General features: G+C 39.5%; 1 protein-coding gene and 2 pseudogenes across 10 annotated transcripts; 2 read left to right on the top strand and 1 right to left on the bottom strand.

The window, feature by feature from the left end:
* Positions 1-56,340: 56,340 nt before the first annotated feature.
* Positions 56,341-56,896, top strand: LOC103114589 (mediator of RNA polymerase II transcription subunit 6-like; annotated as a pseudogene).
* A 57,450-nt stretch (positions 56,897-114,346) lies between these two features.
* On the top strand, positions 114,347-118,172 carry LOC103114591 (tyrosine-protein kinase Fer-like; annotated as a pseudogene).
* Positions 115,529-243,427, bottom strand: THOC2 (THO complex subunit 2). 10 transcript variants are annotated; one of them, XM_060183236.1, is made up of 40 exons: positions 243,319-243,398; positions 229,022-229,097; positions 222,126-222,184; positions 213,269-213,360; positions 212,141-212,192; positions 207,794-207,864; positions 206,614-206,735; positions 205,522-205,655; positions 198,208-198,374; positions 194,119-194,211; positions 191,192-191,347; positions 189,778-189,950; positions 188,136-188,331; positions 175,051-175,092; positions 174,488-174,618; positions 174,297-174,398; positions 171,308-171,392; positions 169,684-169,777; positions 168,450-168,530; positions 166,126-166,222; positions 161,540-161,657; positions 158,947-159,126; positions 157,178-157,342; positions 151,276-151,551; positions 149,733-149,874; positions 149,158-149,315; positions 148,481-148,609; positions 148,013-148,144; positions 147,738-147,922; positions 147,086-147,264; positions 146,753-146,855; positions 143,726-144,156; positions 143,509-143,567; positions 142,001-142,117; positions 136,796-136,933; positions 136,100-136,169; positions 135,860-136,017; positions 133,963-134,039; positions 133,437-133,482; positions 115,529-118,089 (listed from the first exon to the last, which is right to left on the bottom strand). In XM_060183236.1, exons 3-39 carry the CDS (start codon positions 222,133-222,135, stop codon positions 133,455-133,457), a joined length of 4,743 nt encoding a protein of 1,580 aa, XP_060039219.1. In that variant the 5' UTR covers positions 222,136-222,184; positions 229,022-229,097; positions 243,319-243,398; the 3' UTR covers positions 115,529-118,089; positions 133,437-133,454. The 10 variants fall into 10 exon arrangements, 7 of the variants coding, with proteins under 7 accessions (XP_060039219.1, XP_060039214.1, XP_060039216.1 ...); XM_060183231.1 differs by lacking the exon at positions 229,022-229,097 and having other exon boundaries at positions 243,319-243,427; XM_060183233.1 differs by lacking the exon at positions 229,022-229,097 and having other exon boundaries at positions 133,437-133,477; positions 133,964-134,039; positions 243,319-243,427.
* Between the last annotated feature and the right edge of the window lie 44,931 nt (positions 243,428-288,358).

The following is a 288,358-nucleotide window of genomic DNA, read 5'->3' as shown; positions in this document are numbered from 1 at the left end:
TCTCTCCATTTCTCTCTGTCCTATCTAACAACTACGTCATCAATAACTACAACAATAATAACTACAACAACAATTAAAAAACAAGGGCAACAAAAGGGAAAATAAATAAAAAGAAAAAAAATAATAAAATAAAGTAAACTGCATCCTTCTTCCCATGTTCAAACTGACCCCGGACCTTGACAAGGTCACTCTCTAGTCCATTAAGGCAAGTGGTACTGTAGCTGACTATACAAACATTCCCAGGATGAGGATAATTCAACCCATGTTTCCTCTGGAGTCCTTGTTCCATGACTTCTGTTTCATGAAGTTTATTATAAGTGACAGAAAACACATAGTAAAGTGCCCATCACATCATCTCATACTAGCACCACAACTTCTAAGGCACATAGTGAGAACTCACCCTTCTCTAGGCCTCTCCTCCAGCTAAGCATTTAGTGGCTGTCATGGCCCTCTAAGGATGTCTCTGTTGGCCAGTGAGGTAGCTAAAAGGTAGGGTTTACAATTTTCAGGTGTGAAGTCCAACAGCTTAATCCTGACACTGACATTGCAGATACTACTATGATGTTCTTATTCTCTCTCACAAATTAATAATCTTTTTTTTAAAAAATAGTTTTTCAAAGGTAATCAGGAGATAGCTAACCTGGTAGTGCACATGCCTTGCTGAGCATGAGACCCTGAGTTTGAGACCCAGCTCCACAAGGGAACACCATGAACAGCACCACAGAGAACTCCAAGGATGGCTAATAGCAAGGAAAAGTAGGTCAGAAAAATAGCTCACTTGGGATGATCCCTTGCTGTGTCCTTAGGAAATGCAGCTGAATAAGATGTCTTACATCTTCTCAAATATCCAACAGGACTGACAAAGCAACTGTCCATCACTCTGGTCAGTTCCATAACTGGCATTAACATTGGTTCTGCCACCTGTCCTGCTTTGCATCTGTTATACATCACACCTGCTTCCTTCGGTTGCAAAGGAATGACCTTCACAAAAACCATTGTGGTCAGCATTAAGGAGAAATAAACCTTAAGTGGCTAATAATCTCTGCAGTTATCTAGAGGATGACCATCACAGGAAGTGAAAATAAGTAGTAGGTAAAGACTTTAAGGAGGAAAATCATATGAATGGAGACAGGATGGAGTAGGAATGAATGTTTAGATGGGAAACATAGTGGTCTGGATAATAAAGGGAGTATCTAGGGAAGCAGCAACAGGACTCATGGTTCAAGATAAGTCTCTATTCTCCTCCCCCTTTTTCGTTACCTATGAAGGAATAGCTAGTGAGTTAAGTCCCAGACTAAAAAGGAATAGACCAGAATCCCAGAGACAAACACTCACTTTGTGTACACTTGAGGTTGACATTTTTCAGTCATGGTAGCAGATGCTACCATGATGCCAACCTGACTTCCCTGTGCAGACAGCCTCACCAATGTGTCCTAGAACCCCATCTCCCAAGAGCCCTACCCCACTAGGGAAAGATAGAAATAGGCTGTGGGTAAAGATTGACCTGTCAACACCCATGTCCAGCAAAGAAGCAATTACAGAAGTCAGACCTCCCACCTTCTGCACCTCGTAGAGAACTTTGGTCCATACTCTCAGAAGGGTAAAGAATCAGGAACCTTATAATGGAGGAGAGGGGATTTGGGACTCAAGTGGTGGGAACTGTATAGAATTGTACCCCTCTTATCTCACGGTCTTGTCAATCATTATTAAATCATTAATAGTAATTTTAAAAAGAGGAAAGCTATCAAGGGAGGGGATGGGATACGGAGTTCTGGTGGTTGGAATTGTGTGGAGTTGTACACCTCTTACTCTATGGCTTTGTCAGTGTTTTCTTTTTATAAATAAATAAAAATAAATAAATCTAAAAATTAAAAAAATAAATTTTAAAAAAAGAAGTTGAAAAATAAGAAAACACAAAATAGAACTTGGACAGGGTTTTGTGTATTGCACCAAAGTAAAAGACTGGCACAGCGAGGAGGGTTCATGTCCTCGAACATGATGACAGAGGAGGACCTAGAGGGAGTTGAATTGTTATGTGGAAAACTGAGAAATATTACACATGGAAAAACTACTGTATTTTACTATCAACTGTAAATCATTAATCCCCCAATAAGGAGAAAAGAGAGAGAGAGAAAGAGAGAGAAAGAATAGGAAAACTTCCAATGGAGAGGATGGGATATGGAACTCTGTTGGTGGGAATTGCACACCTCTTATCCCACAATCTTGTTGAACATTACTAAATCAATAATAATAATAATAGTACTTTATCCAGGGTTTTGCAAAATCAGGATCACAACCTGAGATTTTAGGTTCTTATTACATGGGACTTAAGGTCTTAGGAGGCTGAGAAGTGTTGACTCAGGTATTTTGTTTTCATTGCACATTTATCAGCCCAAATCTATTATTGTGAAAATAGGAAGCTATAGGCATCTGACAGGCCTCTAGAGAATTCTAAGACTGATTTGTATATTTATTTTCCTACCCCAGTCTTCACAGTCATAACCAGAACTAAAGAAGTCGTATCTTCTCTATATTTCCTTGGAACCACAGTGACATTCAATGGCCACCAGAGGTTAAAAAACAAGTGCCAGACTGTGTCCAGAGACTTCAGGTGTGGAATGACAACCCTTCAGCTTCATTACTTGAGTGAGGCCTTTCCTTTCATAGTATTCTCTAATCCCATTCCAGGTGGTTTACTTCCTAACAAAGTCCCAAAACCTAGATATAGACCAGGTCCCCTGAGATAGAGCACATGTTCACATAAACTAGAGCAAAAAATATATACCTGGAAGCAAAAGTACACAATAGTCTGCAGTGAGTATCCCCCAACACTTCATCTGCACTATTCCAGCCTTTGGGTCCATAATTGTTTAACAATTTGTTTGGCTTTGTATGTTAACTCTCTTTTCAGCCACCAGGTTCCAGGTGCCAGCAGGATGCTGACCAGACTTCCCTGGATAGACGACCCCACCAGTGTGTCCTGGAGCTCCGCTTCCCCAGAGACCCACCCTACTAGGGAAAGAGAGAGGCAGGCTGGGAGTATGGATCGACCAGTCAACGTCCATGTTCAGCGGGGAAGCAATTACAGAAGCCAGACCTTCCACCTTCTGCAACCCACAATGACCCAGAGGGATAAAGAATAGGAAAGCTATCAGGGGAGGGGAGGGGATATAGAGATCTGGTGGTGGGAATTGTGTGGAGTTGTACCCCTTCCTATCCTATGGTTTTGTTAATTTCACCTTTTTAAAATAAAAAAAAAGATAGTGCCAGAAGAAGCATTTGTCTTTGTGCTGAACAGTGGAGTAAAGCAAATTACATAGCAGTTTCTCCATTTAAACTACAACAATCTGACTGGCTCCTTCTACTGCTTAGAAAAATTTATCTTAAGACTATTTAACTGGACCCAGCCCAAGACATTTAGTAGTTTTTTTTGTCTTAGGTAATTCTTCCTTAAAACAAAAAAAAATATGGGAATCAATATCTGAAAATAAAAAAATATTAAAATCATCCACAGCCTACCACTTTGAAATAAGCCTCATTAACACTTTAGTGTATTTCCTTCCTGATTTTCTATTAATATTAAACTCTAGTACTCAGTATACACAGAGTAGCTACCTCCTTTTTGCACATAGTGATATTTCATGGATATTTTCACATGTCATTCTTCTATAAAATTATTTATGATAACAGAATTATATGAATTATATGAATTGCTGAGAATCATCTGTGGATGTATCATACTCAGCTCAATCAATACTAATTGTTAATACATTCAGATAGTATAATAATCTGTTGAAAAATTCGGAGGCTCTTGCTGGGCGGGTAACAGAGACGACCAGAGACATACGGCTGGGAAGCTGTATTTGTTTATTCAGGAACAACGATTCATAAACTAAGACAAACTAATCACCAAACAGAACTCTGCTGTCTCTTTGCGGTGGCGCAAGCACTCTCTCTAACTCTGGAACTCAGGAACCCTCTCCAACTCTCGAACTCTGGCGGGGTTCCTTGGGGCGGGGCCAAGCGGGCCCAGGAAATTAGCAGGACTGATCCAATTCTCTTGGCGGGGGAGAACTAGAACAACCCAATGTAAAGCATACAACAATTCCCCCTTTTCTTTTTAACTAAATGACTACAGTATCAAGGGTGTGGGGTGAACAGAAACCTCTATCATACAGGCATTTTTTAAAAAAGAAACTGGCACAAACATGGAGAAACATGTAAGCAAGTAACAAGAACCAGTGTGCTGCCAAGGGAAGGCCTGAGGGGGCCTTTTTCGCCTCTGTGGGCAAAACTTTATCAGCATAAAAAAACATTTTTTGTCTCTGGGGGGCGTACTTTTTTGCCTCTGGGGGGCGTACTTGCGTCGACAGGCATTTGCATGGGGGCGGGGAACGGCCTAGAGTCCCAAAGGCAGCTGGCTGCAATTTACTTACTATGAAACAAAACTTGTTATTAGCATATTACTAATAGAGAAGGAATTTGAGACTTTTACATATCAACAACATCTTTTTAACCTTTTGTTACACCCATTCAAGATGGAGTCAGGAAAGGAAACCTCAGGCATGAGAATAATTAGCATAGCCATTGTGCGATCTACCATTTTTAATAGAGAAGGTAATGAAGAGTTTTACATATCAACAAGTCTATTTAACCTTTTGTTTAGACCAACTTAGTTAAAATATATTGATTGTTAACTAATTTTTACCTCAGACTTTAAATGTAAGTTAATTTTATCTTTATGAGAATTACGTTGAAAACCTTTTTCATTTAACTTTGACTAGTAAGAATTTAGCCTTAAAGTTACTGTTTACCAAACTTTAAACATACACATAAACATGGTCATTAATACACAAGGAGAGAAACCTTTGTTACGAAGACATGTCATTTTAAACACAAATTTAAATTTGTACTGTCTTAGTTGTTGGGGGGTGCGTTGTCTAGTGGTGGTCTCTTGGGCAGCTTCACTTCTAGGAATTGCAGGTTGCAATCTCTGTACAAATCTCTGCGTACTCCAGCTTGTCTGTCTTCAGACCAGACCAGCGGCTGGAGATCTCGTGTGCCCAGTTTCGGCAGGGAGCCCGGGGGTCCGGGAGGTCCGGGATCGTTCCAGAATTCATAGCAAGAGGGCAGGCGGGCCAGTTTTGTAGAAGGCGTGGGCTTAGATGCCCAGGGGTGGCGGCCATGATAGGCCGCCGCGGCCCTGTCCCATGGCCCTGTCATGTCTGCTGCCCTGCTCGCAGTGGCCGAGCAGCGTGGAGGGATCACGCCACCAGTGCCCTGCGCCACTCGGTGGAGAGCCGGCTCCTGTGGGCTGGCCTGCGTGCTGGCATTGGGCTCCTGTGTGCTGGCATCGGGCTCCTGCGTGGTGGCATCAGGCTCCAGCATGTTGGCATCGGGCTCCAGCGTGCTGGCATTGGGCTCCTGCGTGGTGGCATCGGGTTCCAGCGTGGTGGCATCGGCTTCCTGAGTGCTGGCATCGGGCTCCTGTGTGCTGGCGTCAGCCTCCTGCGTGCTGGCGTTGGGCTCTTGGGGCTCTTGTGTGCTGGCGTCGGCCTCCTGCGGGCTGCGGGGCTGCGGGCACGGTGCGCGGGGTTGTCTGGGCGCAGCCGGGTGGCTGGCTGTTTAACCAGGTGGAAACAGCAGCTCCGCGCCTTGCCTCCCACCCGCTGGCTATTCCCGCTGGCTGTTTTGAGTTCGCCCGAGCAAGTGGAAACCACAGAGTGGTCCAGAGATAAATGTTCCAGAAACAGCAAAACAGTCTCGTGAAGAAAGAGCAGAGGCCTTTGGAGATCTCTTCATAAGCAGAAGAGAAGGCCATAGTGCATAGGTAGCCAAATTGTCTTTACTTATCTGAGAGATGTGCAGGTCAGCCCCACGTTGGGCGCCATTTGTTATTAAAATTCGGAGGCTCTTGCTGGGCGGGTAACAAAGACGACCAGAGACATACGGCTGGGCAGGGAAGCTGTATTTCTTTATTCAGGAACAACAATCATAAACTAAGACAAATTAATCACCAAACAGAACTCTGCTGTCTCTTTGCGGTGGCGCAAGCACTCTCTCTCTAACTCTGGAACTCAGGAACTCTCTCTTACTCTCGAACTCTGAAACTCTGGTGGGGTTCCTTGGGGCGGGGCCAAGCGGGCCCGCGAAATTAGCAGGACTGATCCAATTTTCTTGGCGGGGGAGATCTAGAACAACAATAATCAAAGAGTAATGTAGGAGTTTACTCACATACAGCATATTTAATAGCTTCTTTATATAGATGCTTGCAATGGTAAGTAAAAAAAAAAAGCATGCACATCTATATAAAAACTAGTACAACTCAGTGGTCGGGCAGTAGCGCAGGGGGTTAAGTGCACATGGCGCGAAACTCAAGGACTGGTGTGAGGATCCCGGTTTGATCCCCCAGCTCCCCACCTGCAGGGGGATCGCTTCACAAGCAATGAAGCAGGTCTGTAGGTGTCTATCTTTCTCTCCCCATCTCTGTCTTCCCCTCCTTTCTCCATTTCTCTCTGTCCTATCTGGCAACAAAAGCATCAATAAAAACAATAATAATAATCACAACAACCATAAAAACAACAAGGGCAACAAAAAAGGGAAATAAATAAATAAAATGTTTTTTAAAAAACTAGTACAACTCAATAGTAAAAATGCAAACAACCTACTTTAAAACTGAGGATAAGATCTGCATAGACATACTGAAGACATGCAGATGTTGGAATAGGTCACCAAAGTAAAAATCTCTGGGTGAAGGGTGAGCGTAGATGTTCAGTTCAGCTTAACTGGTGGGGAGGTGGGGGTTGAGATTGAGACACAGTCCTCTGGTGGTGGGGATGGTGTTGATGTACACTCCTAATAACTTGTAGTCTCATGAATCACTATTTAATTAATATGAGAGGGGGAAAAACTGATTTAATGTCTCAAATCTTTTAATGCACAGACCATAGGCTGAGTATATGTTCCTTCAATCTAAGCACTTAAGACTTCAAACGTGTAATCAGACTTAACTTTAACAGTGGGCTCAAATTGTTAATATATTTCTTTTTTTTTTCATCTGAAAGGTTAATTTGTTCACATCCAATGCAATAGCTATTTTGGTGTTCACTTTTAACAGCAGCAGCAAGAAAACCTTTGACAATACTGTGATTTATTAAAGGCTATGCTAGTAAATATTCAATATAACCCAAACATTTTATTAATTTTCCATTAATATTTTACCTTATTTTTCCTTTTTTATTTATTTAAGAAAGGAGACATTAACAAAACTGTAGGATAAGAGGGGTACAGTTCCACACAATTCCCACAACCTGATCTCCATATCCCACTCCCTCCCCTTATAGCTTTCCCATTCTCTATCTCTCTGGGAGTATTGTTAATATATTTCTAATAATGACTTGTTCTTTGAAATTTTGACTGTCCTGAAAGCTTAGACCGGGGAGAACAGAAGCAACTGGTGGTTTTACTCTATAAGACACAGCTAAGAGAAAAAGAAGACACAGCTACATATAAATAATGTCAAAGGACATAAATTATGGTGATGTCATGTACAATACAGCAAATCCTAACAATGGGACTTTCAAAGTCAACCCAATTGCCAAATAATTTGATTATAGCAATAACTATCTATTGCCTTCTTAAACCCTAAGATAGCAGAAACCTCCTGCTTCCTCTATAAAGCCTATATTTCCCCCAGTCCTGGAACCTCTAGGGTAGGACTCACTTTCCTGCATGCTTCTCTCAATTCATACCATATGACATTGCATCGCTGATCCCAACCTAATCAATGCAATGCATATCATCTCCTCGGCATGCTTCACTTCAGATTGTGTCCGGAGACATCAGACATGGAATATCAACCCTTCAGTCTCATTACTCGGGTAAGATCTTTCCTTTCTCATAAGATTCTCTAATTCCATTTCGGCTGGTTCACTTCCTAACAAAGCCCAAAAACCTAGATACAGAGCAGGTGCCATAAGATAGGGCATATGTACACATGTATCCACAAATTAAGGCAAAATATATAACTAAAAGCAAAAGTGCACAATAGTCTGCACTGAGTTAATTATATGCAGTTAGCAAGTAGAAAGACCTAAAAAGACACCATAAAGTTCCTAATGAAATAGTGTCTACTTAGACCTAGATACCCTCCTCACCTACTTCCTATTACAATTCCCTTAGTCACTCCAAAGATAACCTTATCAAAGTAATGACTACAAAAGCTGAATAAGGGCAAGAGACTGGCATACTTTAATGATGACTTTTTAGTCACTATCAGGCCACCCCATCAGCTGGGGCCCTAGTTGGGGAGTCCTGAGATTTCCAAACAGACATGATGGGTCTAGACCTCAAATAGATCCCTCTCTTCATTATAACTGGTTATCTCCATCAGTAACAACACAATAGACCCCTTTATGGGCCCTTGTAGGACTTTGCCCTCAATGTGGATCAACAAAGACAGAGAATCTCTGAAGGGAGCCTGTACAACATTACCACCTGAAGAAGACTGAGTCCTGAAATTGGGTAGCTTGGAACGTTCCTACTCATAATCACAGAATGTGATCTCAGATCTACAGGGATGCAGAGGTCACACAGGCTCTTACTCCTAAGCTGAATATGGGCCCCAGGTCAGATCAAATCGATGTGGTTTAGACTCAACAATATTTATACACCTTTCCCATATTTGGGAGCTACTCTCTTCCCTGATCCTGCTTCCTAGCTCTTTTCCCAGCCATGACATTATCTCCCCAGACAATAACTTGGGTCCACCTGCATATCAGATGGCAGGCTTAAGGGGGAAAAAAAAGAAAAAGAAAGAAGAAAAAATTAGTATAGTCATGGGCCCTTTGGAATATTAACTAAAAAAGGCCTACTAGCTATCTTCAAAACGGAGACCCCAAATCTTCATCTGCAATACCCCAGCCTTTAGGTTCATGATTAGTCAACAATTTGATTGGCTTTATATGTTAACTCTTTTTTCAGCCACCAGGTTCCAGATGCTACCATGATGCCAACCGGACTCCTCTGGGCAAATGACCCCACCAGTGTGTCCTGGAGCTCAGCTTCCCCAGAGTTCTGCCCACCCCACCAGGGAAAGAGAGAGACAGGCTGGGAATATGGATCAACCTGCCAATGCCTATGTTCAGTGGGGAAGCAATTACAGAAGCCAGACCTTCCACCTTCTGCACCCCATAATGACCCTGTGTCCATACTCCCAGAGGGATAAAGAACAGGAAAGCTGGGACCAGGCAGTGGTGCACCTGGTTGAGAGCACATGTTACAGTGCTCAAGGACCTTGGTCCGAGCCCCCCGTCCCAACCTGCAGGGGGAAAGCTTTTCGAGTGGTGAAGCAGGGCTGCAGGTGTCTCTCTGTCTATCTCCCCCTTCCTTCTCGATTTCTGGCTGTCTCTATGCAATAAATAAAGATATATTTTTTAAAAAAGAATAGGAAAGCTATCAGGGGAGGAGATGGGATAAGGAGTTCTGGTGGTGGGAATTGTGTGGAATTGTGCCCCTCTTATCTCAACTGTATTTGAAAGTGTGCATTTCCTCATGCCTGCATAAACACTGAGAATTATCATTATTTTTTGTCTTTATCAGTGATTATTTTTATAAATAAAAATTTTAAAAAAACAAAGACATACAGATGACAGATACATGAAGAGGCACTCAGCTTCACTAATCACAAAGGAAATACAAGTCAAAACTACAAATAAACTAACACCTTACACCTGTGAGAATAACTATTTTCAGAAAGTCAAGAAACAAATGTTGGAGTAGATGTGAAGAAAACACTTTTGATATTGGTGTGAATGTAACTTGGTAAAACTTCTATAGAAATAATAAAGACTTAAAAATAGAACTACCAACACAACACACACACACACACATATTTTTATGAAGTTCACCTTTGAGGCCAGGGAAATATCACAGCAGACGCACATAGGACTTATATATGAAAGGATCCAGGTTATATATGAAAGGATCCTGGCATTACAATTAGCCAGAGCTTAGCAGTACTCTGGTTAAAAAAAAAGAGAAAGATAATCTACCCCACCTCCCCAGAGCCCTATCCACTACAGAAAGGTAGAAACAGACTAGGTGTATGGATCAGCCTATCAACACCCATGTCCAACAGAGAAGCAATTACAGAAGTCAGACCTCCCACCTTCTGAACCCCATAGAGATCTTTGGTCCATACTCTCAGAAGGGTAAAGAATAGGGAACCTTATAATGGAGGGGAGGGGATATGGGACTCAAGTGGTGGGAACTGTATGGAATTGTACCCCTCTTATCCCACAGTCTTGTCAATCATTATTACATCACTAATAGTAATTTTAAAAAGAAGTTTAGAAATAAGAAAACATGGGAGTCCGCGGTGGCACAGTGGGTTAAGCGCACGTGGCGCAAAGCTCAAGGACCTGTGTAAGGATCCCAGTTCGAGCCCCCGCTTCCCACCTGCAGGGGAGTTACTTCACAGGTGGTGAAGCAGGTCTGCAGGTGTCTATCTTTCTTTCCCCCTATCTGTCTTCCCCTCCTCTCTCCATTTCTCTCTGTCCTATCCACCAACAACGACATCAATAACCACAACAATGTTAAACTACAAGAGCAACAAAAGGGAAAATAAATAAATAAATATTAAAAAATTTAAAAAATAAGAAAATACAAAGTAGAACTTGGACTGGTTTTGGTATATTGCACCAAAGTAAAAGACTCTGGCATGGGGGGGGAGGGTTCAGGTCCTGGAACATGATGGCAGAGGAGGACATAGAGGGGGTTGAATTGTTATGTGGAAAACTGAGAAATGTTACACGTGGACAAACTACTATATTTTACTGTTGACTGTAAACCACTAATCCCTCCAATGAAGAAAAAACTGCATATTTAGCCAAAGAACATTAAAACACTAATTAGAAAATATGTGATGGGGAGTGGAGCGGTAGCGCATCTGGTTAAGCGCTTATGGCGCAAAGTGCAAGGACCCGCTCAAGGTTCCCGGTTGGAGCCCCGGGCTCCCCACCTGAAGGGGAGTCACTTCATAGGCGGTGAAGCAGGTTTGCAGGTGTCTATCTTTCTCTCCCCCTCTCTGTCTTCCCCTCCTCTCTCCATTTCTCTCTGTCCTATCTAACAACAACATAAATAATAACAATAACAATAACTACAACAACAATAAAAAACAAGGGCAACAAAGGGAAATAAATAAATAAATATTAAAAAAAGAAAATATGTGATGTTCACTGAAACATTGTTCACGGTATTCAAGAGCTGAAATTACCCAAGTGCCCAACAACAGATGAGTGAATAAAGATGTTGTGTGTGTGCTGATACCTAAATAACACCACAGACTAGGAGGGGCATCAGTAGTGCAGCTTGTTAAGCACACATGTCTTGAAGTACAAGAACCTTGGGCAAGGATCCCAGGGTGAGCCCCCAGTTTCCCACCTGGTGGGGTGTAGCTTCACAGGCAGTGAAACAGGTCTGCAGGTGTCTATCTTTCTCTCCCTCTCTCCATCTTATCCTCCTCTCTCAAATTCTCTTTATCCTGTACAACAACAATAACAATAATAGCAGCAATAGTAACAACAAGTGCAACAAAATGGGAAAAATGGCCTCCAGGAGCAGTGGATTCGTAGTGCAAGCACTGAGCCCCAGCAATAACTTTGGAGGCAAAACAAACAAACAAACAAAAACTATAGACTAATGTTAGATAGATGAAAATGAAACAACATACACATTTAATACTAGAAATATATTGCCTCCAGAAAGATCACCCCAATCTACTCCTTCAACAACTGTATTTGAAAGTGTGCATTTCATCATGCCTACATAAACACTGAGCATTATCATTATTTTTTAGTCCTTATCAGTGCTTACAAAAATAGGCAACATCTCAGCATCTTTAATTGTGTGGCATTTTTGGGTTTTGTTTTGTTTTGTTTTGGTTTGGTTTTGCCTCAGGGATTGTTGCTGGGCTCTGTGGCAGCACTATGAATCCACTGCCTCTAGCAGGCTTTTTTTTTTCCTTTATATTAGACAGGATAGGAAGAAATTGAGAAGGAGATAGAGGGAGAGAGAAAGAGAGACACCTGCAGACCTGCTTCACAGTAAAGTGTCCTCCCTACATGTGGGGAACAGGGGCTCGAACCCGGGTCCTTGCACAGGTCCTTGCACTTCACACTAAGTGAAACCATTGCCTGATGCCCTGATTTTTACTTTTTTGTGTAAAAAAATTCGAATTGAATTTGAGCTTCTTTTTTTTCTTTCCTTCTTTCCTTCCATCAGCTTTTTGTATTTGCCCCTTTGTAAAATGCTTGATCTTCTGTTGGAAGTAGAGGTGAGTGAATAAATGGTTTACAGTACAGTCTTTGACACGTAGGCACAGCCTCTCATCTCCCCTTTATAGTTGACTGGGAGACACTTGCTCCCCCAACCAAGGGCTCCTTCTCCTTATATACACCAGGACCACACTGTCCTTTTGTCATATCCTTTTCCTTCCTTCCTCAGAGTCCTTTGTTTTAGTACCGCCTAGAGAAGTGAGTATTACATTTCACAGACTCTTGTATAGAGTTTGGAGATTGAAATAAAAATTCTATGTGGTTTATGTAAGATTCAGAAGGAAGAAGTACAGACCAGCTTGACTTTTCTACCCCTTGGGGCTTCTTTACCCTGACAATCAAAATCATGCATGCACAGAATGTTCTGCAATGGTGTACTAGTGCCTAGTCTCCAGTTTCCTGTGTGTCAAGTGACAGTACATCAGTGGGAGAGAACTTTAATGATTCCAGTTCCCATTCCCTGGGCCACAATCACAGTGCTATGGTCTGAAACTCATGCATTTCACTGGTGATATAAGAGGTAGTAGCTGATTAATGATCAGTTCTAGAAGATTCTGGGGACCATTTCTTTAGACCCAGACTAAAGCCTGCTTTTCTAGCCTTCCCAAATATTTTTGAATGGTATCATTTCCTTTCTTTATTTTTTTATTGATTTAATAATGATCAACAAGACCGTAGGGTAAGAGGGGTACAATTCCCACCACCAGAGATCTGTGTTTTCTCGCTCTCTCTCTCTCTCTCCTATCTCTCTTGCACACACACACACACACACACACACACACACACACACACACACACACACACACAATTAATAAACAAAGCTTTAAAAAGAAATAGTGATCCAGGAAGTGGTGTATCTGGTTGAGCACACACATTACCATGTGCAAGGACAAGTAACATGTGCATGGACTTCAAACTCCTAGTCCCATCCTGTAAGGAGAGGGAGTTTCATGCATGGTAAAGCAGTGCAGCCAGTGTCTGTCTTTCTCTTTCTCATCTCCCCTCTCCTCTCAATTTCTATATGTCCCATAAAATAAATAGAAGGAAACAAGAATGAATGAAAGAAAGAAAAATACCCAACTCCCTCTTTTAAATCCTTTTCTATAGAGAATAATTATTTATTAAATTGTTTCAGTTTCCTCTACTAAACTCTGACAGGTATAGGACAGCAGAGCCAAGGCCTAGGAGATTTTAGCAGTTTCCACTCAAGATGTAAGTCCGGAAAAGTGTATGTTATAGACAGGAACCTTTGGGGTTAACAAACAGTAAATATATAGGGTGAAACCTTTCATCCACCAACAGTCTGAGTCAGATGGCAGTTAAGGTTATATGAGACTAATATTAAATGTAAATTCTTGGGTGTTTGAAGAGCAGAGACAAAGGAAGCCAAGAAGGTAGCAGTTAGTGCCTTCTATGTCTTGGGTATTCTCCTAGGCCGTTTCACATGCTCTCATTGAAGTCTACAGCAGTTTTGGAAGATAAATATAGTTAATCCCAGTTAATGCAGTCATATATATATATATATATATATATATATATGTATATATATATATATATATATATATTAATATAGTGCCTGTGTCGGTGTCCCTTGGGTTTAGATGACAATTAAAATAAAACACCCTAGTTTGCACAGGGACCCAGATAATAGGTGGATCTAAATTGTAAGTTACTCTGAAAAACTCATATCTGAAAGATATGTCGCTATATCAATTGCTCTGTAATTAGTGTGACTTGGCTCAATTCTATGACTAATTCCTTTCACTCTGCTAGCAACTGGTCAATTTCTTTTGTGTCATATTGAAACTTCCTGGAGGTATAATCTATCATTTTAACACTGGACTACAAAAGTCAGCCTGTGAACAGACAGTTCTCCTCATAAAAAGGCATCTGTCCCCAGTCTAGTCAGCTGTGACTTAGAGGAGTCATTCAAATTTTGATATTACTCAAAAAGAGAATGGACAAAGAAGACCAGAAATGGGCATCTCTGGAAAAATCATAACATTTGGAAACATTGAGACCACATGTCCACAGGCAGCAGGGAGAAAGATGCCCCTCCCTTCATACTACAGTTTACTGAACATCACTCATTTATGTTAATTGCCTGACCTTTTCAGACATTTGAGTTTGAGAAATCCTAAGTTCCTTCTAGTGCTAACAACCATGAATTCTGAGATTCTATATTATACTGAATTCCTTTACAGTAAAATATTATAGAGTGACATGTATCTTATTAAACAATTTGGAAACAAGCTGGGAATTCATTTCATTTATCTGCCAATTTGACTTTCAAAATAGAGACTATATTTCCATAGTATAAAAATCATTATTCTCCTCTATTGGAGTAGCTGTAATTCTCAATGTGCAGTGTATTATCATCATCCTTTCAAAATGAAATTTTTATAGAATGCCTATGAAGGACTTATCAAATCAAGTGGAAGTGATTAAGGACAGAAGAAAAAATTAGAACAATTACATCAACACTATTAAATAATGCAACAAATGAGAATCCAGCTAGTCCTCCGTTGTCAGAAGGTTTACAATTTGATATTTTGTTGACTCAATAGAAAATTATCAATTCATTAAATGATTAAACCATTTATCAAAACTGTGAATGGCAAAGCAATCAGAGAATGGGATAATCAGACCTTGAGTCTGTTCCCTGTGTAAAATTTAAATGTACCCAGCACAATAAAATTTTGTACTTAATGTCATTCATCTAATCAGCATATTTTTGCTCCAATGTGAGAGCTTTGTTTGAACACTAGATGTAACTGATATGGAAGCCACAAAAAAATCTCATTTATATAATCATTACAAGCATGTTATCATGGATGTCCAAATTAATTAAATGCAATTCCCTCTATTTTCTAAGCTTCAAATTGACACAAAACAAGACCTAAAAAGACACCTTGAAGTACCTAATGAAACAGTTTCTACTTAGTCCTTGATATCCTCCTCACCTACCTCCTATTACATGTCCTTCAATCACTCCAAAGCTAACCTGTCAGACAAAGTAAGTACTACAAAAGTTGAATAAGGGCAAGAGACTGGCATACTTTAATGATGACTCTTTAGTCACTACCAGACCACCCCATCACCTGGAGCCCTAGTCAGGGAATCCTGGGATTCCCACACAGATATGATGGGCCTAGACCTCTAACAGATCCCTCTCACCACCATCACTGGCCATTTCCATCAGGAACAACACAATGGACCCCTTTGTGGGCCCCTATAAGACCTTGCCCTCAATGTGGATCAACAATGGTAGGGAATGCTCCATTGAACAACATACTCTACCTACTACCCGAGGAAGATGGGTCCTGAAATTAGCACAGCCTGGAATGTTCCTAGCCATGACCACAGAATGTGAACTCAGACCTACAGGGATGCAGAGATTACATAGGCTCCTGTGCTGAATATAGGCCCCAAATAAAATTGATGGGGTTTACAGTTAACAATATCTATATACTTTTCCCATATTTGGGAGCTACTCTCTTCCCTGATCCAGCTTCCTAGTACTTTTTCCAATTATGACACCATCTCCCCAGACATTAACCTGGGTTCACCTGCATATTAGATGTCAAGCACAGGCAGAAACTACTGAAGTCATGGGCCCCTTGGAGTATACCTAAAACAGACGTACTAGCTTTTTCCAAGACAGAGACCCCAAATCTCCACCTGCAATATTCTTGCCTTTAGGTTCCTGATTAGAGAAAAAAGTTTCTGCTTCATATCTTACTCTTTTTCATCCATCAGGTTCCAGATGTTACCATGATGCCAACCTGACTTCCCTGAACAGACAACCCTACCATGTGCCTTAGAACCCTGCCTCCCCAGAGCCCTGTCTCATTAGGAAAAGAGAGAGACAGGCTGGGAATATGGATCGACCTGCCAATGCCCATTTTCAGCGGAAAATCAATTACAGAAGCCAGACCTTCCACCTTCTGCACCTCACGATGATCTGGGTCCATGCTCCCAGAGGAATAAAGAATAAGAAAGATTTCAAGGGAAGGGATTGGATATGGAACTCTGGGGGTGGGTGTCATGTGGAAATGTACCCCTTATCCTATAGTCTTATCAGTATTTCCATTTTATAAATAAAAATTAATTTAAAATTTGACATTTTTCTGGAATGCAAAATTAAGCTAAATAGTCACAAAAGTAGGTATTAAAGTGAATACTTTTAAATTACTTCATTTTGTTTTAGAGGTCCAGTTAGTATTTATGATATATTATATCCCCCCAAAAAAAAGTATTTTAAAAGATCAGTTGACTGTGAGCATTTGTTCAATGAAAGTTCAGACCTTTGGCTTCTTATGAGTGGTAATGAATCCCTCTGGTGCAATTACAATATATGTTAATTTAGAAAACTTCTATTAAGGGAAGATGGCGGACTGAGAAGCTGCTAGTGGCTTGAGCTCTGACCACATCTCCTGGAAATGGTAGGATTTTCTGTCTTTAGTAGGCCAGTCAATAAGGGGTCCTAGCAGTGACACCAAGGAGGTGACTATAACGTAATTTGGGTTAAAAAATAGAGTAGAAAGAAAGGGAAAAAATTTCCTTTTAAATTATTATTCCCAAAGCGCACCTCCTCCCATTCCCCCCCCCATAACCAGTCCCTGGGGACCGGCTCATAGCAGGTTTCCCTGCTGAGCTTCTTTCTTTACCAAGATTCCTGTCACACCAGGAAGTATCATTCATTCTAAGTCTATTCCCTTCTGAAACCTCTAGCCTTTTTTCTTTCTAAGTAGCCAGCCAGCTGCCTCTGCACAACAGCTCCCCTCCCTCCCCCCATAGCTAATTAAATAATAAAAAATAAATAAATAAAAACTCTTTCCTTTCACCGCTTTTTTTACTGTTCTTTTTCTTATCTTTTTCTTTTCTCTCTCTCTTTTTTTCTTTTTTTTTCTCATTCTTGTCATCCTTTCTTCCTTAATCCTACAGCTTTCTGAATTCACTGATACACATTTGGGAATTATTTAGGGAAAGAATTCTGACTCAGAGTGGACTCTGTCTGAGAGTATCTCTGCTCAACTTCCCTTACTCCTTTAGCTACCCCTAGAATATACAGTGGATAATAGATTTGCATAACTGTCTATTCCTGCTATCCTTGTCTAGTCCTGAGGTTTTTGTTTGTTTGTTTGTTTGTTTTCTCTTTCTTAACAATCAGCTGCCTCTCAGGAGGCTTGAGGCATTCTGGGACAAGGTGTTTTACCCTGCTCTATTTTATTATTAATATTATATAAAGGCATATATCTTCCCCCCCCCTTAGATTGATCAGAATTAACTCTTAGGGTATCTTTCATTGCTAGGGTAGTGGGCATCTTATCTATTGTGAGAGGAACTTGTCTCATTACTCCTACTTCCTCTGCAGAGTCTCCCCTTCTTCCTCCTTCTAGCTAATTAAAAATAAATAAATGAAATAAAATAAAAAATAATCAATTAAACAAAAAAATTGCTTTCACTGCTCTTTAATTACAGCTCCTTTTCTTATCTTTTCTCTTTCCTCTCTCTTGTTTCTCTCTTTTTGTTATCTTGTCATACACTTCTTCCTTCCTTCTTCTTTGCCGTTCAGAATTTGTGAATTATTTTGGGGAAGAAATCTGACTCAGAGTGGACTCTCTGTGTGAGTATCTCCGCTCTACATCCCTTTCTCCTCTTGTTGCCCCTAGAATACACAGTGGATAGTGGATTTGCATAACTGTATATTCTTGCAATCCCTTCTTTCTTCTCTCTTTCTTCTTCACTTGGACATGGTAGCTCTTTTTTCATGGACTGGAGACATTGCTTGGCTAACTGGTAACGATTAAACTGCTTCAATACTTGCTTCAGTTGCTATTGTAATTCCTGAGGTTGGTGAGTGCATTAGTCATAAAGGTATTTAGTACAGTGTTGCTTCTACTCAAAACACAACAACTGAGGAACAAGAGAACATAAAAATAAGAAACACATAAATCAAAAAAATGGGTAGATCAAAAACAAATAAAACTGCTACTCCAATGAATGAAGAAAAGAGCCCAGAAGAAACTACAAATCAGCCAGAAGTAACCAGAGATAAGAAAAGTAGGCAAGCAATAATAAACTTATTAATCACAGAAATGAAAACAACATTGGAGGAAAGGAATGGCAGCATTAGGGAAACAACAGTTGAGACCCCCCAAGGAAAATACTGATTATCTTGAGGCAATTAGAGAACTGAAAGCTGAAATAGCTGTAATGAAGAAAGAAGCTGAGGCAAGGAAAAGCAGACTAACAGAAGCAGAAAACAGAATTAGTCAGACAGAGGATGAGTTAGAGAAAACTAAGAAAGAGGTGAAAGAGCTCAAAAAGAGATTGAGAGACACTGAAAACAACAACAGAGACATATGGGATGATCTCAAAAGAAGTAACATTCGTATAATTGGCCTGCCAGAGGAAGAAAGAGAGGAAGGGGAAGGAAACATTCTAGAGGAAATAATAGAAGAAAACTTCCCATACCTGAGTAACAGAAAGGACATCAAGATTCAAGAGGCCCAGAGAGTTCCAAACAGAATCAACCCAGACCTGAAGACACCAAGACACACCATAGTCACAATGAGAAGAAGTAAGGATAAAGAAAGGATCCTAAAGGCTGCAAGAGAGAAACAAAAAGGCACATACAGGGGAAAACCAATAAGATTATCTGCAGATTTCTCCACTCAAACTCTAAAAGCCAGAAGGGAGTGGAAAGATATCTATTGAGCCCTGAATGAAAAAGGGTTTCAAGCAAAGATAATATATCCTGCTGGGCTTTCATTCAAACTAGATGAAGGGATCAAAAATTTCTTAGACAAACAACAGTTAAAGGAAGCAACCATCACCAAACCGGCCCTGAAAGAGGTTCTAAAAGAACTCTTATAAAGAAGAACATCACTATAATACTTGCAATATACCAGAGCAAACAAAAATTTATTTTGAACAATGGCACTACAATACATTAAATCCATAATATCAATAAATGTCAATGGCTTAAACTCACCCATCAAAAGGCAAAGAGTGGGGGGATGTATCAGAAAATATAACCCAACCATATGCTGCTTGCAAGAATCCCATCTGTCACAACAAGATAAACACAGACTTAAAGTGAAAGGATGGAAAACTGTCATACAGGCTAACAGACCACAAAAAAGGGCAGGAACAGCCATTCTCATCTCAGACACAATAGATTTTAAATTAAATAAAGTAATAAAAGATAGGCAAGGACATTACATAATTCTTAGAGGATCAAACAGCTAAGAAGACATAACAAAAGAAACTATTAAACAAACAGAGAGACCCCTCACAGAATGGGAGAAGATCTTCACATGCCAGACATCAGACAAGAAACTAATCACCAAAATATATAAAGAGCTAAGCAAACTTAGCACCAAAAAAGCAAATGACCCTATCCAAAAATGGGCAGAAGATATGAACAAAACATTCACCGCAGAGGAGATCGAAAAGGCTAACAAACATATGAAAAACTGCTCTAGGTCACTGATTGTCAGAGAAATGCAAATTAAGACAACACTAAGATACCACCTCACTCCTGTAAGAATGGCATACAACAAAAAGGACAGCAGCAACAAATGCTGGAGAGGCTGTGGGGACAGAGGAACCCTTTTGCATTGCTGGTGGGAATGTAAATTGGTCCAGCCTCTGTGGAGAGAAGTCTGCAGAACTCTCACAAGGCTAGACATGGACCTTCCATATGATCTAGTAATTCCTCTCCTGGGATTATACCCCAAGGACTCCATAACACCCAACCAAAAAGAGGTGTGGACTCCTATGTTCATAGCAGCACAATTCATAATAGCTAATACCTGGAAGCAACCCAGGTGCCCAACAACAGATGAGTGGCTGAGAAAGCTGTGGTATATATACACAATGGAATACTATGCAGCTATCAAGAACAATGAACCCACCTTCTCTGACCCATCTTGGACAGAGCTAGAAGGAATTATGTTAAGTGAGCTAAGTCAGAAAGATAATGATGAGTATGGGATGATCCCACTCATTAACAGAAGTTGAGTAAGAAGATCTGAAAGGGAAACTGAAAGCAGGACCTGACCAAACTGGGAACCAAAGTAAAAACCCTGTGGTGAGGGGTAGACATGCAGCTTCCTGGGCCAGTGGGGAATGGGAGTGGGTGGGAGGGATGGGTCACAGTCTTTTGGTGGTGGGAATGGTGTTTATGTACACTCCTAGTAAAATGTAGTCATATAAATCACTAGTTAATTAATATGAGAGGGGAAAATTAATTGTATGTCTCGTAGTTTTTAAAACACAGACTGAGTCTTTTTAATATATAGGCTGTATATTTGATATGCAGACTCTCTCAAAAACCTAGACCAAGTAGACCAAGCAACCAATAGCACAGCTATATACAAGATATTGGGTACTGTACAGCAAATCCTAACAAAAGGACTTTTCAAAGTTAAGCCAATTACTAAATAATGTGATGATAACATTACCTATCGATTGTCTTTTTGAACCCTAAGACAGCAGGAACCTCATATTTCCACTATAGAGCCTCTACTTCCCCCAGTCCTGGAACCCTTGTATAGGGCCCACTTTCCCGTATGCCTCTCCCAATCCATATCAAATAATATTGCATCTGCCGATCACACCCTAATCAACACAACGATTGCCACGTCAACATGCTTCAGCTCAGACTGTGTCCAGAGACTTCTTGTGTGGAATGACAACCCTTCAGCTTCATTACTCGGGTGAGACTTTTCCTTTCATAGTATACTCTAATTCCATCTCAGGTGGTTCACTTTCTAACAAAGTCCCAAAACCTAGATATACACCAGTTTCTGTGAGAGGGAGCATATGTTCACACATATCCATAAACTACTGCAAAATATATACCTGAAAGCAGAAGTACACTAGAGTTTGCAGTGAGTATCCCCCTAACACTTCCTCTCCACTATTCCAAGCTTTGGGGCCATGATTGCTCAACAATTTGTTTGGCTTTGTATGTTAACTCTCTTTTCAGTCACCAGGTTCCAGATGTCATCAGGATGCCAGCCAGGCTTCCCTGGACTGAAGACCCCACCGATGTGTCCTGGAGCTCCACTTCCCCAGATACCCACCCTCCTAGGGAAAGAGAGAGGCAGGCTGGGAGTATGGACTGACCAGTCAACGTCCATGTTCAGCGGGGAAGCAATTACAGAAGCCAGTCCTTCCACCTTCTGCAACCCACAGTGACTCTGGGTCCATGCTCCCAGAGGGATAGAGAGTGGGGAAGCTATCAGGGGAGGGGATGGGATATGGAGATTGGGTGGTGGGAATTGTGTGGAGTTGTACCCCTCCTACCCTATGGTTTTGTTAATTTATCCTTTCTTAAATAAATAATAAAAAATTTAAAAATTTAAAAATTTTAAAAAAAGAAATCTTATATAAAGATGAGCCACTCAAAAAAAAAAAAACTTCTATTAAAATATAACTTCTCTGGAAGATATATTTTCCTAAGGAAAAGGCTATATCCTTATTTCAAATTATATCCATCTTGATTTTCCTCCATTTGGAACCAAAGTGCTCTTTACATCAATGCTTCTCAAACTTTAAAATACTTAAGAAATGCGTTTTGGGCCTGTTAAATGGGAAGTCTCTTGGGATGCCCATTCTTGGGTTGCCTGGATGTCTCAATTCAGTAGCTCTTGGTAGAGGGCTGTAAAATTTGTGCTTTAAATTTAAAGACATGGCCATGGAGTTTACCTGGATAGGGCATTGCTTTGTCATATGCATAATACCAGGTTCTAGCCTGGCCCCTATCACATTGATGAAAGTTTTGGTACTGTAATCTCTCTCTCTCTCCCTCTCTCTCTCTTTCTCTCTCTCTTCCTCTCTCTCTCTCATCTCACTCTTTGTCTCTCTCATTTATGTCCCTATCTAAATTAATTAATAAGATATGCAGTTCTTTTGTAAGTAATCCAAAAACCATACTGTCTAAAACACTGACCCACAAAATATTTTCTTTGATCTTTGTTGTTTTGAATCCTTGCATTACAAATATTTCCAGTATCTCTTAAGAGATATTGCATTCATGCCTTAATCAACTTCCACTGATATTACTTGGGTCCCATCTCATCTCATCAGCCTGAACTGAAAAAAAAAAAAAATCACATTTTCCAACATTTTCTTTCTCCGTATTCACACCTCTTGGGCCACACATATGCATCCTCCTTTGAAAGCACCTATTAGTTATACCCTTCTGGAAAGCTTCCAGTCTTTTCCTTAGCCAATCAAATTTCAAAGTGTTTTAAAGCAGGAGCTATTCAAGTAAGTATATAAGCTATTTCTTGCAAACCTCCCTGGGCCATGAAACTTATTTTTAATACAACTAGTCAATACAACTAGTCAAAGAAATTAAACAAAGGTGAAACTTAACCCCATCTATTTAACATCTTCTTAGCAGCTCAAAAAAAATAATAAGTTGTTAGTTAAGAACTATATCATTGAAGTGTGCCAGTCTCTTGCCCTTATCTAGTTTTTGTAGTTCTTACTTTATCTGACAAGGTTAGACTTATAGTGATTGAAGAAAGTGAAGTAGGAAGTAGGTGAGGAAGGTATCAAAGTAGGAACTATTTGCTTAAGTACTTTATGGTGTCTTTTTTTTTTTTTGAACTTTCTACTTGCTTGCTGCACTTATTGAATCACTGCAAACTATTGTACACTTTTACATTAAGGTATATATTCCCCCCTAACTTATGGATACATGTGCCCTATCCCATGGGCCCTGGTCTATATCTAAGTTCTGTAACTTTGTTAGGAAGTGCACCACCCAAAATGGAATTAAGGAATCCTATGAGCTAGGAAAGGTCTCACCAAAGTACTGGAGCTGGAGGGTTGACATTACATGGCTGGCATCTCTGGACTCAGTCCAAAGTGAAACATGTCGAGGTGATACTGGCTGCACTGATTTGGTTGCGGTCAGCAGATGCAGTATCAAATGGTATGGATCAAGAAAAGCATGAAGGAAAAATGAGACAAGACCCAGAAGTTCCAGTACTGGGAGAAAACCTACTATCTACAAAACGTAGACCCCAAATCTTCATCTGAACTATTCCAGCTTTTAGGTTCATGATTAGTCAACAATTTGTATGGATTTATATGTTAACTCTTCTTTCAGCCACCAAGTTCCAGATGCTACATTATGCCAACCAGACTTCCCTGGGAAGATGACCCCACCAATGTGTCCTGGAGGCCAGCTTCCCCAGAGCCCCACCTCACCAGGGAGAGACAGGCTGGGAGTATGGATCAACCTATCAATGCCCATGTTCAGCGGGGAAGCAATTACAGGAGCCAGACCTTCCACCTTCTGTACCCCATAATGTCCCTTGGTCCATATTGCCAGAGGAATAAAGAATAGGAAAGCTATCAGGGGAAGGGAGGGGATATGGAGTTCAGGTGGTGGGAATTGTGTGGAGTTATATTCCTCTTATCCTATGGTTTTTGTCAGTGTTTCATTTTTTTTCTTTTTTTTTTTTTACATAAAAACCATTCCCACCACCAAAAGACTGTGTCCCATCCCAACCACCCACCCCCGGATCCCAATCCCCCTACCCCCACCATTCCAGGAAGCCCAATGGCCACCCTCCCCTTCACCACAGGGTTTTTACTTTGGTGCCCTACTCTCGATTTAATCAGATCTTGCTTTTTAGTTTCCCTTTCTGTTCTTCTTTCTCAAATTCTGTTAATGAGTGGGGACATCCCATACTCATCTTTATCTTTCTGGATTATCTGACTTAACATAATTCCTTCTAGCTCTGTCCAAGATGGGTCAGAGAAGGTGGGTTCATTGTTCTTAATATCTGTATAGTATTCCATTGTGTATATGTACTACAGCTTTCTCAGCCACTTATCTGTTGTTGGGCACTGGGTTGCTTCCATGTTTTAACTATTATGAATTGTGCTGCTATGAACATAGATGTACACATATATTTTTGGTTGGGCATTATGGAATCCTTGGGGTATATCCCCAGGAGAGGAATTGTTGGGTCATATGGAAGGTCTATGTCTAGCCTTGTGAGAGTTCTCCAGACTGCTCTCCACAGGGGCTGTACCAATTTACATTCCCACCAGCAGTGCAGAAGGTTTCCTCTGTCCCCACAGCCTCTCCAACATTTGTTGCTGCTGTCCTTTTTGATGTAAGCCATTCTCACAGGAGTGAGGTGGTGTCTCAATATTCTCTTAATTTGTATTTCTCTGACAATCAGCGACCTGGAGAAGTTTTTCATGTTTGTTAGCCATTTGGATCTCCTCTGAAGTGAATGTCTTGTTCATATACTCTGCCTATTTATGGATGGGGTCATTTACTTTTTTGGTGCTTAAGTTTGCTGAGTTCTTTGTAATATTTTAGTGATTAGTCTCTTGTCTGATGTTTGGCATGTGAAGATCTTCTCCCATTCTGTGAGGGGTCTCTTTGTTTGTGTGATAGTTTCTTTGGTTGTGCAGAAGCTTTTCAATTTGATGTAGTCCCATTGGTTTGTTTCTGCTTTAGTCTTCCTTGCAATTGGCTTTGATTCATCAAAGATGCCCTTGAGGTTTAGGTGGGAAAGTGTTCCACCAATGCTTTCCTCTTAGTATTTGATAGTTGCCAGTCTGACATCCAGGTTCTTGATCCATTTGGAGTTGTTTTTTGTTTCTGATGAGATAAGGTGGTTCAATTTCATTCTTCAGCATATTACAACCCAGTTTTCCCAGCACCATTTATTGAAGAGAGCCTCCTTCTTCCATTTAATACTCTGGCCCCCCCTTATCAAAGATTAGATGTCCATGGGTGTGGGGGTTTAGATCTGGGCTTTCAATTCTGTTCCACTGGTCTGTGTGTCTATTTTTGTTCCAGTACTAGGCTGTTTTGATGATGATGGCCTTATAATATAGTTTGAGATCTGGGAGTGTGATGCCTCCATTTCTATTTCTTTTCTTCCAGATGGTTTTGGCAATTCTAGGTGTTTTCTGGTTTCAGATAAATGATTGTAGTTTTTGTTCTATTCTCTTAAAGAAGCTTGGTGGAACTTTGATGGGTCTCACATTAAATTTGTATATGGCTCTGGGCAGAATATTCATTTTGATGATCTTTATTCTTCCAGTCCATGAGCATGGGATGTCTTTCCATTTCTTGGTATCAGTTTCTATTTCCTTGAGTAGCGACTCATAGTTTTCAGTATACAAGTCTTTCACTTCTTTGGTCAGCTTTACTCATAGGTATTTTATTGATTTTGCTGAAACAGTGAATGGGAGTAATTTCTGGATGTCTTCTTCAGTTTTAGTGTTTGCATAAAGAAATGCCACTTATTTTTTACATTGGTTTTGTAGCCTGACTCCTTGCTGTATTGCTTAATAACTTCCAGTAGTTTTCTGCTGGATTCTTTAGTTTTTTCTATGTATACTATCATATCATCTGCAAATAGTGAGAGTTTGACTTCTTCCCTTCCAATCTGTATTCCTTTGATTTCTTTCTTTTGTCTGATTGCTATGGCAAGAACTTCCAATACTGTCTGGCTGAGTTTCACTGACGGGAGACAGACGACCAGGGACTCATGGTTGAACTGTACGCAGTATCTCTTTATTCATGCAGGAAGCAGCGCAATCTATACCAAGATAGACTAAACTAACAACTAACTAAAACGAACAATGTTGTCTTTATATATACTTCCCAAGTAGGGTGTGAACAGGATGTGACGCAGAGAGGGTGGAGAGAAAAGTGACTGGTGAAAATCAGGGTGTGGCAAGGAGAGGATCAGGGTGTGACAAGGAGAGGGGGTGGAGCAGGTGAGAATTCTACCACTAAACCACCAATGCCCTGGAGGGAAGACGATGCTTTATGTAAATGTAAAAGTGATTTATGTAAATAGACGGCAGTGGTTATGTAAATAGAATGCAGTGTTAAGCAGGGGGGATTTAAACCAAATGAAACAGAAGGGGTTTTTAAAAGCAGAATTAGAAGATACCAACACAATACTATGTTGAAGAGTAATGGTGATAGTGGACAGCCCGTCTAGTCCCTTATCTGAGGGGAAAAGCTTTCAGCTTCTGTCCATTGAGTATGATGTTGGCTGTAGGTTTGCTATACATGGATTCCACTATCTTGAAGAATTTCCCGTCTATTCCCATTTTTTGTAGAGTTTTGAGCATGAGTGGGTGTTGGATTTTGTCAAAGGTTTTCTCTGCACCTATTGAGATAATCATGTGGTTTTTGGCTTTGCTTTTATTGATGTGGTGAATGACATTGATTGCCTTACAGATGTTGAACCAGCCTTGCATTCCTGGGATAAATCCTGCTTGGTCGTGATGAACAATCTTTTTGATATGCTGCTGTATCTGGTTGGCCAGTGTTTGATTTTTATACATAAAAATTATTTAAAATAAAATTAAAAAATAAATATGGGTTTTATAGAGAGAGTAAAGTTCCTTGCTGTCTTAGAGTTTAATAAGGCAATAGATAGTTATTATAATAACAACTAAGTTATTTGGGAATTTGGTTTACTTTGAAAATCCCATGTTTAGGATTTACTGTATCATACAAGGCCTTACCATGATTTATGTCATTTATTGCTATTTACAAATAATTATACCTTATATGCTAACAAGATAACAAGATCAATTGCTTCTGGTCTCCCTGATATAAGATTATAGGTTATTTAATACTTAAAAAAAGTCATTATTACCCTTTTGGTCACTAACAGGCCACCCCACCATCTGGGACTCTAGTCGGAGAATCCTGGGATTCCCACAAAGACCTCTAACACATCCCTTTCTCCACCATCACTGGTCATCTCCTTCAGGAACAACATCATAAACCCTCTTGTGGGCCTCTAAAAGATATTGCCCTAAATGTGTAACAACAGTGGTAGGGACTGCCCCATTCTCTGAAGGGAGGCTGGACAAACATACTTTGCTACTCGAGGAAGATGATTCCTGAAATGAGTGCAGCCTAAAATGTTCCTAGCTATAACCACAGAATGTGATCTCAGACCTACAATGATGCAGAGGTTACACAGGCTTCTATGCTGAATGTGGGTCCCAGATCAAATTGATGGGGTTTACATTTAATGGTGTTTATGTACTTTTACCATATTTTGGAGCTACTCTCTTCTCTGATTCAGCTTTCTAGTCCTATTTCCAACTCTGACACCATCTCTCCAGACAATACTTTTAGTCCACCTGAGTGGTAGCTGTTGGGCTCAGGCAAAAATTTAGTAAACTTATGGGCCCCTTAGAATATACCTAAAATAGTCCTACTAGCAGGCATCAGGCGGTAACACAGTGGTCTAAGAACACATGGCATGAAGGACAGGAGTAAGGATCCCAGTTAGAGCCCCTGGCTCTCCACCTGCAGAGGAGTCTCCCCCTCTTTGTAATATTTTACATCTCGTCTGAAACACTAATCCAGGGATTATCATACTACAATATGCAGGGCAAATTAAGCCTATTATCTTTTTTCATCAAATCTGTGGTTTAAGAGTAATCTGTACTCACCAATGTAGTTGTTGAAAGCACAGAAATAAAACTCATTTTCCTAAATAAAAAAAAGAGTAATCTGTACTTTTTTCATTTATTTTAATTTTATTTTTAATGTCTTACTAGGTAAATAATGGTTCACAAGAGCATTGTCACATGGGTACAATTTCTCATCCTTCCTGACAGGTGTCTGCGTACACCAATCCCACCACAAGGCAAGGTCCTCCTCCACCATTGTGCTCTGGTTTGCCAATGCCCTCTCAGTTTTCTCCCCCAACAAAAAAAAATTGTGACTCATGAAAGTCTATAATAACTTAAATATCCATAAATACTTTTTACTGGACTTAAGCATGCTCATTTAGTTAGAGGCCCTATGATTACTTTCTGTGTTGTATGATGTGTAGTGTAGCAGGAAACTTATGCCTCGGGAAAACTGCAAGGGAGGAAAGGCTAAAATGAGGTGGTAAATTCCTAGCCTTTGTTTTAAATCATAATTATAAAGTTGAGACAGCATAAAGACATACTCCAATGAAAGAAAATTGTTTATTCTACAATAAATTTACTTTTGTATTTATGAATTTTTATATTTTTTATGGATTTTATATCCATTTCATTGGCAAGAACATTCTGACCTTTGCCTTGGAAATTGAAATGCTTCCTATCATGTTTTCTGGCATTCTGTTTTCGTAAAGGTCATCAAAAACTCTGTCCTTTACTTTTTCTATCTCTAGGAAAAAGAGCCTATTAGTAGCTGATCTTCCCACTGATGTATCTGATCTGAAAGACCATCTTTGCTTTATGGGAATATAGGTTGGTTATGGTGAGTATCACAGAAAGACTGTGAAGGGTTGGGGTGGAAGGAAAGGTTCAGGTCCTGGAGCATGATGGAAGAGGAGGGCCTAGAGGAGGTTGAACTGTTATGTGGAAAACTGAGAAATGTTAGACATGGAAAAACTACAGTATTTTATTGTTGACTGTATACCAGTAATCCTCCCCAATAAAGAAAAATAAGAACTAGGAATACCAAAGGAGACCACCTGGGACCGAAACAAGACAGGACTAGAATGACTTCAGGAACTCACCAAATCACCAGTGAGTGCAAACACGCATGACTGGTGGACAGAGAGGAGCCTAAGGAGAGACTGAGTGGCTGGTTACAGTCTGGCAGTTTATCAGTTGAGAGACCACCTCCAGTCTGTTTCACCAACAAGGCGACAGCTGAAGGGAGGAGAGGACTTCCTTGAGACTCACCAAGTGCAACTCTGAGTCTCCATTGCTACTGCCCTCAGAATCTGGAGTAGTGGCAGAGAGACCCTGTGCTGACACCAGGGGACAGAGTACTAACCAGGAAACTCAGGAGAAGATCTATACCTCTATGGCCTAGCAGTGGGGCTATGAAAGTCTCTTTGCATAACCACTGTATTATTTCTACCAGCCCTGCTTTATCTCTTGGTCTGGAGTCAGTGATTAAGCTATGAAGCCTACTTATAGTTTAAAAGCCCTCAGGCTCCCATAGCCTACAGGGAAGAAAAAACAAAAAAGAGGCTTTTAAGCCACTGAGCTCCAAATCAGGGATTAAAATACTATTGAAACAACTGTTAACTTTCACAACTGTGAACCCTTTAATTAACTTACTTAGACACAGGTCAATCCAGGCAATAATGACCAGTAATTTGAAAAGTACTGAGAGAGGGAACTCAAAACATAACATATAAAACGGTTAAACCAACAAGAAGAAATACTGGAGAAATAAACCAGGACAAAAGTCCAGCTAAAAGCCCCCCAAAAGGTGAAACACAAAATAATGAGGTCAATATCCAAACACTAGTTAAGGAAATCATCACAGGAGTGAGTAAAGAGTTAGAAAGAATTGTCATCAGAAATATAGAAACAAAAAATGAGACTCTGTAAGAAAACACTAATTATCTCAAGGTTATTAGAGAACTGAAAGCTGAAATAACTGAGCTAAAAACACAACTAGCTGAAAAGCTAAAGCAGTATCAGAACAGGGTAAAAAAAATAGATGAACTCCAGAAAACAGTAGAGGGCAGAGAGAATAGAATCAATGAGGCTGAAGACAGAATTAGTAAGGTGGAGAACGCATTAGAGACAACTAAAAAAGAAGTAAGAAATCTCAAAAAGAGATTAAGAGATACTGAAAACAACAGCAAAGATCTATGGGATGACTTCAAAAGAAACAATATACGCATTACTGGCTTACCAGAGGAAGAAAGAGAAAGAGAGAGAGAGGAAGAAAGCATTCTTCAGGCCATAATAGCTGAAAACTTCTCTAGTCTAGACAACATCAAAGACATAAAGGTTCAAGAAGCCCAGAGGGCCACAAACAGAATTAACCCAGACTTAAAGACACCATGACACATCATATTTAGAATGGAAAGTAATAAGGATAAAGAAAGGATCTTGAAGGCTGCAAGAGACAAAGAGCCACCTACAGAGGAAAACCCATAAGATTAACATCAGACTTCTCCACACAAACACTACAGGCCAGAAGAGAATGGCAAGATATCTATCGAGTACTCAATGACAAAGGCTTTCAGCCAAGACTACTATATCCTGCTAGACATCATTCAGACTAGACGGAGGCATAAAAACCTTCTCAGAAGTGAAGGATGCTGGGGTGGCACTCACTGCGTTGATTAGGTTGCGATCCGAGGATGCAGTATTATTTGATTTGAATTGAGAGCAGCATGCAGAAAAGTGGGCCCAAGTACCCCCCAACACTTCATCTGCACTATTCCAGTATTTAGGTCCATGATTGTTCAACAATTTGTTTGGCTTTGTATGTGAACTATCTTTTAAGCCACCAGGTTCTGGATGCCAGCAAGATGCTGACCAGAATTCCCTGGACAGACAACCCCATCAATGTGTACCGGAGCTCTGCTTCCTCAGAGCCCCACCCTACTAGGGAAAGAGAGAGACACTGGGAGTATGGATCGACCAGTCAACTCCCATGTTCAGCGGGGAAGCAATTACAGAAGCCAAACCTTCCACCCTCTGCAACCCACAATGACCCTGGATCCATACTCCCAGAGAGATAGAGAATAGGAAGGCTATCAGGGGAGGGGATGGGATACGGAGATCGTGTTATGGGAATTGTGTGGAATTGTACCTCTTTTATTCTATGGCTTTGTTAATGTCTCCTTTCTTAAATAAAAAAAAAATAATTAAAAAAAAACTTTCTCAGACAAGCAACAGTTGAAAGAATCAACTATTACCAAGGCTGTCCTGAAAGAAGTTCTGAAAGTTCTCCTATAAACAGTCAGACCACCATAAATATGCCATATATCAGAACACTCTAAAACTCTGCAAGAATGGCATTAAAATATCTTCAATCTTTGATATCAATAAATGTCAATGGCCTTAATTCTTCTATAAAAAGGCACAGAGTAGGAAGATGGATCAGAAAACACAACCCAACAATATGCTGTCTACAGGAAAACCACCTAACTCAACAAGACAAAGAGTCAAAGTGAAAGGATGGAAAATTATCATACAGGCCAATGGTCCAAAAAAATGCAGGAACAGCTATTCTCATATTGGACACAATAGACATTAAAATAGATAAAAATAAAAAAGATAGGAATGGACACTACTTAATGCTCAGTGGATCAGTCAATCAAGAGGACTAACAATTATTAACATCTGTAAACCCAATGAGAAGCCATCTAAATACATCAAACATCTACTGAAAGACCTACAGCAATATTTTAACACCAACACAGTCATAGTAGGGGATTCCAACACCCAACTCTCTTAACTTGACAGATCATCCAGGCAGAAAGTCAATAAAGACATAAGGGAGCTAAATGAGGAGATAGATAAACTAGAACTATTGGATATTTTCAGAGTCATTCATCCCAAGAAACTGGAATACACATTTTACTCAATTCCACATGGGTCATTCTCAAGGATAGACCATACATTAGGCCACAAAGACAGCATCAGCAAATTCAAAAGCACTGAAAACATCCCAAGCATCTTCTCAGACCACAGTGGAATTAAACTAACACTTAACAGTCAACACAAGAGAAGTAATAGTCCCAAAACGTGGATGATCAACAGTACACTACTTAACAACTACTGGGTCAAAGAAGAAATAAAGGAAGAAATCAAAATGTTTCAAGAATTCAATGAAAATGAAGACACAAGCTATCAAAATATTTGGGACACAGCTAAGGCAGTATTAAGAAGGAAGTTCATAGTCCTACAAGCACACATTCGGAAACAAGAAAAAGCACATATAAACAGCCTGATTGCACATCTTAAAGACCTAGAAGAAGAAGAACAAAGGAATCCTAAAGCAACAAGAAGGACATAAATCACTAAAGATAGGGCAGAAGTCAATAACATTGAAAATAAGAAAACCATACAAAAGATGAACGAAAGTAAATGTTGGTTCTTCAAAAGAGTGAACAAAATTGACAAACCTTTCGCCAGATTCACGAAACAAAAAAGAGAGAAGACCCAAATAAATCGGATAGTAAATGAAAGAGAAGATATCACAACAGACACCACAGAAATTTAACATATCATCTGAGGCTTCTATGAACAACTATATGCCACCAAGCTAGACAACCTGGAAGAAATGGACGATTTCCTAGATACCTACAAACTTCCAAAACTGAATAAAGAGGAACTCGATAATATTAACAGGCCCATCACAGCTAATGAAATTGGAACAGTTATCAAAAATCTTCCCATGAATTAAAGTCCTGGACCAGATGGTTTTACAAATGAATTCTGCAAAACCTTCAAAACAGAAATAATACCTCTACTATTAAAAGTCTTCCAGAAGATTGAAGACACTGGAATACTCCCTGCCAGCTTCTATGAAGGCAGCATCACTCTGATACCAACAACAGACATGGACACAATCAAAAAAGAAAACTACAGACCAATATCTCTGATGAACATAGATGCTAAAATATTGAACAAAATTCTAGCCAATCAGATACTGCAGTATATTAAAATGATTGTACATCATGACCAAGTGGGGTTTATCCCAGGCATGCAAGGTTAGTTTAATATACATAAATCAGTCAACCTGATCCACCACATCAATAAAAGCAAGACCAAAAACCACATGGCAATATCAATAGATGCAGGGAAAGCCTTTGCCAAAATCCAACATCCTTTTATGATCAAAACACTACAAAAAATGGGAATAGATGGAAAATTCCTGAAGATAGTGGAGTCTATATATAGCAAACCTACAGCCAACATCATACTCAATGGTGAAAAACTGGAAGCATTTCCACTCAGATCAGGTACTAGACAGGGCTGCCTGCTATCACCATTACTATTCAACATAATGTTGGAAGTTCTTGCCATAACAATCAGGCAGGAGCAAGGAATTAAAGGCATACAGATTGGAAGAGAATAAATCAAACTCTCCCTATTTGCAGATTACATGATAATATACATAGAAAAACCTAAGGAATCCAGCAAAAACTTTTGGATATCATCAGGCAATACAGTAAGGTGTCAGGCTACAAAATTAACATTCAAAAGTCAGTGGCACTTCTCTATGCAAACACTAAGTTAGAAGAAGATGAAACCCAGAAATCAATTTCTTTTACTATCGCAACAAAAACAATAAAATACTAGGAATAAACCTAACCAAAGAAGTGAAAGACTTGCATACTGAAAATTATGAGTCACTACTCAAAGAAATTGAAAAAGACACAAAGAAGTGGAAAAATATTCCATGTTCATGGGTTGGCAGAATTAACATCATCAAAATGAATATACTACCCAGAGCCATCTACAGATTTAATGCTATCCCCATCAAGATCCTAACCACATTTTTAGGAGAATAGAACAAATGCTACACATATTTATCTGTAGCCAGAACAGACTTAGAATTGCCAAAACAATCTTTAGAAGAAAGAACAGAACTGGAGGCATCACACTCCTAGATCTCAAATTGTATTATAGGGTCATTGTCATCTAAACTGCTTGGTACTGGAACATGAACAGACACACGGACCAGTGGAATATAATTGAGAGCCCAGAAGTAAACCGTCACATCTATGGACATCTAATCTTTGACAAAGGTGCCCAGACTATGAAATGGGGGAAGCAGAGTCTCTTCAGCAAATGGTGTTGGAAAAAATGGGTTGAAACATGCAGAAGAATGAAATTGAACAACTATATTGCACCAAATACAAAAGTAAATTCCAAGTGGATCAAGGACTTGGATGTTAGACAACAAACTATCATATACTTAGAGGAAGATATTGGCGGAACTCTTTTCCGCATAGATTTTAAAGACATTTTCAATGAAGCAAATCCAATTACAAAGAAGACTAAGGCAAGTATAAACCTATGGGACTACATCAAATTAAAAAGCTTCTGCACAGCTAAATAAACTATTACCCAAACCAAGACACACCTCACAGAATGGAGGAAGATCTTTTCATGCCATACATCAGACAAGAGGCTAATAACCAGAATATATATAAAGAACTTGCAAATCTCAACAACAAGAAAACAAATAACCTCATCCAAAAATGGGGGGAGGACATGGACAGAATATTCACCACAGAAGAGATCCAAAAGACGGAGAAACACATGAAAAAATGCTCCAAGTCTCTCATTGTCAGAGAAATGCAAATCAAGACAACAATGAGATACCACTTCACTCCTGTGAGAATGTCATACATCAGAAAAGGTAATAGCAGCAAATGCTGGAGAGGTCGTGGGGGTCAAAGGAACCCTCATGCACTGCTGGTGGGAATGTCAATTGGTCTAACCTCTGTGGAGAACAGTCTGGAGAACTCTCAGATGGCTAGAAATGGACCTACCCTATGATCCTGCAATTCATCTCCTGGGGATATATCCTAAGGAACACAACATATCCATCCAAAAAAATCTGTGTACACATATGTTCTTGGCAGCACAAATTGTAATAGCCAAAACCTGGAAGCAACCCAGGTGTCCAACAACAGATGAGTGGCTGAGCAAGTTGTGGTATATATACACAATGGAATACTACTCAGCTGTAAAAAATGGTGACTTCGTGGACCGGGAGGTGGCGCAGTGATAAAGCTTTGGACTCTCAAGCATGAGGTCTTGAGTTTGATCCCCGGCAGCACATGTGCCAGAGTGATGTCTGGTTCTTTCTCTCTCTCTCCTTCTGTCTTTCTCATTAACAAATAAATAAAAGCTTTAAAAAATTAGAGGAGAGACACCTGTAGACCTGCTTCGCTATTTGTGAAGTGTCCCCTTACAGGTGGGGAAGAGGAGTTCATTTTTTTAAAAAAAAAAAAGGTGACTTCACCGTTTTCAGCCGATCTTGGATGGACCTTGAAAAAATCATGTGAAATAAGTCAGAAACAGAAGGATGAATATGGGATGATCTCTCTCAGGCAGAAATTAAAAAACAAGATCAGAAAAGAAAACTCAAGTAGAACCTGAAATGGAATTGGCATATCACACCAAAGTAAAAGACTCTGGGGTTGGTGGGTGGGGACAATACAGGTCCAAGAAGGATTCAGAGGACCTAGTGGGGGTTGTATTGTTATATGCGAAACTGGGGAATGTTACGCATGTACAAACTATTGTACTTACTTTTGAATGTAAAACATTACCCAATAAAAAATTTTAAAAAAGAAAAAGAAATATGAATAGCCTAAGTTGAAAAATATTTATGTTATAAATACTGACCCTTGAGTTTATTTTTTAATGTTTTACATGACAATATGAAAAGTATGCAAAAAGGGCTTCCTGTGCAGCCCAAAGAGCAATAATTGTTTCAAAAGATAAACACTCATCTAATTTCAAAGCTAATTTTACAAATATGCCATCATTGCCAAACACCTGAAGCTAATGTTTTGTCAGTTATACTTCAATAAAAATACATGAATAAAAGCAACTTTTTTCATAAAATGCCACCTTGTACTTAAAACAGCTACTGGTAGACAAACTTTGACAATTCAAACTTGGGTTCTTGGCAGATACTTTCTCTAAAATAAAGAAAGGGAGCCTGTCACTTAAGAGAAAACAAAACTGCCAGCATTTTTTTTGTGTGTGTCAATTATAAAATGCAAGTTTTCAAGCAAAAAAAATTAGAATCTTAAAAAACTTGTATCTGTCACCATGAACTTGATGGATTTCTAAAACATAATGACTCTCCTGATGAGATCAGTTGTTATAGTAACAAGTGCAATATTTTTATATTGTCTCATGAAGTATGTCAATGATGCAAAGAGACACAAGACACAATAAAACAATAATTTTCAAATGATCAATGAGCAATGTTTCAGAATTATGCATGGGTAATAATATCACTTCAGGGCAGGGGGGAAGGGAATGTGCACTGGTAGCACACAGGTCATGCTTGTGATAGGAACCACATTCAAGCCCCAGCACCACCAATAACCAGAGTTGAGTTGTGTTCAGGTAAAAAAAAAATTCACTGGGGAGTTTGGCAGTAGCACAGCAGTTAAGCGCAGGTGGTGCAAAGTGCAAAGATGGGTGGGAAGATCCTGGTTCAAGCCCTCCGTTCCCCACCTGCAGGGGAATCGCTTCACAGGTGGTGAAGCAAGTCTCAGGTGTCTATCTTTCTCAACCCCTCTCTGTCTTCCCCTCCCCTCTCCATTTCTCTCTGTCTTCAACAATGATGACATGAACAATAACTACAGCAATAAAACAACAAGGGCAACAAAAGGAAATAAATAAATATTTTTAAAAATTCACTCAAAGTGAGGATATACTATCACATTTTTCAAGTATGAGAACACAAATAGTTCATTAATATGGTTTCTGATTCCTTATTGGAACTCTTATAGACTTTCCCTCGTCAAAGTTTGTGTATTATCAAAGAATATTTACAATGACCTGAAATGGCTTTTAAAAATTGTCCTGACTTTTCTAACTACTTATATCTGTGAGAAAATATTATCTCCTATATGTCAAACAGAACAGTATGCCACAACACCCTGAATGAAGAAGCAGATAAGAAAACACAGCTCTCTTCTATTACATCAGACATGGAAGAGATTTGCTGTGGGCTGGGGAGATAGGGCAACAGCAGAGCACCAGATTTGCATTCCAGAGACCCCAGAGGCTGCAGGTTCAATTGCCTATAACTTCGTATGCCCAAACTGAGTAGTGCTCTGATTTCTCTCTCATTCTTTCCTCCCTTTTTCTCTCATTCTATAATAAATAAATGTTTTAAAAATAAAGTGATATGTGAAGCAATAAAGCAAAATGTTTTCTAAGTGCTTTTTATTGTTTTGGAAAATCTTTTTAAAAGAATTTGCAGTTAAATATCTTAATTTCTTTCCTTTTTGTCATCTGTAGAGCCTTACTACTTGAGGACATCTTTTTTTTTTTCATAGAAAGAGAGACAGACAGAGGCCACAGAAGTTTCCCCCCATTGTATTGGAAGCTGAATTTAAAGCTATTAACTTCTAACACAATAAGTATTAGTAGATATATCCCAGATAAGTACCTTCAGTAATTTTAATTTTTTAATCTATTTTATTGTTTTTGAGGTAAACTTCGTTAACAAGAGGATGGTGCTGGGTGTGATATAGTAACATTTTGAAGAGGTGTAAAATTGTACTTCTAACTTTTAGTCTTATAAACCAAAGTTATCTCAAAAGTAAATAAGTTTTAAACAACTTTTCTTGAATACAATCTCTATTTCCTTTGTCATATCTCCTTCTCTGACCCTGACCCTTCTATTCTCCTCTTATAAAGATCTTTGTGACAGATCAAATCAATGAGGTTTACAGTTAACAATATTTATATACTTTTACCATATTTAAGAGTTACTCTCTTCCCTGACTCACCTTTCAAGTCCTTTTTCCAATTATGACACCATCTCCGCAGATAATACCTTGAATTCACCTGCATGTTAGCTGTCAGGCTCAGGCAAAAACTAGTAAAGTCAGCCAGGCAGTGGTGCAGTGGGTTAAGGGTGCATGGCGCAAAGCACATGGACCTGTGTGAGGATCCCAGTTCCAGCCCCAGTTCCTTTTCAGGGGTTTTGCTTCACAGACAGTGAAGCAGGTCTGGAGGTGACTTTCTCCCCCCCTTCTGACTTCCCCTCATCTCTTGATTTCTCTCTGTCCTATCCAACAACAACGACAGCAATAACAAAAATAGTAACAACAATGATGACAATAGACAAAGGCAAAAAAGGGGGAAATTTATTTATTTATTTTTAAAAAGAGACATTAACAAAACCATAGGATAGGAGGGGTAGAACTCCACACAATTCTCACCACCAGATCTCTATATCCCATGCCCTCCCCTGATAGCTTTCCCATTCTTTATCTCTCTGGGAGTATGAACCCAAGGTCATTGTGGGTTGCATAAGGTAGAAGGTCTGGATTCTGTAATTGCTTCCCCGCTGAACATGGGTGTTGACTGATCAGTCCATATTCCCAGTCTGCCTCTCTCTTTCCCTAGTAGGGTGGGTCTCTGGGGAAGCGGAGCTCCAGGACACATTGGTGGTGTCGTCTGTCCAAGGAAGTCTGGTCGGCACTGTCAGGTTGTGTCGCAGGGGAGAGAGAAGAGACCAGGAATTCATGGCGGAGCGGGAACGCAAATATTTATTCATGCAGAAGTCCGAGAGTTGGGTGTGAGCATAGCAGTTTAGGCCACGTGGAACTAGCAAAATGGTCGCCTTCCACTATGCCCACCAACCCTTCTCCAGGTCTTCTCTGGGTCAGGACACGGAAGAGAAAAAAAGGGGCAAAACTGAAATAGCAGTGGGTTTTATAGGGTAAAAACCAGAAGTGGCAAGTTGGAAACGTAAATGGCTAGGAAAGGGTGTGGAGAGAGGCAAAATACATGCTGGGAAGGTGAAAGCATCCTTAGCAACTGTTGCGATGGTTTTAATTGAATTAGCAATACTCTGAGGGGGTAACATGGTGGGGATCTTTCAGGCAAAACAATGATTATGTAAGCAGAGCAGGAGGGCTGGCTTTAAGGCCCAACATGGCATCCTGCTGGCATCTGGAACCTGGTGGCTGAAAAGAGAGTTAACATACAAAGCCAAACAAATTGTTGAACAATTATGGAACTAAAGGCTGGAATAGTGCCAATGAACTGTTGGGGGGGTACTCACTGCAGACTATTGTGTACTTTTGCTTTCAGGTATATATTTTGCCCTAGTTTATAGATATGTGTGAACATATGCTCTATCTCAGGAGACCTGGTCTATATCTAGGTCTTGGGACTTTGTTAGGAAGTGAACCACCTGGAATGGAATTAGAGAACTCTATGAACTCTTCATTACCCAAGTAATGAAGCTGAAGGGTTGTCATTCCACACCTGAAGTCTCTGGACACAGTCTGAAGCGAAGCATGCTGAGGTGGCACTTATTGCATTGATTAGGTTGCGATCAGTGGATGCAATATTATTTGATATGAATTGAGAGAAGCATGCAGGAAAGTGTACCCCACACTAAGGTTCCAGGACTGGGGGAAATATAGGCTCTATTGTGGAAATGTGAGGTTCGTGCTGTCTTAGGGTTCAAGAAGACAATGGATAGTTTTTGTTATCACATTATTTGGTAATTGGGTTAACTTTGGAAAGTCCCTGTGTTATGATTTTCTGTATAATACCCAACATCTTGTATATAGCTGTTCCACCTGTTGCTTCTGTTCTCCCTGGTCTAGGCTTTTGAGATAGTCAACATATCAAAGACTCAGCCTATGTATTAAAAAGACTCAGTCTGTGCTTTTAAAAGTTCGATACAATCAATTTATCCCCTCTCATATTAATTAGTGATTTATATGACTACAGTTTAATAGGAGTATACATAAACACCATTCCCACCATCAAAAGACTGTGTCCCATCCCACCCACCCACCTCCGCTCCCCACCGCCCCGGGAAGCCAAATGTACACTCTCCCTCTCAGCACAGGGTTTTTACTTTGGTGCCCTACCCTAGAATTAGTCAGATCTTGCTTTCAGTTTCCCTTTCTGTTCTTCTTTCTCAACTTCTGTTGATGAATGGCATCATCCCACACTCATCTTTCTTTCTGACTTAGCTCACTTAATATAATTCCGTCTAGTTCCATCCAAGATGGGTCAGAGAAAGTGGGCTCATTGTTCTTAATAGCTGCATAGTATTCCATTGTGTATATATACCACAACTTGCTCAGCCACTCATCTGTTGTTGGGCGCCTGGGTTGCTTCCAGGTTTTAGCTATTATGAATTGTGCTGCTATGAACATAGGTGTACACACATCTTTTTGGTTGGGTGTTATGGAATCCTTGGGGTATATCCCCAGGAGAGAAATTACTGGATCATATGGAAGGTCCATGTCTAGCCTTGTGAGAGTTCTCCAGACTGCTCTCCACAGAGGCTGTACCAATTTACATTCCCACCAGCAGTGCAGAAGGGTTCCTCTGTCCCCACAGCCTCTCCAGAATTTGTTGCTGCTGTCCTTTTTGATGTATGCCATTCTCACAGGAATGAGGTGGTATCTCAATGTTGTCTTTATTTGCATTTCTCTAACAATTCAGCGACCTGGAGCAGTGTTTCATATGTTTGTTAGCCTTTTGGATCTCCTCTGAAGTGAATGTTGTGTTCATATCCTCTGCCCATTTTTGGATGAGGTCATTTGTTTTTTTTTTTTTGGTGCTAAGTTTGCTGAACTCTTTGTATATATTTGTTATTAGTCTCTTGTCTGATGTATGGCATGTGAAGATAAAATTTTTTTAAAAATTTAAATATCTAGTAAAGTCATGGACTCCTTGGAATATAACTAAAATAGATCTACCAGCTTTTTCCAAAACAGGAACCCCAAATCTTCATCTGTAGTATTTTTGCCTTTAGGTTCATGAGTAATCAACAATTTGTTCTGCTTTACACCTGAACTCTTTTTCAGCTACCGGGTTCCAGATGAAGCCAACCTGACTTCCCTGGGCAGATGACCTCACCTATGTGTCCTGGAGCCCTGACTCTCAGAGCCCTACCCCACTAGGAAAAGAGAAAGACAGGCTGGGAGTATGGATCTACCTGCTAATGCCCATGTTCAACAGAAGCAATTACAGAAGCCAGACTTTCCACCTTCTGCACCCCATAATGATCCTGGGTCCACACTCCCAGAAGGATAAAGAATAGGAAAAATAGGGAGAGGATTGGATATGGAGTTCTGGCAGTGGGAATTTTGTAGAAATGTACCCCTCTTATCCTATAGTCTTGCCAATATTTCCATTTTATAAATAAATTTTTAAAATAATATTTAAATTTTAAAAAGATCTTTGTGATTATATTGGACTGATCCAGATTATTCTAGATAAGTCCCCTCATCTCAGTATCTTTAACTTAGTCACATCTACCCAGTCCTTTTTGTCACATTCATAGGTTCTGGAAATCAGAATGTGAACTTCTTTCCAGAAACTCTGCCACCAAGCCCCAAAAGATTTATGTCAATTACACATACAATATACATTCACCCCATCTCAAGATCTAATATCTCATCCTGTTACAACATCAACTAAACTCCAATATAGTAACTATGTTGCATCAATTCAGTAGTGCCAAATATCACATAAATCATTCAAATTATTGGGTTATCAAAAAAGTCATAACATATTTTTCTGTGTTTTTCTATGAAAAAATGCATCACGATGTTTCCAAAAATAAGTATACGTGAAAGTCTAGATATTATCTAGCCTGGGGCAAAAGTCCTCTCTTCTTAACCTGCAGAAACAGGAAACAAATGCAATGGGGGTTGGACATAGGACACCAGTTATAGATATTCCTGTTCAAAACAGAAGAAAATGGAAGGAAAAGAGGGGACCATCAATTCTAAGCAGCTTCGAAACCTAGCTTGGTAAACATGTTTCAAAGCCTGAGAAGAAACCACTTTGCCTCTAGTTCTGCCTTCTGAGTCCTTGGCTCTATCTTTTGAGTCTTTGCAAGTCATCTCTCCTTTATTTTGAATAGTATGCAGCTGAGAAGTTTTATTTGACCATTTCATGACTGTAGAATTTTTTTAATTCTGTATTAGTGTCAGGGGCTTCATTACAAAGCATTACATTATTAGACTAGAGAGATAGCTCGCCTGATAGGGCACCTGCAGTCCTATATGCTTATGCATGTAACACAGGTTGGAGCTTCTGCACCACATGGGAGGAGCTATGGCAATGGAAGAAACTTTGATGCTGTAGTATCTCTCCCTCCTTCTGTCTCTCTTTCAATTTCTGTCTCTATTCAATAAATAATCAGTAAATAATTTATTCAGAAATGAAGGAGCAGTCAAAACAGTACCAGACATATAAGACTAATTTGCCATTACCCGACTTACCTTGCAAGAGCTATTCAAAGAAGTACAGCAGAGAAAGAAACAAGCTCTCAACAAGCTGCTACAATGAAACAGACATAGGAACATAAGGCATCAAAATGAGAGAAATTTAATGTTTGAATGAGGAGGAAGGAATTGATAAAGGATGTTCAAGAAAAGAATACTGAAACAAGAGCAGTTTTAAAAATGTCAGCTAAGTCAACGCAACCAGTGCCACCATACCACATTATGCTACCAATGCCATTTTGCTTTGGATTGTATCCAGAGACACCAATCCTGAGATGTCGACCTTCCAGCTCCAATAATCTGGTGAGACCTTCCCTAACACTTAGCTCCATTTCAAATGGCACAATCACCAACAAAATTACAGACCCTAAATATAGGCTAGGGCCTAGAAGACTAGGTACATATATACATGTATCCATAAGTTAGGGGTAACTATATACCTCAAAGGAAAAGTGCTTAGTAGTGCTCTGTGATTAGACTTAGACCTAATAAACTTGGCAAGCAAGTAGAAAGGTCTAAAGAAGGCACCACAAATTGTCTAGTCAAATATTTGCTACTTAGGTCTAGACACCCCCCTATTTCACTTCCCTCAATCACTCTACTCAACTAACTATGCAAAAGAAAGTAAGATATATCTCCTAATCTCTTCTGAAAGCATCAGCATTATTGTCACACCTTTATAATCCTTAGAATAAACATTGCTTGGGAGTTGGATGGTAGCGTGGTGGGTTAAGCACAGGTGGCGCAATGTGCAAGGACCAGCGTAAGAATCCCGGTTCAAACCTCGGCTCCTCACCTGCAGAAGAGTCACTTCACAAGTGGTGAAGCAGGTCTGCAGGTGTCTTTCTCTCCCTTCTCTGTCTTCCCCTCCTCTCTCCACTTCCCTCTCTGTCCTATCCAATAACTACAACAATAAAATAGGACAACAAAAGGGAATAAAAAAAAATAAATGTTTTTTAAAATCTAAAAAAAAAAAGAGAAAGAAGAAGAAGAAACATTGTATACAATTGGCCAAAAGATAAAACTAGCAAAAAATACATATCAACTAAAGGACAATTATTGTTCCTATTACAACCTTTATTAGAATCGTCAAACAAGTAATTAAGTGTAGTAAACTTAAGATTAACTTAGACCCCACTAAAATCCGAGGTGTATTTCCTCCCTGACTTGAGGCCAGACCCCATAAACTTAATACCAGTTTGGATACAACAAATGACACTCCCAGCTTTAACAACCAAAGTCTAAGCTCATCAGATAAAGAACAGACTACAAAAGCTGGATAAGGGCAAGACACTGGTTCACTTGATGGTGGCCTTTTCAGTCAATACCAGGCCACTCTATTATCTGGGACTCTAGTGACAGAATCCTTAAATTCCCACATAGGTAATATGGGCCTAGACCTCTAATAGATCACTCTCCCCACCATCACTGGTCATTTGCATCAAAATGTCATTATAAACCCTCTTGTGGACCTCTCCAAGACCTTGTCCTCACTATAAAGTAGCAATGATAGGGACTGCCCCCATTCTCCATAAGGAAGTTGGGTCATCCTACTCTGCCACTTGAGGGAGATTGGTCCTGAAATTAGTGTAGTCTAGAATGTTCAAAGCTGTGACCATGGACTGTGAGCTCAGACTGACAGGGACTCAGAGGTTACATAGGCTCCTATGCTAAATGGATGTGTAAATAGTTAATTGTATTTATATACTTTCTTCAAGTTCGGGAATTATTCTCTGCCCTAATCCAGCTTTCTAGCCCTATTCTCAACTCTGACACCATCTTCCAAGACAATATTTTTAGTCCACCTGCATTTTAGCTAACAAGCTCAAGTAAAAATTACTAAAGTTCTAACTTTTGTCCACCCTAAGATCCCTAGTGTCATCTGCTCTGTCCTACTTTATGGTTCCTATCTATCAAATATTTTGTCCTGCTTTCTATCTTACTACCTTTCAGCCAGCAAGTGCAGATGCTACTATGATTCCATCATGACTTCCCTGGATAGACAACCTCACCAATGTGCCTGAGGACCTCACCTCCCCAGAGCCCTACCCCACTAAGGAAAGACAGAAACAGCTGTAGGTATGGATCAAATTGGTAACACAAATATCCATCGAGAAACAGTTACAGAAGCCAGAACTCTCATCTTCTGCTTCCCATAAAGAATTTCAGTTCATACTCCCAGAGGGGGAGAAATGTTAGGGGAAGATTACCAGAAGGCTCTGAACTCCAATTCCATCAGGACCAAGAGAGAGAAGAGTAAAAAAAAAGAACATTTGGAAGTAATAATAGGTGTAGGAATAACTTGGAAAGGAAGAAAAGGCAGGACCATAGGAAAATTGAGCAAATATATAAAAATATAGACAGATATTTATAGAAAAAGTAGACAATCCATATCTGTAACCTTGGGAGAACTACTGCAGTTTCTTTTTTATTATTTTTATTTATAAAATGGCAACACTGAAAAGACCATAGGATAAGAGGGGTACAATTCCCACCACCATAACTCCATATTCCATCACCTCTCCTGAATTATAATCAACATGAATTATTGATTATAAGTGAAACATCATACTAAGTGAAAGAAGCCAAAAAAAGTTTCTTATTCTTTAACCCTCTGGGAGTATGGACCCAGGGTCATTATGGGGAAGGTGGAAAGTCTGGCTTCTGTAATTGCTTCCCCGATGAACGTGGGCATTGACAGGTCAATCCATACTCCCAGCCTGTCTCTCTTTTTCCCTAGTGGGGCAGAGCTCTGGGGAAGCAGAGCTCCAGGACACATCGGTGGAGTTGTCTGCTTAGGGAAGTCTGCTTGACATCATGGTAGCATCTGGAACCTGGTGGCTGAAAAAAGAGTTAACATATAAAGCCATACAAATTGTTGACTATTCATGAACCTAAAGGCAAGAATATTGCAGATGAAGATTTGGAGTCTCCATTTTGGAAATAGCTAGTAAGTCTATTTCAGCTATATTCCAAAGAGCCCATGACTTTATTAGTTTTTGCCTGAGCCTGACATCTGATATGCAGGTGGACCCAAGTTTTTGCCTGGGGAGATTATGTCATGGCTAGAAACCACTGCAGTTTCTAATGCAGGAAATGGATATTCAGGATTCTAGTGGATAGAACAGTGCAGAACTATACTTCAGTTATCTTCTAATTCTTTAAATAAATATTAAGTCACTAATAAAAAAGAGACAGTCTAGTTATTCTCCCCTTTTTTTGAAAGCTTGTTTGTTTTAATTTTCTATTATTTTTTATTTAAATTATATAAGAAATAGAAAGAGTTATATATGACAAGACCAGATGAACACTGGCACATGGAGGGTTAAACTGGGAGCCTCAGGCATGCAATTCCTGTGGTCTACCAATTAAACTATCTCTTTAGACTCTATTAATCTTCATGTCACTTATTTTAGCTGTTACAAAGTGGCTCCCCTGATTCATGACTTAGACAAAGCTATGACAATTTTCTTGGGGAGGAGGTCATCTGTATTTTAAGCTTCTTGATGTTGCCCTTCTCCCAGACAGGCACAAAACTCAGAGGTCTTTAGTAATAAAATCATGAGGGAGGTTTTTATACATATACCCAAATTACTGTTGGCACTCTCTATTATAGATGGCCACTAGGTAGCACCAAAGGCTGCTCTTCTACTTTGTAGCCTATTGAAAAGCACTCACAAGGTAAGAAATAATCAAAATTATGTGTGTTTGATAGTCTTAGTTTGCAGACACTATTTTTTTTCAAGTAGATTTTTCTGTCCTTTTCCCCTTCTAGAATATCAGTTACACATACTGTGAAATACTCGATACTCTCACACATGGTTCTCTTCAGTTTTCAGCCTTTTTTCCTTCTGCTCTTCACAATGAGATAGATCAATAGAAAGATAGATAGACAGACAGATAATAGAGATTATACTATCAAAATGATTGAAATCAAGTCCATTAATTCTTTCCTCTGCCATCTCTAGTATGTTGTTGAGCTCATCTGGTAAATTTATTTCAGTTATTGAATTTTTCAGCTCTAGAATTTATTTTTTTTCTTGTTCTAGTTTCTATACCTCTGCTGCTATTTCCTCTTTCACTGATATCACAGTTTCCTTTCATTCTTTGAGCATGGTTGTAACAACTGTTTGTAAGTCTTTTTCAGATAGTTTGACCTATGTCAAGCCTTTTCCCTTATACCTGAGTCTCATTCACTGCTTCTTTCCATGAGTAGCATTTTGGGTTGGAAATTAGACATTATAGAAAAGATGTAATGACTCTGAATTCTGATGTGTTTTTATGAGCACTGGGTCTTTATTCTAGCTGACAATTAAGTTACCTGAAATCAAAATGCAAAACTTGTATGTCCCCTGTGGTATGCAGTAACTGCTTTGTTCTTTCTTGCTTGAGTCCCTGTGGAGTCCCCAATGTAACCTGAAGTCAGCTGAGAATTTAGACAGAGTTGCAACTCAGCCTTTCTGTGACTCTAAAGTTTCACACCTAATTACCAGCTGTCTTGTTGGCCTTGAGGTCTGTCTTCTGACACTTTAAATATATAAGCTTCAGCTTTCTGCTGCTTCATTTATACACAAATGGTAGTACATTCAGCTTAAGAGGGGATCACTTCAGTTGGGAGGAGAGCACTTCTAGGTATCCCCCCCCAAAAAAAAAAAACTTAAGTAAGCAGCACTATTTACAACAGGGGAAAGGTTAAACAGTCCAGATACCCATCAATGGGCGAATGGATAAATACATCGTGGTGTCGGTAAACAGTAGATATTATTTGATCACAAATAACAAAAATTAAATTCTGGTATCTGCTACAACATGAATTATTGATTATAAGTGAAACATCACACTAAGTGAAAGGAGCCAAAAAATGTTTACATATTGGGAGTCGGGCTGTAGCTCAATGGGTTAAGCGCAGGTGGTGCAAAGAACAAGGGCGGCATAAGGATCCCGGTTAGAGCCCCCGGCTCCCCACCTGCAGGGGCTTCGCATAAGGATCCCGGTTTGAGCCCCCGGCTCCCCACCTGCAGGGGCTTCGCATAAGGATCCCGGTTTGAGCCCCCGGCACCCCACCTGCAGGGGAGTCGCTTCACAGGCGGTGAAGCTGGTCTGCAGGTGTCTATCTTTCTCTCCCCCCTCTCTGTCTTCCCCTCCTCTCTCCATTTCTCTCTGTCCTATCCAACAATGACAACATCAATAACTACAACAATAAAGACAACAAGGGGCAACAAAAATAAATAAATAAATATTTTTTAAAAGTTTACATATTATAGGAATACATCTTTATGTACTATCTGGAGTAGATACTTAAAGAGAGAATGCATATTGGTGGCTTCTAGGGACTGGGGGAAGAAGAACTAAAATAGAAAGTGCTTAATGAGTACAGTGTTTTATTTTGGAATAATAGAAATGTTTTGGAATGAGAGGTAGTGGTGTCACAACATTGTTTATGTACTAAATACTACTGAATTGTCAACTTTATCATGGTTAAACTATGTTGTGTGGTTTCCGTTTCAAAAAAAAATTTAGTTTTTGACAACACTAGGCATTCATAGAATGCAAATTAAAATCACAATGAGAGCTAAATGTATACCTATGTGAATAGCTAAAGCAAAAAATAGTGAAAATACAAAAATGATGAAAAAGAAGTATAGCCACTATATCTCTCATCCATTGCTGGTGGGAATGCAAAATGGACCACTGTAGTCTGATATTTCTTATAAAATCAAACATTGAACTGACATGCAAGCCTAGGCATCTATCCCAGAGAAACAAAAAAATTACATCTACACCAAAACCTATATGCAAACTTTAACAGCAACCAAATTTGTAATGGCCCCAAACTACAAACAAAATGTCCCATAATAAATAGGTGAATGATGGAGATTCCTGACTATTCATTTCATGGAACAATTCCCCAATAAAAAATACTTTGAAAACTTGGGAAAAAATTAAAAGGAATGAAATATTGAAAATACATAGATCTCAAGGGCATGGTGCTAAGTTTAAAATACCCTGCCTCAAAGGACAAAACGTACATACTGGGCTGGGGAAAGAGCACAGTGGTTATATAAATAGCTTCCATGCCTGTGGCTGTAAAGTTACAGGTTCAGTCCCTAGCACCTTCGTAGGCCAGAGCTGATTAGTGCCCTATTGTGTGTGTGTGTGTGTGTGTGTGTGTGTGTGTGTGTGTGTGTGTGTGTGTTGCATTATTTCATTAATGTAACATTCCTAGTGTGGCAAATATATACGTATATATGGAAAACAGATTCCTGGTTGCCAGAAGCTAGGAGTGAAGGCAGAGGTGGTAGGAGGAGGGACAGTGTGCAGGTAAGTTTATCTGTCTTCTCATTATGTTTTTGGTGTTTTGTTAGGACCTGGGTCAGTGGTCTATGCTCAAATGGGTCTGGGCTGCAACCAGAGGTTCAGCATCACAAGTGTTTATTGGAGACTATTAACACTGAGACAGAGGGATCCTGGGCAGCAAATTTGAATTCATGAGTCACTAGACTGCTACAGGGACGGGTTGAGGTCTGAAAGGAGATTGGGGCCTCAATCCCTGGTAGTGAAGGAGTACATTCTCTGGATCTGGCGAAGGGGAAAGAGGCTGGCAGGCTGTGAACCAGAAAGTAGATAGTGTGGCCCCTCATGCTAGATGGCCATGCTTTGGGAGATCCACAGAGTGCTTGTTGGCTGTACAGGTGCTGATTTTTTGCCAGTAATAAGGTGTGGGCTAGATAGTGCCAGGTCTGTTTTGCTTTGTTTTGTTTTGTGGTGTTTGGAGATTTTTTTTTCTTTTTTCCAGGAATTAGTCTCTCTTTCACCAGTTAAATCTGCTACTTGTGGGCCAGTGAGTTAGCTTACCTGGGAAGATGCCTGTTTTGCCATGTGTGTAACTCGGGTTCAAACCCCTAGCCCCCCAAGGCCTCTCCCTCTTCTCTCTTCTCCTCTCTCCTCTCCTCTCCTCTCCTCTTCTCTTCTCTTCTTTCTCTCTCTCTCTTTCATTCTCACATATAAAAATTTATCTTATTTTAAGTAAATAAAATAAATCTTTAAAAAATCAGTCCGGGGGTGTAGGAAATAGTGTGTCTGGCTAAGCACACATATCACCATGTGTAAGGACCCAGGTTCAAGCCCCCACTGCCCACCTGCAGAGAGGAATGCTTCAGAAGCAGTGAAGCAGGTCTGCAGGTGTTTTTCTCTCCCCCTCTCTATCTCCCCTCCCCTCTCAATTTCTCTCTGTCAAGTAGAAAGAAAGAAAGAAAGAAAGAAAGAGAGAGAGAGAGAGAGAAAGAAAGAAAGAAAGAAAGAAAGAAAGAAAGAAAGAAAGAAGGGAGGGAGGGAGGGAGGGAGGGAGGGAGGGTGGGAGGGAGAAAGAAAGAAGGGGAAGGGAGAAAAGAAGGAAGGAAGGAAGGAAGGAAGGAAGGAAGGAAGGAAGGAAGGAGGGAGGGAGGGAAAGAAAGAGAAAAATAAAAGAAAAAATTGGTAAATATGACTACTGGGAGCAGTGGATTCACAATGCAAGCACCAAGTCCCAGAAATAACCTTGGTGGATATATATATAGCAAATTTTTAGGCAAGACCTCTAAACTCATAGTTGCATTATTTACAATACTTAAAGTGTGCAAGTAGCCTAAATACCCATAAACAGATGATGAGATAAGGAAGTTATGGAATATAAACTCCATGGAATACTACTCTGCAATAAAAAAGGTGATATTGTGTCTTTTGAGATAAAATTTATGGAACTGGATGTGATTATGTTTGGCAAAATAAGTAAAGAGATAAAAGATAACAACCAGATGGTTTCACTTATATGTGGAATCTAGAGAACTAAAACATATGAACTTGCAAAACAAACAAACAGTAGTAAGCAAACTATCTCTAGATTTTGTAAGAACTATGGGTGGGGATACAGAATTTTGGCAAGGGTATAGAAATATTACACTGTAATCTTATAATCTTGAAAAGCACTATTAATCACAAATTTTAAAAATTCCTTGGGGAAAAAGAAAAGTTATTGAATTTTAAAAGATTGGAGATAAATCTGAGCAGTACTGTGCTCAAAATAAAGCAAAAAAATTCTGTAGGTCTTTTGTTAAATTAATTCCCATATAATTCGATCTTTTTGATGCTGTTAGAAATGTAATTGTTTTCAAATTTTCATTTTCAGTTTACTCATTATTATTGCTTATAAACATAATTGATGTTCGTATTTTAACTTTTTTACCAGAGAACTACTCAGCTCTAGCTTATGGTGGCATCAGGGATTGAACCTGATTCTTTGGAGCCTCAGGCATCAATATTTCTTTGCATTACCATTATACTTTCGCCTTTGCCCTGTATTTTAATTCTGTATCCTCTAACATTATTAAAAGTTATTTATGCTAATACCTTCTAGTGAACTTCTTGGAATTTTTTTGCAGGCTAAATCTTTTTTATCTTCAAATAGAGATAATTTTATCCTTTCCTTTACAATTTAGACATCTTTTATTTTATTGCTTTGTTTACTTGCTCTGGCTAGAGCTCTTGTATAATATTGAATAGGAGTAATAAGTGTGGTTTTTTTTTTCTTATTCCTGACTTTAGGAAAAAAAACTCATTGACCTTTTTTTTACTTTAATTTTTTATTTGTGACTAATAGGGGATTACAAAATTGTAAGATTACAGAGTATAGTTCCACATCACACCCACAACTAAATTCTATATTCCCACCCTCCTACCTTCTAAAGATACTCCCTTCTTTGTTTCCTTCCTTCCTCTCTTTCTTTTTCTTTTTTCATGAGAAACATTTTTATTAGTGATTTAATAATGATTGGTGATATTTTGTTATAAGAGGGATACACTTCTCACCACCAGAGTTCTACATCCCCTTCTCTCCATTGGAAGTTTCCCTATTCTTTTTTTTTTATATATATATAAAAAGGAAACACTGACAAAACCATAGGATAAGAGGGGTATAACTCCACACAATTCCACCACCAGATCTCCGTGTCCCATCCTCTCCCCTGATAGCTTTCCTATTCTTTATCCCTCTGGAAATATGGACCCAAGGTTATTGTGGGATGCAGAAGATGGAAAGTCTGGTATCTGTAATTGCTTCCCCGCTAAACATGGGCATTGACAGGTCGTTCCATACTCCCAGCTTGCTTCTCTCTTTCCCTAGTGGGGTGAGGCTCTGGGGAATTGGAGCTCCAGGACACATTGGTGGGGTTGACTGTCCAGGGAAGTCTGGTTGGCATCATGCTAGCATCTAGAACTTGGTGGCTGAAAAGAGAGTTAACATATAAAGCCAAACAAATTGTTGACAAATCATGAACCTAAAGGCTGGAATAGTGCAGATGAAGAATTGGGGGGGTCTCCGTTTTGTAGGTAGCTAGTAGGCCTATTTTAGTTATATTCCAAAGGGCCTCTGGCTATACTAGTTTTTTTTCCCCTGAGCCTGAAATCTGAAATGCAGGTGGATCCAAGTTATTGTCTGGGAAGATGATGTCATGGCTGGAAAAAGGACCACACAGCTGGATCAGGGAAGAGAGTATCTCCCAAATATGGGAAAGGTGTATAAATATTGTTGACTGTAAACCCCATCGATTTAATCTGATCTGGGGTCCATATTGAGCTTAGGAGCCTATATGACCTCTGTATCCCTGTAGATCTGAGCTCATACCTCACCCCTGTGAGAATGGCATACATCAAAAAGGACAGCAGTAACAAATGCTGGAGAGACTGTGGGGACAGAGGAACCCTTCTGCACTGCTGGTGGGAATGTAAATTGGTACAGCCTCTGTGGAGAGCAGTCTGGAGAACTCTCACAAGGCTAGACATGGACCTTCCATATGACCCAGTAATTCCTCTCCTAGGTATATACCCCAGGGACTCCATAACACCCAACCAAAAAGATATGTGTACACCTATGTTCATAGCATCACAATTCATAATAGCTAAAACCTGGAAGTTTCCCTATTCTTTATCCCTCTGGGGGTATGGACCAAAGATCTTTATGGGGTACAGAAGGTGAGAGGTCTGGGATCTGTAATTGCTTCTCCACTGGACATAGGCATTAACAGGTCAATCAATATCCCCAGACTGTTTCTATCTTTCCCTAGTGGAGTAGGGCTCTGGGAAGATGGGGTTTCAGGACACAATGGTGAGGTCATCTGCCCACAGAAGTAAAGTTGGCATCATGGAAGCATTTGCAACTTGGTGGCTGAAAAGCATTAAGATATAAAGCAGAACAATTTGTTTAATAGTCAGGAACCTAAAGGTAAAAGTATAGCAGATGAAATTTGAGGTCTTCATGTTGGAAGGAGCTAGGAAGTCTATTTTAGGAATATTCCAAGGGGCCCATGACTTCCGTGATTTTTGCCTGAGCCCAACAGCTAACATGCAGGTGGGCTAGGAGTCTTGTCTGGGAAGATGATGTCAGAGTTGAGGGTAGGACTAGAAAGCTGGATAAGGGTAGAGAGAATGTTGTAATTTAATTTAAAAAGGTGTTTGGCTACTCATGACCACAGAATGTGAGCTCAGATCTAGAGGGATGCAGAGTTCTCACAGGCTCCTAAGCTAATTATGAGTCCCAGATCACATCAGATCGATGGGGTTTACAGTCAACAATATTTATACCACTTTCCCATATTAGGGAGCTGCTCTCTTCCCTGATCCAGCTTTCTGGTCCTTTTTCTACCCATGACATCATCTCAGACAATAACTTGGATCCACCTGCATAATAGATTTCAGGTCCAGACCCAAAAAAAAAAAAGCTGCAGGTCCTTTGAAATATAACTAAAATATGCCTACTAGCTATCTAAAAAATGGAGGACCTCCCAAAAGTTCATCGGCACTATTCCAGCCTTTAGGTCCATGATTGTTCAACAATTTGTTTGGCTTTGTATATTAACTCTCTTTTCAGCCACAAGGTTCCAGGTGCTAGCAGGATGCAACCAGACTTCCCTGGACAGACAACCCACCAATGCGCCTTGGAGCTCCGCTTCCTCAGAGCCCTTCTCTGCTAGGGAAAGAGAGAGACAGGTTGGGAGTATGGATCGACCTGTCAACACCCATGTTCAGCGGGGAAGCAATTACAGAAGCCAGACCTTTCACCTTCCGCATCCCACAATGATCTTTGGTCCATACTCCCAGAGGGGTAAAGAATAAGAAAGCTATCAGGGGAGGGGATGGGATACCGGAGGTCTGGTGGTGGGAATTGTGTGAAGTTGTACCCTTTTATCCTATGGTTTTGTCAATGTTTCCTTTTTATAAATAAAAAAAAATTTTTAATTAAATTAAATTAAAAAAACTATAATAGGCATGGACCCCTAGGAACATGCCTAAAATGGACTTCCTAGCATCTTTCCACCCTAAGATCCCTATTCCCATCTGCTCTGCTCCTACTTTTTGTTCCTATTCATTATCATTTTGTCTCACTTTACGCCTTGCCACTTTTCAGCCACCAAGTTTCATATGCTATCATGATTCCATCCTGGCTTCCCTGGACAGATGACCTTACCAATGTGCCTCAGAACCTAACCTCTCCATAGCTCTACCCCACTAGGGAAAGATAGAAACAGGCTGGGGGTATGTCAACATTCTTGTCCAGCGGAGAAGCAACTACAAAAGCCAGAATTCCTACCTTCTGCACCCCAAAAAGAATTTTGGTCCATACTCCCAGTGGTATAAAGAATAGGGAAGCTTCCAATGAAGGGTATGGGACACAGAACTCTGGTGGTGGGAACTGTATGGAATTGTATGCCTATAATCTTACAATCTTGTTAGTCATTATTAAACCACTGATAAAAAAATTTTTTTAAAAAAAGGTGTTTGGGAAGCTACAGCATGTAAAAGGATTCACAGCAGGGAGCTTGGAATGGGTTTAAGCAATACAAGGTTTATTAGGGTGAAACAGGTAAAAGGCAAAATAATCAATTATCATCAAAAGTTAAGAGTACATCCATACAAGAGAAGTTAAGAGTAGGTCCATACAAGAGAAGTTAAGAGTAGGTCCATAAAATCTGAGTATAGTTATCAAAAGTATAGTCCCATAAGATATATAATCATCAGCTGAAGTAAAGATTTCTCATGACTGTAAAGACGTCTAAAAGTTTACCTGCTAGCTGAGTCACGTGTTCAGTTCCCAGGATAAGTAGCCATGGCGGATACCTGGAGCATCTCTGTCAAGATGCTTCTTTTTTTTAATTTTTTAATCAATTTGATCTGATCTGGGGCCTATATTCAGCTTAGGAGCCTATGTGACCTCTGCATCCCTATAGATTTGAGCTCACATTCTGTGGTCATGAATAGGAACATTCCAAGCTGCCCCAATATCGACCCATCTTCCTCAGGTGTAGCATAGAGTTTGTTGTCCAGCCTCCCTTCAGAGGATGAAACATTCTCTATAGTTGTTGATGCAATTTGAGGGTAAGGTCCTATGGGGGTCCACAAAGGGGTCTATTTTGTTGTTCCTGATAGAGGTGACCAGTAACAATGTAGAAAGGTATTTATTTGAGGTCTAGGGCCATCAAGTCTGTTTGGTAATCTCAGGACTCCCCAACTAGGGCCCCAGCTGATGGAGTGGCCTGATAGTGACTAAAGAGTCATCATTAAAGTATGCCAGTCTCTTGCCCTTATTCAGCTTTTGCAGTCCTTGCTTTAATAAGGGTAGATTTGGAGTGAGTGAGGGAAGTATAATAGGAAGTAGGTGAGGAGGGTATCTAAGTCTAAGTAGACTCTATTTCATTTTGAACTTTATACTGACTTGCTGCAGACTAGTGTACTTTTGCTTCCAGGTATATATTTTGCCTGAATTTCTGGATTCATGTGAGCATATGCTCTATCTCATGGGACCTGGTCTATGTCTAGGTTTTGGGACTTTGTTAGGAAGTGAACCACTTGAAATGGAATTGGAGACTCCGAGTACTGAGGCATGCTGAGGTGGTACTCGTTGCTTTGATTAGGTTGGGATCAGTAGATGCCATATCATTTGTTATGAATTGAGAGAAGCATGCAGGAAAGTGAGTCCTACCTTAGAGTTTCCAGGACTGGGAGAAATATAGGCTCTACAGAGGAAGCAGGAAGTTCCTGCTGTCTAAGGGTTTAAGAAGGCAATAGATAGTTATGTCTATAATCACATTTTCTGGCAACTGGGTTAACTTTGAAATATCCCTTTGTTAGGATTTGCTGTATCATACATAACATCATCACCATAATTTATGTCCTTTGACATTATTTGTATATAGCTGTGCCATCAGTTGCTTCTATTCTCCCTGGTGGCCTAAGCTTTTAAGAAAGTCAATATATCAAAGACTCAGCCTATGCATTAAAAAGACTCAGTCAGTGCTTTTTATACATTCCCTTCTCTGTTGCACCTTCTCAGGCTGACGTCATTCGTATGCTTATAGTCCCAAACTCCCGTTGGGTCACAACAAGAGAAGCTCCCAAATATACGAAAATATATAAATATTAACTATAAACCCCATCGATCTGACCTAGTCTTTAGCAAATATCATTAAGTGACATAAATCATGGTAAGGTCTTGTATGGTATAGTAAATCCTACCTATGGGATTTATTTGTATATTCAATTGTTTATCTTTTTTTAAAAATATTTATTTTATTTATTTATTCCCTTTTGTTGCCCTTGTTGTTTTATTGTTGTAGTTATTATTGTTGTTGTCGTTGTTGGATAGGACAGAGAGAAATGGAGAGAGGAGGGGAAGACAGAGAGGAGGAGAGAAAGATAGACACCTGCAGACCTGCTTCACCGCCTGTGAAGCGACTCCCCTGCAGGTGGGGAGCCAGGGTTCGAACCGGGATCCTTATGCCGGTCCTTGTGCTTTGCGCCACCTGCGCTTAACCCGCTGCGCTACAGCCCGACTCCCTCAATTGTTTATCTTATGGGACTAAACTTTTTATAACTATACTCAGACTTTATGGACCTAGCATACTCTTAACCACTGATGATAATTGCTTATTTTGCCTTTTACCCATTTCACCCTGATAAAACCTTCTGTTGTTTAAACCTGTTCTCAGCTCCCTGCTGTGAATACTTTATGCGACACAGCCCCACAAACCCTTTAGAAGTTGTAATTTAACACAAGAGAAAGAGAGACATAAGTCGCATTGCTTCACCACTTGTGAAGCTTCTCCCCACCCCAGCAGGTGGGGAATGAAGCGTGAACCCAGGTCCTTGAGCATGATAGCATGTGCATTCAACCAGATGCACTATCACTCCCCCCTCTCATTTTAAACAGTGAAAGTGTCCTGGATTACTTTCCAGAATGAAATAATCCCTTTTTTATGACAGGAAATGTAATAATGAAGTGGTTAAAATGCAGAGGCTAATATTAGGGCACCTAAACCAAATTATTAGAGTGAAATAGATTATTTTATATGTTCAAGAGCCTGTTTTTTTATGGTCCAGAAGTAACAGTGGCAGTCCACCCCATCCAAGTTACCCCACTGGCAGAGTACTATATAATTGCTAGAGTGATTGATCAGGCACCAGACTTAGGATCAGTATAACTCTAGAGTGCTTGCTACAATTCATGGCATTCAGTCAGCTTTGGGGGAATCTATGCCATACTACTGATATCATCCTTCCAAAGATCACTGCTGATACTTCAAAGATCATGAAGAACAAGATAAAGTCGAGCTTAAAGCCAAAAGGAAAGAACCAAACTGTAATTTCGAAAGAAACTCTTAGATCTTAAACAAACAAAAAAATCTATCCAAATTTATGCAAAAGTCTGGATAAAAGCCTATCCCAGACAAAGAAAAAGGCAGAGCCTGTATGAGAAACTAAAATATGAAGACAATATCCAACAATTCTTCAAAGAATATCCAACAAGCAAGCATGAGACCCTTCTCCCATGAAAAAATGAGACTTCAATTGGGATTGGACAAGAAAGGAGAAGCTTGCAAGATTCCTTTTGTCTGTAACAGGCTCTTGAACTTTAAAATTCTTTGTCACAACCCTCTCATGTATATAGAATATACAAAATAGAATGTAAGAAAGGCTGTAGGTGCATTGAATTCCCATTGCTCATTTCCCTAATAAACTGATTTTTAAAAAAAGAAAAGAAAAAAGAAAACTTTACCTCTCAGCTTTCTGTTAAAAGAAAAGAAAAGAAAAGAAAAGAAAAGAAAAGAGAAGAGAAGAGAAGAGAAGAGAAGAAAAGAAAAGAAAAGAAAAGAAAAGAAAAGAAAAGAAAAGAAAAGAAAAGGAAGGAGGTGAGCGGTAGCGTAGGGGGTTAAGCGCACGTGGAGCAAAGCACAAGGACCAGCATAAGGACCCAGGTTCAATCCCAGCTCCCCATCTGCAGGGGAATCGCTTCACAAGCGGTGAAGCAGGTCTGTAGGTGTCTGTCTTTCTCTCTCCCTCTCTGTCTTCCCCTCCTCTCTCCATTTCTCTCTGTCCTATCCAACAACAACCACATCAATAACCACAACAGTGTTAAACAGTATGGTCAACAAAAAGGAAAATAAATAAATAAATATTTTTTAAAAAATTTTTTAAAGGAAAGAAAAGAAGGGGGCCAGGTGGTGGCACACCTGGTTGGGTGCACATGTTACAATGTGCACACACCCGGTTCGAGCCCCTGATCCCCACATGCAAGGGGAAAGCTTCACGAGTGGTGAAGCAGTGCTGCAGGTATCTCTTTGTCTCTCTATGACCCCTTTCCCTCTTTATTTCTGGTTGTCTCTATCCAGAAATAAAGATAATAGAAAAAAAATTAAAAAGAAAAAAATAAAGGACATATGAATTCTCATATTTTCTAGATAAAATATTTTGTGTACCTTTTGTAGCTATTCCCCTTCTGACTTTGATAGTACTTTCCTTATTCGGCTTCTATATATGTTTAAAATAAAACTATTAGCATAATATAAATTATGACTTTCCCATTACTTATCTCTGAATTATTTCCAGGTACAGTTTGTAAACACAAAGGATTATTAAAGTTGTAATTAAGTTTTCTTGATGAGCTGCATATCTCTGTGTTAAAATAATAAAGTCACAGTGATAATTAGAAAGATAAAGCACCTAATACCATGTACAAAAATTAATAATTGATAAAATATATGGATATTAGACCTGAAACTATAAAATACATAAAGAATACACCAGCAAAACATTTCAGGACCTCAATACTAAAGACAAATTTGGAGAATTCACCCCATGGGCAAGGGAAAGAAGAACAAAAATGAATAAATGGGACTATATAAAATTAAAAAGCTTTTATACATAAAAAAATCCCATGAAAATAAAAGGGGAAACCCAGAAAATGTGAAAAAATATTTGTACACTACATTTGAGACAAGTGGTTAATATCAAACATCTATAAATAACTCCTACAGCTCAACAAAAAGAACAACCCAATTAAAAAATGGGCAGAAGATATGAATAGATGGTTCTCTAAAGAAAAGATACACATGGCCCTCAGACATATGGAGAAATGTCCTAATTCACTAATCATCAGAGAAATGCAGATTAGAACCACACTGAGATCTCACCTCACACCTGTGAGAATGGGCTCCATCAATAAAACAAGGGAAGATAAGTGTTGGAGAAGATGTGGAGAGAAACGAACTCTATTACACTGCTGGTGGGAATGTAAACTGGTGCAACCACTCTGGAAAACAATATGGAGAATCCTTAAACAAATACAAATGTAAATGTCATATGACCCAGCAATTCCACTGCTAGGCATATACCCAAAAGATTTAATAACACTGATTCAAAGGGATATATACACCCCCATGTTTATAGTGCCTTTATTCACAATAGCAAAATCTTGGGAACAACCAAAATGCTCTTCAACAGATTACTGGGTAAAAAAGTTATGAGACAGTGGTCCGGGAGGTGGTACAGTGGATAAATCATCGGACTCTCAAGCATGAGGTCCTCAGTTCAATCCCCAGCAGCATATGTACCAGAGTGGTGTCTGGTTATTTCTCTCTCTCCTCCTATCTTTCTCATTAATAAATAAATAAAATCTTTTTTAAAAAATTATGGAACATACACTCAACAGAGTATTATGCAGCCATAAGAAGAGATGATATTGTGTCCTTTTCAATAAAGTGGATGGAATTGGAGAAGATTATGCTCAGTGAAGCAAGTAAGGAAGTGAAAGACAGCTACAGAATGGTTTCACTCATATATGGAATATAGAGAATTGAATATATAAATGTGAAAAAACAAAATAACCTCTTTTCAAGACTGTGGGAGAACTATAGTGGATATCTATGGGGTCGAGGATGAAGACACAGACATTTGATGATGGGAGTGGTGAAAAAATGTTTAATTAAAATTAAATAAAAAGAAAAATGAAAAATAAATATATAGAGAGAGAGAGGTGGAGAGAGAGGAGGAGGAAGAGGAAGAAAGAAAGTATCCAAGGTCACAGAGACAACTATAACGAAAATATATAACACTTAGTAATGTTAGTGAGATAAGTCAGAAAGAGAAGGATGAATATCAATGATCTCACTCATAGACAGAAATTGAAAAATACTCCCATGACACCAACCTGACTTCTCTGGGCAAGTGATCTCACCAATATGTCCTGGAACCCCACCTCCCCAGAGCCCTACCCCACTAAGGAAAGATAGAAACAGGAGGGGGTATGAATTGACCTATCAATGCCCATGTCCAGCAGAGAACCAATTACAGAAGCCAGACCTCCCACCTTCTGCACCCCACAAAGATCTTTGGTCCATATTCCCAAGATGGATAAAGAATAAGAAACCTTCCAATAGAGGGGATGGGATACAGAACTCTGGTGGTGGAATTGTATGGAATTGTATCATTCTATCCCACAGTCATTATTAAATCACTAATAAAAAAAAAGAAATTGAAAAATAAGAAAACACAAGTAGAATTTGGACTGGGTTTGGTGTATTGCACCAAAGTAAGACTCTGAGGTGAGGAATAAGGTTCAGGTCCTAGAACATGATGGCAGAGGAGGACCTAGAGGGGCTTGTGGAAAACTGAGAAATGTTACACAAGTACAAACTACTGCATTTTACTGTTGACTATAAATTATTAATACCCCCAATAAAGAAAAAAACTTGATGTCATCAAATGAAAATTTCATGACTTTTTAAATATCATGGCAGCACATTTTCTTTTTTTTCCTCCACTTTATTTGAGGGTTTAATGGATTACAGTACAGTTGTTGACATGGGTGCAGTATCTCATCTCACTTAAAAAAAATTATTTCTTTCCTTTAATAGTACACTCTAATTTCATCTCAGGTAGTTCACTTTCCAACAAAGTCCCATAACCTAGATATACACCAGTTTCTGTGAGAGAGAGCTTATGTGCACACGTATCCATAAACTACTGCAAAATATATACCTGAAAGCAGGACTACACTAGAGTTTGCAGTGAGTACCTCCCTAACACTTCCTCTCCACTATTCCAAGCTTGGGATCCATGATTGCTCAACAAATTGTTTGGCTTCATATGTTAACTCTCTTTTCAATCACCAGGTTCCAGATGCCACCAGGATGCTGGCTAGGCTTCCCTGGATTGAAGACCCCACCAATGTGTCCTGGAGCTCAGCTTCCCCAGAGACACACCCTACTAGGGAAAGAGAGAGGCAGACTGGGGGTATGGACCGACCAGTCAACGCCCATGTTCAGCGGGGAAGCAATTACAGAAGCCAGACCTTCTACCTTCTGCAACCCTCAACGACCCTGGGTCCATGCTCCCAGAGGGATAGAGAATGGGAAAGCTACCATGGGAGGGGGTGGGTTATGGGGATTGGGTGTTAGGAATTGTGTGGAGTTGTACCCCTCCTACCTTATGCTTTTGTTCACTAATCCTTTCTTAAATAAAAAATTTTAAAAAAATTATTTATAAAATAGATATATTGACAAGAGTGTAAGGTAAGAGGGGTACATTTCCACACAATGTCCACCCCCAGAGCTCCATATCCAATCCCCTCCCCTGATAGCTTCCCTATTCTTTATCCCTCTGGGAAGATGGACCCAGGATCATTGTGCGATGCAAAAGTTGAAAGGCCTGGCTTCTGTAGTTGCTTCTCTGCTGACCATGTGTTGGCAGGTCTATCCATACTCACTTTTATAGTGAGTCTTCAAGACGGACTGTCCCCCAAGCTAGGTCATTTCCCATTATCATGCACCAGGACACTAATGCCCCTCTATCCTATCCCATTCCCTCCTTCCCCAAAGTTCTTTTATTAGATGCCATATACACCACACCTAGTTCAGGTTTCACCTGATGTTTTGCTTTACTGCCCTTGCTTCTCAAGTTTCATCAGTGAATGAGATCGCACAATATTTGTCCTTCTCAACACAACAATTGCCACCTCAACATGCTTCAGCTCAGACTGTGTCCAGAGACTTCAGGTGTGGAATGACAACCCTTCAGCTTCATTACTCGGATGAGACCTTTCCTTGCATAGTATTCTCTAATTCCATCCCAGGTGGTTCACTTTCTAACAAAGTCCCAAAACCTAGATATAGACCAGGTTCTGTGAGAGAGAGCATATGTTCACACGTATATCCATAAACTAGTGCAAAATATATACCTGAAAGCAGAAGTACACTAGAGTTTGCAGTGAGTATCCCCCTAACACTTCCTCTCCACTATTCCAACCTTTGGGTCCATGATTGCTCAACAATTTGTTTGGCTTTGTATGTTAACTCTCTTTTCAGCCACCAGGTTCCAGATGCCATCAGGATTTTGGCCAGGCTTCCCTGGACTGAAGACCCCACCAATGTGTCCTGGAGCTCCACTTCCCCAGAGACCCACCCTACTAGGGAAAGAGAGAGGCAGACTGGGAGTATGGACCGACCAGTCAACGTCCATGTTCAGCGGGGAAGCAATTACAGAGGCCAGACCCTTCTACCTTCTGCAACCCACAATGACCCTGGGTCCATGCTCCCAGAGGGCTAGAGAATGGGAAAGCTATCAGGGGAGGGGATAGGATATGGAGATTGGGTGGTGGGAATTGTGTGGAGTTGTACCCCTCCTATGGTTTTGTTAATTTATCCTTTCTTAAATAACAAATAAATTAAAAATAAATAAATAAATAATATATATATATATTTATCCTTCTCTATGTGGCTTATCTCACTCAACCTGCTATCATCAAGACCCATCCAAAATATGACAAAGGAAATGACTCCATCTTTCTTAATAGCATCATAGTATTTCATTGTGTATATATACCACAATTTTTATCTTTTATCTGTCATTGGGCATCAAAGTTGCTTCCTCAAAGTTTAGGCTATTAGAAATTTGATGCTCTGATCATAGGTGCGCAGAGTTTTCTTTTTTTTCCTTTGGATATATCCCCAGGAAAGAAATCTCCAGGTCATTTCTAGCATTCTGATGAATCTCCAAACTGTTTTCCACAAAGACTGAACCAAATTTTATTTCCACAAGCAATGTAGGGGAGTTCTTTTTCCCTACAGACTCTCCAACAGTTGATATTTCTGTCTTATCTAATATATGACATTCTCACAAGTGTATTTCTTTTTTTTTTCCAGAGCACTGTTCAGCTCTGGCTTATGGTGGTCAACCGGAGATTGAACCTGGTACCTGGGAGCCTCGCTCATGGGAGTCTGTTTGCATAACAACTATGCTATTTCCCTGGCCCCAAGTGTATTTATTCATTGTTATTTTTATTAGCATTTCTTTGATAATCAGTGGGTTTGAATATATTTTCATACACCTGTTGGCCCTTTGGATCTCTTATTTGGAGAAGATTCTGACTACGTCCTCCCTCCATTTTTCAGTAGGGCGGTTTATTTTTCTAAAAAGTCTATTAGTCACCTAAATCTCTCAAAGTTATAACTTTGACTGTCCATAATTGATTAGAGAGGTCCAGAAAAATTTAGTCTTAAACTTACAGGTTATCTTGGAGAAAACTTGTAATTTAATTTTTGAAGTGTACCTGTTTCATGAAATAATCCTCAAAATTTCAAATTCACTCGACTATAAAATAGACAATCTTGAGTATCAGTTAGCCATTTTTCTTTGGCATTCTTTTCTCTACTTACCAAATGCCCCTTGAGCAAGTGTTCTTTTATATATACTAATTATTTAACTAATTGAATGAATAAAGCTTCAATATGTGCTAGCAAGTTAATTTGCCTGATACTTGTACTCTTATTGGCATCACTTATCCCAAGCAATGTTCCTTTAACTCCACTCCCTACTATCTTCCACCCATCCTTGGTGTTTCCATAGCACCTGTAATTTTCCCATCACAGCACTATTCATATTGCATAGAAAATAATTATTGATTATACCTCTTTCCATTGCCAAACTGCGAATTCCTTGGCATGGATCTTGTCTTACTTGATTATGGATCCCCAGGGACAAGTACAGTGTCCCCTCCATCATACACAATCAATCACCAGTTATAAAATGAATGATTATTCTACACATGTTGCAGGCTGGTGGCAAATAATTATAATTAGTAAATGAAGCAAAAAGAAAAACTAGCCTCAAGGATGGGAGTTGGGGAATTGCAATATACATAGTAGTCATTTAAAAAATTTGTGAGAGGAGTCCCAGAGCAAAACTATGGTGATGTAGACTCAAGAAATTGATCTCTACGCCCCAAAAATAATAATAATAATAAATAAACAAACACAAATATTTAAAACAAAATGTCTTAATGAATTTCATCAGAGAACATCTGGGATTTCTTGTAACCAAAAAGTCGCTGTGGAGGTGGGTGATTGACAGCAGAAATAGGAGGAAAGAGAACATAATACGCAAACAGAAACAGGATGCCACATTGCTTGTGGGGACCATATCAGCAATTGTTTTCAATCCACAAGATTCAGGAATCGCATGACTCAGAAAAATGTGTAATCAAGTAAAGGCAGCTTGAGAACTATTGTGCCGGGCTAGCGACACAAGAGAGATGACCCAGGAACCGAGCTGGTGGTGGCAAGGCGGTTCAAATCTTTATTCATCCGAACACCCCAGCGCCTGGCAGAAACACAGTGGGGTAAGTGCACGTGGAGCAAAGTGCAAGGGCCAGAGTCTGGATCCTGGTCTGAGCACCCCCGCTCTTCGAGGCTGGAAAACAGAAGTGGCAAGTTGGAAACAGAAGTGGCTTGACAATAGCATAAATGATTAGGAAAGGGGCAGAGAAAGGTAAAAAGGGACTGGGAAAGGTAGGAACTTCCTTAGCAACTGTTGTGAGGGGTTTAACTGGAAGGATTAACAAGACCCTGTAGGTAGGGAGGGTCTTGAGGGTAGGAAAAGAATATATCAAATGAGCAGAATGGGTGGGGAAATAGGGAGGAGACTTTAAGTCATTTGTTAGACAAAGCAGAACATTGATATGTAGATAATATGAGAGCGGACCATTGCATCAAGGAATGCACGGTGAAGCAGGGGAGTTGGTTTAATCTTTTAAGGAATGCCGAGCCCTGGAGGCAGAAAAATGCAGGGTTTCTGGAGACAGAAAGTAAGCTGACAGGGAGGGAAAAAAATAATACAGAATTTGGATCAGGACAGTCTGACTACATTTTTCCAGAGTCTTTTTTTTTTAAGATTTTATTTATTTATTAATGAGAAAGAAGTAGAGAGAGAGAAAGAACCAGACATCACTATGGCACATATGGCCAGGGTTTGAACTCAGGACCTCATGCTTGAGAGTCCAGTGCTTTATCTACTGTGCCACCTCCCAGACCACAACCAGAGTCTTTACAGTGGCTGAGGCAGCTTAGAGTTTGATCAGTTTTCCTGCTGCCACAGGGATACAATGTCCAGCTCCTGCTTCCCCTGGGTGCCTCCGCCCTGGGGTTTGCTCTAGTGTCTTGTGACCTCTACAGATCAGAGTAACAGTGCTGGGAATACTGTGAGAACCAGGTTGAGCGTGGTGAGGCTTTTCCCATTGAAAAATGGGGAACTGCGGAAACGAATCTCCGTGTCAGACTCTCTCTTGCTGAGACTGAGCTTGGGAGAGGTACGGACCTCAGTTTTTTATCCTGGATGGATTAAAAAAGAAAGATTCGGGAGTCAGGTGGTAGCGCAGTGGGTTAAGCGTACGTGGTGCAAAGTGCAACTACCAGCTTAAGGATCCTGGTTAGAGCCCCCAGCTCCCCACCTGCAGGGGAGTCACTTCACAGGTGGTGAAGCAAGTCTTCAGGTGTCTATCTTTCTCTCCCCTTCTCTGTCTTCCCTGCCTCTCTCCATTTCTCTCTGTCCTATCTAACAACAACATCAATAATAACTACAACAATAAAACAAAATAGGCAATAAAAGGAAATAGATAAATAAATAAATAAATAAATAAATACATAGACTTAAACTTAAAAAATAATTAAAAAATAAAGTAAAATAAAATAAAAGTATTCATCCACCCTGTACCTCCAGGAAACACATATCTGAAGAAAGGCAGAGGATCAAAGTGACAGGCTGTAGGCAGATGTTCTAAGCCAATAATACAGAAAAATGAGCAGAAACAGCTATTTTGCTTTCAAACAAGATAGGCCTTTAGGAAAATATTATAATAGGAGATAGAGATAAACACTATATAATGGTCAAAAGATTAATCCAATAGAAAGATATTACAATAATTATTATATATGTTTCTAACATGAGTGTACACAGATATACAAAACAGGTACAACTGACCTCAAAGGAGGCACAGATTGCAGCTCAATAACAATGAAGATTTTTTGTTGGGGAATTAATGATTTACAGTAGATGCAGTTGCTGGTACATATATAAGACGGCTTAGTTTCTGAAAAAGAGTCTCACCACCATGCACCAGAACCTGAAAGCACCTACCCCTACCCCTACCCCTACCCCTACCCCTACCCCTACCCCTACCCCTACCCCCAGAGTCTTTTACTTTGTTTTGGGTTTTTTTAGTTTTATTTTTAAATTTTTTATTGGGGGATTAATGTTTTACATTTGACAATAAATACAATAGTTTGTAATGCATAACATGCATAACATTTCTTAGTTTTCCATATAACAATACAACCCCCACTAGGCCCTCTATCATCCTTTTTGGACTTGTGCTCTCCCCCCCCACACCACCACCACCCACCCCAGAGTCCTTTACTTTGATGCAATACACCAAATCCAATCCTGGTTCTACTTTGTGTTTCCCCTTTCTGTTCTTATCTCTCGATATCTGTCCATGAGTGAGATCATCTCATATTAATCTTTCTCTCACTGGCTTATCTCTGTTACCATGATCCCTTCAATCTCCATCTAAGATGAGGTAAAGAAGATGAATTTAGCATTATTAACAACTGAGTAGTATTCCATTGTGTATATATACACCAGATTTCTTAGCCACTCATCTGTTGTTAACACCTGGGCTGCTTCCAGGTTTGGGCTATTACAAATTATGCTACTACAAATATAGTTATACACAGATCCTTTCTGATAGGTGTGTTTGATTCCTTAGGATATATAGCTAGGACAAGAATTTCAAGTTCACAGGGTAGGCCCATTTCTAGCCTTCTGATAATTCTCCAGACTATTCTCAACAGGGTCCAATTTACATTCCTACCATCAGTGCAGGAGGATTCCTTTGTCCCCACAACATTTCCAGCATTTGTTGTTGCTATTGTTTCTGATGTATGATATTCTCACAGAAGTGAAGTTGTATCTCATTGTTGTCTTTATTTCCATTTCTCTGACAATCAATGACTTTGGGCATTTTTTATACATTTGCTGATCTCCTAGATCCCTTCTGTGTTGGATATTCCACTCATATCCTTTCCCCACAAATGAATGGGGTCATTTGGGGTTTTGTTGTTGTTGTTGTTGATGATGATGATGTTTGCTTTTGTTTTTTGATGTTTGTTTTTATTGCTGCTGAGTTTTGTGAGCTTTTTTATATTTTAGTAATTAGCCTTTGTCTGATGTCTGGCATGTAAAGATCTTCTACTATTCTATAAAGACTCTGTTTGAGTAGTGGATTCTTTTGCTCTTTAGAAGTTTTTCAATTTAAGGGAAAATACTAAGCAGAACTTAGGCTGTAGTTGGTGTATTGCACCAAAGTAAAAGACTCTGGGGGGGGTTAGGTCCTGGAATATGATGGCAAAGGAGGACCTAGTGGGGGTTATATTGTTATATAGAAAACTGAGAAATGTTATGCATGTACAAACTATTGTATTTTACTATTGACTGTAAATGATTAATCCACCAATAAACTTTCTTAAGGAAGTTTTTCAATTGGATGTAGTCCTAGTGGTTTACCTTTTTTTAAATTAATTTATGTATTTATTGTAAAAAGGAGACATTAACAAAACTGTAGGATAGGAGGGGTACAACTCCACACAATTCCCACCACCAGATCTCAAAATCCCATCCCCTCCCCTGATAGCTTTCCTATTCTTTATCTCTCCGGGAGTATGGACCCAGGTCATTGTGGGTTGCAGAAGGTGGAAGGTCTGGCTTCTGTAATTGCTTCCCTGCTGAACATGGACGTTGACTGGTCAATACATACTCCAAACCTGCCTCTCTCTTTCCCTAGTAGCGTGGGTCTCTGGGGAAGCGGAGCTCCAGGACACACTGGTGGGGCCGTCTGTCCAGGGAAGTCTGGTCAACATCCTACTGGCATCTGGAACCTGGTGGCTGAAAAGAGAGTTAACATACAAAGCCAAACAAATTGTTGAACAATTATGGACCTAAAGGCTGGAATAGTGCCAGTGAACTGTTGAGGGGGTACTCACTGCAGACTATTGTGTACTTTTGCTTTCAGGTATATATTTTGCCCTAGTTTATGGAAACGTGTGAAGTACATACGCTCTATCTCAGGGGACCTGGTCTATATCTAGGTTTTGGGACTCTGTAAGGAAGTGAACCACCTGTAATGGAATTATTGAACTCTATGAAAGGAAATGTCTCACCCGAGTAATGAAGCTGAAGGGTTGTCATTCCACACCTGAAGTCTCTGGACACAGTCTGAAGTGAAGCATGCTGAGGTGGTACTCATTGCATTCATTAGGTTGCAATCGGCGGATGCAATATTATTTGATATGAATTGAGAGAAGCATGCAGGAAAGTGCGCCCCACCCTAAGGTTCCAGGACTGGGGGAAATAGAGGCTCTATTGTAGAAATGTGAGGTTCCTGCTGTCTTAGGGTTCAAGAAGACAGTGGATGTTTATTGTTATCATCACATTATTTGGCAATTGGGTTAACTTTGAAAAGTCCCTGTGTTAGTATAATACCCAACTGTATAATACCCAACATCTTGTATATAGCTGTGCCACCTGTTGCTTCTGTTCTCCCTGGTCTAGGCTTTTGAGAGAGTCAACATATCAAAGACTCAGCCTATGTATTAAAAAGACATAGTCTGTGCTTTAAAAAGTTTGAGACATACAATCAATTTATCCCCTCTCATATTAATTAGTGATTTATATGACTACAGTTTAATAGGAGTGTACATAAACACCATTCCTGCCACCAAAAGACTGTGTCCCATCCCACCCACCCACCCACCCCGTCATCCCAGGAACAATATTTTTAATATGCTGCTGTATCTGGTAGGCCAAGATCTTGTTTAATATTTTGGCATCTATATTCATCAGAGATATTGTTCTGTAGTTTTCCTTTTGTGCTGTGTCCTTATCTGCTTTTGGTATCAGGGTGATGTTGGCTTCATAGAAGGTGGAAGGGAGTGTTCCTCTTTCTTCAATCTTATGGAAAAGCTTTAGAAGTATGGTATTAACTGTTTCCTGAAAGTTTTGTAGAATTCGTTTGTGAAGCCATCTGGTCCAGGACTTTTGTTGTTGGGGAGATTCTTAATAACAGTTTCAATTTCTTTGTCTGTGATTGTTGTGTTTATGTTTTGTAGTTCTTCTTGGTTTAGTTTTGGAAGGGCATATGTTTCTAGGAACTCTTCCATTTCTTCCAGATTCTCTACATTGGTGGTGTATAGTTCTTCATAGAAGTTTCGCATGATTTTCTGGATTTCTGTGGTGTCAGTTGTGATGTCTTTTCTATCGTTTACGATTTTATTAATTTGAGTGTTCGCCCTTTTTTTTGTGAGTCTGGCTAGGGGTTTGTCAATCTTGTTTAATTTTTGAATGAACCAACCAACATTTGGCTTCATTGATCTTTTGTATGGTTCTCTTATTTTCGATGTTGTTTATTTCTGCTCTAATTTTAGTGATTTCTGTCCTTCTGGTTGCTTTATGGTTTCTTTGTTCCTCTTCCTCTAAGTCCTTAAGGTGTGCAGTAACGTCATTTATTTGAGCTTTTTCTTGTTCTCTAATATGTGATTGTATAGCTATGAGTTTCCCTCTTAGTACTTCTTTAGCTGTGTCCCAAATATTTTGATAGCTTGTGTCTTCATTTTCATTTGTTTCCAGGAACATTTGAATTTCTTGCTTGAGTGTCTCTCTGACCCAGTGGTTCTTAAGTAGTATGTTGTTTAGTTTCCAAATTCTGTGTCTTTTAGTAATTTTCTGTTTGTTGCTAAATGTTAGCTTTACTCCACTGTGGTCTGAGAAGATACTTGGGATGATTTCAATGCTCTTGAATTTTTTGACTGTCTTGGTGGCCTAACATGTGGTCTATCCTTGAGTATGCGTTGTGTGTATTGGAAAAAAATGTATTTTCCAGTTTTGGGGGGTGAAGGATGCTGAAAATGTCCTGGAGGTCTAGTCTGTCCACCTCTTCATTTAAGTCTCTTGTTTCTTTGTTGATTCTCTGCTTTGTTGATCTGTCTAAGTGTAATAGTGGGGTGTTAAAGTCTCCCACTATTATTGTATTACTATTGATGTATTTATATAGTTCTTTCGGTAGGTTTTTGATGTATTTAGATGGTCCCTCATTGGGAGCATAGATGTTAATAATTGTTAAGTCTTCTTGGATGATTTATCCTCTAATCATTATGTAATGGCCTTGTCTATCTTTTGTTACTTTATTTAATTTAAAATCTATTGTGTCAGAGATGAGAATGGCTGTTCCTGCCTTTTTTTGTGGTCCATTAGCCTGTATGATAGTTTTCCATCCTTTAACTTTAAGTCTGTATTTATCCTGTTGGGTCAGATGGGATTCTTGCAATCAGCATATGGTTGGGTTATGTTTTCTGATCCATCCTCCTACTCTGTGCCTTTTGATGGGTGAGTTTAAGCCATTGACATTTACTGATATTATGGATTGAATGTATTGTAGTGCCATTATTCAACAATTTCCTATTTGCTCTGATATATGGTAAGTATCATGGTGATATTCTTGTTTATAAGAGGTCTTTTAGAACCTCTTTCATGGCAGGATTGGTGATGGTTGCCTCCTTTAACTGTTGTCTGTCTGATAAGGATTTTTTTTTTCAAGCTTTCATCTTTTTTTTTATTTAAGAAAGGATTAATTAACAAAACCATAGGGTAGGAGGGGTACAACTCCACACAATTCCCACCGCCCAATCTCCATATCCCACCCCCTCCCCAGTAGCTTTCCCATTCTCCATCCCTCTGGGAGCATGGACTCAGGGTCATTGTGGGTTGCAGAAGGTAGAAGGTCTGCCTTCTGTAATTGCTTCCCCGCTGAACATGGGCGTTGACTGGTCGGTCCATACTCCCAGTCTGCCTCTCTCTTTCCCTAGTAAGGTGAGTCTCTGGGTAAGCTGAGCTCCAGGACACATTGGTGGGGTCTTCAGTCTAGGGAAGCCTGGCCAGCATCCTGATGGCATCTGGAACCTGGTGGCTGAAAAGAGAGTTGACATACAAAGCCAAACAAATTATTGAGCAATCATGGACCCAAAGCTTCGAATAGTGGAGAGGAAGTGTTAGGGGGGTACTCACTGCAAACTCTAGTGTACTTCTGCTTTCTTACTTTGGTGCCATACTTCAAACTCAGTCAATTTCTGCTTTGCATTTCTACTTCTCCTTTTTTTTTTTTTACATGCATAACATTCCCCAGATTCCCATTAAACAATACAAGCCCCACTATTTAATTCATCATTTTTCATGGACCTGTATTCTCCCCACCCACCCACCCACCCCAGAGTCTTTTACTTTGGTGTAATACTCCAATTCCATTTCAGGTTCGACTTGTGTTTTCTTTTCTAATCTTGTTTTTCAACTTCAGCCTGAGAGTGAGATCATCCTGTATTCATCCTTCTGTTTCTGACTTATTTCACTCAACATGATTTTTTCAAGGTCCATCCAAGATTGGCTGAAAACGGTGAAGTCACCATTTTTTAAAGCTGAGTAGTATTCCATTGTGTATATATACCACAACTTGCTCAGCCACTCATCTGTTGTTGGACACCTGGGTTGCTTCCAGGTTTTGGCTATTACAAATTGTGCTGCCAAGAACATATGTGTACACAGATCTTTTTGGATCGATGTGTTGGGTTCCTTAGGATATATCCCCAGGAGGGGAATTGCAGGGTCATAGGGTAGGTCCATTTCTAGCCTTCTGAGAGTTCTCCAGACTGTTCTCCACAGAGGTTGGACCAATTGACATTCCCACCAGCAGTGCAGGAGGGTTCCTTTGACCCCACACCCTCTCCAGCATTTGCTGCTGTTACCTTTTCTGATGTGTGACATTCTCACAGGAGTGAAGTGATATCTCATTGTTGTCTTGATTTGCATTTCTCTGACAATCAGAAACTTGGAGCATTTTTTCATGTGTTTCTCGGCCTTTTGGATCTCTTCTGTGGTGAATATTCTGTCCAAGTCCTCCCCCCATTTTTGGATGGGGTTATTTGTTGTCTTGTTGTTGAGTCTGGCAAGCTCTTTATATATGTTGGTTATTAAACTCTTATCTGATGTATGGCATGTAAAGATCTTCTCCCATTCTGTGAGGGGTCTCTTGATTTGGGTAGTGGTTTCTTTTGCTGTGAAGAAGCTTTTTAATTTGATGTAGTCTCATAGGTTTATACTTGCCTTAGTTTTCCTTGTAATTGGATTCGTTTCATTGAAAATGTCTTTAAAATTTATGCGGAAAAAAGTTCTTCCAATATTTTCCTCTAAGTATCTGATAGTTTCTGGTCTAACATCCAAGTCCTTGATCCACTTGGAATTTACTTTTGTATTTGGTGAAATACAGTGATTCAGTTTCATTCTTCTGCATGTTTCAACCCATTGTTTCCAACACCATTTGTTGAAGAGACTCTGCTTTCCCCATGTAATAGTCTGGGCCCCTTTGTCAAAGATTAGATGTCTATACATGTGGGGCCTCATTTCTGGGCTCTCAATTCTATTCCACTGGTCAGTGTGTCTGTTCCTGTTCCAGTACCAAGCAGTTTTGATGACAATGGCCCTATAATACAGTTTGAGATCTGGGAGTGTGATACCTCCGGTTCTGTTCTTTTTTCTCAAGATTGTTTTGGCAATTCTAGGTCTTTTCTGGTTCCAGATAAACATTTGTAGCATTTTTTTCTATTCTCCTAAAAAATGTGCTTGGGATCTTGATGGGGATAGCATTAAATTTGTAGATGGCTCTGGGTAATATATTCATTTTGATGATGTTAATTCTTCCAACCCATGAACATGGAATATCTTTCCACTTCTTTGTGTCTTTTTCAATTTCTTTGAGTAGTGACTCATAATTTTCAGTATGCAAGTCTTTCACTTCTTTGGTTAGGTTTACTCCTAGATATTTTATTGTTTTTGTTGCTATGGAAAAAGGAACTGATTTCTGGATTTCAATTTCTTCTAACTTAGTGTTTGCATAGAGGAATGCCACTGACTTTTGAATGTTAATTTTATAGCCTGACACATTACTGTATTGCCTGATGATTTCCAAAAGCTTCTTGCTGGATTCCTTAGGTTTTTCCATGTATACTATCATGTCATCTGCAAATAAGGAGAATTTGACTTCTTCTCTTCCAATCTGTATGCCTTTAATTCCTTGCTCCTGCCTGATTGCTATGGCAAGAACTTCCAACACTATGTTGAATACTAATGGTGATAGTGGGCAGCCCTGTCTAGCACCTGATCTGAGGGGAAATGCTTCCAGTTTTTCACCATTGAGTATGATGTTGGCTGTAGGTTTGCTATATATAGACTCCACTATCTTCAGGAATTTTCCATCTATTCCCATTTTTTGTAGTGTTTTGATCATAAAGGGATGTTGTATTTTTTCAAAGGCTTTCTCTGCATCTATTGATATGACCATGTGGTTTTTGGTCTTGCTTTTGTTGATGTGGTGGATCACATTGAGTGATTTATGTATATTAAACCAACCTTGCATGCCTGGGATAGACCCCACTTGGTCATGATGAACAATCTTTTTGATATACTGCTGTATCCGGTTGGCTAGAATTTTGCTCAATATTTTCGCATCTGTGTTCATCAGAGATATTGGTCTGTAGCTTTCTTTTTTGGTTGTGTCCCTGTCTGCTTTTGGTATCAGGGTGATGTTGGCTTCATAGAAGCTGGCAGGGAGTATTCCAGTGTCTTCAATCTTCTGGAAGACTTTTAAAAGTAGAGGTATTAGTTCTTCTTTGAAAGTTTTGTAGAATTCATTTGTAAAACCATCTGGTCCAGGACTTTTATTTTTGGGAAGATTTTTGATAACTGTTTCAATTTCATTACCTGTGATGGGCCTGTTCATGTTATCCACTTCCTCTTTACTTAGTTTTGGCAGTTGGTAGGTATCTAGGAAATCATTCATTTCTTCCAGGTTCTCTAGCTTGGTGGCATATAGTTGTTCATAGAAGCCTCGCATGATATGTTGAATTTCTGCAGTGTCTGTTGTGATTTCTCCTCTTTCATTTACTATCCGATTTATTTGGGTCTTCTCCCTTTTTTGTTTTGTGAGTCTGGCTAAAGGTTTGTCGATTTTGTTTACTCTTTCGAAGAACCAACATTTACTTTCATTGATCTTTTGTATGGTTTTCCTTTTCTCAATGTTATTTATTTCTGCCCTAACTTTAGTGATTTCTGTCCTTCTGGTTGCTTTAGGATTCCTTTGTTGTTCTTCTTCTAGGTCTTTAAGATGTGCAATCAGGCTGTTCATTTGTGCCTTTTCTTGTTTCCTAATGTGTGCTTGTATAGCTATGAACTTCCCTCTTAGGACTGCTTTAGCTGTGTCCCAAATATTTTGATAGCTTGTGTCTTCATTTTCATTGAACTCTCGAAACATTTTGATTTCTTCCTTGATTTCCTCTTTGACCCAGAAGTTGTTAAGAAGTGTACTGTTGAGCTTCCACATTTTGGCACTGTTACTAATCTTTTGTTGATTATTAAGTGTTAGTTTAATTCCACTGTGGTCTGAGAAGATACTTGGGATGATTTCAGTGCTCTTGAATAGGCTGATGCTGTCTTTGTGGCCTAATATATGGTCTATCCTTGAGAATGATCCATGTGGATTTGAGTAAAATGTGTATTCCAGTCTCTTGGGATGAATGACTCTGAAAATGTCCAATAGTTCTAGTTTATCTATCTCTTCATTTAGCTCCCTTATGTCTTTACTGATTTTCTTCCTGGATGATCTGTCAAGTTGAGAGAGTGGGGTGTTGAAGTCCCCTACTATGATTGTGTTACTGTTAATATATTGCTGTAGCTCTTTCAGTAGAAGTTTGATGTATTTAGATGGCTTCTCATTGGGTGCATAGATATTAATAATTGTTAAGTCCTCTTGATTGACTGATCCTCTGAGCATTAAGTAGTGTCCATTCCTATCTTTTTTAATCTTATCTATTTTAAAGTCTGTCATGTCAGATATGAGAATAGCTGTTCCTGCCCTTTTTTGTGGGCCATTGGCTTGAATGATAGTTTTCCATCCTTTCACTTTAAGTCTGTGTTTGTCTTGTTGAGTTAGGTGAGTTTCCTGTAGACAACATATTGTTGGGTTGTGTTTCCTGATCCATCTTCCTACTCTGTGTCTTTTAATAGGTGAATTCAGGCCATTGACATTTATTGATATCAAAGATTGAAGATATTTTAACGCCATTCTTGTAGAGTTTTAGAGTGTTTTGATATATGTCCTATTTGTGGTGGTCTGGTTGATTATAGGAGACCTTTCAGAACTTCTTTCAGGGCAGGCTTGGTGATGGTTGCTTCCTTCAACTGTTGCTTGTCTGAGAAGGTTTTGATGCTTCCATCTAGTCTGAATGACAGTCTAGCAGGATATAGTATTCTTGGCTGAAAGCCTTTCTCACTGAGCACTCGATAGATATCTTGCCATTCTCTTCTGGCCTGTAGTGTTTGTAGGGAGAAGTCTGCTGCTAATCCTATGGGTTTTCCTTTGTAGGTGACTCTTTGTTTTTCTCTTGCAGCCTTGAGGATCCTTTCTTTATCCTTATTCCTTTCCATTCTAAGTATGACATGTCTTGGTGTCTGTAGGTCTGGGTTAATTCTGTTTGGGACCCTCTGGGCTTCCTGAATCTTTATGTCTTTGGTGTTGTCTAGACTAGAGAAACTTTCAGCTATTATGGCCTGGAGAATGCTTTCTTCCTCTCCTTCTCTTTCTTCCTCTGGTAAGCCAATAATGCGTATATTGTTTCTTTTGAAGTCATCCCATAGGACTCTGTTGTTGTTTTCAGCATCTCTTAATCTCTTTTTGAGATCTCTTACTTCTTTTTTAGTTGTCTCTAATTCATCCTCAATCTTGCTAATTCTGTCTTCAGCCTCATAGATTCTATTCTCTCTGCCCTCTACTGCTTTCTGGAGTTCATCTATTTTGTTGCCCTGCTCTGATACTGTTTTAGCTTGTTCAGCTAGTTGGCTTCTTAGCTCAACGATTTCAGCTTTCAGCTCTCTAATAACCATGAGATTATTAGAATTTTCTTCCATATTCTCATTTGTTGTTCCTGCATTTCTGATTACAGTTTTTTCAAATTCTTTACTCACTCCTGTTATTATTTCCTTAGCTAATGTTTGGATGTTGAACTTGTTGTTTTGTGCTTCACCCTCTGGAGGACATTTGGCTGGACTCTTGTCCTGGTTCGAGTCTCCAATATTTTTTCTTGTTGTTTTAACCATTTTATATATTATGTTATGAGTTCCCTTTATCAGTACTTTTCAAATTATTGATCACTATTGCCTGGATTGACTTGTGTCTAAGTAATTTTATTAAAGGTTTTACCATGGTGGAAGTTAACAGTTTTTTCAATCCCTGAGTTTGAGCTCAGTGATGTAAAAGCCTCTTTTTTTTTTCTTCCCTGTAGGCTATGGGAGCCTGAGGGCTTTTAAACTATCAATAGGCTTCTTAGCTTAATCACTGACTCCTGATTACTGTAAAAAATGGCGACTAATCCCTAGCACTGCAAAAACGGTATAATCTGTTTTCCATCTACACCATGCCTCGGCCTCGCGTGAGCTTAATGTGCAGCTTGGCGATACGAGTATCTGGCATGAAGCCCAGCCAGTCTATTTGGCGTTACTCTCGATCGCACTCTGTCATTTCACAAACATCTCATAAAAACTGCAGCAAAGGTGGGCGCAAGGAATAACATCATTGCAAGACTGGCCAGCTCCTCATGGGGTACGAGCGCTTCCACACTACGATCATCCTCTCTGGCATTATGCTATTCCACTGCAGAATACTGTGCCCCAGTATGGTTCCATAGCCCCCATGTCCACTTGGTCGATTCCAAATTATATTCCTCCATGAGGATAATTTCTGGAACCATCCGTTCCACCCCGGTTCCATGGATGCCAGTTCTTAGCAACATCACCCCACCAGATATTCGTCGGGATGCGGCATCATCTAAGTTCATTTCCCACGTCTACGCTCGACTGGACCTGCCAATATACGCGGATATCTTCGCCCAACCTGTTCAACGCTTGACGTCTCATCACCCAATCTGGTCCCCTATGCCTACACTGAACTTCTCTGTTCCAGTCTCTTGGAAACAGAGCTGGCAGTCAGCTGAGGTAAAGAACAAACACCTCATCACAGACCCCTGCAAGCGTCAACCCGGCTTTGACCTAGCACGTTATGATTGGGCCCTCCTCAATCGCTATCGAACAGGCCATGGCTGGTGCGCCACTATGTTCCATCGCTGGGGAGCCAGAGACGACCCGAACTGCCCCTGCGGCTACAGACAGACTATGACCCACATAGTCAACGACTGCCACCTCTCCACATTCAAAGGAGGTCTCGAAACTTTACATCAGGCTCAACCTGATGCTGTTGACTGGCTACGGAAGAAGGGCAAACGCTAGAAGAAGAACTGATTCCTGACCAAGAGATAAAGCAGGGTGTGGCAGAGATAATCCAGTGGTTATGCAAAGAGACTTTCACAGCCCCTCAGCTATGCCACCGAGGTATAGGTCTTCTCCTGAGTTTCCCGGTTAGATCTCTGTCCCCTGGTGTCCCTCCCTGTTGCTGCTCCAGATTCTGAGGGTAGTAGCAATGGAGACTCAGAGTTGCACTTGGTGAGTCTCTGGGGAGTCCTTTCCTCCCTTCAGCTGTCCCCTTGTTGTGGAGAAGACTGGAGGTGGTGTCTCCACTGATAAACTGTTGAACTGTTAGCAATCACTTAATCTCTCCTTAGGCCCCTCTCTCCTCTCTGTCACCAGCCACGCATGTTTGTACTCACGTGTGATTTACTGGGTTCCTGTGGTCATTCTAGTCCTGTCTTGTTTCGGTCTGGGTGGTCTCCTTTGGTATTCCTAGTTGATCTGGGAGAGGAGAGGCGAGGAGAGGAGAGGAGAAAAAGCGATCTGCTGCTTATAGCTCTGCCTCTGGAAGTTGAATCCCCTGTCTACTATCCTTAGATTCAGTTACCACACTGTGTTTTAAACCATTTAATCATTTATCCCATTTTTCATTCTTTTTTCCACGTGATCTTTTGTATCTGGAATTCCATATGTTTTTTAAACCTGGTTAATAAAATGATCCTAGAGCTGAAGGAAATGTTTTGCTGGACTGTGACAACTCCTATAGTGGTGTGTGTTCAGGGAAAGTCACCTCCAGGCTCTCAGTCAGACCTAGAACTTGTCTTTCTGAGTAATCTTTCTGGTATCCTGTGTCTCTGGCCCTGCCATTGTTACAGTCATATGATTTTTAAATTTTTTGTTAATATGGTAGATTACATTGACTGATTTGCAATTGTAGAAATATTCCTCTTCCCAGGGATGAATTCCACTTGGTTTTGGTGGATTATTCTCTTAATATGTTGTTGAACTTGATTTGCCAAGATTTTTCTCAGGACCTTTGCATCAATGCTCATCATAGATCTATATTATTATTATTATTATTATTATTATTATTATTATTATTATTATTATTATTTAGAGTTCTTTCCTGCTTTGGAGATCAGAGTGATAGTAATCTCATAGAATGTGTTTGGGAATATTTCTCCCACTTCAATTTTTCAGAAGAGTTTTGAGGAGGGTGAGTATCTGTCCTTCTTTGAAAGTCATATAGCATTCATTAGTAAGGTAATCTGGGTCTGAGATTTTATTCTTGGGAAGACTTTTGATCACTGAGTCAATTTCTGCAGTGGTGATTCACTAGCTCAGGCTATCTACTTCCTCTTGGGTCAGAATTGGTAGATGGTATGGTTCCAAAAATGCATTAGTTTCTTCTGGGTTCTCTGATTTGTTTACATAGAGAAGCTAATAATATTTCCATATGATCTTTCATTATCTCTGTATCATCAGTTGGACTTTTGCCTCTCATTTCTGATTGTTTTTATTTTAGCTTTCTCTCTTTTTTATGATAAGACAGTATACTGTCTATTTTGTTTATCATTTTGAGGAACCAGTTTTTGGTTTTCTTAATCTCTCAAAAATTCTTTTGGTTTATATGTCATTGATTTCTGCTCTGATTTTTATTATTTCTCACCTTCTGCTGACAAACAGTGTTTCTTTGCTACTCTTTTTCTACTTGCTTTAGTTGTGTTCTTAGTTCATTTGAGATTCCTCTTCTTTGTTAAAGTGGGCTTAATTTGCTATGAACCTCCCTCTGCTTTTGCCACATCTCATAGGATCTGTAGCTGACTCCTTCCTTTTGTAAAAAAAAATTAAAAAAATATATTTATTTCCGTTTGTTGCTTTTTAAATTATTGTTATAGTTATTATTGTTGCTGTTGTTAATGTCATCATTGTTGGATAGGATAGAGAGAAATGGAGAGAGGAGGGGAAGACAGAGAGGGGGAGAGAAAGAAAGACACCTACAGACCTGCTTCACTGCCTGTGAAGCGACTCCCCTGCAGGTGGGGAGCAAGGGGCCTAGAACCGAATCCTTAGGCTGGTCCTTGTGCTTAGCACCACGTGCACTTAACACACTGTGCTACTTCTCAACTCTTTACTCCTCCCTTTTTTTTCTCCAAGTAATTTTTCATTTCTTCAATGACCCAGGTGTTATATACACATGGTGTTTCGTCTCCATATTGTGGGGGCTGTTTATCTTTTTCTTTTTGTAATGGTTTTCTAATCTCATACCATCAATATCTAAAAAGATACCTTTTTATTGTTTCAATATTCACATATTTACTAAGGCTTATTTTCTGTTCCAGCATATGGTAAACAAACAAGAATGTTCCATGTGAAATTGAGAAGAATGCACACTCAGCTATTTTGTGATGAACGTTCTGTATAATTTTTTAAAGTCCATTTTATTTTATTTATTAAAATTAAAAAAAATTATCTTTATTTTTTTTTTGATAGGAACAGCAAAAATCAAGAGGGAAGGGGGTGATAGAGAGGGAGAGAGGCAGAGAGACATCTGCAACACTACTTCACCACTTATAAAACTTAACCCATGCAGGTGGGGACCAGGGACTTGAACCCAGGTCCTCGAGCACTGTAATGTGTGTGCTCAACCAGGTGTGCCACCACCTGGCTCCAGTCCATTTTATTCATGGTTTTATCTATGGTTTCTCTCTCACTATTGATTTTTTTTCTGTACTGATGACTTGTCTCTTGCTATGAGTAGTATGTCATCTTCACTATTGCCCTTCTTCTTCTAGCATTTGCCCACTATTGCCCTTAAACCTATGAACATCTAATTTTCAATAAGGGGGTCCAAACTATTGAATGGAGAAAGGAGAATATCTTCAACAAATGATATTGAGAAAATTGGGTTGAAACATGCAGAAGAATGAAAATGAGCCACTACATTTCACTGGACACAAAATTAACTTCAAATAGATCAAGGACCTAATGTAAGAGCAGAACCTATCAAACACTGAGAAGAGAATATTGGCAGAACAATTCTCCATATAAGTTTTATAGGCATCGTCAATGACTCAATTCCAATTGCAAGGAAGACAAAAAAAGATAAACCACTGGGGGGGCGGAGCCAAGATGTCAACACGGAGGTAGCTTCTGGCATGATCTCCGACAACAATTGCTGGAAAAGGTAGGATACTTGGCTGTCAGCAGGATGATGAATAAGTGGTGCTAAGTGTGACACCAAGGAGGTGACTATAGCTCAATTTGGGTTAGAAAACAGAAAAAAGAAAGGAATTTTTTTTTTATTATTTCTGAAGTGCACCCCTCTCCCCACCCTATAACCAGACCCCAGGGGCTGGAGAGCTGCTACTAACAGGCTCCCTGCTGAGGTTTTTTCTTTAACAAATTCCTGGCTCACAAGGGGGTGTGATTCCAATCCTTTTCCTCTCTGTTTCCCTTTGCTCTTTTTTTTTCTTCCTAAGTGGCTCAAGCTCAATTGGAGTGACAAAATCAGAGCCTCGCCCCACCTGGGACAGACTACCCAGAGGTTTTTTTTTTGTTTGTTTTTTTTTTTTTAAACAACTGGCTGTCTTTGCACAGGCTGCCTGAGCCAATTGGGAGCTGTCCAAGCTGAAGACTGACTGTTACGGTTTTTCACTCTGTTCTATTTTATTAGTACTATTATATATATTCGTGTCCCTTTCCCCACCTCATTCAGGTTGACCAAAATTAAGTTTTAGTGTATTTTCCATTGCTAGATGACTGGGTCTCCTATCCTTTGTGAGAGGAACTTGTTTCACTCTACCTACCTCCTCTATTCACTCTCCCCCTTCTCCCTCCTCCTAGCTAATTAAAAAAAACCCTTTTTCTTTCACTGCTTTTCTTTTCTTTTCTTTTTTTCTTTCCTTTTTTTCTCATTCTTGTCTTCTTTTCTTCCTCCTTCTGCTTTCTGAATTCACTGATACTAATTTGTGAATTATTTTGGGGAAGAAATCTGACTCAGAGTGGATTCTCTATGTGTGTATCTCTTCTCTACTTCCCTTTCTTCTCTTGCTACCCCTAGAATTTACAGTGGACAGTAGATTTGCATAATTGTCTATTCTTGCTATACATTTTTCCTGTCTCTTTTTCATTTGGATTTTATTGCTATTCTTTCTTGGACTGGAGGCATTTCTTTGCTAACTGGTATTAGTTAAACTGATTCAATCCTTGCTTCAGTTACTATTGCAATTTCCGAGGTTGGTGACTGCATTTTTCATAAAGGTATTTAGTATAGCGTGGCTTGTACTCAAAACACAACAACTGAAGAACAACAGAAGATAAAAATAAAAAACACATCAATTAAAAAAAGGTTAAACCAAGAGAAAATAAAACTGCTATTACAATGAGTGAAGACAGGAGCCCAGAAGAAACTACAAATCAGTCTTCTCATAGATAAGAAAAATATGCAAGCAGTAGTAAACCTAATAATCACAGAAATGAAGATAACTATGGAGGAAAGGGCTAGCAGAAATAGGGAAACAACAGATGAGACCCTCAAGGAAAATACTAGCTACCTTGAGTTAATTAGAGAACTGAAAGCTGAACTGAAGAAAGCAGCTGAGGGAAGGGAAAGCAGACAAACAGAAGCATAAAACAGAATTAGCCAGAAAGAGGATGAGCTAGAGAAGACTAATAAAGAGGTAAAAGAGCTCAAAAAGAGATTGAGAGACACTGAAAACAACCACAGAGACATATGGGATGATCTCAAAAGAAGTAACATTTGTATAATTGGCCAGCCAGAGGAAGAAAGAGAGGAAGGGGAAGTAAGCATTCTAGAGGAAATTATAGAAGAAAACTTCTCAGACCTGAACAACAGAAAGGACATTAAGATTCAAGAGCCCCAGAGAGTCCCAAACAGAATTAACCCAGACCTGAAGACACCAAGACACATGATAGCTACAATGAAAAGAAGTAAGGATAAAGAAAGGATCCTAAAGACTGCAAGAGAAAAAACAAAAAGTCACATACAGGGGAAAACCCATAAGACTATCAGTAGACTTCTCCACTTAAACTCTAAAAACCAGAAGAGAATGGCAAGATATCAATCAAGCCCTGAATGAAAAAGGATTTCAATCAAGGATAATATATCCTGCTAGACTTTCATTCAAACTAGATGGAGGGATCAAAACCTTATAAGACAGCTCATTCGACTTCCGGAGGCGGAGCTACGAGCAGCAGATCGCTTTCTCTCCTCTCTTCTCCTCTCCTGGATCAACTAGGAATACCAAAGAAGACCATCCGGACCGAAACAAGACAGGACTAGAATGACCACAGGAACCCAGTAAATCACACGTGAGTACAAACATGCGTGGCTGGTGACAGAGAGGGGAGAGGGGCCTAAGGAGAGATTAAGTGACTGCTAACAGTTCAACAGTTTATCAGTGGAGACACCACCTCCAGTCTGCTCCACAACAAGGGGACAGCTGAAGGGAGGAAAGGACTCACCAGAGACTCACCAAGTGCAACTCTGAGTCTCCATTGCTACTACCCTCAGAATCTGGAGCAGCAACAGGGAGGGACACCAGGGGACAGAGATCTAACCAAGAAACTCAGAAGAAGACCTATACCTCGGTGGCATAGCTGAGGGGTTGTGAAAGTCTCTTTGCATAACCACTGGATTATCTATGCCACACCCTGCTTTATCTCTTGGTCAGGAGTCAGTTAAGCAAGAAGCCTATTGATAGTTTAAAAGCCCTCAGGCTCCCATAGCCTACAGGGAAGAAAAAAAAAAGAAAGAGGCTTTTACACCACTGAGCTCCAACTCAGGGATTGAAAAAAAAAAACTGTTAACTTCCACCACTGTTAACCCTTTAATTAAATTACTTAGACACAAGTCAATCCAGGCAATAGTGATCAATAATTTGAAAAGTACTGATAAAGGGAACTCATAACATAATATATAAAATGGTTAAAACAACAAGAAAAAATATTGGAGACTCGAACCAGGACAAGAGTCCAGCTAAAAGTCCTCCAGAGGGTGAAGCACAAAAGAACGAGTTCAATATCCAAACATTAGGTAAGGAAATAATCACAGGAGTGAGTAAAGAATTTGAAAAAATTGTAATCAGAAATGCAGGAACAACAAATGAGAATATGGAAGAAAATTCTAATAATCTCATGGTTATTAGAGAGCTGAAAGCTGAAATCGTTGAGCTAAGAAGCCAACTAGCTGAACAAGCTAAAACAGTATCAGAGCAGGGCAACAAAATAGATGAACTCCAGAAAGCAGTAGAGGGCAGAGAGAATAGAATCTATGAGGCTGAAGACAGAATTAGCAAGATTGAGGATGAATTAAAGACAACTAAAAAAGAAGTAAGAGATCTCAAAAAGAGATTAAGAGATGCTGAAAACAACAACAGAGTCCTATGGGATGACTTCAAAAGAAACAATATACGCATTATTGGCTTACCAGAGGAAGAAAGAGAAGGAGAGGAAGAAAGCATTCTCCAGGCCATAATAGCTGAAAGTTTCTCTAGTCTAGACAACACCAAAGACATAAAGATTCAGGAAGCCCAGAGGGTCCCAAACAGAATTAACCCAGACCTACAGACACCAAGACATGTCATACTTAGAATGGAAAGGAATAAGGATAAAGAAAGGATCCTCAAGGCTGCAAGAGAAAAACAAAGAGTCACCTACAAAGGAAAACCCATAAGATTAGCTGCAGACTTCTCCATACAAACACTACAGGCCAGAAGAGAATGGCAAGATATCTATCGAGTGCTCAATGAGAAAGGCTTTCAGCCAAGAATACTATATCCTGCTAGACTGTCATTCAGACTAGATGGAAGCATCAAAACCTTCTCAGACAAGCAACAGTTGAAGGAAGCAACCATCACCAAGCCTGCCCTGAAAGAAGTTCTGAAAGGTCTCCTATAAACAACCAGACCACCACAAATAGGACATATATCAAAACACTCTAAAACTCTACAAGAATGGCGTTAAAATATCTTCAATCTTTGATATCAATAAATGTCAATGGCCTGAATTCACCTATTAAAAGACACAGAGTAGGAAGATGGATCAGAAAACAAAACCCAACAATATGTTGTCTACAGGAAACTCACCTAACTCAACAAGACAAACACAGACTTAAAGTGAAAGGATAGAAAACTATCATTCAAGCCAATGGCCCACAAAAAAGGGCAGGAACAGCTATTCTCGTATCTGACATGATAGACTTTAAAATAGATAAGATTTAAAAAGATAGGAATGGACACTACTTAATGCTCAGAGGATCAGTCAATCAAGAGGACTTAACAATTATTAATATCTATGCACCCAATGAGAAGCCATCTAAATACATCAAACTTCTACTGAAAGAGCTACAGCAATATATTAACAGTAACACAATCATAGTAGGGGACTTCAACACCCCACTCTCTCAACTTGACAGATCATCCAGGAAGAAAATCAGTAAAGACATAAGGGAGCTAAATGAAGAGATAGATAAACTAGAACTATTGGACATTTTCAGAGTCATTCATCCCAAGAGACTGGAATACACATTTTACTCAAATCCACATGGATCATTCTCAAGGATAGACCATATATTAGGCCACAAAGACAGCATCAGCCTATTCAAGAGCACTGAAATCATCCCAAGCATCTTCTCAGACCACAGTGGAATTAAACTAACACTTAATAATCAACAAAAGACTAGTAACAGTGCCAAAATGTGGAAGCTCAACAGTACACTTCTTAACAACTTCTGGGTCAAAGAGGAAATCAAGGAAGAAATCAAAATGTTTCGAGAGTTCAATGAAAATGAAGACACAAGCTATCAAAATATTTGGGACACAGCTAAAGCAGTCCTAAGAGGGAAGTTCATAGCTATACAAGCACACATTAGGAAACAAGAAAAGGCACAAATGAACAGCCTGATTGCACATCTTAAAGACCTAGAAGAAGAACAACAAAGGAATCCTAAAGCAACCAGAAGGACAGAAATCACTAAAGTTAGGGCAGAAATAAATAACATTGAGAAAAGGAAAACCATACAAAAGATCAATGAAAGTAAATGTTGGTTCTTCGAAAGAGTAAACAAAATCGACAAACCTTTAGCCAGACTCACAAAACAAAAAAGGGAGAAGACCCAAATAAATCGGATAGTAAATGAAAGAGGAGAAATCACAACAGACACTGCAGAAATTCAACATATCATGCGAGGCTTCTATGAACAACTATATGCCACCAAGCTAGAGAACCTGGAAGAAATGAATGATTTCCTAGATACCTACCAACTGCCAAAACTAAGTAAAGAGGAAGTGGATAACATGAACAGGCCCATCACAGGTAATGAAATTGAAACAGTTATCAAAAATCTTCCCAAAAATAAAAGTCCTGGACCAGATGGTTTTACAAATGAATTCTACAAAACTTTCAAAGAAGAACTAATACCTCTACTTTTAAAAGTCTTCCAGAAGATTGAAGACACTGGAATACTCCCTGCCAGCTTCTATGAAGCCAACATCACCCTGATACCAAAAGCAGACAGGGACACAACCAAAAAAGAAAGCTACAGACCAATATCTCTGATGAACACAGATGCGAAAATATTGAACAAAATTCTAGCCAACCGGATACAGCAGTATATCAAAAAGATTGTTCATCATGACCAAGTGGGGTCTATCCCAGGCATGCAAGGTTGGTTTAATATACGTAAATCACTCAATGTGATCCACCACATCAACAAAAGCAAGACCAAAAACCACATGGTCATATCAATAGATGCAGAGAAAGCCTTTGAAAAAATACAACATCCCTTTATGATCAAAACACTACAAAAAATGGGAATAGATGGAAAATTCCTGAAGATAGTGGAGTCTATATATAGCAAACCTACAGCCAACATCATACTCAATGGTGAAAAACTGGAAGCATTTCCCCTCAGATCAGGTACTAGACAGGGCTGCCCACTATCACCATTAGTATTCAACATAGTGTTGGAAGTTCTTGCCATAGCAATCAGGCAGGAGCAAGGAATTAAAGGCATACAGATTGGAAGAGAAGAAGTCAAATTCTCCTTATTTGCAGATGACATGATAGTATACATGGAAAAACCTAAGGAATCCAGCAAGAAGCTTTTGGAAATCATCAGGCAATACAGTAATGTGTCAGGCTATAAAATTAACATTCAAAAGTCAGTGGCATTCCTCTATGCAAACACTAAGTTAGAAGAAATTGAAATCCAGAAATCAGTTCCTTTTTCTATAGCAACAAAAACAATAAAATATCTAGGAGTAAACCTAACCAAAGAAGTGAAAGACTTGCATACTGAAAATTATGAGTCACTACTCAAAGAAATTGAAAAAGACACAAAGAAGTGGAAAGATATTCCATGTTCATGGGTTGGAAGAATTAACATCATCAAAATGAATATATTACCCAGAGCCATCTACAAATTTAATGCTATCCCCATCAAGATCCCAAGCACATTTTTTAGGAGAATAGAAAAAAATGCTACAAATGTTTATCTGGAACCAGAAAAGACCTAGAATTGCCAAAACAATCTTGAGAAAAAAGAACAGAACCGGAGGCATCACACTCCCAGATCTCAAACTGTATTATTGGGCCATTGTCATCAAAACTGCTTGATACTGGAACATGAACAGACACACTGACCAGTGGAATAGAATTGAGAGCCCAGAAATGAGGCCCCACATGTATAGACATCTAATCTTTGACAAAGGGGCCCAGACTATTACATGGGGAAAGCAGAGTCTCTTCAACAAATGGTGTTGGAAACAATGGGTGGAAATATGCAGAAGAATGAAACTGAATCACTGTATTTCACCAAATACAAAAGTAAATTCCAAGTGGATCAAGGACTTGGATGTTAGACCAGAAACTATCAGATACTTAGAGGAAAATATTGGAAGAACTTTTTTCCGCATAAATTTTAAAGACATTTTCAATGAAACGAATCCAATTACAAGGAAGACTAAGGCAAGTATAAACCTATGGGACTACACCAAATTAAAAAGCTTCTTCACAGCAAAAGAAACCACTACCCAAATCAAGAGACCCCTCACAGAATGGGAGAAGATCTTTACATGCCATACATCAGATAAGAGTTTAATAACCAACATATATAAAGAGCTTGCCAGACTCAACAACAAGACAACAAATAACCCCATCCAAAAATGGGGGGAGGACTTGGACAGAATATTCACCACAGAAGAGATCCAAAAGGCCGAGAAACACATGAAAAAATGCTCCAAGTCTCTGATTGTCAGAGAAATGCAAATCAAGACAACAATGAGATATCACTTCACTCCCGTGAGAATGTCACACATCAGAAAAGGTAACAGCAGCAAATGCTGGAGAGGGTGTGGGGTCAAAGGAACCCTCCTGCACTGCTGGTGGGAATGTCAATAGGTCCAACCTCTGTGGAGAACAGTCTGGAGAACTCTCAGAAGGCTAGAAATGGACCTACCCTATGACCCTGCAATTCCCCTCCTGGGGATATATCCTAAGGAACCCAACACATCGATCCAAAAAGATCTGTGTACACATATGTTCTTGGCAGCACAATTTGTAATAGCCAAAACCTGGAAGCAACCCAGGTGTCCAACAACAGATGAGTGGCTGAGCAAGTTGTGGTATATATACACAATGGAATACTACTAAGCTGTAAAAAATGGTGACTTCACCGTTTTCAGCCAATCTTGGATGGACCTTGAAAAAATCATGTTGAGTGAAATAAGTCAGAAACAGAAGGATGAATATGGGATGATCTCACTCTCAGGCCGAAGTTGGGTGGTTGGGTGGGGAGAATACAGGTCTATGAAAGATGATGAATGACATAGTGGGGATTGTATTGTTAAATGGGAATCTGGGGAATGTTATACATGTACAAACTATTGTATTTACTGTTGAATGTAAAACATTAATTTCCCAATAAAGAAATAAAAATAAATAAATAAATAAATAAGGAAGCCATACCCTCAGCCATGACATTTAAAGATACTGGAAAGACCTCTGTGGAGGCAGAGGTGGCCATCCACTGAATTAGGATGCCTACCAAGACTCTGAGAATTACTACAAGGAAAACCCCTGTAATGAAGGCTCTAGGACATGGGATTGTTAAGCAACCCAGGTGCCCAGTGACAAATAAATGACTAATGAAGCTATGGTATATATACACAATGGAGTACTGTGTATGCAGCTGGTAAAAGTAATGAGGTCGTCTCCTTTGCAATGTCCTGGTCAAATTCGAAGGCACCATTTTAAGTGAGATAAGCCAGAAATAGAAAAACCAGTACTGAATGATCTCACATATAGGTGGAATTTAAGAACAAAGAACACTAAGAGAAAACATAAAATGAAACTTGGATTTGGTGAGGAGTATTGCACCAAAGCAAAGGATTCTGGGGAAGAAGATAACTGGACAGGATGAAGAGACACTGGGATCCTGCTGTGTCTTCTAGACACCAATCAAGGGGAGATGAGAGGTTGTGCCTATGTGTTGAAGACTATGCTTTAAACCATTATCCCCGAATTAAAGGACATTTTAAAATAATAATAATAATAAAATAAAACCATGTGTTTAAAAAGAAAGAAAATGCTCAACTTCACTTATCACTAGACAAACACAAAGTAAAACCATGAAGAGTTATCACCTCACATTTGTAAACATGGCTCACTTAAGCAAATCAAAAGATGCCAAGTGTTGCAGAGGATGTAGAGAAAAAGGAACTCTGATACACTGTTTGATGGGAATGAAAATTGATGCTGCTCCATTAGAAAACAGTATAGAGGATCCTCTAACAAATAAAAATTAAAATACGCTATGATCCTGCAATAGCACTCCTAGGCATATATCCAGATGACATGAACACACTAATTCAAATGGACATATGCACCCCTATGTTCACAGCTCCTTTATTCACAATACAAGGACATGGAAGCAGCCTAAATGCCCATCAACAGACAAGTGGGTAAAGAAGTTATGGTACAGGGGCCAGGTGGTGGAGCACCTGGTTAATGGCACACACGACAATGTGCAAGGACCCAGGTTCAAGCTCCTTGCCCCCACCTTCTGGGGGAAAGCTTTGCAAGTGGTGAAACAGGGCTGCAAGTGTCTCTCTGTCTCTCTCCCTCTATTCCCCTTACCCTCTCAATTTCCCTGTCTATCCAATAATAAATACAATTCTAAATTTTTTTTAAAAAGAAGCCATGGGAAATATATTCAATGGAGTCCTATTCTGCAATTGAAAAATACATTCTGATTTTTTGGATAAAATGAGTAGGGCACAACAACGGCAACAAAAGGGAATAAATAAATAAATATTCTTTTTAAAAATGAGTAGAGCTGAAGTTGATTATGCTTAGTTAAGTAAGTAAGCATATAAAAGACAGTTACCAGATGTTTGCAGTCATGGGAAATATGGAGAATCAAAACACGTGAACCTGTGGGGAAGAAAAGAAAAAAAGGTAGCCAACCTGTCTGTGTTATTTTATGAGAAATATGGTGGTTTGGTAGTCATCACTGGGCAGACAAGGGTGCACAGAACATTAGTGGTGAGTGAGGTGTGGAATTATTCCCCGGTAATCTGGTAAGTCATTATTAAATCACTAACAGATAGTGTAAAAATTAATTAATTAATTAATTAATTAAAACAGAAAATATACCTGGTCTTCACTTTCAGGAAGGCCAATATATTAAGTTAAAATTCAAATTCCAAGTGTACCTTCATTTTCTTTTTTAAATTTTTTTATCTTTATTTATTTACTGGATAGAGACAGCCAAAATCCAGAAGAATGGTGAAATAGAGAGGAAGAGAGACAGAGAGACACCTGCAGCCTTGCTTCATCACTCAAAAAGTTTTTTTCCCGGGAGTCGGGCAGTAGTGCAGTGGGTTAAGCACACATGGAGCGAAGCACAAGGACCGGGGTAAGGATCCTGGTTCCAGCCCCCGACTCTCCACTTGCAGGGGAGTCACTTCACAGGCAGTGAATCAGGTCTACAGGTGTCTGTCTTTCTCTCCTGCTCTATGTCTTCCCCTTCTCTACCCATTTCTCTCTGTCCTACCTAACAACAATGACATCAGTAACAACAATAATAACTACTACAACAAGGGTAACAAAAGGGAAAATAATAAATATATTTTTTAAGTTTTTTAATTTTTTTCCCTGCAGGTGGGGTACAGTGACTTGAACCTGGGTCCTTGGCACTGTAACATGTGCATTCAACCAGGTGTGCCACCACTGGTCCCCTACCTACATTTTCCTTAAACTTCTTGGTTCATGAAATAATTCACTAGCATACCCTGGAACAATAAACTCTGCTGTATTCAAGTACCTCTTATTACTATCTCACTGGATTGGCTTCAGAATCTGTTGACAAATGGAGATCAAATGTAAAAGTGTGAGTCAAAAATAAAATCATCTCATTTATGCATATGTGTGCTTTACAGCACTTCTCAGGAATATATTTATTGTGTAAAGTGAGCTAGAAGTACCCAGGATGGTAATGGAGTTTAGCTTATAGGCTAATAGCACTGTGATGTCTAAATTTCTTTGAATAAAAAGGGGAGCAGTAAATGATGTCACTATGCTTTATATTAGTGTCTATAGCAACGCTTTCCATGCTCATTTTTTCCTTGAATAAGTCCTCCCTCCTCCTAGAATATAGAGTTCTCCCATTCTCCCTCAAAAGAAGAAATATTGTGAATAATGTAATTAAGCTCCATAAATGAGTATTTTCACAGAAGGTCATTTGCCATTTTAATTTTAGCTTGTCTCTTATTTAGTTAAGCTACTGTGTTCACCAAAATGTGGCAGGTAAATAGAAGTTTTGTTAATTTAACTGTGGTATTAAATTTTTCTAAAGAAGCTTTCTGACTAAACATAAAAGTAAATCATTCATTTCATGCCTCAGCAACTTTAGAGCTCCCCTATGGTAGAGAATGCATTTCTTGCTTTAAGGAAGAATTTAAACTCTATTTGGGCTAGTAGACAAAATGAGAGAATTTCACTGGACATATCCTGCAGAGAGCAGAGAGATGTGGCACCTGAAATATTATTAATGATTTCATCTTTAAACATAATAGCTCTAAAATGATTGGGAGCATGACGTTGTGAAAGGTCTCTGTGGCTGAATTTTCTATTACTTACAGTGTTCTTTCCTCAAAGGTTAGCCTATTTCTTTCATATATATATATATATATATATATACTTTTTTAACTTTTTCCCCTTCTTTTTCCCTTGTTGTTTGTTGTCATCATTGTTGTTGTTATTGCTGTCATTATTGTTGGCTAGGATAGAGAGCAATCAAGAGAGGAGGGGAAGACAGAGAGGAGGAGAGAAAGATAGACACCTGCAAACCTGCTTCACAGCCTGTGAAGTGACTCCCCTGCAGGTGGGGAGCCAGGGACTTGAACCGGGATCCTGATGCCGGTCCATGTGTTTTCCACCATGTGCACTTAACCCACTGCGCCACCACCTGGCTCCAGGTTAGCCTATTTCTTTATTATTGTTATTATTATTATTATTTCTTTATTAAGGGGTTAATGGTTTACAGTCAACAGTAAAATACAATAGTTTGTACATGCATAACATTTCCACATAACAATACAACTCCCACTAGGTCCTCCTCTGCCATCATGTTTCAGGACATGAGCCCTCCCACACACAATCTTTTACTTTGGTGCAGTACGTCAACACCAGTCCAAGTTCTGCTTAGAAATTAGCCTATTTCTATTCCTAGGACCTTAGACATCTACACCTTCTGTCTACTAACAGAATCAAACAATTGAAGAAACCTAGGGAAATTCATCATGTAAACTGACTCACTGATGATGATTATTGTTATTATTAGTAGTAGTATCATAGATACAGAGAAAAATTGAGAGAGAAGTGTGGGACAAGGAGAGAAAGCCACGTTCAGCACTGCTTTCCCTCTCATGAAGCTTCCCCTGCTGCAAGTGGGGCCTGGGAGCTCAAACTTGGTTCCTTGTGCATGGTAATGGGTGTGTGCTTTACTAGATGTGCCACCCACTGCCTTCCCCCTATTATTTTAATTATATTAAATCAAATATGTGTGTATATCTGAAGATAGTTAATCCCAATTTTTTAAAAATATGCATTTATTTATTTATTCCCTCTTGTTGCCATTGTTTTTTATTGTTGTAGTTATTGTTGTCGTTGTTGTTGAATAGGACAGAGAGAAATGGAGAGAGGAGGGGACGACAGAGATGCGGAGAGAAAGACAAGACACCTGCAGACCTGCTTCACCACTTGTGAAGTGACTCCCCTACAGGTGGGGAGCCGAGGGCTCGAACCAGGATCCTTACACGGGTCCTTGAGCTTTGTGCCACCTGTGCTTAAGCCACTGTGCTACCACCTGACTCCTTAGACCCCAATTTCTTAAGCTTCTCTTAAATAATTTTCTTCCCAGGGACTTCTAGGAGGCTAGGCCATGAAACAACTGGGACCAAATCACGTCTCCTCCCAAAACAACAAATAAATACCACAAGAGACCCAACTGAAGTCATAATCTACAGCTGAAAGTTCTGCAGCTTCAGGTGGGTGCTCACGTACAGTTGGAGTGAAAAGTGGCATGGGTTGAAGGGGTGCAAAGTCAAATCAGACTCTGGCTGGTGTGGGTGCTGAGATGCACCATTTTTGTGATTTCACTTTAAGTGCAGCAAGCAAGTAACATAGTTCCTAGTGCCGGAAGAAAAGAAATGGGCTTAAAACCTCTCAGTCTTTAACTCAGAGGGGCTTTAGCCTTCTGAATTTAAGGCAAGGACACAACATAAAACAGGGCATTTGTGACCACAAGACAGCCCAAAGCAACCACCACTCCCCACCCCATCCCACCCGCTGCAGATTATACAAACAAGAGAAACCTAGAGATCACAATAGCACCATCTGTTGGCCATCAATAACCAGCACAAAAAAATGTGCAAGCAGAGAAACAGAACAGCCAACTATGCTGTATCGGCCAGACAGAAATGAAACAGAGGAAACCCAAGGAATTACAGATTTACAGAGAATCTCAGAGACAGACTACACAGAGCACAGTATGAGGACTCTCCAAGAAATTAAGCAAGAGTTAAAAGAGCATGTTACTATGGAACTAAAAGGCATGAGCGAGGAACTTATAACAGAGTTTATTAAGAATCTTCAAATCTTGAAAGAACTTCAGTCAGAACTCCATGGAGTAAAAGACACTCTAACTGCAATCCATGACCAGGTATAAGGCTTAGGAAGTAGATCCACACATTCAGTAGAAATAATCTCCAATCTAGAAGATACGGCCAGAAAAAAAAAAAAATAGAAGATACAGCCAGCCCACTCTTTCAGTTCAAAGATGAGGGAGAAGAATGGTTTAGAAAGACTAAAGCAACTCTCTGTGAAATTGCAGACTCCATCAAAAGATCGAATATAAGAGTGATAGGCATATCTGAGGAGGAGGACAAGACCAAAGGCCCAGAGTCCATTTTCAGAGCAATTTCACCTGCGAATTTCCCTCACTTAGGAAACCATCAAAACATTCTCATTCAAGAGGCAGAACAATCACCCACATTTATAAATACAAAAAGATAAATGCCAAGGCACATTATTGTAAAACTAAATGTAAAAGTCAATGACAAGGAAAAAAAATACTGGCTGCTAGGGAAAGGAAAGAAGTTAAAGGGCAGAGGGTAGATAGCATAATGGTTATGCAAACAGGCTCTCATGCCTGAGGCTCCAAAGTCACAGGTTCAGTCTCCTGCACCATCATAAGCCAGAGATGAACAGTGCTCTAGTTAAAAAAAAAAAGTTTCATACAAAGGCAGAGCTATAAGACTTTCCTCAGATTTCTCTTCACAAACTCTACAGGCATGGAGAGAGTGGAATGACATATTCAAAGTTCTAAAGGAGAGGGAATTCCAGCTATGAATATTGTATCCTGCAAAATTATCTTTCAAATAGGATGGAGAAATAAAGGTTCTCTCAAATAATCAAGAACTAAAGGAATTTGCCACAATTAACCCCACCTTACAAGAACTACTGAGCCATTTCCCACAAGAAAGGAGGAAGCAAAGGAATGCACGTTCCAAACACCAAGTTGCAGATGCTACCATGATGTCAACCTGATTCGCCCGGACAGACGACCTCATCAATGTACCCTGGAGAACCCCACTTCGCCAGATCCCTGCACCAGTAGAGAAAGATAGAAACAAGCTGGGAGTATGGATCAATCTGTCAATGCCCATGTCCATTGAGAAGCAATTACAGAAGCCAGACTTCTTACCTTCTGTACCCCATAATGACTCTGGATCCATGCTCCCAGAGAGATAAAGAATAGGAAAGATTCCAATGAATGGGATGGGATATGGAACTCTGGTGGTGGGAAATGTGTAGAATTTCACCACTCTTATTCTATGGTTTTGTCGATATTTTCTATTTTTTTATTTTAAAAATAAATTAGATTTAAAAAATAAAAGAAAGGAAAAGAGGCAGGACCATAGAAAAAATTACTAAATATGTATAACAAGAGATTGATAGCTATAGAAATAACAGTCAAATTATTCTGTAACTTTGGGAGAAATGCTGTAGTTTCCAATGGAGAGAATAGTGACACAAAATTTTGGTGGTGGTAATGGTGTGGAATCATACTCATATTATCTCATAATTTTGTAAATCAATAATAAATCACTAATAAAATTTTAAAAACTAAAATAATTTCCCTCCCCAAATAACAACCACTATCACAAAAAATAAAAGCAAATCGACAAATTTTCTTTAACCAACTCATCTTACATCAAAAATAATTGTAGGCTGGCAAAAAAAAAAAAAACTTACTTGGATAGTGTGCTGCTTTGTCACACACATAACCCATTTTCAAGCCTGACCTCCACAGCATTGAAGAAAGCTTCAGTGCTGTGGACTCTCCCACTCTATCGCTACATAATAATAATAATAATAATAATAATAATATTATTATTATTATTATTATTATTATTATTATAACCTTGAAAAGAAACACCTTCTCTATTCTTTGTACAGAGCTACTGAACTGTTACATAGAGACCAATCTGGAAATCCATTTACTTGGGATCCCTGGAAGAGAAAGCATAGCTATATTAATCTACCAGTCACCTCCAGTTTACCAATGGGTCATGTTCCAAAATGTATTTGTAACAACTCTTTGAAACTCAGAATATCTTTTGCCATAAGAACTAATGGTCGCATGTGTGTCAGACCAACTCACAAAAGTTGTACATTATAAATCTACTTCAATCATAAAATTACTAGTATTAGTCTACATGTTGGGTCCTGAGAACAATAGATTAAAGTACAGGAGAAAAAAAAAGGATATTCTCTCATTTCTTGTTGTAAAGCAATTCAGAGAAATATAAATTCTCATGAGGTCAAACTTAGATACAGTGCCCACTGTTAAAATAATTCTCTCCCAATGACCCTGGGTCCATACTCCCAGAGGGATAAAGAATAGGAAAGCTATCAGGGGATGGGATGGGATACAGAGTTCTGGTGGTAGGAATTGTGTGGCATTGTACCCCTCTTATCCTATGGTTTTTGTCAGTGTTTCCTTTTTATAAATAAAAATTAAATAATAATAATTCTCTCCCATTGTCTTTAACTTTTCTCAACAACCTTAGTGTTGATGCAGTGGTAGCTTCATAAGTGCTGAAGGAGAGGACAGTAAGCTAAGACTCAGCCGGGGTGTCTTATTTTTAAAGATTTGTTTATTCATGAGAAAGAGAGAAGAGGAGAAGAGTAAAATCAGAGCATCACTCCAGCACAAGTGATACTGAGGCTCATATCTGGGACCTCATGCTTGAGGAGTCAATAGTTAATCCAATGTGCTACTTCCTAGCTACCTGAAATGTCTTATACATGAAATGTGGACACCAGCTCTAGATAAATTGGGGTACAGAGCAAGTTCTCTATTCATGGAACCTGAGTGAAGAGGTGGGGTTAGTCATAAGGAGCAAGAAATATCCTGTTGCCAAAATCTGCACCCAGGGCTGGAGCAGAACCAGCAGTAAAGAGAATGCTGAGTGGGAGTCAGGCTGTAGCGCAGTGGGTTAAGCGCAGGTGGCGCAAAGCACAAGGGCCGGCATAAGGATCCCGGTTCGAACCCCAGCTCCCCACCTGCAGGGGAGTCGCTTCACAGGCGGTGAAGCAGGTCTGCAGGTATCTATCTTTCTCTCCTCCTCTCTGTCTTCCCCTCCTCTCTCCATTTCTCTCTGTCCTATCCAACAATGACAACAACAATAATAACTACAACAATAAAACAACAAGGGCAACAAAAGGGAATAAATAAACTAAATAAATTTTTTTTAAAAAAATTTTTAAAAGAGAATGCTGAGTCATCAAAATACCCGTCTACTTTCCTTTGACAGTACTCTCTAATTCCATTCCAGGTATTCCACTCCCCAATAAAGTCCCCAAACCTAGATATAGTCCAGGTCCCCTGAGATAGAGCATAGGTTCACCTGTGCCCATAAACTAGGGGAAAAATATATACCTGAAAGCAGAAGTACACAAGAGCATGCAGGGAATACCCCCAACACTTCATCTGCACTATTACAGTCTTTAGGTTCATGATTGTTCAACAATTTGTTTGGCTTTGTATGTTAACTCTTCTTTTCAGCCACCAGATTCTGGATGCTAACCAGACTTCCCTGGACAGACGACCCCATCAATGTGTACTGGAGCGCCACTTCCTCAGAGACCCACCCTACTAGGGAAAGAGAGAGACAGACTGGGAGTATGGATCGACCAGTCAACGCCCATGTTCAGCGGGGAAGCAATTACAGAAGCCAGACCTTCCACCCTCAGCAACCCACAGCGACCCTGGATCCATACTCCCAGAGAGATAGAGAATGGGAAGGCTATCAGGGGAGGGGGTGGGATGTGGAGATCGGGTTATGGGAATTGTGCGGAAATGTACCCCTCTTATTCTATGGTTTTGTTAATGTCTCCTTTCTTAAATAAAAAAAAAACTATAAAAAATACCTGTCTAGCACTTCTCATACCCCTCTAGTCCAGGAATGAAAACGTGTCCAGAGCCAAAGTATGGAGACTCACGATCCAAGTGAAATCAACTGAAGACCTATAGGGGGCAGGGAGTTAAACAAGTAATATTGATCTATTGAGGTGATTTAAAATAAATGGGGGAGCTTCTATTCACCTGGAGGAAACGATGAATAAGTAATACATTCCCATACAGGGACAATTTCCTGCCAGTATTTATCACAGTGCATGGTGCAGTGTAGATACTTAGTAACTATTTAGTGAGCCAGGGAGATCACTAACCAGAAAGGGTGTCTGCATTGGTATGCATGCATCCCAGGTTTAAGCCCCAACATCACATGGGAGTGCCTGCCACAGCAGTGAGGAAAACTCCATCTCAGGGGTTTCTCTTTTTGTGTGGCTCTCTATGACTCTTTCGCTATATATCTGAATGAAACAAACAAACGAACAGCCAGGGAATGGTGAAGTCACACATGTGCAAGGCTCTGGGCTGGAAAATAAACAAACATTTCCTGCACTTGAGGAGTTCATTTGTTTTTTCTTAATATTAATTTATTTATTTATTCTCTCTTGTTTACCCTTGTTGTTTTCTTGTTGTAGTTATTGCTGTTGTTATTGATGTCGTCGTTGTTGGATAGGACAGAGAGAAATGGAGAGAGGAGGGGAAGACAGAGATGAGGAGAGAAAGATAAGACACCTGAAGACCTGCTTCACCGCCTGTGAAGCGACTCTCCTGCAGGTGGGGAGTCAGGGGCTGGAACCAGATCCTTATGCCGGTCCCTGCACTTCGCACCACGTGCGCTTAGCCCTCTGTGCTACCACCGACTCCCAAAGTTTATTTATTCTAAATCAGACTTGAAAAGTCCACAGGGACCAAACAAATATTCAACAAAGAGGGAAAAGCACAACTGCTCTCAACTCACTGCTTCTAAGACTTCCAAAATAACTGCTTCAGGAGCCAGGCAGTGGCTCACTGGGTAAAGCACACACATTACCAAAGTCACAGCTTCATGTTTTGCAAGTGAGTAAAATGTAAACTGCTGAGGAAGTCAAACAAATCTCAGTTGTGGTATAGTCCTCCTACGATGAAACCAGAAGAAAGCAGCAATCACAAAATCCAGGATCTAACCTTCACAAATCAGCCCCAAGTAAAAAGCAGTAAGTCAGGAGGGTCCCTTTGGGCAACTTTCCCACCTCTCTTTTGCCCTTCAAGTAGCCGTCAGAGTTACCCATACAACACTTTCCCATGTTCATGTCATGCACCTTTCCCTGTCTCTTGTCTAGGCAAAACCTCTCATTTCTTTCCTAGGAAATGAGGGGTCACAAATGGGATATCACCTGAAATAAATGTGCACTTCAGTGCTAGTGAGAACATTGATTTTTCCCCTCCCTTAATGCATGGGTATGCATATTTCTAGAAATACCTATAAAATGCCTACCTGTGAAAATTTCACACATCACAGCAAGCCAGAAGAGTTGCTGTGGAACCAGGGTCGTTCTTTGTCCACTCAAACCATACCTGCAGACAACTAGCTACCTCACCTACATGTGTAACAAAGCAGGTCTCAGCCGACACCCCATTAGAGAGTTGATATCCCAAGGAATTCTCTATCCTCCCATGGCAAAAATTATCAAGTTCTATATAGATTTGTTGCAAGCATCATTATCTAAATTATTTTATTTGATTCCCTGGATGAATTAATGAAAAGGTTGTTATTATAAGCCACAGTTTACAAAAGAGGAGACTGAGGCACAATCCTTATAAAAGAAGGCAGGTAAAATATGGAAGGTCCCCATCTGCAGGGGGAAGCTTCATGAGCAGTGAAGCAGTGCTGCAAGTGTCTCTCTTTCCATCTCCCTCTCTATCCCCCTGTCCTTCTCAATTTTTCAGTCCTACTAAATACAATAAAAATAAATAATAAGTGAAAATACAAAAAAAACAAAAACCATATCCTTAATATCTCTGAAACCTCACCACTAGCAGCATTACCAATAAAGTGATTTTGGAGAGAAAGAAGAAGAAGAAGGAAGAGAAAGAGGAGGAGGAGAACTTCTATTTATTCAAGGCCTAATAGGTGCCTAAGTTTTTACTAGCTAGTATACATATAACATTTCATTTAATTTTACAGTACCACAACTGGGAAATAATACAACTGTTAGGCTACAGAACTTGCATGCCTGAAGCATCAGGTCCAATCCTGGGTGATGCATTACTGCAGTGATGCTCTGGTCTCTCTCTTTCTCCCTCTTTCTCTCCCCCCCCCATCAATATTTAAAAGGGAAATTGGAAAATATTTTGAGCTGGGTGGAAAAGAAAAGACCACACATAAAATTTGTGAGGTACATTGCAAGCCACAGTAAAGGCAAACATAAAGCACTTAACTATTCGATGTTTTCATACAAATGCCTACTCACCATCAAGATATTATCCAGGGACCAGGCGATAGCACACCAGGTTAAGTGTACTGAGTATGAAGCTCAAGGATCCTGGTTCAAGACCCCGGCTCTCCATCTGCAGGGGGGTCATTTCACAAGTGGTGAAGCAGGACTGCAGGTGTCTATCTTTCTCTCTCCCCTCTGTCTTCCCCTCCTCTCTCAATTTCTCTCTGTCTTATCCAACAACAACAGCAGCAACAACAACAATGGAAAAAAGATGGCCTCCAGGAGCAGTGGATTCATAGTGCAAGCACAGAGCCCCAGCGATAACCCTGGAAGCAAAAAAAAAAAAAGGTAAATATTATCCAAGGGAAAACAAGGAATGGAAGGCAAAGCCCAGCTTTTTTTTTTTAACTTTTTTTTCTTTTTTAATATTTATTTTTCCCTTTTGTTGCCCTTGTTTTATTGTTGTAGTTGTTGTTGTTATTGATGTTGTCATTGTTGTTGGATAGGACAGAGAGAAATGGAGAGAGGAGGGGAAGACAGAGATGAGGAGAGAAAGATTGACATCTGCAGACCTGCTTCACCACCTGTGAAGTGACTCCCCTGCAGGTGGGGAGCCGGGGGCTCGAAGGGGATCCTTATGCCAGTCCTTGCACTTTGTGCCACGTGCGCTTAACCTGCCGCGCTACCGCTCGACTCACAAAGCCCAGCTTTGAACACAACTCCAATCATAGAAAAGTGTGTCACTTCTGATGAAGGTTAAATATGGTGAAGTGGCATTAAAAATAGCTGTGAAATCCGGCTTACCTTGGTAGTAAATGTTTGCACACACAGCAACATCTAGGCTACCAATACTAGATTCAGCAAAGTCAGTGAAGGCAGGCTGGAGAAGACAGAGTATCAGTGAACATAAGATGTGTGGGCTACCACTAGGGAAAGACAAAAACAGGCTGTGAGTATGGATCACCCTGCCAACGCCCTTGTCTGGCAGAGAAGCAATTACAGAAGCCAGACCTTTCACCTTCTGCACCTCATAATGATCCTGGGTCTATGCTCCCAGAGGGATAAAGAATAGGAAAGCTTCCAATGGAGGGGATGGGATATGGAACTCTGGTGGTGGGAACTGTGTGAAATTGTGCCCCTCTTACCCAGCGGACTTGTCATTCATTATGAAATAAAGTAAGTGTGGGCTAGCAGATTTGATGAGCATTAATCCCAGGAGGCTGTTGCTTTTGTCTTTAATATTGTTCTTAGTAAGCATGGGTTGTTCCTGGGGCCTGGTGTATGTAATCACCCTGAAAAATGAACTTCTGAATGGATTTGATCTCGAATTGCTGTAAGAACTCAGAAATGTTCGAATTGCAGACAGGTTAAACTCTGTAATTATCAACTATCACTCCAACATTAGAATCACCTGAGAAATTGTTTTGAAAAACACTCATCCACTGCCAAGAGAATCTGATTCAGTATATTTGGTGTGGGGGTGGTAAAGATTCCCAAGTAATTCTCATGATACCCAGCTTGGTGTAACTATTACCACTAATAAGCATGGCTGATTATTATTGAGTATCTATTATGTACTAGGTTATCTTTGATGAGCTTTGCATATATTTTTAGATTTATTTATTTATTTATTTATATTATTTAATGAGAATACCACCCAGCTTTGGCTTATGGTGGTGCTGAGGATTGAACCTGGGACCTTGTAGGCTCAGGCATTAAAGTCATTTTACATAACCATTATGCTATCTCCCCAACCTGTATTGTTAGACTTAATTCCTTATCAAAGGATCAGAAAAGAAAGAACATGTAGATTTCAACCCAAATCAGAGGAAATAGACAGGGAAAGTCATCCTGATACAGAGATCATAACTTCACAATTACCTGCAGATAGAAAAAAATGTGATTAATACTAATTAAGGTAATATACATTTGGTGATACCAGATTATCATGAAAAAGTCCTCCAAAAGGAAAAAGTGTTGAGGTAGAACAGAACAGTATCAGCAGAGACAAGGAGGATTTGTTTCTCTAATTTGACCCAACCCTAGGCTACTATGATAAGTTGCCTTGAGTTTTGTGCTGGAGTCAGAAGATAGCTCACCAGGTGTACTGAGCACCTTCCCATGTATGAGGGCCCAACATCACATAGGAGCACCATGAAACGAAGGGAAAGCTCTTTAGATGGTGGAGTGGTATTGTGATTGATTTATTCATTTGTTTACCAGAGCACTGCTCAGCTCTGGTTTATGGTGGTGCAGGGGGATTGAACCTGGGATTTTGAAGCTTCAGTCACGTCTCTTTGTATAACTATTATGTTATCTAACCCCCCACCTGCATTGTGATCTCTCTCTCTCTCTCTCTCTCTCTCTCTCTCTCTCTCTTCTCTGTTGTTAAAGTTTCGGAGGCTCCAGCTGGCCGGGCTAGCTTCATGGCGATAGACAGAGACAGAGACTCGGGGACACATGGCTGGGCTGAGAAGCTGCAGTTTAATCTTTATTCATGAACGGGCAAATCACCACACCATGTGCTTCTCCATCATTCTTTCTCCGCTGCTGCTGCTGGGACTCTGCCCGTCCTTAGCATAGGGGGCGGGGAGAAAGAGGGGCACAAAAGTAGCAAGGGGCAAACCAATTCTTCTCAGAGGTTGGGGGGAAGAGAACATACCAACAATTCCCCCTTCTGTTTTTAACTAAATGACCACAGTATCAGGGGTGGGGCACCTACAACGTGGGACCGGACCTGCATATATCTCAGATAAGTGAAGACAATTTGGCTACCTATGCACTATGGCCTTCTCTTCTGCTTGTGAAGAGATCTCCAAAGGCCTCTGCCCTTTCTTCACGAGACTGTTTCGCTGTTTCTGGAACATTTATCTCTGGACCACTCTGTGGTTTCCACCCAATGCCAGCCCGCAGGAGCCCAACGCCAGCCCGCATGAGCCGGCTTTCCGCGTGGTGCAGGGCATTGGGCGCTGGCTCCCTCCACACTGCTCGGCCACTGGGAGCAGGGCAGAAGACATGGCAGGGCCATGGGGCAGGGCTGCGGCAGCCTATCATGGCCGCCACCCCGGGGCACCTCGGCCCACACCTACTGCACGGCTGGCCCACCCGCCCTCGTGCTATGAAGTCTGGACAGATCCCGGTCCCCCTGGAGACCTCGGGCTCCCTACCAAAACTGGGCCCCCTGGCCGAGATCTCCAGCTTGGGTCTAAAGGCAGACAAGCTAGAATATGCAGAGATTCGTGTAGAGATCGCAACCTACAATTCCTAGAAGTGGAGCTGCCCAAGAGGCCTGTTGTATGCTTTACATTGGGTTGTCCTAGCTCTCCCCCGCCAAGAGAATTGGATCAGTCCTGCTAGTTTCGCGGCCCGCTTGGCCCCACCCCAAGGAACCCCAAGAGTGTTCCAGAGTTCCAGAGTTCCAGAGTTCCAGAGTTCGAGAGTTGGAGAGTAGTAGAGTTTGAGAGTGCTTGGTGCCGCCTCGGAGGAAAGAGGCAACAGAGTTCTGTTTGGTGATTAGTTTGGTTTAGTTTATGAGTCATTGTTCCTGAATAAAGAAATACAGCTTCCCTGCCCAGCCGTATGTCTCTGGTCATCTCTGTTACCCGCCCGTGGAGCTAGCCTGGCCAGCTAGAGCCTCCGAATTTTAACAACAAATGGCGCCCATGTGGACCTGACCTGCACATCTCTCAGATAAGTGAAGACAATTTGGCTACCTATGCACTATGGCCTTCTCTTCTGCTTGTGAAGAGATCTCCAAAGGCCTCTGCCCTTTCTTCATGAAACTGTTTCGCTGTTTCTGGAACATTTATCTCTGGACCACTCTGTTGTTTCCACTCGCTCGGCCGAACTCAGAACAGCCAGCGGGAGGAGCCAGCGGGCGGGAGGCGAGGCGCGGAGCTGCTGTTTCCACCTGGTTAAACAGCCAGCCAGCAGGCTGCACCCAGACAACCCCGTGCACCACGCCCGCAGCCCCGCAGCCCCACAGCCCGCAGGAGCCCGATGCCACCACACAGGAGCCCGATGCCACCACACAGGAGCCCGATGCCAACACGCTGGAGCCCGATGCCAACACATAGGAGCCCGATGCCACCACGCAGGAGCCCAATGCCAGCATGCAGGCCAGCCCACAGGAGCCGGCTCTCCACTGCGTGGCGCAGGGCACTGGACTCGTGATCTTTCCATGCTGCTCGGCCACTGCGAGCAGGGAAGCAGACATGACAGGGCCATGGGGCAGGGCTGCGGCAGCCTATCATGGCCGCCACCCCTGGGCACCTCAGCCCGCGCCTTCTACAAGGCTGGCCCACCCGCCCTCCTGCTGTGAATTCTGGAACGATCCCGGACCTCCCGGACCCCCGGGCTCCCTGCCGAAACTGGACATCCTGGCAGAGATCCTCAGCTCCGGTCTGAAGACAGACAAGCTGGAGTACGCAGAGATTCGTGCAGAGATCGCAACCTGCAATTCCTAGAAGTGAAGCGGCCCAAGAGACCACCACTGGACAACGGACCCCCCCAACAACTAAGACAGTACATATCTAAATTTGTGTTTAAAATGACATGTCTTCCGTAACAAAGGTTTCTCTCCTTGTGTATTAATGACCATGTTTATGTGTATGTTTAAAGTTTGGTAAACAGTAACTTTAAGGCTAAATTCTTACTAGTCAAAGTTAAATGAAAAAGGTTTTCAACGTAATTCTCATAAAGATAAAATTAACTTACATTTAAAGTCTGAGATAAAAATTAGTTAACAATCAATATATTTTAACTAAGTTGGTCTAAACAAAAGGTTAATAGACTTGTTGATATGTAAAACTCTCCATTACCTTCTCTATTAGAAATGGTAGATCGCACAATGGCTATGCTAATTATTCTCATGCCTGAGGTTTCCTTTCCTGCGCACACCTAGGGTGTGTCTCCATCTTGAATGGGTGTAACAAAAGGTTAAAAAGACGTTGTTGATATGTAAAAGTCTCAAATTCCTTCTCTATTAGAAACGTTAGATTGCACTATGGTTATGCTAATAAGTTTTGTTTCATAGTAAGTATTGCAGCCAGCTGCCTTTGGGACTCTAGGCCATTCCCCACCCCCATGCAAATGTCCATCGAGACAAGTACGCCCCCCAGAGACAAGAAATGTTTTTTTAAGCTGATCAAGTTTTGCCCACAGAGGCAAGATATGGCCCCCTCAGGCCTTCCCTTGGCAGCACACTGGTTCTTGTTACTTGCTTACATGTTTCTCCATGTTTGTGCCAGTTTCTTTTTTGAAAATGCCTGTACGATATAGCTTTCTGTTCACCCCACACCCTTGATACTGTAGTCATTTAGTTAAAAAGAAAAGGGGGAATTGTTGTATGCTTTACATTGGGTTGTCCTAGCTCTCCCCCGCCAAGAGAATTGGATCAGTCCTGCTAGTTTCGCGGGCCCACTTGGCCCCGCCCCAAGGAACCCCGAGAGCGTTCCAGAGTTCCAGAGTTCGAGAGTTGGAGAGTAGTAGAGTTCGAGAGTGCTTGGTGCCACCGCGGGGGAAAGAGGCAACAGAGTTCTGTTTGGTGATTAGTTTGGTTTAGTTTATGAATTGTTGTTCCTGAATAAAGAAATACAGCTTCCCTGCCCAGCCGTATGTCTCTGGTCGTCTCTGTTACCCACCCGTGAAGCTAGCCAGGCCAGCTGGAGCCTCCGAATTTTAACAACAAGGCCACAGCTGGACAACGCACTCCCAGAACGGCTAAGACAGTATAGATCTAAATTCGTGTTTAAAATGACATGTCTTCGTAACAAAAGTTTCTCTCCTTGTGTATTGAAGACCATGTGTATGTGTGTGTTTAAAGTTTGGTAACATTAACTTTAAGGTTAAAAGTGTAACTTTAAGGCTAAATTCTTACCAGGCAAAGTTAAATGAAAAAGGTTTTCAACATAATTCTCATAAAGATAAAATTAACTTAAATTTAAAGTCTGAGGTAAAAATTAGTAAACAATCAATATATTTTAACTAAGTTGGTCTAAACAAGACCTGCGCACACCTAGGGTGTGTCTCCATCTTGAATGGGTGTAACAAAAGGTTAAAAAGACATTGTTGATATGTAAAAGTCTCAGATTCCTTCTCAATTAGAAACGTTAGATTGTGCTATGGTTATGCTAATAACAAGTTTTGTTTCATAGTAAGTAAATTGCAGCTGTCAATTTCTCTACAAAAAAGAAGTTGGTCTAAACAAAACCTGCGCACACCTAGGGTGTGTCTCCATCTTAAATGGGTGTAACAAAAGGTTAAATAGACTTGTTGATATGTAAAACTCTCGATTACCTTCCCTATTAGAAATGGTAGATTACACAATGGCTATGGTAATGATACTCATGCCTGAGGTTTTCTTTCCTTAATTCTCATGTTTACCTTTTCACATTCTATTGTTTAAACTTTAACCAACCTTAAAATCATTCTAAAAAAGACTTCTAATTGTAATAGTTATCAATTGTGATAAACTTCTAACCTGCTACAAGTTTGTTTCATAGTAAGTAAATTGCAGCTGTCAAGTTCTCTACAGAAAAGCAGAATTCCGGCAGCGGACCTTCCTCATACAATGCTGCACCCCCTGGCATTCTTCTGTGGACATCTGCTTTCGACTGGCACTCCTATTGGACTCACTGGTCTCAAACACTGACTGCAGCCAGCTGCCTTTGGGACTCTAGGCCGTTCCCCACCCCCATGCTAAAAAAATGCCCGTCAAGGCAAGTACGCCCCCCAGAGGCAGGAAATGTTTTTTAAGCTGATAAAGTTTTGCCCACAGAGGCAAAAAATGGCCCCCTCAGGCCTTCCCTTGGCAGCACACTGGTTCTTGTTACTTGCTTACATGTTTCTCCATGTTTGTGCCAGTTTCTTTTTTGAAAATGCCTGTACGATATAGCTTTCTGTTCACCCCACACCCTTGATACTGTAGTCATTTAGTTAAAAAGAAAAGGGGGAATTGTTGTATGCTTTACATTGAGTTTGAGACTTCTTGGCGCCGCCATGTGAGAAGGATGCAGAAGAGTTCTGTTTGGTATTAGTTTGGGTTAGTTTATGAATTGTTGTTCATGAATAAAGAAACACAGCTTCCCAGCCCAGCCGCATGTCTCTGGTCGTCTCTGTTACCCGCCCATGAAGCCAGCCCGGATAAAACAACACTTCTCCAATAAATGTGTATGTCTGTGATGTAGGTCCTGGAGTGGTGGAACTGGAAATGTATCAGATGCTAACTTCCTGACCCCCCCCAAAAAAAAAGGAAGATTCTGTGCTCTAGCAGAAAGGGTCTAAATTCTAAGTTCAACATTCTCCCTCCCTCAGAGTCAATTACAGTTTAAATGAGACTTACTATAATCTCTATGTCATAGCAGAAATATATTGACTTCTTGAATGCTCAAGTCTTTCATGAAGTCTTTCCAGATCAACCCATTGAAAAGATAGCTTCCCAAATCACACCCCGTCTGAGGTCATTCTTACCCCAGTACTTACCATCATCTTAAAATATAACAGGATGCAGGGCCTGGTGGTGGTGCACCTGGTTAAGCACACACATTATAGTGCACAAAGACCCAGGTTCAAGCCCCTGGTCCCAACCTGAAGAGGGAAAGCTTCACAAGTGGTGAAGCAGTGCTCCAGGTGTTTCTCTCTTTCTGTCTCCCCCTCCCCACTTAATTTCTCTCTGTCTCTAATAAAAATAAATAGATAAATAAATAAATATTTTAAAAAATATAACAGGATCCCAGATGGATGTGGTATGAATACTTTACTCATTTTACATTTCTGGTTGTATCTTATAAATATAATCCATTGACTACATTATTGGTATCTTGTATTAAATTTCCTAGAAAGAACCAAGTGTCTACACAATGGTAACTGGTAGTGTTATATCCAATTAAAATTAATAAATGTTCTTTAAAGATGATGATATAATAAGTAATCACAGTATTAAGTTACACTACATACTGTATGAAATTAGTATCATAAAGACTTTGAATATAGTCAATTATCATTCTGGTTAAAATTTTGTGGCAACATCTATTAAAATTATTAGGTGGTTTTTGCTTTTTCTGTTATGGATGTGATATGTTATGTTTATTGACTCATTATGTTGAACAATCCTTGCATCCCTGGAACAAATTCCACTTGGCAGTGACGTGCAATCTTTGTAATATATTGCTGTATTCAGTTTGCTAGAATTCTTTCCCCTTTAATTGCCACCAGGGTTATCACTAGAAGTTTATGCCTGCACTACAAATCTACTGCTCCTAGTGGAAAATTTTTTTTGAGAGAGAGAGAGAGAAATTGAGAGAGAAGGGAGAAGAGACAGAAAAAGAGAAATACCTGTAATGCTGTTCCATCACTCTTTTTTTATGCATTTCTTTTTTTAATTTTTTATTTATAAAAAGAAAATATTGACAAAACCATGGGATAAGAGGGGTACACCTTCACACAATTCCCACTACCAGACCTCCATATACCATCCCCTCCACTGATAGCTTTCCTATTCTTTAACCCTCTGGGAGTATGGACCCAAGATCATTGTGGGATGCAGAAGGTTGAAGGTCTGACTTCTGTAATTGCTTCCCCGCCAAACATGGGCATTGACAGGTCGATCCATACTCCCAGCCTGTCTGTCTCTTTCCATAGTGGGGAAGGGCTCTGGGGAAGCAGAGCTCCTGCTGGGCTAGCGTGGGGGTGCCTCTTCCCCGGGCACGTATTCTCTGGGCTGGAGAGAACTCAATCAGAGCCAGCCTGGGCTGCTACTCACTCAGCAACACCAAATATGTGGCAAGACAATGCAATACCCTACCACATCCCCTTCTACCCCAACTGGTTGACAGAGTCACATCTGGGAGAAGCACACTTCGGAGAAGAAATCTTCCTGGAATAGGATGTGGCATAATAAGGGGAATAATATTCTTGATAGAAATGACTGAGAGGATGAATGTGAAAAACAACTCCAGAAACCACCCTGTGACAATCCTTCTTGTCAGAAATTGCCAAATAATATTTCCCAAACAAACCCAATGGAGATCTTATGATAGCATTACAAAAGGCTGAGCTGTTAGCTCCTTGGCCTACTCAAGCACCTAAACCTCAACCTTACAAGAATAAGAAAACTAATAACAGAAAGATAGTTCCCACAGCACAAGGACCCCCCCCCCCCCATAAATAGCTTACAAGTTTAATGGGAAACTCTGGTCTAAAGGGTTACAGAAAGTTCCCGGCCCTCCATTGCCCTATACAGGAGCATATGATGAGAAAGGCATTCATTGGGTAAATATTAATGAAGTAAGAACACTGTATTCAATTCAGCTAGGGTTCATGGAAAGATTGGCTAGACAAGGTTCACCTTGGTGTATACGCACTAAGGAACAAAAACAAGCTATAATTAAGCAGTTAAACCAGTATTAAAAAAATGTTGCCTGGAATGGGTACGTAGTAAGGAGGTTATAGAAAACATGCTCTGTTACAATATAATCTGTTTATCACTTTTCATTTTACTGTAACTCTTGTTGCAAACAGTTGTACTGCAAAGTATAAAAAAGGCTTGCTTGCTTGAATAAATCAAACCTCTGTGTCTTGTTTCATTCCTCTCTCTGCCGCTAGTCTGATACACCTTCAAAGACTCCTGACCCACAGCAGCTGGACTACAGCAATACCCTGTATTGATCAGAGAGCCACGGCTTTTAAAAGACAGACCTAGAAGTGGCAAGTCAGAAACGGAAATGGTGGAGAAAGGCAAAATGGAGCTGGAAAGGTAGGAACTTCCTTAGCAATTGTTGCAAGGGTATTAACTGGTAGGATTAATACTACCCTGGAGGCAAGAAGGGTCCTGAAGGTAGAAAGAAGATAGATCAAAGGAATGGAATGGGTGGGGATCTTTCAGGCAAAACAATGATTATGTAGATAGGACATAGTATCAGGAATGCAGGGTGCTTTGTGACGCTCCTCACAATTTCACAACAAAGCTCCAAGGCACATTGGTGGGGTTGTCTGTCTAGGGAAGTCTGGTCAGCATCCTGCCAGCATCTGGAACCTGGTGGCTGAAAAGAGAGTTAATATAAAAAGCCAAACAAATTGTTGAACCATCATGGACCTAAAGGCTGGGATAGTGCAGACGAAGTGTTGGGGGGGGGTCCTCCATTTTATAGATAACTAGTAGGCATATTTTAGTTATATTTCAAAGGGCCTGTAGCTATACTAGTGTTTTTGTTTGTTTGTTTGTTTGTGTTTTTCTTTTTTTGTTTTTTCCCTGAGCCTGAAATCTGATATGCAGGTGGATCCTAATTATTGTCTGGGGAGATGATGTCATGGCTGGGAAAAGGACCAGAAAGCTCAATCAGGGAAGAGAGTAGTTCCCTAATATGGGAAAGGGGTACAAATATCACTGTAAACCCCATCGATTTGATGTGATCTGGGGCCTATAATTAACTTAGGAGCCTGTGTGACCTCTACATCCCTCTAGATCTGAGCTCACATTCTGTGGTCATGAGTAGGAACATTCCATGGAATACTGCCCCAGTATTGACCCATCTTCCTCAGCGTAGCATAGAGTATGTTGTCCATTCTCTACCATTGTTGATCCAAGTTGAGGGCAAGGTCCTATCGGGGCCCACAAAGGGGTCTATTTTGTTGTTCCTGATAGAAATGACCGGTAACAACGGAGAGAGGGATTTATTTGAGTTCTAGGCCCATCAAGTTTGTTTGGGAATCTCAGTACTCCCTGCCCCACCACTTTCCCCCCTGCAGATGGGAACCAAGAGTTTGAACCTAGATCCTTGTGCATGGTAATGTGTGCACTCTACTGGGTGTTCCACAGCTGGACCTTAGTTTGCTAGAATTTTATTCATTAACTTGGCATTTAAGTTCACCAGGGATATCAGTGTACAGTTTTTCTTATCTTTCAATTATTTTTTCCTTTTGTTGCCCTTTTTATTGTTGTAGTTATTATTGTTGTTGTTATTGATGTCATCATTGTTAGATAGGACAGAGAGAAATGGAGAGAGGGGGAGAGAAAGATAGACACCTGCAGACCTGCTTCACCACCTGTGAAGCAACTCTCCTGCAGGTGGGGAGCCAGGGGCTGGAACGGGGATCCTTGTACTTCGTGTTCATGCCACATGCACTTAACCCACTGTTACCACTCGACCCCCCCACCCCGGTTTTATTTTCTATTGCATCTCTACCCACTTTTTAAAAAAGATTTTTTAATATTTACTTATTTTCCCTTTTGTTGCCCTTGTTGTTTTATTGTTGTAATTATTGTTATTGATATCATTGTTGGATAGGACAAAGAGAAATGGAGATAGGAGGGGAAGACAGAGAGGGGGGAGAAAGACATCTGCAGACCTGCTTCACCGCCTATGAAGCGACTCCTCTGCAGGTGGGGAGTCGGGGGCTCGAACCTGGATCCTTATGCTGGTCCTTGTGCTTTGTGCCACATGCGCTGAACCCACTGCGCTACTGCCCAACTCTTTCTACCCACTTTTGTTATTAGGATGATGTCAGTTTCCTAGAAAGTGTTAGAGAGCATTTTCATGCCCTCACTTTTTGGACAAGGCTGGACAAGATTCCACCTCCTTGAAAATGTTATAAAATTTATTGGTAAAACTGTCTGGTCCTGGACTTTTATAACTGGGAAAACTCAATTACTGCTTCAGTTTCTTCAATCATAATTGCTATATTCAAGTTTTCTGGTGCTTCTGCTTCAGTCTAGGGAGGTCATATGCTTCTAAAAATATTCATTTCTGATCCATTTGTATTGAGGAGCTGTCAGATTGGCTCAAGGAAGTGGCTTCTTAAATTGATCACATTCTTTGTATAAGCAAGGTCCAAGTTTGTTTCCCTGTACCACACCACTTACGAACCAGTGGTGTCCTGACCTCTCTCACTCCCTCTCTCTTTAAACAAAAAACAAGACAAAACAAAAATCTTTTCTTAAAACAAATACTATTTGATGATAAGCTGTATATTCAGAACAAGCCCTAAAAAAATACAACATTGTTTATGATGGATTTTCACCAGCTCTATCCAGTCTCCTAATGTTCTGTCTTACTTTGAAATTCTAATGCCACAAAATATACACTGTTCATTTTCAATGACTTCTGCTTATAGAATCCTTTTGTCATTTTAGAGAGGTTCAGAGACAGGAGTGCCCTCTGATATTTTCATCTTTCATTATTATGGACATTTTCTTAATATAGACAAAGTGACAGAATGGCATAATGCCTCCCAATCATCCTTTCTAGAAAAATTTGAGGGTGTGGGCGGTAGCCCACAGGGTTAAAGTGCACATAGTGCAGACGAACAGTGACTGGCTCAAGGATCCCGGTTCAAGCTCTCAGGTCCCCATCGAAGAGGGGTCGCTTCACAGGTGGTGAAGCAGGTCTGCAGGTGTCTATCTTTCCTCCTCTCTGTCTTCCCCTCCTCTCTCAATTTCTACCTGTCCAAACATATCCATCTCTTCTAGGTTCTCCAGCCAGGTCAGATATAGCTGTTCATAGAAGGCTTGAATGAGACATTTGATTTCGTTAGTATTTTTTGTGATAGCTCCATTATCATTGGTAATACCATTTACTTGAATTTTCTCTTTTTTTTCGTGTGAGTCTGACTAAGGGTTTGTCAGTTTTATTTACCCTTTCAAAAAACCAGTTCTAATTTTCATTGATCTTTTGATTTTTTTTTTTGCTTTGTTGTTTTTGATGACATTCTTCTCTTCCTTCCTCCCTCCTTTCTCTCTCATTTAAAAAATTCCTACCAGGGTTATTGCTGGGGCTTAGTGCCTGCACAACAAATCCACCACTCCCAGAGGCTTTTTTATATAGAGAGAGAAATTGAGAAGGCCCGGGGAAACAGAGAGACTTGCAGTACTGCTTCACCGCTTGTGAAGCTCCTCCCCACACGTGGACACAGGGGGCTTGAACCCAGATCTTTGCATGTTCTACTGTGTATATTCAGCCAGGTGGACCACTGCTTGGCCTCCAGCATTTATTTATGTTCTAGTCTTTATTGTTATACTTCTACTTGTTTGGGCTTCATTTGCTCTTTGTTTTCTAGAATTTTCAGGTATGAGGTCAATTGAGATTTTTGTTTCCTGATGTATAACTGTACAGCTATGAATTTTTCTATTACTGCTTTAGCTGTCTCCTGTAAAATTTGGTATCTTGTGTGTCCAATTTCATTTGTTTCCAGAATTTTTAAATTTCTTCTTTGACCAAATAATTATTAAGAATGCTGTTGAGTCTCCATATTTTGGGCGATGACTTTTTTGGTGGATGTTATTAGTTTGATTCCACTGTGGCCTAAGAAGATGCTTGGAACTATTTAAATGTTCCTTAACATTTGATATTGATGCTGTCTTTATGACTTAGTATAGTCTATCCTTGAGACTGTTCAATGTGGATTTAAGGTGTACTCTTGGTATATTATTGGTATCTTAGAAAGCACCAATCAAGTGTCTAGTAGTTTCACTCTACTTATTCATTCCATCAGTTTATTTGGAAGCGTGGGGTGTTAAAATCTCATACTTTGTTTTTACCATTTTTTTAAAAAAAATTTTTCTTTATAAAAAGGAAACACTGACAACACCATAGGATAAAAGGAGTATAATTCCACAGCTCCCACCACCAGAACTTCATATCCCATCCCCTCCCCTGATGGCTTTTCTATTCTTTATCCTTCTGGGAATATGGACCCAAGGTCATTGTGGGGTGCAGAAGGTGAAAGGTCTGGCTTCTGTTATTGCTTCCCCACTGAACATGGGCGTTAACTGGTCGATCCATACTTCCAGCCTGCCTCTCTCTCCGTGGTAGAGCAGAGCTCTGGGGAAGCTCCAGAACACATTGGTGAGGTCATCTGCCCAGGGAAGTCCAGCTGGCATCATAGTAGCCTCTGGAACCTGGTGGCTGAAAAAATAGTTAACATATAAAGCCAAACAAATTGTTAACTAATCATGAACCTAAAGGTTGAAATATTGCAGATGGAGATTTGGGGTCTCCAGTTTGGAAATAGCTAATAGGTCTATTTTAGGTATATTCCAAAAAGCCCATGACTTTACTAGTTTTTGCTTGAGCCTGACATCTGATATGCAGGTGGACACAAGTTATTGTCTAGGGAGATAATATCATGGCTGGAAAAAGGGCTAGAAAGCTGGATCAGGGAAGAGAGTAGCTCCCAAATATGGGGAAAGTGTATTAATATTGTTGACTGTAATCCCCATCGATTTGATCTGGGGCCCATATTCAGCATAGGAGCTTATGCATTGCTATCAATGTATATCCTCAGTTATGAGTACATATTTTAATGCCCCTTTATTTGATTATTTAGATCCTCTTGGTAACTGCTCCCCTGAGCATTAAATAATATTCAACTTTTATTACTTTATTCATCTGAAAGTCTACTGTCAGATATAAGTATGACTGTCCCTTTTGTGTGTGTGTGATCCCCTAGCTTGTATGATTTCTATTGTTCACTTTGACTATTTTTGTCCTGCCAAATAAAGCGAGATTCTTGCTTTTTATTCTCAACTGTTGTAGTTAATGTCATCGTTGTTGGATAGAACAGAGAGAAATGGAGAGAGGAGGGGAAGACAGAGAGGGGGAGAGAGACACCTGCAGACCTGCTTCACCACTTGTGAAGCGACTCCCTTGCAGGTGGTGAGCTGGGGGCTCGAACCAGGATCTTTACACAGGTCCCTGCGCTTTGCATCATGTGTGCTTAACCCAAGGAGCTACTGCCCAACTCCCGAGACTTCTATTTTCTATTCAAACTAAAAATCATGCAATCTTCAAAATGTGGGTGCAACGTGAGAGAAGTCTTGATCCATTTCATGATTCTGAGGTGAGCCAGTTCTTTCTCAGTGTCAAAGTCATCTCAATGATGTATTGTTTTTTACACCAGAAACATCACATATGCTCAAGTCACTGAATGAATGAATCACTTTTCCAAAAATATGACAGTTCAAGAGGTAGAATTTAATGCATGAGGTCCCGAGTTCAACCCCTGGCTTCACATATGCCAGTGTAAATGCTCTTATCTCATAAATAATACTTTCAGCATTTCCCAGTCATAAAAAAAAGTACAAACAGAAGGACCCGAGTTCGAGTTCCTGCTTCCCACCTGCGGGGGGAGGGGGGAGCAGCATTTCAAGAGAAGTGAAGCAATCTGCAGATGTCTCTTTCCCTGTCCCCTCTCAATTTTTGCTCTATAAAAAAAAGTCAAAGCTTCCACATTGAAATCTCAGGTATGAAATCCTGAGCTCAATCTTTGTCGTTGCATGAGCCAGAATGGTGCTCTAGTTCTGTCATTAATAATCTTCTACTATACATATTTAATGTGCATAGGTATTATTAGTTCCAAGGAAAGAATTGGAGTAAATGTGTCTGCATTTCTTTCAGTAACTGTCTACCCCAGGTGTAGAGATGAACAAATATATTTTTTTCACATTATTGCATGACATATCATTTGAAAACCTTATAGCCATTTACTTAAAAAATGAAACTAGGAACCCTTTTGAATGGATTAGCTTTGCTAAGTTATTTTAGATAAGCAACAATATACACAATGATATACAATAATTTGAGAAAACTATTGTTTATTTAGAAAAAAATGTTACACTAGTAGAATTCAGTAAAAAAAAAAAAAACTTTAAAAATGTCACTGTGTAATTTTTCCAGATGAAAGTTTTCAGACAAAAGTTCAGCAATACAAAGCTCTTGTAGCTGTAGAATTAAATCAAGTATCTTTTGATACCCCTCTTCTAGATGTCAAACAATTACAAGAAAAAAATGGCAAGGGACAAGGGAAAGCATAGCTTTTTCTTTTTAAACAAGTTTTAATGTTGTACATGTACTATTATATAAAATGATTCCTAAGCATTGCATAAGACAATGTTCCCATTTTGATTCAGTGACTAGTGTTAAAAACAGGTCAAATAATAAGTTAAAACTGAGTTTTTAAATGAGGTAATTCAAAGTAGTTCAATAATTGTTTATTTTCAGTTTCAAACAATAAAAAGGAGGCATTTCAGATTGAAAAGACCCAAACTCAGGCATTATTTAGTTTACCTAGTTAAATTCTGTACACATGTATTCTTATTTGTTGGGAATTGTATGCAGCACACTGTGCTAAAAATCAGACAGTTGACACTTTCAGCCATGTACTGAAAATAAACATGTAAAAACTAAGCAAAAGTTTGCACAATTCAAAAATTTAACTTTTCAGCATGAAACAATAAAGTAGATAAATGAATAATTTAAGAAGATACAAATGGCCCTCTTCATAATTCTTGGCAATCTACTTGGGAAAATAAATTTCTGGTCACAGCTGAACAATTTCATTCCAATCTCACCTGAAAGAAACAAAGTGACAATATTGATAGATAAGGGCGGGGGCAGATAGCATAATGGTTATGCAAAGAGACTCTTATGCCTGAGGCTCCAAGGTCCCAGGTTCAATCCCCCACACCACCATAAGCCAGAGCTGATCAGTGCTCTGGTAAGGGGAGGGAAGGGGAGGGGAGGGGAGGAGAGGAGAGGGGAGGGGAGGGGAGGGGAGGGGAGGGGAGGGAAGGGGAGGGGAGGGGAGGGGAGGGGAGGGAAGGGGAGGAGAAAAAAGAGGGCAGATGAGAGGCAGAGGAAGAAAAAAACAAAGGGAGAGAGGGATGGAGGTGGGGGGGGGAGAAAACTGAAGAAATATTACTGAGTTCTTTCAATAACAAAGATTTAATTAAGTCCCTAGGTAAGGATGAAATACTTGTGTACTTGTTGTCCACCCTTAGAAACTTATTAAAGATAGGCACACTGTAATATTTTGTTCTTAAAAGGAACATTTTATAAGAAAGGGAAGGGGTGGAAGCAGGAAGAAAAATGAAACAGAAGCAAGCAAAACATTCCACAGGGACAAGCAATAGCATATCAAAAACAAACAGAAAACATAGCAATGAAAAGGAATCCATTTTACATGATCAACAACAACAAAAAATGACATCACATTTCTCACAAGGACACAATTTTAATAGTGACTTATATTAAGATGCAATGTCTACTAAATTATAAAAATTGCTTAAAAAATATATTGACTTAATTATACTTATTTCCTTTCCTTTATGTATTGATATTTTTCAAATACTGCATATTGAAATAATTTCAAAACATGATCATTACAACATGTGGCAAATAACTTTATCTGCCTAACATTGTTCTCAAATTTTAAACTAATGCTTAATGCATTAAACTTTATTGATGAAAATACTACATTCACATATTTCATAAAACCAGAGCTAGAAGGGTCTTAGAAAATAATCATACTTGCATGAAATGCTGACAAATAATTTACATAATATTTCTATACAGCAGTCTTTTCACACACACCATCAATAATCTTGACTTTACCAATTATAAGTGGATATACTAATGTTGAACTTGCAATATTAATACTTAAAAAGTCATTACTCCTGTCCATCACTGGTGAATGGATAAACAAAATATGGTACACATTCATACAATGAAATATTATTTAGTTATAAAAAAGAAATGAAATTCTGGTACATGTTATAACATAGATGAATCTTGAAAACATGATGTTAAATAAAAGAATCCAGACAAAAAAGTCACATATTGCATGATTCCATTTTTATGAAATGTTCAAAAGTAGGCAAATTCATAGTGAGAAAATACATCAATTATTTCCAGGGACTGGGAGGAAAATTGGGAGTGACTGCTAAAAGGTGTGGAATATCTTTTGGGGGTGATGGAAATGGTCCAGAATTAGATATTGGGGCTGGTGGCTATACAGCACAGCATATTAAAATCACTCTAAAATGCTAACTTTCATGTTATGTTAATTTTCTCATATTTTTTTAAGTGCAAAAAAAAGTCAAAGTTCCAATGAAGATCATCATGGTATAAGTACAGTCATAAGTAGATTAAGAGATGAGTTTTCAATTATGAAGTCTTCATATTACGCTAACTACTGGGCATGGGAAATTTTGATGATATACTTAAGGACACATTAAGGATAAAACTACCACTGCTGTTAAAACACATGAAGATGATCTTTCCCAGGAACTGAAATAAAAAAGTTTACAAGAAGCCAAAATCCTCAAGCAATGCAATCATCCCAATACAGTCCAATTAATATAAGTTCAAAAACAAATATGGCCGTATCTACATCTTTAAGGAATTGCTTCCAGGAGGCCATTTCCTCTCCTTTCTGAGAAAGAAGGATGAACTAAAACTAAGTGGAATTTTCATTAGCTGCTGCTTCTGGATGGCGTATCTCATGTAAAAATTGTACACACAGGGGCCTTGTTGCAAGAAATTGCCTGGAGGTGAAAATAATGTTCTGAAAATCAGTGACTTTGGAATGTCTCATCAAGAGGATGGTGGTGTGTATTCATCTTCTGACTTAAAGCAGATTCCCATTAAATGGACAGCACCAGAAGCTCTTGATTACGGGAGATATCATTCTGAGAGTGACGCATGGAGCTTTGGCATCCTCCGAGAGACCTTCAGCTTAGGGGGTCTTTCCATACCCTGTAATGACAAATCAGCAAGCAGAAGAGCAAGTGGGAAGAGGATACCAGATGTCAATTTATGAGCCTAGAACATATTTATAAAATAATGCTGAAGGTTTAGATTTACAAAAACTACTACCCCACGTTCAATGAACTTCAGAAAGAGCTGGCTGCCATCAAGAAAATCAGACTGATGAAAACAGTGCTGAACTCTGCCTTCAGAACTCTTATCTTCCAGCAGAGTATTTCCTTCTCATTAACAATGAGTTTATACCATGTAACCTGGAGCAGTCTTAATTTTTATAGGCTATTTTTATAAAAGATGTGGTACTTTAACCACTGCAAATAAGGAAGCATGTTTTTTTTAATGTAAGGCATGACACAGATACATCCCCCTCCCCCCCACAACCAGGACTACTGATGTTTCCTCAAATGGTTTCTTCTTGAGTCTAAGTTCAGAGCCTGATAGCCTTCATCCTAGATACCCTCTACTGAGACTATAAATTGGTAACACCATGTTTGTAGGACACATGCCAAAAAACGGTAGCTTTCTATACTCTACCACTGAGACTGCATTTGTAAAGGTTACTCAATCTCTACTGGAAATTATCTAGACTGTGTTTCTCTTTTCAATTTTTTTTTGGGGGGGCACACTACTAAGCCATGCTGTATTAGTAAAGTTGTTTCCCTATGTTCCTCCTTGCTACCCCGCTTTATCAGGACATCAGAAAACTATACATAAATGCTTCCACAGAGAACCTTCTTTAGTTGAGGCAGCTGATTTTTAAATGGTGCTATTTTATAGATAAATGTGACAGTAAAACCAAGTTTAAAAATCAGTGTGCTCTGGAGGACTTGTTACAATCATAAAGAAAAAAAAAAACAACCATAGTATCAGCCATCTTGTTGTAGATATGCTTTTAATAAACAGAAACACACTCTAATCCCACCTCCCCCAAGAAAAAAATAAGAAATGCTTGAAATGAATTTCCTCAGAAAAAGATTCCTCTTGGTGGAAACACTTATTTTTTTAAAGAGAAACTTAAAAATAGAGGAGAACCAAATTATAAATTAATAGAATATTTTTGGCTAAGGGTCTATACCTCAAAGGAGAAGTTATTTAGCTCATTTTTAAAACCCCGATAAGGATGTCAGAATTTCATGATTCTAATGCTGTCTCACCCCTCATATATGTATTACACACACACAGAGAGAAAAGCATAAATAAAGTTCATAAATACAGTTCCTTAGATGTTCCTGGTAGGTAAAATCTAATGAAGAATTAAAACTGAAATTCTGCTGAACTGAACTGTAGCTAATCATAGCCAAAGAAATTGAAACAGTTATTAAAAACCTTCTCAAGAATAAATGTCCTGGACCAGGTGGTTTTACAAATGAATTCTATAAAACCTTTAAGGAAGAATTAATATTTCCACTTTTTAAAACTCTTCCAAAAGATTGAAGACACAGGAATACTCCCTTCCAGCTTCTATGAAGCCAACATCACTCTGATACCAAAAGCAGACAGGGATTCAACAAAAAAAGAAAACTACAGACTACTATCTCTGATGAACATAGATGCTAAAATACTGAATAAAACTTTAGCCAACCAGATACAGCAGTTTATCAAAAAGATTGTTCATCATGACCAAGTTGGGTTCATCCCTGGGATGCAAGACTGGTTTAATGTACATAAATCAATCAACGTGATCCACATCAATGAAAGACCAAACACCACATGGTTATATCAATAGATGCAGAGAAAGCCTTCGACAAAATACAACATCCCTCTATGATCAAAAACTCTACAAAAAGTGGGAATAGATGGAAAATTCCTCAAGATAATAGAGTCCATATATAACAAACCTACAGCCAACCTCATACTCAATGGTGAAAAACTGGAAGCATTTCCCCTCAGGTCAGATAATAGACAGGGCTACCCACTATCACCATTACTGTTCAACATAGTGTTGGAAGTTCTTGCCATAGCAATCAGGCAGGAGCAAAGAATTAAAGGGATACATATTGGAAGAGAAGAATTCAAACTCTCCCTATTTGCAGATGACATGATAGTATACATAGAAAAACCTACAAAATCCAGTAGGAACCTTCTGGATATTATCAGGCAATATAGTAAGGTGTCAGGCTACAAAATTAATATTCAAAAGTCAGTGGCATTCCTCTATGCAAACAGTAAGGTAGCAGAAGAAGAAATCCCGAAATCTGTCCCTTTTACTATAGCAACAACAAATAAATATCTAAGAATAAATCTTTCTTATTATCTTTCTCTCTGCCCAATAAATAACTCAAAAGACAAATCCCATTCTCACCAAATGTTTGCTGCCTATGAATATCACACAGTGCATGGAATTCACACCCAAGTATACAGAAAAATGGAGAAAAAATAGTCTAACTTTTCAGTCTTCTATAAAAACCATTGGACATATTTAATAACTACATACAAATCAAAATTAAAGCATAAAATATGTGCTCAAAAACATCTTGTAGGTGCCAGGAGATTACCATGTGCAAGGACATGGGTTCAAGTCTCTAGCTCCCTCATGGGAACACCATGAAAATGTGATATTTCATGAATGGGAGTGGTGATGTGGTGAACCTCTACATTCTCTGTCTCTCCTTTCTTATCTCTTACTGGCTATCTGAAAAAGAAAAAAACAGACTCTACCAGGAGCTGTGGAATTGTACAGGCATGAAGCCCCAATAACATCCTGGTGGCAAGTAAATAAAGTAGAAAATAAAAATAAACTAAATACATTGCAGCACACAAAAGCAGCAATTTCATATATATATATATAATATCAAATGTTATAAACTGAACCTTCTATAGGACAAGTCAATGCTATTTCTCAATAACCCCAAGGAAATAGACTCAATGTTTATTTTTAATTTATTTCATCTATTCATTTCTTGGATAGAGACAGGGAAAAACTGAGAGGGAAGGTGGAGGAGAATGAAACACACCTGCTGCATTGCTTCACTACTCATGAAGCAGTTGCCCTGCAGGTGGGGGCTGGGGGACTTGAACTCAGGTCCCTGCAGAGTATAATATATTGGCTTAACCAGGTGTGCCACCACCTGGCCCCTTATATACTTATGAAGTATATACTTATATACTTATGAAATACTTTCATCAAGAACACAATATAAAAGGATATAAGTACTTAAGAATCAGTGACCAAGTAGGGCACCAAAGTAAAAACCCTGTGGTGAGGGGGAGGATGGACATGCGGCTTCCTGGGCCAGTGGGGGGATGGGGGTGGGGGTGGGTGGGATGGAACACATCTTTTGGTGGTGGGAATGGTGTTTATGTAGACACCTATTAAATTGTAGTCATATAAATCACTATTTAATTAATATGAGAGGGGGGAAACTGATTGTATGTCTAACAAAGGAACTTTTCAAAGTTAACCCAATTACCAAATAATGTGATGTTAACAATAACTATCCATTGTCTTCTTGAACCCTAAACTTCCCCCAGTCCTGGGACCTTAGGGTAGGGCCCATTTTCCCGTATGCTTCTCCCAATTCTTATCAAATAGTATTGCATATGCTGATCGCAACCTAATCAACACAACGAGTGCCACCCCAGCATGCTTCACTTCAGACTGTGTCCAGAGACTTCAGGTGTGGAACAACAACCCTTCAGCTTCATCAATTGGGTAAGACCTTTCCTTTCATAGTATTCTCTAACTCTATCCCAGGTGGTTCACTTCCTAACAAAGTCCCAAAACCTAGATGTAGACCAGGTTCTGTGAGAGAGAGCATATGTCCACACATATCCATAAACCAGGGCAAATATATACCTGAAAGTAGAAGTACACTAGAGTTTGCAGTGAGTACCCCCCAACACTTTATCTTCACTATTCCATCCTTTGGGTCCATGATTCTTCAACAATTTGTTTGGCTTTGTATGTTAACTCTCTTTTCAGTCACCAGGTTCCAGATGCCATCAGGATGCCGGCCAGGCTTCCCAGGACTGAAGACCCCACCAATGTGCCCTGGAGTTCTGCTTCCCCAGAGATCCACCCTACTAGGGAAAGAGAGAGGCAGACTGGGAGTATGGACCGACCAGTCAACGTCCATGTTCAGCAGGGAAGTAATTACAGAAGCCAGACCTTCCACCTTCTGCAATCCACAATGACCCTGGGTCCATGCTCCCAGAGGGATAGAGAATGGGAAAGCTAGTGGGGAGGGGACGGGATACAGAGATTGGGTGGCAAGAATTGTGTGGAGTTGTATCCCCCCATCCTATGATTTTGTTAATGTCTCCTTAAAAAAAAAAGTTAATATGGTTCTAAGAAAAAAAAAATCAGTGACAATACCCAGAACTATGGACAGCTATTATTGAAAAAGGGGGAGTCAGGCAGTAGCGCAGGGGGTGAAGCACACGTGGCACAAAGCGCAAGGATCCCAGTTCCAGCCCCCGGCTCCCCACTTGCAGGGGAGTCGCTTCACAGGAGGTGAAGCTGGTCTGCAAGTGTCTATCTCTCTCTCCCCCTCTTCTCTCCATTTCTCTCTGTCCTATCTAAGAACGACATCAATAACAACAACAATAATAACTACAACAACAATAAAAAACAACAAAGGCAACAAAAGGGAAAATAAATATAAAAAATAATTCAAAAAAAGGGACCCAAAGCATCAAATGGAGAAAGGAGAGTCTCTTCAACTAACAGTGCTGGGAAAATAGCATTGAAATGAGATAAATGAAACTATATAACCACACGTAAAAGTCAACTCCAAATGGATAGAAGACATCAGACCAGAAACCATCAAGAAAACACTGGTGGAACACTAGGGGTCTTTGCTCATAAGTGACATTGAAAAATCAAGTCCAACAACAAGGAAAGCAAAAGCAAAAATAAACCAAAGGGACTACATTTAAATGAAAAGCATAGTCAAAGGAAACATCACTAAAAAAACAAACAAACAAAAAAGATACACTACTGAATGAAAGAAGGGCTAATAAACAAAACATACAAAAAAGGTTATAAAACAACAACCATCACCCAAATGAAGAGACCCCTCACAGAATGGAAGAAGATCTTCACATTTCATACATCAGACAAGAGACTAATAACCAAAATATATAAATAACTCACCAAACATGGCAATAAAAAAAGCAAATGACCACCAGCTGGGGCCCTAGTTGGGGCCCGAAGGGAGGCTGGATAACATACTCAATGTTCCAACTAAGGAAGATGGGTCCTAAAATTGGGGCAGCTTGTAACGTTCCTATTCATGACCCCAGAATGTGAGCTCAGATCTACAGGGATGCAGAGGTCACATAGGCTCCTAAGCTGAATATGGGCCCCAGATCAGATCAAATCGATGGGAGTTCACAGGCAACAATATTTATACACCTCTTCCTTATTTGGGAGCTACTCTCTTCCCTGATCCAGTTTTCTGGGCCTTTTCCCAGCCTTGACATCATCTCCCCAGACAATAACTTGGATCCACCTGCATATCAGATGTCAGGCTCAGGAAAAAAAAAAAAAAAAAAAACTAGTATAGTCATGGGCTCTTTGGAATACACCTAAAATAGGCCTACTAACTATCTACAAAAAAGAGACACCCCCCCACACACACTCTCTCTCTTCATCTGGACTGTTTCAGCCTTTAAGTTCATGATTAATCAACAATTTGTTTGGTTCTATATGCTGCTAACTTTTTTTTTCAGCCACCAGGGTCCAGATGCTACCATGATGCCAAACAGATTTCCCTGAGCAGACAACTCAACCAATCTGTCCTGGAGCTCCACTTCCCCAGAGCCCAGCCCCATTAGAGGGAGGGAGAAAGAGAGAGGAGAGGAGAAGAGAGAGAGGGGAGGGGAGGGGAGGGGAGGGGAGGGGAGGGGAGGGGAGGGGAGGGGAGGGGAGGGGAGGGGAGGGGAGAGGAGAGGAGAGGAGAGGAGAGGAGAGGAGAGGAGAGGAGAGGAGAGGAGAGGAGAGGAGAGGAGAGGAGAGGAGAGGAGAGGAGAGGAGAGGAGAGGAGGAGGAGAGGGACAGAGAGAGAGAGAGAGAGAAGCTGGGAGTATGGATCAACCTGCCAACACCCATGTTCAATGGGGAAGCAACTGCAAAAGTCAGACCTTCCACCTTCTGAACCCCATAATGGCCCTGGATCCATATTCCCAGAGGGATAAAGAATAGGAAAGCGATCAAGGGAGGGGACGGGATACAGAGTTCTGGTGGTGGGAATTGTGTGGAGTTATACCCCTCTTATCCTATGGCTTTTGTCAGTGTTTCCTATTTATTATTTATTCATTTAACTTTGTTGCCCTTGTTTTATTGTTGTAGTTGGTTGTCATTGTTGGATAGGACAGAGAGAAATGGAGATAGGAGGGGAAGACAGAGAGGGGGGAGAAAGACAGATATTTGCAGACCTGCTTCACCGCTTGTGAAGTGACTCCCCTGCAGATGGAGAGCCAAGGGCTTGAACCAGGATCCTTAAGATGGGCTCTTGTGCTTTGCGCCACTTGCGCTTAACCCACTGCACTACCACCTGCCCCCCAGTGTTTCCCTTTTTTAAATAGGAATTTTTTAAAAAAAGAAGCAAATGACCAAATCCAAAAATGGGCAGAGGATATGAACAGAATATTCACTACAGAAGAGATACAAAAGTCCAACAAACACATGAAAAATTGCTCCAGGTCACTGATTGTCAAAGAAATTGTCAAAGAAAGACAACAATGAGATACCACCTCAACCCTGTGAGAATATCATACCTCAAAAAGGAAAGCAGCAACAAATGCTGGAGAGGTTGTGTGGACAAAGGAACCCTTCTGCACTGCTGGTGAGAATGTAAATTGGTCCAGCCTCTGTGGAGAGCAGCCTGGAAAACCCTCACAAGGCTAGACATGGACCTTCCATATGACCCAGTAATTCCTCTCCTAAGGATATATCCTAAGGATTCCATAACACCCAACCAAAAAGATATGTGTACACTTATGTTGATAGCAGCAGCTTGTAATAGCCCAAACATGGAAGCAAGCCAAGTGCCCAACAACAGATGAGTGGCTGAGAAAGTTGTAGTTTATTTACACAATGGGATACTATGCAGTTATTAAGAATCATGAGCCTATCTTCTCTGATCCATCTTGGATGGAGCTAGAAGGAATTATGTTAAGTGAGATAAGTCAGAAAGACAAAGTTGAGTATAGGATGATATCACTCATAAACAGAAGTTGTGAAAGAAGAACAGAAAGGGAAACTCAAAGAAGAATCTGACTGAGTTTGTAGTATCGCACCAAAGTAAAAAAAAAAAAAAAAATCTCTGGGGAGTCGGGCGGTAGTGCAGCGGGTTAAGCGCACATGGCGCAAAGTGCAAGGACTGGCATAAGGATCCCGGTTCAAGTCCCCGGCTCCCCACCTGCAGGGGAGTCGCTTCACAGGCGGTGAAGCAGGACTGTCTTTCTCTCCCCCTCTCTGTCTTCCCATCCTCTCTGCATTTCTCTCTGTCCTACCCAACAATGACAACATCAATAACAATAATAACTATAACAATAAAAAAAACAAGGGCAACAAAAGGGAATAATAAAAAAAAAATCTCTGGATGGGGGGAGACACATACCTTTCATGGCAGGAATGGTGTCAATATATACTCTATTAACTTACAATCTCACAAACCACTATTTAATCAATATGAGAGGGGGAAAACAGATTGACTGTCTCCTACTTTTTGATGCACAGACCATAGCTATGAGTATATATGCCTTCAATCTAAGCACTTAAGAATTCAAATTGGTAATCTGATTGAATTTTAACAGTGGGATCAAACTGTTAATACATCTCTAATAATGGCTTGTTTTTTGTAATATTAAATCACCTAAAAGCTTAGACCAGGGAGAACAGAAGCAACTGGTGGTGTTCCTTTATAAGATACAGCTATATGTAAATAACATTAAAGGACATAATTTGTGGTGCGGTCTTGTATGCTACAGTAAATCCTAACAATGGGATTTTTCAAAGTTAACCCAACTTCCAAGTAATTTGGTTATAACAATAACTATCTATTGCAGTCTTAAATCCTAAGACAACAGGAACCCTCCCCACACTATAAAACCCATTATTTCTCCCAGTCCTGGAACCTCTAGACCTCTAGGGTGTGGCTTACTTTCCTGCATGCTTCTCTCAATTGATACTACATTTGCTGATCTCAACCTAATCAATGCAACCAGTACCACCTCAGCATATTTCACTTCGGACTGTGTCCAGAGACGTCAGGCATGGAATTTCAACCCTCCAGCTTCATTACTCTGATGACACCTTTTCTAGCTCAAGGACTCCTTAATTCCATTTCAGGTGGTGCAATTCCTAACAAAGCCTCAAAACCTAGATATAGACCAGGGCCCATGAGATAGGGCATATGTATATATGTATCCATAAATTAGGGGAAAATATATACCATAAATCAAAAGTGATGGTAAAAAAAAACCTATCAGAAATAAAGCATTCAACAAAAACAAACAACAAAATGCAAAAGTGCACAATAGTGCGCAGTGATTTAATAAATGACCAAGCAAGTAGAAACACCTAAAAAGACACCATAAAGTACCTAATTGAATAGTTTCTACTAAGACCTAGATACCCATCTCACCTACCTTCTGTTTCATTTCCCTCAATCACTTTAAGGCTAACCTAGTCATATAAAGTAAGGACTACAAAAGCTGAATAAGGGCAAAAGAATGGCATACTTCAATGACAGCTCTTCGGTCACACCAGGTACCCCATCACCCAGAACCTTTGTCATGGAGTCCTGGGATTCCCACACAGGTATAATGGGCCTAGACCTTTAACAGATCCCTCTCTCCACCATCACTGGTCATCTCCATCAGGAACAATACAATGGACCCCTCTGTGGGCCCCTACAGGACCTTGCCCTCAGTGTGGAACAATGATAAGGACTATTACATTCTCCAAAGGGAGGTTGGGCCAACATACTATACCACTTGAGGAAAGTGGGTCCTGAAATTAGAGAAACCTGGAATGTTCCTAGCCATGACCACAGAATGTAAACTCAGACCTACAGGGATGCAAAGGTTACATAGACTTCTGTGCTAAATATGGACCCCAGATCAAATTGATGGGGTTTATATGGAGTTTATAGTTAACAATATTTATATACTTTCCCATATTAGGGAGCTACTCTCTGCCCTGACCCAGCTTCCTAGTCCTATTTCCAACTATGACACCATCTTCCCAGACAATACTTTAGGTCCACCTACACGTTAGCTGTCAGACTCAGGCAAAAACTAGTAAAGTTATACCTAAAATATACCTAAAATAAACCTACTAGCTTTTTACAAAAGGAGACCCCCAAATCTCAACTGCTCTATTCTTACATTTAGATTCCCAATTATTAAACAATTTGTTCTGCTTCATATCTTAATGTTCTTTCATTCAGCCAGCAAGTTACAGATGCTACCATGACTCCAGCCTGACTTCCCTGGGCAGAAAAACTCAGCAATGTGTCCTGGAGCCCTGCCTCCAAAGCCCTGTCCCACTAGGGAAAGAGAGAGACAGGCAGGGTACATGGATCGCTCTGCCAACGTCCATATTCAGCAGAGGAGAAATTACAGAAGCCAGACCTTCCACTTTCTGCACTCCATAATGACCCTGGGTCCATACTCCCAGAGGGTTAAAGAACAGGAAAGCTTTCAGGGGAGGGAATGGGATAAGGAGTTCCGGTGGTGTGAATTGTGTGAAATTGTACCCTTCCTATTCTATGGTCTTGTCAATATTTCCATTTTATAAATAAATAAAAACTGTATTATATATATTAACAATAAAAAATAAATAATCAGGACGAGGTGATGGCGCACCTGGTTGAGCACACGTTACAATGTGCAAAGAAGCGGGTTCAGGCCCCCAATCCCAACCTGCAGGGGGAAACTTTTCAAGTGATGAGGCAATGCTGCAGGTGTCTCTCTGTCTCTCCCTCTCTATCACCCCCTTCCCTCTAGATTTCTGGTTGTCTCTATCCAATAAATAAAATAAAGATTGAATAAATAAATAAATAACCCAGCCCTACTCAAAAATGGAGAGAGAACATGGACAGAATTTTCACCAAAGAAGAGATCCAGAGTCAACAGACATGAAAAAAATGTTCAGTCACTGACTTATAAAAGAAATGCAAATAATGGCAGTAATGAGATAACACTTCACATCTGTGAGAATGTCGTATCAGAAAGGACAGAAACAAATGCAGGAGAAGATGTGAGAATAAGGGAATCCTTGGTACACTGCTGGTGGGAATATAAATTAGTTCAACCCCTGTGGAAAACAGTCTAGAGAGTTCCTCAGAACACTAGAAGTGGACCTACCCTATGACTTGACAATTCCTCTATTAGAGATCTACACAAAGAATGCAGAAATGCCTATAAAAAATGATACACGTACACCCATGTCCACTGCACCACTATGTGGAAAGTTCAAACTTAAAAAGTACAGACTCCGGAGTAGGACTATAGCACTGCGGGTTAACCACACATGCCAGTTCGAGCACACAGCTCCCCACCAGCAGGGGGGTCGCTTCATAAGCGGTGAAGCAGGTCTGCAGGTGTCTAACTTTCCCTCCCCATCTCTGTCTTCCCCTCCTTTCTCCATTTCTCTCTGTCCTATCTGGCAACAACATCAATAACAACAATAATAACCACAAGAATGATAAAAACAGGGGCAACAAAAAAAGGAAAATAAGTATTTTTCTTTAAATAAAGTCTAGGGGGAATCAGGTGGTACTACAGTGGGTTGAGCGGACGTGGCTCAAAGCGCAAGGACCGGCATAAGAATCCTAGTTCGCGCCCCCAGTTCCCCACCTGCAGAGGAGTCGCTTCACAGGTGGTGAAGCAAGTCTGCAGATGTCTCTCTTTCTCTCTCATTCTGTCTTCGCTTCCTCTCTCTCCTATCCAACAACGACATCAATAACAACAATAATAACTACAATAATAAAACAACAAGGTCAACAAAAGGAAATAAATAAAATATTTTAAAAAATAAAATAAATCCCAATCCTTCCTCTCCACTATTCCAAGCTTTGGGTCCATGATTGCTCAACAATTTGTTTGGCTTTGTACGTTAACTGTCTTTTCAGTCACCAGGTTCCAGATGCCATCAGGATGCCAGCTAGGCTTCCCTGGACTGAAGACCCCACCAATGTGTCCTGGAGCTCTGCTTCCCCAGAGACACACCCTACTAGGGAAAGAGAGAGGCAGACTGGGAGTATGGACCGACCAGTCAACACCGATGTTCAGCGGGGGAAGCAATTACAGAAGCCAGACCTACCTTCTGCAACCCACAATGACCCTAGGTCCATGCTCCCAGAGGGATAGAGAATGGGAAAGCTATCAGGGGAGGGGGTGGGATATATGGAGATTGGGTGGTGGGAACTGTGTGGAATTGTACCCCTCCTACCCTATGGTTTTGTTAATTTATCCTTTCTTAAATAAAAATAAATAAATAAATAAAATAAAGTCTTTTAAAAAAAGAAGAAAGTACAGACTCAACAGATGAGTAAGCTAAGAAAGCCGTGATATGGGGACTGGGTGGTAAAGCATCGGGTTAAGCGCACACGGCACAAAGCTCAAGGACTGGCGTAGGGATCCCGGTTTGAGCCCCGGGCTCCCTACCTGCAGGGGGCAGGGGTCACTTCACAAGCAGTTCTTCTTCTAGCGTTTGCCCTTCTTCCGTAGCCAGTTAATGGCTTTGAAAGTGACTGGAATCCATGTGGATTCAGTCGGCTAGGAAGGATCGTCAGTTTCCTTCACAAGCAGTGAAGCAGGTCTGTAGGTATCTTTCTCTCCCCCTCTCAATTTCTCTCTGTCCTATCCAACAACAACGACATCAACAATAGCAGTAAGGATCCCTGTTTGAGCCCCCGGCTCCCCACCTGCAGGGGAGTCCCTTCACAGGCGGTGAAGCAGGTTTGTAGGTGTCTGTCTTTCTCTCCCCCTCTCTGTCTTCCCCTCCTCTATTTCTCTCTGTCCTACCTTTAAAAAAGGGAGGAGGCAACAAAAGGAAATAAAATATTTTTAAAAATAAAGTCTTTTTTTTTAAAAAAAGAAGAAAGTACAGACTCAACAGATGAGTAAGCCAAGAAAGCCATGAAGGGGCTGTGCAGTAAAGCAGTGGTTAAGCGCAAATGGCGCAAAGCTCAAGGACTGGCGTAGGGATCCTGGTTCGAGCCCCCGGCAAGGGACGGGGGTCACTTCACAAGTAGTGAAGCAGATCTGTAGGTAGATACAGATCTGTAGGCAGATCTTTCTTCCCCCCCCTCTCGATTTCTCTTTGTCCTATTCAACAACAATAATAATAACAACGATAAACAAAAAGGGGAAAAAATTGGCCTCCAGGAGCAGTGGATTCGTAGTGTAGGCACCCAGCCCCAGCAATAACCCTGTAGATGAAAGAAAGAGACAGAGAGAGAGAGAGAGAGAGAGAGAGAGAAAGAAAGAAAGAAAGAAAGAAAGAAAGAAAGAAAGAAGAAAGGAAAGAGAGAAAGAGAAAGCCGTGATATATGTACACAATGAAATACCACTCAGTGGTTAAAAACAAAAATGAAATTGGGGGCTGGGCGATAGTGCAGCAGGTTAAGCACAGGTGGCGCAAAGCACAAGGACCCCTGCAAGGATCCTGGTTCAAGCCCCCGGCTTCCCACCTGCAGGGGGTCACTTCACAAGAGGTGAAGCAGGTCTGCTGGTATCTATCTTTCTCTCCCCCTCTCAATTTCTCTCTGCCCTATCCAACAACGACGACGACAGCAACAACACCAACAATAATAAAAAAAAGCAACAGGGGAGTCGGGCAGTAGTGCAGCGGATTAAGTGCACATGGCACCAAGCGCAAGGACTGGCGTAAGGAACCTGGTTCGAGCCCCTGGCTCCCCACCTGCAGGAGAGTCGCTTCACAGGCGGTGAAGCAGGTCTGTAGGTGTCTATCTTTCTCTCCCTGTCTCTGTCTTCCCCTCCTCTCTCCATTTCTCTCTGTCCTATCCGGCAACAATAATTTCTCTCTGTCCTAACAACAGCGACATCAATAACAACCATAACTACAACAACAAATTTTTTAAAAAAAGCAACAACGATAAACGAGGGCAACAAAAATGGGAAGAAAAACAAAAATGGCCTCCAGGAGCAGTGGATTCGTAGTGCAAGCACCGAGCCCTAGCAATAAAAGAAAGAAGGTGGAGGCCGGGTGGTAGCACAAAGCGCAAGGACCGGCGTAAGGATCCCAGTTCGAGGCCTGGTTCCCTACCTGCAGGGGAGTCACTTCACAAGTGGTGAAGCAGGTCTGCAGGTGTTTCTTTCTATCCCTCTCTCTGTCTTCCCCTCCTCTCTCCGTTTCTCTCTGTCCTAACCAACAATAATGACATCAACAACAATAACTACAACAATAAAAACCAACAAGGGCAACAAAAGGGAAAATAAATAATAATAAAAAAATTAAAAAGAAAGCAAAAAAGGAAAAAAAATGAAATTATGTCCTTTGATGAGTGAGTCATATTAAGTGAAATCAGCCAGTAGGAGAACAACCAATACCAGATGATTCTACTCAAAGGTGAAAACTAAGAAACAAGAAAAGAGAAAACACAAAGTGAAACCTATAGTGAGTATGGTGTGTACAGCAAAGAAAAGGCCTCTAGGGGGTTAGGGAAAGCTGTCAGAAGGGGCAAGGAGAGAGGGAGATGGCAGAAAACTAACCCAATTAACAAGTGGGAAAAAGATCTGAATAGACAAGATAAAAAAGAGACACAAAAGGCCCACAGGTAGATGAGGAAATAGTTCACATTATATATCTTTAGAGAAATACAAACACACAGGTTCCACCTCACACTGCTGAGAATGGCCTACATCAACAAAATAGGAATTCAGTGTGAATGTAAACTGAAGTCATTATGGAAAATAGTACAGAGAATCCTTAAATAAAAATGGAAATATGTTAGGATACCTTATGGTGCAACAAACGTACACTTAGGCATTTATCAAAAAAACAACTCTAACTCAAAGTGCCATATGCATCCCCATGTCCACGGCTGCATTATTCACAATAAGAAGTAATGGGATACATTCTGACCCACCTAGGCAGATGACCTCACCAGTATGTCCTAAAACCTAAACTCTCTAGAGCCTAACTCTACTACAGAAATATAGAGACAGACTGGGGGGTATGTCCAGTAGAGAAACAACTATAAAAGCCAGAAATCCTTCCTTCTGCACTCCAAAAGAAATTTTGGCCTATACCTCTAAAGGGGGGAAATGTTAGGGAAAGAGGACTCTGAACTCCAATTCCACTGGACCCAGAAGGTTTCTGACTAGGAACTTTTGTTTTTATACCATCACTAAGGAGGAAGAGAATCTGGAGGACACCTGAGGAAGTCAGGCACTATTTCTCTTATCTGAGAGGGAAGAGGAAAATGGAAGAAGACCCAGAAGTTGTCATAGGTGTACATGTGGCTTAGAAACAAAGTGCCATAGAAGTGTGCACACGCACACACACACACAGACACTGATCATCACTGTAGAAGAAAATGGTATATAGGAAAGAGTCTAACTTCAAATAGTCATCCTGAACCATTAAATGTAGAAGGCAAATCACTCTATGTATCTCAATAATCCTAAAACATCACCAAACTGTTCTGATGCTGATATAAGAACTCAAAATAGGCTACATTAGGTTCTAAAGACTGTTCACTAAGAAGATGCAATTTATTTACAATGGTTAAAGACACTTTATAGTTTCACAGAAGGCATACATAACTACCTTGAAAACAAAGCTGCATGTTTAAATTTTCAGAATAGAAGATATATTTTCAGTTTCACAAAACATAAGCAATGGCAAGGAAAAGGGGGAGCCACAAAAATTTAACACTACAGTATAGACAGTATAGCAAGAGCATGCCTCCATGAAAAACTCAAAAGAACAAAGAAAGCTCTGTGTTAAGAAGACCTACTTGTATTGGCTTTGCCAGCTATTATCTGTCACTCTCTTCAACTTAACCTCTCATAGTTTTATCAACAGTTTCTTCACTTGGAAGATGCAAATAATCACCACTACCTAAAAGGCTATAGGTACTCTTTTAAAAAAATGTAGTCAACTATCTAGAGAAGATGGGAATGAGTGTTGAAGAGAAAGACAGCTGCTACTAAATACATCTAGGTGCATGTGAATGTCTGTCTCTAGTCAGCAAACTTAAATAACTGTGAATCTTGTTTTGCATATCTACCCATTGACGAGGTCATTAAATTTAGGTGAAAAAAATTCTACTTGTATCTAGTAAAAAGGGCCTAATGTTTTCAACACTATCAGATTTTATGTGTCTCTTTAAATGAAAAGGTGAAAGAACACTCACCTTGATTGAAAGGCTTCATTATCTGTGCTTGTCTGAGGACTTATGAGTAGATGGAAAATTAAGGGAAAACAATTTGGGGTGGGGGGCCGGGGAAGAATGCCATGTCTCATCTTTCAGTACAGTCAGTACCACAACTTGCAAATCTACATGGCTCCAACCAGTACGGTAGGCTCAAACTCTACTGGTTCATCTGTCACTTTATCTTGCCTTTCTAAGCCGAGCACAAAAGAGTTCTGTTCTTTCTTCTTCTAGGTGATAACACAGAAGCATAAAACAAATCAATGCTGAGGAACAGTACAGATATTGGTGGCATAAAACAGCCTCAATCAATACAGAAGTAAAATTAAACAAAATAAATGCTCCTCAGTGTCACATTCCATACACTGAAGAGAGCCAATTAGAAAGACCATTTCAAACAATCCTTAACTATTTAAACAACATACAATAAGGGTACAATTCAAAGTATGTCCAGTGTCAACACTTTCCATTATACTAATTCAAAGTATCAGTAAAATGAAAAGGATATTGTTTCTTCTCTTCCTTTCCTCCTGAACTGTCCCGTTTCTCTTTCTTTTCTATCTTTTCTTTATCATGCCTGGATTCCTAAAAAGAATGGTGGAATTAGTTGATAAAGAGAAACCAAATTAAAAAATCAGCTCAAAAGTCCATCCATCATCGACCAATTGTAAAATTTTCTTCATTTCTCATGACAGCAAAAGCGCAAACTGGGCTTTATGAAAAAGAAAAAGTCATGCATAAAACAACACTGTAGAAGTGAAAAGACAACCCACGATATGAAAGAAAGTACTTGTAATCAGTATAATCCATAAGAGTCTTGTATCTGGCATATATAAAGATTTCTTTAAACAACAAAAAGATAATCCAATTACAAAATTATCAAAATTTTCTAAAGAAGATATTTAAAAGGGCCAACAAACACATAAAAGGATACGGAACATCTTTAGTAATTAGGAAAATGCAAAATCAAAACCACTTCACACTCACTAGGATGACTATAATTAAAAGACAAAGAAAATAAAGGGCATTGGCAAGAACATAGAAAAATTGGTATCCTCATACAAGACTGGTAGAAATGAATCTGTACATCTCCTGTGAAGAACAGCTTAGTAGATCCATAAAAAGTTAAACATAGCATTACCATATAACCCAGAAATTCCACACCTGGGTATACACCCACAAGAATTGAAAACAGGTAAACAAATATTTCATAGCAACACACAAATGTTCATAGCAGCACTAGTCACAATAGCCAAAGGGTGGGAAACAATACAAAAGCCCATCAACTGATGAATATATAAACAAATGAGGTGTGTTCATACAATGGAATATATTTATCCATATAAAGAAATGAAATGCTGATACATGCTAACACCATGGAAGAATTTCAACAACACTATGATAAGTGAAAGAAGTCAGTCAGAAAAGGCCATATGATTATATAATTTCATTTATAAGAAATATCCAAAATTGGGAAGTCCATAGACAGAAAGTAGATTAGTAGCTGTTGGGGGTTAAAGGGAAGGTAAACTGAAAAATGAGGAATGCCTGCTTAATGGGTATGAAGTTTCCCTTTGGGATGATGAAAATGTTTTGAAATTAAATAAAGATGATGACTTCACAACAGTGTGAGTATCCTAAATGCCACTGAACTGTAAACTTCAAAAGTTTAATTATAAGTTAAATGAATTTGACCTCAACAACAACAAAAAAAATTCACTTAATAGAAACTGCCTCCACTTAAAATCATACAATAAAAAAAAAACTTTTCATCTTGTAATTTTTCAGAACTACTTAAGAATTATGAATGTGGCATACATATATGGTGAATATATTAACATAATAATGTTCTGTAGGCCCTTTTGCTTAAGCAATGGGTTGCTCATTTTATGGAAAATACGTAAGATTTATGATGAGCATCATCCATTATTAGCAAAAAGAATACACACTATACTTAATTTCAAAATCAAATATAACTTTCAAATATATTTTTAATAAGAGAAAATGTTATAGAAGTTTTTCTTAAAACCACAAAGATTTAAAAAAAAAAAACAGTATGGTGATCAAGAACAACACATGTAGTCTAATTTTATTCTCAGGAATGAAGAAAACTAAAAATAAAAATTGAGTGGAAAAAACTAAATAAAATAAAATAAAAATAAAATAAAATAAAATGGCTGAAACTCAATGAACAGAAGTAGGTGGAAATAGAATGGAAAGGAAAGGAATTTTAATGAATTCTACCCTCCCAGTAATTTGGGACTGAACTGGGTCGAATTTCCCAGATAACCTGTCTTCCCAGTAAATTAAAACTATTTACCTAAAAAACTTAGTACTTGCTAAATTTTCAAAAGGCTGATTGATTGATTACCTAAGTATATTGTTCCTTAGTTTTCCTAATTTACCTTTTTGCCACCGGAGGAGATTTTATCCATCTTTTCAGATTTAAATGAATCGCCACCTTTTTCTTTGCCTGAAGATTTTGACTTATTTTTTTCCTTGTCTTTCTCATTTGAATAAGGAGACTCACATGGACTTTCACTTTTGTGTTTTGAAACCCCCACTAAAATTACAAAAGAAAATCATGAAAGCCTTTTCCAATTCAGTTTGGTGATTGCTTTGAAAGTATTACTAAATCTACCTACTTGTTCCGTTTTCCTCTTTCCGCCTCTTGTTTAAGTCCAGTGTTACTTCACGGTCACTGTTTGAGTGGTCCTGGAAGCAAGAATTGTGAAATGCATTACATTGATGAAGAGTTTATATTTTTGTTTAAAAGTACTACTTTTACACTAGAAGTACATGTTACCTATTACTATACAATATTTGGAGTAGTTTCACATATTGATAAAAATGATATAAAGGATAATCAAAGCTAGTAGAGATTACTATGCTGAAGATCCATATTATTGTAGAAGATTCAAACACATTTAGAGTGAAAACATCAGTTAAAACACTAAACAATACACTGTCATGGAGCAAACTTGTATGATTTGCTTTGCTTATTTATTCATATATTTACTTTTGCCCTCTGGGGGCCTTGTGCCTGCATGATTCCACTACTCCCAACAGACCTCTCTTTTTAAGTTTCAGAGACAAATACAGAGTGTGAAAGAGAGTAGCAGCAATACTCCACTGTTAATGGAGCTATGTATGGTGTTCCCACCATGGGGGTGAAATCTCAGTCCTCAAGCATAGAACTATGTAGGTTCTATTGGGTGATCTGCTTCCCAGTCCCAAAACTAGTACATGTTAAGAGGCAACAACAATAATTAAAAAAAACAAACAAAAACTATCATATATGACAATGAGCTTCCCAAACTAGTTTTTTAAAAATTACAAACCCTTTTCCGCTCTTTCCTGTCCTTTTCATCTTTTTTCTCTCTTTCTCTGGATCTTTCTCTCGACTTGTCCAAATCTTTCTTGTCCATTTCTCTCTCCTTACTCTTGGACAGTGGTGGAGGAGTATGATTAGTGTAGAGCTGTTAAATTAAGGCAATATTACTAAAGATTATTAGTTTTCCAGTTTTGGTATAATTTGCTTGTTTATTTAATGAAAGATAATTGGTAGTTAGACCCAAAGTCAAAACTGCTGCTCAGCTGCCTGGATTATAAGAAGTAAAAGAGCGTTGTACAAATTATGGAAAGACTTGAATTATTGGCCTCATAAAAATTATCACTTAAACTCAGTCCTATCTCAAATGAGACTAAATTAGTAAATGTAATAGCTTGAATGTCAATGCCATCACAAGACTTATAAATTAAAAATTGTGACTGAAGTTTCTCTACTGTCACCATTTTTTAAAGACAAACCTTAAACCTCTGCACAATCATGAACATTTTAAACAATTTTACCATCCACTGATAGGTAACTAATGATGGAACACAAAAGCATAAAATAAAACCAAGCCATAATGTTAACTAGTAAGTCTTTTCTACCTTAGTGTATCCATGTATAGATAATCCTAAATTATTTTCATCATTGTAAAGGCTGCATACTCCCTACTTCTACAAGCAGTCCAAATGATCTCAAATAATCATGGCTGAATGTGGAATTTGTCTTATTGGTTCTAAATAGCTCAGAAAATCATATAGTCAGCTAAGGATAATCACTCAATTTAAACACTAAAAACTGAAATGAACTTCTCTACCTATTTTTCCTCTGACAAAAGGCCATAAGACAGTAAAAATAAAGGCTGTGCTGATGCTAAATAATTAAGAAATAATTCTGTTTATGCAAGTTGTAAATATAGAAATTTTTATAAAAGAAAATATTAAGAATGTAATCAGATACCTAATCTTTGGGTATTTATAATGGTGCTACAAGCTTATGTTTAAGATATCAAAAGATAACAAAATACTGAATAAAACTCATTACACAATTCTAGATATGTACCTTAGGAATGAAAAGAACAGTGAATGAAAAGTTAAATATTTTTACACAGGGAAATCCTTTGATATTCAAAGGAATACATGAAAATAGTAACCATTAGCTTGAGAATTAAAGAAGCATATTTTTAACACCACCAAACATTTTCAATTCTGTTGGCTCAGAAAAACTGCCATAGCAATGCAGAAGTAGACTCTTTAAAATTTCAGTGTGAAAAAGCTGATGATCAACTGAAATAGACAAAATTTTTATTAATAACAAGGAGCAAAAAGAAAGAGAAACAGTCATGAAAATACTTGTCTAAAAGGTACTCTTGCTGGGTGTAATGTCCTAAATGACTCTTGAAGACTTTCTCACTGTTCATTCATATTTGAAGTTAGCAGTACTTATGAAACTGGTGAGGCAAATACTATATTAATGCAACACTCAAGGAAGATTTCACTAAGAAAAGTATTGCTTAATAAAAGGCTGTGGTTATAAATAAGCACACGTGTGCACATAAAATATATATCACTACACAAATGTTTTGAACTGTACCTACATGGATTCTGTATTGCCAAAAAAAAATAAATAAATAAGAAGAATCCTAGAAATTCTTAATTTGGAAATGTATCCAATTTGACTCCTTTTTACCCTTCTAAGAACAGTTCTGATCACAATACTCTCCCACAAAACATGCAGTCTCTCACTACCTATGGTATATGCTCCTTAGCTTAAGTATTCCAAGTTATTTATAATCTTTGCAAAATTATATCCTACTATAGTGCAACCCAATGTAATCTATGCTGTGATCACTACTATTCTATAGCATCCCATTTTTCCTAGCAGTGCCCTTTACCAGAATGGTAGCTCATTTTTATCTTCATCTCTTTTAACCCTACTTAGCCTTCAAAGATGGCTCATCTAGAAGTTCTTCTAGCTTTCACCATCCCAAAATTCTGCAACTCACATTCTAGTTAACTCTTGGTTTTATATGCACCTTTTTTGTAACAGTTTTCCATACAAATGTCATGTCCTTTATTTTTCCTGTAATATAGCTCCTAGTATGGTAGGGGACCTAATGTGTCCTTTTTTTCTACACATGAGTACTCACTAGTACTCAACACATGTCAAATAAAATTAATGATTTATTGCATTGCCCTCCATGTACCACTGTTAAAATTTTATTCTTGCTATATTGTTGGTAAGATCACCAATATCCAAAAACTGAATTTCCCTGATTTTCAAAATCTGTTTTGTGAACACTATCATATTGACTTTATTAAGCCTATAATAAACTGAGATACTATCATTTAAAGATTTGAGTTTGATTATAAATTCTTATTTTAAGAATTTTCAGAATGTAATGCTGAATTGTGTGCCCAGGTAGAATAGGTATTGCTCCCCTTTTTAAACCAGATATTTGGTTTGTAAAAAAAAGCACATTTTTTCATGTCTTCACTTAATGTAACTGCTAAGATTAGTAAGAGAAAATACAGTTGACTAAAATTGGAAATATATCAACTGAGAATTGGGGATGAAGCGTGAATTGACAGAAAATATTTAGATACTAACCTAGATTTGTCTTCCCTTAATTTCACTTGAAAAATAATGTCCATGTATTTTAGCATAGACTTGAATGTAAAAATCATGTTATTTGAGGGGGGGGGAATGGGAGAGGAGAGGGAGAGGAAATGAGAAAATATCCCAGGGACAAAGCATAACCAGGTTAAACTAAAGCAGTGAGAGAATCGTGGGGTGGGGGTGAGGTGGTGTGTGTTATGAAAATATAGACATACATCTTTCAAATCCTGTAAGATATAAAAACTACAACAGAAACAGTAGATGTATACCATCAATTTAAAGATCAAGTCCAAATGTTTTTCTTTCTTTTCCTTTTTTAAAAATATTTTTTTATTTATTATTAGAGACAGAGAGAAATTGAGAGGGGAGGTAAAGATTGAGAGGGAGAGAGACACCTGCAGCCCTGCTTCACCATTTATGAAGCTTTCCCCCTGCAGGTGGGGACCAGGGGCTCGAACCTGGGTCCTTGTGCATTGTGAGCGCTTAACCAGATGCGCCACCTCCTGGCCCCTTCCTTTTTTTTAACCAGAGCACTGCTCAGCTCTGGTTTATAGTGTGTGTGTGTGTGTGTGTGTGTGTGTGTGTGTGTGTGTGTGTGTGTGTGTGTGTGTGTGTGTGTGTGTGTGTGTGTAGGGGGGTTTGAACCTGGAACTTGGGAGCCTCAGGCACGAGAGTCTCTTGGCATAACCATTATGCTATCTACCCCCACCCCCAAATGTTTTTCTAAGATATTCATGTACTATTAAACTTTCCTAGATACATAAAATGCACCATCAACTACTGTGCAGACCAATAAACTTTGGGTGTTTACCAAAGTCTAAAAGTCAAAGAGTTTATTATTTCAAATATGTATTCAATGCCTAATCATACTGTCATGTACAATAATAAGCACTAAGGGTTCAAAAAGGTGTGTGAGTTATATAATTTTTAGAAGTATATCCATATGCCACTTACAAGATTTTCTGGTTGAATGTGGAATAAATCTATTGAATTTTAAATGCCCACAAAAAGAACATCTTTTTCTTCCTTTCTTTCTTTTTTTAAGGGGGTAAGGAAAATGGCTTAAATCACTAGTTTTAAAAACATGACAAACACTAAAGGAATCCTTTCAACTACTGTTGAAATGGGTGCTAGGAATCAAGGAACCATTGTTTTAGGAATATTTTTTTGTTGTGCTTACGGAATGCTTACAGAACCTTAGTTTCAGTCCACTTTTTGGTACTAAGAAGTCATGTGGAACAGGGAAAGAGTTAAGTTTGTTGTCTCTTATAAAAGATACTACCACCTGTGCTATCTGCCTTACAGCACTGATATGAGCATGAAATAACATATGCTTATCTCACATATGTTTTATTTTCAAAAGACTTTCACAAATATAAGGAACCATAATCTTCATCATTGATTAGGAAATTCAGTTAATTATAACAGCAGGTTTCAAAACTGCTTCAAAGTATATTTCAGGAAATAAGTACAAGGAAACATTGTCAATTCATGAATTTAAGATAGTCCATACAGGCCATAGTTAAGACTGATGGTTAAAACCAACATACACAATTCCAATCTGGTTATGAAAACCTAGTATAATGCAATACATATTTAATCAAGCCAGTAAAAAATTTTTACTTTAAAAAAAGTGTTCACAGTACAGCTGATACTCTTGATTAATACAGTATGTTCTAAAAAACAATGCTACACGTTCAGAACATGGGTACAATGGCTGAACTAAATTGTTGAGAATTCTTGTTTATTTGCTCAAAATATCCAGACATTTCATCATAAAACTAGGAATCTAAAAGCAGTTAGTGATGTCAACTCGTTTTGTCTCAAAATTTCATTCTGTATTGGTCCATCAGCAAGGAATAGTACTTAGCAGAGATAAGAGGAGGCAAAATAGAAATGTCAAATGAAAGAGCATACAAATTTTATAATAAAGACAAAATAACATGAACAATGGACAATTCAACTACAATAATGAAATGAATTCTGCAATAAGATACATAGATTACACATTATTTTCAGTAGCAGAATACTCAAGAAAGTAGAGTAATAGGCCAAAATACTGACACGTAAATACAGCCACCAAGTTGAGTATTCCCCTCCAGAGAATGACTGGTTTACATCAACCATATCTTGATATTATGACTAAACTACCAAAAAGGTAGCATAGTAGAGGTAATATAAGTAATATTCTATTAATTAAAAGGGCTAAATTTTTTAGACAGTTATGTGACCGCATCACATTTACTTTTTGGTCTTTGGGTTGCCAAACATCAGAAAACAAAGCCTTGAGTAATTAAATAAGCCTATTTCTCCAAATAAACCAACACCCTGTTTCCCAAATTTTATGTGGTTTTCCAGATTTTGAAGAATAAAAGTATAGGGCATAATACAGCACAAAAAGAGAGAGATGTTGCCACAACAGACATAACAATTTCATCAATAGGGAGCATTATCCATTGCTTGTGATAAGATTTTTTTTAAATGTTATTCTAAAGTTTACTGAATTTACTAGGGAAAGGCATCTACTAAGTGAAGTAAAGGCTTTTTTTGCTTTGTTTTGTTATACTTAGGCATGATGATTTTAAAAGACTCAAACCTTTGCTGAAGTCTCCTTGAGTTCGATGAGACTGTCCTGTAGAAAATGAATGGAGATGACAGGTAAGCTGGCATAGTTGTCAGAACCCAGAGGAACTTTGGGAAGTATGGCTGTAACCTGGAAATAAACCAGCTACTTCTTGTGAGGAAAAATCTTGTGATGTCATTATTATATGAATATCAATAATAAAAAACAAAAGCAAAACTATGTAATGGAATTGTAATGTTAAAAAACTTAATTATATGTATTCAATGTAAGAAATAAAAATCTTACTGTCTCTCCCCAGATATTAAAAATAAATATCAAATGCCACATATTCCATAATACTGTATTTAAGTTATTGTTACTATTAAGAAGTCTGAGAAAGCAAAACATTTATTCTCCACAAAAAGCATTAAGTAGTGGAGGTCACTGTGGAAGAACATTGCCTTAAATTTTCATACATTTTAATTGGGAGGTTTCCAATTTTACTTTACTTGTGATTCTACAATAAAAAAATACATTTTTATCTTAGCCAGAAAACTGTGGCATTATATTAACAAGAGAACAAAATATATTCTATAAAAGAGTAATCAGTTTGCTTTACAAAGTTCCTCTAATGGTGATTCTCATACCTCCCACCAAAAACAAGCATTAAAAAATATATATATGGTATTCCGCCACAGTGCTCTTGATGAAGAATTAATTAACTTACAGTTTTTAAAAGTTCAACGTACTGCAAATTCAAAGATTCCATGAAATTAGATGACTTTAGAATTAAAATTAAATATGGAGCAAGGAATGGCTACCCTGAGTCTTCAAGAAGGCTACACCCACGATTTTGTGCTGCAGTTGAATGCTTGGGGTTTCTCTTTGCTGGGTAGTAGAATTGGATGCCACATCTGCTTTTATCGTAACGCAAGGTTCAACTTGTTGGGAACCCAATGGTTATAAATAAACCTCCAAGGGAAGATACAACAGAAGCTGCATGCTCACTGAATATACACAACTACAGGAGAACTGATCACCAAGGAGACTTTAAAATGGAACTCCTTTCAAGATTCCTTCTTAGAAGGCACACATCGGCATGATGCTCATCAAGAAGCTTGATGAATGCAGAGGTATCTTGTTTATCCTGTTTCATCCAGGAAGTCTTCAGTGCTATATATTCTTCAATATTTATGCCGAAAAATAGGCTTCATTCTGCTGAAAAGATTCATTTGCTTGTAGCTACCATTGCACTCCAAAAAAGACTGCTTAAAGCAGTGAGGCACTTCTGGGCAAAATTTCTCTTGCACTTTCAAACACTACAAAATGAGTGCTAAGTCCTTAAAGTTTTAATATTTTTTAGTAAAAATACTCAATAGGAAAAATCAGTCCACCAATATGTAAAAAATTCATTTTCTAATGCAATATTAAACCTCCAGTGGCTCCAGTGAATACTTGGCACAAGACTTGAAGGAAGTCAGGACACGTATTCCAAACAGGTGAGCCTAACATGGACGCTGCCTTCCTCAGGCTATACTAACCTTTACTGTTGAGGAATGTGATGGAGAAGGGTGGGTATCAATTTTACGACGTTTTTGTTCTGTTGGAACAACAAAAAAAAAGTCACAACAAGGCATATTTTCACTTTTTCTAGACACTTATCACCAGTTTTTAAGGTTAATAACTAGTCAAAAACAAGGAGACAAGAACTACACATGACAACCACCAAGATAATCAAATGTTAAAAGAACAACTTGCCCCTTTCAGGTTCTGCATTGTCTGATCGGGGAACAGGTGACTTCAAGGACCCAGAAACGGGTGGTTTTTCTCCTCCTTTCATATTTTCCTTTGGTTTTATTTCCTTTGTTATATCTCTTTCTCTGGATGGCTCCTTCTCTCTTTCCTTTTCTTGAGTTAATTTTGATTCTGCATTAGGGTTAGTCGTCTTGAATTTCTCTTCTTTTACTTTTTCTTCCTTCTTGAACTTCTCTTTTTCTTTGTCAGACTTAGGTGTTCTTTCCTTTGTCTCTCTTGCTTTTTCATCTTTATTTGGCCACTCTTCCTTTGGTTTTTCTTTGCCATCTTTACCAAGTATCCTGGCCTCTGGAGCAGTAGCTGGAGTCTTTTCTTTTTTCTCTTTTTCTTTTTCTTTTGCTTTTTCTTTTTCATTTTCTTTAATAATTTTGCTGCTTAATAATAAAAGACAAACATTTTTTAAGACAAATGATCATAAATATACTCTATATTTTCAATTATAATAGGTTTCTTAATTCATATTAACATCAAAAGTTCTAAGGAAGAAAGCATAGAAAAGACTTCAGGCCTCTGACACCAAAGGTTCCAGGTCCAAACCCAAGTACCACCAGAAGCAAAGCTCTGGTTTAAAAAAAAACTAGAGCAGGGACCACTGAGATCATTCACCTAGGATCATTCCTGCTTAGCAGTGTGACCCAGTTCTGACCCCAGGCCCTTACTACACAGGTGCAAGTTTTAGCATAATGGTTGTTCTCTTGCTCACTATATATGAAAAAACTAGTTCAGAATGGTGAAGCCCAGATGACAGTAACGTAAAAAAAGTTCTAGAACAGGCCAGAAGATAATTTACCCAGTAAAGTGCAAGTCTTAGCACATTAAAAGGCCCAGATTCAAGCCTTGAAACCACATGGAAGCACTGTGGCAGGAGAAGAAGCTATGGAAATCATGGAAGTGACACACTGATGTCTCTCCACGTCTCCCCACTGAAACAAACTGGAAAAAAAGAAAACAGTCCAGGAAGAGTAAAAATCAAAGTCCCAGTGCCATATCAGAACATTAACAACAACAACAAAAAATTTTCGTGGTCTGGTAAGTGGCCTCTCAAGCATGAAGTCATGTATTAGATTCCCAGTATTACATAGACCAGAGTAACACTAGTTCTCTTTCTTTCATTAATAAAAATGAATGAAAAAAAAAAACAATAAGGCCAGCACTTCAAAAACTGAAGAACTTTCAAGCAAGTCAAAAGGAAGTACTTCTTTATCCAATACGAAGTAAATTTCATAAATAGAAGATTTTAAAAGAACAATTAAAAGTGAATCCAAAAGAAGTTGAAAAACAAGATCAGAAGAGAAAACACAAGTAGAACCAGAACTGGAGTTGGCGTATTGCACCAAAGTAAAACAAGTCCAAAAAGGATGATAGAGGACCTAGTGGGGGTTGTATTGTTATATGGAAAACTGGGAAATGGTATGCATGTACAAACTATTGTATTTACTATTGAATGTAAAACATTAATTCCCCAATAAAGAAATTTTTTAAAAAAGTGAAGCCAGAAAGGGATGACTAAGGATGTAGTGGGGGTTGTATTGTTATGTGGAAAACTGAGAAACGCTATGTATGTACAAACTATTGTACTTACTGTCAAATGTAAAACATTAATCCCTCAACAAAAGGGATTAACATTAACATTAACATTAATAATGTTAATAAAATTATTAACATTATTAATGTTAATAAAAACATTAATCCCTCAACAAAATCCCTCAACCATTTTTCATTCAAAAAATGAAGCCAGGCTTCATTTTTTTGGTGTGTGCGTGTATATTCTTTCACCTCTGAGGATTATAATGTAACATATCCAACAAATCAACCAAGGGTGCTACTTTCAGAAATGGATTATTTGACTAGATGATTCACTGCTCTAAATCAGCACAGACATCTCTTATGCTAATCATCCTTATCTAGATTGTCCATAGAAAATCAGTCCTAAGATAGTCGGAAAGGTAGTCGGAAAAGTCATGCAAAAAAAAAAAATGTCATGACTTTTTCAACAACCCAATAATTTCTTTACTTCACAATGTCTACCTACCTTCCATACCATTTCCCAACAAGAAAAACAAAGTATGTTACAGTATTATATACATCCTGGGGGTTGGGGTTGGGGGGGGGGAGATTTGCAGGTGGTGGTATACTCAGTTGAACCCACACATTACCTTGGTTCAAGCCCTCCACTTCCCACTTGTAGGTAGGTAGGTAGGTAGGTAGGTAGGTAGGTAGGTAGGTAGGTGTGTGTGTGTGTGTGTGTGTGTGTGTGTGTGTGTGTGTGTGTGTGTGTGTCCCTATTTGTCTTAATAAAAAAGTATAAAATAGTGACCACCAGGATCTATGAATTTGTAGTACCAGTACCAAGTCCCAGCCCCGATAGCAATAAAAAAATTTTTTAAAAAAATCCTGGGCAGGGGTAGATAGCATAATGGTTATGCAAAGAGACTCTCCGGCCTGAGGCTCCGAAGTCCCAGGTTCAATCCCCTATACCACCATAAGCCAGAGCTGGGTAGTACTCTGGTGTTTCCCTCTCTCTCTCTCTCTCTGCATCTCTCTCAAAAATAAAAAAAAATAAAATAAATTTTTAAAAAATCCTAAAGATGATAAGCAGCATACATCCATCAAAGTAGAAGTAAATGCAATTTCTTTTCTTTATTTTTCCCCCTGGAGGTTTGGTCTTGTATATACACAATTTCACTGTTCCTAAGCTACTTTTTCATTCAGATAAAAGGGAAAAGGGAAGACACACCACAGCAGCAGAAAATTCCCTGAGGTGCTGTGGCACTCCAATGTGTAGTATCAGGGCTCAAAACTGGGCTGTATTCATAGCAAGACAAATACCTACCAGTGAGTAAATTCTCATACTTCTAAATACAATTTCAATGTCCAGTATGTTTTCCATAGTGAGTGCTCAACATTGATGTCAAGTGAAGCTAACCATGTAAGAATTCAGAAATATGACATCTAGCTCAGAAGCCATACCTGTTAGAGCTACTATTTCCATTGCTTGAATTCCCTTTAGGTGTGGCACTAGAAACCTTATTAACAGCTTTCATACCACATTGAGATCTCTCCCTTGATTTATCTGAAATGAAGACAAATTTTTATTTGACAAGTCCTTCAAATATAAGTATATTATAATTCCACAGCAAAAATGACTAGAGATTAATTACAAAGAAACAAATGGCCAATTACTTCTTGACAAATAACTCCTCCTGGGAAATAAAAATACCAACCCACTATTTATCTGATGTGTGATTCAAAATAAAACTGGTTATTGAAGCAAAAACTTATCAATTTTTAAAATAAGCATACCAGTCTCCTCAGTACTGCTTTCATCTGATTTAGATGCACTTCCTATTGATGAAGACGGAGGCCCACCACCAGGGCCATTCTGTACACTGGCAACTGCATTCCTCGGAGGGGGATCTTTGTGATGAAACTCATTTTCAGGTATCATGTATGACTTTCTACTTTTCAACTGCCCAGAGTAGCTGAAAGTCGCACAAAGTGTTTAAATATACAAATCATAACACACAGACATGGGGTTCAAAAGAATAAACAAGTTATTCACTTTGCTACTTGGTTCTAGTGAATAAAATTATTAATTTTTCAAAAAGGTATGGAAGATGATTAGAAAGCTCAGGATGCTTCATTGAAAACAAAAATTTCAATGTAAACTAATCCTTATACTAAGATGTCCCCTAGCTCTGATAACGACTGATGATAAAATTCCTCTAAACCAAGACATATTATATATGACTTTTGAAATTATCATCCAGTATAGACTGGAAACTCATAATCAGAAGTGATCACTCTCACCAGCCTGTGGGAACATGATCGCATAATCTCCCATAATCTCCTGAAGTAAGGCAGAAGATAAAGTTTAAGAGTGTAAAACATTTTAAATTCTTCAGAATCCTTCTGTCATCTAGCCTCATAAATCACATTAAAGTGTAATTGTTACCCCATAGCCAATGCATATAGATCTGGCCTCTTCTCCTTTTCTCCTTGGCAGATTTTATTCACTCTTGTTTCCAAAGCCTGACCCAGATTCAAAACTTTTGGGTACCAAGGAAGTATTTTTGTCAGCACAATCAAAATATTCCTGATATGAGTATATTCGCCTGTTTCAAGGCAATGTACTGATGCCTACAACAAATAGAGTCATTATCATAAAAAGTATTAGTATAAAGAGAAAAAATATCTTTGAGAAATAGTTATACATATACATATACATACCTTGGTTAGTTTGTAATGCCATTTATGTACAACATGTCGAAAATTTTCGTAGTCCAACTGATCGGCTTTATTGCCACCATCAAATCCAGTTGCTCGCAATATTGTAAGGAATCCTGGGTAATTTCCACATTCCTATGGTGGGCGTGAAGGAGGGGAAAGGTTGTGACTTTAAAGAAATGGCCTGTACTTATAATTTTAAAAAGCAGAAACTTGAATGCATTAGATATGTGGTTCCAAACTAGGTCAATGAACATTTGAATGACAGTTCTCACAGAAAGGTTCAGCTTATTCGGTAATATTTGGCATTTCGGTTTAAGATAGGAAAAACAGCATTTCCAAACAAAGTAGTTGTGTTTCTAAACATTTTAAACATTATTTGATGACAACATCTTAAACTTACAACCTACAAATTACTTGAAGTCATCACTATATACAACAGTAAAACACATGGGTATTTATCAGTCATACCTTTTCATATATGGTTCTATCACTATGCCACCTGGTCACAGTCTCTAGCATGCAGCAAAGAAATCTCCCATATCGACTAGCTTCATTTTCAGTACAACTTGCCACTGTATAAATTATGTCAGAAAAAACCTACAGGGGAAGGAAAAAAACAACAACAACAACAACACATTTGAAAAAAGCAATCCAGACAAAACGTATTTCAAAAAATTGAAAAATCACTTACAGAAAATCATAATAAATTGAATAGTAGTGGTTTGGCTTTTGGGATAATTTCATTCACAGGTAGAAGTTGAAAAACAAGATCAGAAGAGAAAACATAAGTAGAACCATAACTGGAGTTGGTGTATTACACCAAAGTTAAAGACTCTGGGGGGGGGGGGGGGGAGTACAGGGCCAAAAAGGATGATAGAGGACCTAATGGGGGTGGTATTGTCATATGGAAAACTGGGAAATGTTATGCATGTACAACTACTGTATTTACTGTCAAATGCAAAACATTAATTCCCCAATAAATTAAAAAAAAATAAAATAAAAGTGAAGCCAGAAAGGGATGACAGAGGATCTAGTGGTGGTTGAATTGTATTAGCCACACAATCATGCCTATGAAGATTATAATGTTCAGCTACCTTTGTGTGAACATTTAAAGGTTGAACAAAAACAAAACAAAAATAACTTACTCGATCATAGCAAAGAAGTGTGGAAAAATTTGGAGTTTTCTGTTGATGTACCAATTCAACAAAACGAGCACAGTAAATAGCATCAATTGCTGAAAAAATACACCGAGGAAATATACACAGTTGTAGAAATTTTGTGATGGTCTCATTTTTGGTAGATTCTAAAAATAAGGGAAAAATATATTAAGTGGTAAACTTCTTCCTCAAGTATTAATTTCAGTGTTATGAATGTTCTAAAATCAAAACTATTTATATTGTAACCAAAAGGACATGCCTATGGGCATTTTTTATCTGTACTTTCTCCAGAAATATGATTTTATACACAAAGTTGAATGATAGCTGCCAATATTATAGTTACGAAGTCAATTAATTTCCCCAGCAAACTAAATCAGTTACTCTGGTGAACATGTGAAGTTGATTCTGCGTTAATAAATAACCAAAGAATGGGACAGTGAACAATGAGTTGAAATATAAATATATTTCATATTATAAACATATTATACTTCAAACCCTTCAAAATTAAAAAGGTTTAGTTTTACAATTTAGCAACAGAAAGACTAACAATCCCAACAACTTACTTGCTAAAAGCCAGTTGTCCTTTTCCAGTTTCAGCCTCTGTAGAACTCTCTGTACATGTTCCATCTGTTTCTTTTCTTCTTCAAGTAGCTTATCCTGAAGGGCAGTACAGCGTTCCTTCTCTTTTTTCTTTTTATTTGGAGGCTACAATGTATAAGATAGACACGTTCTAATTATAGGTACACTACTTCCTTTTAACTAAAGAATTCAAAGAGATAAACATAGATTTTATATTAACTGCTTTAATATGAATATTTAAGAGTTTACTTGGAGGTACTTTCACCTCCATTCAACAAATCCAAGACAAGATTATCCTATCTTCATACACTACCAAAAAGTATACCTTCCCAACACTGTTTTTTTTTTTTTTTTACTTTGAAGTATGGAGTAATTTCTGATCTTTTCTTATTCTTTACCCTGATATCCCAGCTGCTTATGTAACCCAACTACCTTCACTAGTCATTATACTACAGTACTTCACAGTGATTTTTCCATTAGGCACTTGGGCAGTCTCTGTGCTAATGCCAGTACTAAGCACCATTAAACGTATCCTTCATACTGCTATTACAAGTAATCTTTCTTTTTTTAATTACCATTATTTCTTTGTTGAACAGAGGACAGCCAGAAATTGAGAAGGGAGGAGGAAGGAGAAAGGGAGAGAGACAGAGACACTTGCAGCACTGCTTCACCATTCATATAGCTTTCCCCTTGCAGGTGGCAGCTATTGCAGGTGGCTACTAGGGGTTCGACCTGGGTCCTTGTGCAGCATAACATGTGCGTTCAACCAGGAGCCACGACCCAACCCCTACAAAGAATCTCTCTACAGTATAATTTTTGTCATTATTACTTCTCTACTTGGGAGTCTAAAATTCCAATTTTATCAAGTCTTCTTTTCTAGCTTCCAATGCTTTATATAATCTGGCCTATCCTAACCACTCAAGTCTATCAGCAAGATCATTCACTATAGTAAAAGCAGTCTCCCTGAACCTTAGATTACATCTAGACTAACCTATTTGTCTCCATATTTTACAAATATCATCTACTTTTAAGACATACCAAGCTCAAGTATCACCAAGCATCATGACTTAACTAATTTAAGCACCCCCCCCTCCGGCCCCACAAGAATTCTGCTTAGAGGAAATGCTACTGCTTTTGCAACTGTAGTCACACAAAACATTTTAAGCTACTAATACAGCTTTCAGTAGAAAAGTAAACTCAAAATACCTTTTCATTAATCATAATTTTCACTAATTTGCCAAGCTTCTGCCCCACCCATTGAGAGGTCACCAAAAAGCCCACCTAAGATATTATGTAGCAATAAGATCATAGCTTTAAGGAACCCTGGCTCAAAGTAAATGGAAATTAATTCTATGAAATTATTGAATTTGATCTTCTAAAACAAAACAAAAAAAAATACCATGGGAGGGGAAGCTTCACAAGTGGTGAAAGCAGGCCTGTTGGTAACTTATCTTTCTCCCTCTCTAACTCCCCTTTCCTTCTCAATTTCTTTCTGTCATGTGTGTGGGGGAGGAGGGGATTACTTACCATTTCCTGATTATCATCAATTGCTTTCATCTGGACTTTAAGTTTATTCACTTCTCTTTCATAGCTGGTATGTGGAACTGCAAGGTCGTACATTGTCAATGACCAGAATGTGGCGTAAAATTGAGGACTGATGTCATCCCAGACTTTGGAAACGTGTAAAGAGACTACTGCTTCATGTACAGGAGCCATCACCATCTCACATGATGTAATATACTTATGAACTTTATGTTGCTGTTTACTTCCCTTTTCTGATTTTTTTAGTTCATCATACTTTGACTAGAAGTAAAAAGTAAACAAAAAACACATTTATAGCACTGCTTTTCATAGTATAAAAACTTACCCCTTTATCAAAATATAATCAGATGACCAATTTCATAACTATTACATGGATTCTAGGTTCTTACCAGCAACATTCATTAATAAAATAAATCCTCTTCCCCAAAAAAATAATAAAAATCATCCCCAGAAACTGTTCCAATGCAGATGTTCTAGCTTCTTTGGTCTGATAGATGTATCTTAATTTGGAAAGACAGAGTAATGCCATATTCTTAACTTATGAGAAAAAAGCATCTATTAGGGGCTGGGTTCAACCTGGTTGAGTGCACGTTACATAATGCGCAAGGACCCAGGTTCAAGCCCCTGTTCCCTACCTGCAGGGGAGAAAGCTTCACACGTGGTGAAGTAGTGCTGCAGGTGTCTCTCTTCCTCTCTATCCCCCATTCCCTCTTGATTTCTGGCTATCTATCCAATAAATAAATATATTTTAAAAAATTAAAAAATAAAGATTTAGAAAAAAAGAAAAAGCATCTATTGGGTTGCTAGAGAAGTCATGATGTATTTTTGCATAAAGAAACAGAAAAATATGTCATGACATTTCCAACAACTCAATTATCATTACAGTGGGAAGGGATGCATATTAACTAATTCATAGTGTATGCCTAATAGAAAATGAAAGAAAATAATACAAAGGGAGGTTGATGCTACTGTTTCATGTTCTTCTATCTCTTGGTATTATAAGGATAACAGCCCTCAACAATAAAATTTTACTTGGCTTAGGAATCATGTCTGAAGATGAAACTAAGATTTAAGACTAGATTGTTCTTTTCTTAATGTTTATTTTATTTATTGGATAGAGACAGAATAAGGCAGAGGGAAGGGGGAGGTAGAGAGGGAGATACCTGCAGCACTGCTTCAGCACTTACAAAGGTTTCCCCCTGCAGGTGGGGACTGGGAACTTAAACCCAGGTCCTTGAGCATTGTAACACATGTAATACACTCAAATGGACATACCATGCATGACCTGGCTCCTAGACTAGCTTGTCCTTAATGTTAGGAAAACAACTGAAACCCACCAAACCATTATTAGTTTGTATTGGAACCCAGAACCAGAAGTTGAGAAGTTAAAGTTTCCATTTAATGTTCTGCACCATGACAGGCAAAAGTGTCATTGTTCCTTACCATTCAGAGTACTTAATGCCAATTGGACTGAAGGTATACAAAGCACTTTGTTAAAAAAAAAAAAGTATCTCAGACTATGAAAAATCCTACAAATATTCTAGAAGTGAGAAGATTAATCTATTATCTTCATGTCAGAAAGCATGTTGTCAACTACTGAGGCCACATATGTAACAAAGCTATTAATATGAATGAAAGCTATGGGAATGAAGTCTCAATCACAACAGCTTCTTGAGAGGACAACAGCTAGGGTAAGACTTAATTTTTCCCCCTTTGGTCATTACTGAGGTTTCTTTGCTCTGGGATATATTTTCCAGATACAGACAAAGGAAAAAGAGGGAGGGAGGGAAAGAAGGAGGGAGGGAGGTAGGCCACAACAATTAAGTTTCCCTCCAATAGGTAGGGGGCCAGGCTCAAACTTGGTTCATGCACATGGCAAAGCTGTACACTATCAAAGTGTGCCAGGCAGAGTTTTAAATGTCTGAGGCTGGCTGCTATTGATAGCAACTAGTGAGAAGGATGACATATGCTTAGGTTCTAAAAAAAAAATGGTACAATTATCTGCAAAAAAAAAAAAAAAAAAGCTACCTAATGTAGACAAAATCATGAATGTGAACCAGGGAAAGACTTTGTTTCAGACTCATGTTGCAAAGTGGGTCTCAACTATTAAATCACAAGTTAGGTTATAGATATGAAAGAATTATATTCTAATCCTCGTAAGAAGAGGGGAAGGAAGGAAGAAAGGGAGGAAGGAAGGAAGGAAGGAAGGGAGGAAGGGAGGGAGGAAGGAAGGGAGGAAGGGAGGGAGGAAGGGAGGAAGGAAGGGAGGGAGGAAGGAAGGGCTTGGTCAGAAAAGATGGCTGGGGGCAAGGTGGTGGCACACCTGGTTAAGTACACATATTACCAAGTGCAAGGGCCTCCACTCCTCACCTGCAGGGGGGTCTGCTTCAGAAGCAGTGAAGCAAGTCTGCAGGTATCTATCTTTCTCACTCTCCCCATCATCTCTCAATTTCTCTGTCCTATCATAAAAAATTATAAAAGAAAGTGGTCCGGGAGGTGGTATGGTGGATGAAGCACTGTACTCTCAAGCATGAGGTCCTGAGTTCAATGCCCGGCAGCACATGTACCAGGGTGATATCTGGTTATTTCTCTCTCTCCTCCTATCTTTCTCATTAATAAATAAAATATTTTAAAATGTTTTTAAAAATCATAAAGAAAAAGGTAAAAATGCTGCCAGGAGTGGTGGATCTGCCGTACCCACATGGAGCCCTAGTGATAACCTTGGTGGCAAAAAAAAAAAAAAAAAAGAGAGAGAGAGAGAGAGAGAGAGAGAGAGAAAGAAAGAAAGAAAGAAAGAAAGAAAGAAAGAAAGAAAGAAAGAAAGAAAAAAGATGACTGCACTTCGTATTTACCTAAGCTGAATATTTTTTTTGTCTAAAGTTAAACTCCCCTTCTAGCTAACATCGTCAGCAAAACAGCTCTATTCTATATCTCAAGTCACCTAAGCAACTAGATCTATGCAATAAAACTGATACCCAAAGTTATTGCTATACTTCTCATTATTGTTCAAAACCTCTCTTCAGGCTGGGAGTATGAATCGACCTACCAACACCCATGTCCAGCAGGAAAGCAATTACAGAAGCCAGACCTTCCACCTTCTAGACCCCACAATGACCCTGGGTCCATACTCCTAGAGGAAGAAAGAATAGAAAAGCTATCATGGGAGGGGATGGAATACGGAGTTCTGGTGGTAGGAATAGTGTGGAGTTGTACCTCTCCTATCCTTTGTTTTTTGTCAGTGTTTCCTTTTTATAAATAAAAATTAAGAAAAAAAAAAAGCCTCCTTTTTTGGGTTGGCTGAATTATTCCCATGAGAAACTACTAGCAAGCACTTTATAGAAGGGGCCTATGAGTTCTCCAATATTCATGCATAGTCACTCTCTAATCAAAGACTCTTCAAGAGAGAATTTTACCCAAGAAGCAAAAGCAAGAATCCCCAAGGAAGACTGGATACCCATTCAAGTACAACCAAGGTTGCTTAGAAATTGACTCACTTTCTAGACTAGGCTGGGATGTGGCCTATGGGTAAAACAATTATCCCTAATTTAGCTGTAGAACCACCTTGTATAATTCCATTTTCTGACTCTATGCTGAGAAGGAAATGATATTTACTTACTCAGAGGTTTGTATCTCTTAAATAACAAAGACACGATATTTTATACAGGCTATAGAAAAGTTAGTGAATGGCATAAGCAACCTGTTCCATTTTCTGAAAAGTTCAGCCAACCACAGGCAATCAGCTGTTCCTGCTTGTTAAGAGTTTAATATTGCTGACTAGTTTGTTAACTTCTCAGTACTGGAGGGAAGGTCAGAATTCCTAAGAGAGTCTACAGCCATACCACCCTTAACACTCCTGAACTAGACAGAATTCCTAAGAGGAATCAATTCTCCTACCTCAATCTTACAAGAAATCAGGATCCCTGCTGGATAGATGGTACTAATCAATAATGGAGTGGATGACAACATGAGACTACACAAAGAAGACATAATTCTCTGAACTGATTTTAAGGAAAAGGAAAAAGCCTTAAAAAAAAAATCTATGCCCCCCCCATCTCCCTCTAGAGAGTACAGCATAGGAATGGTTGTATAGCTAGTAGTTATAGTTAAACCAATTGACATTTAGTTGTTAGAGGGAAGTCTGCCAAGTGTAGCAGATGATAAAGAAACACTAAAAGCTGATGGTCCATCAAATAATCAATCAGACTCCCAATTTCTCAGTGTCCTTTTTTTCTCTACGCCTCTATTAGATGTCCCTGTATTTTTTTTATTTTATTAGAGACTTAATATTGATTTACAAAATTATAAGATAACGGGTATAATCCCACAGCATTCCTACCACTATAGCTCTGTATCCCCATTCCCTCCATTGGAAGCTATAGTAGTTCTCCCAAGGTTATAGATATGGGTTGACAATTTTTCTGTAACTGTCTATATTTATATATATTTGGCTCTGTATTCTTATTATCTTCTAAAGTAGGATCCCTTTTTTCTTTTCAGTAGGCATAAGAATATAGAAGTCTTATACAGTATAGAATTAAAAACATGAAATAACAGCTAATAGTCAGAAGGGTCAGAATCTACGACTACACAAAAATGAATATGCTGGGTCTTTACAAAAAGTGGGGAAATATCAGTTTCCAAATAAAGGACTGACTGTAGCAGTGAAGGAAGAAAAGTAAATTCTCACTAAATGTCACTCACTGATTTTCAGGGAAAAATCCAAACAGAGAATGAGAGGGAGGACTGTCTCCTCTCTCTCCACATCCTCATCTGAATTTTAATAGACACTACTGTTTTAGATATCTACTGTTTGGTAATGTTTTAGCTTTTTGTTGTTGTTGTTGTTGTTGTTGCTATTTGGTTTTTGTTTTACATTTAGGTGAGGAGAAGTACAACAAGAACCATGAATATACATTTCCTAAAAGTTACATAACAGACACTACTGCACTGGGTGGCAAGTCTTTCTGTTCTTTGTTTCTTTGAAGGCAATATGCATAACAGCAAGTCAGTTACTTGATAGGACTAATGTAACTGCAGATGACTATTCAGAGAAGTGTTCATCAGAATGATGTATATACACCTGCATCAGGATTAGTGTACACTGAAAAACAAATAAACAGATATTCCCAGGTACCATTCAAGTTACTGAATTAAATTTTGGGACGTGAGATTAAATTCATGGCATGAGTGTTTAAGACATTTCCTAAATAAATCTCATCTACAGTAATGTTTCAGAACTATAGCTCTATAGGCTAATAAGACACTAAACTAGAAAATGGATAGTTACAGGAAACTAAGTCTTATTTTTTTAATACTACTTGATTTTATTTTATTTATTTAAGAAAGGAGACATTAACAAAACCGTAGGGTAGGAGGGGTACAATTCCACACAATTCCCACCACCCGATCTCCATATCCCATCCCCTCCCCTGATAGCTTTCCCATTCTCTGAGACATTTTAACTGTATGCTCAGGACTGAGTATTAAAAGAGCAATAAAAAATCTGTATCTATGCCAAACTAAAATGCATTTGCAAATAAAACAGGTAAATAAATTGGAATCATTTTCTTTTTCAATGTTAATAATTATTTTGTTTTGCTTTTAAATTTATAGAAGGAAATTTTCTACAGCCACTCAGATAACAATGTACAAAGAAACTTAAAAAATAAATTGTACATAAGTTGACTTGTCCATTTTCACAAATGCTAGAATACATTTCAGGCAGATGATATTTACTATAAAAACTACATTTTAAATTGAACTATTGTTCATGTATGAGGATATTCTTAGACACAATCAATGAAAGCTCTCATGTATTCTCATATATGAAAATCAGTTGATTACATAGTGAATTACCCTTCATTGACAACAAAAAATATATACTTACTGAAATATGGTGTGCATACATTGGCCTAGACAGGAAAAATGCTGCATCATGGGGTGTATGAAATTCATTACAGAGCACATCAATTGAAGGCACTCGCTTTATATAATCTTCTGTGCTTAGATTAGATGCTAAAAACCCACCAAACTGTACCAGGGTATCATGACACTAAATTTGAAAAAATAAAGACAAAAAAAAACACAAATATGCTACCATTTTAGAAAGTCAATATAAACGTTTTCCAAATGATTATCACTATAGCAATATGTAACAATTAAGAATTTAAAATATTTCACTTGAAAGAAATTTAGAGGCAATCTACAAGCATAACCATATTACACAGACACACGAAGGCCATGAAAGGTAGACTAATTAAAAGCTTTAATAGAAAACCAAGTTTCAATTTCCCAGTTTTTAAGTAGCAAAATATATTACCAAACAAACAACTTTTGTACACAGAATTTCCTTGCCTTCAAAAGATGAAAACTTTGTAAAACAAATTTATAAATATTAAATACAAAAACCAGATGCAGCCAACAAAATGTTTATCACCAGCAATGCATAACAAGGAGGAAAAAGTCACCTTTATCTTGTGATTAAAATTGCTGATTTTAGATGGCATTAAATGGTACTTTAGTGCTGAGTAGGTGTGCTATCACATGTTTTTGGGAGATACGAAATTGTACCAAGACAATGCTGTCTTAACACATTTCTCCAATAATCTCCAATAAACTCTTAAAATTCCATATTTCAGCAAACCCTGGAATCATCATATACCAAAGCTAAATGGCACTCTCATTTTTTTCTCTCTGAAGAAGTAAATCAATTGAGGCTGGGAGATAGTATAAAGGTTGTGCAAAAGACTTTCAAAATCTGAGGCTCTGAAGTCCCAGGTTCAATGCCCTGCATCATAAACCAGGTTGAGCAGGCTTTGGTTTCACTCTGTATCATTCTATCTCATAAAAATAAATATTTAAATTGTTTTAAGTATGTAAGCCACCTGAGAGGTAGCACAGAGGTAGAGCCAAGTATGTGTGCCAACTTCAACCCTCAATGTCACATATGCCAGGGTGATACAAGTTTTTTCTCCTCCCACTAGTAAATTTTATGCATGAATTTACTAATATATTTTGTATAGCGGCAGAGAAATTGAAAGGGAATGAAGAGACAGAGGAAGAGACCTGCAGCACTACTCCACTGCCCATGAAGCTTCCCTGCATAGATGAGGACTGGGGGTTGGAATCTGGGTCCTTGCACACTGTAATGTGTGAGGCTCAATAAAGTGTGCCACCACCCAATCACTTGAATCTTTTTTTTTTAAATACTTGGAGCTATTCTTTTCTTTTTCTTTCTTTTTTTGCAGATTTGCTTATTTATTTGACCAGACTACTGCTCAGCTTTGGCTTGTAGTGGTGCTGGGGACTGAACCTGTGACGTGTGGTACCTTGGGCTAACTTCCAGGCCAAGTGAATGAATCATTAGAAAATAAAAAGTTATTTTTAAATAAAATTCCAGAATCCTAGAAGTTGGGAAAGGTATAAGAGTAAACAACCTGAAGTTGTCTACCTTGCACATACTATTAAATCTTCTACAGTCATACTTCAATATCTCAATTTATACAGAAATATCTAGTTGCAGAATCTGTATTATATGAAAGCTGTTTTACATTCATATGATTTACAACATTACATATTCCAAATTATACCACATTATCTACTTTCCATTCCCAGGATAAAAAGCATCAAAATAATACAAAAATGACTTTAACTTGCCTGATCATAGAGCTTTCCCACAAGTTTCAAATGCTTCTCTCCACCTTCCTGAAAGATCACTCCATTTCTCTGCTGTGCCATAAGCAAACATAGAGGAAGAGCAAGATCATGGTCCAACAGTGCATCCTTCAATCGCTGAGAGGACTTTTTAGTGTTTCTGATCTGGCCAAAATAACCACCCTGCAGAAAAGAAGGCATAACTGACCACCATATACTGCACAACACATAGCATCTGAAATGATGCAGAAATAGGTTGTAATTCTGAAGATTAAGCAAAAAACATGTACACTTTACATTCTTTCTCCTGCTTCAAAATCTTTTTTTTCTGTGTTTTTTTATCTATTTTTATTTATTTAAGAAAGGAGACATTAACAAAAACCACAGGATAAGAGGGGTACAGTTCCACACAATTCCCACCACCCGATCTTCATATCCCATCCCCTCCCGATAGCTTTCCCATTCTCTATCCCTCTGGGAGTATGGACCCAGAGTCGTGTGGGTTGCAGAAGGTGGAAGGTCTGGCTTCTGTAATTGCTTCCCCACTGAACATGGGCGTTGACTGGTCTGCCTCTCTCTTTCCCTAGTAGGGTGGGTCTCTGGGGAAGTGGAGCTCCAGTACACATTGGTGGGGTCTGCTTCAAAATCTTTAATGAGATTACTCACTATGCCTTTAAACTTAAGCATATTTTCCATTATAAACCTTGAAGTCCCTTGTAAAAGATTATTCTTTCCTTTTTCTAAATAAAAAAATTAAAAATATATGATTCTTTATTCACTGTGGAATAGATTCATCAATAAAATAACTATGTTGACAATTATGCCTGTTAGGATATTAAATACAGAAGATCATTATTTATTTACCTGACAAATGTATTATTTACTGTCTTTTACACTATTTAGCTTTTTTATATATTTTTTTATTTATTTATTTATTCCCTTTTGTTGCCTTTGTTGTTTTTTTATTGTTGTAGTTATTGTTGTCGTTGTTGGATAGGACAGAGAGAAATGGAGAGAGGAGGGGAAGACAGAGAGGAGGAGAGAAAGATAGACACCTGCAGACCTGCTTCACCGCCTGTGAAGCGACTCCCCTGCAGGTGGGGAGCCGGGGTTCGAACCGGGATCCTTATGCCGGCCCTTGTGCTTTGCGCCACCTGCGCTCAACCTGCTGCGCTACAGCCCGACTCCCACTATTTAGCTTTTTTAAAAAGTTGAAATAAGCACTTAAGATTTCCAACTGGTAAACTGATTGAATTTTAACAGTGGGCTTAAAATGTTCATACATTTCTAATAAATGACTTTTTATTTGAAATACTAAATCATTTATAATTATAAAAGACACCAGAAGCAACTGGTCTTGTTAGTATATAAGATACAGCTATTTGTAAACAACATTAAATGGCATAAATAATGGTGAGATCTTATATGATACAACAAATCCTAACGATCGAATATTCAAAGTAAACCAAATTCCCAAATACCCTGGTTATAACAATATCTATTGCCTTCTTAAACTCTAAGAACCTTCCCCATTCTCTATAAAACCCAAATTTCCTGAGCGTGAAGTCTGATATGCAGATGGATCCAAGTTATCTGCACTATTTCAGCCTTTAGGTTCATCACTGGCCAACAATTTGTTTGGCTTTGTATGTTAACTTTCTTTTCAGCCTCCTAGTTCCAGATGCTAGCATGATGCCAACCAGACTTCCCTGAACAGATGATCCCACCAATGTGTCCCAGAGCTCCAATTCCCCAGAACCCCGCCCCACTAGGGAATGAGAGAGGCAGTGTGGGATTATGGATCAACCTGTCAGCGCCCATGTTCAGTGGGGAAGCAATTACGGAAGTCAGACCTTCCATCTTCTGCATCCCACAATGACCTTGGGTCCATACTCCCAGAGGGTTAAAGAATAGGAAAGCTATCAAGGGAGGGGATGGGATATGGAGTTCTGGTGGTGGGAATTGTGTGAAGTTGTATCCCTCTTATCCTATAGTTTTGTCAAGTGTTTTCATTTTTTAAATAAAATTTTTTTTTAAATTAAAATAGCGGAATGACAGGGAAAAAAAAAATTTCTCCCAGTCCTGGAACCTTGGGACATGGCCTGTTTTCCTTTATGTTCTCTATACCACTCAATAATGCATCTGCTGATCTCAACCAAATCAATGCAACCAGTAGCACCTCAACATGTTTTACTTTAGATTGTGTCCAGATATGCCAGGCATGGGACGTCAACCCTTCAGCTCCAGTACTCTGCCACCACGATGCAGATGTTACCACGACACCAACCTGACTTCCCTGGGCAAACAACCTCACCAATGTGTTCTGGAACCCCGCTTCTCCAGATCACTGCCCCACTACAGAAAGAGACAGGCTTGGAAGTATGGATCGACCTGCCAATACCCATGTCCAGCAGAGAAACAATACCTCCCACCTTGTGTTCCCTATAAGGATCTTTGGTCCATACTCCCAGAGGGATAAAGAATAGGAAAGTTTCCAATGGAGGGTATATGTACTTCTTTATTGTTCATATTCTTAACTATGAGCACGCACAAATTTTGAACTTCAGAAATCAGCGAACAGAAGTAGAAGTCTCACCTCAGCTTTTAGCTGCTCTCCACCAGTCATGGCCTCTAGCTGCTCCATTTTCATTTCCTCTGTAATTTCTATTCCCGCCATTTTTTGCACTACTTCTTTCAATATGAGCAAGTCAAAACTATTTAGAAAAAAATGAAGATTCTATAATTAAAAGTAACATATTCTAATAGATACACTGAAAATCTCTGAAAATTTTGTATAAAATATGATAAAAGGGGCTGAAGTGGTTTTTAAAGTAAAGCAGCATTCACAGAAGTACACTAAAAACCATATGCTATAAGTAATATGTTTGTGTTTATTTTAAATTATAAAGTTGCAATAATTTCACATCTGCTGACAGAATACTCAAATACAAATAAGCATATAAAGCGCAAAGCTCTGCCTAGAGAAACAGCTTAACTGGCAGAGCATCCAGCTTGCATATCTGAGATTCTCAGTTCAGTCCCCCATAACATATGTACCAGAGTGATCCTCTGACTTGTGTTTACTTCTCACTCTCACTGTTTCATGGGAAACTCTCTCTCATATGTAATCAATCAATCTTTAAAAATGAGTACAACGTAAACTAATACATCCTTTTCCCTAACAAATTATTAATATTTTAATGCTATTTGTGTTGTCATTTGTGCTTTCTCTCCCTTACACTCATCTCACAAACATATGCACAATTTTGTTACATTTGAAAGTAACTTTACATCATTTTAGAAATAAACTTCTATGTATATCCAAAGAGTAGAGCTATTCTCTTACATAACCACAGTACAATAATAAAATTATCAATATTAATACATCTAACAATGATAAAATACTTTAATCTATAGTATATATTTGTTTCTATCAGTTGATCCAACCATCTCCTTCACAGCATTATATTACCCTATAATACAGGATGGTCAATATAGCTTTGATGATATATAACAATCTAATTAATAAATAGGAAAATAAAGATATATGAAGGGCTGGGCAGACAGTATAGTGGTTATACAAATGATCTTCATGCTTGAGGCTCTGAGCCCCCAGGTTCAATCCCCAGCATTACCATTAAGCCAGATCTGTCCAGTACTCTGGTAAATAAATTATTTACATGTTTTAAAAAAGGAGAAAAATACTAGCATGCTTACAAGAAATGGCAACTAGATAGAGTAAAAATGGACAGAACCCCCCCCCCAGTCTGATATTTGAGAAATCTTGAATCCAGCCACTAAGACTACATTTTAAATCAGCCTTAAACATATTTATTAATGTGTGAATAGTTACACATTTGAAGTCCTAAACTTCAGGATGGCCAATAGAAATAATATGACTTTTAAGGTCTTCTTTAGATAAGTAGTGGTTATAAAATAAAATAGCATTTCCAACAAATACAGGTTTCCCCCTAAAAGAAAACCTAGACATATCCAAAACATAAATTAACAAAGGAACAGTTTAAGATAATAATACACTCTCAACTTGCCTAATTTTCGCTAATGACAGCTTTTTGGAAAAGAGGGTCATCACATAAATTAATGTATAATTTATCAATGAAATATTCTAATTTTTCATTGAACTATATTTTAATTAGATGGTTAGGAATATGTTGCTAAAACCTTGAAGCAAATTATTTATTTATTTATTTATTTATTTATTTATTTTAAGCCAGAGCATGTTCAGTTCTGGATTATGGTGGTACAGGGGATTGAACCTGGGGCTTTGGAGTCTCAGGCTTAGGAGTCTCTTTGTATAACCATTATGCTATCTACTCCCAACCTGAAGCAAATTATTTTTTCCCTAAGATCAAAATAATAAAGTCAGTAATTACTTAGGTAATATTTGTTTGGAACACCAGAAAGCTTTCGGGTTTTTCTACGAGAATGCTTGTTAAAACAATTCTCAGTCATCTGACAATAGATGATCTATTGTTAATGAAAGAGGTTTAAGATGCACACTAGTTTAAAGTGTAGGAACTGTCACTGATTCAAACAAAATTATAAAACTCAACATTCATAAAGAAAAAAGAACACTGAACACTGTAAAAGGTTTATAGGCTTTACATTACCTATAAAGTACAAGATTTTTCAAATCTGGCTTTTTGCAACAACATGGATGGAACTGAAGAAGATGATGCTTAGTGGCATAACTTAAAATGAGAAAGACAAATAACCTGTTTCACTTATACATGGGATCATAAGAAACAAAGCAAAGAAATTAAAAAAAGGTCAAATATAAACCCTTAGTTCATGGTGACAGATTTGAGATTACTAAGGAGGGTGGAGGAAGGAGGAAAAGAAGGGAGCACGCAAGGGTCAATGGTAGAGGCAAATAGTGAATTTGGAGGCAGGTAAAAAATGCCACTATATATACATATGTTTTGTTCTCTGAATAGTTACAGACTTTTTTTTTTGCATACAGATATAGCAACACCAACTATACTTAATCCCTAATTATTTGTAGCACATACCCTCTTACTGAACCATTTTTTTTTTAATTTCTTTATTGGGGAATTAATGCATTACAGTCTACAGTAAATACAATAGTTTGTACATGCATAACATTCTTCAGTGTTCCACATAACAATTCAACCTTGACTAGGTCCCCCTCTGCCATCATGTTCCAGGACCTAAGCCCCAGAGTCTTTTACTTTGGTGCACTACACCAACTCCAGTCCAAGTTCTGCTTTGTGTTTTCCCTTCTGTTCTTCTTTTTCAACTTCTGCCTATGAGTCAGATCATCCCATATTCATCCTTTTGTTTCTGACTTATCTCACTTAACATGATTCCTTCAAGCTTCATCCAAGATGAGGTGAAGGTGAATTCATTTTTAATAGCTGAGTATTCGTGTGTGTGTGTGTGTGTGTGTGTGTGTGTGTGTGTGTGTGTGTGTGTGTGTGTATCACAACTTGCTCAGGCACTGATCTGCTGTTGATCACCTGGGTTACTGCTATATTTTGGCTATTACAAATTGTGCTGCTATGAACATAAGCATACACAAATCTTTTTGGATGGGTGTGTTTGGCTCCTTAGGATATACCCCCAGGAGAGGAATTGCAGGGTTATAAGGTAGGTCCACTTCTATCCTTCTGAGAGTTCTCCAGACTGCCCTCCAGAGGTTGGACTGATTTACATTCCTACCAGCAGTGTAGGAGGGTTCCTTTGTCCCCACAACCTCTCCAGAATTTGTTGCTGCTACAAGAGTGAAATGGCATCTTTTTTTTTTTTTAATTGCCACCACGGTTATTACTGGGGCTTGGTGCTGGCACTAAAAAAAAGTCACCGCTCCCAAGAGGCCATCCCCTACCCAACCCCCCTTTTTTTCTATTTGTATTTGATATGACAGAGAGAAATTGAGAAGGCAAAGGGAAATGGGTGGGAGAGGAGACTCAGCTGCAGACCTACATCACTGCTTATGAAACTTCTCCACTTCAGGTGAGGACTGGGAACTCAAACCTGGATCCCTTAACCCAGGTTCTTATACATGGTCATGTATGCAGTCAACTGGGTGTGCCACTGCCCAGCCCCGATGCCCACACATTTCAAAGGTGATAAATGTACACTTTAGCAAACAGTTCTTTAAAACATTAATTTTAAAAAATTAAATTTTAAGAATAATAATTCTGTTTGCAGATGGTATGTATAACCTCAAAATAAACATGGTCCTACCAACTTTCATGTACAAAAGCCATAACCATCTCAATGATGTAATATAGCTCATACTGGATTGTCAAAAAAAGTCATGGCAGAATTTTCTATGCCAAAAAAAAAAAATCATAAATGAAATGTAAGATGACTAAGATCATATCAATTTTCAAAACTGAATACGGTCAGTGTTACTAATTAACATTTTAGAATTTCACCTGTATTCCTAAACTCTGAATCATTCTCACCATTCATGAATTTTAAATGTAAAATATAAACCAACTCTGCCAAATCTCACCACAAACCAAAGTATCCGAGAAATTATCTATTATAAAATTGTAGTTGGGAGTCGGTCTGTAGCACAGCGGGTTAAGTGCAGGTGGCACAAAGCACAAGGACCCGCATAAGGATCCCGGTTCGAACCCCGGCTCCCCACCTGCAGAGGAGTCGCTTCACAGGCGGTGAAGCAGGTCTGCAGGTGTCTATCTTTCTCTCCTCCTCTCTCCATTTCTCTCTGTCCTATCCAACAACGACAACAACAATAATAACTACAACAATAAAAAACAAGGGCAACAAAAGGGAATAAATAAATAAAATAAATATTAAAAAAAAATTGTAGCTAACACAATGCTGTGTGTTTGCACATTTTATTAAAATAAATTTTAAAAATAAGTTATATTTTAATTTCATTAAAATAAATAAGTTACAATATAACTTAGTAACCATTTACTCAAAAACCTAACAGGTAATCAAAATTAGTTTTTAATAATAAATGGAGACAATTATATTTCTCCCCATAAAAATATTCATGTACTAAATTATCATTTCTTAAAGAACTCCACATAGATAAGTTAACTAGCTATTCTAGGTGAGTCTCAAAATCAACAAAATTTTTCAGAATACAAATCTCAGTAGCTCAATACCACCAAAATTATTATTATTGAATTTCATTTATATAAAATTTGCTATAAATACCTTTTGCCTGCCTTTAGTTGATTGGCCACATACTGAAGAAGCCCAGCAAGATCAATTGGATATTTACGAAAAACTGCACCACAGAAACTAGCCAGACCTGTATGAGATTAAAAAAAAAAAGGAGAGAGGATTGTGTTAAAAATAGTTCATAAGACAAAAAGCACAGTATTAACAAACTCAACTACTGAAAATGAAGGAGGAATAATTGTAGTGCTGATGCCACTGACTGCAACTTTGTAATTAACAGCTAATATTTATTGAGCACACAGATGCCAGGCACTTTATATTAATTATCTCATTTCTTTATAATAACCATCTCAAGCTAGCATAAATTGTTACGGCAAATTCAGGACATATTATGTCAGGTAACTTGCTGGTTAGAACAGTGATCCAAACCAATATGGCTTGACTTCAGAGCCTATGACATTATTTAAGATGTAGATGGCTTGGTAAACTTGCAAAGTCAACTATAACACCTATACCTCTAATGGCTATATTAAGGGGGGTGGGGGGGGGGACACTGCAGGACCAGGTGATAATACACCAGACTGAGGTGCATATGTTACAAAGTGCAAGGACCCAGGTTGGAGCCCCTGGTCCCCACATGCAGGGGGAAAGCTTTACAAATGGTGAAGCAGGGCTACAGGTGTCTCTCTCCCTGTCTATCTCCCCCTTCCCTCTTGATTTCTGACTGTCTCTATCCAATAAATATACATAATATCAAAAAAAATTTTTAAGTGAAGAAAAAATATTCTGGGTGGGGATAGATAGCATAATGGTTATGCAAAGAGACTCTCATCATGCATGAGGCTCCAAAGTCCCAGGTTCAATCCCCCACACCACCATAAGCCAGAGTTGAACAGTGCTCTGGTTTTAAATAAATAAATAAATAAATAAATAAATAAATAAATAAATAAATAAATAAATAGCTGTTAACTGTAAAGGAATAAGGAAACAGATTATGAACTGCCAAACCAAACACCAGACAAAAGATCAGTTCTAAGCACTAGCCTTTGTCCTACCATGAGTAGAGAGAAAACAGGAAGGGTATACTAGTAGTGAAATGATTGGCAGCCCTTCCCCAACCCGCCAAGATTTATTAATTTATTTTCATGAGTGAGTGGTTAAGTGAGCAAGTGAGTGACTACATGAGTCAGTGAATGGAAGTCCACCTCGGCTCTGGTATATGGTGGTGCTACAGAAGTTGACCTCTAAATTGAAATTTAATTACTAGAGAAGATGTGGCCAAACAAGAGCAGGAAGACTACTGCAAATAAAGTTAATAACAGAGCGATGGTCAGAGAAAATACAAGAAGTTGAGCATTAATGAAACCTACTGTATTGGGGAGGGGCAAACAAGACTAGTATAATGATTAAAGGTATGAGTTAAAAAAACTGAATTAAGTAAGGGGCCAAGTGGTGGCGCATCTGGTTGAGTGCATGTTACAATGCGCAAGGACCTGGGTTCGAGCCCCCAATCCCCAGCTGCAGGGGGAAAGTTTCACAAGTGGTGAAGTAGTGCTGCAGGTGTCTCTCCGCCTCTCACCCACTGTACTGTATCCCTCCCTCCCCTCTTGATTTCTGACTGTCTCTACCCAATAAACAAATAAAGATAATTAAAAAAAAATGAATTAGAGCTATACCAAAATTTACTATAAGACATGACAGTTTGCCAGAAAAGGGCACAGGCTTCTACAAATCTTTATCAAGGTAAAAGATAACGTTGCTTTCTGAAACTGTTGTAATTAAAATTATAAGTTTTCTGTACTTTTATGATAATTGGAATATCAGGAAAGAAAATAGTTCCCTCCACTTATACTAAGAAGGGAGGGGAGAAAATAAAAAAGAAAACAATCATTACAGGGAATAGGCAGTAGTGCAAGTAGTAAAGTGAACAAATTACTATACATGAGGACCCAGGTTTCAAGACCCAAGTTCAAGACCCCAGTTCCTACCTGTCGTGAGGGGAGCTTCATGAGGGGTTGAGCAGTGCTACAGGTATCTCTCTCTCTCTCTCTCCTTCTCCCTTTTCTCCCTATTTCTATCACTAGCATAATTAAAGAAAATTTGGAAGGACAAAAAGCCATCTCCCCAGTAATGCTTTCTCAAATCCTACTAGTATCAACAGTAACCTCGTAAGTTATGAAATGAACAAATCCTTTATGATCCTACTTATACAGTCAAGGACTTGAACACATTTTAAAATGAGCTGAGTGGTTAGATAAACTCTAGACAAATAGGATCTTAGGATAGGTATGAGAATATATAGTATGGCAGATAAAACAGGAGGAAATCTCAACTTTGAATAAAAAAAGAAAACTTACTCTGAAGCCAGCTTGAGATGGTTGTGTCATCATGCTTCATTCTCTCCTTTTCTGGATTAGCTAAAGCTTCAATGATACAATCTTACATAAATTAAGAAAAATTAAGTTGCGTAAAAGCTGGATACGGGCAAGAGACTGGCATACTTTAATGATGGCTGTTATGGTTATTACCAGGCCACCCATCACCCAAGGCCCTAGTCAGGGAGTCCTGGGATTCCCACACAGACAGGATGGGCCTAGAACTCTTAACAGATCCTTCTCTCCATTGTCACTGGTCATCTTCATCAGGAACATAATGGACCCCTTTGTGGGCCCCTATAGGACCTTGCTCTCAATGAAGGTCAACAATGGTAGAGACAGCTCCATTCTCCAAAGGGAGGGTGGGCCAACATACTCTACCACTCAAGGGGGAGGTTCCTGCTGTGACTGCAACCTAGAATTTTCCTAGCCATGACCACAGAATGCAGGCTCAGACCTATAAGGATGCACAGATTACACAGGCTCCTGTGATGAATATGGACCCCAGATCAAATCAATGGGATTTAGACTGAACAATACTGATATATTTTTCCTATATTTGGGTGCCACTCTCTGCCCTGATCCAGCTTTCTAGTCCTATTTCCAACTCTGACACCATCTCCCCAGACAATACCCTTACCTCAACTACATGTTAGCTGTTGGGCTCAGGCAAAAATTAGTAAAGTGATAGGTCCCTTGGAATATACCTAAAATAGACCTACTAGCTTTCTCCAAAATGGAAACCCCAAATCTCTTCTGCTATAATCTTGCCTTTAGGTTCTTGATTATTAAACAATTTGTTCTGTTTTATACCACAATGCTTTTTCAAACACCAAGTTGCAGATGCTACCATGATGCCAACCTGACTTCCCTGGGCAGATGACCTCACCAATGTGTCCTGGAACCCCACCTCTCCAGAGCCCTGCCCCACTAGGGAAAGAGACAGACAGGCTGGGAGTATTAATCGACCTGCCAATGCCCATGTCCAGTGGAGAAGCAATAACAGAAGCCAGATCTGCCACCTTCAGGCTTGAACCTGGGTCCTTTCGCACTGTAATGTGTTCACTTAACCAGGTACACCATAGCCTGGTCCTTCTCTCCCCTCAGCCCCCCATAAAAAAAAAAAAAAGTATTTGAAATTTAAAATAAATAAAGCATCTACTATTAAGATTCTATGAAATTCACAATAAATATATTAATCCACTTGAAAGGATACAAGCCAAAACATCGTAATTCAATGAGGTGAGGTACTTCAATGAATCCACCACAGGTGTTATTAAGTTATCATACTTTTGTATTTGAGACAAGATCTGGAAAATTACAAATACAGGACATTACTCAGAAAACTACCGTGCCAACTAAATAATAGCTATACTTTCATTTTTTCGAAAGAAATAATGCTTAAAGAATCTATGAGATTATTAAGTATAGTACATTACTTATATTGTGTTTTTTAATTTTTAATATTTATTCATTCATTTTCCTTTTTGTTGCCCTTGTTGTTTTACTGTTTTTGGGTAGGACAGAGAGAAATGGAGAAAGGCGGGGAAGACAATGAGGGGGAAAGATAGACACCTGCAGACCTGCTTCACCACCTGTGAAGGGACTCCCCTGCAGGTGGGGAGCCAGGGGCTCGAACTGGGATTCTTCCAATGGTCCTTGTGCTTTGTGCCACTTGCGCTTAACCTGCTGCGCTACCTCCTGACTCCCCATTACTTATATTCTTAAGGCCATGGGTTTGATTCCCAGCACCACAAGATAAACAAAGGCAAAACAAGCAGAACTCATGTATGGTGGGGTGGTATTTTGGTATATGTATCCCCCCCCCTTCTCTCTAGCAAACAAATAAAATAAATTACACCAAGGAAGACGATCATTAAGAGAGTGCATGTGCATGCCTTCCTTCCATGCATTCGGTCTAGAATTAGATTTTTTTACATTTAAAAAAAAGAAAGAAAAAGGCAGGGGTAGATAGCATAATGGTTATGCAAAGAGACTTTCATGCCTGAGGCCCCAAAGTCCCAGGTTCAATCCCCCTGCACCATAAGCCAGAGCTGAGCAGTGCTTTGGTAAAGAAATATATATATAATAAAAAGAAAAATAAGAGGGCTGCAAGACAGCTCACCTGGGATGATGCAATTTTTTTATTATAAGCATGGATTAGATTTAAAATCTCAGTATGTCACACAGGAGTACTATGACACCATAGCACTATGGGAAGCCTCAATGCTATCTATGGTTTCTCTCCCTGTTTCTCTCTCCCCATGTGAAGAAGTCAAACTGGAGCACTGAAACCCCAGCTACAACAATGACAACAGCAAAAAGCATGCTTAAAATTTAAGTAATATCTTTCCATTTTGCATTTATCAAGCCTCTTCTTCAATCATTATATCACTTCCTTGTAAAATAGTATCTTTCACTACCTCTCTCAAGAAAATAATTTCAGAGCATCTAAACTTGGATTTGGAAATTATAGAGGCTACATTCATGCCAAATGTCTTTATGTAGTACATTTGAATCAAAATACTATTGAAATGTTTCTAACCACTAAAATCAACAATGGATCTCTTTATTAATGCCTCTATATATTAAATTGTGGCAAACAAAACAACATTAGACAGTTAACAGGACTACTACATGCTACCAGAAAATGAGGTCAACATGTCAAATATACTGTATGGTAAGTGTTGCTTTTAGAAAAACTATGCAATGCTCCATTTGCTAAGGTTTTTCCCCCTAATACCATCACACACTTCTGATTACATCATTTCATTTCCAAATCTCCTAATTTAAAAACAAGAAAAAGAAAAACTTAAAATAACATTAACCTAGAAACATACATAATCAAACAAAATGGTTGGATTGCTGTGGCTCAACTTCCCAATTTGTCTTCCAGAAGGCTTCACATTTTCCTTGGTTAGACGTCTACAATGGGAGAAAAAGAGTAGGAATTATCTTAAGTAATTTACCTCATAATGTAGATAGCTTTGCTATATCACAGGAGGAATGAGGGGGAGAAAAAAACTTTTCCCCAATAACCAAAATAAACTGCTGTAAATAACCACATTCATTATATAATTCATTGTAGTACTTGGGCTATTTTGATTAACAATTTTCCCAGAAAAGTCCAGGGAGATTGTTCAGCACTTTACACAACCAATTTACATGACTGAGGAGGTCCCAGGTCGAACCTCCAGGACCACCATAAGAGAAAGCTGAGCAGTAGTATGGTTAAAAAAGACTCCAGAAGATATTAAAATTTTGTATTAGTACATATCAATATAGTATAGATGTTTCCATTTGTAGTAGTCTAACAAGCATTAAACTCTTAATGGCTTTCTGCAGCTGCAAGATTCCTATGGTGCCAAGGCCATTGGGAGCGACCCCCGCCCCATCTTGCAGCCCTGGGGATTCTTTCCTACTCCTCTGAATAAAGTAGTTTTTATCCCCCCAAATTTTTTCCATGTATTCTACAAGTACATAAGAATCATATTATAGAAGGGTGGGGATAGACAGCATAATGGCTATGCAAAGAGACTTTTATGACTGATGTTGCAAAGTCCCACGGTGAATCCCCTGCACCAAAATAAGTCAGAGCTGAACAGTTCTATGGTAAACAAAATAAAATAAATAAATTATATATTTTTAATCCTATTATAGAGTACTACAATTAGATTTACAAAACATTATTTATCAGTTCAGTGATTTAAGATGTCAAATTCAGTATAATGCAAAGAAATAGCTCATGCCATCTGTCTCAGTGAACATAAGAGAGTAACAGATAATGCTGTACTCCTTAATAGAGAATGTTTTCTGGTTTGCATATCCAAAGGAAACGATTTTTGAAAAATCATGTCTAATCCTTTCATCCTCTATTTCTCTTCTACTCAAGATTCTTTGAAAAACATATGGAGCCAAGTGATGGCACACCTAGTTGAGCACACGTTACAATGCACAAGGGCCCAAGTTTGAGCCCCTGACCCCCACCTGCAGAAGGGAAAGCTTCATGAATGGTTAAGTAGTGCTGGAGGTGTCTCTCTCCCTATCACCCTCTTCCCTCTCAATTTCTGGCTGTGTCTATTCAATAAATAAATAAAGGTAATTAAAAATATTTTTAAGTATATCTTTAAAAAAAAAGAAAGAAAAACATAGAAATTTATATCTATGGTGGTCCGGGAGGTGGCACAGTGGCTAGGGCACAAGACTCTCAAGCATGAGGTCCTGAGTTCAATCCCCGGCAGCACATGTACCAGAGTGATGTCTGGTTCTTTCTCTCACCTATCTTTCTCATTAATTAATAAATAAAATCTTTATTTAAAAAAAATAAAGAAATTTATATCTATGAAAGTTACAGTTCAAAACAATTGTTACACACTACCGTAAAACCTTCTGGTGAGACTATTATATAATAAACTTAGAGGCTTCAAAATTAAAACGCTTTCATGTGACAGAACATTCTACAAAAACAGCATAATGAAGCAAATGATGAATCTGGTTAATAGTTGTGACCATTCAAGAAATAACTTTGATATACTTTTCTTTTCTTACTTGTTTATGTATTTATTAAAAGTTTCCTTCAGGGTAAAAGGTAGATAGCATGGTGGTTATGCAAATAGCCTCTCATGCCTGAGGCTCTAAAGTTCCAGGTTTAAGCCCCCACACCACCTAAGCCAGAGCTGAACAGTGCTCTGGTTATTTAAAAAAAAAAAAAGTTTCCATCAATGTACTGGAGACTGGGCTTGAACCTGGGTTGCATACATTGCAAAGCAAGTGAGCTATTTTGATGGTATTGAAATGCTTCCTTCTCTCATTCTCCAGGGCCCAGTTCCCTACCCTGCACATGCCTACCCCAGACTATAACTTTAACAATACTGTTCAACCTTCAAGCTTAATATTAAATGTCTGTTCTATCTTATATCTAATTCTAATATTTCAGGTAGTCCATTTACTTATCAAACAAAAATAAAAGGAATACAATACATTCTTGTTTATATTTTCCTCTCAAGCTACCATGATGCCTAACATATGGAACACAATGAGAATTATACAATGAATAATTGAATAGATAATTCATGTTTAAAGCAATAATCAAAACTTGTAAAATTCTGCTAGCAATAAAGAATTTCATTAGCAATGTAAAATTTTCAAATACCAAAATCATATTGTCCAAAAGTTAGCCATACAAATACAGCAAAAATACAAGTGCAATAAAAACTCTGTACTTATCTTTGATAAATTATACTAGTATCTACTATAGTAGGCAAAATGTTACACACTGCAGATATACAAGATAAAAAACAGCTACTATTTTCAAGTTCAGTCCATCAAGCAAACCAAACAGAGGTCACAAAAGCTGTGCTTTAAAAGAAAAAAAAAAGTTTTTCTGGTCTAGGAAGCTTGATTCAAAGGTAGAACACATGCCTTGCATGCATGAGGCCTTGGGTTTGATCCCAGCACTGTATGAGAGCAGCACAAAACCACAAAACAAACAAACCAAAAAAAGAGCAATAGGTCCAAAAATAATGGAGCACACTGTCTGTATCACATACTCACAAAAAATATCTACTTCGTCACCACCAGAATTACCGCTAGAGGTAAGTGTCTGAACAAAAAAGACACTACTCCCATAGGCTCCCCACCCCCTTTTTTTGGTAGGGTGTTAGGGGAATGAGACAAAAATAACAAAGAAAAAGGAGAAAGACACCTGCAGTCAACGAACAGCTATACCGTAGTAGTGAATCATGGAATTCCTGAGACATCAGCTGGCTGAAAGAAAGCAAAGTACATGCAAATGTACTTCAGATTAATAAAAAATAAATTCAAACTTACTTCATGATATATTTGGCTCTGTCTATTGTTTGAGCTTTAACTTTTACTAAAAGTGGGTGGCTGTTATAAGTTTCATTCTTCCACTGGCCATACAGACGATATCTTAAAAAACAAAAGTGAAAGCATTAGGAAAAGTTAAAATACAGGTTAATGCGCTAAAATAAACGAATATAAAAATATTGTGTATTTACCTATGCTGATATGGAAATGTTTTAAACATTCCCCATAGTTCCTCAGACATACAAGCATTGCAGTCCATCAAAGAAAGAGATGGAAGTAGTACCTGATCAGTAATGCTAAGCAAACAGCTAAGGATAACTTCCTAAAAAGGGAGAAAAAATTATTTTACTAAGAAAGCTCATATTGATAACCCCTAAATAATTCAACAATCCTGGAACATTTGCTATGCCTTGGAGTCATCCCACATTATATCTAGTTGTCCAAACAATCACTTTCCTTATCATAAAGATCTCTTTTGTTCCTCTAAAATAGCAGATGAAGTGTGAGAAAGTACAGGGTAAAAGAATAAAGAACTTTTATTCCTCTTCTCTGCTCAATATTATTCTTCAGATATATATACTTTGTTCAATCACTCAAGTTATAGCTTAAGATAATGTTGGATGTTATGCTAAAAGCTGTACTTGGTATTTGAAACATAAAAATAGTCATAAAGATGACTAAGCCTTGCTCACAGTAAAATTTATAGGATTCAACAATTACATATTAAACACGTTGCTTTATTCTAGTCTCTTACCGTTTTCTCTTTATCTTCTTGTTTGCTTCCATCAGATTGAAACTAAAATTTTTGAAAAAGAAAACTATAAATAAAATGCAAAAGCACTAAGATTATGTCACCACAATTTACTAAATTAAAAAAAATTAACTTCCCTAAGGTTATGAAATTTACTTACTTTAGATAAGTAAACACACAGTAGATTTTAAATATGGTAAGTGTTACTAATTAACATTTTAGAATTTCACCTGCATTTCTTCTTTTTTAATATTTATTTATTAATTTATTTTTTTATTTTTTGTTGCCCTTTTTTTTTGTTGTCGCTGTTGTTGTAGATATTATTGTTGATATCATCGTTGCTGAATAGGACAGAGAGAAATGGAGAGAGGAAGGGAAGACAGAGGGGGGGAAAGAAAGACACCTGCAGACCTGCTTCACTACCTGTGAAGCGACTCCCCTGCAAGTGGGAAGCCGGGGGCTCGAACCGGAATCGTCATGCTGGTCCTTAGGCTTTGCGCCACCTGCGTTTAACCCACTCCACCGCCCGACTCCCCTCACCTGCATTTCTAAACTCTAAATCATTCTCAACACTCACGGATTCAAATGTAAAATATAAAGCAACTCTTTGTCAAACCTCATTAGAAACCAAAGTATCCTAGAATTAATCTACTATAAAATTGTAGCTAACACAATGATTTTTGGCTACAATACTTCAGTCTTTCCCTTATAGAATTAGAAAAAAAATCAAGTGGTCCAGGAGGTGGCACAGTAATAAAGCTTTGGACTCTCAAGCATGGGGTCCCGGGTTCGATTCCCAGCAGCACATGTACCAGAGTGATGTCTGGTTCTTTCTCTTTCCTCCTATCTTTCTCATAAATAAATAAAATCTAAAAAGAAAAAAAATTAAAAGTGTCATCATTAAAGTAAAAAAAATCAAATACTAAAGCAACAACAAAGATTAAGCCGTTATAATTCATCACTGTTTAATTTTATCTGAAGAAAATAAGCCCAGAATACAAACAACATTGCCAATGAAAACAATAAACATTGCCTAATGTGGACAGAATGAAATACCAAGAGAAAAAGGGGGGAAAAATCAGCTACACTTAATAAATTGCTGGTGGGCTGTTAGTGTGCCATGTTTGACAATATTGTCCATTCTTTCAAAATCAAACACATACTCCAGTGAGATAGCACAGCAGTAACAGAAAGAAATTATATGTGAGAGGTCTCAGTTTTAATCCCTGGCACCACTGTGAGAAGACAGGGCAAAGGCCAAAAGGGCAAAAGGGCAACTAAAGCTATGAAAGCCAAAGAAGATCAACTTAGCTCACTATTGGGGGGGGGGGGGGGAGAGAAGCTAATGCACAGTTTAAAAGTGTTCCATATTCTTGGCAAATAAGGATATTTTTTATGTCACTCTTCATTTTCGAATGATTTAGTGGATATCAACACAGGAAAGTCTAACTCCTAAGCAACATTAACACATAAGACTATTTCAGAGAAGATCATGTTACCTTGATGGGGAAAAAAACACATTTTTAATTGGCAGGTTAACGTATGGCTCCTTTTCATAGATGTCAAAATGGTTATGCAAAAAAGGCTCCAAGGTCACAGATTCAATATCCCACACCACCATCAGAGAGAGAGAGAGAGAGAGAGAGAGAGGAAGAGGGAGAGGGTGTATATAGAGGTTCTGAAGGATTGAGTATTGAGTAGTCTGGCAGAAAACTTTGTTTTTGTCTTGTTTTGTCTCACTGGTGACTGGAGTCCAGGTCATATATTGGAACTGCACTGGGAAGCAAAAAATAAAGATAGGGTATAACTGGAAAAAACAGGTTGAAGTTGATTATGTTGGGGAAAAAGGAGTGTTAAGCTACTTGTTTCCTAGCATACTATGATTCAAAGAACTAATGAAGTGATAGATAATTTTCTCCATAGAGGAAGAAAAATGTTTTTAAAATTCCTAATCATGAAGCTCTCTCATTTACCTTATTAGGTATTTGTGTTTCTAATGTCTTTACACTAGCTTTCTAGACTTCATAAGAATTTTTTTAAAAGAGGGCAAATGTGACAAATACAATGAAACTACCTAGAAAACAATAAGCTAATTAGAACAAAGCTAAAAAAATAAATAAAGAGATATATGCACATAAAGGCTCTCCTTTTGTTTGGTAAGAAGACATGACTCGGGAAAAATCTCAACAGCAGTAGCACAACACACTTTCATGACATCAGTACCAGAGCTCCCAGGTTCAATCCTCAGCACCACCATAAGCCAAAACTGAGCAACAACTATAATTTAAAAATAGAAAGATATATTCCACTGCCCTCATGCTTTCTTCTGCCTTTGTTCTAACTGTCTTCATAACTCAAAGGAAATATAATTCTCCATTCTCAAATTACAATATTAAGTTTTATGGGGGAGGCAGGTGGTAGCGCAGCGACTTATGCACACTTGGCACATAGCTCAAGAACCAGAGTAAGGATCCTGGTTCAAGGTTCGAGCTCCCGGCTCCCCACCTGCAGGGGGTCACTTCACAGGCTGTGAAGCAGGTCTGCAGGTGTCTATCTTTCTCTCCCCCTGTCTTCCCCTCCTCTCTCCATTTCTCTCTGTCCAACAACAATGATATCAATAACAAGAATGACGATAAACAACAAAGGCAACAAAATGGGAAAAAAATGGCCTCTAGGAACAGTAGATTCGAAGTGCAGGCATCGAGCCCCAGCAATAACCCGGGAAGCAAAAAAAAAAAAAAAGTTTTATTGGATGGTCAGGATAGGTTAAGAGGGAAAGGAGGACAAAAGAGAGGTACTGGAGACTTGAACCCCAGTCTTTGTGCATGTTAACTTGTGTACTCGACCAGATGTGCCACTGTTTGGCCCTGGTATGGAATCTCCATGTTTTCCATATGTGCAGTCTCAGTTTTCTTCCTCCTCCTTTCCTTTCTTCCTACCTCCCCCTTTCACTCTGTTCAGAGCCCAGCTCAGCTCTGGCTTATGTTGTTACCAGGGACAGGGCCTGGGACACTCAAGCTAGAGGCACAAAAATCTTTTTGCATGAACTATTATGCTGTCTCTCCCATCCGTATTTTATTTTTAATCAATGAATATCAGTAGTATTATAATTTCACAGAATAATTTGGCCAGTATCATCAACACACAAGATAAGTGACTGTGCAGGTTCTCACTTTTAGTGTATAGTTTCAATTCATTTATAGCATTTAAAAACATTTGCATACCATTTAAAAATACTTCAGTCTTTGTATATAACTATAAATATAGTTTCATTTTTAATTCTCAAATATGAAAAATCTTTTTTTAGTATGTCTTCCATATATCATACAAAAATCACTCAAAATACAAATGCAGTTCTACTTTCAAGAGTCATTCAATACCATAGTATACAGAGTACTAAAATATGAGTCTCCTTCAATTACACCCCACTACTACTTCCCAAACATGGGGCTACCACTAACAGTTCAGTGTTTCCCCCTCCTGTATTTGTATAAATGTCTTGATATAAAAAGGTAAACTCACACATGCACATGTGTACACACACTTTTTATATCCACATGAAATCACGCACATATAAAAAGTCAGGGGCTAAGCAATAGTGCACTGGGTTAAGTACACATAGTGCGGAACACAAGGACCAGCAAAAGGATCCCGGTTCAAGCCCCTGGCTCCCCACTTGCAGGGGAGTCGCTTCAAGGGTGGTGAAGCAGGTCTCTATCTTTCTCCCCCCCCCTTCTATCTTCCACTCCCCCCCCCTCAATTTCTCTTTGTCCTGTCCAATAACTAAGAAGAAGGAGGAGGAGGAGAAAAAGGAGGAGGAGGAGGAGAGGAAAAATGGCCATCAGGAACGGTGGATTTGTAGTGTAGGCACCTAGCCCCAGCAATAGCCCTGGAAGCAAAATTTTAAAAAAGTGACCCCCCCAAACATATATAATGTAAACACATATATCTCTATCTAATCCTTCAACAACTTAACATCAAGTAGATGTGATTGATGTTTAGCCCATGAAAAGCACAAATTTTCAATCTTATCTCTCTTTGCAGGCACCAAGTCTCACATAAAAGCATTTCAAAATGCCTACGCCAACTTTTTATTTCTTTTTAGATCAGGAAGAGACACCACAACAACAGAGCTTTGTCCCAGTGCCATGGCACTTCCTTTACCAGTGTTCATGGCAGTGAGCATGGCAGGAAATGCATCTAAGCAGATGGGAGAATCTTCTGGCCCCCAAACTTATATTCTTGAGAGTTCTGATCTGGACAGTCAAGCACATGGTCTCCCTATCCAGCACATTGGCTAACACTCAAATTGCAATAAACAAACAACTTTTAGGATTGACTTAATTATTACAGTATAGCATACAAAGAATGGAAATAGCTTTTTCATAAAATTCAACACTCAAAAGTAGTTATACAGGCTGTGGCAAGAAAAAGTTCTTTTACCCAAGCTTGGTTCTAACAAGCTATGTATAAAAACAAGTATTTTCAGCGTAATTAATGAATATGCAATTAATAAGTCATTTTTTATAAAAGGACTTCGTTTCTTTTGTAAAACAAATGAAAAATGGCCTGTAAATCAATCTGAAGTTTTCACACAGAATTTTCCTCAATAATATGTCTGAGTTTAAGTTTAGAGTCCCCCAGAAGCAGATAACATTCAAGTACAAGTATAATTTATTTGGGTTGTAAACCTGGAAACCACCACTTTGAAATTACTACTGTAGGGGTGGCGGGCAGTACCGCAGCAGGTTAAGTGCATATGGGGCAAAGTGCGAGGACCAGCATAATGATCCAAGTTCGAGCCCCTGACTCCCCACCTGCAGGGGGGTCGCTACACAAGCGGTGAAGCAGGTCTGCAAGTGTCTATCTTTCTCTCCCCCGTCTTCCCTTTCTCTCTGTTCTATCCAACAACAAAGATATCATAACAACAATAAAAACCATAACAACGATAAACACGGGCAACAAAAGGGAAAAAAATAGCCTCCCAAAGCAGTGGATTTGTGGTACAGGCACTGAGCCCCAGCAATAACCCTGGAGGCGCCAAAAAAAAAAAATAGTACTGTGGATAATTGGAAAACAGTCTCACCGGGAACTCCAAGGATCAGTGTGGAAATATAACTCAGATTTAGCCATCCAAGAAGGGAGTCTACGGCCATACCACCCTGAACCTGATCTTATCTAAGTGCAAGGAAATTATATACCAATTCCTATCAGGTGAATAGGAATCCACCTAATAGAGTCAAAAAACAAAAACACAACAGCCATCAGTAGTGTGGGCTTTATGCACACAAGTGTTATGGAACTGACATAAGAGTCAAAGGATTCTGTATAGATCTATGGCATCTGTTATGCATAGTACAGCAGGCAATGTCAAAAGACTAAAAATTTCATATATTATTGCCTCTCTTTTCCACATTTTAAAACCATTTTTCTGAAACCGAACATAAAGCCTCACCTTAAAAAAAAAAAAAACTGTGAAAGTAGACACAAACCTTCACAGTATGTTTTTAATTCACATTAAACACTAAAAAGTACACTTTTCTTTTGCATCTAAAATATACTTTTAAGTACTATGCTGTTGTTGTATAAAGTGAATACACTCTTGCCTACAGACAATGTCTGACTATCCTTCACTTCCTTAACTAAAAAATACAGCTTAATGGGAGGATTAAGATCCCAAAGTAATTTGTTACCATAGCTATGATTCTACACCTTGAACAAAATTGTCATGAAAATATTCAGTAGGAGCTAAGGTGACCTTAATTTAGCCTGGTTAACTATGGTTAACAAATGCAAACAAACATCTAACAGTTCTTACCTGCTCAGGCTTCTTAAATATCAAGGGTGTGCTAGATTAAACTCGAGTTAAAATCTAGAGTTCTTCATATGACTTATACAAGACTCATAATAACAAAAGCACATAGGGAAGCTTAATAAATTGAACCATCTGCCTTCATTTGGACAACAATAACTATAATGCATCAATAGATGCAGAGAAAGCCTTTGACAAAATCGAGCATCCCTTTATGATCAAAACACTACAAAAAATGGGAATAGATGGAAAATTCCTGAAGATAGTGGAGTCTATATATAGCAAACCTACAGCCAACATCATACTCAATGGTGAAAAACTGGAAGCATTTCCACTCAGATCAGGTACTAGACAGGGATGCCCACTATCACCATTACTATTCAACATAGTGTTGGAAGTTCTTGCCATAGCAATCAGGCAGGAGCAAGGAATTCAAGGAATACAGATTGGAAGAGAAGAAGTCAAACTCTCCTTATTTGCAGATGACATGATAGTATACATGGAAAAACCTAAGGAATCCAGCAAGAAGCTTTTGGAAATCATCAGGCAATACAGTAAGGTGTCAGGCTATAAAATTAACATTCAAAAGTCAGTGGCATTCCTCTATGCAAACACTAAGTTAGAAGAAATTGAAATCCAGAAATCAATTCCTTTTACTATAGCAACAAAAACAATAAAATATCTAGGAGTAAATCTAACCAAAGAAGTGAAAGACTTGCATACTGAAAATTATGAGTCACTACTCAAAGAAATTGAAAAAGACACAAAGAAGTGGAAAGATATTCCATGTTCATGGGTTGGAAGAATTAACATCATCAAGATGAATATATTACCCAGAGCCATCTACAAATTTAATGCTATCCCCATCAAGATCCCAAGCACATTTTTTTGGACAATAGAAAATGTTACAAATGTTTATCTGGAACCAGAAAAGACCTAGAATTGCCAAAACAATCTTGAGAAAAAAAAGAACAGAACTGGAGGCATCACACTCCCAGATCTCAAACTGTATTATAGGGCCATTGTCATCAAAACTGCTTGGTACTGGAACATGAACAGACACACTGACCAGTGGAATAGAACTGAGAGCCCAAAAATGAGGCCCCACACCTATGGACATCTAATCTTTGACAAAGGGGCCCAGACTATTACATGGGGAAAGCAGAGTCTCTTCAACAAATGGTGTTGGAAACAATGGGTTGAAACATGCAGAAGAAGAATGAAACTGAATCACTGTATTTCACCAAATACAAAAGTAAATTCCAAGTGGATCAAGGACTTGGATGTTAGACCACAAACTTAGAGGAAATACTTAGAGGAAAATATTGGCAGAACTCTTTTCCGCATAAATTTTAAAGACATTTTCAATGAAACGAATCCAATTACAAAGAAGACTAAGGCAAGTATAAACCTATGGGACTACATCAAATTAAAAAGCTTCTTCACAGCAAAAGAAACCACTACCCAAACCAAGAGACCCCTCACAGAATGGGAGAAGATCTTTACATGCCATATATCAGATAAGAGTTTAATAACCAACATATATAAAGAGCTTGCCAGACTCAACAACAAGACAACAAATAACCCCATCCAAAAATGGGGGGAGGACTTGGACAGAATATTCATCACAGAAGAGATCCAAAAGACCGAGAAACACATGAAAAAATGCTCCAAGTCTCTGATTGTCAGAGAAATGCAAATAAAGACAACAATGAGATATCACTTCACTCCTGTGAGAATGTCATACATCAGAAAAGGTAACAGCAGCAAATGCTTGAGAGGGTGTGGGGTCAAAGGAACCCTCCTGCACTGCTGGTGGGAATGTCAAATGGTCCAACCTCTGTGGAGAACAGTCTGGAGAACTTTCAGAAGGCTAGAAATGGACCTACCCTATGACCCTGCAATTCCTCTCCTGGGGATATATCCTAAGGAACCCAACACATCCATCTGTTGTTTTCGACGGGTTAGGTTGTTTTCGCCAGGCTGGCTTCACAGGCGGGTAACAGACGACCAGGGACTCATGGTTGAGCTGTAGGCAGTATCTCTTTATTCATGCAGGACGCAGCACAATCTAAGACGAGCTAAGCTAAACTCAAGGTAAAGTACTGTAAAACTCACAATGCTGTCTTTATATATACTTGCCAAGTAAGGTGGAAACAGGATGTGACATAGAGAGGGTGGAGAGAAAAGTGACTGGTGAAAATCAGGGTGTGACAAAGAAGGGATCAGGGTGTGACAAGGAGGGGGCGGAGCAGGTGAGAAACCTATCACTGAACCACAAATGCCCTGGAGGGAAGGTGGAACTTGTTAACAGTGGTTATGTAAATAGAATGAAGTGGTTATGTAAATAGAATAGTGTTAAGCAGGGGGGATTTAAACCAAATGAAACAGAAGGGGTCTCATGCACACCAACATCCATCCAAAAATATCTGTGTACACATATGTTCTTGGCAGCACAATTTGTAATAGCCAAAACCCGGAAGCAACCCAGGTGTCCAACAACAGATGAGTGGCTGAGCAAGTTGTGGTATATATACACAATGGAATACTACTCAGCTGTAAAAAATGGTGACTTCACCGTTTTCAGCCGATCTTGGATGGACCTTGAAAAAAATCATGTTGAGTGAAATAAGTCAGAAACAGAAGGATGAATATGGGATGATCTCACTCTCAGGCAGAAGTTGAAAAACAAGATAAGAAAAGAAAACACAAGTAGAACCTGAAATGGAATTGGCGTATTGCAACAAAGTAAAAGATTCTGGGGTGGGTGGGTGGAAAGAATACAGGTCCATGAAGGATGATAAATGACATAGTGGGGGTTGTATTGTTAAATGGGAATCTGGGGAATGTTATGCATGTACAAACTATTGTATTTACTGTTGAATATAAAACATTAATTCCCCAATAAAGAAATAAGTTTAAAAAAAGAAATGAAAAATAATAATAATAACTATAATGCAAAAGTTTAATTGTTCTTAAAATATTGTTACAATTTTTTCCACTTAAATTGGAACATACTCATCCCTAACTGCCTTTGATTAGTCCCTTTTCAAAATTCCAATAAAATTTTTCCTTTATTGATATTTTTCTTTTCTTTATTTTTTACTATCTATTCCCTTTTGTTGCCCTTGATTTTTTTTATTGTTGTAGTTATTATTGATGTCATTGCTGTTGGATAGGACAGAGAGAAATGGGGAGAGTAGGGGAAGACAGAGAGGGGAAGAGGAAAGATAGACACCTGCAGATCTGCTTCACCACCTGTGAAGCAACTCCCCTGCAGGTGGGGAACCAGGGGCTCGAACCGGGAATCCTTATGCTGGCTCGAGGGAATCCTTATGCTGGCCCTTGTGCTTTGTGCCACCTGCACTTAGCACACAGCACTACTGCCCGACTCCCTCCTTTTTTTTATTTTTTAAATATTTATTTTTTTATTTTCCCTTTTGTGGCCCTTGTTGTTTAACATTGTTGTGGTTATTGATGTTGTCGTTCTTGGATAGGACAGAGAGAAATGGAGAGAGGAGGGGAAGACAGAGAGGGGGAAAGAAAGATAAAGACACCTGCAGACCTGCTTCACCACCTGTGAAAGGACTCCCCTGCAGGTGGGGAGCCGGGGGCTCGAACCGGGATCCTTATGCTGGTCCATGCGCTTCGCGCCACGTGCGCTTAACCCACTGTGCCACCCCCTGACACTCCCCTACTTTTCTTTTTAATAGGATCACTGCTCAGCTCTGGCTTATGGTGGTATAGGTGATTGAACCTGGGACTTAGAGCCTCAGGCATGAGCGTCTCGGGACTTCACATAACCATTATGTTATCTTCCTAGATGATAAAGTTTTTCTTTTAGTTATGTTACTATACATAAATGTCAACAATGAGAATGGGAAATGTTGCTTATCACTAAAACAAGACAAAGGCAGTCATTTCGAAAACTACCTGGTGGACTCAATGATTAACAATTTGCTCTTTTAGGCTAAAATAATAATGGCAGACATGAAACACTAAAAATTCTTGTGGCGATGGAAATACTTCAAAACTCACTAATCATATTGTACATCTAAAACCAGTGGAGATTATTGTATTAAAGAATTTTTCAAAACTGATCTTTAAAAAAAAAAACGGGAGTCAGGCGGTAGCGCAGCGGGTTAAGTGCACGTGGTGCCAAGTGCAAGGACCAGCATAAGGATCCCGGTTCGAGCCCCCGGCTCCCCACCTGCAGGGGAGTCCCTTCACAGATGGTGAAGCAGGTCTGCAGGTGTCTTTCTTTCTCTCCCCCTCTCTGTCTTCCCCTTCTCTCTCCATTTCTCTTTGTCTTATCCAACAACGACGACATCAATAACCACAACAATAAAACAAGGGCAACAAAAGGGAACAAGTAAATAAATATTTTTTAAAAATCATCTGGAGAGATGACATGACTGGTTTTGTATATCTGAAGTTCCCAGTTCAATCCACGGCACCATATGTACCAGAGTGATACTTTGGTCCCTCCCCTCCTCCCAACCCCATTCCCCTCTAGCTCATGTGAAATATAATACATTTTTTAATATTTATTTTTTTTATTTATTCCATTTTGTTGCCCTTGTTGTTTTATTGTTGTAGTTATTATTGTTGTTGTTGCTGTTGAATAGGACAGAGAGAAATGGAAAGAGGAGGGGGAAGACAGAGAGGGGGAGAGAAAGATAGACACCTGCAGACCTGCTTCACCACTTGTGAAGCGACTCCCCTGCAGGTGGGGAGCCAGGGCTTGAACCGGGATCCTTATGCTTGTCCTTGTGCTTTGCGCCACCTGCACTTAACCCGCTGCTCTACAGCCTGACTCCCAATATAATACATTTTAAAGTAAAAATAAATATATGGTCACCCTTAAAGCAGTGACTAGAAGGGAATACAAGGGCAACTGTAGGGTGCACGTACTGTCCTATTCCTGGATACTCGGGAGTTTCCTTTCAGAAAGTCACTGAGATACACAATCAAGACTAGTATACTGGTCTTCCGGTAGAGATGGTGGCAAACTAGCATCCTCTCTTTTCTTTCTCTTTCATCAACAAAACAAAGCTAGAATATACACTGGCGGAGGAAGAGTATGGGAACAGCTCAGAACTTAGATGAATTAGAAACAGTTCAGAGGACCTGGGCAGTGGCTGCACCTGGTGAAAGGACCTAGGTTTGATCCCCCCCCACACCTAAACCATGGGACGGACACGGATGGGCGGGGACACACAAAGACAGGCATATACACACACTGCACAAGTGGGGAGGCAGGTCTGCAAGTGTCTTATCTTTCTCTTATTTCCCCCTACCCTCTCAATTTCTTTGTCATAACCAATAAAGTTGGAAAAATTGGCCACCAGGAGCAGTGGATTTGTAGTGCTGGCACCGAGTCCCAGCAACAACCCTGGTATCAATAAGAAAAATAAATAAAATAAAGAGGTGGGGGCCAGGTGGTGGCGCCCCTGGTTAAGCGCACACATTACAGTGCACAAGGACTCAGGTTCAAGCCCCTGGTCCCCACCTGCAGGGGGAAAGCTTCATGAGTGGTGAAGTAGGGCTGCAGGTATCTCTCTGTCTCTTTCCCTCTCTATCTACCCCTCCCTTCTCAATTTGTTTCTATCTAACAAATAAAATTAAAATAAAGAAGGACAGGGGAAGGGGAAGGGAAGGAGAGAAACAGCCTAGAATCTAGGTGGGAGGGAAAAATCTAAAGCAAAATAAAAATCTGCTCCTGTTTTGGACTCTCGCTTCTGGGTCAACTTTACAATTGTGGCTGTGCCCATACTGCCACCGTCAGCCAGCCACTTCGGTGCTAATCTGAGGTGACTGCTGGATACTGCCAGCTCCAAGCTCCAGTCATCCAGCTTCCAGCTCCTGGACTGAAAACCGTAGGCCAATTATCCCACATGTCTCCACCATGCACACCCCCCACTTATGCAGCACCAGCCTACCCCACAGCTCCAGTCCAGCAGCCTCCTGCTACCCAGTTCAACATGCACCTGGTGCAGCTGTCCTTGCTTCAGGTATGCACCCAGACTCTGGGTATAGCATCTGGTTCCAGTGAAGGCCATGCTACCCACTGCCTCAACCACCTTTGCAGAAAATCAAACATAATGGGAAGGCAAAGGAAATTTGCCTGCAATGGTGGACCAAGACAATTCCAACTTCAGGAAGAACTATATAAGCCTCTTGATAACCTTGAATCTGAAATCCTAGAGATAGTTGCTGAACTGAAAATATAGAGGACCACAACAAATTCATATAAATGAGGGAATTTCCTTACACATTCATATTAGTGATCAAAAGAGAATACCTGCAAGAAGACAGAAACCAAATACCAAAGTGGAGAACAAGAAAGTAATAGGAAAAAATATAAAGAGAAAAGAAACAAAAAAAGAAAAGGATAGCTGGCACAGACAGCATAATGGTTATGCCAAGAGACGCTCAGGCCTGAGGCTCCAAAGTCACAGGTTCAATCCTTTGCACCACCATAAACCAGAGCTGAGGAGTGCCCTGGTAAAAAAACAAAACAACAACAACAAAAAAACACACATATATATATGTTTTGTTTGTTTATATATGTGTGTGTGTGTACACACACACACACACACACAATAAATAAACTTTCAGTCTTGGCCCAGGGATGCAGCAACTCAGTGGAAGAGTGTATGTTTCACATATGTGAGACCTGAATTCAACTTCCCCAACACCATCAAAACTTGCAGCCTTGAAAATAACTGGGGGGTGGGGGTGGGGAGGGGAAGAAGAGGATGGTGGGGAAGTGAGAGCCTCAGTTCGAGCACCAACTTACATGCCTACAGTCCCAGAGACTGCAGGTTCAGTCCCTAGCACCACCTTAAGCCAGAGCTAAGCAACAATCTCATTCAATATCTACTCTCCCTCTGGCCACATCCTGTCTCACATAGTAAATAGTAACTTCTGGGCTGGTGAACATGTGAAGATGAGGAAAAAGAAATAAATCTTAAAAAAGAATGAAACACAATGGGAAAGTATAAAGTTAACCACCAATTAAAAGGAGACCGATAAAAGCAATCAGTTGTTCAAAATATATTCTCTATGTGGGGTACTTGACTATTAATATTCTAGTTAGATTTGAGTTATACATTCACTCTGAGTTAGGATACAATGAATTCCAATTTTACTCAACATTCCCTTAAACTAAGTTCACTTTCCTATACACACATATAACACAAGTATATTCAGAACATTTTCACTAAAAAAAAATGTAGTTTACTTCCTGAACAAGAAGATATGCATTACTAACCTCCTTCATAAATGACTTGCCTATTCGTACAACTTTTGCGAATAAAATAGGATCATGAGAAAGGTGAGGACCAAGGTAACAGAACATATTAAAGACATCTCTCCTCAAATCTTCAAAGGTCTCTGCTTGTTTTGGTGCCTTCTTATTTGGCAAAGCATTTACAGGTGAGCCTTTAGCACCTTTAGGAACGCCAACTCTAAAAAAAAAAAAAAATTAAAGTTTACATGTATTCATGTATTCATGAATGAATACATGAACTCCCCTAAAAGCACATTCTGAATCAGTAAGTAAAACATATCCATATTTGCTTTCTACTTTTCATTCTACCTACATGATTATTCCAGATAATTTAAAAAGCAGTATTTACATGACAAAAGTCAGCTGAGATCTTTCAAAATGCATTAAGAAAAGGAAACCAGAAGTGCAGATTTCAACTCACATTAACATTCACTATATGAATTTGTTTTTAGTTAAACTCAGGAATTTTGGTATGGGAATGGAGAGGTAAGGAATGAAGCTGAGACATTAGAAGATGAAGCAGGAAAAAAAAAATCTAGATTCATCAAAAGTGATTCAGGTCTCTGACATTTCTCAATCTGGATTCTACTACCTAGATTGAGTATGAGGAAGCAGTATTAGGGATGGTGAGAGTGTCGCACTAAAAAGGGTAGGATTCCCAGATGATGCCAACTATGAAGTCACAGGCCACGCTCTTTGAGAAGGCTTCACAGGGGGTCCAGCATTGATGTCCCCCAGTACAGGGCATACATCACCATGTCTAAGGACCTAGGTTCAAGGTCCCAGTCTCCACCGACAGGGGAGAAGTTTCAGAAGCAGAAAACAGTGCTGCAAGTGTCTTGCTCTCCCACACCTTCCTAATCTGACCATTCATTCCCTCTCAATCTCTGTCTCTATATATATGAAAATAAAAAATTAAGAAATACACTGCTCCTGGCAAGCTTTCATAGTCCACAGCACAGATGGGACTGAAGACAGCAGCCAACAGCTAAGCGTCAGTCAAAGGCTAGGGCTTCTGAAGGAGACTTTGATCTATGGGGATTAAGTCAGAGTTGCTTCCAATACTGCTCTCCTCAGAAGGCTGAAGAACTAGAGGACGTAGACAAAGTAACAAAGTAACTAACTCAAGGATAAGAGAGGTTACACTAACAATTTCTAGAACAGGAAGCTGCATGGGTGTTGGGGGGGAGGAAGCAGAGACAATGTCCTTAAAAGTCACTCAACATAGGATGGAAGGAAATTACACTAGGAAAAAAAAAGAAGAAAAAGAAAAAGTACACATTCTCTGACCTACACTAAAGAAGGAAGAAGAAAGAAGGAAGAGGGAGGAGGAAGAAGAAAAAGAAAATGGAGTTTTCACTCTCAATGAAGCAAATTTGACCGAATAGTCTAGCCTATATAGTGATTAGACCACACTGTATTTTGTAAATACAGTCTATAACATCTGGTCAAGATGTTAGAGGAGAACTCACTGATTAAAACATGCTAGACTGAGAACCTCAGTGAAAAGTTATTTTTAATACAATTTCCCTGGTTTGAGTGAATGAGATAAACACGCAACTTTTCCGGTAGTCCTACATTATGTCTACTTCAGTGATCAGTGCAATGTATCAGTATAACATACCTTCGGTAAAGAGGCTCAATAGATATGTGAATGAGCTTGCAAATAGCAAGGGCTATTAGCTTATGTGAAGCTGCATAGTAGGGGGGCATCTGATCCATAATGTTCTGCGCATGTTGCCAATCACCAATCTTTAACAAGGCTTCCAATAAACCAAGTTTTTGGTTGTCAGGTGGCTAAAATTGAACAATTACAGTAAAGGTATTCAGAATACAGACATCAATCTCAGTATATTTTCATTTAAAATATCTGAACTGAACAACACAAAAATATATAACAACAACAGCTGCCATTCATGAGAAATGCAAATCTTTCTGAAAGCACAACTGAGATTTTTATTTATGAATTTATTCCACCAGGGCGATTGCTGGGGCTCGGTACCTACAAAACAAATGCACCACCGCTTTCACTGGGGAGATAGTAAGGCGGAGAGACACCTGCAGGGAAACTTGCCTTCTGCAAGTGAAAACTGGAGACTCAAATCCAGGTTCTTCCATGTGGTAACAAGTGCACTCAAATGGGCATGCCACCACCTAGCCCCTACAATTAAATGGTTTTTAGCTATTAAAAAAAAAAAAAAAAAAAAAAACCAAACAATTTTTCCAACGCCATCTGTTTGACAGACTCTCCTTTCCCCCTCTTGTCAAAAAATCAAATGACCATAGGTGTGGGGGCTTATTTCTGGGCTCTCAATATCTGTAACCTTGGGAGACCTACTACAGTTTCTAATGCAGGGAATGGGGACACAGAACACTGGTGGTGGGAACATTGTGGAATTGTACCCGTTATTTTGTAAATCACTAATAAAAACAAATAGGGAAGAAAAAAAAAACATTTACCCATGTGTCAAAAATTATACTGAAAAAAATAATCCCCCAATAAAATGATAAAAAAGAGAATCTACATGTTCATTTCAGACATAGCACGGCAGTTTATAAACTTATGATTAAATTAAGTTCTACTTAATAGTTTACTGAGTAAAATTCACTCATCTTTAAGAATATTTTAGGACTTGACAGTATTAATACAAAGAAAAATACAAATATCTGTGGTTTTACTTAGGATACATATTTAAATTTATAAGAACATGGCAGTTTCTTTTGACAAAATACTAAATCACACTGAAAACAAAAAACATCTTTGACAATTAGTATTTCAAAAACCAGTTTTCACCACAAATTAAAGTATACTTTGAATGGACAGGAAGATAGCACACCAGTTTATCTAGCAGAACTTCGAGTCTGAAGCACCAGATACTACAGGTTCAATCCCCAATACAACTATAACTCAGTCAAGCAGTGCTTTGGGGAGGAAAAAAACAAGCATGCTTTCACAAGTTGATTTGCTATTTATTATAAGTTGAATTGCTTACTTCTAAATCCAAAAGACATGTTAAGTTCACTATGACTCTATATACCTTCTCTACCTTTTCTTCTTCTTTTTCCTTTTCTCTCTCTCGTTCGTCGATTTTTTCAGAAGACAACACAACCATTGTAAGTTTTCTGACAATCTGCTTAGCTTCTACAATTTCACGTTTGTGTTCATCCATTATGCAACTATCAGCTGGAAGAAGCTAAAAACAGTTCATTAAAAAATGATAAAATAACTAATACTATTTTACAAATACAAAGTAAACAGTATTCTCAATTGATAAAAGTACAAATAAGTCTGTCTCTATTAAACAAATTTTGATGTAATCTGACAGGATTATGTACAAGAATTTTGGGAATTTTGAAAAGTTTGAAGTTCCATGTCCTTTGTCTATCAGAGGTCCTAAATCACTACTATATTACAACAATAATGTCTGCCAATGAATTTCTTGGTGCATCCAAGAAAATATGTTACTGTTCACTATAACCACCCTTTAAAAGCCAAACTCCAAATTAAATAAAGTACATAAAGGTGTGATATCCCTAAATGAAAAAAGCTCTCAAATAGAAAAAATACTAACAACTGGACATCTCATGTCCATTTATTTTTAGGTTATCTACTTGCCTTCTATAACAAACCATATTCTAGCTTATTACAAAAGAGAAAGTAATGGAGGCAATCCTCCACTATCAAAAAAGATCAAGTGTGTCGAGTACAGTCTTGTACGAGTGGAAAATAGTTAATGTAGCTCCTTCCTAAAATAACCCACACAAGTGGCTGGGAACATAGCTCTCAAAGTGTTAAAGAACAGGATTTGCATGGCTGAGGACTGAGAAGTCCTAGGGTCCCAGGGTAGGAAAAAAAGTCACTACAGATAAGCAAGACTTTCTATTCATTCTTCATATTCTCTACCTGCAGTCAAATACACATATATGCATGGCATAAATGGGTCCCCACCTCAGACCACTAAAAATGTCCCCCAAAATGTCCCATTTTAATGGGTGAACTATGAGTCTCTTTTAGTTCTCAAGTTCTATTTTGATGCACTTCAAGAATGCTATTGTGTGCACAGTTAGAACTGTCTTATTATGAATTAACTCATTTGTCAAAATGTCTATTCTGCCCAACAGTTAGTATATTCTCCCCATACATTGCCTTAGTATATTTTCTACCCTCATCTCTTCTACATAGCACACTATCCTCTAACCACACACTCCTTGAAAGTAATAATAAGGCCCTTTTAAAATCTCTTGCATTTCTAATTAGTGAATTCTACTTTAAAAGTGTCCCACAATTTAAATCTACAAGATGCCAAATTCAATATCACCAGTTTGGAGGGGAAAAAAAAAACTATCCAAACTCTTCTTAAAACAAGGTAGTCACTATTTACTCTAAGTATCCATAGAACACTGTAAATATCTCCAATCCAGTACTTCCTTTTTTTTTTCAACATTCTGTGATTTAAAAAAATATTTTTATTTTATTTATTGGACAGAGATAGAGAGAGATCAGGAGAGAAGTGGGAGACAGAGAAGAGACACTTATTGTACTGTTTCACTGCTCATGACATTCCCTTCACTCAAAGTGGGGGCCAGGGACTTAAAGCTGTATCCTTGCACATTGTGCACTCTTTGGGTGTGCCATCACCCAGCTCCTACAGTACTTCCTATAAAATGCAAAATATCTTTCTACCTTGCTAAAGTCACACATGAGGTAAACAGGTTTTATTCAACTTTTTTTTTTTAATTCAACTTTTGACCACAGAACATAATGATCAGCAAGAAAGTTAAAAGCTGATTTCAAAGAATGGGGAGATAGCTCAAGTTTGTCCTAAGTTCATAAATATCTTAATGTACAGCCTAATAAAATAGGAAATATTTTTTGTTAATCTACTGCTATTCTTTTTCTGTGCTAATATTATTTTTTATATTTGTTTATTAAATTAGTTTGGATAAAGAGAGAGACTTAGAGGGCAGGGAGAGATAGAGAAGGAGAGAAAGAGAGACAACCACACTGTTTCACCGCTTGTGAAGCTTCCCCTATGCAAGTGGAGACAAGGGCTTGAACTCGGGTCCTTGTACACCGTAATGTGTGCGCTCAACCAGGTGCACCACCTCCCAGCCCCAAAGTAGAAATTTCTAATTCACAGACTAAACTATTGATAACTCAGAGGTCATCAGTCATAACCACATTCATAATCTTCTGGATGCTAGATCCATCAATAAAAGCATGAGTCATTTATTACCCAGTAAGCTATAACAACACACTTTTTAAAAAAAATCTAGAGTTCCTCATTCACACTGAATGCCCCTATTTTTAATAATGTATGTTTAACAGAGAAATCTAAAACCACATTTGCTAGAAACTGGCCTCTCTCCCCATGAAATATGACTGATCACAATTAAGAAACTTAACTTTGGGGAGTCAAGCGGTAGTGCAGCGGGTTAACCGCAGGTGGTGCAAAGCTCAAGGACCAGCATAAGGATCCCGGTTCGAGCCCCAGGCTCCCCACCTGCAGGGAAGTCACTTTACAAGTGGTGAAGCAGGTCAGCAAGTGTCTATTTTTCTCTCCCCCTGTCTTCCCCTCTTCTTTCCATTTCTCTCTGTCCTATCTAACAACAACATCAATAGCAACAACAATAAGAACTACAAGAAGAACAAAAAACAAGGGCAACAAAAGGGACAATAAATAAATAAATAATTAAATAAAAATTTTTTTAAAAAAAGAAACTTAACTTTGTATCCAACCTTGAAGTAAAGGTGACCAAAATATACTTGATTTACACTGTCTGCCAAACAATTAAATTCATTTACTTTATAAAGTAAACACAAGCCAATAATGCATTATAACTTCAGAAATTAAGACCTGAGAGCCTACACCAACCTTAAAGTATTGTGCCCGGAGTACTGCCTACTCCTCTTGCCCACCCCAGAATGAAAAGCCAAATATTCTTAGCAGTACACTTGACTTACATGTACATAAAGATCATCTAAGTCAATAAGATTAAACTGTAGAAGTACTGCTGCAACTCTGTATAAAGATGAAGGAGTCTCTCCATTTGGCTCCTTGAAAAACAAACAAACAAAAAAAGTTTACCTTAGCATATAAAGTATAAAAGCTAAAATCATAATTTTGATCTACCAGTATTTAAAAAGCACTAGATCAAATAAATCCAGCATATGGTTTATTGTTCTTCATAATCATATCAACACATCACATGAATTCAGGACAGACAATTCTGTCAACATTTCTTTGATAAACACTCAGAAAGAAGTGTATAAAATGAACCAATGGTACCATACTTACAAATATGTGTATAAAAGCTGAAAATTGAATACAATAGTAAGATAGCATAGTAGTTATGAAGAAAGCGTAGTTATGGGAAGATAGCATAGTGGTTATGTAGAAAGACTCAGCCTCAGGCTCTGGTATCCCAGGCTGAATAGCCAGTGCCACTACAAATCAGAGCTGAGCACTGCTTTGCTAACATAGTAACAGTAAGAAGAAAACTACAATAGTGAGATTTCTGTAACTATGTTTAGTCTGGGTTTCCGTTTCACTTGCTTTTTGTTTTTCCAGAGCATTGTTCAGCTCTTGCTTATGATGGTGCAGGGGACTGAACCTGCAACCTCGGAACCTCAGGCATCTATCTATTTGCATAACCATTTTGCTAACTCCCTGCCCCTATCTTGCTTTTTTAAAGTAGTTCTCAGGTGAGATGTAGATAAGCAAGATTAACATTTGGAAATAAAGAACCATATCTGTGTCTGCTTTCTACTTTGCTTCCTTCATTTTTATACTAAGTACAATACTTGCTTGTCTGTTGATTTCCCCTTTAAAACATGCTACACGTGGATAAACCAACATTTTGAAAAATGGAATGATAAGTCCAAATCAACTCTGAGGATCCAACACAAAAACAGAAGGATTTTGGGTGCAATACACTTTAGAAGACATTTCCTCAATTTTTTAACCTACTTGAGCCCCCCAATGAATGGAAGACCGAGGTTAAGGATAGCTGGCAATTACTAAGCAATCAGATGTAAATAGGATACAGTGACAATACATTACACTGTACTTCTACTCAACACTGAAAATGAGAACTTTGTAATCAAGGCAGTACCATAATTGTGATAAATATGACATTAAACACCAAGCTAATAAGTATGTAAAGATTACACTTTTTCACAGTTTTTTAATTTACTGTTTCATAATTTTGAGATAGATCTTCAACTTAAGAGTTTTTTTCTAAATGTTTATTTATAAATGTTTTTTTTCCTCAAAAGAACAAATGTTATTTCAGTATATCAGTCATGACACAGCAGGACACCATAGCAGGAACAATTAGCTTTTCCTAGAAGTACTAACATCAGAGGGAAAACAATCTACAATTGGTGAAAATATGATTTGTGAAGAATGAACTTTTTTTTATTGCCACTTGTCACTGGAGGGCTTGATGCTAGCACTACAAATCCATGCCTCCTGGTAGCCCTTTTTTTTATTTGACAGCACAGAGAGAAATTGAGAGATAAAGGGAGACAAAGGGAGAGATAAAGATAGACACCTCCATTTTGTAGATAGTTAGTAGGCCTATTTTAGTTATATTCCAAAGGACCCCTATGGTTTTTGTCAGTGTTTCCTTTTTATAAATAAAAATTAAAAAAAAAAGATAGATACCTCCGCTTCACCTCTTGTGAAGCAACCTCCCTAGGTGGGTAGTGGGGGCTCAAGGCAGGATCATACCACCACCCATCCGAAAGAACATTCTCAAGTAGTAATGAGAAGAATGAAGGCAAGGGACCAATATAAAGGCTGACAAAACAGACCTAGAAGGTAATTCCCAGGGTTATATCCCCTAAACATTTTGTGAATTTAATGATGTGTTATTGTTGATTTTTTTTTAACTTTACTCCCACAACACAATTATCTAAAATTTCTGAACCTTAAGACTAAAAATTCTCATAAGACTGCTCAGGCAATGAACAAGGGAATGGTGCTACAAAGAGCAATGCAAGGATTACTCTCCTCAATAAAAGCTTATTCCTGGCGCAAAGCACAAGGACCAGCTTAAGGATCCCGGTTCGAGCCCCCGGCTCCCCACCTGCAGGGGAGTAGCTTCACAGGCCGTGAAGCAGGTCTGCAGGTGTCTATCTTTCTCTCCCACTCTCTGTCTTCCCCTCCTCTCTCCATTTCTCTCTGTCCTAACAACAACAACATCAATAACAACAATAACTACAACAACAATAAAGGGGGGGCAAAAAAAAAGCTTATTCCTGGGGCAGAGATATAGCTCACCATGTAGGGCACATGTCTTGCCATTCAAAAAAGCCAGAATTAAGCCCCAACACCACATAGGAGATGCTATGGCAATGGGGTTTGCTCCAGTGCTGTGATGCTTCTCCCTTTCACTGTCTAAAGAGGCCCACAAAAGGGGTATGGTGGGGGAGAAAACAAGCAAAAAACATTTGGTGGTATATAATCTGAGAATCCAGGAAGAATTCACCTTACTACACTTAAAAAAAATCTCCAAGGTGGCAGAATAGTCACATTTTACCAGAGTATTCTCAGTGCCTAGGAAATCAACACTAACATAAAATTACCAAGAAATGAGGATTTGACTAGCTGAATGTCACAGGAAAGAACAAATATGATGGAGAGATAGCATAATGGTTCTGCAAAAAATATTTCATGCCTGAGGCTCTAAGGTCCCAGGTTCAATCCTCAGCACCACCATAAACCAGAGCTGATGAGTACTCTGGTCTGTCTCTATACCTGTCACTCATTAAAAAATAAATAAAAGGACAATACAGACCTTATCACATTAAAATCCTACATGCTATCCTCCTAAAACATAGATTATTTGTTTGCAATTAATGAACATTTACTACAAACAAAGAAGGAAATGAAGGCAAAGGAATTAATATAAACCCAACCCTAAATGGCTCATAATCTGCAAAAGAGACAGATTGTTTCACATAGTATCTTTTCAACACAGTATCCATGGCACTTGGAAATCTAAAGCATATCTACATTTCCAACTTAATTTCTAATCTCATTTTCCCCACATATTTTTATAATCCAGACCACATGAGATTCTTCAGTCTGTTAAGTCTGTTCATACTACCACATCTTCAGTCAGGCTACTTGTTATTTTTATACAGAAAACTCTCAAGAAACCCATACTCATTTTTCAAGGACCAATGGTGGAAATGTAAATTGGTCCAACTCCTGTAAAAAGCAGTCTGGAGAACTCTCACAAAACTAGAAATGGACCTAACCCTATGACCCAGCAATTCCACTCCTGGAAATATATCCTACGGCATCAAACACACTTGTCCAAAAATATCTCTATATACTTATGTTCATCGCAGCACAATTTGTAATGGTCAAAACCTGAAGTAACCCAAGTGTCCAAGAACAGATGAGTGGCTGAAAAAAGTTATGGTATATACACATAATGGAATTCCACTCAGCTATTAAAAATAAATTCATCTTCTTCACTTAATCTTATATGGAGCTTGAAGGAATCATGTTAAGGGTGATAAGCCAGAAAAAGAAGGATGACTATGGGATGATCTCACTCACAGACTGAAGTTGAGAAATAAGTACATAAGGGAAAATGAAAAGCAGAATTTGGATTGGGTTTGGTGTACTGCACCAAAATAAAGGACGGGGAGTGGAGGTTTAGGGGAGGGTTTCAGATCCTGGAGCATAGTGGGGGAGGACCTAGGTGGAAGGTTAGACTGTCTTACAAAAAACTGAGAAATTAACACATGTACCAACAACAGTATTTACTAGTGAATGTAAATCAATCCCAATTTAAAAAAATCTTCCCCTAATTCATCTTTCAAGAGACAAAAATGAATACACGTTCCTCTAGGTTTTCATATTATATCATTAGTACTAATACAGTACTTTCTCGCTGTCTCCTTGACTAGAATGACTGAACTGAAATTGATAATGTACAAATAAAATTTAAATTGGACTGCACACATAAAATCATGAAATTAACCTGTAGATAAATACACATATGTATGTAAACATAAAAACACACGTTTTACCTGATAAAACTTAAATTTGAAACCAAGAATATGACACAGTGTTTGCGGTTCACACATACTCATGTAAGATTCTAATAAAGATATAAAGAAGTCATCATGTTCTGGCCTGCATTCAAATACTTCTAAAATGACATCCAAAACTCTATTGGGATCCAGATTAAAGCATCCTGCAACAGATAAGATACACACAAATTCAAATGTGATTATACATAATTTCTAGTAAAGCCAATAGCTTTAAGGGGTAATCTATATAACAAAGTAAACAACTTGTTTTTCAAGTTTGTTGCCCTTGCCTCAAAGGGAAATCATTATTGGCAAGACTGTCAAGTTCATTCTCCAAATTTACACGAGATAGTGACTTGCCCAAGATCACAAAGTGGATTTATGATAGGACTGCACTAGGAGCTTATTAACTCAATTACACTTCCTTTTTTGTCATAACATATCGTCAGTTTTTGACTAAAAAAGTTAGTGAAAGAGATCTCTATTTTTAATTCTTAGCAAGATATGAAAATCAAACAGTGCATTATAAATTTTCATGCAGAACTATTTCAAATGTTGATTGAAAAGCTAAAAATCCAGGTTCACAAAAGTAAGCCATCATCATAGAATCATTTTTAAATTTATATTACTTATACAATAAAATTACAAAATATGATTATCACTGATTTAAACTTATGGTTTAGTATTCTAACAATATTGAAGAGGTAAGAGAACATGAAAAAATTAAGACACAACAATGGAATGTAGATAATAAGAGCAAAGAAAGAAAAAAACATAGGACTGGTGGAGGCAGAGCCAAGATTGGCTACATGAAGACAACTGTAGGCAAACTCTCCTCAAGATACCTCTTCAGATTCTTGCATCTCTGAATGCAAACAAACTTTCCAAAAAAGTAGAAGATAAATAGCAGAGTAAAGAATACAAAGAAACCACACACACACACACACACACTTTTAACATGTTTATGAATAGCAAAGAGTACTGAAAAGGACAAAGGCCAGCGGTGAGTTTTCTGTCTCTCCTCTACTCTCCCCCCACCCCAAGTCCAGAAGCCTGCTGATGCAGGAAGGCCTCTGCATTCCAAGGGATGCCCCCACTCCACCCCCATACACACCCCCATTATTACTGCAAAAGAGATGCCTAACTGTGTTCCAGAGGTAGATTGCAGATCCCTGCAGGAAAGTCTGCTACTATCTGTATCTTGGACTTCTGAAAGCAGTAATGCAGCTACCCTAAAGTCACCTGTTTCAGCACACTACTAGAGGGTTTACCAGACACCCCTTTTATGAACTTGTTTAAGCAAACTGTCTAGGGAGTGAGACCTTGACTGCCAGCAGCTTGCTATTCCTGGAAAACTCTTGGGGAGGTGAACTGTTAGCAGATTTGAGGAGTGAATTACAGGGAACTGTTTGTGGCCGCCAAAGGCAAGGAGACTGAACCTCCCAAGGAGAATATCTTCTGTCAAACCTTCCTCAAGACAACCAGGAGCCACTCCTTCAACCTAGAACTGTAGCCCCGCCCACTCATCACTACAACAGACTTACAAATATACGTGCTTCGGGAACTTGAAGCTCCACCAGACCAATGTTCTCCCTAATGGTAAGAGGGGAACTAGTTTGATACCAACCTATGCCAGGACCACTATACACTAACACATTGCCTTTACAATAGCCACCCCGACTCTACCTCTCATCTTCCAGAAGCACTGGTATCACCATGAAACAAAAGCTCTACCCACTTGAGACACATCACATGGTGGCTGGCTTCAGAAGTCCTAAAACCAGAAGACCAGAGAGCCTCAAACTATACCTGAACAGCAACACAGCTAACCATTGGCCTACACGACTTTCTTGGCAAAAGTTTCAGCTACAACCAGGATCTACATCCCAAAGTGATCAATAGTCACAGTTACAATGAGATACTGCTTCACTCTGGTGAGAATGTTATACATCAGAAAGGATAGCAACAACAAATGCTAGAGAGGTTGTGTGGACAAAGGAACACTCCTGTACTGATGGTGGGACTGTAAAGTAGTCCAACCCCTTTGAAGAGCAGAGTGGAGAACTCTCACAACCTACTCTATGACCCAGTAATTCTTCTCCTGGGAATATAGCCCAAGGAATCAAACATGCCCATTCAAAAATATCTGTGTATACCTATGTTCATAGCAGCACAATAGCCAAAACCTGGAAGTAATCAGGTGTCCAACACAAATGAGTGGCTAAAAAAGTTGTGGCATATATACACACTGAAATGAATACTAATCAGCTATTCTTCTTCTAGCGTTTGAGAATGATGAATTCATCTTGGATGGAACTTTAAGTGAGATGAGACAGAAAGAGAAGGATGAATATGGGGTGACCTCACTCATGGATAGAAGTTGAGAAATAAGAACAGAAAAGGGAAACACAAAGCAGAACTTGGACTGGGTTTGCTGTATTGAACCAAAGTAAAGGACTCAGGGTGGTAAGGGGTCCACCTGGTGCATGAAGATGGTGGTGGAAGAACTAAACTAGGGGGTGAGTGTTTTGCAGAAAACTGAGCATTTTTACACATGTACAAACAACTGTATCTACTATAAACCACTAATCGCCTCCCCCCCAATTAAAGAAGCTATATAACTAAAATATAGCAAAGTAAAGATGTGTTGAATATGTACTCAAGCCTACTTCTCATTCCTAATATAGAGGTAAGGTAAAATGGACAATCAACATAGATTTGACAAACATTCTTATCAGGAATCCTACATCATTATTTCTAAATACATTTGGCTTCAGCATAATTCTTTAATAAACATCCCTACCACCCATCCTTCTCAATACATTATTACTTCTATTTGCATTTGGTTTCAGCGTAACTATTGTTACCGTGTGCTTACCATAATTATAGTGCTGTCAATTGATGTATGTACATTTATGAGAAGATAATCATTAAATATCACAAAAAAGAGATAGAAATGATTTCAACAATATAGGCAATTCCACCTACCATTCCTCTCAATAAAATGTATTTTCATGACCCAGAGGGAGTATTTTCTTTCTCTTTTTTTCTTTTTTTTTTTTTTTTGCCTCCAGGATTCTCACTTGGTGCCTGCACTATAAATATACTGCTCCTGTGGCCAATTTTTCATTATTTCTTTATTTATTCATTTTGGATAGGACAGAGAGAAATTGAGAGCTATGGGGAAGACAGAGAGGGGAAGACAGAGGGGGATGGGAGGTGGGGGGGGAGAGAGAAAGATAGATACCTCCACACCAACTTCACTGCTTGTGAAGCAACCCCCATGCAGATGGGGAGTCGGGGGCTGGAACCAAGATCCTTCTGCTTTGCATTATGTGCTCTTAACCCATTGTGCCTCTGCCCGGCCCAGCCCCCTAGAGTGAGCATTTCCAATTTGGTGTCTCTCCAATTACTCAGCTCCCACCTGCCTACCTAATGTATCAAGATGAAAGGAATTCTAGTATTTTAAATTACATGATTTTTATTAGATACAGGCTGAAAGTGCAAGCAAATCACTTCACTAAAGCAAGCAAGTAAGATGAAGACAAAGGAGGAGGAGGAGGAGGAAACTGTTGAAATTAGGGGATGTTAGGCCTAGAAGCAAAATTTTGGAAAGTGGGAAAAATTTTAAAAGTTCTCTCACTTTCAGGGTTATCAAAAGACTCTGAAACAACCACATTTATTTACATTTTGGTAAAAGGTAAAACTAAATACCTAATTTGAGAAGGGAATTTACTGTCATTTCATATTGTTTCCATTTAGTATTAATATATGATATATAAGCTAAAACTTGGAGGCGGGAGTAGATAGCATAATGGTTATGCAAAGAGACTCTCATGCCTGAAGCTCCAAAGTCCCGACTTAAATCCTCCACACCACCATAAGCCAGAGCTGAGCAGTGCTCTGGTTAAAAAAAAAAGACTGGGCTCAGCAGAATTTATGTAACATGACTGGAATAATATGAATTACCAACTATTATTAAAACAATTTTCTTCCAGTTGTCAAATTAAAAAAAAGAAAATTCCTATATAACATTTTTATTGCCACCAGTATTATGGCTGGGACTTAGTGCCTGCACTACAAACTCACTGCATCTAGTAGCTATTTATCCTTTTTTTTTTTTTTGTATAGGAAACAGAAAATGGGGAGGGGTTAGAGGGGAAGATAGAAAGATACTGGCAGGGACTTGGGCAGTAGCGCAGCTGGTTAAGTCTGCGTGGCACAAAGCACAAGGACGGGTGCAAGGATCCTGGTTCAAGCCTCCAGCTCCCCACCTGCAGGGGAGTCACATCACAGGTGGTGAAGCAGGTCTGTAGGTGTCTATCTTTTTCTCCCCCCCCCCCCGTCTTCCCCTCCTCTCTCTATCCTATCTAACAATGACGACATCAATAACAACAACAATAATAACTACAACAATAAAAAACAACAAGGGCAACAAAAGGGAAAAAATAAATATAGAAAAGAAAAGAAAGGGTGGGGGCATAGCATAACAGGGTGGGGGTATAGCATAATGGTTATACAAAGACTTTCATGCCTGAGGCTTTCAAGTCCCAGGTTCAATCCCCCATACCACCATAAGCCAGAGCTGAGCAGTGCTTTGGTTAAAATAAAATAAAAAATAAAAAAAAAGAAAAGAAAAGAAGAGAAAAGAAAAGAAAAGAAAAGAAAAGAAAAGAAAAGAAAAGAAAAGAAAAGAAAAATACTGGCAGACCTGTTTCACTGCTCCTGAAGCATCCTCCCTGCAGATGGGGAATGGTGGCTCAAACCTGGGTCCTTGTGCATGAAGCAGTGCGTGTTTAACTGGGTGCACCACAGCCCAGCCCCCAATATACCATATTTAATAAGAGGGGATTTCCAGAGCTATTTCTATTAACTCTGCCCAAAAAAATGTCTACAAATGCAGTATGTCTTCTTTTTATATAGTTTAAACTTAACACAATTTCTATTTCTCATATCTTGACCAAAAAAAAAAAAAAAAAAAAAAACTAAAACAGAATTTGTCTTACTGGGGGCAAAAAGGTCCAAATTTTCATAAATTCTCAGAGATGTAACCCAAAAGTTCTAGGGTGAAAACTAAATATTTTGCCTCTTTCCACATCTCCAAAGAAGCAAGGCCTGTAAGTATAAAAGTTACTATGAAACAGCAAATGAAATGTTTTTAATGCTGCTACTGTAAATATAAAATGCAAAATGGAAAAACTACTTTGCAAAGCTGGCAGTTTTCTTAAAGTTAAACTTACACATACCATATGATTCCTAAATTTCTACCTGAGAATTATGTGTCTACATCCAGAAAAAAACTTCAACATAAATATTTTAGACAAGCTCATCAAATATTCACAATTGCAAATGGGTAAACAAAGTATAGTACAATATAGTCATAGTATGTGCAATATAATGCTACTCAACAGCCAGGCAATAAGCAATACATGGATGAGTCAAGACTATGCTGAATGAAAAAAGCAAGACCAAAAAAATTTTAAAAATTAAAAAAAAAAAAAAGGGAACCATTTAAAAGAGTTCTAGATACCCCACACCTATGGACATCTAAGCCTCAACAAATTTCTCTCTGTCCTATAAAGATTTCAAAATAGTAAAACTGAATATAATAAATAAATAAGAATAATATATTTTTTAAGAAATAAAAGCAAGCTTGTTATATCAACCTTCAGTTTTCAACTAACATTTTGCCATTGAGCCCACTTATTATAATTTTTTTATTAAACTACTGTGTTTCTTAATCTGTTTCCATCAGGAAATTTTTCATACTTTCTCTGACCTTGGAGACTTTCTCTTCCATTTCAGTTATACCAGTGAGCATCACTGGGGCTGCTTTGAAATCTTAAGTAGGAGATATGAATATTATATTTGAATTTTCCACTGAAGTCACATTTTATAATTATGTAAAGATTTTTCCATATTTGTGTTGAGATTTATTTGTGAGAGGTGAGTTCTTCTATTTCCTCATTATATCCAAAGGTCCTTGGAGACCTAGGTTAAGAAGTCTGTGCTCTAATGGGCCTGGACCATGTTTCCCTAGCTCTTCACTACAAACGTCTATGGACTGTACTCCTTTTATACAGGGTAGAAGAGCAGGCATGACCGCAGTGGGGACAGGCAGCTTGGTTGTTGGTGAGTAGGCACTTCCTGTGAGGGTCCAAAAGAGGAGCAAGCCTTTCCCAGAAGGACCCATAAAAGTTATGGAAAGCATTTCCTTTTTTAAAAAATTATTTTATTAATTGGATAGAGACAGTCAGAAATTGAGAGGGAATGGGGGAAAGGAGAGAGAGGGAGAGGGAGTGGGAGTGAGAGACCTGCAACACTGCTTCACCACTCACAAAGCTTTCCCCCTGCAGGTGGGGGTACCAGGGACTCAAACCCAACCCCTTGTGCACTGTAATGTGTAAGCTCAATCAGGTATGCCACTACTGGCCCCAGAAAGCATTTCTATGGGGCACAATGGGAAACTGCTGTGCTTTCTAGAAACACCGTCCCAACATTCTAAGGCAGACAGGTGCAAGACATTGCCACTGTGAGAGGGAGCACTTCTGATAGTCCTGCCAAGCTGAAGTGGGGCCTCTGCTACAGTATTCTCCTAGGCGTTGCAAATACTACTAGGGAAAGTTGTCATGTGGGGTTGAAGTGATAACCCATACATCCCATGAGGTCTGCTAAGCTTTAGAAAACCATGCAGGGGGAGTCAGGCGGTAGCGCAACAGGTTAAGCCCACATGGCGCAAAGTGCGAGGACCGGTTAGGATCCTGGTTCGAGGCCCCGGCTCCCCACCTGCATGGGAGTCGCTTCACAGACGGTGAAGCAGGTCTGCAGGTGTCTCTCTGTCTCTCTTCCTCTCTATCTTCCCCTCCTCTCTCAATTTCTCTGTCTCTATCCAGTAACGAAAAAAAAAAGAAAAAAAAGAAAAAGAAATCCATGCAGGTCTGTATGAACATACTGGTACCAAGGAAAAAGTTCATATTCAGTCTCCTGGGTCTATATGCCTGTTACTGTGGCAAAAATCACAGGTTGATCAGGTCTATGAAAGTGACTGATACTATAGCAAATGCACACAACATTGCATACATCTATGTCAACAACTGGCACAGAAACAAAACTGCACGCCTCCAACAAGTTGTTCAGGTAACTGACACTAGGACCACAGAAAGTCACACTGGTCTATTTCAGCAACTAGTGAAATCTCATTTCTTAAGGGAACACACAAACACACACACTACAGTGAATGTAGTTATTGTCTCTGAATATTCTCCAATGATTAAAAAATCTTAACACATACTATGTAGATACATATCTTACCTATTAAAGACTTTATATTTTCTAAAATTAAATCACTAGTAATATTTCCAGATAAATCCTGCCCCAATTCAGCAATCAGCTTGGCATAACCTTCATTCTCTTCTCTTAACAAGTTGAATTTCTGTTGCTTGTAACTGAAATTAAATATCACAAAGGGAACAAAATTAATTTCAAATTACATACTTACATAAGAGTAACATTATCGAAGTAACATTATCTCTGCTATATACAATAATCATTAGAATGACTGTTCTAAGTTTACCTCTTTTAAGGTAGAAAATAAAAGTACATTAGTCATACAGGGAAAATCACTAGTAAAAAAAAAGATATTGCTAATATCAGAGAATAGTAGCATACTACTACTTATCTCAATAAGAATAAGTATAACCAGTTGTAAATCATTTCACTGGTAACAATAAAAGCACTATTATTTTAGCTTCTCATAGAGGAAAAATTAACATTGGCTTCACACAGGTAAAGTTTACAATTGACTCAATAGTTTTATGCTAGGGGCCAAGTGGTGGCACTTCTGGTTGAGTGCACATTACAATGCACAAGGACCTGGGTTCAAGCCCCTAGTCCCCACCTGCAAAGGAAGGGGAAGCTTCATGAGTGAAGCAGTGCTGTGGGTGTCTCTGTCTCTCTCTCCCTATCTCCCCCCTTCCTCTTGATTTCTGGCTATCTCTATCCAATAAAGATAATTTTTTTAAAAAAACTTTAAAATAATAGTTTTATGCTACTTTGAAAGGAAAAAAAAAACAAGACATGATTATATCAACAAAACTGCCTTTAGAAATTTCTAATATTGGGGCCAGGTGGTGGCGCACCTGGTTGAGCACTCATGTTATAGTATGCAAGGGCCCAGGTTTGAGCCCCTGGTCCCCACCTGCAGGGGGAAAGCTTCACAAGTGGTGAAGCAGTGCTGCAGGTGTCTGTCTCCCTCTCTAGTTCCCCCTTTCCTCTCAATTTCTAACTGTCTCTATCCAACAAATAAAGCTACAAAAATTAAAAAAAAGAAATTTCTAATATTCAAAATAAGAACTGAAAGTCCTCTTCAGGTATATGATATAATACAAAGATACCTGTACTTACAAGAGTTTTGTCTTGATTTTAACTGTCTTTTGATTGAACTGCTGTGACTGCTTGATAAGGCCTAATGATTCCAAAGTTTCTGGATCCAGGCGTTCCTTAAGAACTGTGTCTGAAACTAAATACTGTATTAAAAAATATTAAAGATAATTTATTCCTTAGCATTCCAACTATGCATTAACATTCTTAAACATAGTCACATTTTATAAATACGTATAGATACCAATATTTTATAATAATGTTTAAATACTTAATGCAGCTGGGAAAGTACCAGTCAGTAGAGTGCTGGACTTACATGCCTAAGAAAGACTTCGGTTCCTTCTCTCCTCCCCCTCTCACAAATAAATAAATCTTTAAAATAATAAATAAATCTTTTTAATGTTTATTCATTTATTTTCCCTTTTGTTGCCCTTGTTTTTTATTGTTGCTGTAGTTGTTGTCGTCGTCGTAGTTGCTGGATAGGACAGAGAGAAACGGAGAGAGGAAGGGAAGACAGAGAGGGGGAGAGAAAGATAGACACCCACTGCGCTACCGCCCGACTCCCAACAAATAAATCTTTAAACACACACAGAGAGATATACCATCCATGGAAATCAATAGGTAGTTGGCCTGGTAAAGCACACACATTGCCATGTGAAAGGACTCAGATTCAAGCCCCAGACCACCATGTGGGAGCTCCTGTGCGGTGAAGCTTCACAAGCAGTAGAAATAAATGGTGGTGCAGTCAAATCCTTCTCTCTGTCTCTCATCCTCTCATTTAGAAAAACAAAAAAAAAATAGCAGGAATGGTGAAGTCATGTGAGCACTAAGTCCTAGCAATAACTGAGGAGGGTGGGGGAGGGTACAAAGCCTGTCCCAATCAATTCTAATTACTTGACAAGATGATTATACCTTTTTTAAGTTAGGTACTTAACAGAACAGAGAATAGCAAGGTTCTTTTAAATTTACCTTGTAGATGTATACAGCATATATATATATATATAATTACATAAAATCACAAATATATACAACTTCAGTGGCACAGCAGCATGACTACTTTATAGAACATGTATAATATTACAGAGCGTTCCATGGCAAAACCCAAACCTCACCTAATAATGAATAATCAAATGATTATTTATGAGTAACTGTAAGTACAACTATTCATTGTTAAATTGAGGGGAAAAATATTTTTATAACTTACCAAACATGCTAATACCAACTGTGTAAAATAGTCTCTCTTGCTTTTTTCTTCTAAACAATTTGTCTCAATATCTATAATGGCAAACAAACAAAAAAAAAAAGAAATGTTGATTGATTTTTCTAGACTCTCCCTAGTATATATTATAAGGTACTTGTTTTCTTTAAAATGACCTTAGTGTAAAATGACTCATGAATTTGTAGGAAAATGTTAAACTATGGTAAGCAGGAACTGTCCTCTATATACCTATGAATTAACCTCAGAATTAATCTATCGAACAGTAGAGACTGACCTTTTGATCACTGACATAGCCATGAGTTATATGCTATGTCACTAGAAGCAACCAAATTTCAAAAAGACTTTTCAAAAATGGAGATAGTCAAGTCCAAATGACCACAGATGCTAAAGAGATGTATTCCTTAGGTGAAAAGATGAATTGGAAACAACAAAATTTTCTTAACACTGAAAATATTATTCCTGATGTAGATCAAACCCTTGGTCTTGGCCACCTTGTTACTATGTTCTAGCCAAGTTGTCTGGCCTCAAAAAGTATTAAAAGATGTCTTTAACATCCTGTTTTGAATTACAATTCTAGTCAGCAAGTTTATTCAAGGTGCTTGGTTTCTTCCCACTGATATATTTTAAAACTGAGACTACTTCAATGAGTTTCAGTAAATATTCAGAAAATTTGTCAAACAATTTTATGATCTGGGGCTAGGAAGATAGCATAATAGTCATGCAAATGACTTTCATTCCTGAGGCTGAGATCCCAGATTAAATTAAACAATATCCTCGCTATAAACCAGGGCTGAGCAATAAACTAGTTAAAAGGGGGGGGTCTGATTTATCAAAAGTATAAAGGAAATAAATGTTTGCTCTAATGTCAAACATTCAAAACTTCAGCCACTATAGTCAACATGTGCTGCTATAGAAATAAGACACATATTTTAGTGATGAAAATATCCTCTAAGGGTTCTAGAGTTCTCCCTAATTAAACCTACCTAATACTGCTTTGCTTCGGTTTACTTTCTCATACCATCAAAAGAAAGGGAGTTTAATCATCAAGCAAACCTAAATGTTTTTGGCCCTTCTCCATTACTCCTCCTTGGACATTTCCCAATATGCATGGTCACTATAGCTAAGCACACTATCAGTTTATGGTATTAACACATCATTTACACAATGACACTCATGTAACACTTTTAATCCCTGAATATATCTCATCAGTTCCTTCCAGGGACTCCTAGTTATTTCCCCATTATGTGATCTCCTGGTCATTCTTCAGTCTAAACTTTCAAGGATAAACTTTCATGAGAGGTTTAAACTTTCATGAGAGTCTAAACTTTCATGAGAGGTTTGAAACAAACCAGGCTCATACTTTTAATCAACATCTTAAAAGTGCCTAAAATAGATTTTACTATTCCTAAAATTCCTAAAAATCAGACTACCCAAGTAGCAGGTTAGTAAAGTCTGTTCTCCCTTTAGTTTTCTTTGCTGGGGCAGAGATAGCATAATAGTTATGCAAAGAATCTCTCATGCCTGAGGCTCCCAAGTCCCAGGATCAATCCTCCACACCACCATACCCCAGAACTGAGCAATGGCCTGGTAAGAAAAAAAACAAAACTTTCTCTGGGTGCTGACCATGTTGGGAAATGCTCAACAGGACCTCAGTAAATATCTTAGTTGATCTATCAGTATAGAACTCTATTATTTCAATTATGCTTCCCAGTTTTCTTTATTCTTTTTTATCCTAGTTAAGGAAACTGTTCTAACAGTTCACTTATCCCTGACTCCTCAACCCTAAATCAGTACCTATTTAGTTCTCTTGAATTTCCCTATGATTTTGCTTTAAAAGAGGGCTCCTTCATTTCCAACTCTAGTCCCCAGTATAACCAACCACCTACCGAAGCTTAAAGGTTCCATTTATATATATTTAAATCCATGTTTCCCATCAAACAATCCTTTTCAAGTTAATATAGTTCTCAAGTCCCTTCACCTTTCCATGATTAAGTCTTTTAAAGACAATTACTATCTTTTTTTTTCTTTTTTAAATATTTATTTATTTATTTATTCCCTTTTAATGCCCTTGTTTTCTAGTTGTGGTTATTGTTATTGGTGCCGTTGTTGGATAGGACAGAGAGAAATGGAGAGAGGGGGGAGTACAGAGAGGGGGAGAGAAAGACACCTGCAGACCTGCTTCATCGCCTGTGAAGCGACTCCTCTGCAGGTGGGGAGCCGGGGGCTCGAATCCAGAGTCTTATGCTGGTTCTTGCGCTTTGCACCATGTGCGCATAACCTGCTGCGCTACCGCCCGACTCCCAAGACAATTACTATCTTAACTAGGAAAGTATAGCACTGGTTGCTCTTACAACTTTCAAAATATTAGAAACGGCCAGGTATAATCTCAGTGGTAGAGTACACATGACACACATGTATGTGGTCCTGGAATTACAGCATGGCACCACAAAGAGTAAGGAAATAAAACATTCCAAATGCAAAAGGTAATAAAATATATAAATGGGGTGTTGGTGGAGGAAAGATCATGGAAACCAGATTTCAACTCAGCCCTACAGAAGTGTGTCCTTGAAAATCACTTCTGAATTTCAATTTCCTGATCTATACACTTGGCTTTACAGAACACAGGGATTAAAATGAAATTAAAAGTTTAACATAATGTCTAGAGCATAGACAGTGCTAGAAATATGGCACCTACATTATTATAGCTATTATTGTGATTATCATTATTATCATCATTATTAGAGATAACTCACATTCTTATTCTTTTTCCCCTACCTTTGTCTGGGGTCACCCTTGGATCATTTTTTTTTTCTGTCAAGGGTGGGGGTGGGTGAATGAGGGGGCAGGTGAGGGAAATTCTCTTTCCAAGTTTGTCGTCCTAATCGTGCTTGTAAAAATGGACTGGATAGGCTAAAAGAAATTTCCCAAGAGCAACCAAACATCATCTTCATGAATTCATGTTACTAGTAAAAAGCAATGACTTGTAACAATAATTCATATTATTAAAGAACTGTGATGGGAGAATATACCCTAAAAAGTCAGTTAGGAGAACTTAGTAGTAACTACCAACTGATGACTAACCTAAAATATAAAGTACATCCTCACACTAACAAGGAAAAACAGTATACATAAAATGGTACTCAAAATTCAGTGTTTTAGTCTTCTAAATTAACAGTAAACAAGTAATTTTTAAAAAATTGAAATGTATCATGTTACAATTACTTGTAACATATGTAATGTTTTTATTGCCTGCCTTAAAATTTAAGCTTAAAGATTTTAACAATGGTGGCATAATGTAACCCAATAGAGAGCTGAGCATTATCATTCAAATAAGGACAGTTTTAAGATAAAATGGCACTATGAATAATTATGCCAGGAACAATAAACAAAACAAGAACATATGTTCACCCCAACACTAGTACATTTTTCCATTTATAATTCAAGAGTACATATACATTTAGACTTATTACCAATATTATTGCCTTTATGAAATGTTAAATTTCAGGGTGTTGGGTATATATATATATTTGCTGACATCAAAGTCTAGAATCTCAGTAAAACATTTAAGAAACCTAATTCCAAGAATTAATATTCATAAACTGAAATAATACATTCCAGCTTGGCAAACCCTCAAAGAATGTCTTATTTTAAAGTGAATATTCTGTCTGGCAGTGCTTTCTATTAGAAGCAAATTACAGAAAGCATCCAGCTGACAGGAAAAAAATGTTCAAAGTTATTTTAATTTAATCCTAAGACAAGAGAAATAAATGTATAACCTAAACTCCATGCCTCCTATGGAAGGTGGCTACCTTTTGCTCTAAGTCAAAGAAATATCCACTTTTTTATGTTCCATAATTTTTTATTTATTCTAGACAAAATATTTTTTTTATTCTGGACAGAAGATGCTATCCCCAAAGATGATTTTCATCATCAAAAGAAAACTTTTTTGATTACTTTGGGTATCCTAAGTTTGGGATTCTGACAGTCACTGAAAACCTAAACTAAATAAAGACTAATTAATTATATGGTTACTAAATATGAATAATTCAGACTAACTTCAGAAAACTTGACTTTATTTTTTCTTGGAATGACTTAAATTAGTTCAATGCTATAAAAAGGTACATCTAAAAAAAAAAAAAAGCTCAGTTTCTTGAATCGTACACTAAGGTGACTTGACTTATACTCATATTTGACTCATAATACTAAATTCTCCATAAAGTAAATAATAAGCTCTACATTTATACACATTTGTAAAACTCTTAAAATATTTAAGACTACATATTAGTTTACCAAACAGCACTTTTTACATGAAAACAAAGGCTTAATACCTACCTAATATGCAGAATACGTCAGCAAGAATGGATGGCATATCCTCACGAAATTCCTAATTTAAAAAAATTGTCCACAGTAAATATTAGAATAGCACACCAGCAAATGTAATGGTTTCAGAATACTCTTCAGTAAAACTTAAAAAAACTAAAACATCTACACTGTGTTTACTAATAAAAATTTTTTAATGCTCCATAATATAGAATAGTTTTGACATATTTAAATGTCTAACTAAAGGGAAAAATGGTCACTATATAAAACATAAGATATGCTTCTGTAGCTAAGACTCAGGACAGTGAGCAATGTGATTATGAGACGGCTATGACAAAAAACGGCTGTGACAAAGATACCTCAGCTATCGAAGTATATATATATATATATATATATATATATATATATATCAATCACATATCACTAAGGACACAAAGGGAAAAAAGGAAGCTAAATAAAAGCCAAAAATGCAGATATAAAGTTTATTTAGACTATGTATTTTTAATAAATGGGAAAATTATTAGAATCTAGTTCTATGTATATACTGAAATAAAATGACCTTGTTGACCAGACTTTTGACTTAAATTCAGGAACTCACACTCAGATCAGACATTCTATCCACTGTTTCCTAGTCACCAGTCAAATTATTTGCATAGTAGCATCTACATAATTATATTGTTAAATATACCTTGATTTTATTACAAAGCAAACTTTATTCTTTTGCCCTCCGAGCTTACCTAATGTTTTCTGCATTACTCACAATCAGATTAGATATCATATTTTTAAATTATCTTTATTTATTCAGCCAGAAATCAAGAGGGAAGGGAGATATAAAGAGGAAGAAAGACAGAGAGACTCCTGTAGTCCTGCTTAACCACTCACAAAGCTTTCCCCCTGCAGACAGGGATCGGGGGCTTGAACCTGGATCCTGGCGCACTGTAACGTGTGCTCAACCAAGTGCATCACCACCTGGCCCAAGTTATCATTATTTTTAATAAAAATGGCTTACCAAGTATTACTTTAAAATATTCATTGCAGTAAGTTGGAATAAAATAAGTAACACACTTTAAGGATATTTGTATCAATGGTAAAATGAAACATATTATCAATTATTAAATTTAAATACATGTGTATACTTACACTAATGTCAGTGAGAACATTAGATGCCTGTTCATGTTTTAGATTTCCTTTAACTACATGGTATGATAACTCATAGAGAGCTTGCTGAAAATCTGTTGAACATAAAAATAAGAGTGTATGGATACAGTCTTTTGAACATGAAAAGTAGACCCTCTGGAGGGGAGAACTACAGATTTCTTTCTTCTTAGAATCGTTATAAAACACAGACAGCTAGAGATGGGAAGAGAGCACAGTGGTTATGCAAAAATATTTTCATGTTTGAATCACTGGTAAGGATCAACTCTTCATTTACTGACAAATTCATTTATTACCATGAATTATTCCTAAAGGCTAGTCACTAGCTGACAACTGCCTGTACTTTTAATGTTTTCCTCTACATTTTTCCTTCTATTTTCATAAAAATATAATACTAAAAGAAACAGTTAGCCCTGCCTCTATTATATCATAACTAGTTCCCATACTTCCTTCTGGCCTTTTTCTGCTTTTTTGCATACTTAAACTATGTGCACATTAATTGGTATTCCAATGCCAAAACAAACAGTTTTAAGAGCATTTTGTTATGTTACTAAACTATTCAAAATCATTTCCAGTCAACTGAGTCTCAGGGCTAAACTGACAATATATAAAGAATAGCAGTAAAAGAAAACTAAATTCAATCCATAGTCTAGCAGAGAAATTTCTCCCCAAAATTAAATCTCAGGCTGAGAAGATACTAGTTATGCAAATGACCTCCAGGTTCAATCCCCAGGACCACAAGTCAGAGCTGAGCAGTGCTCTGGTTAAATAATCATTTCTTTCTTAAACATCTAAATCTCTTCCACTTCTAATTCTATCGAAATTCAAACTAAAATACCTACATACATACACGTTAAAAAAAAAAAGCATTGTTACACGTCTCAATCATAAACTATCCAAATCACTATTAAATAGCATTGCCTCCTTCCCCTGGGGGGAAAAATGTTTTGGAGAAGAGTTAGCTGCCAGTTGAACACCACTTCCCATCTACTTTTCTTTAGTTTTCTACACTAAAATTTCACCTCCTCTTTCATTAAAAATAGAAAAAAAATCATGTCATGCACATGACCCACGTTCAAGCCTAGCCCCCATCACAATGGAAGAAGCTTCTGTGCAGTAGTATCTTTCTCTTCCTCTATCTGAGAAAGTAAGCTCAGAAATGTAACTCTCCTGCAATGACAGTAAGTAAATATATAAACAAGTATCAAGTAGGTCTAAAAATCAGTGTAAAATAAAGTCAATGCAGGTGGTCGGGTGGTATCTCAAGGACTGGCATAAGGATCCCGGTTCGAGCCCTCAGCTCCCCACCTGCAGAGGGGTCAATTCACAGGTGGTGAAGCAGGTCTACAGGTGTCTTTCTTTACCCCTCTCTGTCTTCCCCTCCTCTCTCCATTCCTCTCTGTCCTATCCAACAACATCAATAACAACAATAATAACTACAACAATAAAAAACAAGGGCAACAAAAAAGGAAATAAATACTTTAAAAAGAAGTCTCTTTGCAGAACCATTATGCTATACCACCACCCTAGGTCTGCAGTTTTCTTTTTTTTTTTTAATATTGATTTATTCCTTTTTTTTGCCTTTGTTTTACTGTTGTAGTTATTATTGTTGTTATTGATGTCGTCACTGTTGGATAGGACAGAGAGAAATGGAGAGAGGAGGGGAAGACAGAGAGGGGGAAAGATAGAAACCTGCAGACCTTTCCAGACTGCTCTCCACAGAGGCTGTACCAATTTACATTCCCACCAGCAATGTAAAAGGGTTCCTCTGTCCCCACATCCTCTCCAGCATTTGTTGCTGCTGTCCTTTTTGATGTATGCCATTCTTGCAGGAGTGAGGTGGTATCTTAGTGTTGTCTTAATTTGCATTTCTCTGACAATCAGTGACCTAGAGCAGTTTTTCATATGTTTGTTAGCCTTTTGGATCTCCTCTGTGGTGAATGTTTTGTTCATTCCCTCTGCCCATTTTTGGATGGGGTCATTTGCTTTTTTGCGGCTAAGTTTGCTGAGCTCTTTATATATTTTGGTGATTAGTTTCTTGTCTGATGTCTGGCATGTGAAGATCTTCTCCCATTCTGTGAGGGGTCTCTCTGTTTGTTTAATAGTTTCTTTGGATGTGCAGAAGCTTTTCAATTTGATGTAGTCCCATTGGTTTGTTTCTGCTTTAGTCTTCCTTGCAATTGGGTTTGATTCATCAAAGATGTCCTTAAGGTGTATGTGGGAAAGTGTTTTACCAATGTTTTCCTCTAAGTATTTGATTGTTTCTGGTCTGACATCTAGGTCTTTGATCCATTTGGAGTTGATTTTTGTTTCTGGTGAGATAAAGTGGTTCAATTTCATTCTTCTGCATGTTTCAACCCAGTTTTCCCAGCACCATTTATTGAAGAGAGCCTCCTTCTTCCATTTAATCCTTTGGGCCCCCTTATCAAAGATTAGATGTCCATAGGTGTTGGGATTTACTTCTGGGCTTTCAATTCTGTTCCACTGGTCTGTGTGCCTATTTTTGTTCCAGTACCATGCCGTTTTGATGATGATGGCTTTATAATATAGTTTAAGGTCTGGGAGTGTGATGCCTCCATTTCTGTTTCTTTTCCTTAGGATGTTTTTGGCAATTCTAGGTGTTTTCAGGTTCCAGATAAATGATTGTAGTGTTTGTTCTATTCTCTTAAAGAAGCTTGGTGGAACTTTGATGGGTATTGCATTAAATTTGTATATGGCTCCTTCCATATGACCCAATAATTCCTCTCCTGGGGTTATACCCCAAGGACTCCATAACACCCAACCAAAAAGAGGTGTGTACTCCTATGTTCATAGCAGCAAAATTCATAATAGCTAAAACCTGGAAGCAACCCAGGTGCCCAACAACAGATGAATGGCTGAGAAAGCTGTGGTATATATACACAATGGAATACTATGCAGCTATCAAGAACAATGAACCCACCTTCTCTGACCCATCTTGGACAGAGCTAGAAGGAATTATGTTAAGTGAACTAAGTCAGAAAGTTAAAGATGAGTATGGGATGATCCCACTCATCAACAGAAGCTGACTTAGAAGATCTGAAAGGGAAACTAAAAGCAGGACCTGATCAAATTGTAAGTAGGGCACCAAAGTAAAAACCCAGTGGTGAGGGGTAGACATGTAGCTTCCTGGGCCAGTGGGGGGTGGGAGTGGGCGGGAGGGATGGGTCACGGTCCTTTGGTGATGGGAATGGTGTTTATGTACACTCCTAGCAAAATGTAGACATATAAATCAGTAGTTAATTAATATGAGAGGGGGAAATCAATTGTATGTCTCAAAGGTTCTCAAAAGACAAACTGAATCTTTTTAATAGATAGGCTACGTATTTGATATGCGGACTCTCTCAAAAGCCTAGACCAAGTAGATTAGAAGCTTCCAATAGCACAGCTATATACAAGATACTGGGTACTGTACAGCAAACCATAACAAAGGGACTTTTCAAAGTTAACCCAATTAACAAATAATGTGATGATAATATTAACTATTGATTGTCTTTTTGAACCCTAAGACAGCAGGAACCTCACATCTTCACTATAGAGCCCCTACTTCCCCCAGTCCTGGCACCCTTGGATAGGGCTCACTTTCCCGTATGCATCTCCCAATCCATACCAAATAATATTGCATCCGCCGATCACAACCTAACCAAAGCAACGATTGCCATCTCAACATGCTTCACCTCAGAATGTATCCAGAGACTTCACGTGTGGAATGACAACCCTTCAGCTTCATTACTCGGGTGAGACCTTTCCTTTTATAGTACACTCTAATTTCATCTCAGGTAGTTCACTTTCTAACAAAGTCCCATAACCTAGACATACAACAGTTTCTGTGAGAGAGAGCTTATGTTCACACGTATCCATAAACTACTGCAAAATATATACCTGAAAGCAGGATTACACTAGAGTTTGCAGTGAGTACCTCCCTAACACTTCCTCTCCACTATTCCAAACTTGGGATCCATGATTGCTCAACAAATTGTTTGGCTTTGTATGTTAACTCTCTTTTCAATCACCAGGTTCCAGATGCCACCAGGATGCTGGCTAGGCTTCCCTGGATTGAAGACCCCACCAATGTGTCCTGGAGCTCAGATTCCCCAGAGACACACCTTACTAGGGAAAGAGAGAGGCAGACTGGGAGTATGGACCGACCAGTCAACGCCCATGTTCAGCGGGGAAGCAATTACAGAAGCCAGACCCTCTACCTTCTGCAACCCTCAACGACCCTGGGTCCATGCTCCCAGAGGGCTAGAGAATGGGAAGGCTATCATGGGAGAGGGTGGGTTATGGGGATTGGGTGGTGGGAATTGTGTGGAGTTGTACCCCTCCTACCTTATGCCTTTGTTCACTAATCCTTTCTTAAATAAAAAATTAAAAAAAAAAAAAGAAAAAAGAAAAAAGAAAAAAGAAACCTGCAGACCTGCTTCACCGCTTGTGAAGCGACTCCCCTGCAAATGGGGAGCTGGGGCCTTGAACCAGGATCCTTATGCTGGTCCTTGCACTTGGCGCCACGTGCGCGCAACCGGCTGCACTACTTCCCGACTCCCCAAGTCTGCAGTTTTTTTTAAGTTTTTTTTTTTAATTATCTTTATTTACTTATTGGATAGAGACAGCCAGAAATGGAGAAGGAAGGGGGTGATAGGGAGGAGAGAGACAGAGAGCCACCTGCAGCCCTGCTTCACCACTCGCAAAGCTTTCCCTCTGCAAGTGGGGACAGGGGCTCGAACCCGGGTCCTTGCGCGCTGTAACATGTGCGCTTAGCCAGGTGCGCCACCGCCTGGCCCTAAGTCTGCAGTTTTCTTTTTTTTTCTTTTTTTTTTTTTTTTTTTTTCCTCCTCCAGGGTTATTGCTGGGCTCGGTGCCTGCACCATGAATCCACCGCTCCTGGAGGCCATTTTTTTTCCCCCTTTTGTTGCCCTTGTTGTAGCTTCGTTGTGGTCATTATTATTGCCCTTGTTGACGCAATTCGTTGTTAGATAGGACAGAGAGAAATGGAGAGAGGAGGGGAAGACAGAGAAGGGGAGAGAAAGATAGACACCTGCAGTCCTGCTTCACCGCCTGTGAAGCGACTCCCCTGCAGGTGGGGAGCCGGGGGCTCGAACCGGGATCCTTACGCTGGTCCCTGCGCTTTGCGCCACATGCGCTTAACCCACTGAGCCACCGCCCGACCCCCAAGTCTGCAGTTTTCTATCTTCATTCCCCTCCCTTCTCAATTTCTCTCTGTCCTATAAGTAAAAATAGGAAAAAATGGCCACTGGGAGCAGTAGGTTCGCAGTGCTGGCACAGAGCCCCATCAATAACCTTGGTGGCCAAAAAGAAATCAATTAAAAAATGCAGGGGGGGGGCTGGGTGGTAGCGCAGGGGTTAAGCGCACATGGCACAAAGCACAAGGACCAGCATAAGGATACCGGTTCAAGCCCCGGTGAAGCAGTTCTGAAAGTGTCTATCTTTTCTCCTCATCTCTGCCTTCCCCTCCTCTCTCAATTTCTCTCGGTCCTATCCAGCAACAATAATAACAAGGATATAAACAAGGGCAACAAAAGGGGAAAAATTAAAAATGCAGGGTACATATACACATGTATCCATAAATTAGGGAGAACTGTATGCCTCAAAATGAAAGTGCTCAATATTCTGCTGTGATTTGACTTAAACTTAAGCTCAGCAAGCAAGTAAAAGGAGATACCATAAAGGAGATACCATAATGTGTCTGATCAAATATTTACTATTCAGGCCTCCAAGATATCTCCCTCCCCTACCACCTACTTCACTTCCCTCAAACACTACTCAGTTAACTACACAAAAGTAAGAGATATCCCCTAGTCTCTTCTGACAGCAACAGCATTAATGTCACCCCTTTGATAATCTTTAGAAGAAATACTGTATACAATTGGCCAAGAAAAAAAAAAAAAAAAGCACATACATCAGGGAGTCCAGTGGTAGCGCAGCAGGTTAAGCGCACGTGGCGCAAAGCACAAGGACTGGCATAAGGATCCCGGTTCAAGCCCCCAGCTCCCCACCTGGAGGGGAGTCGCTTCACAGGCGGTGAAGCAGGTCTTCAGGTGTTTGTCTTTCTCTCCCCCTCTCTGTCTTCCTCTCCTCTCTCCATTTTTCTCTGTCCTATCCAACAACGACATCAATAACAACAACAGTAACTACAACAATAAAAAAAAAACCAAGGGCAACAAAAAGGAATAAATAAGAAAGAAAAAAAAAAACCACATACATCAACTAAAGGACAATTATTGTCCCCTATGACAACATCTACTATAATTATCAAACAAGTAAAATGTTTACTGCATTTTAACTTAAGGGTAACTTAGATCGCACTTAACCCTAGGTCTATTCCCAACTTGAGGCCAGATCCTATAAACTCAAAACCAGTTTGGATACAACAAATGACACTCAGTGACTTAACTGGGAGAAAGTCTAACCTCCTCAGATAAAGAAAGGACACAAAAACTGGCTAAGAACAAAAGACTATTTCACCTAATTATGGTCATTTGGGGGAAATTTTTTTTATTATCTTTATTTGATAGAGACAGCCAGAGGAAGGGGGATATAGAGACTTCCAGAGGAAGGGGGATATAGAGAGGGAGAGGGACAGAGACATACCTGCAGCCCTGCTTTACCACTTGTGAAGCTCTCTCCCTGCAGGGACCAGGGCCTTGAACCCAGGTCCTTGCTCATTGTAACATGTGTGCGCAACCAGGTGCGCCACCACCTGGCCCCACATGATGGTCACCTCATCATCTGAGGCTCTAGTCAGGGAATCCTTGGATTCCCACATAGATATGATGGGCCCAGTCCTCTAAAAGATCTCTCTCTCTCTCTCCACCATCACTGGTCACTTCATTAGAACTGTCATCACAAGCCCTCTTGTGAGCCTCTTCAGGACCTTGCTCTCACTGTAGAGCAGCAATAGTAGAGACTGCCCCACTCTCTGAAAGGAGACCAGGCCAGCTGACTCTGGAAGAAGACTGGTCCTGAAATGAATGGAGCCTAGAATGTGCCTACCTGTGACCATGGACTTGCCAGCTCTGAACTGACAGAGACTCACTCAGAGGTCACACAGGCTCCTGTGCTAAATATGAATATATATGGGCCATAAGTAAGATTGATAGGGCAAACAGTTAATGGTATTTATATACTTTTCTCATGTTTGGGAGCTACTCTCTACCCTAACCCAGCTTTCTAGCCCTATTCTCAACTCTGGTTCCATCTTCCCAGACAATATTTTAGTCCACCTTCATGTTAATTATCAGCCACCATGTTGCAGGTGCCACTATGATTCCATCTTGACTTCTCTGGACAGACGACCTTACCAATGTGTCCCAAAGTCTCACTTCTCCAGAGGCCTATCCCACTAAGGAAAGACAGAAACAGGCTGGGTGTATGGATCAACCTGCCAATGTCTAGTGGAAAACTAATTATAGAAGCCAGACCTTCCACCTTCTGTACCCCATAAAGAATAAGGAAGTTTCCCCAATAGAGGGGATGGGAGATGGAATTCTAGTGGTGGCAACTGTATGGAATTGTACCCATTATCTTACAATCTTCTGAATCATCATTAAATCACTAATAAAAAAAACTTCAGGGTTGGGGTAGAAAGCATAATGGTTATGCAAAGAGCTCTCATGCCTGAGGCTTCAAAGTCACAGGTTCAATCCCCCACACCACCATAAGCCAAAGCTAAGTAGTGCTCTGGTAAAAAAACAAGACAAACAAAAATTTTTTAATGCTTTCAACTAAAAAAATTCAAATGTTCTTCAAAAGTATATACTCTCATATTTAAATATTTTGGTAAAACAAAACTAAACTTATTCATATAAAAATAATTTGTAATCATATATTCACAAAACATAATTTAAATAACTATAATAAATTTTACCTAATAATACTGGTCTGAATCAGAACTGGTTACAAATTATTTTTCCACATTGAAAAATAAATGATTTGAGCTCTATTCCCAATGAAAGCTACATATGAAGTGCTTTAAGCTTAGCAGACATAATTGCTTTTGTTTTTATCCCTGCTTTTCTAAATCCATATGCCTTATTTTAATTAACAAATGTTAAATAGTAAAATACCTTAAAATTAAAATAATTGGAAATTTAAATCCTGTTTAATAACATTTTACCTATAAAACATATATATGATATACAGTAAACATCTCCTTTGCTTTTAATGTTTTCCATGGCAACTGCCTTTAACAAGATCCCCAGATACTACCTAAACACAACCAGCTCTAGCAGAAAACACTGAACCTCAGATTCTGGAAATTTCCGAGTGCAAACAAGATCAAAATAGTTTTTGTTTTCATGCTAGTTTTTCTTGTCTGTTTGTGGAATTTTTAATACTGTTAACAACTGCTAAAACTTAGCTAAACATGTCACTATTATAAATTCTAGCAATATCATAAATTAATATGCAAGTCATATCAACATCCATGTAGAAATGAACAATCTTAATAATTTTAATTCTAACTAATAAATTCACTTAAAAATTACAATTAACGTGAACCATTGTATACCTTTTACTTTCATTCATAAAATTTAAATGGAGTGGTCCGGGAGGTGGTACAGTGAACAAGCATGAGGTCCTCAGTTCAATCCCTGGCAGCACATGTACCAGAGTGATGTCTGGATGTCTGGCTCTTTCTCTCTCCTTCTATGTTTCTCATAAATAAATAAATAAATAAATAAATACTTTTTTAAAATTTAAATGGAAAACAGGATTTATTTACATCACATTTTATATTACAGCACTTGTGTTTATTGTAATCAAGCAAAAAATTATCGTTATTTTAAATGCTTTTTTAAAGTCTTACCTCTGTACATCGAACTATCATGGCTTTTATTTTCACTGAGGATCCGACATAAATGCAAACTAGAATAAAGCAGAGGTAATCTATATTAGTTTCTTTTTTTATACTCATTTATTTTTCCTTTTTGTTGCCCTTGTTGTTTTTCATTGTTGTAGTTATTGTTGATGATGATGATGATGTCATCATTGTTAAATAGGACCAAGAGAAATGGAGAGAGGAGAAGACAGAGAGGGGGAGAGAAAGATAGACACCTGCAGACCTGCTTCACCCTTGTGAAATGACTCCCCTGCAGGTGGGAAGCCCGGGGCTCAAACCGGAATCCTTACACCGGTCCTTGCACTTTGCACCAAGTGCGCTTAACCCGCTGCACTACCGCCTGACTCCCATCTATATTAGTTTCTAATCCCAACAGCAATGATGCTTACAGAGAAAACTATATCAACTAAAATTAAATGTATCAAATAGGTTCAGATTAATCAGTATATACTAAGAATAAAGTGACTCTAAAATCTCTTAATTGGTCAAAACTGTAAAATGATAGTTAACTCATTTTGAAAACTTGTAAATAAAAAATAAAAATAAAGCATGTATTCTGCCTATACAAGCGAACAATTGATAAATATCTCTACTTGGGAGCCGGGCGGTGCTCAGCAGGTTAAGCGCAGGTGGCGCAAAGCACAAGGACCAGCGTAAAGACCCTGGTTCGAGCCCCCGGCTCCCCACTTGCAGGTGAGTCGCTTCACAAGCGGTGAAGCGGGTCTGCAGGTGTCTATCTTTCTCTCCCCCTCTGTCTTCCCCACCTCTCTCCATTTCTCTCTGTCCTATCCAACACCAGTGACATCAATAACAATAACAATAATAACTACAACAATAAAACAAGGGTAACAAAGGGGAATATTTTTTTTAAAAGACATTAAAAAATGTCTCTACTTAAGTGTTTTCAGTTTATGAATAAAGACATTACCATCTTAAGACCCCCCCAGTAAATTAAAGAGTCTAGCCATTTATCAATGGCTGTTCATATCATGAGCAATCAGACATTATATAACTCCCAATCCTAATAAAAGAATACACTGCCCACTTATGAAATGATTTTTTTTAAGACAAACTTATATTAAGACTGGGCCACACTAAAATAAGATGGGGGGGTAGTAAACTTCAGGATAAAAAGGTTTAAGAAACATAAGCCACAATATTTAGGTCCTTACCTGGATCCTGTATGATACAAATATTTCAAAAAATATTTATTAATCAATAAAAAGTATTCATCTTTAAAAAGTACATAGTGGAATACATACAAATGGAAACATACTTGCTTCAATAGAATGGGAAAATGGGGAGTTGGCAAGTAAAAGTTTGACCAGTAGTTGAAAACTACAAAAGCTCAATTATCACTTAATGGGGGCAGGGAGGGATTATTATACCAATCTACCTTCTCCTATGTTTAAAGATTTTTCTCCAGTGAGAAAAATGTAAAATTATTTAAAAATGAAAAATACAGGGGCCGGGCAGTAGCGCAGCGGGTTAAGCGCAGGTGGCATGACGAAACTTAAGGACCTGCGTAAGGATCCCAGTTCGAGCTCTCAGCCCCACCTGCAGGGGAGTCGCTTCACAAGCGGTAAAGCAGGTCTGCAGGTGTCTATCTTTCTCTCTCCCTCTGTGTATTCCCCTTCTCTCTCCATTTCTCTCTGTCCTATCCAACAACAATGACATCATCAACAAAAACAATAATAATAACTACAACAACAATAAAAAACAAGGGCAATAAATGAGAAAATTAAGTTAAAATACTTGTAGTTTGAATAGTTCACTAAATTAATTTAAATACAAGGGACACAAATATTGGACACACTGAAAAGAGTTCTACTTATTTTTCTTTTCTGGATTCTCAAAAAAAAGAAAAAGAGGGCAAAAGTAATATTTATTTATTTATTTATTTTTGCCTCCAGGGTTATTGCTGGGGCTCGGTGCCTGTACTACGAATCCACTGCTCCTGGAGGCCATTTTCCCCATTGTGTTGCCTTTGTTGTAGTTGTTGTTGTTATTGTTATAGCTGCTGCTGTTGTTAGATAGGACAGATAGAAATCAAGAGAGGGGAGGCAGAAAGGTGAGAGAAAGATAACCTGCAGGCCTGCTTCACCGCTTGCGAAGCAACCCCCCCCATGCAGGTGGGGAGCTGGGGGTCGATCCAAACCAGGATCCTCACACTGGCCCTTGTGCTTTGCACCGTGCCTGTTTAACCCACTGTGCTATCGCCCAGCCCCTAAAAGCTGTATTTAAAGAAATAGTAACCAAGTAAGATCCACCTGCAGGGAGGAAGCTTCACAAATGGTGAAACAGTACAACAGGTGTCTCCCCTCCCTTCTCTATTTCTATCTCTAGCCAAAATAAATAGTAAGGAAAAAAGAGAGAGACAAGATAGCTGAAATACTGTCAACCTAAAGCTATAAAAATCAGTGACAAAATTACTTAAGCAACTGAGTGTGGACAACAATATCATCTTCATGAAATAGCAATAAAAAAAACCACTGAATTCAAGAGATAGATGAGGGGCCAGGCAGTGGCATACCTGGTTGTGCACATACTTTACAGTGCACAAGGACCTCGGTTCAAGCCCTCAGTCCCTGCCTAACCCTGGTCCCCTACAGGGAGGAAGATTCACAAGTGGTGAAACTACTACAGTTGTTTCCCCTCCTCTACCCTCCCCTCCCCTCTCCATTTCTATCTCTATACAAATAAAAGTAAATAGCAAAAAAAATAATAATAATAATAAAGAAAAAAAAAGGATTTCCATGAAAAAATAAAATAAGAACCAAACTACATACAAGCAATAAGTAAATTCTATCACTAAAAGAAACACTGATGGTGGTCCAAGAGGTGGCGCAGTGGATAAAGCACTGGACTCTCAAGCAGGAGGTCCCAAGTTCAATCCCTGGTAGGGCATGTACCGGAGTGATGTCTGGTTCCCCCCCCCTCTCTCCCTCCCTATCTTTCTCATTAATAAATAAATAAATAAAATCTTGAAAAGAAAAAAAATACTGATGGGGTCAGCACAATAGCTCACTTGGATAGTGTGCTACTTTGCCATCTACAGGACCCAGGTACAAGCCCAGCCTCCACCATACTGAAGGACGCTTTAGTATTGTGGTCTTTCACTGTCCCCCTTTCTGTGCCTCTCTGTCTCTATCTAGAAATAATAATAATAATATAAAAAGAAATGCTCATGTGCATTCATGTTTCATCCTGGGCACCACATTTTCCAGTTGATTAGTGTTCTGCTCTGTCAATCTCACAAAAATAAAAAGACAAAATCCTCAGAGAGAATAAAAGAATAAAAATACTCTATATTGAGAAATAACAGAGGGAGTAGCAGATGGTGGCACAATCAGTAAAGCACACACAGTACCATGTTCAAGTACCTAGTCCCTGTGTGTATGGGGGAGAAGCTTCAAGAGCAGTAGAGTAAGGCTGTAGGTATCTCTCTCTCCCCCCTTCTCTCCCCCTCTACTTCTCCATCTCTATTTTTAAAAAAAGAAAAAGAGGGGGGGCGGGCAGGGTACACAGCACAACGGTTATGCAAAGAGACTCTGTCAGAGGCTCCAAAGTCACAGGTTAAATCCCCCCACCCCCATCACAAGCCAGAGCTGAGCAGTGCTCTGGTGGGGGGAGAGGCCCCCAGGAATAGTGGAGTTATGGCACAAGCACCAAGACCCAGCAAAAAACCTAGGTGGCTAAATAAATAAATAAATAAGACAGGGATATAATCTTTTTTTTTTTTAAAGGACATTCTGTATTTCCCTTTGGGTTTGGGGGGAAAAGAAAAAAGCATTCTACAGCCTGAGGCATAGCACAATGGGTAGAGTGTTGGACTCAAACATGAGGTCCTCAGTTCAATCCCCAGCATCTCACATACCAGAATGATAGCCTGGTTCTCTCCTCTCTCTCTCTCCCCTCCCTTCATATTCTCCCCTCTCAGTAATAAATAAATCTGTGACAGATAAAATAATACTTAAAGGATATTCTTTAGGCAAATAAAATAACCTCAGATACAAGTTCAATGTTGCAACAATGAAGAAAAGGGCTGGGGAAATATCCCAGTATCAGAGCCCATGTGCCAAAAGCCTCACATAGCTATTTCTCTATCTCTCTCATAAAAATAACAAAACATTTTTTTAAATGAGGGAAAGTTATAAGGCCAGAATAGAACTCAACCAGGGGGCCGGGTGGTGGCGCACCTGGTTGAGCACACATATTACAGTGCACATGGGCCTGAGTTCGAGCCCCCGGTGCCCACCTGCAGGGGAAGGCTTTATGAGTGGTGAAGCAGGCTTGCAGGTGTCTCTCTGTCTCTCTCCTCTCTATCTCCCCTCCTCCTCTCAATTTCTGGCTGTCTCTATCCAATAAATAAATAAAGATTAACTTTTAAAAAAAAAAAAACCTTTAAAAAATTTTTTAAAAAAAACTCAACCAATAGGGCACGTGCTTTGCCACACAAAGGGTCAGGTTCCAATATCACATGGAAGTACCATGGCACGAGGAAGGCTCTGGTGTTGTAGTGTCTCTCCCTCTATCTCTACCTCTCTGAAATGAAAAGAATGAAAAAGTAGGTCTAGAAACTGTAGAATGAACCATACTTGTGTGAGGCCCCAGTGCCTTGGGGGGGGGGGGGTGAGTATAAAGGGAATTATAAATGACTATTCTTGTAGTATATTTAAATACGTAAAACACAGAAATACAAAATACATAAATATATCAAAATTAAATCAAGTTCATCCAAAATATATAGCTTGTTCAAATTAATTCACTGCCTTTTTTTCCACTAGGTTTATTGCTAGGTTTATTTCTGGAACTCTGCAAGGTCAAAGCTATATTCACGAGGGCTGGGCGGTGGCGCAGGAGGTTAAGCGCACATGGTGCAAAGTACAAGGACTGGCGTAAGGATCCCAGTTCGAGCCCCCAGCTCCCCACCTGCTGTGGATCGCTTCACAGGTGGTGAATCAGGTCTGCAGGTTCCTGTCTTTCCTCCTCTCTGTCTTCCTCTCCTCTCTCCACTTCTCTCGGTCCAAACCAACAACAACAGCTATAACAACTACAACAAGGGCAACAAAGTGGGAAAAAACGGCCTCTGGGAGCAGTGAATTCATAGTGCAGGCACGAACCTCAGAGGCAAAAAAAAAAAAAAAAGCTATATTCTACAGCTATACTAAGAGTTCATTTCTCTCTTTGCTGTACTGACCTTTGCAGTTAACGGTTCAAAAAGGGGGGGGGGGGTGTTAAAGACTGCCAGCACCTTAACATGTTTCATGACACCAAACTGTTTCACTGAAATCTTCAAAAACAGAATAAGCAAAGAAAAAAGGCCAGTCAACTAAGATATCACTTTCAGGACCATTCACAAACAGAAGCCAGTTTCACTTAAGAATGTCCTTGATGGGTGTGATGTCAGCAAGACAATAGAGTAAGAAGTCCCAGAACCTACTTTCTTCCTATGAAACCAACAATTTAACAAAAATACACATGTGAATTTCCTTTATAAGAAATTCAGAGAACTGGACTCCTATATTCCAAAAGAACATTAACCAGCTGTATCAAAGTTAGTAGAACAATTTGTGACAATCTCTTACCATAGTCCCTCCTCCTAAGCACAGTACGCACAATTGAAAGGAAACAAGCCCCTGCTTCCAAATTTCCCCTGGGGAGAAAAAGTCTAGAAGATTTAGCTGTCTGGCCTGGGGAGGGTGCTGCCTGAAGGACTAGTTTCTTTCTCAAACATCTTAGAGCAGACAGGAATGGCTTACACAATGCAACTGGGGTCTGCTATACCCAATAAAAAGAGATGTACAAACAGACCAATACAGCTCTTCAACCACTCCCTCAGGGGAAAAAGACCACCACCAAGAAGTCAAACATCTAAACAGGACAGGACTTGAGAAGTACTTGGATGAAAAACGACTAGAGCCTCCTTTGTCCAGCATTTAGGAAACTGTAGGAGGATTGATTTCTTTCTAGTCTGGCTTAAGGTACTAATAATAGGAAGGACCCAGAATATTCTAGCTATCTGGAGGCCACTATAAACAAAAGGAAAAAATTGAGTGGCCTGATGTTGTTTTAGATCTTTAGTACAATAGACAAACCAGAGGGTCTAGATATTCCAATGTACGTAAGAAGCTGGATACTGCCTTAGGGTGCAAAGGAAGGTAGGAAAGCTACCAAGGAAAAGATTATAGGTCCAGCTGCATGGAAGTTTCTCAAGTTACACAACCTCAGAAGCAATTTCTCCAGGTCTAAGACAATAGGTTCCCAGGGGCCAGGCAGTGGTGCACACAGTTCATAAGGGCCCAGGTTCAAGCCCCTGGTCCTACCTGCAGTAGGTGAAGCAGTATGCAGGTTTCTCCTTTTGTCTCTCACTCTCTGTCTCCACCCCCCCACACACTTTCTTGATTACTCTGTCTCTATCCAAACTAAATTAAATGTGTTTAAAAGAAAGAAAGAAAGAAAGAAAGAAAGAAAGAAAGAAAGAAAGAAAGAAAGACAGGTTTCCTCCCTAAAAAGAACAGAGCAGTAACTGAAAGGTCAACTAGACCCCAAGAGTAATAGCAGAGTAACAATCCACTTTTAGCTTTGCCAAACCCTGGCAACCTTGGCTGACACAGAATCAATTAATTTGACGACTGTGGCAAACTACCTAGAGACCACAGCAATCCCAAACCTGGTGCAAGACCAAATCAGCTTAACTATATACCATCTGAGACCTTGGGAGAGGAAGGCAGAAATGGAAGGGAAACCCCATAAAGACACCCACCTGGAGGAGAACTAGGCATTCTCATTTGGGGTTGTCCCCCTTTTACCCTGGAAATGGTAGAAGTGTACTTTCTCTTTAGAAACCTCTGCTAGCCTACCTGGTCACTTTCAGGTCAGCTGTCTCTCTATCTGAATGTAGAGTAGTAGGAACAGTGGACGTGCGAGGTCCTGACACTGCAAAATAAATTTAAAATAATAATAATAAATGTTGGGAAATCCCAATGGTTAAACATATTAAGGACCTGGACATTGAGACACTAAAAGTGCAGTGAATCCCAAATATGTACCCAAATAAGTTCACAGTAAGAAATTATAGTGGAGGAGTCGGGCGGTAGTGCAACGGGTTAAGCGCACGTGGCGCAAAGTGAAAGGACTGGCCTAAGGATCCCGGTTCAAGGCCCCGGCTCCCCACTTGCAGGGGAGTCGCTTCACAAGTGGTGAAGCAGGTCTGCAGATGTCTATCTTTCTCTCCCCCTCTCTGTCTTCTCCTCCTCTCTCCATTTCTCTCTGTCCTATCTAACAACAATGACATCAATAAGAACAATAATACAGCAACAAGGGCAACAAAAGGGAAAATAAATAAATAAATATTTAAAAAAAATTTTTAAATTATAGTGGTCCAGGAGATGGCGCAGTAGATAAAGCACTGGACTCTCAAGCAGGAGGTCTTGAGTTCTATCCCCAGCAGCACATGTACCAGAGTGCTGTTTGGTTCTTTCCCTCTCTCCTCTATCATTCTCATTAATGAATTAAAAAAACAAAAAAAAAGGTTAAAAAGGGGAAAGAAATTATAATCAAATTAAAATTTTAAATATGTTTTAAAGGTAGCAAGTGACAAGTGACTCATCACATATCCCTCATTAAGACACTCAATGGCTAGGACTAATAGCATAATGGTTATGCAAAAAGCATTCATGCCTGAGGCTCCCAACTCCAATTGCCCCAACCACCACAAACAAACCAAGATGAGCACTGTTCTGGCAAAAGGGGGGGGGATAAAAGATTATATAGATGTAAAACTTGGAAATTAGAAGGAAGCGTGATAATATGTTCAAACTAATGGAAGAAAAAAAAATTCAAGAATACCATATCCAGCAAAAGTGTACTACAAAAGGGATCAGGTGAAGTATGTGTGTGGGGGGGAGGGGATCAAGCAATGGGATAACCATTAGAACACAAACATTACCCATGAGCAAGGACCCACATTCCAAGTCCCCATCCCCACCTGCATAAAAGCTTCATGAGCAGATGCCTTTCTTTTTCTCACTCTCTCCCTCTGTTTCTATGGGGACGGGTGAGAAAAACCAAAAAAGACCAATGGGAGCAAAAAAAAAATTTCTATAAACTAATCAACCAATTAAATTGCAGAAATAAAGGAGACCTAATTTGCTAACAATAAGCTGAAAGAAAATTCTTATTTAAAAGTAATAATATAGTGACCAAGGAGGTAGTAGTGGATAGAACACTGGATTCTCAAGTATAAGGTCCTGAGTTTGAAATGCAGCATCACATATTCCAGAATGATGCTGGTATTCACTCTCTCATAATCTTTTTTTGAAGTATTAAATAATTACAGACAAATACAGAATACCCTAATACTGTAACAATGAGAAACAAGAAAGAACTTAAGAAAACTAAACCTAAAGAAATTAATGGGACCCAGGAAGTGGTACAATGGCTAGAGCACTGAGCTCTCAAGTATGAGCTCCTGAGTTCAAATCCCCAACATAGTATATGCCAGAGTGATGCTATGGTTCTCTGTTCTCTCTCATTAACAAAAATTTCCCCCTCAATTTCTCTCTCTATTCAATAGATAAATAAATAAATAATGCTAAAAAAATAATAATGGATGATGTGGTTCGGATGTGTGGCACAGTGGATAAAGTATTGAACTTTCAAGCATGAGGTCCAGAGTTCAATCCCAGGCAAAACATGTGCCAGAGTGATATCTGGTTCTTTTTCTCCTCCTATCCCTCTCATTAGTAAATAAATATTTTAAAAAATAATAATGGATGTATAATAGAAAAACATGTAATGTTGATAGAAGGTGAAAGACAGACGTGAAAGAGACAACTGCAGCCCTGCCCCAGGGCATATGAAGCTTTCCCCCTGCAGGCACTCCCATGTGGGGACTCAAACTCAGATCATCACACATGGTTAACATGCATCCTACTGAATGAGCCACCACCAGACTTTCTTTTTTTAATAAATTGTATTTTATTTTAATGAGAGAGAGAGATTCAGTGAGATAATACCAGAGCACTGCTCTGCTCTGGCTTAGGGTAGTGTAAGGGACTGCTAGGGACCTCAGAGCTCAGGCATCTCTATCCCTGACTCCTCAGGTTTTAAACATAGAAAATGAGTGCTAGCCATCAGGAGATGGCACACCAGGTTGAGCACACTTGTTGCCATGCTTAAGGATCTAAGTTCAAGGCTCCAGGATCCACCTGCAGAGCAGAGGGAAGCTTCATCAGTGGCAAAGGGGGGGGGGGGAAGGAGAGAGAGGGAGAGAGAAACTCCCCCTATCTGCCCTATCAAATAAAAATAAATATAAAAAATTTAAAGGATATATTTAAAAAATAAGTGACCTGAAGGATAACAGAGGACCTAGTGGGGGTTGTATTATTATATGGAAAACTGGAAAATGTTATGCATGTACAAACTATTGTATTTACTGTTGAATGTAAAACATTAATTCCCCAATAAAGAAATTTTTTTAAAAAATTAGTGACTTAGATAAGTAAATAAGCTTACTTGAATAGTGTGCTGCTTTGCCATGCTCCAGCATAGCCTCCTCCCCCACCCCCCAAACACAAATCTACTCTGTCTCTCTATTAAAAAAGGGGGGGTGTCAGGCGGTAGTACAGCGGGTTAAGCACACATGGCGCAAAGCACAAGGACCCACATAAGGATCCCGGTTCAAGCCCCAGGCTCCCCACCTGCAGGGGAGTTGCTTCACAGGCACTGAAGCACGTCTGCAGGTGTCTTTCTCTCCCCCTCTGTTCTTCCCCTCTTCTCTCCATTTCTCTCTGTCCTATCCAACGACATCAATAACAACAACAATAAAAAAAAAAGGCAACAAAAGGGAGTATTTTTTTTAAGTAACTTACCGAAAGTCAATATTAAGAGTGGATATGCAAGCCACAACAAAAGATATATATATATATACACACATATATATATATATACACACACAGACACACATACATAAATATATACACACACATATATAGTGTAAAACACAAAGGACACATTTGAATATATAACTATAAATCAATAAAAGAATCAATCCAACAGAAAAATGGGAGAAAATTTGATCACTAGCACCACCTACTGCCATTGGTATAAGGGGCTCTGGTCAAAAACATTTTTTTTTAATTGGAGCTGGTGAGACAGCTCAAGCAGACTGTTAGAGTATAAAATACACATGCCTGAGGCCTCGGAAGCCACAGGCTCAATCCCTGGTACAACCATATGCAGAGCTGAGCAGTGAGTTCTGGTATCTCTCAATAAACTAGTCTTTTTTTAAATTTGAGGGTGGGAAACGTACAGTGGTAGCACACAGTACTTGCATGTGAAAGGTTCCAGATTCAGTCCTTAGAAAGAACATATAAAATATCTATGTAAATACATAACATATACATTATTTTAGCAATCCATATTTCTCTCTCCCTCTCTCTCTCTCATTAATGAACAACAATCTTTAAAAAAAAATAGATCACTTTGTTGGGGGAAAAATTGGTTTACAAAACTGTTGTCACAGGCATACAATTTCACATCTCCTCATAGTTACATATAATATGTACATACACAATAGAATAGTATTCTGCTATCAGAAATTATTAAATTGGGGCAGGGTGGTAGTGCACCTGGTTAAGCGCACATGTTATAGTGCCCAAGGACCCAGGTTCAAGCCCCTAGTCCCCACCTGCAGGGGAATAGCTTCACGAGTGGTGAAGCAGTGTTACAGGTGTTTCTCTATCTCTCTCCCTATCACCGTCTTCCCTCTCAATTTCTGGCTGTCTCTACCTAATAAATAAATAAAGATAATAAAAAAATTAAGAAAGAAATTATGAAACTTTCTTTTATTACAATTTGGACAGAACTTGAAAGAGTCATGTAAAATAAAATAAGCCAAAAAGAAAAAAAAACTAGTGCAACAGGGGCTTGGCACCTGCACAATTCTACTACACTTTTTTTCCCCTTCCTATCTAAGATAGAGACAAAGAGGAAAGAGAAAGAGGCAGAGAGATAGAAAGAAGGAAACCACAATGTGAAATATGTCCAGGGCTCCCAAGCGGTCCAGTGAGCTCAGCCTAGATCCTTGCACATGGTAAAAAATATATGCTCTACCAGATGAGCTATTTTCCAGACCCTGACAAAGATTTTAAATGTCTGAAGCAAGGCAAACAGTCATAAAGGCAGATGGGAGTATATTTTGAAACAGTTTGGCAATATCTACTAAAGCTTAAATTAGAATCTCAATCTAGAACCCAATAATCCCACAGTATATATTCCACAAACCCCTACTTGTGTACAAGATACTTGTATAAGGATGTCTCTATTAGCACCGTCAGTTATAGCCAAAAACTCAAAACAACAGAATTATTCATCAACAGCATAAGAGATAAACTATCAGCCACCAGGTTACAGATGCCAGCAGGATGCCGACCAGACTTCCCTGGACAGAAGACCCCACCAATATGTCCTGGAGCTCCGCTTCCCCAGAGACCCACCCTACAAGGGAAAGAGAGAGGCAGACTGGGAGAGAGACCCACCCTACTAGGGAAAGAGAGAGGCAGTGTGAGAGTATGGATCGACCAGTCAACGCCCATGTTCAGCGGGAAAGCAATTACAGAAGCCAGACCTTCCACCTTCTGTAAGCTATCAGGGGAGGAGATGGGATATGGAGATCTGGTGGTGGGAATTGTGTGGAGTTGTACCCCTCCTATCCTATGATTTTGTTAATGTCTCCTTTTATGAATAAATAATTTTTTTTAAAAAAGAGAGAGATAAACTATCTATGGAGTGGTCACAGTAACATCTCACTTGGTAGAGCATTGGTCTTACATGCTTGAGGTGTACCCTTCAATTTCCAGAACCACATGTATCAGAGTGTGGCTGGGTGGGTGGGTGTGTGTGTGTGTGTGTCCTGTCTTGTGTGAAACACACTCTCATAGGTGATAAAACAAATCTACTAAAAAAAATTTTAGTGGTTTGGGAGGTGACGCAGTGGCTAAGGCACTGGACTCTCAAGCATGAGGTTCTGAGTTCAATCCCCAGCAGCACATGTACCAGAGTGATGTCTGGTTCTTTCTCTTTCTCTCCTATCTTTCTCATTAATAAATAAAATCTTTTTTTAAAAAATTTAAAATAAACTGGAATAGAAGCACAATGCAACTAAATGAAAGAACTGTGAATACTTGCAAACACATGAATGGATCCTAGAGACAGAATGCTAAACAAGGGCTGAGAAGAGAACATAAAGGTTCTGCAACAGCCTTTCAGGCCTGAGGCTCTGAAGGTCCCAGGTTCAATCCCCAGCACCACCATAAACTAGAACTGAGCAATGCTCTGGTCTCAGTATCTTTCCCACTGTATATACTCTTTCTCATTAAAATAAAATAAATGAATAAAATAATCATAGAACTCTTAAAGATTTTTTTAAAAAAGAATGTTAAAAGCAGTCAAGTTATAGTCAGGTATATTTATACACTTTTCCCATATTTGGGAGCTACTCTCCTCTGTGATCCAGCTTTCTAGCCCTTTGTTCAACCATGACATCATCTCCCCAGACAATACCCTGGGGGTCCACCTGTATATCAGATGTCAGGCTCAGACAACAACTAATAAAGTCATGGGTCCTTTGGAATATACCTAAAATAGACCTACTAGCTTTTACCAAAACAGAAACCCCAAACCTTCATCTGCAATATTCCAGCCTTTAGATTCATGATTACTCAACAATTTGTTTGGCTTTATATGTTAACTCTTCTTTCAGCCACCAGGTTCCAGATGCTACCCTGATGCCAACCTGACTTCCCTGGACAGATGACCCCACCAATATGTCCTGGAGCTCCACTTCCTCAGAGCCCTGCCCCACTAGGGAAAGAGGGACAAGCTGGGAGTATGGATCAACCTGCCAATTCCCATGTTCAGTGGGGAAGCAATTACAGAAGCCAGACCTTCCACCTCTGCACCCCATAATGACCCTGGGTCCATACTCCCACAGGGTTAAAGATTAGGAAAGCTATTAGGAGAGGAGATGGAATACGGAGCTCTGGTGGTGGGAACTGTACCCCTCTTATGCTATGGTCTTGTCAGTGTTTCCATTTTATAAATAAATTAATAAAATTAAACTGAATTTAAAAAAGCAGTCAGGTACAACAGAGTATACTTTCTGATTCCATTTATATGAAACTCGAGGAACAAATTTAAGCTGAGTAGTAAACCTATAAAAAACAAGTAAGAGAAATACACAAATGTCAGGATAGCAGCTATGACAGGAAAGCTGAAAGGAATAAGGGGCACTCAGGAATGGGTATTATTGGGTGGGGCTAGATAGCATAGTGGTTCAGAAAAGTGACTCTAATGCCTAAGGCTTCAAAGTCCCAGGTTCAATCCCTGCATCACCGTAAACCAGAGCACAACAGTGCTCTGGAATAAAATAAAATTCCTTTTTCATAGTCAAAACAACTGAGACTTAGAAATATGATTACATGTCACACCTAAAGCTAAATTTGATACATTGCAATCTCACAGAGAGATTATTTCACAGATTAGCTGTTTATTACTGTCTTTCGATTATTTAAATACTCCATCATGATGAGCAGGATAGGGTTGTCAAAATCAATAAATGAAGATTTTCCTGGGGGGCTAGGTGGTGGCGCAACTGGTGGAGTGCACATGCTATAGTGTGCAAGGACCTGAGTTTGAGCCCCCGGTCCCCACCTGCAGAGGGGTGAAGCTTCACTAGTGGTGAAGCACTGTTGCAGGTGTCTGTCTCCCTATCACCCCCTTCCCTCTCGATTTCTGTATCTATCCAATAAATAAATAAAAATAATCCAAAAAATAGTTTATAAAAAGATTTTCCTGATAAAAACTTCACCTGATAGTCTTAAAATTATTTTCAAGCACTTTAGATGGCTTGCTTGACTAACAAGAGCAATGGACTTAGATGCCTGAGGTACCCAGTTCGATAACAAGCACCACAAGTACCAGACTGATGATCTGCCTTCCCTCTGTGTCTCCTGTGAAACTCTCATATGCAATAAATAATTTAAAATTATTTTCAAAATTAAAGAATAAAAAAATTGCCAATGGAAAGCAATCACTAAATTAAAACTGCATTGCCTGAAAATCTCTATTAGGTATATCTTACCTTGAAGTGAGGGACTCTTTATTGTAACTTTGTAAAGGTTGTATTTTATATGATTATATATCTTTTTTTTTTAGGATTTTATCTATTAACACAAGACAGGGAAGGAGGGAGGGAAGGACCCAGAACATCACACTGGCAAGAGATGCTAGGAATCAAATGAAACTCAAAACCCCATGCTTCTAAGTTCAGCACCCTTTCACTGAGCCACCTCCTGGATCCAATATATTTTTCCAAGTTAGAAAAGGAAACCACAGCATTTAATATATAAGTCAACAACTTCCAAGCATTTTTTTTTTTAGTTTAGTCGGCCACTAATCCACTTCAAGTTGATTAAAATGGTTTGGTTTGTCTGAAGAAAAGGGAGTCACAGGAGTCGGGCTGTAGCGCAGCGGGTTAAGCGCAGGTGATGCAAAGCACAAGGACCGGCATAAGGATCCCGGTTCGAACCCCGGCTCCCCACCTGCAGGGGAGTTGCTTCACAGGCGGTGAAGCAGGTCTGCAGGTGTCTATCTTTCTCTCCTCCTCTCTGTCTTCCCCTCCTCTCTCCATTTCTCTCTGTCCTATCCAGCAACGACAACAACAATAATAATAACTACAACAAGGGCAACAAAAGGGAATAAATTAATAAATAATAAATTTTTTAAAAAAAGAAAAAAAGAAAAGGGAGTCACAACTTTCAATGGGCCTGGTGTGGGCAGAATTTGTTTGATTATATTAAACATCAATTTAACTAAACCTCTATTTACTTTTTATTACTATGCTGGGACTGATATTCAACTAGGACACACTGGAATTAGTCCAGCATTTCTTTTTTATTCTTACTTCTGTCACATTGTAATATTCAGTTGTTAGGTTTCTTTTTTTTTTATCAACTGTACTATTTTTTTTCCAGAGATCACTTTAAAAATAGTAAAATAGGGGAGTCAGGCAGTAGTGCATCAGGTTAAGTGCACATGGCGCAAAGCGCAAGGACCGGCGTAAGGATGGCGGTTCGAGCCCCCGGGCTTCCCACCTGCAGGGGAGTTGCTTCACAGGCAAGCCTTCTCCTCTCTCCATTTCTCTCTATCCTATCCAACAACTATAACATCAATAACAACAATAATAACTACAACAATAAAACAAGGGAAACAAAAGGGAATAATTTTTTTTTTAATAGTAAAATAAACTGATTTAAACTTGACTCAAGTAATTTCAGCTATTTCCCCAAAAAAACCAAACTGGTCTGCCAATGTACTGGGAATACTAGTTAAATTTCTAATTTCTCAAAATATATTACACAAGCTTATCTAGACTATAAAACATAATCTTACAACTGGCAACAGAGTTATCTGCTTCAGACTAGCATTAGAGATTACAACTTAAACGTGTAACATCTAGTCTCTTTTTTACTGAAAATACATAGTAGTGTACTGAGAGTACTTCGGTATTTGCTGTAAATATTAAAACTTCCCCTTATCATCACTGCCACATAAATTTAATAAGCTTGAGAATGTAGTAGAATATAACACATCATACACAAATCTTTATACTCAGGCTACTAAAGGCAAAGCTGAGTTTTCCTTCTCAAGTGAATATATTTGCTTATTTACATTTTCAATAACTTCCATTTCTATCTGTTTTAATAAGCTTAATGCATTTTTTTTCAAGAGTCCTTCCATTGGGGGAGTGGGGAGATGGGAATGTCTGTTCTAAATTTCACCCAATCAAATGGTGGTCACTATGACATTCTAAGAAATAATCTTATCAGTCACAGGGACATGAACACATTCATCAGGATGTAAATGGCAGTATCGTGAGCTATTAATAAGCTGGTCAAAGAACTGCTCAAATTGAATTTTAAAAATCACTGGTTAGTTATTACCATAAGGCAATGCACTTGCACAGAAGATAAATCTCCCTACAATAAGCATTCTATAGTTGTAGAAGGAAACTTGAAACGATTCATAAGATTCACCTCCCTACCAATCAGATGTCTGTGCTGGTCTCCTGGCCAAAAGATCAGGATGTATTCTTAAAGAAACAAGTCTGTTTCTGAATGCTGCATTTGTCTGCTTTAATGCTCTATCTGAAGTTATAATGGAACAAACTGCATTCACCCATTTTAAAAATGGCTTTAAAAATAATGAAATATTCGTGGTCTGGGAAGTGGTGCAATGGATAAAGCATTGAACTCTCAAGTATGAGGTCGCAAGTTCAACTCCTGCAGCACAAAGAACAGGTATCAGAGCACAGCCTGGTTCTTTCTCTGCCTATCTTCTTCATGAATAAATACAATAATAACAATAAATATTCTGGTCCAAATTCAAATTATGGCTTTTTTTTCCCTCTGCCTCCAGGCTCATCACTGGGGCTAGGTGCCGCACTATGAATCCACTGCTCCTGGAGGCTTTTTTTTTTTTCATTTTGTTGCCCTTGTTATTGTTTTCATTGCTGTTGCTGGATAGGACAGAGAGAAATCGAGGAAAGGAGAGGAGAAGACAGAGGGAGAGAGAAAGACACCTGCAGACCTGCTTCACCGTGTGTGCTTAACCCAGTGCACCACCACCTGGCCTCCTTGATGTTTATCCTTATTAATATTTATTATTTAATGAGATATCTCTGGCTTTTGATTATGCTGGGGACTGAACCTGGTACCCTGGGATCTCAGGCATGTAAGTCTAGTGTGCTACTGCTACACAATCTCCCCAGACCTCAAATGAGGTGGCTTTCCATTTATGAGACTTCAAGATTCAATCCTCAGTACCACAGATGACCAAATAGTGTGACATACACATATTTCTATCTTCCCTCCCCAGAACATGAATCTTAAAAATGTCTAAAGTTCTTCCAAGAATCTAAGAAATTTGTGAAATTAATATGTTCAATTAAATTGACACCTTACTTAGCCCCAATTTCAGGGAGGGGAGGGGAGAAGTACAGCACAAGCCTGAACCACTTGATTATGCTTAGCATCTCAAAGCTGGCTTCACATACAACACACTGATGTCAGAGCCGGGCAGTGGTGCACCTAGTTAAGCACACACATTACAGTGCAAAGGACCTGGTTCAAGCCCCCAGCCCCCACCTTCAGGGGAAAGCTTCAACTGTCTCTTTGTCTCTCTCCTTCTCTATCCCCCTTCCCTCTAAATTTCTCTGTCCTATCATATTAAATAAAGTCAAAACTATTAGGGTAGGGGGAGGCAGCATAATGGAAAACAGACTCTCCTGCCTGAGGTTCCAAAGTCCCAGGTTCAATCCCCCATACCACCAACAGCCAAAACTGGGCAGGACTGTGGTAAAAACAAAAACAAACAAAAAGAAAAAATCTATATTTTAAAAAATGTTGATGTCAATCTGTTCTGCAACTAATTCCTAGAAGCAAAGCAAAAAAGTTACATTCATTCCAGCAAAGTGTTACCTTGACTAATAACTGTTAGAAACATAATTCACAAAAGTAAACATTGTGGCAACATGGTTTTAACCTTTTGAATGTGATGGCAAAGAACTCCTCCTGGGTCTCACACATGCATACACTCAATTGCTGAACTACTCTCCAACCTGTTCTGTTTTCCTTTTTATGAGAATACGATAGTGTATATGTGTACGCACAAAGCACTGTTCTACCTTCCATAGAGCTCCACTTTTTTTTTTTCTGTGTTTGCTCTCATTTTGTGCCAAGGGTCTCATACATGCTCTACTGACGAGCCATGTCCTGGGCAAAATTGTTCTATTACCTGAACATCCAAATATTCTGACATAAATCCTGAATGTGAGCCAGCAGGATAGCTCAGTTGGATAGTGTACTTGGTCTGTCATGGGCTCGACCCAGGTTCAAGCCCAGCCTCTACCACATTAAGGGAAGTTTCAGTGCTATGGGGCCCTTCTGTCTGTCTTGTCTTTCTATCTGTAAAAGTCAGCATGGAGGCAGGGGTAGATAGCATAATGGTTATGCAAAGAGACACTTGTGCCTGAGGCTCCAAAGTCCCAGGTTCAATCCCTGTACCACCATAAACCAGAGCTGAGCAGTGCTCTGGTAAAAAAAAAAAAAAAAAAGTCAGCATGGAACAGTGAAGTTGCAGTGAAGACTGCTGGAGTATGTAAAATCTTCTAATGGCAGAAGAAAAAGTGGCAACCAAAGTTTGTGGCAAAAATAATACTATTACAATTTATAATATCTAACAAGATAAAAAAAACAACCACAATTTTTATTGATATACTTTAAAAGGAAAAATAATTAAATCTTTAAAAGGGAAAATAATCAAGGTCTTCCAACAGGTAAATAATATTCAGAAAAATATTGGTCATATTCTAAGAGTCAAATCAACAAATGGATCAACTAGTAAACTGGTGGCACATTATCTTTTCTTTTAGAATTCCCACAGGTTGTTTTATATCTGAGGTTGATTTCAAACAAAGAAAAGGATATTCTGTAACACAATGACAACACCATTTGTTCTAGTAATGAAAATGCCAACATCTGTCTTTAGCAAGATACAAAATTTCAAATGTTAAGTATCTACAACAATGTTGTTAAAGTGAGAAAAGAGGTTAATAATGGTTATGAACTGAACGAGTTATTTAAAATGCCACACAACTAACTGTAAGTCCCACCATAAAGCAGAATACAAGTATAAAACTGTGCCATTTTAAATCTGCTATAATTCAAACTATCAATACATCTCACAAGCCATGTGATACATATACATAAGTCCTAGTAACAGCTTTGAAGGAGCTCTTGAAACACTGAAACTATGAAAGGTATGATCATGTAATTATAAAGGAAACTGCACTTTACTAGATACTTAAAACCTCCTACATCACTTTTTTCCCCTATCCACTGCCAGTCAGAATCCCAGCTGAATTTCACCCTCTAGTCCTAGTAGCAATAATTCTAAGATGGGAGTATTAGCAGTAAAAACTGGCAAAAGCAGGTGGAAGGAGGAAATCCAACAATCCAGAAATATGACAGTGTCTAAACAAACAGATTTGAAAAAGTGAAACAGTGAGCAGATTAATTATGGAGGGGGGCTGATTTGAAAAGTAAATGAAACAGTGAGCTGATTAATCGTGGGGGGGGTGGGTATCTGAATCTAACACAGATGAAAATGATGGCTTGGTTTGTAACTCCCTATGTTAAGCTCTTTCCACATAATAAAGTTAATTTAATAGTTATTTGTTAACTATCACGGACAGGATGGGGGGGAACGTTCTTAGTCATTAAAAAAACAGATGTTCACCAAGGACACTTCTCAGCTAGTTAATAACACTAAGCATGTCAAGCATATTGTAGAGAAAGGAGGAAGAAGCATGCAGCAAAGTGGAAACCAAAGAAATAAGCATAGTCTCTTAAGAGTAAAAAAGTGTTGGGGGGGGGAAACACGGAAGAGTCAGAAAGTAATTAATTACTACATAAGTGCTATAGGCTTTAAGTGTAAGAGCTGTCCAGAGAAGCTGAAATATCTAAAGGTCGGAATAAGAATATTACTTTTAATCGCCATCACTTGAGCTCTCAGCATAGACCAAGTGCTTTACAGGCATTATTTGGCCTTCACAACAATCCTTTTGAGCACTTATTCTTCCCCATTGACTCAAGGGGGAACCGAGTCAAAGTGGTGATGAACTAAACCCAAGGTCACTCAGCTAGTTAAGTGGCTAAGAAGGCCGCTTACTTTGTCAATCCAATCCTAGCGTTCAAGCCCCACAGACAGACTCCCTAGAGCAGGGTGCGGTGCGGTGCGGTGCGATGTGTGTGTTGGGGGGGGAGGACGCAGACAGACAGACAATGCTGCACGCACAAAAACCACGCGGGTCCCCGCGATTCGTTACAAGTCCGTAAGTTCCCAAGCTTCTCCGTCTCAGTCGCCTCTGCATGGCAGCGACAGTAAACTGACTGTGAGGCGGAGGGAAGGGGCAAAGACGACCAAAAATGGCTCATCGCGGCCAGGGCTTTCGATGCGGGAGGCTATTCAGAGATGGCAAAATCGCCATAAAACGTGCTACTTGGGCAACGGGGAGGGAGGAGTATGTTTCACTGATGAAACGATTCAATTTATCTATTTTTGCTTTCCCCAACCAAGAGACCTGAAATGAGGAGGGGAGATCTAGCCAACCACCCAATCGATCTCTGTATTACAGAAGGGAAAGGAGGGAAGAAAAGGGGAAGAAAACAAAAACCCAAGTTTCAGGACCAAAGAGAACGCGATCTCCTGGGTACTCGGGCAGCTTGGAGAGTTGCCCAAAGGAGTTGCAGTCCCAGGGCAAAATAGGGCTTGAGGAAACATTTAATGACTGAAGTTCAATCCAGCCCGAAATGGCTCTTAAGGTGAAAAAAGCAAGAGCAGCGCAAAAACGCCTGCGGACCTGCCCGGGAACGCGGCCGGCCCCAAGCTGCCAGGTCGGCGCCGCAGTCCGAGGCCGGAACAGTCCTAGCGACCGCTCCCTCACCCGGGGGAGAAGGGCCACAGCGGGGCTCCCCCAATCCCCCCAACCCCAAAGCTCTAGTAGCCACGGCGGGCAGAGAGTATGGGCGGGAGGTGAGTCGGGACGGTTCGCCCTCTCGAGACTCAAAGCGGTGGCGGCAGGCGCCCCGCACGAAACTGAAGAGGGAGAGTCTCAAAGGATGGAAAGTAAGGTGAGACAGCCAGAGACCCGGAGAGATGGCAGGTCGCAGTCGCACCCGCCCGCAGCCCTCAGCCCCGTCAAAAGAAAGACAAGTGAGCTCAAGCGGAGACGGGGACAAAAAGAGAGCGGGAGCGCGGGGACCCCATAAGCAGGAAACGGGAGTTCGGCTCACGGGTTGGAGGCAGGTGGGCGCTGGCGGATACGGACGCTTTCCGGGAGGCCTGATGAGAGAGACTGACTGAGGTGGCAGCCGGTTACCTCTCCGCCCCGAGTTCGAAACTCCTAGTCTACCATCAACGCCCGCCACCCCGATGGGGGAGGGGGCTGCCCCCCCACCTGCCCCCCATATGTGAGAATGTGGTCGGCACCGGAGTCTGACCCAACCGTACGTCCGCTTCCGCACTAGACACTCACAATTCGCCTCTCCCAGATTTCTCCCAGTTCTTTATCCACTCTGCGGGAACCACCACCGTCGCGGCCGCCATCTTCCCCTCACTAGTAGCAGAGGCCCGGATGTGTAGCACGCGAGCTAGAGGTCAAAGGGGAGCACCGCCCACGAGGAATGCCGGGAGCGAGAGAGTTCGGTTTTCGATTTCCCGCCCTACTTTCTACACACAGACACACATAACCCCCCACCTCCCACCCCGCAAAAGCCCGAGGCCAGTCCACTAACTTGGTGCCCAACACCCGTAGGGCCCTTCTCTGAGTGACTAGGCTGCCCCTGCCCTTTCAACCCCTTGCCCTGGCTTCCCTTTAGAAAAGGGAGAAATGCCATTTCAAGGCCGGCTTGTAGCAGCTTGTAGCAGTATCTTCTCCAAAAGAGTAACTTCTGACATTTGTTTTTCTGGTTGAGGAAGAGAGCATAATGGTTATGCAAAGAGACTTTTGTGCCTGAGGCTCCAAAGTACCAGGTTCAGTCCTCCACACCATTATAAACCAGAGCTGAGGAGTGCTCTGGTTAATAAAATGAAGAAAGAAAGAAAGAAAGAAAGAAAGAAAGAAAGAAAGAAAGAAAGAAAGAAAGAAAGAAAGAAAGAAAGAAAGAAAGAAAGAAAGAAATTTTTAAAAAGGACTTCTTGTGCTTCAGGCCAAGATCCCAGGCTCTGTCCTCTGCACCACCGTCAGCCAAAGCTGAACAATGCTCTGGTATTAAAAAAGAAGAATGCAAACAACACATGTTTTTCAAACATCAAATATATACTAGACACTGGAAAAAGAGAATAAACGATGTTGCCTCAACTGACAGTCCAGGAGAAAACAAAGACAAGCAGATAAGTTACAGAATCTCTCATCGCCTACGGAGATGAAAAATCTTGGTAGGAACTAACTATATACTATGTGTCAAATATTAATAACAAAGGAATACAATCTAGCAAATACAAAAAAAGAAACATTGCCTAAGGGTTAACCCCTTACTGTATCTCTTGCCGTGTTTGTAACATTAAGCAAAGGTTGGGAGGGGGGAAATGTACAATGAGAAACAAATTGTTTACTTAGATTCAATGTAAGATACTATTGCAAAAGAAGAGATAGAAACTTGGCTGTGGGAAATATAGCAGTACAATTCTAGCAGTGATGAAAATTACGAACCCAATAAGTTGGGTAAATGAGTCTTATGCTAAGAAAGACTAGCAGATTTTACAATATTCGTCAAGTCAAAAATTCACAAAAATCTCAATAGAATCATGAAAGAACATCAGAGAAACTCATAGTAAAGAGTCTGTGCATTCTTAGAAATCATCTGTCACAAAACTGGTGAGAAAATAATGGTTCTTAAGAAAAAAAAAAGAGAAAAGAAAAAACTTTCAATCCTGAAGTGTTAATGTTCCAGGTTCAATCCCCAGCACTACCATAAGCCAGAGCTGAGCAGTGCTCTGGTAACAAAAATAAATAGATAAATAAAATCAAAGACAGATTCAGGAACTCTTCTAAGTTAATGGAAACAAAAGACAACATTTGACTCATGACCAGACCAGAAAAAAAATTTTTTTTTCTTTTACTAAAAGGTGGGCATTATTGGGACAATTGACAAAATTTGAATATCTGTAGATTAAATGATGCTATCATATCAATGTTAATTTCTTGATTTTAATACATCTAGGGTGATTATGAGTGAGAAAGTCTTGTTTAAGAAAATACCCCGGGGGTGGGGGAAGAAAAAAAGAAAATACCGGGGAGTAGCACAGCAGGTTAAGCGCACATGGCGCAAAGCGCAAGGACCAGCCTAATGATCCCGGTTCCATCCCCTGGCTCCCCACCTGCAGGGGAGTGGCTTTACAGGCGGTGAAGCAGGTCTGCAGGTGTCTCCCTTTTTCTCCCCCTCTCTGTCTTCCCCTCCTCTCTCCATTTCTCTCTGTCCTATCCAACAACAATGACATCAATAATAACTACAACAACAATAAAAAACAACAAGGGCAATAAAAAGGGAAAAATAAATATAAATAAATATAAAAACTTTTTTAAAAAAAGAAAATACCCACTGAAACACTTAGAGATAATGAATTTAGTGTTTCGCAGCTCTAAAATATTTTAGAATAACAACAAATATAATGATAAAGCAAATTTGTATAGACTGTGAACATTGTAGAATTGAGTGAAGGACAAACAGGCATTTTCCATTTTATTTGTATCTTTTCAAAATAAAATGACTTTTGAAATACATGTTTGACCAAACATTTTATCTTATTCTATTTGGGGGGGGGGACACAGCATAATGGTTATGCAAAGAGATTCTCATACCTGAGACTCCCAAGTCCTAGGTTCAGTGCCCCTGCCCCTCAGCTATAAAACAGAGCTGAGCACCTCTCTGGTAGAAAGGGAAAAAAAAATCCCCCCACATCCCTGGCCCACCTCACCCACCCCTGTTAGGGATGAGGAGGTATTGGTTTGAGAAAGATTCTTCTTTCCCCCATTGGCCAATCATTTTCTCTTTTTTCCTTGACAAAAGTTTTACTTTTTGTTTGCCTTACCAGTAGTTGTATGTTTTGATCTCAAAAATCTATTATTTTCGGACCCTTTCATAAACTTTTATTTTGTATTAAATCACTAACAAAAATTTTAAAAATCAATGCTTTCTTTCATTTCAACTTTTTTTTAAATCAGACCACATTTACTAGATCCACTTGCATTGAAGAGCTGTCAGGTTGGCTCAAGGAAGTGGTTTCTCAGGTAGAACACATTCTTTGCATGAGTGAGGCCCAAGTTTGATTCCCTGTACCTACCACACCACTTATGAACCAGTGGTATCCTGACACCTCTCTCTCTCTCTCTCTACAAAAAAAAAAAAAGACTCTCCTTAAAAAGAAATATATTTGATGATAAGCTGTATATTCAGAACAAGTTCTAAGAAAATACAGCATTGTTTATGATGGATTTTCACCAGCTGTATCCAGTCTCCTAATGTTCCGTCTTACTTTGAAATTCTAAAGCCACCCATTACAAAATATACACTGTTCATTTTCAATGACTTCTGTTTGTAGAAACCTTTTACCATTTTAGAGAGGTTCAGAGACAAGAGTACCCTCTGATAGTTTCATCTTTCATTATTATGGAAATTTTCTGAATACAGGCAAAGTGACAGAATGGCATAATGACTCCTCATATAACAATCATCCTCTCTAGAAAAATTTGATATGATTAATACTAGATGACTTCTATGGTACAAAACCACTATCCTATTGTTTGTGTGCACTTCACTATATAGTCTACAGCAGTGGCCCCTATCTACACTTGAGACCAGATAACTCTTTTCCTGGCAGGAGGGGGTGGGGGGATTCTGTGTTGTAGAATATGCAGCAACATCGCTGGCCTCAAGCCCACTGAATATCAGTACCACCTGTACACACATGCACTAAATGTGACAACAAACAATATCCCCAGACACGGCTGAGTGTCTGAGTGCAAAATAGCTCCCTACAGGGCCAAGTATCAGTGCACCTGGTAGAGCACACATGTTCAACACACATGCACAAAGACTCATCATGTTCAATCCCTCGGTCCCCACTTGCAGGTGGAGGAAATTTCCCAATCTGTGAAGTAGTGCTGCAGGTGTCTCTCTGTTTCTGATATATCTCCCCTTCTCTTAGTCTCTATCCAATAAATAAATGAATGAAATATTTTGTAGTGGTCCGGGAAGTGGCGCAGTAGGTAAAGTATCAGACTCTCAAGCATGAGGTCCTAGGTTCAGCCCCCGGAAGCACATGTACCAGAGTGATGTCTGTTTCTTTCTCTCCTCCTATCTTTCTCATTAATAAATAAATAAAATCTTTAAAAAGAGAGAGAGAGATTTTGTAATAGCTCCCTATTGACAGCCACTGAGCTACACTATTCTGCTACAATATTGTGGCTTACTTTGCCACTGTATCACAGTGATTTTTTTTTCCTTTCAAACTCTGAACTATGTGCACTATTGTACCCAGAAGGCCCACAAATGTGGTATGATCTGACTGCACTGATATCCTTTGAGACCTTGTTTTTTCCTTCTTTCAAAAGCTGCAGAACTACTTTTTTAAAATATTATTTCCTTTTGTTGCCCTTGTTTTATTGTTGTAATTATTATTGTTGTTGTTATTGATATCATCGTTGTTGACAGGACAGAGAGAAATAGAGAGAGGAGGGGAAGACAGAGAGGGGAAGAGAAAGACACCTGCCAACCTGCTTCACCACCTGTGAAGCAACTCCCCTGCAGGTGGGGAGCCGGGGGCTCAAACCAGGATCCTCACTCCAGTCTTTGAGCTTCGAGCCACATGCGCTTAACCTGCTGTGCTACCGCCCGACTCCCCAGAACTACTTTTAAAAAGTATATATTTATTTATGAGGAAAAGAGTGAAAGAGAGTGAGAGAACCAGAGCATCACTCTGTCACATGTGGTGCCTGGGATCAAACATAGGACCTCATCATGCTTGAGAGTCTAACACTTTGTCCACTGTGCCACTTCCCAGGTTACCAGAACTATTTTTACATAGTACACTGACTCCTTTAGGCATTCCTCAGAGCACATTGGAATTTTGTTTCATAAAATTTCAAAGCTATGATATGCTTTGCATCCCTATTGTTGGCTTGCATGCTTTTTACTATCAGCCTCTATCTGATATTGCCTCAGCAGCTGGAAATACTATTCCCTAGTGATCCCACTGATTCATAGGTACTAAAGGACTGTGGTCTGGTAAAGGGATAGGGATTAGGTAGCTGGAAGTACTATTCCCTAGTGATCCCTAGTGATTGCACTGATTCATAGGTACTAAAGAACTGTGGTCTGGTAAAGGGCTAGTGATTAGGTAGTTTCCGTGCTTTAAGTCTAGTGAATGTGGTTAATCTTGTTGCTGAGTCAGTAAAAATAGAACAATCCTAATCTTGTGTGTACTCACCAACTACTCTCAAATATGTGAAACAAAAATTCACAAGCACAAGGGCCAGGCGGTGGCACACCTGGTTAAAGGCACACGTTACAATGCACAAGGACCCAGGTTCAAGCTCCTGATCCTCACCTTCAGGGGAAATCTTTTTTTTTTTTTTTTTTTTTTTTTTTTTTTTTAAATTTTTTTTTTTAATATTTTATTTTATTTATTTATTCCCTTTTGTTGCCCTTGTTGTTTTATTGTTGTAGTTATTATTGTTGTTGTCGTCGTTGTTGGATAGGACAGAGAGAGAAATGGAGAGAGGAGGGGAAGACAGAGAGGAGGAGAGATAGACAGACACCTGCAGACCTGCTTCACCGCCTGTGAAGCGACTCCCCTGCAGGTGGGGAGCCGGGGTTCGAACCGGGATCCTTATGCCAGTCCTTGTGCTTTGCGCCACCTGCGCTTAACCCGCTGCACTACAGCCCGACTCCCCAGGGGAAATCTTCATGAGGGCTGTAGGGGTCTCTCTGTCTCTTTCCCTCTTTATCCCGCTACCTTCTCAATTTCTCTCTGTCTCTAATAATAAATAAGTTTTTTTAATTTTTAAATCTTTATTCATTATTGGATCAAGACATCCAGAAATCGAGAGAGAAGGGGAGATAGAGAAGGAGAGAGACAGGAGACACTTGCAGTCCTGCTTCACCACTTGCAAAGCTTTCCCCCTGCAGGAGCTTGAACCCAGGTCCTTGCACATTGTAACATGTGCGTTCAACCAGGAATCCCACCACCTGGCCTCGTATTTTTTTTTTTAATATTAACAATCACAGCAAGGAGAAATTGACAAGCCACAGTGAGATCCTCTAATTAACCTTTCTCAGAAACTGGTAATTGAAGCAAACTAAAATATCTATGAAGATGTAGAAAAATTGAACAACAAATGAACACATAATCTAACAGATATACTTGGCACAGTTTACCTAGCAATGGGAAAACAAATATCTTTTACAAGAACACATGAACAAGTATATATATATATATATATGTATATAGATTGTCTACTAGTCAAAGGCACCGAGTCAAGGGGACAAGTGGAGATCAAAAGCCATACCACACTCCACTTGCCCAGCCACATGCTCAAGTGTAGTGCTGTAGCTACCTGGAAGGAAGAGTCCATCTGCCTAATTCACACAAAGGCAATGTGTCATCTAGTGGTGGTCTAGCATCTGAAATAATTATGAAAATTAATCATACCCTATGGCTAAAGCAATAACAGCAACAAAGCAGTGGTCCAGGAGGTGAGGCAGTGGATAAAGTGTTGGCCTCTCAAGCCTGAGATTCCAAGTTTGATCCTCAGCATTTCATATGCCAGAGTGATGCTTTAGTTCCATCTCCCTCTCTCTCTCCTTTTCCCTCATAAATAATGATTTTTAAATTGTTTATTTTATTTGAGAGAAATTGAGAGGGAAGAAGAAATGAAGAGGGAGGGAGAGACCTACAGGTGGGGACTATTCAATAATAAATAAATAATATTTTTATTGCCCCCTTTTTCTTTTTCTTTATTGGGGAAATTAATGTTTTACAGTCACCAGTAAATACACTAGTTTGTACATTCATAACATTTTTCAGTTTTCCACATTACAATACAACTTCTACTAGGCCCTCTGTCATCTTTTTCTAGGACAGACAAATAAATTTTTTAAAAGCTATGTGTCTAATTTTAAAACTTTCAAAAATGGGGGACAGGCAGTGGCATACCTTGTTAAGTGCACAAGGATGCAAGTTAAAGCCCCTAGTTCCCACCTGTAGGAGGAAAACTTCACAAGTGTTGAAGCAGGGCTACAGATGTCTATCTCCCCCTCCCTTCTCAACTTCCCTCTCTCTATCCAATAATAAAAATAAATAATGGAAGTCAAGCAGTAGTGCAAAGCTCAAGGACCAGCTTAAGGAACCCGGTTCAAGCCCCTGGCTCCCCACCTGCAGGGGAGTTGCTTCACAGGCGGTGAAGCAGGTCTGCAGGTGTCTATCTTTCTCTCCCTCTCTCTGTCTTCCCCTCCTCTCTCCATCTCTCTCTGTCCTATCTAACAACAATGTCATCAATAGCAACAACAATAATAACTACAACAACAATAAAAAGACAACAAAAGCAACAAAAGAGAAAATAAATAAACGAAATTTTAAAAAATTAATTAATAAAAAAGTGGTCCGGCAGGTGGCGCAGTGGATAAAGCATCGGACTCTCAATCATGAGGTCCTGAGTTCAATCCGCAGCAGCACATGTACCAGAGTGATGTCTGGTTCTTTCTCTCTCTCCTCCTACCATTCTCATGAATAAATAAATAAAATCTTTTTTAAAATTATGTAATGTTCTTTCCATACTGGCCATCTGCTGTTTTTATAAAGAAGAAAATTAAAATGTATAATTTTCAGAGCTCAGGATTCTGAAAGTGCTATTTCAATGTCTGAAAAAAAAATTAATAAAAAAATAAAAATAAATGATATTTAAAAAAAAACTTTCAGAGTAAATGAAAGAAAGTGGAAAGAAATTTTTAAATAATAAATATTAATTTAAAAAAATAAAATTCAAGATAAAAGATCAAGGAAACAAGAACTTCCTTGAATGAAATGTCTAATAAAACCAAACTCCTCTGGAAAAACTGATTCTAAACAAAAGGCAGAGAGAGAGAGAGATTAAAATTTTTCATACTCAAAGGGGATAATTAAAGATAATTTTTTCAAAGAGCTATTTTGCAAGAGATAAGTAGATTAAGAAAGAGGGATGTGGGGGGGGGGCGTAACACAGCAGGTTAAGCACACGTGGCGCAAGTGCAAGTACCGGCATAAGGATCCCAGTTCGAGCCCCCATTTCTCCACCTGCAGGGGGCTCGCTTTGCCAGCAGTGAAGCAGGTCTGCAAGTGTCTATCTTTCTCTCCTCCTCTCTGTCTTCCCCTCCTCTCTCAATTTTTCTCTGTCATATCCAACAACAACAACAGTTATAACAATAATAACAACCACAACAAGGGCAACAAAATGGGAAAAATGGCCTCCAGGAGCAGTGAACTCATAGATAGTGCTGGCACCAAGCCCCATCGATAACCCTGGAGGGGGAAAAAAAAAAAGAAGGAAAGAAAGAAAGAGGGATGTGGAGAGAGAGGGGCACTCTGACACATGCACTGTATGGGGTCAAACTTTCCTCACATGCCTGTGAGTTCAGAGCCTTTGTGCTGTGCCCCTGTATCCCTGCCTCCTAAATCACTAAAATGAATTTAACAAAGGAACTATGCACAAAGGGTGTGGTTAGTGTTGAGGGAAGGCAACAATTGACTGTGAAGCACATTAAGAGTGGCAACATTGAAAGACACAAGCAGCTGTCAGCATAAAGAGACAAGGAGGGGGAGGGAGTAGAAAATGACAAGAGGTCAGGGTCACATTCTAAAACTTTGGAATTCTGACATGTTCCCAAGATGAGAGCATTTGTCCCCTAGACATCAGAACCTCAACTTGCTGAATCTAAGATGTAGGAATGAAGAAGGGCAAACACTAGAAGAAGATGTAGGAATGTGGATCAGGTTGTTCTTAGAGTGAGAGAGGTCCTACTCACCTCCACCTCTCAAATCCTGGACTACTCATCTACAGAAGAGACTGATATAAGACAGTAAACACTGGTTTAAAGTATATACAAAGTTCTGCACAACAGTACTCCAAATTGGTGGAGTCATCACTTAGCCTTCAGCAAAAAATATTCACTATTCTATCAAGCTGGTTGTTCTCTGGGTGATGGCATGCATAACAAGACCAAAGAATTTCCTGTGGATTAAACCATCAGCACACTTCCTTCACTCTAAACCTTTGTTGGAAGCAATGCTGGGTGGGACACCACAGTGATGAAACAGGCATTCTGTGAGTCCACATGGCAGTGCTGGCAGAAGCAATGCAAGTCAGAAAAGCATCAGAATAGGCATCAATTATTGTGAAGACAGTTGGTGCCTCCTCTGTGATACAAAAAGTTTAGAAGAGGGTCAGCAAGATAGCTTCTGTGGACAGTGCACTAACTTTGTCATGAGTATGACCTAGATTCAAGTTCAACCCTCATGGCACCAAAGGGAGGCTGGGTCAACATACTCTGCCACTAGAGGAAGACTGGTCCTGAAATGAGTGCAGCCTAGAATGTTCCTGGCTGTGACCATAGCTCTGAATGTGAGTTCAGACTGATGGGGATGCAGAGATTGCACAGGCTCCTGTGCTAAGTATGGATAGACATGGGCCCCAAGTCAGATGGATGGGGACTACAATTAGCAGTATTTAGATACTTTTCCCATATTTGGGAGCTACTTTCTGCCCTGACCCAGCTTTCTAAACCTATTTTCAACTCTGACACCATCTCCCCAGACAATAGTTTCAGCCCACCTGCAAGTTAGCTATTGGCTTCAGGCAAATAATAGTGACGTCATGGGCCCCTTGGAATATATCTAAAATAGACTTCATAGCTCCTTCCAACATGAAGACCCTAAATCTCATCTGCTATATTCTTACCTTTAGGTTCCTGATTATTAAATAATTTGTTCTGTTTTATATTTTAATGCTTGTCAGCCACCAAGTTGCAGATGTTACCATGATGCTAATCTGACTTCCCTGGACAGACAACCTCACCAATGAGTCCTGGAATGCTACCTCCCTAGAGCCCTATACCACTAGGGAATGAAAGAAACAGTCTTGGAGTATGGATCAACCTGTCAATGTTCATATCCAGCAGAGAAGCAATTACAGAAGCCAGACCTCCCACCTTCTGCACCCCATAAAGATCTTTGGTCCACAATCCCAGAGGGATAAAATATAGGGAGGCTTCCAATGGAGAGGACTGGATGTGGAACTCTGGTGGTCGAAATTATGTGGAATTGTACCCCTCTTATCCCACAATCTTGTCGATCACTAATAATAATTTTAAAAGAACATCCTGAGGTAAGAGGGTGGAGGAAATTTTTTTTTAATTTTACCTTTATTAATTGGATAGACAGCCAGAAATTAAGAGGGAAGGGGAAGGCAAAGGCAGAGGGAGAGGGAGAGAGGGAGAGGGAGAGAGAGAGGGAGGGAGAGAGAGACAGAAAGAGAGAGAGAGATCTTCAGCCCTGCTTCATCACTTGCAAAGCCTTCTCCCTGCAGGTGGGGACTGAACGCTCAAACCTGGGTCCTTGCACATTGTAATATGTGTGCTCAACCAGGTGCACCACCACTCGGAAAATTGTTTCTGATTATTTCTGCTATAAAGTTTGCAAAGGATAGCAGGTCCCAGAAGTTGTGTTGGTTTGCTTTAGTAAATATACAACTCTGGAAATAAAAGTTCTGAATGGAGTTACTATCAGATTAACTAACAGTAATTAAAAATGTTCTCCAAAAGCTACATGGCTTTTTGCACAGACCAAATAAACAAGTTATACAGGGTTGTGTGGTCAAAATTACAGTCTCTTTTATTTATTTATTTATTTATTTTTTTGCCTCCAGGGTTATTGCTGGGCCTCGGTGCCTGCACTACGAATCCACTGCTCCTGGAGGCCATTTTTTCCGAATTTTGTTGCCCTTGTTGTTGTTATTGCTGTTGGATAGGACAGAGAGAAATGGAGAGAGGAGGGGAAGACAGAGAGGGGGAAAGAAAGAGACCTGCAGACCTGATTCACCGCTTGTGAGGTGACACCCCTGTAGGTGGGGAGCCAGGGGCTGGAACCGGGATCCTTGCCCAGGTTCTTGTGCTTCATGCCATATGCGCTTAACCTGCTGTGCTACCAAAGGCCCCCCACACTTTCATTTTTCAAGCCCTTTGTTGTGACTATTTCAGTTGCCCCAGGAATCCAGTCTTGTAAGGATTACTTTCTTGGCCTAGAGGCAGAAGGTGGTTATGTTTCCAAGGCCTGCTAATTGAGCCTTTCTAGCAATTCGCCCTCTCTGTGAGAAAGTGTGGTGATTTTGCCAAGAGGGTCCAAGTTTCCCCTGAGATGAACTTAGATCAAGACTTACTTTATCACCTGACTCCATAAGTCCTCCCTGTGCAACATTATTCTGATCAACTTTAGTTTATGAGCTAGAGCCTGGGTGGGACCCAGGAGCCTCAGGCATGAGTCTTTTTTTTTTTTTTTTTTAAATTACCAGAACACTGCTCAGTTCTGGCTTATGGTGGTGCGGGGGGATTGAATTTGGGACTTTAGAGCCTCAGGCATGACAGTCTCTTTGCGTAACCATTATGCTATCTACCCTCCGCCCAGCATGAGTCTTTTAAAAAATATTTATTTATTTAAGTAAATATTTATTTATTTAAGTAAAAGACTCTGGGGTGGGTGGGGAGAATACAGGTCCAAGAAGGATTCAGAGGACCTAGTGGGGGTTGCATTGTTATATGGGAAACTGGGGAATGTTATGCATGTACAAACTATTGTACTTACTGTTGAAAAAAAAAATCAACATTATTTTCATTAGGGAGATAAAAAAATTAAAACCACAAAAAATTATTTATTAATTCCCTTTTGTTGCCCTTATTGTTGATGTCATCGTTGTTGGATAGGACAGAGAGAAATGGAGAGAGGAGGGGAAGACAGAGAGAAGGAGATAAACATCTGCAGAACTGCTTCACCACCTGTGAAACGACGCCCCTGCAGGTGGGGAGCCGGGGGCTCTAACCGGGATCCTTATGCTGGTCCTCACGCTTTGCGCCATGTGCACTTAACCCGCTCCCTGCATGAATTTTTTTGAATAACACTTAGACTGTATCTCAGCCCTAGAATTAGTATTCCAGTAGGCCAAGAACTCAGAAGGTTATTATGAATATTCTAGGTGTTTCCTTTTCCATGGCTATGGTCCCCTGGTAAAATGACCACCGAACCCAGTCTGAGGAAGAGTTTGAGGATTTGCACTACCCATATGTGAAAACATAATAGCAGGTTCCTTTCTCAAAAAGATCAGGACCTCCTGGGAACTACAGTGAATCTGGAAATTGAGTCCAGGAGTCTGTAAATTTTCTGCCCCTAGACCTAGTATTTTTTCTGCTTCTCTTTGTCACATCTATTAATATTTCATCCCTAGGTACTTCATTAAACAATCCCCCACTGCAACAGAAGGAGGTAAAAACACCCTGACTATCACTGTATCCTGGATTATGTTAATTACACCCACCTTAGTTCTGACAGCTAAGTACTACCATCTAGATTCTACCCTTTAGGACCCTGTTTTTTTTTTATTTGTTTGTTTTATTGTTTTCATTTATTTATTAATGAGAAAGATAGAAAGAGAGAAAGAACCAGACATCACTCTGGTACATGTGCTGCTGAGGATTGAACTCAGAACCTCACTAGCTAGGGCCAGGCGGTGGTACACCTGGTTAAGAGCACACATTATAGTACACAAGGACCCAGGTTCAAACCACTGGTCCTCACCTGCAGGGGGAAAGTTTCAGTAGTGATGAAGCAGGGATGCAGCTGTCTCTCTATCTCTCTGTCTCTCTCTCCCCTTCTCTCTAAATTTCTCTCTGCCCTATCAAATGAATAAATAAAGTTAGAAAAGAAAGAAAGAAAGGAGAAAGAAAGAAAGAAAGAAAGAAAGAAAGAAAGAAAGAAATCACTAACTAGAGGGAGTCGGGCTGTAGTGCAGCGGGCTAAGCGCAGGTGGCGCAAAGCACAAGGACCGGCATAAGGACCCCGGTTCGAACCCCGGCTCCCCACCTGCAGGGGAGTTGCTTCACAGGCGGTGAAGCAGGTCTGCAGGTGTCTATCTTTCTCTCCTCCTCTCTGTCTTTCCCTCCCTCTCTCCATTTCTCTCTGTCCTATCCAACAACGACAACAACAATAATAACTACAACAATAAAACAAGGACAACAAAAGGGAATAAATAAATAAAATAAATATTTTAAAAAATAAATCACTAACTAGAAGCAGGGTAGATAGCATAATGGTTATGCAAAGGAACTCTCATGCCTGAGGCTTGTGCAGAGGAAAGCTGGTGCCTTTAGACTAGGGATGTAGGGCTGCTTCTACTGGCAATGAAAACTGAGCAGGACTTAGGATCTAAAACTGCTTCGCCTTCATCTGTTTATGCACAGATGCATCCATTGGATTTGTCAGGGTCCTATCCCCCCCCCCCCCCAGTGCCGTTGACTTAGCTTAAGAGTCCTGCAAGGTTGAACCTTTAATTGAGGTCATACCTCTGCAATAGTCTTAATCAGTCACTGAGCATGATCTTTAGGCCTATTTACCCTGCAGTTCTAGGAGAATAAAGACTACTTAAATGGTGACATTTGAGGCTCTTTAATTTTTTCACTATGATCTGAGTTGTGCATTCAAGCTTTCAATTTATTCTCTTTTCTATATAAGCTCTCTAGAGTCATCAGGAGCAGTTAGCGTTAGCCACATCCTTTGCAATCATCATTGTCACCATAGGGACTAAGTGCTCTAGCCACTTGATTCCCCAAAGCTTTGCTCTCTACTTGTATTCCATTTCAAGCCACCATGGGTGAAAATTTGAGTAATCACAATTCAGCGCCTGACATGCATTACAAGAGTACCACTTCCCCTAGAAAGGAGGTTCTCACAGATTGAATTCTAGTAAGCAGAAGCTGAAGCTGAATCAGGAGGGCAAAAGGTTTGCTAGAGAGTTAAGCCTATAAAGGAAATAAAGAGGCACTGGAATTGTGCAGTGGTAATGCAGGCAGGCAAGGTAGACCCAAATCCAAAGCGTGCATCGATTCCACAAAGAATAGCTCCCTGGAGGGCCAGGCGACAGAACACCGGTTAAGCACATACATTATCATGTGCAAGGACCGGTGTTCGAACTCCCACTCCCCACCCGCAGAGAGGACACTTCATGAGGTCATAAAAATTTATAAGCAGGGGAGCCGGGCGGTAGCGCAGCGGGTTAAGGGCAGGTGGCGCTAAGCGCAAGGACCGGCATGAGGATCCCGGTTTGAGCCCCCGGCTCCCCACCTGCAGGGGAGTCGATTCACAGGCGGTGAAGTAGATCTGCAGGTGTCTGTCTTTCTCTCCTCCTCTCTGTCTTCCCCTCCTCTCTCCATTTCTCTCTGTCCTATCCAACAACGACGACATCAACTACAACAACGATAAAAAGATAACAAGGGCAACAAAAGGGAAGATAAATAAATAAAATTACAAAAAAAAATTATAAGCAGGTCTGCAGGTATCTCTCTCATTCTCTCTCCTTCTATTCCCCCTTATTTTTTAAGTATTTATTTATTTACCCTTTTGTTGCCCTTGTTTTTTTATTGTTGTTATAGTTATTATTGTTGTTGTTGTTGGATAGGACAGAGAAATGGGGAGAGGAGGGGAAGACAGAGAGGGGGAGAGAGAAAGATAGACACCTGCAGACCTGCTTCATCGCCTGTGAAGCGACTCCCCTGCCGGTGGGGAACTGGGGGCTCCAACCGGGATCCTTACACCAGTCCTTGTGCTCCGCGCTACGTGGACTTAACCCGCTGCTACGGCCTGACTCCCTATCCCCCCTTTTTAATTTCTTTTTTTTTCTTTTTACTGAATAGAGACAGCCAGAAATCAAGAGGAAGGGGGAGACAGAGAGGGAGAGAGAGACACCTGTAGCACTACTTCACCACTTGTAAAGCTTTCCCTTGCAGGTGAGGACTGGGGGCTTGAACTTGGGTCCTTGCGCATTGTAACATGTGCACTCAACCAAGTACACCACCACTCAGCCCACTAATTTCTTTTATGTCCCATCCAATAAAATAGAAATGGGGGGAGGGAGAGGGAGAGGCAAAGTGAGGAAAGAATAGCTCACTGGGACTGGCAAGGTAGCTCACGGGAATGGTGTACCTGCTTTGTCTTGCACAAGATCCAGGTTCAAGCCTGACCCCCATGGCATTGGAGGAAATTTTAGTGCTGTGGTCTCTCTCTCTGAAAATATTAACCTACAGTGGCAATGACATCAATAACAACAGCAAGCTCACTATCTACAAGGTGGAAGGGGTTCAGTGTGATTAATTTGCCATAATGTGCTACTGACTTACCACTAGTCAAAGCTATTGATTTCTTGGTCAGTAAGCAGTAGCTCTGAAGAAGTGAAACTCATGCTTCTGGGCCCAGGCATAGCCTCCACTTCAGTCTTTGTCACTATCTTTCGCCTGTTTACACAAGTACTGGGGTGGTCCAGGAAGAAGTCCAAAGCCCATTTGATTAGTTTTATTTTATTTTATTTATTAATGAGAAAGATAGGAGGAGAGAGAAAGAACCAGACATCACTCTGGTATATGTGCTGTTAGGGATTGAACTTGGGACCTCATGCTTGATAGCCCAATGTTTTATCCACTGCATCACCTACCAGACCACACCTAATTAGGTTTTTTTTTCTTTTTTTAAAAGGTTTTAAAATTTTTTTTTAAATTATCTTTATTTATTAGATAGGGACAGTCAGAAATCAAGAAGGTAGGGGAAGATAGAGAGGGAGAGAGATAGAAAAACACTGCAGACCTGCTTCACCACTCGCAAAGCTTTCCCCCTGCAGGTGGGGACCAGGAGCTTGAACGCAGGTCCTTATACACTGTAACATGTGCACTCAACCAGGTGCACCACCACCCGGCCCCTCTGATTGGTTTTTTAAGATTTATTTATCTTACTTTAAAATTTTATTTGGCTGGGGAGATTGCATAATGATTATGAAAAAAAATATTTCATGTCTGAGGCTCCAAGGCCCTAAGTACAGTCCCCAGCACCAACATAAGCCAGACCTGAGCAATGCTCAGACTATATATATTAATGGTATTGTAGACACATTATACTTCCTTTCTTTTTCTTTTTTTTAAAAGATTTTATTTATTTATTAATTGGAAAGATAGGTGGAGAAAGAAAGAACTAAATATCACTCTGGCACATGTGCTGTCGGGGATCAAACCCCATGCTTGAGAGTCCAAAGTCTTATCACTGCACCACCTCCCAGACCACTATTTCTATTTCTCAGTGGCCATTAGGGTTATTGCTGGGTGTGATGCCTGCATTATGAATCCACCACTCCCAGTATCTTTTTGTGTTTTTTAATTAATAAATTGATTTTTATTATTGGATAGATACAGAGAGAAACTTAGGAAAGGGAGAGATAGAGTGAGAGAGACACCTGCAGTCCTGCTTCATCACTCATGAAGCTTTCTCCCTGCAAGTGAGGACCAGGTGCTTGAACCTGGTTCCCTGCACCTGTAATGTGTGTGCTTAACCAAGTGTGTCACCACCTATACCCCCAGTAGCTTTTTTTTAATGATAAAAAAGAAATTGCAAGTGAAGGAGGGAGATAGAGAGGTAGAGAGAAAGAGATATTTACAATACTGCCTCACAGTACTGCTTATGAAATTTCCCACCATCCCCCATTGCAGGTGGGGATTAGGGGCTTGAACTCAGATCCTTGTGAAAGGTAACATGTGCTCTTTGGAGTGTGCCACTGTATCTTTTACTCTCTCTTTCTCTGCCACTGTCTCTATATGAGAGAGAGAGAGAGAGAGAGAAGGAGGAAAGAAAGGAAAGGGAAGGGAAGGGAATGGAAGGAAAGGTATAGGAAGAAAAGAATAAAGAATGAAAGGAAAGAAATAGGAAGAAAAGAAGAAAGAATGAAAGTAAGGGGGTGTTGGGCAGTGGCGCACCTGGTTGAGCGCACATGTTACAATGCTCAAGGACTCCGGTTCAAGCTCCCGCTCACCACCTGCAGGGGGAAAGCTTCACAAGTGGTGAACCAGGGCTGCACGTGTCTCTCTGTCTCTCTCCCTCTATATATCTCCCTCCCCTCTCTATTTTTCTCTGTCTCTATCCAAATTAAATAAAGATATATATATATATATGTATATATATATATATATATATGTATATATATATATATATATATATGTATATATAGAGGGGGGTGGCTGTCAGGTGGTAGAGCAACGGGTTAAGTGCATATGGCACAAAGTGCAAGGATCCTGGTTTGAGCCCTTCTTTCCCCAGCTGCAGGGTAGTCGCTTCACAGGTGGTGAAGCAGGTCTGCAGGTGTCTCTCTTTCTCTCCCCCCTCTATCTTCCCCTCCTCTCTCCATTTCTCTCTGTCCTACCCAACAACGACAACAACAATAATAACTACAACAATAAAACAAGGGCAACAAAAGGGAATAAATGAATAAATATAAAAAAACCTGAATTCCAACATTTCCATCTTAGAAAATTCTTAAGAGAAGAAAGTCAACATCTTTACATCTGGAAAAGAAAATAATGGATCTGAGGAAATGTTGGCTAAAAAATAAAAGCACATTCAGTATTTCTCAAACTTCTGTGTACATCAGAAACTCAGGGAGGCCTGATAAAAGCACAAAGTGCTCTGATTCAGTGCACCTGGGATAAGATTTGAGGCTCCGTATGTCTAGCAAGTTCCCAGATAATGCTCTTAGGACTGGTCTGGAGAACACAGTTTGAGAACCGTTGCCCTAAGCATTATAAGTGGTTCCTGCAGCCTTGGAGGTGGTACAGTGGATAAAAAAAAAAAAGAAGAAAGAAACTGGATTTTTATGCGTGAGGTTCCAGGTTTAATCCTCAGCATCACATGTCCCAGAGGGATGGTCTTTCCTCCCCTCCTCCCCTTGCTCTTCCCCCCCCTTTTAAAGTTCCAAGTGGTGGTACATCTGGTTGAGTGCACACATTACAGTGTGCAAGGACCTGGGTTCAAGCCCATAGTCCCCTCCTGCAGGGGCAAAGCTTCATGAGTGGTGATGTAGTGCTGTAGGTCTTCTTTCTCTCTCTCTCTCTCCCTTCCCTCTCAATTTCTCTCTGTCTCTAAAAAAAGAAGTAAACAAATCCTTTCCCCCCCCTGGGTAATTATATTTTTATTTGTGAGTTAACATTGATTTACAAAATTATGAGATAGTGGGTGTATAATTTCCTACCATTCCCACTACCAGAGTTCTGTGTCTCCATCAGAAATTGCAGTAGTACTCCCAAGGTCAATGGTATGTTATAGGTTGACTACCTTTTCTTTCTTTCTTTTTTTCATTTTTACTGATTTAATAATTATAGACAAGACCATAGGATACTAGGGGTACAATTCCACACAATTTCTACCACCAGAGTTCTGTATCCCGTCCCCTCCATTGGAAGCTACCCTATTTATCCCTCTGGGACAATGGACCCAGGATCATTATGGGGTGCAGAAGGTGGAAGGTCTGGCTTCTGTAATTGCTTCTCCACTGGACATGGGCATTGGAAAGTCCATCCATGCTCCCAGCCTATTTCTATCTTTCCCTAGTGGGTCAGGGTTCTGGAGAGGTGGGGGTCCGGGGTACATTGGTGAGGTTGTCTGCCCAGGGAAGTCAGATTGACATCATGGTAGTATCTGCAACTTGGTGGCTGAAAAACATTAAGATATAAAGCAGAAAAACTTGTTTAATAATCAGGAATCTAAAGGTAAGACTCTAGCAGATGAGGTTTGTGGTCTCCATTGTGGAAAAGGCTAGTAGGTCTATTTTAGGTATATTCCAAAGGGCCCATGACTTTACTAATTTTTGCCTGAGCCTAAAAGCTAACATGCAAATGTGCTAAAGGTATTGTCTGGGGAGATGGTGTCAGAGTTGGAAACAGGACTAGAAAGCTGGATCAGAGCAGAGAGTAGCTTCCTAATATGGGAAACGTATCTAAATATTGTTAACTATAAACCCCATCAATTTGGTCTGGAACCAAAATTCAGCATAGGAGCCTCTGTAACCTCTGTATCCCTCTAGGTCTGAGCTCACATTCTGTGATCATATAGCTAGGAACATTCTAGGCGGCACTCATTGCAGGACTCATCTTCTTCGAGTGGCAGAGTATGTTGCCCAACCTCCTTCTGGAGAATAGGGCATACCCTACCGATGTTGACCCATATTGTGGGCAAAGTCCTGTAGGGGGTCCACAAGAGGGTCCACTATAGTGTTCCTGATGGAGATGACCAGTGACAGTGGAGAGAGGGATTTGTTAAAGGTCTAGGCCCATCGAGACTCTGTGGGAATCCCAGGATTCCCTGACTAGAGTCCTGGATGATGGGGTGGCCTAATAGTGGCCAAAAGAGCCATCATTAAAGTCTGCCAGTCTCTTGCCCTTATCTAGCTTTAGCTTTTGTGGTTGACTACTATTTATATAACTATATATATTTGTGTATATATATATATATATATATATATGTATATATATATGCCCATATTTCCCTCTCTTTTTTAAAAAAGATCTTATTTATTAATGAGAAACATAGGTGGAGAGAGAAAGAGCCAGACATCACTCTGGTACATGTGATGCCGGGGATTGAACTCAGGACCACATACTTGAGAGTCCGATGCTTTATCCACTGCGCCACCTCCTGGACCACCCATATTTTCTATAGTCCTGCCTTCTCTTCCTTTCTAAGTCACACCTACACATGTTGCTACTTCTGAGTGTCCTTCCTTTTCTCCTCTTCTGTCTCCGGGTCCTTATGGAATTAGAGTTCAGAGCCCTCTGGTCTTCTTCCCCTAACATTTCCCCTGCTCTGGGAGTATAAATCCTTCACCACCCATGAAGCTTTCCTCCTGCAAGTGGGGACTGGGGGCTTGAACCTGGGTCCTTGCACATTGTAACATTTGCGCTCAACCAGGTGCGCCACCACCCAGTCCCCAAATCCTTTTTTTCAAAAAGTGGTTCCTCAATTGAGCTACTGCAGCAACACACACCTGAATCCTCTTGACCCAAGATCTCATGAAGTCTAAATTTAAGTGAAGAACTGCTCTAGTGAGCAATTAAACACACACACACACACACACACATGAACACACACATGCACAATAAAGTGAAATGGATCAAAGAAATATATTTACATTGATATGTTAAGGAAGAGTATCCCAAGAAGAAAGAACAATCAGTATAAAGACCATGAGACAGAACATATTTGGTGTATGTTCTTAGAACAGTTCAAGAATAACTGATTATTTGATCTTTCTGGTTCCTTGTGTTTTTTTTTTTCACCAGGACAATAAGCTTCAGTTTATTCCTTATCACACAAATAGGGTCATATATTTTTTTCTTCAGCTTACATTTTTCCCTTAATGATAAGTCATGATGATTGCTTCATGTCACTACATTTAAGATCAGCCTCCTTGTTTATTGAAGTTGAGTATTTAGTTGTAGAAATGTATCAGGAATTTACTGTTTAAAATTAAATTATTGGGGGCAGAGTGGTGGTGCAACTGGTTGAGTGCATCTTATGATGCACGAGGACTCAGGTTCAAGCTCCTGACCCCCATGGGCAGGGGGAAAGCTGAAGCACTAGTACTGGTCTTTCTATTTGTCTATCTACCCCCCATCCTCTCTGCTTTATCACATAAAATACTTTAATTTTTTTTAAATAAGTTATTCAGGGTCAATGAAATAGCACACTTGGATAGTATGCTACTTTGCCACATGTGTGACACAGGTTTCAGCCCAACTTCCACCGCAGAAACTTCAGTGTTGTTCTATCTATCTATCTATCTCTCCGTGTGTGTGTTTCTTTCTGTCTGAAAAAGTCAGGAGAGGAAACTGGAGAGGGGAAACCCCAGTGATGATAAAAAAAATTAGTGATTTTTATAATCAAGGTCCTATAAATAACTAGCTTCCAGTTCCTATCCATAACCCTAAATGCGGTCACATGTTTTTAATATTGTTTTTGCTTACATGTCTGTGACCTTGTTCATGTATTCCTGTGTGCACTAAAAATTCACCAGGCTGTTATGCAATAAGTAGAGTGTTATATGCTAAAAATATTAAAGTAGGTAGAACAGCTAAACATGAGCAGGTGGAAATTTAGTGCACATATTGAAAAACAATGCTGATGTAAGACAGCTTGCAGAGCCAACAGAGACAAGACAGTTAGAAGTGCCAACCAGTGGTCCAGGAGGTGGTGCAGTGATAAAGCTTTGGACTCTCAAGCATGAGGTCCTGAGTTCGATCCCTGGCAGCACATGTGCCAGAGTGATGTCTGGTTCTTTCTCTCTCCTCCTATCTTCCTTATTTATAAATAAAATCTAAAAAAAAAAAAAAAGAAGTGCCAACCAAAAAACGTTTTCAAGAGCCAGTCAGGTTGAGTTGCCAACCACCAAGTAAGATCCCCACCTCTGATTCTGGTGGATTGCAGTCCAGCATATTCTGATCAAAACAGGAGAAACGGCAACCTAAGAAAACCCACCCTTGGCGCAAATGCAGAAAGAAACTAGCACCCTAAAGTGATCCCTGCTTCATTATAATAAATTAGCATTTTGGTTTCTGCCCTACCATGGGCTTTTCTGTTTGCGTTTTGGGTGAGCACACATGCAGACTACATGTAGCCGCCAGTTTGTTAATCAGACACATAATCTCTGCTTCCCATAGTAACAGAAAGTAGTGACTCCTTCCCAGAATGCTTTAAAAGGCTCTCCAACAGGTTCCACCTCTGAGAGTGAGTCCTATCTCTCTTTAAGAGTACTGTTGCTGACTAATACTGCAATAAAACTCTTGGCTTCAAACTCTGGTGTGGCAATCTTCAATTCTTTGCTGGTTGTCACAAGAGCTAAGATAGCTTCAATCCTCTAGTCCTACATACCCAGTAACAAAAATACACTGGTTAGGCTGGGTGGTGGTGCACCTGGTTGACTGCACATGCTACAATGTGCAAGGACCCGGGTTCAAGCCCCCAGTCACCACCTGCAGGGAGGAAACTTCATAAGTGGTGAGGCATGTGTGCAGGTGGTCTCTCTGTTTCTTTCCCTCTCTAACACCTTCGCCCCTCTCAAATTCTCTGTCTTGATCCAGAATAAATAAATAAATAAATAAATAACAAATATGTATTAAAATATACTGTTGAACAAAAAAGACCATAAGTCTCATTCTCAGTGGATATAGGGTCAATTCTCAAAGGAAAATCTTACAATAAATAAATAATTACAAACTGTGAGGAGTACTAGCAAGGCATAAAAGACATTACTGTCCAACTAACCCAGCTCCCACTCGCAAGTCTCTTTCTAGTTAGAATTTTGGTAGATGAGGCAAAAGTGAAGATTCGAGGCAGATCATACCCCTATCACATCATGACCTCTTGAAAACTATAAACATTTTAGGCTACATGGCAAAGTGAAATTAAGGTGGTAATTGGAATTCAGCTTGCGACTTAGTTGCCCTTAAGATAGAGAGAATAGGGACCAGGTGGTGGTGCACCTGGTTAAGCACACACATTACAGTGCGTAAGGATCTGGGTTCAAGCCCCTGGTCCCCACCTGCAGGGGAAAAGCTTCATGAGTAGTGAAGCAGGTCTGCAGGTGTCTCTCTGTCTCTCTCCCGCACTATTTCCCCTTCCCCTCACAATTTCTCTCTGTCTCTATTCAAAATAAATAAAGATTAAAAAAAGATAGAATATACTGGCCCACATAATTATAAGGATTCTTTTAAAATTTTCTTTTATTACCTTTACTGGATAGAGAAAGCCAGAAATCAAGAGGGAAGTGGGAGGTAGAGGGTAAGAGACAGAGAGACACCTGAAGCTTTCCCCCTGCAGGTGGGGATTATAAGGATTCTTAAATAAGGCACAGAGAGGGCTAGGGAACCAAAGAAGATATGGCAGTGAAAGCAGAAGTCAGAGTTATGATTGTTTCCTATGAAGATGGAAGGGAGGTCATGAGCCAAGGAATACAGACACCTTCTACAAACTGTTCCCTTAAATGCTTCATAAGGAATGCAACTCTGATACACTGATTTTTTTCTTCTCTCTCTCTCTCTTTTTTTTTTCTTGCCTCCAAGATTATTGCTGGGGCTGGGTGCCTGCACCACCAATCCACTGTTCCTGGCGGCCATCTTTTGTCCACTGTTGTTGCTGTCCTTGTTGGATAGGACAGAGAGAAATTGAGAGAGGAGAGGAAGACAGAGAGAGGGAGAGAAAGACACCTGCAGACCTGCTTCAACACTTGCTAAGTGCCCCCGCCCCCCGCGTGCAGGTGGGAAGCCAGGGGCTTGAACCCGGATCCTTTTCACACTGTGCCTTAACCTGGTGCACTATCACCTGGCCCCCAACACTGAAATTTTAACCTAGTGAGACACATTTCAAACATGTGATATCTGGAACTGCAGGATAACAAATTTATGTCCCTTTAAATATGAAGTTTATGGTGACTGTGGCATAACAATCATAGAAATATTATGGATGGGTTACTTCATAAAACTTTTCCTTTGTTAAAAATGGATAGATACATACATACATATGTATGCCAGCAACAAAGTTTCCTTCAGTGCAGCAGGGAGGTCAGGCTCGGACCTGGGTTGTGCACATGGCAAAGCTGTGCACCATCCCAGTGAGTTGTTTTTCTGGCCCAGAACTTTTGCTTCCTTGACACAGGTGTTATCTCTTCCTCTTCTTTCTTATTTTTACCCTGAATGCAGAGCTGTGAAAGTTGCCTAGTGACATTGAGGAAAAGGTCAGGTTCAAAGCCATCAACCCTGATATTGTTGAATTGCTGAACCGGTGCCAGGAGGCCCTGACCACGCCCCCTGTTACTTTTATTCTATTTTGTAATTGTTTGAACTTTTAATTCAATTTACTTATTGAATAGACACAGAGACAAATTGAGAGGGAAAGGAAGAGACCTCCAGCACTGCTTCACCACTCATGAAGCTTCTCCCCCTTCCCACAGGTGGGGACTGGGGGCTTGAACCTGGGTTCTTGTGCACTGATATGGATGTGCTCAAATGGGTATGCTACCACTCTTCCCCCAACCTCCCATTTCACAGACTAAAGAAGGAACTCTTTCATCTCCCTGCTCATTATTGCCTAGTGCACTGGTACTCTCTCAATTCAGCAAGAAAAAGAATACAAATCTATATTACACACACACACACACACACACACACACACATATGCACACGCACACACACACGCACACGCACACACTTGAAAGTTAATCATCCTCTCCCATGGGTGTTGATACCCCTCGTAATATCCCCTAGGCACTCCTTGTTTCTGTCTAAGGCCAAGTACTCTTGCTACAATCACCTTTGAGTCCCTGCACTAGAAATTTCCAGACACAGAAGTGTGCTTAACCAGGATACAAGGTAGGCCAGTAGTGGCAGGGAGTTAAGGCCCCTTAAAGCAACCCTCAATCAATGAAATGAGTAAAAATATCCCAGCTTCCTTATTCCCTGGGTGGACGACCTGGAGCATGTTCTATTTGGTCTTCCTGTGGCCCTAGTGGAATTGAGTCCCTGTTACCCACAGCACTAACCTGCTCATTAACAGACCTTGCATTGTTTTTCTTGTCTTTCTATCTCACTTCCTCAGTCCGCTCCATTGTTTCTTGGGATTACCTTGCAAATAAGCCATTTGCTCTCATATACTTCAGTGTCTATCTCATCCAAAGTGAGACAGTTTGTGCCAGAAATGATCCTTTGAAGTCAGGATGGGAATCTGGAACTGGATCATAAGAATACAAAGACTTTGTTACTGGCAGGTCAGTAGGGTGTTGGTGATTCTTGGCATATCATCCAATTAATTGGTGAGATGCATCTATGCTGCATTGGGATGGGGCATAAAGGGTTGGAAATATACTGGGTTTCGCCATAGCTGCAGTACTTGAGCAATAGACACTTAAAAAGTCAGGGAATTGGTTTGTTCCTTCTAATGGCCATAGAAACCCTACGAAAAACAAATGATAGGCCAACTGTTAGGTCAAGGAATTGTATGGAAGCAGAAAGCCATCATGGGACTTCTCCCCAGTCTCTTTTGGGAAAGGTCCAAGTTGAAAATCAAGTCCATGGGAGTCAGGCGGTAGCACAGTGGGTTAAGCACACGTGGTGCAGAGCACAATCCCGGTTAGAGCCCCGGCTCCCCACCTGCACGGGAGACGCTTCACAAGCGGTGAAGCAGGTCTGCAGGTGTCTATCTTTCTCTCCTCCTCTCTATCTTCCCCTCCTCTATCCATTTCTCTCTGTCCTATCCAACAATGACGACATCAATAACTACAACAAGGGCAACAAAAGGGAATCAGGTGAACAAATCTGTCAAAGGATTTTAAAGGTGCAGGACCAAGAAGGACATAGGAGAGGTTGCTGACACTGGAACACTCTCCCATGATTCAGGATTGAACATCTTGGCAAGGATACCTGGAGCCAGTCCTAGTATGCTACTGGAATAACTCCTTGAAACAACTCCTTGTAACTTGGAAACAACAATCCTGCAGAATAAATCGAATTGCTGGAACTGTCAATACAGAACACTGAGAGAAGCTTCAAAAAGCTCAGAGATGTGGGCAAAGTAATGATAGAATGGTTTTATTATGTAAGACCACAACACATACAAGTTGCTGATGGCCCCTGGCGGGGGCGGGGGTGGAAATGGGGTGGGGTGGTGGTGACTCAGAGGACACTTCTTTTGCTAAAGTAATGAGAAAAATACTACTGACATTGTTGGAAAGTTCCCTGGCAGCTCTACTCTATAGGTCAGGGTTCACGCCCAAGGTGACTCCTGTATATCTAGGCTCAGTGATATCTGCAGAGATGATAGAATTATAACCTACCAGAGGTCAGGTGGTGGCTGTTTATGGTCATAGGCAATAAACACAATAACCAAAGTGATGAGTTTCTTCTGAGTCTTCTCTCCTTGGTTTATAGATAGTTGTGTGCTCATTGTATCTTGATATGGTTGCCACTCAGCCTGTGTATTGTCTGTATTTTTTTTTCATTTAATAATACCAGAGTTGGGGCCAAGCAGTGACACACCTGGTTGAGTGCATGTTACTATGAACAAGGATCCAAGTTCAAGCCCCCAGTTCCTATCTGCAGGGGGGGAAGCTTCACAAGTGGTGAAGCAATGCTGAAAGTCTCTCTCTGTTTCCCTTCTCTACCTCCTTCTTTTCCCTTAATTTATCTCTTCCTCTATCCAAAATAAATAAATAAATAAATCTTTAAAACATTTTTAACAAAAGGAATGCCAGGCCTACTGGATTAGGGCCCACACTAAAGAAACTTAGTTTACATTAATACCTCTTTAAAAGCTGTAAACTTAGTGACATTGGAGACAAGAGGACATAATTCATCCCATAAACAAACAGAACCTAAAGGCATTATTTATTTAAAAAAATAATAGTAACAACAACAATAATCATAATAATAATGAGAAATCAAGAATACGTGAGCATGGTCCAGGAAATGGGGCAGTAGATAAAGCACTGAATTCTCAAGCATGAGGGCCTGAGTTCAATCCCTGGCAGCACATGTACCAGAGTGATATTTAGTTCTTTTTTTCTCTCTCTCTTCTCCTTTCTCATTAACAAATAATTAAAAAAAAGAACACTAAAAAAAATGAGCACTAGACTGATTCCAGTTGGCAGAAGTATCACCAGCTTTCTCACACTTTGCTTATGTGAGACAAGCATGAGCTGTGTTCCACAGTTGCTTAGAAATCCACAATAGAGCTAAATTCCAGTTACCCACCATTGTTCACTAATGTGCCCTGCATTGGCTTTCTTCCTTCCCTGCCCCATCTTTCTATAGATATTTCTCCACCCATGCTTCCAAGGAATTGGTGTGCACACAATTTATTTGGGAAGAAGCCTTCAGAAGCATGGTTAAGTGGTCCGGGAGGTGGCACAGTGGATAAAAATTAATTAGACTCTCAAGCCTGAGGTCCTAGATTCAATCCCTGGCAGCGCACATACCAGAGTGATATCTGATTCTTTCTCCCTCTCCTCCTATCTTTCTGATTAATAAATCAATAAAATATAAACTCTATATCTAGAAGCTATCTTTTTTTAATTTTTATTTTTTTTTTGTATTTAAGAAAGGATTAATTAACAAAACCATAGGGTAGGAGGGGTACAATTCCACACAATTCCCACCACCCAATCTCCATAACCTACCCCCTCCCCTGATAGCTTTCCCATTCTCTAGCCCTCTGGGAGCATGGACCCAGGGTCATTGAGGGTTGCAGAAGGTAGAGGGTCTGGCTGCTGTAATTGCTTCCCCGCTGAACATGGGCGTTGACTGGTCGGTCCATACTCCCAGTCTGCCTCTCTCTTTCCCTAGTAAGGTGTGCCTCTGGGGAAGCTGAGCTCCAGGACACATTGGTGGGGTCTTCAATCCAGGGAAGCCTGGCCAGCATCCTGGTGGCATCTGGAACCTGGTGATTGAAAAGAGAGTTAACATACGAAGCCAAACAAATTGTTGAGCAATCATGGACCCAAAGCTTGGAATAGTGGAGAGGAAGTATTAGGGAGGTACTCACTGCAAACTCTAGTGTGCTTCTGCCTTCAGGTATATATTTTGCAGTAGTTTATGGGTACTTGTGAACATAAGCTCTCTCTCACCGAAACTGGTGTATATCTAGGTTATGGGACTTTGTTAGAAAGTGAACCACCTGAGATGAAATTAGAGTGTACTATAAAAAGAAAGGTCTCACCCGAGTAATGAAGCTGAAGGGTTGTCATTCCACACGTGAAGTCTCTGGACACAGTCTGAGGTGAAGCATGTTGTGAAATCGTTGCGTTGGTTAGGTTGTGATTGGCAGATGCAATATTATTTGGTATGGATTGGGAGACGCATACGGGAAAGTGGGCCCTATCCAAGGGTTCCAGGACTGGGGGAAGTAGGGGCTCTATAGTGGAGATGTGAGGCTCCTGCTGTCTTAGGGTTCAAAAAGACAATCGATAGTTAATGTTATCATCACATTATTTGGTAATTGGGTTAACTTTGAAAAGTCCTTTTGTTATGGTTTGCTGTACAGTATCCAGTATCTTGTATATAGCTGTGCTATTGGATGCTTCTAATCTACTTGGTCTAGGCTTTTGAGAGAGTCCGCATATCAAATACACAGCCTATATATTAAAAAGATTCAGTTTGTGTTTTGAAAAACTTTGAGACATACAATTGATTTTCCCCCTCATATTAATTAACTACTGATTTATATGTCTACATTTTGCTAGGAGTGTACATAAACACCATTCCCACCACCAAAAGACTGTGACCCATCCCTCCCACCCACTCCCACCCCCCACTGGCCCAGGAAGCTGCATGTCTACCCCTCACCACAGGGTTTTTACTTTGGTGCCCTAGAGAAGCTATCTTAAATATATATTTGGGAGTATATAAATTATATGTACAAAGTTCCTAAATGAAGCATTATAGTAGCATGAGTGGTTAAAAAAATGTTTTGTAGGAGCCGGCGATAGTGCACGTGGCGCGAAGCACAAGGACCGGCAGAAGGATCCCGGTTCAAGCTCCCAGCTCCCCACCTGTAGGGGAGTCGCTTCACAAGTGGTGAAGCAGGTCTGCAGGTGTCTATCTTTCTCTCCCCCTCTCTGTCTTCCCCTCCTCTCTCCATTTCTCTCTGTCCAATCCAACAATGATGACATCAATGACAACAACAATAATTACAACAATAAAACAACAAGGGCAACAAAAGAAAACAAAAAATATCTTAAAAAAATGTTTTGTGTGGGCCAGGGAAGACACCATAGTGGTTGTGCAAGGACTTTCATGCCTGAGTCTCTGAGGTCCCAGGTTCGATCCACTACATCACTATAAAATCAAGATAAACCAATAGGAGAAAAAATGTATATATTGTGATACCATATTTTGCAAAATAATGATTAAAATAGCTTTTAAAGTTTATAGGAAAAATTGCTGGTCTAATTTGCCCTATGTGGAAGAAAAATGAGTAGCTGGAAAAAAGAGTGAAAAAGAGTTTATATCAGTGTGCCTCTTGGTAACTTTTGAATTTGAGCCAGATGAATATGTAAAAGAATCTATTCACTGCACCTGCAGGGGGTTCGCTTCATAAGCAGGGAAGCAGGTCTAAAAGTGTCTATCATTCTCTCTCCTTCTCTATCTCCCCCTTCTCTCTCAATTTCTCTCTGTCCTAGCCAATAAAAATGGAAAAAAATGGCTTTCAGGAGCAGTGGATTTGTTGTGCAGGCATCGAGCCCCAGCGATAACCCTGGAAACAAAAATAATGATAATAATAATAATAAATAAGTAATAAGTTTTTTAAATGAATCTATACAAGTTTTATAATAATCAAAATGAAAACTCATTGATTCAGTTCAATGAAAGTTTTATGGAGATTCCCATTTGATTTGTTTGATGATGATGATGATGATGATGATGATGATGATGATTACCAGATCACTGCTCAGCACTTGCCTATGATGGTGCTGGGGATTCAACCTGGTACCGCAGAGTCTCAGGCATGACAGCTTTTTCTTTTTTGCAAAACCATTATGCTGTCTTCCCAGTCTTAGATATCACTATTTGAAATGTGTTGTATTTTCTTTCTTTTTAAAAAAGTTTTGAGAGTTGGGCGGTAGCGCAGTGGTTTAAGCACATGTGGCGCAAAGCGCAAGGACCCACGTAAGGATCCCGGTTAGAGCCTCCAGCTCACCACCTGCAGGGGAGTCGCTTCACAGGTGGTGAAGCAGGTCTACAGGTGTCTATCTTTCTTTCCCCCTCTGTCTTCCCATCCTCTATTTCTCTCTGTCCTATCCAACAATGACAACATCAACAACAATAATAACTACAACAGCAATAAAAACAAAAAGGGCAACAAAAAGCAAATAAATAAATACTTTAAAAAAAGTCAAAAGAAAATTTTCATTAGTGACTTAATATTTATTTACAAAACTATGTGATAACGCGGTATAGTACCTCACCATTCCACCCACCAGCTTTCTGTGTCCCATTCCCTCCCCTGGAAACATCAGTAGTTCTGATGTCATTGATATCAGATGACTCTTATTTCTATTAATTATCTGTCTTTATACATTTTGCCCATTTTTCCTTTGGTCCTGCCTTCTCTTCCTTTCTAAGTCACACCTACTACTTCTGAGTGTCCTAAATCCCAACTTTTTTTTCTTTCTTTTATCTCTGGGTCTTGATGGAATTGGAGTGCAGAACCCTCTGGCCATCTTCCCCTAACATTTCTTCCCATCTAGGAGTATGGATCAAAAAAAATTTTTTTCCATTGTTGTTGTTGGACAGGACAGAGAGAAATTGAGAGAGGAGGAGAAGACAGAGAGGGGGAGAGAAAGATAGACACCTGCAGACCTGCTTCACTGCTTGTGAAGTGACCCCCTCCCCCGCAGGTGGGGAGCTGGGGGCTCAAACCAGGATGCTTAAGCCTGTACTTGTGCTTTGCACCATGCGCACTTAACCCACTGCCCCACCGCCCCAGCCCCTTGGACCAAAATTCTTTATGGGGTGCAAAAGGTAGGAGTTCTGGCTTCTGAAATTGCTTCTCTACTGAATATGGATGTTGGCAGATTGATCTATGCCCCCAGTCTGTTTCTATCTATTCCTAGTGGGGATATATTGTATTTTCTATTTGGGTAAGTTGGCAGTCATATGACATAATGTCTTTCAGTTTTTTTCCCAGATCTGGGGTTGGGGGAGATAGCATAATGGTTATGTAAACAGACTTTTATTCCTGAGGCTCCACTAGGTTCAGTCCCCTGTACCACTATAAGCTGAATACTGTTCTGGCAAGAAAAAAAATAAAAAGAGCCTGAGAGACAGTTCAGTTTGTTAGAGCATGAATTTGTATGCCTGAGACCTATTTTGTTCAGATCTTATATTCTTCAAAAGGAAGTTATGGTATTCTTCAAATAAATCCTGTGTTTCCTCCATCACTCAGTCCTAGGTATTTTAAATTATTGTCAGTGTTTTGAGTGAAATATTTTCTTTTCTTTTTTAATTTATTTTTATTTATTTATTAGCAAGAAAGGAGGAAAGAGAGAAAGAACCAGACATCACTCTGGTACATGTGCTGCCGGGGATTGAACTCTGGACCTTATGCTTGAGAGTTCAATACTTTATCCACTGCACCACCTCCTGGACCACTGAAATATGTTCCCGTTATTATTCATAGCTGATTTTTGAAATACTACTGGATGTAGCCAGAGAAACAGCTCAATTGGATAGATACAGCACATGACTTGTTTGCCTGAGGACCCAGGTTTGACCCGTAGCATTGCATATGTCTGGCCTCTCTTGCTTATGAAATAATTAAAATAAATCTGTTTTTTAATACTGTTGGAAAGATTTGGAAAAAAAACCTACAAAGGCAAAACTAAATACAAAAGTGAAAGGCTATTGGGTTTTAGGGCCTGGTGGTAGTGGCACACCCAGTTGTGGCACACCCAGTTGAGTGCACAGGTTACAGTGTGCAAGGACCCACGTTTAAGCCCCTGGTCCTCACCTTAGGGGGAAAGCTTCTTGATCAGTGAAGAAGTGCTGCAGGTATTTTTCTTTCACCCTCACTCTCTCCCACTCCCTCTCCCTCTCAATCTTCCCTCTTAATTTCTCCGTTTCTATTTAAAAAAAAGGCTACTGGGCTACACTTATTTTCATATAGCAGCCACCTCACAAAAAAACCTGTACTCATTCTGACAGTTGTTCACAAAACTTAAGATCTGTTATTATTATGGCTTTTTAAAAAAAATATTATCTTTATTTGCTTACTGGATAGAGACAGTCAGAAATCAAGAGGGAAGGAGAGATATAGAGAGGGAGAGAGATAGACACCTGCAGCTCTGCTTCACCACTTGTGAGGCTTTTCCCCTGCAGGTGGGGACCAGGGGCTAGAACCTGGGTCCTTGTGCACTGTATTCTGTGCACTTAACCAGGTGCGCCACCACCTGCCCCAGCTTTTTTTTTTTTTAATGAGATGGAGAAGCAGTGAGGCAGAGAGAGGAAGCAAAAGAGACCACAGCACAGAAACTTCCTTCAGTGTGGTGGGGGCCAGGCTAGAACTTGGGCCCCACACATGGCAAAGCAGCACACTATCCAAGTGAACTATTTGGTCAGTCCAATGATCTATTAATTTCTATGAATAAAAGAACAATAAGATCATTTAATTTTTTTTTCCACATATGTATCTCCATTGTTTTTATTTTGGTGAAAGCTAACACAACTTTAAGAGAGTTTCTTCCTTTGTTTCTTACACTATCATGGGCTAGTCCAGGCTGGTGCAACACCCTGGTGCAAAATTATTCACTGACCCATGTTCCTTTCATCTTACTGCTTTGCCATTTACCAGGCTATTGTTCTCATCTGTATGGTTGAAGGTAGGTTGCCATCATAGCTATATGCCAGCCTGGGAGCAGGTAGAGGCAACAGGTACAGGGAGAGGAGTGAGAGACAAGTATAGGGTAAGCACTAAATATGTTTTGGTTCCAGCGTTCAAATCCAAGTACTCACACATGCAAAATATGTACTCTTTACCTTCAGTCCCCAATTTCCTTTTAAGCAAAGGAAGGTTACTTGAACTTTTCAAGTCTATGTATATTCCAAAGGTCTAGGCCTATAACTGCACTTAGCTTCAAGGAAAACTGGGAAGTGTAGTCTGTCAGTCATGTGCTCAGCTAAAAAATCGATTTCCCTCCCTCCCTGCTCCTCTCTCCCTTCCTCCTTTCCTTCCTTCCTTCCTTCCTTCCTTCCTTCCTTCCTTCCTTCCTTCCTTCTCTCTCTCTCTCTCTTCCTTTCTTTCTTTTTACCAGAGCAATGCTCAGCTCTAGTTTATGGTGGTGCAAGGGATTGAATTTGGGACTTTGAAAGTCTCTTTGCATAAATAGTGTGCAATCTATCCCACACAAAAATGATTTCTAAAGAGAAAAAATATTTTAAAAGACTTATTTATGGGATTGGGGAGATAGTATAATGGTTATGTAAAAGACTTTCATTCCTAAGGCTCTGAGGTTCCAGGTTCAAATTCCCTGCACCACCATAAGCCAGAACTGAACAATGTTCTGGTTCTACCACTGTCTCTCTCATTTAAAAAAAATAAAAAATAAATATATATTTTAAATATTTATTTTTATTTATTTATTCCCTTTTGTTGCCCTTGTTGTTTTATTGTTGTAGTTATTAATTATTGTTGTCATTGTTGTTGGATAGGACAGAGAAATGGAGAGGGGAGGGGGAAGACAGAGAGAGTGAGAGAAAGATAGACACCTGCAGACCTGTTTCACCGCTTGTGAAGCGACACCCCTGCAGGTGGGGAGCCAGGGCTTGAACCAAGATCCTTATGCGGGTCCTTGTGCTTAGTGCCACCTGTGCTTAACCCGCTGCGCTACAGCCCGACTCCCCAAAATAAAATATTTAAAAAAAGAATTATTAATGAGAGAGAGGATCAGAAGGAAAAGAGTGAACCAGAGTATCACTCTGGCAAATGCAGTATCAGGGATGGAGCTCAGTACTTCAGTGATAGAGGGTTCAGCACTTAGCCCACTGTGCTACTTCCTAATCCAGAAAATGTATTGTTCAGGCATTGGTAACCAGCTTTACTTATTTAATTTCTTGTCAGAATATTCAAAACAATGATAAATGATAGTAGTGATAGCATCCTTCTCTCATTTGTGATTCTAATGAAAATGACTTTTTTATTTCATCATTTAGAAGAACAGTTGCCACTGAGCTTTGATAGAAAATTGTTATATTTAAGTAACTCCTTTTTCATCTCAATTGTACTTCAAATAGTTAATAGGAACAGCTGCTGGATTTTTAAATGCCGGTTCCATTTCTATTTACATAATACTATGGGTTTTCTCCTCTGATTGCCTCTTGTCATAAATTATGTTGACAGTCTTCCTGAAGGGAGATCATTTTTGCACTTGTGAAATAAACCCTATTTGATTGTGGCGTGCTATTCTTTTACCAAATTTGAATGTTTATTACTATTTTATTGAGAATTTCCCGGTAGATATTTGTAACATAAATATATTGTTAGGTGTAAGGCTATACTAGCTTTGAAAAATTAATTTGCAGTATTTCCTTCGTTTTCTGCAGTATGAAGTAACATGCCAGACTCCGAACTATTCTGTTATCCTTCTATAATGTAACACGGAGGGCTTAGAAACGTTGATAGCAATTTAACATCACTATGACATCCAAGCAATGATCAGTGGACCCAGTAATGAATCATCCCTTCAGTTTTGGTAATTATCTCTGCCCCTGTGTTAAACTTGTTTTGGTTATATTTAATAAAATGTAATTTGTTGCTGATGAATCGCAAAACTTAAAAAAAAAAACAGGCTTGCCTTGTGCTTGTTATTTCGTTTTCTTAATGTTTTTTTGTTGCACTTCACAGAAGAGTATGTCCACAATAATTGTAAATTTTGTAACTGATCCTTTGCTACACATATTTTGAAAAATGCTGACGGATGGCATCAGGGTGTTTTTGTTTTGCTTTAAGGTTCGCTGGTACTTAGCTGTAAAGCCAACTGGACCTGCAGCGACGGTTTCCATTCTCTTCTACAGTCATGGCTTTCTTCGGGTTTTCTACTTCCAGGGTCAATTTTGGCAGTTTATAGCTTTCCGGGAAATCAGTCATTCTTTTTTTCTTATTTCACATTTGTTGTACCCGTTATTCTCTTAAAAAGTCCTTTAAATATCTTTATCGTCTGTGTTTTTATCTATTTCCCCGTTGCGAATATTTTACCCCTCTCCCTCCTTTTCTCCCTTCCGATTTTAATCGGATGAGCCACAAATTTATTCATTTACTGATTTCTTAGTCCTTTCAAATAGAAGAAAGAACAAACAAACCAACAAAAAACAGAATCTGAATTGGGGGTGGGTGGGTCAAACTATTTCGGGTTCGTGCTGGAGCTGGAGCGGAGGCCCCGGTGGGGTCACTCTGAACCACTAAAGCCGGGGAGGTGGGGGCGGGCCGCTGCCATTAGCCCAGCCAAGAAGAAAGGAACAACTCCGGGATCCCAACTAGGGTTTCCGGGTTTGGGGGGAGCGATGCCGGGGGGGGGTGGGGGGGGGCATCTTCCGGCAACGCCGCCCCGGATGCGGTCTCCTCCTCCTTTGTCGCCACCGCCTCTGCCCCCGCCCCTGCCTGTTCCTTCCTTGCCGGGCGGGGCTTGCAGTGCCTGGCCCCTGCTGGGGCTGCTCCGGCCGCCACAGCTGGGCTTTTCCCGCGGCCCGCGAGCTCCTGCCGCGCAGCTGGGCGGGACCCAGTGGCACGCAGCCGCAGGACCTCAGCTCCCAACACGCCTTGAAAGGGTGGCTTCCTCTGGGTCGCTAGACAAAAGACTCACTGGAGCCATGTCTCCACCGGAGGGTGCAGGCTAACTTCCTGCGGCTTTTTCGATGTAGCCGGTGCTCTTCTCTCATTGAGCACTTCGCCGGTGTGGGCAGACACAGGACACCTCTGTATGATCTCTCCATTAATCCAAAAAATAATGATAAATAAAATATGCAGAACGAAAGATGAGCACAGCACTGACATTTTATTTACGCCACGGCAGCAGCCCGTCATGGTAGGTTTGCCTTTATTCCTATGCCTGGTGGGACTCCCAGTGAGTCAAAACGAAGGGCAATTCCCGAAGCTCGGAAGTTAATACTTAGTGCAGCGCTCCCTGATCGAAACATGACGGGGACCACAAGTGTGAATGATTGGTGTCGTTTGCAATGGTCCAGCCGTCACGTTTCTCCTATAAAGAAATGGGTCAACTAAATCTCAATCTATTTGCTGCAGCCTATCCAAGATAAACCATTATTGAAATTATGGAATAGTTCACATTCTTCTCCTTTAAAAAATTTTTATTTGCACATTCTTTTTTACACCAAGGAATGGAGATCTTGTATGTATTTACACTACCAGCACGCTGCTTTCCAATGGACGGTCCGGTCCATATTTCAGCTGCCAGGTGGCAGCCACATGTGTTCAGCGGCCACATGCGCTCAGCACCGCAGTTTTCTTCCGTTTCTGCGATGGAGCTCAAAGGTTTTTTTTTTTTTTTTTTAACAATTACTCTGCTGAAAAGGGGCAATTTACAAGCCTGTTGACTAGACTCTAACATAGGTAATGTAAGAGTACTATGGAACAACTGGGTCCCATTTACTTTAGTGATTCCTTGAAGAAATCCCATCATACAATATGTGGAGTGTATTTCCCTGACTCTTATTAAATATTATCAGCCAGTTCCAGAAGGCTGCAATGCTTAAGTTTTTCTTGTTTGGATTATGCCCACTGAAGCCAGGTTCTAGCCCAGTCCCAGTCCCCACCCCTGAGTTTCTTTTCCTGGTCTTGGAGGGTACTGAAAACTAACACAATGTCCCTCTCTTGTTTTCTTTTTCCTTTTCTTATTAGTGATTTAATATTGATTTAGAAAACTATGAGATACCAGGGGTATAATTCCACACCTTTCTACCACCAGAGTTCTGTGTCCCCTTTGCCTCCATTGGAAACTGCAGTAGTTCTCCCCCAAGGTCATTTATATGGGTTGACTATTATTTCTATAACTATATTTGCCCACTTTTTTTTCTATGGTCCTGCCTTCTCTTCCTTTCTGAGTCACACCTATACCTGTTACAACTTCTGAATGTCCTTCCTTTTCTCTTCTTCTGTTTCTGGGTCCTGATGGAATTGGAGGTCAGAGCCCTCTACTCATTTTCCCTTAACATTTCTCCATCTCTGGGAGTATGTACCTAAATTCTTCTTCTTCTTCTTTTTTTTTTTTTTAATAAAAAGATAGAAGAAAGAACCAGACATCACTCTGATACATGTGCATTCTTTATCCACTGCGCCACCTCCCAGACCACTGGACCAAAATTCTTTATGGTTCTTTTTTTTTTAAGTTAGACACAGCAAGACAGAGAAACAGACACAGAGAAAGAGACCACAGGACTGAAGCTTCCTTCAATGCAGTGGTGGCTAGGCTTGAACCTGGGTTCGAGCAGGACACTAACCAAGTGAGCTATTTCGCAGCCCCCTCCTTTGTCTTCTGATTATGAGACTGATGTGTGCCTACTGTGCTAAGAATGAAACTCCCCTCCCTTCTTTTCTAATAAAAGTAAATATTTATGAATTTCAAGTCATTAAACATTGCTTCTGGAGACAGACAGCTAGTTCACTGTGTAGGGCACCTGCCTTGCCAAGTGCTACTGGCCCAAGTTCAAGCCCTGGCATCACTTGAGAGTGTCACAGAACTGGGGAAAGCTGAAGTGCAGTGGTGTCTCTCCCTCTGTCTCTTTGATTGAGAAAGCATATCTAGAGCTGTGAGACTGTACCGACATGAAGTCCCTGGCCTACAAAGACTGTAACTGAAAATTGGATGTGAAAGTTTCACTCAATTGTGGAATACAGATAATTGAAACATAGAAATTTGAAGTTGGGGGGGGACTACCCGAACTGCCTCTAAGATTTTGTGAGAGCTACTTCAGTCTGTAATCTTATAATCATGTCAGCCATTATTAAATAATAAACATTAAGAAGAAAATGAAGGATTTAACACAGAATGTACTGTTATGGAATGTGGAAAAGATAAACACAAGACTCATCTTGTCATTAAGGATTATGCTTTTTGTCTTGCGTATTCCTTTGTCTTTTTTTTTTTTTCAGAGCTGGAACCTCATACATGTGTAATTTTACCACTCCCAGACTGCTTTTTACTTTTTTTCTTTTTTGCTATTTCCCCTCCCTGCCCCAGTTTGTTTATTTATTTACTGTTAATTCATGAGAGAAAAAGGGAAAGAGAGAGAACCAGAGCATCACTCTTGCAATTGTGATGCTAAATATTGTTTTTCTGCTTTTTACTTTTTATTCAGCTAGGAAGACACCAAGAGTTAAAAGTACCATAGGACCAGAGCTTCCTCCAATTAACCATTGCTTCTGGAGACAGACAGCTAGTTCACTGCTAATTCACATTTTTCTCCAGTGCCATAGCACTTTTCATGGTGGTGCTGGGACCTCCCACATGGAAAGACACTCTACTAGGTGAGCCAACTCTTGTCCCCATGAATTTCACTTTTACAAACTAAACAGCAACCAGGAGGTGGCTCAGTGGATAAAGCATTGGACTCTCAAGCATGAAGTTCTGAATTTGATGCCTGACATTGCATGTGCCAGAGTGATGCTCAGGTGCTCTCTCCTTTATAAATAAATAGAAATTTAAGACAATAAATAATGCACACAGGAATATGGGTATGACCTAACTGGATCAGCTGTCTCAGAATCTCTTGGAAGGGGACTCCCGACCTGCAGGGGAGTTGCTTCACAGGTGGTGAAGCAAGTCTGCAGGTGTCTATCTTTCTCTCCCCCTCTGTCTCCCTCTCCTCTCTCCATTTCTTTCTGTCCTATCAAACAACAACGACATCAATAACAACAACAATAACTACAAGAACAATAAAAAACAATAAGGGCAACAAAAGGGAAAATAAATAGATATTTTTTAAAAAGAATCTCTTGGAAGGTTAAAATCAAGACCTCTCATAGGAGGCAGTAAAGCTGTTGGCAAGGGCACAGTCTCATCTCTAGATCCAGCTGGGATGGGATCCACTTGCAAGCTTATGCACATGGTTATTGGCAGGATTCAGTTCTTAACTGGCTACTGAATTGAGGGTCTTGGTTCCTTGCCAGGTGGCTCTATCCACCTGATTATCACACAAGAACAGTCAGAAAAAGAGAATTGTAAGCAAAGTAGAAGCCACAGTCTTTCATAAGCTAATTACAAAAGTGGCATCCCATCAATTTTGCCAGAGTCTAAAGCCAGTCACCAGATCCAGTGCATGCCTGAGGAGAGGGGATTATACAAAGGATAAGTATCAGCAAGTGGGACTTCCTGGGAACCATTTTAGAGGCAGCTTCCTACTCCTGGGATGAGATTTTTTTTAAAAATTTCTTTACTGGGGGACTAATGGTTTACAGTTGACAGTAAAATACAACCGTTTCTACATGAATAACATTTCTCAGTTTTCCACATAACAATTCAACCCCCCACTAGGTCATCCTCTGCCATCATGATCCAGGACCTGACACCACCCCTCACCCCCCATCCCCCCGGAATGCCAGAGTCTTTTACTTTGGTGCAATACACCAGGAAGAGATTTTTAAAAAATATCTATTTATTTATTCCTTTTTGTTGCCCTTGTTTTTATGGTTATAGTTATTATAGTCCATCGTAGTTGGGTAGGACAGAGAGAAATGGAAAGAGGAGGGGAAGACAGAGAGGGGGAGAGAAAGAGAGACACCTGCAGACCTGCTTCACTGCCTGTGAAGCGACTCCCCTGCAGGTGGGGAGTCAAGGGCTCGAACCAGGATCCTTACGTCAGTCCCTGCACTTTGTGCCACATGCGCTTAACCCACTGCGCTACTGCCCGACTCCCCGAGATTTTTTTAAATAAAAGATTTATTAGATTTATGAGACATGAGAGAGGGAGGGAGAGAGAGAGAAAAATTATTCAGCATATGTTGTAACTGGGATTGAACCTGGGGCCTCATGTATATAAGTGGCAGGCTTTATGTGCTGAGCTACCTCACCAGGCACAAGAGGGTAGGATTTTTATTTAGCATTTTTCGTCTCCCAATATCCTATATACGGTTGTCTAGCTTTCTGTGACATAGATGAAAAGTCTAATCTTTGGTTATTTTCTTCTATAGATGTATCAGTCAGAGTCCAACTGGAAAAAAAAAGTGCTCTGAGTTTTTGAAACAGAGGGAGATAAGAGAGATGTCAGATCCCTGATGTCAGGGCAGGCTCCATAAGGTGCCATCAGCCCTATTCTGTGGCTTTGTACTAAATGGCATCCTGCCTTCCGATGAATTATGAATGCAGATAAGCAAGGTCTTAGTTTCTTTTTTTTTAATTTCTTTATTGGGAAATTAATGTTTTACATTCAACAGTAAATACAATGGTTTGTACATGCGTAACATTTCCCAGTTTCCCATATAACAATACAACCCCCACTAGGTCCTCTGTCATCCTTTCTGGATCTGTATTCTCCCTACCCACCCACCCCAGAGTCTTTTACTTTGGTGCAATATGCCAATTTCAGTTCAGGTTCTATTTGTGTTTTCTTTTCTGATCTTGTTTTTCAACTTTTGCCTGAGAGTGAGATCATCCCATATTCATCCTTCTGTTTCTGACTTATTTCACTTAAACATGAAAATTTCAAGGTCCATGGTCTTAGTTTCTAATGAGGTCAAGCTGAGATGTGAAACTTACATCTAAGTGTGCAGAAAATGAATAAGGTCACCTTGATGTTTTGGTTTCTGTAATTCAGTGATATTTTCCAGGGTTGATTGTGGATATGGTTTGAAGAACAGTAACACGATTCATCGAAAAGCAAGAGGGCTCTGTTGCTACTTGAGTCACACATTTATACATCACATACTTGAATATTCGAGGTACTGTACACTTAGTAGTGAACAAAACACACAGCCCCACCTTCATGGGCATCTCATTTAGTCATATTTTTAGGTGTTTAATTGACACCCATAGACTGACAACTCTGGAGTGTCTTCTGTTCTTCAGTTCCAATGCTCCATAACTCTAGACTCAGGTATCCAGTCTGCCTGGGAATGTGGTTAGGAGTCATGTGGGTTTTTCATGGATTAAAAACCAAAAAACACGTATCCAAAAATGAATCGATATATACCTACCCCATTCTAAATTAGCTCCTCTTCACAAAACCATGATTCACATTCTTTCATTAAAAAATAAACAAGAGGGGGATCTCAGCCCTAGGTGAGACCACATCAACATGTAAGAGAGCTCTGAGGGTCTTCTGTCTTTTTCTTGCTCACTTGCATAGGTGGGCCTCTGATGTGATGTGAATAAGGGGGCTCCTCTCTCTCTCAGCCCAACATGTAAATGTTCTCAATTTTCACAAATAAAGTTTAAAATTTCTGAAAATCATGCTCTCTCCTCAGTCCTGTTGAGATTATGCATTACAAAATTTTTATTTTTTTAATTTTATTTATTTATTTTCCCTTTTGTTGCCCTTGTTGTCTCTATTGTTGGTATAGTTATTGTTATTGATGCTGCTGTTTTTGGATAGGACAGAGAGAAATGGAGAAAGGAGGGGAAGACAGAGAGGGGGAGAGAAAGATAGACACCTGCAGACCTGCTTCACCGCCTGTGAATTGACTCCCCTGCAGATGGGGAGCCAGGGGGCTCGAACCGGGATCCTTATGCCGGTCGGTCCCTGTGCTTCGCACCACGTGCGCTTAATGCACTGCGCTACCACCCAACTCCCGACAAACTTTTAAATGTAGGGAAAACAAACAGTTGGTCAATTCCACCCAGTACATTTTTGGCTAGCCAGCCAGGAGAAGCAAAATTCAAGCATTTCAACTTTTATTCTTTTGAGAGTAACTAGATTAGTGCTTTTCCTGTCTTAAGTCAGTCTCCACTGTAACCACGTTTATTCCATTGCCAGCACTAAGCTCACTTTCCTGTCTTTTGAGAAACATTGAAACTTTTTAGAATGCAAGACAACTTTCCTATACTTCAGTTCTCCCCCTTACTAGATTTTGAATAGGTGTGGTTTTGGGTTCTTAAGCCTGCCACACACTAATTTTCAGTTACAAGGCCTCCCTCAGCCCACAGCCTGCTCACAGAGCCTGTTTACTTTCTCTTCCCACCTGGAATTTGTAACCTTTTCCTGAGTAACTTTTTATGTTGTAAGAACATTTCTTGTGCTCTTTGGGTTCATTTGCCTTTCAAGATGGTTTTTACTCATTTCTCTAACCTTCATATTGGGAATGTTTCTTTGAGATTACATTTTCCTCCTATGGTCTGGACTTTCTGACCTTTGGGATCATGGTCTTTGTACTAAAAATAACTCCACTTTTCCTCAGGGCCCAGCACTCAAGGTTTCCTGGCCCAAGAGACATAACCAGCCATCCCAGATTCTGCCACCACCCCATTCTGACCTGCCTGCACAAGATGAAGTGTCCAGGAAACTCGTCTTTCCAGACCCCTACTCTACTAGAGAAAGATTAGGGACATAACAGGTCTATCTGGGAGTATGGATTGACCAGACTACAGTCCATATATCAGCAGGAAGCAGTTACAGAAGCATGAAAGTCTCCTTTGTTGAAGGGGGTAATAGAGAAAGCCGGTATGGCTGGCATTCCCCCAACAGTAGAAGGGAAACACATTATCGTCAACACATTATCTCAGCAAAGAATTGAAGAGAGAGCATGATTTTCAGGTACATTAAGCTTTTATTTGGGAAAATTGAGAACATTCACATGTTAGAGCATGAGAGAACAAGAGAGACAGAGACAGGGTGAGAGAGCAAACACATGATCTACGCAGGCAGAGGGAAAGCCTGAGCTCCCAAAGGTTTAGCTTTTTAAAACCCAAGCCCTGCCTCCACCTTTCTAAGCCACACCTGTAACCACTCCTATTTTCTTTTTTGCTTTTTAAAAAGATTTTAATTATTTATTAATGAGAAAGATAGGAGGAGAGAGAGAGAAAAAACCAGACATCACTCTGGTACATGTGCTGCCAGGGATTGAACTCAGAACCTCATGCTTGAGAGTCCAATGCTTTATCCACTGTGCCACCTCCCGGACCACTCCACCCCTATTTTCTGGGCAGTACCTTGTCCCTCAACATTTACCCCCTCTAGGAGTATGGACCCAAAGTTCTTTTTTGGGATGTTGAAAGACAGTTTTACACTTCTGTATCTGCTTCCTGCTGACATGTGGGCAGTTGTCTGCTAGACAGACCGGTTCTGTCCCTAATATTGCCCCAGTAAGGTAGGGCTCTGGACAGATGAGGTCATATGTGCAGGGGGGTCAGGGTGGGGTTGTGGCAGCATCTGGGACTTGATGGCTGAAAGGTAGAAAGGCATACAAATATTTAATAGAGGGCCAGAGTATAAAAGTAGAGCCATTAATTAGAGTTAAGAAACTCAGGATGAGAGGCAGCTATGATATATATTTAGATATAAATATTCTCAGGATACTAAGGCTCTGATAATCTTTGAGCTATTACCATAAAGGCAGGATTGAGAAATATTGGGAAGATGGCATTAGAGTAGAGTGTGGAACCTGAGTACTGGACTAAGGCAGTGAGTGACTTCACATTGAAATAAAACATATATTTATATACATATAATTAACTGCACCACTTCAATCTGACCTGGGGCCCGTGTCTATTAATATTTGATAAGGAGCCTGTATGACTTTTGGGTTCCTGTCAGTTTAAGCTCACTCTGTGGTCACAACTGGGGTCATGTCTGCAGGTTGCATGACCATCTTTTCTTAAATGACACAACAGAGTGACCCAGCCTCCCTCCAGAGAGTGGGGCAGTCTTTACCAATGTTACTTATAGTAAGGACAAAGTTCTGAGAAGTCCACGATAGGGCAGAGAGAAAGGGACATCCCCAATGGAAGTGATGAGAGACAACAGAGAGATGTGCAGGTTTAGCCCCATTTATGACTAGGACTCCAGGTGGTGAAGTGGCCTGTCACTGGCCGAACCAGCCAAACTAGGGAAGCTTGTCTCTCACCACCATCCAGTTCTGTAGTCCACTCTCTATCTAATAAGTTTTTTCTTTATTGAGGAATTAATGTTCTACATTAATGTACATCCTTCTTGGACCTGTATTCTCCCCCCCACCCACCCCAGAGTCTTTTACTTGGTGCAATACACCAATTCCAGTTCAGGTTCTACTTGTGTTTTCTCTTCTGATCTTTCTTTCTTTTTTTTTTTTTTCAAATTTAATTTCTTTATTGGGGAATTAATGTTTTACATTCGACAGTAAATACAATAGTTTGTACATACATAACATTTCCCAGTTTTCCATATAACTGTACATCCCCCACTAGGTCACCATTTTTAATAGCTGAGTAGTATTCCATTGTATATATTATATAAACCACAACTTGCTCAGCCACTCATCTGTTGTTGGACACCTGGGTTGCTTCCAGGTTTTGGCTATTACAAATTGTGCTGCTAAGAACAAATGTGTACACAGATCTTTTTGGATGGATGTGCTGGGTTCCTTTGGATATATCCCCAGGAGAGCAATTTCAGGGTCATAGGGTAGGTCCATTTCTAGCCTTCTGAGAGTTCTCCAGACTGTTCTCCACAGAGGTTGGACCAATTTCCATTCCCACCAGCAGTGTAGGAGGGTTCCTTTGACCCCACAACCTCTCCAGAATTTGCTGCTGTTATCTTTTCTGATGTATGACATTCTCACAGGAGTGAAGTGGTATCTCATTGTTGTCTTCATTTGCATTTCTCTCACAATGAGAGACTTGGAGCATTTTTTCATGTGTTTCTCGGCCTTTTGGATCTCTTCTTTGGTGAATATTCTGCCCATGTCCTCTCCCCATTTTTGGATGGTGTTATTTGTTTTCTTGTGGCTGAGTTTGGGAAGCTCTTTATATATTTTGGTTATTAAACTCTTGTCTGATGTATGGCATGTAACGATCTTCTCCCATTCTGTGAGGGGTGTCTTGGTTTGGGTAGTAATTTCTTTAGCTGTGCAGAAGCTTTTTAATTTGATGTAGTCCCATAGGTTTATGCTTGTCTTAGTCTTCTTTGTAATTGGATTCGTTTCATTGAAGATGTCTTTAAAATTTATGTGGAAAAGAGTTTTGCCAAGATTTTCTTCTAAGTATCTGATAGTTTGTGGTCTAACATTCAAGTCCTTGATCCACTTGGAATTTACTTTTGTATTTGGTGAAATATAGTGATTCAGTTTCATTCTTCTGCAGGTTTCAACCCATTGTTTCCAACACCATTTGTTGAAGGCCCTAGACTTCTTTATAATTGGATTCATTTCATTAAAAATGTCTTTAAAATGTATGCAGATAAGAGTTCTGCCAATATTTTCCTCTAAGTATCTGATAGTTTCTGGTCTAACATCCAAGACCTTGATCCACTTGAAATTGACTTTGGTGAAATATAATGGTTCAGTTTCATACTTCTGCATGTTTCAACCCATTTTTTCCAACACCATTTGTTGAAGAGACTCTGCTTTCCCCATTTCATAGTCAGGGCACCTTTGTCAAAGATTAGATGTCCATAGGTGTGGGGGCTTACTTCTGGGCTCTCAGTTCTGTTCCACTGGTCAGTGTGTCTATTCATGTTCCAGTACCAAGCAGTTTTGATGACAATGGCCCTATAACACAATTTGATATCTGGGAGTGTGATGCCTCCAGTTCTGTTCTTTCTTCTCAAGATTGTTTTGGTTCCAGATAAACATTTGTAGCATTTGTTCTATTCTCCTAAAAAATGTGCTTGGGATCTTGATGTGGATAGCATTAAATTTGTAGATGGCTCAGGGTAGTATATTCATTTTGATGATGTTAATTCTGCCAACCCATGAATGAGCATGGAATATCTTTCCACTTTTTTGTGTCTTTT

This window comes from Erinaceus europaeus, chromosome X (genome assembly GCF_950295315.1).
Source record: "Erinaceus europaeus chromosome X, mEriEur2.1, whole genome shotgun sequence".
NCBI lineage: Eukaryota > Metazoa > Chordata > Mammalia > Eulipotyphla > Erinaceidae > Erinaceus > Erinaceus europaeus.
The sequence above is the reverse complement of the archived record's forward strand: the minus strand, read 5'-3'. Positions and strand labels throughout refer to the sequence as shown.

Excerpts from the sequence above, each read along its gene's own strand:
- THOC2 (XM_060183231.1), bottom strand. The coding sequence starts at position 243,389 with ATGGCGGCCGCGACGGTGGTGGTTCCCGCAGAGTGGATAAAGAACTGG. Across the intron at positions 188,332-189,777 it reads ATTGAGCCTCTTTACCGAAG|AGTTGGCGTTCCTAAAGGTG; the intron begins GTATGTTATACT and ends TTTTTTTTTTAG. Across the intron at positions 169,778-171,307 it reads CAACCATTTTGTTTGATTAT|ATCTTGTCTCAAATACAAAA; the intron begins GTATGTTTCTAG and ends GTAATTTTCCAG.